Here is a 229,202-nt window from a genome sequence, read left to right on the forward strand (position 1 = left end):
GTATACACACTGCACCTAGTTTAGACCATTAGTTTTCTCCCAAGCTATAGTATAGCCACTCTGCTCAAGCACTGTTGTAATTGCAGTTTGTGTTGGTATAGAGAAGTGTGAGTAAGCCAACAGCCAGAGCCCTCACTCCGTTTCACTGCAGGGCAGCTTTGTCATACACTCAAATATGTCTGCACAAAGCAAAATGTGCATGCAGCAAAGTGCACCTCTGTAGACCACCGGTGCTTCTACTGTGTAACATAAGGAAACCTAAAAAACCAGGAATGGGCCCAGTAGTAACCTGACCCAGCAGCACAGCACCAGGCCCCTGCAAAGAAATACAGTTGGTTCCTCCCTGGGGGGTGGGGGGGGTGCTGTGCAGTTGTGCCTAGGCAGGCATGGTCAGATCTTGCTTGGGTGTCCCCTGCTGCAAGGGCAGAGCAAGCTGTTGCCACATCTTGTCACTGCAAGAGCTGAGGCTCTGCAGGGTATGACCAGTAGTGCCTCTGTGGGGCACTGGGAGGGACGCATAGGGTTTGTTACTGGATTTCAGAAGACGGGAATAGTAAAGAACAAGAAAGCTTGCATTAGATGTGGTAACTCTGGTGGTCTTGCTGAGAGGATTCATTTCCTGGTTCAGGGCCTGAACCAAATAAATCCCTCTCCAGCACAGCCTGAAAACCTGACGTTTAAAAGGCAGAAGGCACAGGACTTGGAAAAACCTGGAAGCAGGGTGTGAAAAAGGAAGCAGCTCCTGCCACAAATCCTCTGCTTAGAGCACAGATGTTCCTGTTTTTTCTCAGTGAGAGCTGCAGAGGGAAGATGCTGAAAGAGACCTTTTAACTTTATGCAGCTGCCTGAGAATGAAGCGCTCAGTTCTCTTGCCCGTGCCTGTAGGTATGTGCAGCCTTACTCAAAGCCTTCTCCTCCGGTCCCTGACATCGCTGTGCTGGGGAGAGGAGCTGGACCCAGCTGCTGTGGTCATCGTTGGCAGATCAACCCGGGCTGGCCTGCTAACAAAGGAAGAACATAGAACAGCACAGTAAGAGGAATGCAGTGACCTTTAACAGCACAACCATCGAAGGAAAAAAAAAAAAAGGCCACACTCACATGGAGTAGAGTCCTAAGGCTCATACAGGCCCACTGATGTAAACATTTAATCATCGAAAAGGGCTCTTAAAAGTAGAGCTCTGTTTTCCCACAACTCTGGGTTTGAGCACCAAGCAGGTCCCACCACAGGGTAGGAGGCTCAAGGTGGGAAAAGGCAGAGCTCCCATGTCCATGCATATTTACAAGCAGGCACATCACAGCCTCCATTCCTAGCAGGGGGGAAGCAGCCAGGTGTGCTTGGATCAAGAACACTGTCCAACAGTTACCAATCAGCAATTTCCTGGTCCCTGGGGATCAACTTTTAAACAATATTCTTCCATTAGTATTTTTATATAAGATCAGGTGAAAAGGCAGCAGCTACAACCTGCAATGTGGCTGTGTTGCCTAGGAGTGACAGTCAAGTAGCAAACAGCCATCCTCCAGCCACTCTGTGCTTCCAGTCCCAAACAAGCAACTGATTCTCAGTTCTCTGCTTGCTGTCAGCTCAGATCCCCGTACTGCCCTCCCTGACCCAGCTCCATTCCTTCTTTCAGTGTGTTCCTTTATGCCCTTTACAGCCTGTTCAATTCAACTGAATTTATGGCAGCAGCTCTGCAGCTGCCAATCTCCCAGGAGTTTAAAACATGTCTCCAGGCAGTGATCACCTGCCAACACCTGAAAGCTACACACACAAAAAAAAAAAAAAGTGCTTAGTTTATATTTGGTGCTTATTCAAAAAGCATTCAGCTTGCTGCCCTGCAAGGCTGGAGCTGCAATCAGAGTGTCCCAGCAAGAGCTTGAAGCCAATAAACCAGGCAGAGGGTGAGACATGCTTGATGACAGGCCAGCAGGAACAACACCCAGGCCTTCGCAGGCTCCAAGCAAACAATGCAAGGTAAGTGACACATGGCAGACAGAGCTTACGCACGCTTAGAGCTGCCGGGGCCCAGCACAGAGGCAGGGCTGTTCAGCTGAGTGCTGCTGGTGGTGCTCAGGGGGACATCACAAGTCCACAGTACCCACTGCCCTTCATTCAGCACAGCTGGAACAGGGCAGGGAGGGGTGGCTGGGATTACAAAACATTACTCCCAGGAAGTCCATGTGCTTGGGGCAAGGACAGAGGTGTCACACAGAGGCAAGGGCTGACGCAGGGGCCCTTGGGCCCCAGCTGTGAGCAAGACACCTTCACTGACAGAACCTCAGGGGAAGGAGTAAAGGCAGGGGGTGCAGTATTTAAAAACTCTGTGGCCCAGGGGTGCCTCCTCCATCACCTCTGGTGCAAGGCACCCGTGCAGCACTGCCAGCTCTTCTGGCTCACAAAAGGCACCAAGTGAAGAGCACAGTCATCCCCCTCTAGTACGGGCACCGCTGCAACTGGTACATACACCAATGCATAGACTTACCATGTGGCTGTGCATGTCTTGGCTACCACAGCTGAGTCATTTTGCTGCTTTACCCAATGAAGAACAGTATTGCAGGGCTAAAAGCAGCTCTGTGGTGAGTACTTTGGCAGTTACAGTCATTTTACACAGTGCTCTCCTGCCCCTGTACCCATCCACTCCTCCCCCTGTGCATGGCACAGATGCGCTTTCCAGCCTCTCACTTCCTTCTGCTCCAGTGAACAAATCATTTTGGTCTTTTCATGGATTTTCACCCTCAGCAAAAGCATTGCTGTTACTTGTGGTCTCCCTCTCCCCTTGACAGAAATCAGCCCTACTGTGACAGATATTTAGGCTAGAACCTCACCCATGCTGCAGTAACTTACTCCCTTCCCAATCACATAAGCTAAACTCCAAGGGCTTGATGAAAAACCTCACACTGCTCATCCTTCACCTTCGTAATACAGGGCAGTTGCTTTGCAGTTTAGCTTGGACTGCCAAGGCCATAAAGAGCAAGCTGTTTGTTTTGTTTTACTTAATTACATGTATAACATCTAGCACAAAACAGCCCAGTGACTCGACTCCTCAGTGTAAACACCGGTAGCTAGGAGTAACACATACAGTCCCTCACAGCCATCTCACTGTCACCTTCCACCTCCAGCGCTGAGGGAGCAGAGACCACTGAACAGCTGATCAGTAAGAGATCCATTGCAGACACATGCAGGCACAGGTCCTTCCCTGCTATACGCTGCAGCCTGGGACAGGGGGAGAGTGTGGGGGCTGTTTCCAAAAGCATCAGGCTGCTTTCAGAAATCACCAGGCACATCACTACCTTTCGCAGCCTGACCATGGCATGCTGCTTTGGTGAGGCAAAGGAAATCTTGCAAAAGCCATGCCCTCTAGAGCACAAGCCCACTGACCTGCCATGGAGAACATGGCCTTGACTCTCTGCTAGTGACAGTCCTGGCTGAGAAGCAAATGGCAGCACACCTCGCAGGCACTGCTCAGACACCGCTCAGACACCAAGCCAGCACAGAGATAAGACCACCATGGCCCAAAGCAGCCACCTGGCTTGGCCCAGCCCTGGAGGCAGGTCCCATGTTACTACTAGAGACAGGTCAGTCATTGATCGCATTGCAGTTCACTCAGATCACCAAAAAGCAGTGCCATGCCTGCTTCCCCATGGGAAGGGCCACCCAAACAGCTCAAAAGAGCAGAACATGCACTGGGCTGCACAGAGACAGCCAATGTCAGTACCAAGTGCCTAGCAGGCAGGACAGGGAAAGCAGGTAAGGCACAGGGATATGGACATCCAGGTCAATTTATTACACGCAGGAATGAAAATTTCCATTTTAAAAAAAAAAAATCCCATTTCAGAATATTGATGCTGGTTTTACAGGATCGGCCTCATGGTGACAAAATGAAAGTTGTATGAATCTGGCAGGCCCTGATGCCGCGTGTGGTTAAACCGTCTCCAGGTGAACACAGGGAGACCACCCTGTACTGGGGGGCCATTGATTGCAGTGGCTGTGAACGCTGAAGCCAGGCGGAAATCTGACACCTGTAATAAAGGACAGGAGTTAGGGCATTTGACATGCACCCATCCCACAGAGCAAAAACAGCTCCGGAAGATTTGATAACAAGAAGGTAAAGCAAGCGAGGAAGGGGAAAATGCATGCTGGTCAGACAGCATTCCTCCCCTGCACAGAGGCATCTTCAGCCACAGAAGAGCCAGCACTGAAGGGTCACAGCAAAGCGCAAGCTCACGCTGCCCTCTAGCCCTTGTGCTATTCAGTGTGAGAGAGGCAGCATGCCTGCACTCAGGACAATCCTCCGGGGGTGCGGGTGTCTCCAGAAGAGCTGGAGCTGCAGCAAGCAGCCTACAGGGTCTGACCAAAGCTCTGCTGCATGTTAAGAATTTGGGCTGTCCCCTCAGGCACTATCAGGGTAATTTAGTGTCCACAACAGACTGGCATTAGCTTCACTGCCAGGTTTTGCTTCTGCTCTGGGCTATTTCTCTCAATGCCTCTGTTTGGTCCCCTATCCCCCTGCAGCCCAGCCCATTCCACTTGCCTAACTGTGCTTGCAAAGGCATCACGACCAGCTTGCACTGACCTGCTCCCTTACCAGACACCTCTACACAATATTCCTCTAGCAATTTTCTAGATTCATCTCATAATAAACAGCTCTGGGAGCTCCTACTGGCCACTACAGCAGGCAGCTGGCCTGGGTTTGTGCAACCTGAGTGGACACACAGCACTGGCAATGCCAAAACAGCCTCCACAGGGCCCATCCTAGCAGCCAAACTCACAATCCAGAAATGCAGCAGAGGCTGGTCCCCACGGGACAAAGCACCATATGACCTCCCAGCACACCAGGGCTAGGCAGCTGCTTACTCAGGTATTGCCCCTCACAGTGAAAACACCATACAAGCTGCTGTCCTGCCTTCAGCAAGGATAGAGTTAACTTTCTTCCTAGCAGCTGGTTAGTGCTGTGTTTTGGATTTAGGATGAAAAGAATGCTGATAACACACTGATGTTTTTAGTTGTTGCCAAGCAGTGAAGGATTTTTCAGCTTCTCATACTGGCCTGCCAACAAGAAGGCGGGGGGCACCCAAGAAGCTGGGAGGGGACACAGCCAGGACAGCTGACCCAGACTGGCCAAAGGGCTATTCCATACCATGTAATGTCACACTCCCTACATAACCGGAGGGGCTGGGGGGAGGCAGTTTGGCTTGAGATCGAGCTATCGGCTTTGGTTGATGAGCAATTGTGCTGTGCATCACTTGTATATTCTTTTATCATTATTATTGTCTTCCTTTTCTGTCCTATTAAACTATCTGTATCTTAAACCCACAAGTTTTACTTTTTTTCCAATTCTCTCCTCCATCCCACTGTGGGGGAGGAAGCGAGCGAGCACACGGCTGTGTGGTTGTTTTAGCTGCCTGCTGGGTTAAACCACCATAAGTGCTGCCCAGAAAAACTGCTGCTTTTTCCAGGACAGTGGGTCTAAGGGTTTTCCTACATCCCCCCAGAAAGCCAAGTGATCTTTACCAAACTTTACTCAAAGCAAAGTTTCACAGAGAGGTGGAGCCATAGAGCAGGGTGACTTAGTAGAGAGCCAGGCTTTTGTAAAGGTAAAGCTAAAATGAGGCTGAAAACACATTCCTGTGGGCTCTGGGGAGGCACCCACACAGTCCCCATGAACAGGAGGCTGATGCTGTGCAAGTCACCTTCCCCAAGTTATGCAAAGACTAATTTCAGCCTTCTCTTAGGCTCCTCCTGCTGCAAGGCTTTGGGGTTTAACCACTAAACACCATAAGCTCCCATGGACATAATTCTCTCGCACACCTCCCCCTGTATCCTCTGCCCTGTGCCAGGACTGGTGTCAGTGCCAGGACTGGTGTCAGGGTCAGGAGATAGGACTCCACACAGAATTACCATCTCGAGATCTGCCCAAGCACGGGGACAGCATGAAAAAGAGGGAACAGACAGGCCTGGCCATGCCTGCCCTAGTGCAGGGAAACATGCTACAGGTCTGATAGGAGCACAAACAGGCTGCAGCAAACATTCAGCAGATATTGAAATTGAGGTAATTTACCTTGGAGTCATAGCAGCCTGCAGGCACTGGAAAAGAAGGATTCAAGTCTTCCCGGCAACAAATGGTGTTGCAAGGATTGTGTTCAGCATAAGGATCGCGCTGGTAGTCTGGGGAGAAGTGTGGTGGAGAGGGAAAGAAGGAAGAAAAGAAAACAAGTTAGTCCCCTCACAGAAAGCTGATGCAAAGTGCCTGAGCCGGTAATGGCGCTGGCATCGCTCTCATGCTCCTCCCCAGGTACCAGCTAGAAGTCAGTGCTCAAGACAGGACATTAAGTAGACAAGCTCCTAATCCAAGTCCATACAGCTATTTCTGCATCTCAGGGACACTGCTGCCAACCTCTAACCACAAACATCTGCAACTCCAAATGAGGAAAGCTTGCAGGAGCTTTGTCAGGAGAGAAAAGCAGAAGAGAAAGGGAAGAAGGGGGGGATAAAGGAAGGAAAAGCGCAGCAGTGAAAACCTTTGTTTTCCTGTTCTGGACTAAAACAAATGACAAAGAACAAAGCCTTTGAACACCCATTGTAGTAGCTGGAAGCTAGGAGAGGAAGGTGGACAAGCCTCAACGTCTATGAGCATGCTGCTACTCACAAGCTCAAACAGTAGCAATACCCCACCCTGGGAGAGGCCTCCCAAACCCCAAGCCCAGTAATGAGTGTGCACCCTATAATTGGGAATAAAAATATAGCATCTAAAGGTATCTGTACTTAGAGATGGGCTTAGCCAGAAGTTAATTGTGCTGGTTTTAATCCAGTTAGGAAGAACTCTGTCAGGGAAAAGCAGAGCAGAGCATTACCTACCAAAGATCATTTGCCTGAACAAGGAAAAAAAAAAGACTAAGTTTTATACTACATTCTCTGGTCTGATCTGACCTAACTTTTGCTTAGGATATAAGACTTTCAGGACTGACGGGTTGTAGATGTGTTAGGTAACAGCAGTCCACAGAGTCTCTTGGAACGTCAAAAGCTCTCTGGCAAGGTCGAACAAGGCCAAGGGCCCTTGTTCTAGAAGGAACTCAGTCTTTTTTCTGTTAGAGTAATTTTAGCCTGGTTTCCTACCTCAACAGTAAGCTTGTGTTATCTTTTTTTCTTTGTGTGTACTCTGCATATAGGGTACTATAACTGATCTGTATGTGAGGCTGCAGCTTCCCACTATAATCCAGGAAATAAAAGTAACACTGTTCCACAGTACATAAATATGTGTCTTACTGTTGTATCTCATGATGTACTTCATGCTTTCCAGGTTGTTCACCTTGCCCTGGTCTCGACGGAAGATTTTTGCTCTTGGAGCAAGCTCATAAGAGAAATCCATGCCATACTTCTCAACATATGCCGCATACCCACTGAGATTGTAAATCTTTTCATGGAAAGGGATATTGTATGAAGGCCAGTAACCTGCCAGAGACAAAACCCAATCACTAAGAAAAGCTGAACACTCTTGCTTATATCAAAAAAGAAAAATAAACCATTTTCCATGCTGCATTGCCATTATCAGCATGTCGAGGAATAACATGCCAAACTGGTTTGAACACAAGAAAATAAGGCAATAGTCACTGGCATGACCAGGGTTGACTCCCAGTGTAACGCCACTGGAGACAGTTCCCAGGCAACCCGCCCCCAGACATCCACCCTGAGGACTCATCCTGCAAAACAGCTGAGATCAGACTTGCCAGAGTCCAAGGTGAACACGCAGAACAGCCACAGACCTCCCGCAGAGATTTCCCTGCTCGACCTCTGAGCAGTGTAAGATAATTTACCTCCACCAAACTTCCCAGCAAGAGGCTTAAAGTCACTCCCTTTTTTCCCCACTTCCTATCTCACCAATGCAAAGTAATACGCTGTGCTGAGATGTCAGGGACAGGGACACACACATACAATGGGGTGACCAGGAGGTAGGTCAGCAAAGAACATAACATGCTTTGGGCAGTGGTGGTTGGAAAGCTGCGGTTGCCCACAGTGATAAGATGGGGAAATAGCTCCGCGTTCACCAGTATCTGCCTTTAAGGGTTAAGAAGTGATTGATCAGCAGAACTGAGCCCTGCCCTAACTTTTCCCAGAGCAAGTGTGAATCCTGCAGTTTTGTGAACTCTAAAAGCAGGGTCACCAGCCAGAACTCCAGAGAATTTTAAGTAGGTGACATGCAACTACCTGAAACAAGACTAGTCTAGGAAGCAGAAAAGCTTGTAAAGAGTCAGGAGACACTCCAAGTCAGGATCTGGGTACAGCAAGTCCTGGAAGAAGTAGATACCTATCACATAATGTTTATTTTTAAATATTTTTTGTAAGACAGGAGCAAAGGAGTGTTTAGGCAGAGAGTACATAACAGGAGCTAGTCCCAAGAGCAGCACACTTGCAGCTTCTCTCCAAAGCACTACCCCTCCTTTGTCAGTAGGGAATGTTGCTTTTCAAATCACACGCACCAGGATTTGGCTTAGAGTTTACTATCTAGACACTGGTAAAAGCAACGCTCTGTGTATTAACATAAGCCCAGCACAACGTGAGGAGTCTGGCTGTAAGACGCTCACAAAAATCAACTGGGACTCCCAGGGAGTGCTACACACAGATACAAACCAAACTTCCTAACGGACAGATACGCACACAGTGTAAGCACTGGAACGCTACCTGAGCGGAGGCATTACCAGCTTGGATTCTGCCTAGCATGCAGCAGAGATGGGAATACCCTGTCTGCTGGGATTTGCTTACGTGACCTAGAGTCTACCTGAAGGAAACAGGTTGTGTACATGTTGTGTTGTAATACAGGCGTCCTCCAGAAATGAGCACACTTGCCAGCCTCTAATGATGCAGGCCGGAGGATACGGATACATCGGCTTCCAAACCAGTAGGGTTTAGTTATGATTCAAAAAGGTGCTATTATACAAACACAGTGCATACAGATGACCTCCTCCTCCCACCTGGAAAAACTTTTTGTTTAAATTGCTAAAACAGAGGAAGCTATTTGAAGCTCTCCTCCAGAAAGAGCTCTTCTGTGTCTCGGGCTCTGCAAGACTGCAAATCCCAGGGAGGCAGTGTGGCACCCAACCTAAGGCAGGCTTTACCCAAGGGCTGCTAATAAGGCAGTGAAACCCACCTGTTAGGCCTGGCAGGGTGAACAGTGACAAAACCAAGTCAGAGATGGTGTAAGGTTGAAAGGGGGGTGAGGATGACAACATGAAGGCAGCAAAAATTCTTTGAAACAAAATGCCTTCCTCCTCCACCTGTTAAGAGGAAGACATCTCCGCAATATTGAGGTACAGCAATGAGAAGATATGGTGGAAAAGACAGAGATCCCAGGTTCTCATCTCATGTGATGCTTTTGATGTTGAAGTGGATGCATTAATCACTCATCATCAGGAAAGGCAAACTGCAGCCCACTCCTGCGCCCTATCCCGATATTGGAGACAGTATTGCTCTCTCCCACCTCCTCTAAAGGATTCATGAGTTTTCATTGTCAACACACAGAAAGCACCTTGACATCTTTGCCTGGAAAGGGCATTTTTAGACTCACCTGCACTGGCCTATGAAACAAGCAGACAAGAAGCCATAAAAAAAGCTTTTCATTTTTCAAACCTATATAAGAAAATGCTTCCTCTTTCCTCAGATACAGGGCTTACTACAGTAATGCCTGCCTTTGTTCACCTGAGAACTCAATTCTCATTCTCCATTGCTTCTAGGTTTATGCTTGAAAGATACTTAAAAAGCCAATGCTGGTACAAACTCACTCTGACCAGGCCAAGAGCTATTACGGAGTGTGCCATGGTCAGCTACTCTACAAACACTTTAAGCCACCACTGCTGTTGAGAAAGGCAAACTTCCTTTACCTTGGCTACTCCAAGCACCAGGGATCTCAATGGGATTTGTCTGGTGTCCTGCATGGCATGGAGGAGTCTAAAACTGCTACTTACAGGAGCAGTGCTGGCTTACAGCAGCTGAGGTCTCCAAGACAGTACCTCTGCAGTGTTTAGCCCACCCCATGTGCCCTCCTTCTAATGTTTAAACTACCAGAGACTGACTGGGACATTATCCAATACACACAAGATGCATTTAGATACCTGGGAAAAGCCATACTGTAATATGTAACTTCTAATACATGCCACTGTCCAGAACAGAGCAGCCACAGATCTCCTCGGAGGGAACAATCAGTCACTGTGTGCCCAAGGCCAGGGGTTGGGCTTAGTCCTACAGGGAATCCCACAGAGCAGCTCTATCAAGTCACTGCTGAAAAGGAACTCAGGGAACCTTCTAAGCCCAGCGTCTCTGCACAGGTGCAGCACTGCCGTGACATGGCTGCACTGCTTCAAGTGCCAGACCTAGAGAGGTCTCTGTCAGCCCTTTTTTGTCTGCACTGCAAGCCACAACACAGCACAAAGGAGCCGAACATTTTATCATCACACAAACGTTGGAAGACAAGGTGCAATAGTCTACTTTCATATCTTCAACAGATAAAGGAGCCAGAGAAGCATAAGGAAGAGACATGGGATTTTTCCAGCCTACAACAATCATCTCAATGCCATACTGACATTGTGGCAATGCTTAAAATAAGCCAGAACTTTCCAAGGAGCCAGACACAAGGGAAAATTCCAAAGAGGAACAACCCCAGCTGCTAATGTAAATGCATTTCCAGTAATTTTGATGAAGAGCAATTCATCAGTTTACCTCCTGAGCATGTGATTAGAGGAGGGAGCATAAAGCACCAGACATACACTTAAATTTGTGGAATGAGATCCGGCTTTTGGATGCTGACAAAGTGTCTAGAGAACACTTGTGAATGAGACCTGACAGTGGGTGTTTTGCTTCACCTATATTTTTGTTTGCTTGTTTTCCATTATCTTGTTGCTAGTCTTGCTGGGAATTAAGAAATCTTTTAAATAGCAAATATTTATTAGGTAACAGACCTCCAGAAAAGTTAAGGATCTGAATCTACCAGAGAACTTCTCTCGTATTTAAAAGTTCGGCTCCTTGTAGGGTGACCCACTCAAACATTTCAAGTAGCCCACAGCATCACAGTTATTTAGTACTTCTTCAAATAGACCTCACCTTTGTCTTCATGGGTCTCTAAGACAGGGCAAAATAATACCAGAAAAAAGGCAAGAAAGTAAGAAAGAAGGTAAAGTCTATTTTTCCCCTCCCCCTGCTTCCAAGAAACACAGATGCTTGCCACATTTCTGCCACAGCATACAGGAGAAATTAATACAACATTATAGACCTGACAACAGAGGGATGTTCACGCAAAGCTTTCTAACTTGAAGCTCAGCACTAGTGTTCAATAGACCCTTCTCGGGTACAAAGCAAAATTCTTTGTCAGCTGGCACAAAGAGATGGCTTTCCTAATCCAGTAACTACTACAGGGAACTATTACCTTTCCGGAGAACATTTGTTTGATCAGAATATTCCACAAGGGTTGGGATCTGCTCAACAATGTACAATGCACCATCATCAAGGCTCTTCTGCAGCTTGACCTTCTTCAGGTCCAGCACCATGTACTGGTTGTTGTAGGTCCCTAGGTATGAGAGCAGAGAGTTACATGTCCTGCCTCGGAAAGGAAAAGGGTACAAGGGGGAGAGGGAACACATCCTTTTTTCTAAAATTCATGTGTAAGTGTACTTACCAGAATTGCATTTTGAGAAGGTTTCTGCCCAAGTTTTGCCACTATCTGCCATCATGTTAGCAATGCGGACCCTCTGCCAAGCTAACAGGGATTCGGGCACCACTTGCTTAATGAGGGTTTGGTTGAACACGCTGTTGGTAGTCTGCAACATCACCAAGCCACTGCCTAGTATGTAAAAGTCATCCAGGGACACCAAAAAGCCTTAAACAGCAATAATAGAAAATTTGTTATCTTACTGAACCTTTGATATACTCTTAAAATAAAACAGGCAGACAAGCCAAGAGAATATGAATGAGTCAATGTGTGTGTGTTTGAAATCAAACTGTACAAATATTAAAGATGAGGTGGCAACTTCTGCAAGTGCTTTACACCCTCCTGTCAGCACAGTTTCTCATTTGTCATGCTTTCAACACACAACCTAATTCTTTGTCTAGAGCATTTGCTTCATGTTTGCATCCCAAGCCTGGGTTTCTCCTCAACATTATCAAGCTACGTCTTATTCTTATGCTGAGGATTACATACTGTAAATGTTTAGTGAATGTTTGTTTCTAACAAAGAAATTCCTTTTAAAAAACATAACAAAGAAAACCAAAAGTACAAACTCCACAGATTTTCATTAACCAGTTTCAGTTTTAGACTTTTATTCTGTACAGACAATAGGTATTCCTTTAAATTAATCCCTTCTGGACTAAATCAAGCCAATCAGAAAAATCTTCCTTCTAGTTTAATCTTTTCAAATCTAACTATTCTTAAAGGAACCTCCAAGAAATGGGCACCTCTTAAATCATAAACCACATCCTGTATATGAAAAAGTTTTACCCACTCCTCTTTCTGACATGTTGTCATTGGGTTTTTATGCCTATCAGCCCTGCAAGCTCAACACAGAGATGGATCTCCGGGCAGGATTCCCTTCCAGGTTATGTGCCAACAGAAGCACTAGGTCCAACTGCAGATCCCACGCCAGGAGGATACAGAACAGCAAAGGTCAGCTATAATGCCATGGATAGCACAGTGACTACTTACAAAGTAGAAATAACTTGACTTTGAGATTCCCCAGCAGATACAGGGTTGCCAGGTTGGGGAAGAAAGGTTAACTGAACTCCTGATGGGGAAGTGATCCAGAACCCAGTCTCTTGCTAATGAGTTTTTAATGGTATCACTCTTCAAAGAATACAAAATGCTAAAATGCCGCACAACAGCATAACAGTTGAGTTCCACTATGAAATCTTCTACAGCAAGCTTTATTAATGCACTCTGCAAACAAACTAAGCTTAGTCAGCAACCTACGACAGCCAGAGAGACAACTCAGCTCTGCCTCCTATTCCTGGGATTTCATCAGAAGCCAGACCTCCTTCAAGCAAAATAACGTTTAAGGGCTCCATTTCAGCAAGTTTTCTTTAAAGTCTCAAGTTCTCAAATCAGAACAGATCAGGAGAATATACTTTGTGGTCACCTCTTCTCTAAAAATATGTCAGTATAGAGCAGGGAGAGCACCCTGGCAGCTTGTGGTTCCTAGTATTTTATTCCTGGAGACCGAAAAAGAGTGTCAATAAGTTATGTACATCAACAGCAGCGTTCTCTCTCAAAATAAGCAAGGACAAGGAGAGAAACACTCTAAATCTAGCTCTGCCAGTCTATTTTATACAAAGACATGGGATACTCCAGCAATAAGCTGTTGCATAACCAATCAAGTGCTTGCCCGGAGTCAAGAAATGAAATTGTTAAACCACTGTGATTTGAATTGATGGCAAATTCCCATGTGGGTGCCACTGCCCAGTGTCCTACTTCAAAATAAACCAAATAGGTTTTTTTCTTCTTTTACAATCAACAGCTGAGAAAACAGAAAAAAAATCAACTTAAAGCAAGTGTCAACGCAAGGAACGATGCTGAATTAACTCAAGTTTGAACTCTGTAATTCAAATAAATTGCAAAGCTCAGACAAGCTGAAAAGAAGGGGATTTCCTCCTGGGCCTTAGTATTTACCTAGTTTTATCCTGCAATGTTTTATAATACAGCGTGCCCTCCATGATACACCATTAATAGCCTAATTATTCTGAGATAACATATACCATTTTGACTTAAGGCATAAGCACCCCTGAAGCAAAGGGAAGTTAAACACATACAACAGGTTTACCTAGGGTAAAAACATCCACAAAAACAAAACCTAGGTGAAGCCTAGAGATATCAGTAGATATTTGATGTCCTCTTGTGTCATTCTTGTATTTTTAGTATGTATGAGAATCTGTTGTGATTGAAAATGCCTTTTATGTCAACTGTTACCTCACTGTATGGTTCACCTGTTCTTTCTGTAAACCCTTCCTCCATTTTTATCAGCAACTCACAATCTTTTTTTTTTCTTTTATTTTATTTCCTCCCCCTCCCAGCAATGAACCTGACTCTTCCTTCACAGAAACAAGCAAAAGCACTTCTGATTGCATCTTCTGGGTCTGAGCCATTTAGATTCAGTTTCCTAATCACCACTGAAAAATGGAAGTTCCGGAGTATGGAGCTTTGTTCATTGTGACAATATTAATTAGTCAAGCAAAGCAAAATACTTTTTGAAATCTAAGCCACAGTGTCCTCCAGAGAGTCAGCACACCAAAGAGTAGGGGGGGGGGGGGGGGAGTAACACGTACCTGGCAGCTATTGTTCCTGAAGAGGTAGGTTGCTGCTTTCTGAACCAGATGGCATCAGCTTTTTCGGTGTTTTTAAAAGGTCATTGTGCTCATTCAAGTTCAGAAAGGGTCAGTATTACAGGGTGGAAGTCAGAGACCTGAGGTCTAGCCATCACCTCACAGGGCTAAAAGTAGCTCCCAGCTGAGATGCTCAATGCTCTGGGCTACAAACACACTTGACAATGGGAAAGGAAACATCTTCTCTGGATTAGCTTTCTTAATCCCATCAGCAGCTGCTCCTCGTGCCAAGACTGAACTCCTGCCAGCTGCCTTCCTTCCCCGTGCAGACCTCTCCCAGGCACTAAGAAATAGCACGTCCCACACTATAGCTCTGGCCTCTCATCTCCAAAGTGCATCAGATACTTTTTCTCTGCTTCCCTCCAGATCTTAGATGTTAGAGGGAGCAAGGAAGAAAGAAATGGTCTGGCCTTATGAACAAGCTGGCCCCTTGAATGTAAGGGCTACCATTCTTTCCATGTTTTATTCCTCCTAGCTATTGATCAGGCTGTGGGGACAGATAATGCTGCGCTTTCTGATCCTGCGCTAACACCAGCTTACTTCAAAGCAAGGGACACATGTTACTTCTCTCTCCCGCCTCAGCAGCACACATCAAGACCACTTGTGCCATCTTGTTCCCATATCACAGTATCACAGCTTGTCTCAACCAAGGAAGATCCTGACAGCACACCAGAGAAGCAAAGGTGGTAATAAAGTTCTTCTCAACTATTTTGCTTCAACAGCTAAAATCAGGGTAACATACTTAACAAGACTGTGGCTCGGCCCAGAGAAAGTAGGTCACTACCCAAATGAGGGTGCTTGGGTCCAAACAGTCAATTCCCTTTCTTAAATGGGTTTCAAAACAGATTGTTCAAGAAGAGGTTCATCCAAATGGATGGAAATCTTGGGAGCTGCAACCTCCTTGCTGTCCAAGGAAAACTACAAATTTCATCAGTCAATTGGGCTCATTTCTTTGAATGCCAAAATGGGGCGGTGTAGAACTGTCACGACTGCATAGCATGTCGGGGGCGGGGGGGGGGGGGGGGGGGGGGAAGGAGACGTGTTTTCTCTCTGATCTTTTACTAGCTATGTCCTGCAAAACATAGCACCTAACCTAGTCTCGTCATCACATTTCTTACCCCCCGAAATGAGCATAGCTTCAGTCAACATTTGTGAGCAACCGTGACACATCTGTACAATTTAAGTTCTCTCTGCTGTGCACAGATTCGCCAACCACATTAAGTACTTATGTGCAGAGCTTGAACAAGACACTGAAGTCGGGGTGCCCAAGAATTCAGCTCAAAGACATTCCTCCTTTCCAGATGTTGCCACAGCTGTCCTACATGCAGCTCTGCACAGATGCTTTCAACAGAAGAGAAAGCTAAGACTATGAGGAGAATTTAAGTGAGGATCAGGATTAGTGTGGAAAGTAGCAGCTAGTGGCTAAATCATTCTGCAAAAGTAGAGATTACTACTACCGTTCATTTCCACTTGACTGTGCCTCTGCAATGCTACTGTTGCTCTGAAAGGGACAAAGCAGCCAAGAGAGGACATGCTGCAACAGTGATGGAGCATGAGAGCAGGAATGTTGGGAACTGCTGGGAAAACAGGGATAGATTCTGCAATTCCTGTCTGTCCTCTACCTACTCAGTCACAGCAGAAGCAAGGAAGCATGAGGCCCTCTAGCTGTATCATAATACACACGCTGACATGCAACATGGTTAGTGAATAGTCTTAGATACTTTGAGTCACAACAAATATTAATTCTTGCAGTGTAGTAGCCCGTCTTTTGAAATTCAGTAAATAAAGAATCTGGATAATTTACTCTGTGACCCCAGGAGAAATCGGGGAGTTGGCACATTCCTTCTGAGAAGGCAAACAACTCCTTGAAGCTTTTCTGACACAGCTTTTGGACAGCACAAGAGTTTTACTTCATATCCAATTTACTGGGTGACAGAAATCTTTTAATTACTCAGTGTCACTGAAGGCCTGGAAGGACACCTGTCTTAATGTTCTTTGCCTTTTCCAAAATTCAATACTTCTGTGTACATTAGAACCATGTTACTATTCGGGGGAGCTTACTAGCTTGGTCTTTCTTACTGGTTCTTAGCATCTATCAGGACAGAGAATAAGAGTGGGAACTTGTATGCAGGGAGAAGTTAGTCATCAAGTTGAGCCATGGCCAGGACCTGCAGATTCTGTGGTCAGATGCCCTGAAAATAAAAGGCTTCATCTCATCACAACATGGAGCAGAGGAATTTGGTAGTTCCCTCCTTCCTGCGTGACCATTACCAGGCCAGTGCTTTAGAGCTTGCTCATCCCCTGGAAAACTGCAAGTTTGTGAACTACACCCACAGCTAATGCAATTTGCTGTAGTCAATGGATCGTGCTTGTCTAGTGCTTGTGATAGTACCATATAATTAGGCAGCCAGTGAGCACACTTTGCATACCACAGGTCTCAAACTTCGCTGTACCCATGGGAACTACGTTTTGCAACAGTTCTCTCTGCATTTTGTTGTGTCAGAGACTACCTGGCACAAGCAAGCTTTAAAACGGGCCATCTCTGCAGACATCAGTCTCCAGGAAGTACACTGGAATTTCACACCCTAGCGAACAGACCCCAACCATTTCAGCATAGTAGTAACTGATTTTCAGGTATCCTCCCATACAGCAAGTTTTATCAGTCTCATCAAAACAGAAAACTTGTATTTCACTTTATACAGAGAATCAACAAAAGGAACAACCCAGAGACATCAACATAGACACTCACTAAAAATAAAATGAATGCTCTGCATGGCGGATCCTGATACCCAGTTTTGAATCTGCAGCACAATGCAGCCACATTCTCCTGAAGGACAGTACTATCTTCAACAGTATTTCTTCTGAGATATACAAGAAGATAAATTTCTGTACATTCAGGTTATGAACACAGCTCAGACAGAAACCTTGACTTTCCTCCACGTTATACAGGCTTGGTAAAATTCCTTGCAACAAGGGAGTGAAATTCCTCCAAGGGAATCGGAGATAATGCAAGCTCTTGAAAGGCTGTACACTTAACAGGAATTTGCTAGAATATCCCTACTCCTTCCTCAAAGCAAAAATCTCAAAAAACACTGCATTCCTGAGGAGGGTCAGAACCCCACAGAAAAAGACTTCCTTTCAACATGAAATGAATGCAACTGCTTTTCAAAACAGTTTCCCAGTCACAGTCTCAGAGTCCCTGCCATGAAGGACCCTTGCCTTTGTAGTAAGGCAAGCACAGTAATTTAACAAAACATGTTTTGAAATCAATCAACAAAATTTAATCAGAATGAGACAGTTTCCTACAGTACATGCTTCACTTTAAAAAGTTTACAAAGATTATTGAGTGTCTGAGTATTACTGAATTTGAAAATCCACCTTTAAAAGCTTATACAATGCTAACACACTTAAGAGTCTTAGATTTGCTTTGGTTTTTCATGTTCACATTTCTCGGTGCTCCTCTAGCAAGAGTATGTATTTCACCACTGAAATATTAACTACTGGCCATTTCTAACATTCTTCCAGGAACACTGAGAATATTATAAGCTGCCTAATCTTCCCGAGGGAGATTTTAAATATTCTGACTGGCTATACTACTAACACATGAAGAAAGCATAAAAAAAAATACTCCCCTCTACAACCTATAGAGAAGCTGGAAGAGCAAGATGAGGGGAAAAGCAACCAAACAACTGAAGGTTTGCTAACCCAACACCAAAGAAGTCGATACAATTTCAAATGGCTAGTGTTTGATACTCTCTAATAAACCCATTACAGCATGAGTCACGCCACAGTTCTAAACAGAAGTGTTCAAAACTTAATAGCAAACATGCAAATGCTACAGGCAAGGTGAGAAGTTCAACAGTCGAGATGACTGCAGACTACATGAGCAGAATTCAAAGCAATGTGTTTGTGCCAGAGGTAGAATATTTAACTAGCACTATTCAGAGCACCGAAGGTGATTAATCAACAACAAAAGATGACGACAACACCATGTTCAAGCCAGAAAATGAAGACAACATTTTGTCCTCTCAGTGGCTAAGTTTTAAGGTAGATTGAAGCCAGCGCTTGTTGAGGTATCATGCTTTTTATAGACAAGATATCTGCAAGACATTGAGATGGTCCATGCCATCTTGGATATCTACATTGTTTTGGTTTTCTTCATTTTACCTGGGTAACTGCTGAATGAGACACGGCTGGTGCTAGTGTCTGGATCAACTATATTGAAGTTCCAATGCTTATATATTCTCAGTGTGGCCGCATATGTAAACCAGCTGGAATGGGCAAAATATATATTCTCATATCCAGGTAAAACCTGGAAAACAGAAGCAGAAAGATGAATAATTTCAGACCCTACTACACTCTGCATGTTTTGTACTTGACAGAAACTGGGAGAACAACTTAAGTAGTTTGATTAACTGCATTGTTCAAGAAGGAGCAGATTCTTGTGCTTTTAAATGTGTATTTAACAATGAATTTCTGAAATCTCTGGAAATAATTCTTGCCTATGTGTTGTTTTCAAATAATTAGTTGTTATTTTTCAAAATGAAACAGCTTAGGGTTTTGGGGGACACCTGCATCACTTGGTATGTTTTGTTTCCCCAGTTTCCTCTTGAATACTTGTATTTACACATTCAGATCAGCTCTCTGCAAACATATTCAGCATTAACTTAGAACATGCTGTTTCTGTGATAATGCCTCCAGTTAACTTTAAAGTACAGAAGCAAAGGCAAGTAAATTCATTTTGAAAAGGTAAATACAGATTGATAGTACATCCTTTCCAAGTATTTCCCTGGTTCTAGGATTTGTTGTTAGCTCAGAAACCTCTTGCTGTAGGCAAATGCTTGAATGAATGCTTCTTGATTTAAGGTGAATATTGTTGCTCTGGGATATATGGAGTCTCCATATGCTGACTAGATCCTTGATAATATTAACCGAAAAAAATGTAATTGCCACCATGATGTATCAGACACTTATATTAAAAGCATTTTTTTCTGTCAGTACTTCCACTGGAAAGCCGTTCCAGAGTATCACTGTTAACACTTAAAAACATCAGCCACTTGAACTCATTTGTTCATGTGCTAGCACTGTCCTTCAGTTAAAGTAATCCTCTTCCCCTTCCTCCCTCCTTATTTGCCAAATGTTATTTGTAGACATTCACAAGAACCCCGTTCAGACTTCACTTGGTTAGGTGAAACAAGTTACTCTTTTCCAGTCTCCTCCATGGTAGTTTCCCTTTCCCTAGTATTCTAGTAGCTTTTCATTGTCAATCTCTGTGGTTTTGTTTTGGTTTTTTCCCTGCCCTTGAACACAAGTAAGCATAACTGGACCCAGAATCCTATAGAAGCATACATGACAACTGCATAAAAGCACTTTGATTGACAGGAGTCTCTTTATGCACATGCAACAAACAGTGAAGACTCCAGAAACGCAGACTCTCAACACTGCAAATCAACAGAGTCACTGGAGATGAAGTTCTTGGTGCTCACCTTGATGAGTGCAGAGCAGTGACCCATATCCCACTGATATTTCCCATGGCCTCCTAGCTCCACATTGCATTGTCCACTCCGTGTAGAATATTCAAATAATGCAGGAATGAGGTCCAACAGGTCTCCAACTGCATTCAGAAACTGGACATCAAAGATGCTCAGTGGCTGAGGAAAAGAAGAAGAGAGACCACAAAAAGCACTTTCAGACAGAGAAGCATCAAGACAGTCTCAACTGTTAGAATTTTTCTTCTGCTCTCAAAGAAAGCTCTTCTGTAGCCCACAAAATACCTGCTCACAAAGACCAGGGTGCATTAGGCACCTAGATATCTTTAAGGGTCTGGCCCTTGTTGTAGCGTTACCAATGCTAACATTTGAGGAAAAAAGGAGATGGTAGCAGTAACTTAGGAAACTTTTGTGTGCCTTTGCAAACATCATACCAATCAGTCTGCTGTTACTGTTACGCTGGGGTAATAGTAATATTTAAATGGTTCTTGTTTATCTAGATGCTTTTGAAGAGCCTTGTATTAAACACTCTTGGGAGTTTTCAGATTTTTATAAAGACTGTAATTTAAGACATCCTCAGGACTGAGGAGGAGGAAACAAATGAGGGAAGTGAGGTATGTTAACAATACTAATCAAGTAAGGAACCAGCTGAAGAAAGGAAGTCAGACAAAAGGCACTCTGCTACATGTTTTCAAAACCCCTCTATGGTTGGAGCTTAGCCAGGGTTAACTACATGCAGCTCATTGTGCAACGTGCTCTTCCGAACTTTCTCTTAGTTTGCCTCTCCATAAATAAGAGCTTAACAGTGGTCTAACCTCAACCTTCAAAGACAGTTTTCCAAATCTTTCCCGTTCTTGCTTGCCCCATACCTTTGGTTAAGGCAAGGCTTAAGGAAAAGAAGTCAGAACACACATCACTGTAGGGGTATGAATAGTAATTTTAGAATGGCACATAATCATATAGCAAAGAAACACACTGCTTGCAATATAAATCACTGTTATTAAACCATATAGCAGATCTCTCAACAAACCCCAATAAAGGGGAGAAAAGGATATGGAAAAAATAAACGGCACCAAATCCCTTTACTTTTTATTCAGAAGGTTTAATTCTGTATTATTCATCTGCTGTTTTGACAGAATAACCAGCAGGAAAACCAAAAATAAAGTCTAGGCCATATATCCCAGGGGAAGGAATTAAACCTTCCCACAGTGCTTACCAAGACAAATGAGAGACATAAGCCATTCTCACAACTGAAATAATGCATCACAGAAGGCACTAACAGCAGCTATAGTGCAAGGAAAAAATCCAAAGCAAACTTTCATTTATGTTACATTGCTTTAGCTCATGTTTTTCCTGTAAGGACCCTGTAAGGGAGCAGCAAAGGCCACAACTGATGAACATCAAGAGATGTATCTTTGGATAGTTTTAATCAACTCAGTGGTATGAATAATTTACAAGTCCAAACAACTGCTATCTCACTGGAATCCATATAGAGAGACTTGGCATTGTTTCACTACAATTTGCCCCCCTCCAGGTGCACTTAAAGGTCTGCAAGCCCATCACACAATGAAGAGAAGCTGTTTTCCAATGTCCAATTTACACAGGCATTACTGTACAGTACCACCAGGAGGGGAGCAAACAGGACTGTATATGAGAATGCTCAGCCAGCAATGAGACATTTTAATTGTACTTGCTATCCATCTGGCAAGTACATAGTCTCCTCCATAAAACCTGCCTTCACTGCAACATTTACAGGTAGCTACACTGATACTGCTGCAGCATCACTTGGAATTGCCTGCATATTTTTTTAAGTTTCACATTTCTGTGCTATCTTATAGTCATTTCAAGTCAACAATGCAGTAACTACTAGGAAGTCCATTCAGGCTAGAACAAAGGTGCCAAGAAAGCAAGCTATCAGAACCATGTATACAGAAAGGTGGCCAGAGAGCAGGAGGAAAGATCCACTCAAAGAAAGAAGCAAAGGTTATGTAAATTCATGGGGCTCCACTGGGTGAGATTAGGCTGCCAGCTCCCAAAGCCAGCCAAAGTATCAGAGAAGTGAAAAAGGAATTAGGTTGTTGAGTACCCACTAGGGTTCTGTTTTCATTCCCTTTTTAAGGGACAAGCAAACTTTGTTCCAGTTTATTTCCAAGAACTCATTGCTCTTCTTGGATAAACCTGGTTTTGTGTTTAAGATTATCTGATGCTCAGTGACAACAAGCACAGTGCACAGAGCTTCTCTGGAGTCTCAATAAAACAATGCATTCAAATAGGAGACTTGGGCATCTGCAATGCAGGCCAATTCTGGCAATTTCAGGAGTGGCCCAAGGCATCTGCCACAAGGCTGAAAGCCCCATTTCAGGAATTCTTACAGCCAATTTCCAGGATATATAGAGGTGTCTTCTCTGGGAGGAGTCAGTCAGTGTCCACCAGCAATAATTAAACTAAAAAGTGTGCATCATAACAAGTGCACAATATAGGGCATATTACAATCTTTTGTAATCACCTTCTCCTATCTCACACAGCAATGTCAGGAAAACCTGTTGCATGCATGGTTTACATCCTGAGGAAGAGTGAATGAATGAGCTAAATGGACAAGCAGAGAGATGGTATAGCTACGACAAGAGAAAAAGTCCTTTTGCTAGAATGTGTGCCGCCTCCTCTAGGGTACAATCCTGAATAGTAAAAAAAAAAAAAAAATCAAATTGAGTTCCAGTTACATCAGCTGTAAGGAGAAATAAAGTCAGAAAGCGGAGCAGATAGGAGAGAACCAACCTTAAAGGCTTGTCTACATAGGACAGCAAAACAAAAGTTACTCTAAAAAATTGTTTTCTGTGCACGAGCATTCTCAATACAAAATAAGGAAGCACAAATAGAGAGCTGTCCTAGAATCATTATACTACTTAAAACTCTGACACCTTCTTATTCAAGAGTAATTTCCCTGTGTAGACAAGCCCTAGATTAATCACAGCGTTGGTAGAGCATTAGGCAGATGAAAAGGCTTAATGTTCTTTGAGTGCCCCTCCTTCAGAAATTGTCTTGACAAAAGGGTTGGGTTTGTTTACTGGATATAAAATGTTGCTAAACCAGATGGAACAATGTCACACTAACATGAAAACTTGTTCAGATTTTGACATCATTCTTAATGATACCTGTAAATATCAAATTCAAAATACAGACGTTTACAATATACAATGCCTTCACGCAGGTTTCAATGGAAGCATCTAAAATAGCCCTGCAGGAAACCAGACTTCATGCAATTAAAGTTTAGAACAGTACACTACAAAACACATACTTCATACATATAGGAAAAAAAGAATATGTAGTAGTACCACCAAACAGTGCAGAGCTCACATCAAATTTTCCTTCTGTAGTAAGGCTCAGTTATTTGTGGCAGATACAATGGTTCTACAATATTCAAGACCTTAAGCTTAGGGAAGAAAAGTGGAACATTTCAGAGTGGCATAATAATCCAACTCTCATTTAAGCACTATGTTGATTCAGCATACAGGACAATGGAAAATCAGATGTTTTCACTTGTCTTCCTCAAATGAGTGCACACTAACTAGTCCACCAAATGTAAAACTCCAACTACTTGCAAGTTTGAAAACATATGTGTAGTGCTGATAAAAAAAACCTTGACACATGAAATGTGTAAGATTAAAAGCAGATTAGCTACTGATACAGCTTGTTTCCATTCTCCTGAAAAGGGAACAATCTTGTTCATCTTTGCCCAGTGCTCAGTGTTGAAATCCACAGACTTTGTAAACAGAGTCCCTTTTCTCCATCTTTTGATCGATCACTCTTAACCAACCAGCTTGTCAGTGTTCAGGACAGCACTCTGTCCATGTATATGCATACGTTGGAGAGGGAGAGAATGTAAGAACTTTGAAATCCATCCCTTCTCTTTTTCTTCTCTATGTCTCTGATCTTTTGGAAGTTAGAGGAAAAAGTAAGACTTCCCAGCCTTTCTTCTGCAGTGTTTAGCCTTCTTTTAAGCTTAGGACATTGGGGGAAATTGCTCTCTGCACATAAAGAGTAATTATAGAGTAATTGGTTATATTTAGAAGTATGCATAGTTTTTCCCAACAGCAGTTAGAACATGAGGCAACAAATCACAGCCTGTCACATGTTGGGGTTTGGTTTGGTTTTGAGTTAGGGTTTGGGGGGGGTGGGGGTGTCCTTCCCTTTTTTTTTGGGGGGGGGGGGGAAGGATAAAAAAACATAAAACCACCATACAACCCACATGAGATATTCTCAGTATTTCTAATGTTCATTACCACCATGAATGCAAACTACTGCACCATTAATGATCAGAAGATAAACTCATTCCTGATGATAACAATCCTAAGACAATACACATATAGAAAGGATTCTTTTTTTGATGAAAGAAAAGTAGTATCTACCAAAGGAAAGAGGGAAGAGGACACTGAAAGCACTAAGGAAAAAATGCAGTAAGAATGAGATTTGCTTTTAAAAACATGCATAATTTGTTGTGGGAGCTTTCAGTAACAAGTTTATTTTTTAAAGTGAGAAATTAATAATGAATCATAGAATGGTTCGGGTTGGAAGGGACCTCAAAGACCATCTAGTTCCAACCCCTCTGCCATGGGCAGGGACACCCTCCACTAGACCAGGTTGCCCAAAGACCCATCCAACCTGGCCTTGAACACTTCCAGGGAGGGGGTATCCTCAGCTTCTCTGGGCAACCTGTTCCAGTGCCTCACCACCCTCACAGTAAAGAATTTCTTCCTAGTATCTAATCTACATCTCCCCTCTTTCAGTTTAAAGCCATTACCCCTTGTCCTGTCACTACATGCCCTTGTAAACAGTCCCTCTTCAAGGGTAAATACTCACTACTGCAGTTGTTGCCCAAAGAAAGATCAAAACAACATTGGATGAATTGAACCAAAGTATAATACTTACAAATAAGGAGAAGAAAAAATTATCTTCTAGGTGAATTTATTTGCCAAACATTCTACTAACAATCTAAGGGATTAAATAAAAGAACCTTTTAACATTCTTATAATACGTACTGCAAAAGCAAAGTTGAAAACAGCTTCTTTGGAGGGCAGATATTCTTTAATGACAAGGAGTAAGGACAATGCTGTTGGTCTTCGGGGAGGAGGGAAGGGGGTGTGTTTGTTTTGTTTGTTAGTTTAGGTTGGTTTTAAATGCCAACAATTTACAGAAGCTGGGTTGATTCTCAGATAAGTGGATGTGTCAAAGCTAGAATACTAGTCAGTGACATTGCATCTGCACCTGTTTTTATTGTGCATGTAAGCTCGGAGCAACAATCTTCAAGCTCTTAATTTCATGAAGGGGATCCTAACAGCAGTAAGTATGTACACAAATACCGTTGTGGTAGCCTAATCTCGCAGAACTATTTGAAAAGTAGCATGGTATCCAAGTGAACTGCATATATTTTTGCAGAGCTGTCAGGTATCACGTTGATGCCAAGGAAAACCAAACACGTAGGTGCAAAAGCAGCCGTCCAAACTGTACTCAGAGGTAAGAGACTGATGTTAACTTACTGTCTCCAGCAAACAGAGGAACCTGCAGCACCATATCAAGTGAGAAATAAATACACAGGGAAATTTTTTTGTTCTAATAGAAAGGGATGGATCCCAACATAGGTGATAAAGCCAAAAGCTAAAATTGTGAATGGCATAGGAAGGAGTTGAAAGAAATTCCACCATTTGCCACAGGCACATTTGGGAGAAGAACTATATATATCCACTGCATATAATTCAAAAAATAGAGGACACATTTCAGACTGAACCACACATTTGCACTTTCACTAAATGCACCATTTTTATATAAGCATGCTGATGAGATTATCTGAAAAGAGGATTAAGAATGACTTGGTCACTTCAGAGGTCAGTGGTTTTTAGTATCAAATACACTGTTAAATAAGTAAATACCAAGTAATACATGTTGCAGGTAGGACATTGCCTATTACAAAGAAATAGCTCAGGCACAAACTAGCACTCTCCCCTCCCTGCATCTGAATCTAAAGGATTCTGAAGCAGCCAAAAAAAATTTATGAGCTTTGCAGGTCTCTTCAGATACAGGTTATGAAAGGGAATTAATGAGTTCTTTTCCTAGAAAGTCAAGGTGTCTTAGTATCTTCCCTATAACTCGGGCCCATCAGGATGGATCTTTCCATTATTGTGAAAAGTCTTTTCTTTTAGTTTGAGCCGATTCCCCATTCATGAAAGCCCCAGAGCAAGTTCTACACAACAAAGATGTGCATTTTACTAAAACCCAGCTGTTTATTATTTAGCACTCCCAACTTCTCTAAATTCTTGATATGGTTAAACAAAGACAAAAGGGGTCAACTATGATTACTCAAGTCCTCCCTCTCACATTGAGAAACCTATTAGACATTAGACTTCAGAACAGCACTGTAATAACGGTAGCTCTGCTGGAGTTAAAGGAGCTCTGCTATTTCATACAAGATGATGATCCAGAACACAATTCAAATTGAATTAAAAAAATACTATACCCCATTTGGCCTGCCACAGCACTGACCATATATTTTGTAACGGGAGACTTAGAAAAGAAGGCATTTAGCAACATAAAACATATGTGAAAATAGAAAGGCTTTTAAGATTTGAAATCTGATGCTTGGAAATAAGAATGAAAGCTTTAATACACTCCCTACGTGCTGATTCATGCTGTTGCAGCTACTCTTTATACCTAGAGGGTCATTTGCTCAGTAACAATTGTAAAGTGACAACAGCAAGCACTTTGGAAGTGCCTGTCCTTCCAACATTCACACATGGATACAAAAGCCAACCCCAATCTAATCAGTACGTGAACGCCCAGCGTTCCAAGTCCAGTGCAAAGGATCCGTAGTGACATGACCCAAGTGCTCAGTCACATTATCTACATTGAACAGCCACTGAAGTCCTTGTAGAATGGCATACAGAATGAGTTCTTGCCACTAATTATCCTCCTCTTTTTTTTCCTAAATATCAGATTCCCCTCCCCAACCTTTGTCCTCTGACATCCCATCCCCAGCTACTGAAAAAGAGATGCAGTCATCTTACTGTTTGTTTGTGTAGTTTAGCCCACTCCAGGGCTCCCATGTACAGACCATCCAACTGTGCAATAATATAGCCAGCATGCCTCCAAAAGGGGTCATCCTTATTATTTCTGATTTGTTGTCTTGTCCATTGATCTTGTTTCCTGCAGAGGAACAAACAGGTTGGGGTTTTCTTGTTTTTTGTTCTAGAGTATCATTGATAATGCAGGGAAGGGACAAATTTATTATGACCCAGATGATCCAAAACACCTTCCTAGTGTTCTGAGGCAAACCATGCTTTGGAAATCCTGCAGACATAAACGTTATATCCTCTGGGTGTAAATGTTCAGATCCATGCAGCATACCCTACAGTAGTGTGCCTCTACCAGACTTTAGTATCAAAGAAAGAGTTGGACTCCGCCTCTGTGAGGGACTCTGCTACATCAGATCCAGCATGCCCTTATGGTCAGTAAAGGGAAACAAGCGTTTGATAGGTCAGATGAACCATTCCCTTTTAAATGCCTATTTAAGGATAAATTAGACTGACCTTTGAAGACCCTATTTCTCTCCCCTACGTACAAGTGCAATGAAGGTGTGCTGCTGGTAGTACTCAAACACTGCCTAAGAACCATTGCTATCCTCCCCCGAGGAAAAGGTGGGAGGCCAAAACACAACCATCCCATGTGCCAAATCCAATCAAGAGGTTACTAGCCAAATAACCCAGGTTTGGAGCATGAGGCAACATTAGCTCAACAGACCCTAGGGGAAGAGCAACCAACATTACAACGATGTCCCAGCGTTCCCCCCTTTGCTGTGTACAAAGGGCCACGGAAGAGCCACAGTTGTTAGAGTAAGTCAGGACCAGATTCCAGCCTCTTCCATCCTCCTGTATCTATCTATCCATCCAGCATTACATACAGCAGCAAAAAAAGAGAGAGAATGAACCTGGTAAGGAAGCAAACTCTTCCAGCAGTCTATGGGTAACAAAACCAGCCAGAATTAGCTTTCTGAAAGTAACAAGTATGTCAGAGGAAATAGGTATATGGTCAGAGCATGCAGGGCTAAAGACTTTCACAATGCAGCAGCAGTGTTGCAAGAATACTATTAAGTGAAGCAGCAATGCAGGAGTCCAGGACATAAGCAACAGAAAAATGATACAAGGCCACCTAGTATTTCCCCCATCCTCCAACAACGCATCTTGGGGGATACATCTGCTATGCTGAGTCATTCCGGAAAAAAAACCCATACATATTAATATGGTAGCTAGCCCATTTTTCTCACAAGGACAGCAATGCTGAAGAGTGATAGTAAGGAAGCACTGAGATTTTTTTCTTTCTCTTCTTTTTGGATACGTTAAAACCAAACAGCTTTATGTATGTGCACCAATAACAATTAGATACATAACCCCTTGTGGAAAGCACAAGACAAGGGAAAGATGGAAAAAATAGTTCCCAGAAATGACCAAAGTTTCATGGAAGTATTTGTAATGGAAGAAAATGTAAGTCTAAGGAGATTTAAGCAAGTGGTAATCACAGTTGAGTTTCCCAGTACCTGGCCTGGTTCTTCTCCCACTTGTAGTTTCCCACCAGTGTAGCTGCATTATTTGAGCAGAATTACTTTTGATTTATAGAGCTGAAGAGAAAAGGGAATCAGGACTTTTGTGATTAGAACAGAATTTACGTCAGTGGTAGAATAAACAAAATGCTAACCTAACAGAGCAAGGAAAGGATACACAGTGCTAAAAAGATTAAGTGCCAAGAGACCACACTGTTCAGTGTAACATTCACAATATCAGCTTTTTAGAAAAGGATTTTGACTAGAATTACGTTCAGAATTCATTGGCATTATCCACACCTCTTTGTAGCAATAGTTTTAAATACTTCTTTGCAATAATCAGAATTAGGGAAGGGCATATGCTGCTCTTCATGTTTAGCACTTTTTTTCATACTAACAGCATTCAAAGGGAAAGGAAGCATATATTTTATTTAGCTCATAAGGAAGAGAATAAATAACCCTCGATAATTCTATCACTGTCCAACCCCAAGTCTTGAATAATTTCTTTTCTAATAACTAAATACATACGCCATAAAGTTCTGAACTCCACTTCGAATGGTGGGATTCTTAATTAACTGCGGATACATATTTGCAGCATGGTCATACATGTGCCTGAAAGAACAAGAGTAGCAGAAGTTATTCTTTTGCATCCACCCTTCCTTTTGCTTACCAACCCACTGGTCAATAAGCATTGACAAACAAGCACCACAGTCCACAAAATAAGCTTTTCCTAATCACAGAAATTACTACATATCTTTAATGCATGACAAACAGGAAAGGTAACAAATGGATCGCTGAAATTTAACTTAAACAGCCTCGCTAATACCTGCTCAAACTGCTGTACAATGGAAAGAGAAGCAAGAATGAGATTGAACTACTTCACAGCAAAACTTTACATTCAGGGAATAGTTGTAGGCCAGAAGCATCTTGGAAGCCTTAGCACATTAAAGTCACAACAAAAATAGTTTACTGGAGAGCTATTCTATTTGTAACCAAGAAAACAGAGGTGAGAATGTAATTTGCTGATTCAGTTGAGAGAGACAATTTCAGCCTGAAATCTAGCAGGTTTTACTTACCATTAACCATGTTCCTTCCTTACTGATTAAGCTAAATACCTCTATTTTAAAGCGTGTATATGTTGATCCTACATGTTCCCACAGAAACTCCCTAAACAGATTCAACTTATTGGAGACCAAAATTATTGTGATGTTTTTTGTTGAATTCAGTTAGCTGTTTCATTCCCATTAACTAAGAGAAACAAAAGCTGTACAGTTTTTTTGGTTGGTTGATTGGTGGGTTTTTTTGATTGTTTTGTTGAAGTGAAGCACTTTACATTTCAAGATGCAATCAACTGCCAAAAATTGCTCAGGATCCCAAAAGTTAAAATTACCCTTCCATTTTAGGTCAAATGTAACTCTCTGGTTCAAGCCAAAACAGAACTTTTGGATTTTTTCATTCTGTTCATTTTCTTCCTATCAACATTTCATAGTTTGGGTCAATTTTTTTCAGCCACTGAATAAAAAAAACCCAAAAACTTTAAAACATAAAAAGAAGGAGGGGAGAGAAATACTTAGTTCTAGGTGGAAATCAGCAGAAAATTATTTCACTGAGGTCTGGAATCGGTAGAGCTACATCAGTCATCAGTAGAATTAGCTCCTACCAAGTGCCAAGAGAAAGAAAACAGAACTAACATACCAGCCTCAAGGAAAGTACATGCCAGCGGGACAGAATTCCCTATATTAAAACTCACAAGGCCAACTTCCTCCAAGAGGGATGCAGATGGGAGCTCTTCCCAGTTTCCCTTAGGGCATAATTTGAGAATATAGCCAGAGATGACTGAATGGTTTGCTGATAATTAGAGAATCAACCATTGACCTTCTCCCCTCTCTTTCTGTCCCCTGTCCCATTCCCAGCTGTTTAAGTACTTGATTGCATGACCCTGCTGCCTTAGCTCTGGTACCTTGCTGACTGCCAAATCTAATTGTCAGTATACATTCAGGCAAAACACCAGCCCAGCAAAAAAGAGAATATATTTTCCTGGCAGCTTGTAGTTTGATTTAGGTTTTTATGTAGACAGATAAACAACAGAGGTGGTGCAAGAAGACAGCTATCTACTGTGTTAGTAAATGAACTGATGCATGAAAGGGTCTGATCAGTGCCAGGGCAGACACAAGTTGGGTGGAATTGGATCTGCGGAGAAAGGAGCTGGGGCAAGAGAAGGGAGCATTCAGCAGCTTTGCACTATTACACCTTTCAAGAAACTGCAGCTATAATATCAATTTTAGTTCTAGAGTTTCCTGTCTTCCATTTAACACAAGACTATATGCCATAATCGTAACCTACTTCTTGAAGAGGACAATAAAGTTGAAGAAACAGATCAAAAGTCTCCACCCCTGCAATCACAGAGAATTTGGCAAATAAAAATTCCAGGTAATTTTAGGAAGTATAGAGTATGTTACGCTATAATTTCCTGCAAGTCAGAGCTCTCATGGCACTAGAGAAGAGGAGCAAATAGCACGAGACAGTCCATCTGGCAGATGGTCTTTTAGGGATGAGAAACACTTGAGGATAAAAACCAGCCAGGATACTACTCTAATCACTGCCTGGGCCAGGACAGATGATCAGGCTTCCAGGTTCAACCATTAGCTCTACTCTCCATTTTGCACTCAAAGGTTATGCAACACAAGGCAGATTTTACACTTAGTATCTTTAAGCTATGATGACTGATGTAAAGACTGGGTTAGTTCAGAATCAGGGGACTGAAAAAAGCTTCTTTAATGGCCTTCCTCCTCTGCTATCAGAGGACATACAATTCCTGGAATTGATTTTTCTTTTTTAAATACCCAAGGTTATTGAGAATTTTTCCCCTAGTTGCTCTGTTTTTTTGGGGGTTTTTTTGTTTTGGTTTGGTTTTTGGGGGTTTGTTTTGGTTGTTCTGGGGTTTTTTTGCTTTAACAAAGCTTCTATGTGCATGGCTTGCATGTTTTGTAAGGGTATTATCCTCTGAAGTAAATTGGATCATTATAGTAAGGTAAGGCTTTGCAACTGTATCTACAACCAAATGCAAGGCAATTACAAAGCTGGGACAGGAATTCAAAGTCCAAAAACAGCAAAGCAGAGCCCTGCTTCTTCAAATTAGAGAGGAAGATGACAGGACTCAGGTCAGCTGAGGTTATATAAAAAAAGAGTGCAATTAATGTTGCTTCAAATTTAAATACTGCTCTTAGGCACCTGGCATGCCCCAGTTGGAACTGATTAAAAGTATACGCTTAACATCACAGATTTGGATGTGCTCTGCCATTGACAAAGTAAAGTGAGGCCTCATTAACGCTTCTCTGTGTGTAATGGGGGAAGAGAATTCATACTCAAGAAAACCAGAGCAAACATCTTTGGCTGGATGACAGGACTGGACCTTACAGAGAGGTGAGAGACTGAGGATAAGAACAAATGTCTGGATCTCCAGACACCACAGACACTAGAATTAGATTTATCCCACCTCTATGTGTTTTCAAAATAGACAGCTACTATCTGAATTAGGTGCCAACACTAGAAAGATGAATCATGCTCTAGAAAAGGCTTGTGTTTCTACCCTCACTGGTAAATGGGTTTGACTAGCTCAGCTATTGCTTTGTCTACCACTGACTTATACAGCTAGAGCTGAAATTAATTCTTCCCCAGTAATCTCAGATAAGACAGTCCCAGCATGTTTTGTATTTTGATTTTTTTTTTTAACTTGGTTGTCTTACATTCTGCTTAGGTTCCTATTCAGGACAAAGCATACACTTTTAAGAGAGATATTTTGTCACACTCTTGCTCACATGATGAGGCCTAGCTGTGTCTAAAAGCCCTCCTTCATGTCCTAAGTGTAATGCAAGAACTGAGCTAGCTGAGAATTCCTGAAGGTCTCCAAATTGCAGGCACTGTCAAGTTGGAGCTCCTGCTCAACAGACAGCTTCTGCAGGAACCTGTACTTCAACTGGCATCAGGCATGCAACATATCCTTCCTATTAATGCATCACAGAGCTCTTCCTAGTAGGACTTCAGGGTTTCCGCAAAGAGCCCCCTCCCGGGTCATCTCTACTTCGTTAAGTCATTATCACAAATGGATGCAATAGAGCTGGAGACCCTGGAGTTGTTCAGGCTACAGGTAGCAATGTGCTAGTGGGCACTTCAATTACCAGGCATGCCCAATGTTTTCACAGTGGAGGGCTGTGCCACCCGCGGTGGTGCTTGTACATGCAAGTGACACAAGCGTCTTCAGTCCGGTAGCTAAGTGGTTTTTGATCCAAGTAAAGCCTTCCTCACAGCCAAACACATTGTTACACACTTCCTTGTTGTTACCAAGTTTTTTAGAAGGAAGGTTGAGCTGTGTGCAGCTACTGTGGGCATTGATGTGTGCAAAAGCAGAGTGTGTTTAGAGACACCTTCTCATAAAAGAAGTCCCCATGGTGCTAGAGACTTTCCCTGAAGAGAGGGTAGGGCAGTCTGATGGGAATAGTTAGAGATTGGGAAAGAATGTTTCCCGGTTTTACTTCAGAAGACTTGTGTAACTGTCCCAAATAAAGAACATCTGCCTGCATGTTAATTAGGATTTGTCAATCTCTAGGCAAGACAAAGAAGGAGAAATAGAGCTCTGAAAGCCATCTTAACATCTGCAAACTTAGTGAGTTCTCACTACTCCTACAGTTCAGGAAATTGCAAACACACTGTGTAAAAGGATTCATGAGTTGCAGTTTGCTGAATAAAAAACCACCAAGGTCATGCAGCTAAAACCTGAAGTAATAGGTTCTCTGTCTTCTCATGGGTCAGAGGACTACATCACTAATTCATCTTTGCTCCTCAGCTGGAGTATTTTCAATAGGTATTCTTAGCTTCAAAGAGAATCCCTCTTTATCCAGAATGGCTTTACATGACCTGACAGAAAAAGCTTTATTCACAACCCCCAGTAAGAAATATGCTTCCACTGCAGGTACAGATGTACAATGGTGCAAAGACATAGCCAAAACCCCAATTCAGATGATATGTGTAATATTTGATAGCCATTTTAATGATAGTAAGCATTTTCAGGTTTTGCACTGTCAGAGGATTTCTCAGTGGATTTCCTCAGAAAAGAGTCTTTGGCTACTTCTGGTTTTGCATCTTAACCCGCTCTCACACGTAAACTCCTTTAAAACAGTTGAGTTTCCCACTTCACTTAAAAGCCAAAGTCTCAAACCCTACCTTTCCAAATTGATACAAACCCTCACTTCACTTTAAGATCTGTGTTCATTACTATTTCCACTATATCCACTTCTCTACAAAGGGCCACTCAGTGCTGGACTGGTAGCCCTCCAGTAACAACAGCTAGGGCTAGAAACCAGCCTCAGTAAGCACCTGGCCTGAAGAAGGCGAAAGCCTTGAGTGGAATAACTTAAAAGTACCTTCACTTCTGTGAATCTTCACTTAACACCTGTAGGAAAAACAAAGGGGAAAAACTCCCTCTCCTAAACCTAAGCATAGACTAAGACATCAGATTGTGTCCGCAAGGACTTTGTTTCATATTCAAACCATGCTTAAAAGAATGGGCGTATACTTAAATTTGTTTAAAAGACAGTCAGGAAGATTTATAAATCTACTCTGGAGGCAGAAGAGGAACAGGACGTGGGTTGTTCCTACCAGAACATCTAAATACTTGCCATCTAATTGGCCTTAGCATGGATTGGGCTTTCTGTGTAGCAAGACAAGCTTTAAGCTTAACCACTTAGAGATTAGTACATCTAGGTGAAGCCTCAGTGGAAAAAAAAAAATCTGTTGAGCAACACTCAATTTTAACAATATTCTAAATGTAATGCTAGCATCCCCCAGATCCATACATAGTTTACGTAAACTGACTGAATAGCACATGACAGTAACCTCTCATGCCAAATAATCCTACAACATACATCCAGATCTCATGTACTTAATTTTCTTTCCTGCCTAGAGTACAGGTTGTACACTCAGAACTCCAGGCTTCCTTTACTCTTTCCCTCAGAAGCATTTTGTTATTGACAAGTACTACATTATTGACTTTCCTTTATACTCTGGAGAGGCAGCTAGCTCTCTGGAAAGTCTACTACAGAGTCACATTAACATATCATATGATCAGAGAACTATTCATAAATCTTAACTGATCTTAAAATGTCTTACTAATTAAATTAATATCATCTTGTCCAGCAGCCATATCTGACAATTGTTCAGTCAACCCTCCCCTGCTGGCCTGTTTAACGCAGTCTATGGGTATTTATTTCAGTGTTCTGGAAGCAAAGCTGGTGAAGCCAAATGAATGTCACTGCATCCATCACAAGCATCTCCCAACTATTCCCCAGCCATGCATCAGGATTTGGGAATTTTTCGTCTCCTGTGACTAAGTTGATAGAGGAAAAAGATGGAACTTGTTCAACAAGCAGCCACAGGTCATGTTCTTAGCTGTATCACCAGCTATATCCTATCAGCTCGCATGTCATAGTGCCAATCTGTCTTCCAATTTAGTCAAGGAAAGAACAGGGTTTGGTTTTGGATGGTTTTTTTTTGGTCGGTTGTTGTTTTGGGTGGTTTGGGTTTTTTTAGGAAAAAAATGCTCTGGATTCATAACAAGTACAAAATTCTGTCAGTTTTCATAGATCTGCATTGTGGGAGAGATTCAGTCCCTCAACTTCTCTTCAAAGGGCTGGTACACTGACCCTTCTAGACACAACAGTCTACCTTCAGGCCTATCAGTATATATATTTTTTAACTTGTCCAAGAGAGACTAAACTCAATGCTGTGAGGTTTCAGTATGTGCTCCCCAGCAGTTTCTTGACAGTGTTTGCTGAAAAAGGTCCTCAAGGAAGCCCTGCAGCCCTTGCTAGCAACATTTCTCTGTGCCTGACCTGCTCTCAGTTGTCTCATCTGTTGTTGGTCAGTCACCTAACCATAGGCTGGGGAAATGTCCTCTTCTGTCATTCTTGTATTTATGTACGTATGAGACTCTGTTGTGATTGAAAAATGCCTTTCATGTCGACTGTTACCTCACTGTATGGTTCACCTGTTCTTTCTGTAAACTCTTCTTCCATTTTTATTAGCAACTCAATCAATTTTTTTTCTGCTACCCCTTTTATAATTCTTTACACCGTAGGGCTTACACACTTCCTTACACATTATTCTGTGATTACATTACTTAATCAGTAATATAGATACAGTACTCATCTATCTCACCAAGGTGTTAGGAGAGCCTGCAGGATGAGAAGAGGGCACATCTTGATCCCATAATGAAGAAGCTATACTTCATACCTGCTACTAATTAAAAGAACAGCACATAACTGCAAAATGTATGGTTAGTTTAAATGGATAGGAATTAAGGGAAATGAAAAAAAAAAATAAAAAACTCACAAGTACAGAAATCCACTGGAAGTGTCATAAGCTGAGTTGCTTCCCAAGGTACTTACGGAGCTGTGAGATAGCCTTCCAAGAAGCCAGCTGCATACATGATATCTTCATTCCTTAAGGTCTGACTGCCATAGCCTGCTCTGATCTCCAGAACTCCCCAACCTGTTGTCTGTATAGTGTTGTTGTAGAAACCATAGGCATCTCCACTCCTGTCCAGTGTATTCTTGACCTGAAGTGTTTTTTCAGCTCTATTCCAGTACACAGTTGCATAGCGGATTTCTATGGTGAAGAAGAAAGTGTGCAAGGGAAACAAACAAACATGACTAGGTATTTGCCATCTAATACTGAAATGTCATGACAATATTTTGGCAATTTAAAAAAGTTAATTTGATAGCTTTCCATCAGGTTTAGTTCTACCATGGAGAGCAACACTAATGTTAACATAATGAAAAGTTGCACGAGAATTGGAGTTTTACCAAGACAAAAGTTTACAGCTAAATATTCTCATGTTACTCTTCTGGAAATTATCTACAACTCTTTCAGTTTAGAGCTCCAACATAGCTGAGACTTGCCATAAGATTTAGAAAAGTATTTCCTTACCTGGCCCAGAAAAAAAAATCTAAACAAATCTTATTGAAAGTAACTTTAGAAGACAGCATGCCTTAGCAAGTGCAAAGGATAAGCTACTGTTGACTTTGTTCTCCACCTGAAGATTCAAAAGGCTACGGAAGTTTTCTACACTGTCTTTCTGGGCAACTAATCCTGGAGATAGCATTACTGAACAGGAGCATTAAAACTCTGTAGATCACAGGCTTAAGGACAAAAGCACCACAGGCATGCAATCCTTTAAGACACACAATTCCTATCACCCAGCTGGAATAGAATCGATCCCAAGTGTGAAATGAACAGGAAGGAAGGGCACTAGACTGCTCAGAGTTCTGCTTGGACTGCTATTTAAGAAACATTCTTCATTAGCTGGATTTTAATCCTGCTGAGCTGAAGAACAAAGAGCAAGGTAAACTGCTTTCCAAAAAAAAAAAAAAAATCCTACAATTCTAATTCAACCTTCCCTAAGATGGGACCTGATTACATCAGATATCTATTCATGACCAATCAAATCACTACTACAGTGATTGCAAGTGAAAAGAGTTCAAAAAATCATGAAAAATTATTTTTAAAGTTTTAAGGGATAACAAACACTCATAAACACTTTCAACTACTGAGAAACTAGCAATGTTTTTATTCCCCTGACCCTTCTCCAATATGTAGCAACTAGTCTTGCCAGTTTATAGCAGGAAATTACAATTTGGTTACTAGTCCTCACAATTCATTTTGTGCATCATGCTCACAACAGATGCAAAATAGAGAGCTAGATCTAATTCTGGATGAGGTATGTAATTAAGCAGCTAGCTTGATTTCAAATTAAGTGCACTCACTTTATTCAGTACTCTAAAACATAAGGAAGCTAGTTTTATGAAGAGCCATGACATATTTGAATAAAAAAGCAAAAGCTTTCCAAGAACCGAACTCTTTCTCCAATTAATCACTTTTTCACATAGCAGTTACTCAGTTTCTTTAAGACAGTTTCCATCCATTTTACCAGACTGTTGAATAATCTGTGTCATTCAACAGCCAGAAAGCTGTTCTCTCCTAGGGTTCCAGCAAGAAGAGCTAAAACTGTTTATTACCAATAATGACAAAATGGTTGAGGTTGGAGGGGACCTCTGGAAGTCATCTTGTCCAACTTCCCTGCTCAAGCAGGGTCACCTAGAGCAAGCTGCGCAGGGTCATGTCCGCGTGACTTTTAAGTATCTCCAAGGATGGATTTTTACAACCTCTCTGGGCAACCTGTACCAGTGCTTGCTCCCCCTCACAGTAAAAAAGTGTCTCCTGATGTTCAGAGAGAACCTCCTGTGTTTCAGTTTGTGCCCTCTGGTCCCGTCACTGGGCATCACTGAAAAGAACCTGGCTCCATCTACTTTACACTCTCCCTTCAAGTATTTTTACACATTGATAAGATCCCCCTTGCGTCTTCTCTCCTCCAGGTGGAGCAGTCCCAGCTGTCAGCCATTCCTCACAGGAGAGATGCTCCAGTCCCTTGCTCACCTTCGTAGCCCTTTGCCACACTCTCTCCAGTAGCTCCAGATCTCTTTTGTACTGAGGAGCCCAGAAACGGATCCAGCACTCCAAGCATTTCCTTACCAATGCTGAGCAGAGGGGAACGATCACCTCCCTCGACCTGCTGGCAACACTTTTCCTGATGCAGCTCAGAAGAGAGTTATCCTTTTTTGCCATAAGGGCACACTGGTGGCTCACATTCAACTTGGCGTCCACCAGGACACCCATGCCCTTTTCTGCAAAGCCGCTTTCAAAATGGTCAGCCCCCAGCATATGCTGGTACATGGGGTTCTTCCTCCCCGGGTGCAGGACTTGGCATTTCCCTTTGTTGAACTACACAAGGTTCCTGTCAGCCCATTTCTCTGGCCTGTTGAGGTCTCTCTGAATGGCAGCATTACCCTCTGATGTATGAGCCACTCCTCCCAGTTTTGTATCATCAGCAAACTTGCTGAGGGACACTCTGCCCCATCACCCAGATCATTAAGGAAGATGCTGAACAGTATCGACCCCTTGCATACACCACTAGTTACTGGCCTCCAGCTTTGTACCACTATGTCAGTCTTCATGATGTACTAGAGACTTCTCATTTGAACAGGAAAAGCATTAGCAAGAACAGATTTTTAATAGGGAAGGAATTGGTGTGGGTTTTTTTCCCTTCTATGAATAGAAGTTTTTACACGAATCTCTATTTAGAGATGAAGTCAGTTCAGGGACTTGGAACACAGTGTTTAAAAACATGTTTTTCATCTGCCAGGTACTGAGGCTATTTAAAGGACTGAGACATGACAAATTCTGGATATCTCCAAGCAGCTGTAATCTTATTTTTCTGTTGTCTCCTTAACTATCTTCTAGTAATACATGGGGTAATTGCTGCTTTAGCTTAAGCGTAAACATGGGAGTCACTCAGACTGAAAAAAAAAAAAAGAAATCTATAAAAGAACAGACTGATAAGGGTCATCACCAAAAAGAGCCAAAGGCCATCTTACAAAGCTAAAGCTCACGTAAGCAAAGAGGTCAGGGAAAGGGAGGTCCTGTGAAGAAGTGGTGCAATGGGTTGGTGCAGAACACAACTAACCTGCCCAGCAGTAAAGGGAAAGGTTGATTCCCAACCAAGATGCCCACTGCAGGGTGGAGGAGAGTCAGGCCACGTGCCCAGTACACAAAGACAGCTGAGGAATGGGTAAAAAGAGCAAGAACAAAGTAGGGGAAAAGATGATCTTCTCATCCTTTCAGTAGGCTGTGGAGAAGTAGCAAGTAGTCAAGAGGAACCAGGGCAGCTGGGTATTGTTGTTAGTGCCCACACACTAAATAGATAAGTCAAAGAAACTTTGTTCTGCCTAAAGTAAAACAGGCGTTGCTTTCTTTTTTGAAAGAAGGCTGATGCCAGTGCCAGACAGACTGATCTGACACAGGTATTCTAACACGGCAGGCTCTGTTTCTTTGTTTTATGCTCTGCCAGAGCATGAACATGCAGAGCTATTTTCAAAAGTCAGAACAAACTTTAAAATTACCCTTGGAGTTTGCCCTGCCCCAACTTCACTATATGACAAATTTAAACTGAAGAAAACCAGGACTAGAATAAGATGGGAGAGAAGGGGAAACATTAAATTACAGGATAATTTGCAAGAAACCTGGAGAGGCCTTTAGAGGAACAACATCAAGGTAGCTGTGAGAGGTGGCTTAACAATGAAACTGGAAAAGACCATTTCCCTTTACTGGTTCCCCTCCCCCCAAACTCATTCACTCATTGTCCCATTTTACCTCATTAATTTTTATGTCTGTTTCTGCACATCTAATTGCCCTGGTCTAAAGTGTCAAAATACCTACATACGAAATTGCTATGTTTATTTCAAAGAACATATAATCATACAGTAATTGTTATAATTTAGAAGATAAGTCTTTATCTTGCTACAGATGGAGTTAAAGCTACAAGCTTATACATCTCTGTACACTTAAAACATGCTTACACTACAATGTAATCTAACCATTTGCTATCACCCAATCTGTTACAATTTTTATCTGCGTTCATCTAAACTAGCAGCACTACCTTTGCCAAGAAAGCCATCCAGAACTGAAGTATAACATGGAATATAGATATACAAGAAGAAACTGCACATTTCCAAACAATCTCCTATGTGTTCTGCAACAGAAACCTTCCCCTTGAATAATGCTGGCATTTTTATATTTATTTTTGAAGGGTGAGGCAGGGGCCCTGGCATTTCTTATCCCAGCAGTTGTACTGGTAACTTCTTACATATGAATCAAATGCAACATCTCCATGAATCTAAAAGTCATCCTTTTATCATCAAAGTTAGACTACCCAGTGTGTTTCAGCCTATTGCCTGCTCTCTGGACTCTGAAAAACAAGACAATGATAATCTGTGGCTATTCCATAACAGTATTGCTTAGAATAACCTAAATAACAAGCCAAAGCACACACTATTTACTGCGATGAATGACTCAAAATCCCAGGGGATACGGTAGGTCAGTGGAGTCACTGTTCCCCTACATGCAACCAGCCAGCCAGGAGAACTGCGTGGCACCAGCGATGTGCAGTTCCACCACAACCACCAGTGTGCTGCATGGTGGGAGACAGAAGTGGAGAAGTGCAAGGACAAAACAAGCCTGGAAATAAACAAGAGTTCCTTCTCCTTTCTGCAGTCAGTAGGGACTGGGAGGACCCTTTCCTGAAAATGACTATTTTTTTAGATACATCAATGCTTCTGCCAAATAAGGATCCAGACATAGGGACTATAGTTGGGAGAGTGCTGGAATTTCTTCAGCAAGTTAAGTATCTCCTTTCTGCCAAGACTATACCCTAAACAATGGAAAAAATGAAGATATTCCAGCCCTGGCTAGGAGGTGGTAGCAGTCCCCTTGGTTTCCAGGTTGAAATGCCAAATCTGTTCTCTGCCTTTTTGGCTCAATACAGACATTGCCAAGGTTATGTTAAAAGCAGAGCTTGTCTTTTATTTGGTGGCAGCAGGAGAGTGGAAATACTTACGTGTTCATGAGAATATAGAGAAAGCAATTAAAGTAAATACTGAGAGGACTGAGGCAAGATACAAAAAAAAAGAAATCAGATGCTGAAGAGAACATGAGAGTAGCAGTAACTTGTAATGAAAGAACAGAATAGACAGAGAAGATGAGGAAGAAAAGCAAAGAACAGTATAGCCAGATGGCCCAAGACCATCTAACACACACACTATTTGATAACTGCCACTAGTATTTATTAAATAAATTACACCTACAAAAATAATGCCTGACATGCCTTAAGAATGCCAGTAAAATTTGTTAGGCAATATGCAACAGCTGCTTTTCCTCATGCTTTCCCAGTCATAAGTTGGTTTTAAAACATATATATATCTCGGTAGACTATTGGATTTTCTAATTAGATAAATTAAGAGTATTGGATTTTCTAATTAGATAAATTAACAGAACTCTCTTTTCCTTGCAGATGAAAGAGCTACAAGATTTGGAGGTGAGAATTAATATTGATATTTTTCCTTAGTCTGAGAAACAAGCTAACTCACAAGCAATGAAGCACTGGTTAGGTTGCATGTAACAAGCCAAATTAACAACTGTGAGCATCTCCTAATAATAGAAAAACCACTGGCTTCCTTAACTACTAATTTTTATCTATATTTTACATGCCTATTTTTATCTGTGTCTGTTCAAAGGTGAAGCTTTTTTTCTAAAGGTGTTCAGACGTACTTCGTAGATTCCACCTATGCACTTTCTGCTAAATAAGGAAGCTATCACTCTACCGTTTCACTGAAAACTAGTTTTGCACAACTTAAAGACAAAAAACATAGCACAAAGTTGCACATCTCCCATTTTCATTATACCCTTTCCTACAGCTAATGTTCAGTAGTAAAAATTATATTAGCACGGTATAGCATTTAAATATTTCAGGTCAACCATAGTAAGGAGCAATCTGATGTTTCTGTTCAAATTTGTAATTTGATAGAGCTTGTCTTATTTTCCCATTAAAAAATTTAGAACCATCCCTTTAACTGTTTAAAAAAGTTGTATACCTTCAAAGTACAATTGAGATTTCAAAGTACAGTTATGATTGCAATCCATTACAAAACAAACGTTAATTACTTCAGGACTTCTTTGGAGATTAGCTTAAACCACACAAGAACTTAACACGAAACCAAATAATTTTCAATTAAAGGAGTAAATGCTTTCTTGTTCTGCTTGAATATAAGCTGTTTGCATTTGCTATTCTACTGGCCTTAATTCATCCCATTTCCTCACACATTTCAGGTCTAAGTAATTTTTCAATTTGCCTCTAACAGGCCTGTCATTAATCAAAGCCTAATCCCCTGATTTGTGCTTACATGAGAGAAGCAATATTCAAATGTGAACTACAAATTAAGAGTTTGAGTCTTGTATGGTTTTCACATTCACAAGGATAATTGCTAGTAAAGCTTAGCTGATGCAGAAAACTTGTCAAAACAGTTATAGGTCCCCAGTATAGGTCATCCACAGAGGAAACAAAAATAATTTCAAAAGTTGCTTCACTAACCTCATAATCCCTAAATTTAAGTCATTTTTATGAGAGAACATGCTCTAGAAAGTTTCCAAATAGTATGATGAAGAATCTTCAAGGCATTCAAAATGCCAAAGAACAATGAACAGATTTTAAAAAAATAAATAAATATAGACAATTCACAGTGCTGAAGGCCAAGTTTACTCCACTGAATAGCCTAAAGGCATTTCTATTTGCTACTTACTAGTTTTTTACCAGTACTTCAATTATGATGTGAGGAATCAGTCAGGTATTAGCTGAAGTTACTTCACACCCTAAACTTCCTTTCACTCCCTCTGCATGATTCATGGTTGACCCTTCCTTCAGTCCTGCTAATATAGTACTAAAAGTTTTTGCCAATTCAGGTAAGATTTGAAAAGCAAGTTTCCAAGATGAGGTAGGACCATCGGCTAAATGAGATGCTTGTCATGTTTTGGACATTGAACTGTTACCTTAATTTCTCCTTGTTTTGCAGCTATTAATAAATTAACTAGGAATTTCCTAGAAGATAAACACTGAATCCAGCCCTTCAAGATCTTCAGAATTCACTGAAAGCAGCAGCAGAGGGAGATACTCTCCTTCTGAGATACGCTCCCCAACAACCTTACTGTTACCATTAATACAAATGACATCCAGAATCCTATGGGCATTCTGCTCTAAATGGCTGCTGTCACTAACTTTTACTGATCCTCCAAAAGCAGCTTTACTTTCACATACTCCACACTTGCTCAGCATCTCTTAAATTCCCTCTTTCAGCAACTCCTTTCTTTGTCCTTCCAGCTGCTGGTAAACCTGTTTCCTACTTTTAAAATTAAAAAAAAAAATTAAAAAAATCCTGTGTTCATACCTGACTGGCATGTCTTTTCTAGCACATAGTTAGCTACCCCAGTGTGTGTCCACATCCTCAAACACACCAAGGAGAAAGTAAATTTTTAAGTGGAAAGCCAAGATTCTATAGAAACCTGTGAAGCTCACTGAAATATACCATTATGGCATTTGCCAAAGTCTGCTCGCATCCAAATCTGACTCTGAAGTTGCAACAAGAATAAAGGTCTAAAATCAGGAGACAGAAAAGCTACAGCAGTTCACAGAGGAAAATCAAAAGTGTTACAAAAGTTTCAGTTATTGAATTACCCTGATTGGAGCCTTACAACTTTGAAAAAGTATATTATGCAAATACACGATGAAAAACAATCATGAGCACAAAATTAGCATGAAGTGGTATTTGTACCATAAAAAACAACTTCAATTTTTAAGTTAATCTGATATTGGTAAATTACTCTAATGGCGACGCAAGTTTTTCTACTCAGAACTAACGTCAGATCATGCACAGGTACAAATTCTGAAACACAGACAATGACCTATACCCACAAGCTAGCACTAAAACTCTGATAAAGATGCAAGTTGCAGCATGCTGTAGGCCACAGCACCAAAACGAAGTGTCCACCCTAAATGACTCCCGTGCATGCATATTATATTAAAACCCAGCACTCGAGGCAGCTTTCCCATCTGTTAAATTCTTAGTTCGGTTTCCCCTCGCCCATTCCGGGAACTGGAAAGATGTTTTGAAAGCCTGCAGGAATGAAGCGCCAGCACTTAACACCCACGAAGCACCACGGCCGAGCCTGCCCCAGCCGGCGGGCCATGAGGTGCTCTCGGAACAAGCCCATGAAGCAGTCGGGACCCTCCCCGGCAGGACGTAGGGGCTTAACAGCCGCGACGGCCCCGGCACTGCCAGGGGACAAGACCCCCTCGCCGCCTCGCACCCGTCTCCAAGGCGGCATGGGGAGCCTTTCCACCGCCCCCCCCCCCCCCCGCCCGGAGCCAGGCGGGGAGGAGGCGCAGCGAGGAGCAGCTGCTCAAGGCGAGGCGCGGAGCTCCCGGGTCCCCCGGGGCGGGCCCGAGCGAGGCGAGCTGCCTCCTCGGGAGCCGCGGCTGAGCCCCGGGCCGGGCTCCACCGGCGAGGACAGGCCCTCCCGGTCGCCTGGCATCCCCGGAGCTAGGGGGCAGCCCTGCTGCCAGCCTCGCCGCCCGCCCGCCCCGGCGAGGTGGCTCCGGGGCAAGGCCCCCCCTGCCGCCCCCTCAGGGTCTCCCGGCCGGCCGGCCTTCCGCCCACCCCCCGCTCACCTCACCTGCTCGACCCCCTGTCGCCGCCCACAGGAGGACGAGCCAACAGCAGCACACACCGCCACCGAACCGGGCCATGCTGCTGCTGCCCCGCACCTCCTCTGGGCACCGGGAGGCGGCGGGACTTTATAAACTTCCCTCGCTCAGGGCAGGTCTCGCCGCTGCCCCCGCCTTCTCTGGCGCCCGCCCCGGCACCCCGTGCTGAGGGTGGCCCTGCCGAGGCGAGGGCTATTCCCCGCGTCGACCGCCCTCTCCCCTCCGGCTCCGGGATGTGCTCCGGGGGGGGCCGGCAGCGGCGGCCGCTTTTCACACCGCGCTTCCCGCCCAAAGTGTCGCGGCGGCGGCTTCGAGGCGGCTCTGTGCCCAGCCGCCTCACAGCCCGGCGTGCTGGTGGTGATGGCAGAAGGTGCCAGGGAAGGTGTTGAGTAAAGCTGGGCAGCAAGCCCAGGGCCCTGGCATCTTTTTGACCCTGGTGCTTGTTTGGAGCCCCCAAGGCCTGGCCAGGATGTGGGGTTCACTCCACGCTGGCTGGCCTCAGGCTTGAGGCCGTGAGGAGGGAGCCCCAGGCTGGCGCCTGCTGGGGCACTGGGCCTGCCAAGGGTGATGAACCAAAAAGGGGCAAAGGTTTGTCACTGAAATTCGGGAATAAAAGACAACTCCTTAACACCAATTTAGCATGAAGAAGCAGGCATTTCCTTTATTGCAGCGCTGGGTGTCAGGAGGATAGTTCCTCTAATCAGGCACACCTAACTCTGGTTCTCTTGTCATATTTATACACAACTGTTACAAAGATTACAAAGTGGTACACTCCCCATTACAATAATTGGTTCATATTTCTTCACCTAGTATGCAAACTAGAACGCGTGCTCAGTTCCTTTCTCCGCCTCTATCTTTTGAGTAGGTGGGATAATTTGGGTAGGGGGCTTATGTGGTCATGGGGACCCTGGCCCAAGTTACCTTTCCACTAGTTTCTCAATACTTCGGTGTTGGTAATTGTCTGCTATACGCCTTAGGAAGATAAGGATGCTCCTGGAGGCAATTAGTGTCCTCCCTTTCTGAAAAGTACATACATAAGGACCTTGAAGTGTCTTGTAGCTCCTCCTTTTTCTCATGATGTGTAGCAGGTGCTCATTCTGAGAATCGTTAGCCTTCTACCTAAAGTAATAATGAATAGTTTCTTAACACATATAAGTAGGCCTTCGTTACAGGCCTATCTTTTTAGCTACAGGTTTATCAGGAAAGGGCCCTATAAAGCAACAGGAGTTAGGTGGTGTCTTATCAAACTGCGTTTTACATCAGAGGAAGAACAGCTTTTGGCCCTGTTGAGAACAACTACTGCGTGTCCCAGCAGAAAAGCTGAGGGACAGTCCTTTTCTTAGGGTTTACAGATAGGGACAACTTCCTGTGGGGGTCTTCCTCTACCCCCATGTTTCAGATAATTTTGATATGCTGTCTTCTCCTCCAGTGTGCGATATTCTCCCACTGTCCTAAAACAGCTATTATTAGGACTTTGTGTTTTGGTAATTGTTTAAGATAGTTAAAATTTGATACCGGTGCCTGTAATAGCCTCATATACCGAGGTCACATGCCAACCGGTTCAGGCCAAATAGCACAACTTGGCCTCAAGCCCAGGGTAAGAGGACTAAAACTACTCCCAGCGGCAGGGATCCTGCCATACTCATCGCTGTTTTGTTCTGGGCTATGTTTCACTAAGAGATAAGGATAAAACACAGTGCTGTTAGGAGGTTTTTGTGCCTCTCCAGTGAAAAATAACTCTTAAGTGTCTAATCATAAATGGATGCTGTGCTTGTTTTGGACGAATATTTTCCAAAGGTTTTTCTAAATGAGAAATTCACCTCTGTCACATGCTGCCCTCAGTTTGACTGTTGGTGAAGTAAAATACGAAATTATATTTCCCTGTATAGGATTACCACAGGGGGAAAAAAAAGTATTATTTACAACAAGATTCTCTGTGCACAAGTGATGGACATGGCCAGGAATTAGAGGCACGTGCAACCTAGGATAGAGACCACAAATACACAATGCTGAAACAGAAGGGGAGTGCAGATGCATGACAAAAATGGGATAGAGACAAGGGTGGAGTCTGAATATGACCAAAGCTACAAAGCTTTTGATGTCTATTTGGAAACATTAACTTCCACGTGTTCCCAGCCCAGGGATTCACAGAAATTTTTTTTGTGTGAGTTAAGTTCAAATGGTGATGGTGCAGCCAAAATCCTTTCCACTCAGAGAACAAAATTATATCTCACACTAGGTTTTTAATATAACATTTCACTGCTCAAAAAAACCAGGAGCAGCGAATGACTGGACCTTCAGTGACAAATTTCTGATGGTAGCAGGCTTTTTGATCTAACATTTGGTAACAAGATGCAGTGGTAAGGCAATGAATCTAAGACAGATTCAAACCAGAAACTAGGAGCAAATTTTTAAAAAGGGTAGTCAAAATTGATTTTGTTGTGATGTATTGCAGGAACAGAACCATGTAGAAAGCAAACTGAGCATAAGATGGGTCCGTCAACTCATTGCAAAAGTAACTATTTGTCTTCAAAAATTATGTGAAATTTATGATCTGAAGAATGCAGGAAAGAGAAGGGCTACTTAAAACTAAACACTGTTTAAATTAATTGTCCCAATCAGTGTCAGCAGACATTTGCTCTAAAATAATTTGTATTTCAGAGGTGTCAAGGATGGAACCCATAAAACTCCCTTTTTAATATAGACTTAGGTCACTTCAAAGTTCAGAGCAACTCTGCTTAAGATAGTAGTAGTAGTAGCGGGCGTCTTCAGGCTTGAGGAGTCCAGTGCTTGTCACTGCATTACAGCTACGCTTGCTGAGCATATCAGATACAGCAACCGGAATAGTCCAGTGGTGCCAAAAGCACAGCAGTCGCACCCAAGAATGCAGACATAGAGACGAAGCTTGTTGATTGGCACCACGGGGCAGGAAATATCAGACTTTATACTTTTTTACTGTACTGGTAGTACTTGTTAATACATACCAGTTTTAGAATACCAGACATTTTTTCTATCCTTATCCCAATGAACACTTCCATTAGGACACAGACCAAAGAAGTAATGGTATGGTACTAGCGCCAGTCCAAGTTTAAGATTGGTTACATGTCATCTGAAAGCTGTGGCTGTTGGTTACATGCTATCTGCTATTTCTGTCTATGTCATGTTCCTAGGTGTAGGAATTTGCATTCATTAGGCAAGAGTATAAGCCCTACAGCACCTCCTGATTTAATTTTTCCAGGAATCTTTGCACTTCAGATCTGTCTGTTTACACCTAGGTTGTTCTTTTTGTGCGTGTTCTTACAAAGCCAGTTTAGGTTGATAAAGAAAAAACACAGGCAACTGGCTTGCTCTTTTTTAACATCTTTAGGTTGTTTTCTTGGACAAAAATGCAGTTCAAAACCATAAAAGAATGATTTTGCACCAAGTTTTATGGTTTGAATACTGCCAATATTTGACAATGGTGAAAGAAGTAACTCTGCTTTGAAAGTCACCAATGCACAAAAGGTCTTTGCAACAATTTCACTCACTAGTTGTTATTTCTTCATGTGAATGCTGATTTTCTTTTACATGTGTCACCTGTGCTTGGGTTGCTTTTTAAAGCTGTTTATAAATGTCATGGTGTCAGTTAACGAGCAAGTAATTTCAGTAAAACCCGAGTTCTGCCTGGTTTTGCAACTTCATCCAAAAGTTGAATTGAAAGTTTCTGAGGTTTAAGAAATACCGATAAGTTTGTTTCCTCCATTTCTGTTGCACTTCTGGTTCGAAGACAGAAGCAGAAGTGGAGAAAAGATATGAAAGTGTCTGTTTTTGCAGGATTTCCAGTTTCATTTTGGAGGCCCAAGAGATTTGGATAAGCTTTAGAAACCATACAACTTCTGGAGTAATCTCCCAAGGTAAATAACAGAAGTGTTGTCTCTTGAACAAAGTCAACTTGATTTAACAAAACATGTGAGAGACAGGGGAAAACAATAGAAGCAGCAAAATGGCAACATATCCCAGATTTACATATGATATGTTTAATATTATTTTCAAATATAGTACAGCAAATCTTTCTTCAAATAAAAATTACAAATTAAATACAATATTTAAAAATCATGAAAAATTAAGGTTGTGCTGTGAATATTTTCAGAAGCAGATTATTGAACAGACTATCACATTTAAAAAACTAACCAAAAGGAAAAAAATTGTTTTCCAGACTCAAGTGCAGATATTTTCATTTACCTCAAATCACACTGCATGTGTCCTACTGAAGTCATCCAACAATTTTGATGTTACGGTGGAGAGGTTCGATTTACTGATAGCAGGTCAGATGGTAGAAAGGATGCTTGAAAAGGTATTTTCTTTCTCTTTTAGCTGAGAGTATAAGCCTCCAGCCTTCACATGAAGTACTCCAGAGAGTTGCTGCAGCTTTTGAATTATACTGTACATCCAGTTTTAAAGGTATGTGGCAGAATTCCCTGTGGTGGCCAGTTGCAAGTATTCCAGGGTACCCGATCGGTAGCTAGCTACCCGTGAAAGCTCCCGTGTCTTGAACCCTTCGTTTTCCCTTTTCTGAAGAATATTTGTTATCATCTCTGCTAAGTCATCATGTAACCGCTGCTGATTCTCCCTGAAAGCGACAGGATGGAAAAAAAAATTCAGTGATTCAGATGTTTTTAGTGATCCCCAGTGGTTTTTAAACATTTCCATCCTATATTTATCTTTATGACATTCACAGACTACTGATAGAAAAGTTTGGGCAGAACCAAATTTAGGTTCTGGATTTGGGAACAGAATTCAAGATTTACATGTGATTTTTCCGGATAGTACAGCTCACTGTCCCTGCACAGGAGGTCTGTAGCTGTGTCATTATCGACCTTAAAAAAATTTCAGCATCATTTGCATGAAAAGGAAGAGATGAATTAGACTAACTCCAAATCAAAATAGATTCTAGCTCTCAACACCAGCACCAGCACTTCCACTATTCAACTTCAGGTGCCCTTCAGTAACAGAGTTGCCACCTTTTCATACATTTCTGCAGTGTGTCTGGCTTTTACTGAGGTACCCCACATATGACAATTTTAAGGAGCAATTTTATCAGTCACAGCCTATATGAGGAAGTTAAAACAAAAACATCACTGACCAGAGTAATCCAGCTCAAGAGGTACTTTCAATAGTTGAATTCCAGAAGAATTGCTAATTTTATAATTCTGATAGTCTCAACTGATCATATTAATTCAGAAAAGGAATTCTGAATTTACAAAAGAGTAATTTCCTGCTCAGCCCAGAGACAAACACTTGGACTTTTTATAATTGCTTCAAGTTGTACTGAAACACTGTCATTTCAAAGCAGATGGCAGCAAATTGCCACTTAGTAAAGTGACTGTACACCAGAGTTTAGAGCAGACAGTGAGGAACTTCCACATTTAGTGAGTTTGCAGGAAATAATTAAGTTATCTAGTGATCTTGACTTCAATTTTGCATAGTTTCTCAAAAACAACACTTCTGCTCTTACTGTATTTTATTCAATACAATGCAAAATGATGGCTCAGTTCCAGGACATCAACCTCATATTTTTTTCTTGACAACTTCTCTCTTGCGTATTAGAAAGTAAGCTTTTGTTCAATTTTTAAAGACTTTATGCTTGTGCAATACTATAGTAACTTTGACCACCTCTTCTAGCAGAATACTGCTCGAAATCCTCAAGTTTCATTCCTTCTAGAAATCCTCCCACAAGAGCTCACAGGCATAACATGGTATTACAGAGAGCTGCACATTCAGTTGCAGTTATCCTCTCACCGTACTGTCACACACAGGTGCCCTTAGGACTAAAGTTTGGGGAATATTAATGTTTTTCATTTTTCTGTCCATCTCTTACACTTACCACATCAGCAGCTTGTCCTGTAAGTCTTATTTGCCTCACAAGTAAATGAACCTGTTAAGCGCTTATATATAAAAATAACCTTCAGCACATGCATAGTCCCATGTCATGAATATTTACACATCATGTTTATATGCACATACACTGCTAAGCCTTTAACTACTGAACACAAGTTGAGCGGTATAGAAAAACCACAAGTGCCAGGGAGGAACAGTGAAGGCTAAAGTTCAAAGGCTGGGAATTTCTCTTCCTTTTTCACATACAAAGACCATCTTACACAGAAGGAGGTGTTGGGAGATTGTATTTCTTGTCCTCAGTACCCGTCAACCAGTAGGTAATCTCTGTTCCTCTGCCCTAAATATGTATGACAAAGAAGAGAAAGCACAATTTAGAGATTAGAATGCAATTTCCTGTAGTTAATTTAGTTAAATAATACTGTATTGCACATTGCTGTGTTTGCCTTTGCTTGTTTTCAGTAACTGATGCTCGTAGCAAAGGATTAAAAATCAGATGTGAGAAGAATAATGATGGGGGAGATGCAGCTCACACCTGCTCCCTTGTTCTGTGACCTGAAACTCACGCCATGGGAGAGGTGAGCTGTGCTGCCTGCCATCAGCTCCCAAGTACAGACATCTGCCAAGTGTAATAGACTGAAATAAATGAATTGGTAGACAGTCAGATATCGGAGCATGACCAAATTAACAATAGATTCAGCTTCCCTTCCAATCAGATTAATTCACTCCACAATTTTCTCTTACAAATTGTATGTTTCATTTATTCTCCACATCTTTACATTGCTTTAATTTATGACTTAGGGAGCTCTTCATTGCCTGCATTGTCTTTGTAGAACTGTCTTCAACCACAAGAGACTGTGATACCAATTGATCTGTAACCCTTGTTCCCCAGCTGATAATTAAGTTGTGGGGTACTCTCAGCTATATAATACTTTTATATTATCCCTCTTCTTTGTGTTCATGAATGCACATGGTAAAGGTTACCTTCAAGTACGTTTCTCCTCTCACTTCATACTGGAATCGGCAGTCTGTTCTTTTCAGGATGTTAATAGTGGAACCATTTACATGAATCCTTAAAGCTAAAAAATAAAGACACAACAAAAGCTCAATCTGTAAATGTACCACATAATCATATTAAGTATATGTGAAAACTGGTGCTATAGCAGAAGGTCTTCCAATTATTAACAACATAAATTCTGAGAGTCAAATTAAATGAGAATCCCTTATGCTGCTGTACGAAAAATCTGAGTCCACTACATAGCATTGTATCTAGGGAGGAATAGCTGGTATAGCCATTGATCTGAAATACAGGTGACCGTGGTATCTGTAGTACTTAGATGCCAAAAGGGAAAAGAATAATTGGGAGTGTCCTATACAGAGAATAGTCATGTGAAGACACTGGGCAGAAGGAAGACAAACTGGCTCTTGGCACAGTTCCCTAATGGTGAAGTTGAAAACATAATTGCTTCAACTTAAAATATACAGTCAGCGTATTTGCACACCAGAGCTGTAATACAATTCTAGGTCGAACTAAAATCTACCATTTATAGAGTAAAATTAAATCCCAGACACATAAGTATCATATCTTCCAGAGGAACTCAGCCTACATGCTCCCTGTTACCAGCACTGAAGCATGAACAAGGCACAATTCTTTGTTGCCCAGCAGGACAGTGAAACAATTGGTAATCAAAACAAATAGGGCTTCTTAATCTTTAAAACTTCTGTGAGCTGATAATAAGTTATTCTCAGCTGAAAACAGACGTTTTAGTCACAAACTAACCAACAGCCTTCGGTCCTCTTACACTGACAGCTAAAATTAAATCCTTACGCAAGCCTGTGGATTCCATCCGTGAAGCTGTGTTCACTGTATCTCCAAACAAACAGTAACGAGGCATTTTTATTCCAACCACACCAGCCGCACATGGACCTGGAAATGGGATGCAGAGAATGAAAAAAAGGTGGATCAAGACACTATTTGCTTGGAAGGTGTCTCACTGTTGCAGAGCAATGCAGTACCTGCTGGAGCTCTGAGTTCCTCACTGATGACAATACTCTGTACATCACTTCCCAAAGTATCTGGTGGTCTCCCCTTCCACTCCAAACCAAGCCTAGCTCTGTTCGTCTTGCATAACCCAATAAGAGCATAAAAAGGACATGGCTACACAGTGTTAATTGTATTTAAACACAATTTTTATGCAGAAAAAAAAACCCAAAGCAATTACTAACTGTCAGTTTTGGAAGCAAGAGGAAAAGAAAATAAGCTTCATTATAGAGGGTGCACAGTGGTGCCTCAAAGGGTTTCCCAGTGCCTCAGTCACTTTCACTGGTATGTTCCTCCCTGACAGCTGGTGTTCAAGTGGTTGTTGAAACAAAACAAAACAAAACAAAACAAAAAAAAGGAAAAGATAAAATTTCCCAAAGTACTTCGGACCTATCTGCTTGACCTATCTGCAGTTTCCCTTTGAGGAAAAAATAATTTTATGGATTAATTAAAATATGAATTCCCACATAGGCTTGTCAGAACTTCTGCCTCCAAAAGCATAAAATACAGGCCTGCATTTTGTGGCTAGACAAGCATATCTGGCCATGGCTGATCTGTGCTGTGGTCAGGAAGGAGAAGTCTGTGAAGGCTTATTTGATACAACTGGATAATCATACCAGGAACAATGGCAGTTGCTCTTCCTAGCTACTGACTTAAGCTATGATTGAATGGGTATGGGTTATTTCACTACGGGGGAGAAAACCAGTGGCTTATTTACTTCTGTTGCTCATCCTCCAGGTACATTGTTTTCAACCTGATTCTTCATGAGGAGAGCAGTTGTGTATGATGTACTACCCGATCTTCTCTGGATGTCTATTCTGTTCAAAAGCAAGGCAACAACATTGTCATCGATGATCTAGCACTACTGTGTACCAGAGTGAATTCCAATGCGAATCCAAACAGGCAGACCCGGCAGATGTCTCAGTTCAAAAGATCCCATGAAGCTCAGGATGTCTAGAGCCATCATGGAGATGTCTACTGCATGTCGATTGCCATTCCTCTTTGGTAAACCACTCACCACCATGTAAGCATCACCAATGGTCTCCACCTGTGGAAATAAAATTAGAAGTCACTACCTGCAGACATAGCAAAATACATATTTAGTTAAAAGCAGAAAGGTTTTATCAGATCCTCTTGTTCATAATTAAACATTTCTTCCCTGGACAGCAGGATTGATTAGTTTAAGGTAGCTGACACCTTTTTGGTATCCGAGTGTTTATAACTGTATCCAGCATTCCAGTTATTGAATCTGTATAGAAAATTTGGTATAAGCAGGCACACTGAAAGCATATTGAAATTAGGTAATCTTGAGCTGTTTTTCTCTCTCTTGTCTTTGCTTAGGAGGCAGATTCCCAAATCCACCACATCATCCAATTTGATTTGTGTGTCCCCTGGTTGTTAACTGAGCAAAAGCATGGAGCTAATCACCTTGTAAACATCATGATGGTCAAGAATGTGGTCAAAGTTCTTGTAGATATCATTCAGCATATCTACCACCTCCATAGGGGTGCTGTATTTGCAAAGTGTGGTGAAGCCAACAATGTCACTGAAGTAGATAGTGACTTCTTCAAATAGCTCTGGCTCAACCAGTCCAGTCTCCTTCAAAGACTTTACTACTGGCCTGTGGAAATTGAGAAGGCAGGAAGACAGATGAGTAGTCTGTGTTTAATATTAAAGGTATTTTTTCATGTAACCCAACCACATCATTGCTTTCTGTATAGGAAACATCAAATAGTTTGCTGAAAACTGCCACTGTAATTGCATTTTAGATGCCCATAATACCTTTCAGCCAGGGACCTCAAAGCACTTACTAATGTTAATTAATGTATTACAGCCTTACAAAATCCAAGTGTGTTAATAAACATGAGAAAACGGAGGCACAGAAAACTGAGCTTCTTGGCTAAGGTCAGAAATGGGGATACTGAGTCAAGTTTAAAACTGAAAATCTGAAATTTCTGACATGTAGACCTACATTCTACCCACACAATAAGTAAAAGCAGACATATTTTTACGTTTCCCCAGTGCAGGAGTAATTTCACCCTGATAATTACATCACCTCATCCTGATTTCAGATGAGATATCATAGTCTGATAATTTTATGGAACAAAAATTCAATACCATGACCTCAATATCTATTCAGAGGGACCTTCATTTTCTTGCATTTCTAAATCCAGGAAAATATCTGTTCCTAGTGGAGATATTAGAAGAGAAAAACTGAAAGAGACCCAAAAAATTATAGGTGTTGCACAATGCTGTGATCCATCTACAATGACACAATAATAGAGTGGTAGGAACAACAAAGAGTGGAAGGAAATATGGATTCCTTGTCACATGGTTTACACAGCCAGATCATTTCAAATTTTCCCCAAAACTGGATTGAACAGACACTTCTTTTTTTTTTTAAGATGAGTCATAAAATCAATATCCTGACTACTTAAATACCCTTGAAACTAGTAATGACATACCAGGATAGTTTTACTATTGCGAATGTATGCAATACCAAAATTATTGGTATTACCAATATTATAATATCAGTAATACTTGTCCTATACCATACTCTGAAGTATCATCCATCTAGCCCAGTCTGACCCAGCCCACCTCAGCCCCTCTGTTGCATTGCTAAACCCCAGCCTGAAGCTGGACTGTACTGCTGCTCTCCAGCTGGAGGGAGACACTCCTTCTATCTAGCAAGATGCTGGACAGAACAGTGATGTGGGATCACTGCAGATCTGTGTGTTCCCAGGAAGGCAGTGAAAAAAGAGGTTTGTGCTGAAAAGGGGGATCCTGTGCACGAAGAGAGACTGAGGAAGATAACGGGTGCCAGTACCATCTTGGCATGAAACCCCACCATAGGGTGGAGAACTCAGGGACAGCTTCTTCTTCTTCTTTCCTCCCTAGCAGGATCAGATTAGAGGGGGAGGAAATAGAAGATTAATATTAATCCCAACCCCCACTCTCCAAGAATCAGGTGATACATGTAATTAAAATGCCAGTGAAAATCCTCCTGGCCTGTTACCTTGGAAGTAACATGAAATTAAGCCTGTCTGCTCTGTCTCGCTCTGCTTTGTATAGCTCTGTCCTTTCCTCCACCAGGTGCTCCAGGTTCCGGGAATACAGCTGTAGACGCCGGATCAGGGTGTCCATGTAGCTTTCATTGGTCTGGCCATGGCAGTTACTGTGAATAACAGAAATACACGGGAGCCAACAAGAAAGGTTGATGGAAGCACATTGCTGAGAGGCGCAAAAAAGGAGCAATGGAAAACTTCTCCAGTGTCTGACTTCCATGTACTTAGAATGCAAAGTGCCACAAGTGCATCATTCTTTTTCTTGCTTGGAGGTCTTATGTATATGAATTGAAAGTCTGTGATCCATGCTTGTCACTTGGAGCTGGTAATTCTTAAAGCACCCTTAAATCACCTAGCCCTGCTAATATTGTTAACTCCAGGTTACCTTGGATAATCCACAAACAGTAATTTGTAAAAAGTAACTGATAAGCTCAAATCCTGAGAGGAGGCTAAAGACAGTAGGTAGAAAATTGCATTTAACATTTAGATTGGGACTTCAGCCAGGATTAAGACAATTTGGTGCTGCCTGTGTAGAAGGCAATGGAACAATTAGCAGCACCTGGGCTAGTTTCACTCACAAGATCCTGCAAACTCCAGCCTACTAACTCCTGGAAGCAGAAGTATGGTAATACGAGCCACTTGTAACCCCTGTTTGTCTGGGCAGCCTGTACTCACCAAAGCAGGCTCAGAGTAGATGGGACCAGGCTGATGGAAAGAGTCAGATTAGTATTGTACCAAACAGGACCTTAAAACCACTCTTACTTTAAACAAATCTTTGTGTCAGGGATGTACCATCTCAGACCCCCCTCATGAGGACAACACCATGTTGCACATGGCAAGACGCAACCTCTTTGCTTTTGTAAGACGGAGGCTTAGGAGATGAACCAGGATGTCTTTCTATTCAGCTGCAGTAAGATTATTCAATTGATACATGCAGTTATGCACAGTGCAGTTGTCCTTCTGCCTATGTAAAGTGTAAAATGATGCAAGTACTCTTGGGGTTTGTTGATGAGGAGAGCTTTAAAAACCGGAGGAGAAATTTCCCAAGAAAAGTGATTAAAAGCTTACTGTTTGGACATCAAAATAATTAATTCAGACCAAACTCTGTAGGAACAATGCAGCATTGGCCAGGCAAAAGGCCTGTATAAGCCCACAGGGTTTATCCAGCTATAGACCTTATTATCCCACAACTTTATACCAACAAAACTCTGTAATTAATATTTCTGGTGAGTTAGAACCCAACACTTTAGTCAGCTTAATTTGGGATGATCCAAACCCATTTATGGCACAACCCAGCTCATCCAAACTTTCTAATCATCCTCCAAACATTTATGTGCATTCATTTCCTGAAACTTAAGACAACATGAGTCACTATCCAAATCTTGACTAGAGACAGGGGGTGAATTACTTGAATGGTTTAAATCTCTAATTATCCAGCTTGCTACTTTCACAATGTACCAATCTGAGGTATGATGATTGTCTTACCCTCACTCAGCTAATACATGCGTAGATGCTCATTTACACACATGTACGTATACATACGCACGTGCTCACCTACTTTTCTGCCAAAGAATAAAAGAGGATCTAAGTGAAGACACTCAGTTTTTCCACTGACTGAATCATAATCACATCATCTTACATACTTAAAAATATGAGCTTTCAAAGACTTAGGAGGAGTTCAGAGCATCTTAAAAAACAGAGCCCCTGCTGCTCACCTGAATATTTTAGCCAGAGTACTCTCAATTTTCTTAAAGTCAGGCCTTTTCTCCGGATCTTCCTCCCAGCAGCTCTTCACTAGTGTATACACCTTCAAACAAAAATTTAAGGAAAATCCACCTGAGTAATGAATATAGAAGGATAATGCTGCTAAACAGCACTAGTTCTTTAGGGAATTTCCGGTTACTCTTGACTGGCAACATATTAAAATGTGTGACTAACTGTTTTGAATCTATGGTTAGAACACGTTGCAGGCATCTCAAACTTAACTCTGTGGTGACTAGTGACATGATCTTAACTTTAATTTGCAATACATAAATGAAAGGCAAGTAAATGGATCCAGTCTTGCAGCTGGTGCCAGGTACAGTTATTGACATGGAGGTAAATGCTGTGGCGATTGTATTTCCAATATCCTGAGTTTGGGATTTTTCTGAAACTGGTGATTCAGCCAAAAAGAATGGGGTTCATTGCTGAATGTGTGGAGGTCTACAATGCAGACATTTTTACCTAAGCAAGATGCCTTAGGAACTATATAATCAGTGGACAGAGGTATATTTGAGGTCTGAGTCATCCCATCTTAAAGATATCTAAAACAGGTCAGAAGACTGGCACTATATAAGCATCCATTTCTTTCCAGTGAAATAACTTTCATGAGTTGTATTTCATTTCACTGGTAACAACTATAGAATACTGTTTTTTTTCCCATGAGGTTAGGGCATTTGGCATAAAATGTGCATAGCTTTCATCCTCCCATGATTAGGAGCTCTATTTTGGCCAAGACTTCCACCCTTCACCCAGAAAATGGCTTAGTTAATTATTAGCTTACTTCCATCTCTCTTTCTCCCACTGTTTCCAAGGACAAGTCTGGTCGGAAAGGCTTCACTCCTTTGCCACTCTCCACTCTGTAAAGTTTCTCTAACACAGGAAAAAGATGCAAAGTTTTAAACAAAAAAACATAAGAAGGACATTCCTTGTGGATAGCGTCCTACGATGTTACACGTTACTGTACGAACAGAAACCTTGAAGACAGTTCCCTCATTTTGATGTGAATTTCAACTTTACAGCTTTTCTAAATATATGGCACAAGGTCAAAACTGGCTGCCTTGAAGGCCCCTGAAAGCAAAATGAATAGGAATGTACATGAGTATTTATTGGTCACGGTAGACATGGTTATGGCATCTTCCCAAATGAACGTTAAGCATTATTAGTGTGCCTCTCAGCATGAAGTATAGCCATAGCAAAAAACAATGTGAAAAGCCCATTGCAACTTGATCAAAATTGTGGAGACATACAACTCTCATCAGAGCAGTTCAAATCATCCTGCAGATGCTCAGCTTCCTTAAAACTAGACTATTAACGTATATGGTTTTAAAATGTTGCATTTGTTAGCTCATTTGTATTCTTATTCATGGAATCTGCTCTATGAAAGTTATTTGGATTCTGAACACATTAGAATGCTGGCTGCATTTGCACAACTCGATTTAAGCACAGTAAGCAAGAGCTAAAGCAAAAATATCTCTCTGTCCTTCTCCTCCAGACCTCAAGAGTTTCAGAGGGAGTGAGTAAAAAAAGAGAAGCAATTTTTCACCTCTGGGGGACAGAAAGAGAAACTGAAAGGGATCTGTGAACAAGCATGAAACACATTTATAAATAATATCTGATTATATTTGGGGGACAATTTTACTGAAGGAAGCATATAATGAGATGAGGAAGGTTTGTAATCGTGATGGTAGGTACAAGTCTAGAGCAGCTAGGGATGCCCAGTGTGCTTGATCACCCTAAAAAGATGCAGTAGCTTCCAGCTTTGTGGTACAGAAATTACAGACTAGAGAAGGAGCATGAGACACTTGAGTGTCCCAAACGCTATGGAGTGGAGAGACTGCTAAGAAGTCTTCTGTGGGCTAAGAGACAGAAGAATCTGTGTGAGTCTCATGTATGCAAGAGGAATGTGTTGGATTTCCACACTGCGTGCACACCTGAGAGCGGAAGTAACAACAACTGTTAGCAACATTGCAATTAGCCAGTGGCAGAAAGTAGTGGAACAAGGAGACAGCTTGAATTGAGCGTTGGTACGTGACAAGATTTCACACTCTTGAGCAGTGAATGAGGGGTTTCTGCATAAGAGTGGAGCAACCAACTGGCCTAACAGCTGTCTCAGAGAGAAGTCAGCGAAGAGGACTATGACCTAGTTACTTCTATACATTAGAAATACAGTTCTGTATGCCTGTCATCTTTGTGGGACTTCTTTTCTCTCATTAGTAGCAATATTGTTGTATGCTAAGTTGATTGATACATATTTGCAGGTTGAGAAAATTGGCTCACTTAGTACCTGGAAGTTGAGTTTAATTTTCCTAAGTTGGTGGATGGAGGCTAGGTACAGGGGGCGTTTAACAACTGTTTTAAAATCTGAACACAGTCCTTGCTGCTGCCAGTGAAGTCCTGGAGAAGAAGTTATATCAGTTGTCCTGAAATATCAATATCATGAGGCTTTGGGCAACGTGGTCTAGTGGAGGGTGTCCCTGCCTGCAGCAGGGGGGTTGGAACTAGATGATCTTTAAGGTCCCTTCCAACCCAAACCATTCTATGATTCTATGATTCTATGTCTTCTAACTTGCAGAGATTAACTTCTGATAGCCTAGCCATTGAAAGACTTTCTGCAGGAGACTTAAAAACCAAATGAGTCTAACATGCAACAGGGACATTTCTTTGCTCATTACCATTGACTCTAATTTGGTATTCTTTTCCCTCTTTTTATCTTAGATATTTGTATATGAATGGTCACCCCAAGTTTGAGCTACTCTCTTCCAAAGTTAAATGATGCCACAAACAAAATTCAAAGGTGTTTGAATAAGTATGGTCTGCCCTCTGGCTGCCTCATCTTGTCTAATGAATGAATCCCAGATATTTAAATGAGGAGCCACTTCAGCAATATATAGTGATATTCATTCCTTTCTTTTACATGAAATTTGATGAACTGCTGAAGCTAAGCTGAACACATTTACTCAAATTGCATAATCAAAAATCAAGAATAATACCAGAAGCCATTAGATCGGCAATATATATCTTAGACATCTACTAATACTTTTAAGGAAAAAGCTTTGGGGAGAAAACAATCTCCTCACTGAATGGAAAACTTAAAATTTCAACTGAAGTTTATAAAGCAGATTTTTTTTAAGTTACACTGAATCCAGACTTACCAAACAGGCTTCAGGATCAGTAAGTTTATTGCTGCCTTACTAAACATGTTGGTATGTGTGACCATCTCCAGCAACAGCACTTAGAGGTGCTAAAAATTGTTTCAGTTGGATAGATTAACTTAATGCTATTTGAAAGGGAAAATCTTTCTCAAATGACAAAATGCAGTGTTAAGAAACAGGTCACAGTTAAAACAAGGAACCAGATTGTGACTATGACGGCCAGGGTAAAACACAGAGCAGCAAGGATGCCACCACATCTCAGAAGAACCCAGAAACACTGTGTCTGAGGTTAACTTAATAACCGTTAACATAACACAGAAAGACTGTAACTGCTGAACAGTTAAAAGAATGTAGTTTGCTATGGATTTGCTTTGCAAGGAAGAGCATTGCTCTTTCCTTTCTCTATCTATTTGGCGATATTTATAAAATCCTTGCATTCTTGAGGATTGTGCCTGCCTCTTCCCAAGAAAAAGGAACAGAAAGATTTTTATTTCCTCTACCTTATCTTAAGTATGGAGTTCTGAAGAGTTTGCTTGAAGGGGAACAGGCATTTCTAATCTTTTAGGTCTACATTTATATTAGAGAGTTGGTGATGTGAAATACTGTGTTTCCCCAAATATGAACATAGATTTGTGATAATGTAGGATGATGAACATGCCCCAGAAGTTATTCTCAAATGTAACTCAGGAAAAGAGCTATTAGGTTGCCCAGCTGCTGCTCTAGATGTTTTAACAAATGTGAGGCAGATCTATCAGAATGACACAGAGGTAAAGGCAATGTCTAAACTTGTTGTTAGTAACTGTCACTAGGAAAATCCCAAACCCACACATGCTTTAATGTCAGTTCTAATGTATAATAATGCCTGGATTCTGGGAACTGGGATTGACTGGGCTGTTAGCCACTGAAAAACAATGTCACAAAATGCACAAGATGGGATTTAATGGAGGCAGGAGGAGATTTTTTTTTTTTCTGACAGAAGTTAAATGACTAAAGTTAATTTTGACAGGCTTGAATAAAGTCTGAATTGCCAGTTTTTTAATGCTAGCTGTTCTTGTGTCATGCTGCTGAGCTTTTGTTGTTCATTGTTGACACTGCTGATTTACAATGCCTAATATGAGTGAATTATTATATGTTGTGCACAACTCATAATAGAAAAAGCCTTTGTGGCCTTTAAATGTTACAGTAAGTCTGGACAGCATGGTATAATGTTAACTTCTGTAATGCTGTGGCCAAGGTAAGTAGGGAGGAGAACGGGCAAGAAAACTCAATGCAAACTTTATTTACAGAAAGAATAAGGACACTTGCCCCCACAGTGATATCCTTCAGACAGGCTCCTCATTCATCACACAGTGAAAGAAGCAGCAGTTCAAGAAGCTATCAGAGACAGTGCCTTTCACAAAACGTGGAGAATGGGCCAGTTACAGCTACACCATCCCGGAAGGCTGCAATGGAGGAGAAGTTTGTGGATTTACCTTTGTTGTCCCGGCAGTGTCCAGTGTAAAAGGTCTCCCTGCGTAGGATGATTTCCTGGGCAATGATCCCATAGCTGTACACATCACCCTTCTGAGAAACATCAGCATGACGGAGATGCTCAGGAGCTGTCCACAGGTCTGCAGATCCAGATGACAATGGGGGATAAGGTAAAGGGGGAAGGGACAGAAGTAATTGAAAAAGGGTGATCCTTCTCAGAGCACCCATTGGCTATAGTGATGTTTCCTTTTGCTTTTTCCATATCAAACCCCGAGCCCACTGGTACTGTTTATTTCCTACTTTAGCGTTGTTCTTGAGAAGCTGACTTCAATACAGGTTAGATAAACCCCTGATGATGTAGTTTTCAATTGTCTGGGATTTGCTGACCCTACTATTTTCCACTCTACATGCAGACCCTCTCCCCTCCAGAAAAGTTACGGTTAGTGGCTATGAACTTGCTTTTCTTAGCTACCTTTCATGGGCTTCTTAGAAATAGCCTATGCATCTGTATAAGACCAAGGAATGCCAGTGCTATAAATAAAAAGCTGAGCCATAACTTACTGAGCTAGATGCATGGAGTTTCTTATACAAGATGTCAGATGAGAAGACTGTAATATTTCCCAGCAGCCTTGATGTCATGAATCTATTGAAATAATTCTCAAGTGCTTTTGAGCCTGACATAATGTTACTTGCTCATAACCACTTTCTTTCTACAGAAATTATTAATCTGTATTTCTAGTGCAACAAACACAATTGTACCTCAAAACCAGAACGCTGCCATGGTATGACAGTTTATTATGACATGCTGGTGATGTGTCATAACAGTGACCTGAACAGAGTGACCCTGGAGACAGTGTTATGTTATCAGGCTGCAACATCCAGCCACAATGAATCTGTAGATCTCTTGTGAAACAGTAAGCTTTCTTCAAGGAAGTTTGGAGGCTGCTTGTATTTATGAGTGTTTATCTCATGAGCAATGAAAGAAGATAAATACTTTACAATATAATAATAATATAAATATCAATATGAATTTTTTTAAATGAATGGAGCATTTACATTCAGTGCACTTTTCTTACTCTTTTTTTTATGTTCTTATTGCTACTCTAGAACATGTTTGTGTCTGAATGTAAAAATTTTCTCTCAACCCAGTTGCAACCACAGTTTCTTCTCAGATCATATACTACAGTTATGGCACAGTGCTGTGCTTATTATACCCCAAGCTCTACTAAACAGATTCAGATGACATAATTTCAGATGGGCTCATCTTTTCACTCAAGATCAAGAAAGAAGGAAAAAATTAGTAGAAAGTAGTGCTCTATTTTACAGAAATGTCCTATGAATATGAGATGAATAGAAAATGTAAAGAAAAGCTGTTAAAATTATTCCAGTCTGATTGAACACATATTGCTAGATTCCTACCTAAGGAATGAAAAACATTAAGGTCATCATTGCATATCATTACAGATTTTTTTTTAAGGATGATCAGAGTCACAAGTGTTAATGTTTAAATTAAATCACAGAGCACTGCGGTTACATGTGCATCTCATCAATGAGATCATGTGGTGCTTAACTCTTTTTTTTTCCTTCACACAAGTTCAGCATTACTGCTGAAGAGCTGTTTGCATGAAGGCCTTGAATGCTGAAAATGTTTCTTGCATCTCAGCCACATGTGAAATCTCTGTTTTCTAACCTGTAAGTTTAAAATTCATCTTTCCTTGTGTTCTCACCTACACTGCCCAATTTCTTTCTCTACCTGCTAATATTTCTCTTTCATTGCGTTATTTAAGACAGTGTTTTCAGATATCATTTGTACGATGGCTGCTACCTGAAACAAAATCATATTGTATGTTTTGTACTGTGTACAAGATGTATTTAGGCCCTACTGGACTATGCATATAAGAAAATTCCATTGGGTTGGAAACCATGAAGGAGAGTCCAATTGAGTATTCTTTTTACCTTTCCTTGGAGGCAGAATTGAATTACAGCCAAAATCAGTGATCTTCACTACCATGCGATTGTCCACTACACAGTTTGTGGATTTGAGCCGACCATGGACTTCAGTTTTGCTTGAGTGCAGGTAAGACATCCCCTGTGGTTGATAATAAAGAGGAAGAAAGCAAGACTACATGTGAGACACCCAGCTGTTACCAGAGTCAACAAGAATGTGAAGTATTAGTGTAAGATCTAAGTAATTAAATGGCTTTCATCAGCAATGGAGATGCATAAATCACAATTCTCTGTTGTGGAGGGAAACAAATATTATTTTACAGAGGAGACTTTCCAAGATGACAGGAACAGTCAATATTAAGAAATGAGGAGATCATTAGAAGGATCATGGCATGGAAGACCATCCTTCCTCTTAGTTAACATAAGTCTGACGTAGCATCTTGGGTTTTGATAAGATTCAAACACAATTAAGCAATTAGGAAAATTTATTTCCTCCCACAGAAGTTTTTATTTCACTTGCAATAAATGCTTTTTTGGTAAATTTCATACAGATTTGTTGGAATGTCACACAAAAAAAGTGCTTCTGGCTACTTGTTCATCCAATGGACACCGTAGGTGTGAGAGGAATTGCTCTTTATGCTTCTGTCATCTTTGAAGATTACCATACACCAGAGACTTCATTCAGAAACATTGCAGCAGATCCTCTTCTGCAAAGCACAGGGCTAAAGAGGGGTCAATGCAGAGAGTGTTAGATGATGCACTAAGGCTTATATAAGGCAGGGGATCAGATTAGACAATCATAAAGGTCTCTTCTGACCTGACTAATTACAGTTTTCTCTGTACTAGTCAACAAATACCAGCTATCCATGAGCTACACTTGCAAGTGGGCACCATGAGGACTGGCCGATGTAGTTCCAGCTACATTTCCTGAGACTCAGATTCTTGACTCACAGCATACACAGGCGTACAAAGTTGTGTGGTTTGCCCCTTTTTACTTATCACCTCTGAATGTATCTAAGTTAGTGTAAGGCACTCAAATACAGTGCAATACATGAGAAGGGGCCAGTACAGAGGCATAGCAGAAGAACATTAGTAAGTGGGTGTAAACTGAAAAAGGGAGTAGGTATGCTAATTTGCACTCTCTTGCTATTATTTATTCCATTTCATCTCTCTCTTCTGAACTACTTAAGCTCACACCTACTTACAGCCTACTGCTGGTTGTTTTTCTTCCTATAGTTCTCTTTTCTGTAGCTGAGTATATGAAGCACAATCTATATTCTCTGGAAGCCAGAACAGGTACGTCATATTTGTTTAATTTCTTCTCTGAATGGTCTTCCACTTAGACTCCTACATGTATAACTCATCCTCTTGTATGATAACTGGTAGATAGACTTTAATCAGGGTTACATAGCTCATGTGGTCACTAATACACTGTATGACATGCTGGGTTTTCTCTCCTTTGGTACCCATATTTGGGAAGGGACCAGCAAATGCTACAAGAGATCACTGAGACATGAGCTGAGTTTTGGGCGCAGTAGATGTATGTCTGAGACACAAGCAGCCTGCAAGAGATGCAATCCCTGGAGAATGTTGTTGGACTGGTTATCCTGGACCTATCTAGACTATGCCAAAATTTACAGAGACTGTGCACGCTATATCCAAGGAATACATTTCTTGATTAAGCAGCTTTTATCACACAGCCCTGATGACACTATCCAGGATGATTTGCCTGCTTCTGGTCCTATTTCCTCCAGCTGCGCCTTCTTCCAGCGCCTGCTTTCATCAGCTGGGAAATATACCCATTGCTACAGCAGAATTCCTAATCAGTTTCTGCATCAAATGGCAGGCAAAGGTAATTTTGATTTCGTTATACCAGGGCTTTCTTGTTAACAGTTTCTGGAGGCAGAAGTCTTATAGATGTGCCTGATAAAATTTTCCTCTTTCCTTCCAACTATCCTATGCACCCTGCTGAAAACACAGAACTTATTAAGAACCCATGATGTGATTTTCAAAATTTATAATGTCTTTCAGTGCAGTACTCCTAAATCCTTAAGGCATTCTTGTAACTTTTGCTCTGAAGCTCTGAAGCTTTAGTTCTGAGAACCCTTTTCCTGACACCGTTCAAGAATATTACAATCCCTTGCACAATATCCTGCAGCAGCCCCTGATTTAATAGTGTTGCAACAACAGTGTATGCATTAACTGCAAGGCTTGATTACTGCAATTCCTTCTTAGCAGACCTTTCGTCAGAGCTCTTTGGTCACATGTAACCAAAATCCATGTAGCTACACGTGGTGCCATCAGACCTGGAGACACCAAACATAGAAAAGAGGGGGGGGGGGGAAGGAAAAAGAGAAAAAAAAAAGTGAATGGAGCAGATTTAGGGCTTCCTCTTTGCCTGCTCCACCTCCTCTAGTGGACTAGAGGATGCCCTAGGAATAGTCACTGCTTGGCTAGCTGTACCAGGGAATAGAAATGATAAAACCTCCTCTATTCAGAAATGCTGATGCAGCACCTTCTGTGCCAGATGAAGAGTAGGTGAAGTATGAGGACTGTTTGGGCAACAGTAAAAGCAGGGTGTAGGAAAGTGGTGGTGTGGAGAGGGAAGAGCATATCAAAAGGAAGACAAAGGAACTTCAGGAGCTGGTCATAGGGATTTTCACAGCCTGGAGAGCTGGGGCTGCATTTGAAAAGGGCAGATGCTGGTATGAGAAGAACTGGAGCTGAAGGGCTATGAAGCAAGAAGCCATTCAAGTAAAAATAGACAGGGTTCCTGAAGGTTGGGAAGCTATGGTTTGGGAAAAGCAATGCAAGAAGTTCACAGAAATGTCTAGGTCCCAGCGGCAGAATGGGATTTCCCTCTCCTTCTCATCAACAGAACCAATACTAATCCCTATTTTCTTAGGACACATCTGCAAGTGAACTTCAAAGGGTTAAAAATTACCATGTTTTTTGATATGCTGTAAGAAGGAAGGGAAACTCCACTGCTGCTATTTAAAATGAAACTTAATGCAGAGCGTTAACTGAACTTGAAAGTGATTAACAAGTCCAACAAACTGTGACAATTTGGATTAAGAGGGCTTTAATAAAGACCAAGATTTTCAATATCTCTTTAGAACAGACACAGTGGAGTCATTCATCGTGGAGACTAAATCTGAACTGAGGCATGTAGGGAACAGGGAGGACTGTCCAACTGCAAACCAGCAATAGGAAGAGGAGAGCAGTTGAGCACTGGCAAAAAGGCAGAGTTAATTCTATACATAACCTGCAGAGGTATAAGGAACTATTATACCTGTGAATTATAAAGGTTCTTTAACCAGTAGCTAAACAGATGCAAGGCTGTAATGTAGAATAGAATTTCCTTTACCGTCCATATTGGGTCTTCCTACCACAAGGACATAAAATGTAAAGATCTGTTGAAAGCTACTGAAAAGCAGTCTTGGTTTCTGTACAGGATTAATTTCTTCCCTCTCAAACTGCCTGAAATGGATAGCTTTAGTTTCTCACTCTAGTGGGTGAGAAAATCAGGATGAAAAATAAACAGTTTATTTAGAAGAAGTTTATCCTGTCTCTGGATACAAATTGGAATAATTCCATCATTTTGAAAAAACACAGTTTTCCTTTATACGCCTTACCTAAGGCCAGAGAGCAGTGTGTTTTGCAGGTCTTGTGACTGCACAGGCCCTACTAATCAGAGCCACTGGTCAACAAATTGTAACCCTCTGATCTTTGGGTCACATTTCTTTGGGGCATACTTTGTTTGTTTATAAATAGCCAAAGCCAGCTCTGGCTCCCATTTTCCCCTTCAGTTTGAGAGCTGGTGGCTCCTCCTGCCTCATGCACCTATCCCCACAGGAGGAAAGAGTGGAAAGACATACATCCTCTAGCAAGGGAACGAGAAGACCCTGAGAGGTGCCCTTCTCCAGAGGATCCGTTTTGCAAGACAGGACAGGTTGATTAACATTGCACTGTCAGCAGCCCACTTACCTTGGCAATATCGTACATGACGGAGATTTTAAATTCCCAATCCATGAATGTGCCATCAGGGTAGGAGATTTTATCATTTAAAACATCCTGTGAATATAAGAAAAGAGTGGTTCTAAACAGCATCAGGGAAAAAGGAGAAAATGAGATATGAGTATCTAAATCACACAGCCTTTCAGCCAGCAACTGAAAGAGGTAGCTCTTCGTTTTTTATAGGGAGTACATGCACTAGAGCAGGAGCTGACTCAGAAAACAGGGAATATGAAATATATTTTAGGTTTACACAGATCTAGAAGATTGAGGAGTCCAGAAAAGAGGGGTTTGTGTAATTAAATTTGTTTTTAAAGCTGAGTCTTTAATAAAGCAAAATAGCTGAGACAGAAATGGGCAAGGTGTGCAAGGGGAAGGGAAATTAATTTCTGTGGTTTGAGCTCACAGTCCATTTTCTACTGATTTACTCATGGCCTTATAAGTTCAAAGTAGACTGTTCCTTTATCTTGAAGTGCTAGTTATTTACAGTTCTTCCAGCCACTATGATTTCTGTTGCTAAAAGTAAACCTTCATGAATATGTCAGTTTACAAGTAAAGAACTAGAGACAGAGCTGTTATTTTCCTGCCTTGCTGTGAGTTTGTTCCAGAGACCACTGCAGCTGATGAGAGTCTTTGTATGAACTCAGAAGCAGAGACAATGTGTACCTGCAGAAGAGCTGATGCCACCATTACCTCATGATTAGCACTGAAATAACATTGGTAGCAATAAACTGTAAATCTTTCCATAATCTTGCCAGGCATCAATTTATCATTTCCTTTTACAAACAGAAATGAAGGGCTGTTGTCCCTTGCAGCACAGGATTTGCCATATTCCAGCCTCAAACTGTTTGTCCCTTATTAATATGGAATATATTCTTTTCTCTATCCTTTCACACTCTGGGGGCACTGTGGGGTCCACAAGGGCATCAGCAGAGATAACAGCTACAGCTTGGAAAACAAAGAAAAAGTTATATCATATATCGTCCCAATAGGGGACACAATACAAATACCTACTGTTGCTGTTGCCTCGGCAGAGCTCTGCCTGTACTTTTCCTTGCTTGCACCTCACCTCATCCTCTGGCTGCTGAGAACCATCAGACTGAGGGCAGCCACAGCAGCACCTGAGGAAGGCTGGAGAGAACCGAGCAAGGGAGGGGGAACTCGGAGTCTAAAACCTGCCACCACTTGTTCAGTCCATGGCTGCTGCGTGAGGACCAGAGACACAGAGATGGGGATTTTTTTTCTTACTTTGAAATTTCATAATTTGGGGGTGGAAGGAGACCTGCAAAATTCTTTACCCGCAGAGAACCTCTTTCGCAGTACTCAATCACCCCAAAGATCATGGTGTCTATCTTCACAGTGCCATAGAACTTGGTCAGGTTGTAATAATCAATCTGTAGGAGCTAGAACAGAAACATTGCATCTATTTTTAAAAGCAGTCACTGTTAGTCCAGAAACATAGGTCAAGGATACTTGTGTGATATGGCTTTTATCTTGGGCCCTAATAAGATGTATGAGTTTCCTTTAAACCAGTGTATACTAAGGCACTGAGTGAAGTACTTGAAGACATTTGTCATTCCAGAGCCTTCTGGATTAGGGAGATAAGAGTGGCTACTGTTGGATACTGCAAGTTAAATCCACAGCCCACTATATTGCCTCTCTGCTCAAACTTCCTGGTTGACCAGAATAGCCATTATGATTGACAGAATGTTGGGAATCAGTCAGTAAATGAGCAAGTAATAAAAATTTAATTATGCTGCATGATATTATGGACTTTGTCCATTTATATAGACAACTGTAGTTTACTTTGCAGTATTTTTAGAGCTTATTGAATTCACAGTATAGCTGTATTGTGTAAAAAGGAAAACTATTCATTTAAAAAAGGTGTAGTACTGCAGCCAAATTCATTTCTCATGCTGGAAGAGTCTGTATCCACAAGTCAGCAGAGAGTTACTTATATTTAAAGAGCTGCACTTGGCATTCAATAGTAAGATTTAACTACAACATTCTGCTACTAATCAATTAGCATAGGAGCAAGAAGAGTGCATTGCCTTTTAGCATCAGCTATAAAAATGCATTTAGCAAGGCCACATGACGGAGCATGAATTACTTCATTCATCCTCAGCTTCACTGGCATACAATTCAGACTCTGAAATAGTGATGAGATCACACACACAGAGAATGTTCATCAAGCAATATCCTTTGAGGAACTCATTACCTGTCCACCTCACAAACATGCACAAGCATATGGCTGTTGGAGTTGACAGTGGAAAGCAATGACTTCATTCATAGGTTCCAACCCACCCTGCAGTGTCCAGTTGCTACATGCAACAGTTACCTTGTTCAGTTCTATTTTTTGCTTCTCTGAGAAATTACCATCATTGTTTTTGAGATCCTTTAGGATCACCACCTGAAGAAAAAATAACAGTGGGGAAAAAAATCATAGGTTTAGCACAACAGCAATTCATCCTTCTTTTCCAAGAAATTTCCATACAAAGAAATACTTCAGAAGCACCTGCCTACTGCTTCACTGTTGCAGTTTCAGTTAATCAGCTAATAAGTAATGGGGTTATATTTCCTTCAAAAGATTTACCAGGTAGACAGGAACTATTTAGAATTGTCAATGATGCAAATTTTAACTCAATATGAATATATCTCAGTCAGGCAGATGGCTCTACTAAATGTACAAGTATTGCCATGTAAACAGCCTGTCCTCCATTAATCCGTTAATCTCCTTGGTTCCAAAATGTATCAGATTTCTGGTCCCTCTGTTTCTGCTTCTGTGCTTCTGGACTAGGCTAGGGGTTCATGCAGTCTAATATTTTGCCTCCGGTCAGTAAGCAAAATGCAAAGCATCTGGTAGGGAACAAATGGCTTATTCCTTCCATAAGATCAAGCCATTTTGCAAGGTCAGGAGAGGTGGAATTACCCCTGGAGATGAATAACCTCCTCCCAGAAAGAGCCCTCCTAAGCCAAGGAAGGGAGTGTGGACACTGCAGTCAGCTTACCTTCTTGTCATATTTGCCTTGGCGCAGTCTCTGGATGGTGTCACGTCTCTTATCTTCATCGATCTGAGAACAAAGAAGAATAATTAACTTGCAATTATCACCTACTCCTCACTTGGCAGGTCCAGAGAGATAAGGAATGTCAGTGTGTGCCACAGCATAAGCCTGTCCCTCTGGGGAGTGCCACTACATGCCACAGAAAGTGTGGGACATCCATGCCGCTCCCATGGCTGCTGGGGCCTCGCCTGCTGCTTTCATTGCTCTTGGGTGTTACAGGGGCATTACAAAGCACAGGGAAATAATTTTTAACAGTGGTGAGGTGGAAGAGACTGGAAATCAATAACCAGCCCATTTCCCCATCACAAAATGAGCTTTACTGTCGGGGAAAAAGATACATTCTATTAAGCAGCGATAGATGGGAATAATCTCTTTTTTCTTTCATACAGCAAGGGAGGGTTAAAAAAATTAAACAAATATTTTAATAGATCCTAGTTCTACCAGAACCATAGTCTGCATTGTAATTGGAGCATACCAACACCCCAGCATCGATGGTCTTTAGAAGACAGAATCCAAGACCCAGCTTCAGGCATCATGCTTCTCTTACCTTCAAACTAACATGACTTGTCTCACTGGTCTCCAGAGGCAAGATTTCCTCAGGCGGTATATGGGACCATTTCTTCCACCGACGCTCATTATCTCTCCTGTACTTCCTGCAAAACAAGTGAACTCTTTCAGAATATCCTCCCAGTGAACTGAAACTCACAACAGGAGATTAGGGCAGGGAAGCTTCCAGTGTCGGGATGACACGAGGATGGACTGCCAGGTGGGCAAGGCTTGAGCACAACCCCTGTGGCTCTCGTACAGTTTTCGAGTTTGAGGCTGCTCTAATTCCTCTAGCTTTGGGAAAGCCTAAATGCTCATTCAAATCCATAGATGTAGCAGAAGAACAGAACAGATTTAGCAGAACAACTGCTAGGCGATTGCTAGAGTCTCAAGGGAGGTCAGAACAATTTAAAGCACAAAGGGCTGTCTGGATTTTTTTATAGTCTTCTCCTCTGTGTTATTGAATGTACTCTGAAGGAAAGTCCCACAAACAAATGCAAGCCAAAGGAAATCCTGGCATCAATGCTGGATGGTAAGAACTGGTGTGAATACAATGCCAGGAGAGGAGGTAACAACAGTGTTGAGATGAGATGCCTTTTTGTGAGCGTCCTTTGTATTCTGCACATTTTGTAAAAATGAGGGAAGAGCCCGCGGAACGGGGAGAAGGAAACTGCTGTCTCCCTTGCAGAACTTCAGAGCAGACACTGTCTTCTCTTAGAAAAAAGCTTCAAGAAGACCAGCACTCATCAAACTACCTGCTTACCGATGCAAGTCCTTCCTCCATTAATAAAAACATAGGACTGACTGAGAGACTGCAGGGGAATCGCACCACCCTGATGACTGCTGGCAAATGCTCCAAATGGGACAATCCATGGTATGGGCTAATAACATAAATATTCCTTTTCCAACATATTTTAACTAACTCACACGTGTATAAGGAAAGGGAAACCAATAATTGTGGTAAGAACTGTTTTTCTCAGTTCAATCTTGTAAGCTGTGTTATATCAGCAGGATGCACTGTAATTCAAACTAGTATCACCTGGTGATTAAGTAAATATCAAACTGCATGAAAATCTACTAGGTCTAATATTTAGTTATGTGTTTTTCAGGACTTTGCCTTTTTACTTAGCAGTCAGAACTACACAGGGTGGTGTGGGATAGTTCAAATGTCCTAGAAACTTGGGAGATAAAGAAGGAATAATGAGGCATTTTGTTCATTTTCACAGCTGAATCTTTCTTCTCCTTTGCTTGTTAGGGGACAATCTTCAATAGAAATTATAGTTGAGAAGTTTGCTGTTATTTCAACAACTCAAAAATCCTTGGGAATCTCTTCTATATTTGATGCTTGGGAATATTACAGTGATATGTATACAATAATAATCTAATAATCTAAAGAGAATCTTTAGAACAGTACAGAACCTTTTACAACAAGTACAAACTGTCTCCAAACAAATTTTTATTAGCCATTACAAACTTTACCTGTCTGTTTACGTTAGTGCTTAGATGCAGCAATGATTAGCTCTTCCATTTCTTGAGTATAACTGGATCTGTAAGAGTTGTATACCTTCATCTTTCATTTTTCCCTTGTGAAAAGCTTTAGTTGGCAAGGCTGACTGGTCCACTCTTACTACTTGGTAGTACCTATTTCTAATCAAGTTTTCTTATTTCTGATTTTCTCACTTTTTCTGAAGTTCTCTGATATATAGCAAAGAGGGATGCTGAGCTACTGAAAACAGATGGACAGGTAAGAATTTTTTTAAAAAATATGAGAGAAAACCATATACTTTGGAAATGGGGTGGCATTTCCTCCAGCAAAAGGAGACATCATTGATTTCTATTTCTCCTCTCTTCCATCATGATAAAGCTGAACTTTGTTATACTTACGGAATTCTAGCTGTTAGAAAAGTTGGTATGTGAAGAGTTGGACTGAGTTGGCGGAAACTGAAAGACAGGATGGATCCATGAAATTAAAACACCAAAACCTAATGGTGTTTTTATTCCTACAGTGACTCAGGACAAATACTTCCTTCTAGATTGAACTTTTAGGTTAAAGAAACATAAATGAACCCCAAGTAAGCTAAAGATGGGCAGTAAGTGGAAAAAGTCTGCAGATTGGTCTGAGGCATATGTTTCTGTGTATGTATTGGAATGGGAGCTTTTTAGCAGATGCAAAAACTCTGAGCCTTGCTGCATCTTCTCCCTTGATTATTAACCTGACATAACAATGCAATGGATGCAAACACTACCTGGCATATACTAAAGAGTTCACACTGAGGGCAACCACCCAAGTATGTAAGGCAAGCTAATGAATGGCTCTTCAAGGAGAGATCAAAGGCATTGCCCTAGGAGGAAAAATGTTCAAGGACAAACAGAGGGCCAAAGGGGTTGGTACCTTAGAATCAGCAAAGAGATGAACAGAACCAGAACAACAATTCCTGTGAGTGTAAAGACAGCAATGGTCAATATGTGTGGGCCTGCAGAAAAGAAAAATTGAAAAATAAACAACTTGACAGAAGACACTGAAAAACAATGTTATATTTAAGAAATTACCCTCACCCACGAATGTGCAAGTCACAGTAGCTAAGCAGGGATATTCTTTGGTCATATCCAAATTGAGAGGCTTTGGTAAAGTCTGGCACTGCCCAGAGATGACATGTGCCTGCCTCTTTCACTGTGGGATGAAGCATGACCTGGAGCAGCAGAGTCTTACATCCCCACCTGAGGGATGGGCACTCTGATGGGACACCCAGGTGGGAGGTGAATTTAACAGCACCAAACCTTACATCAGCTCAGCAGCAGAGTTTCCAGGTATCCTCCTCTTTAAAAACAAACTAGGATAGTCCAGGAATAAAGCTGACTTTTCTTAGTAACCACATTTTAAAAATTGAAGCAGCCAAATTTCTTCTTTTAATAATTTATTAAGAGAGGATGGTGGAGGCAAACCTTGGGTACAACTCTGTGTGGGATAGGGATGTAGATGGGGTAAGCAGTTGACCGTTTGAAATGAGAGTCACTGGCAGGCAGGAAGCATTGTTTTCCCCCAACATACCCTGGGCTTAATGCAAAATGGGCTCTTTGTTGACTTCTTTGGATAAGGCTTTCTCTGAACTGGGGAATAAAGGTTTGGTGCCTATGTTTTTTATCATTAAACACAATACTCAGTGATGACTTTCTGCTTCAGGCTTTATAACCTGTGTCTTTTCCAGTCCTGCTGGGTACCCACCCGGTGAGAGCTACATGCCTCTTTGACAGTGAATTTTCCACAACTACCCATACCTTTGTCACTCAGAGTCTTTACTGATATAATTTGCTTCAGGATGGGATACACCTGAAGACCACAGCTTCCACATAGACTTTCAGCTGATACGGAGTACAGCTACTTGTGGATTTGAAAGGCATTTCTCACAAGAACTTGTTATCCAAGAAGAGGTCAAGATGAAAATCATGGTACAGCTTTTAACATACACGAACTTGTCAACATGTCACACCTGGGTTCTCCCCTTATTGGCCCAGTTGTGTAAAGTGATTCTGTAGTTGATGCAGACAGAGCTTTGGAGACTGTGGACTCATTTCCAAACATGTCAGTAGACACTGTGTTGGGATGACAAGTGGTACTGAGGGGACTCTACTCTTCAAGATGAAATTCATATGTTATAGAGGGAAATTCATCTGGTGCAGCACAAAGCTGCCAGATTCATGTCCTTGGAAGCTGCAAGGTGCCAAACGATTTGAAATTCAGGCTGTTCAGGCATATGAGGACTTAGACCCAAAATCATAGAACACACAAGGGTCTTAGTCTTCAGCAGGCAGGCAGAACAGGTGAGGCTGGGAACTGATTATTTAAGGTTATAATTTTGATTGTCTTAAAGTGGAAAAGTGAACTGAAGCCGGTCTTGGGCAGTTCTTGGAGCTCAGGGGTACTGTGAAGGAAAGTTGCAGCTACCAACTTTCTTCGAAGAGCAACAAGCCATTAGTGCAGAGCTTTGTCTGGTAGCCACACACCTAGAGTGTGCCTACTCTATTGAGCAAGTGTCTTAGACAAAGAAGGCAGAGGAGAATCTAGTTTCACAGATTTCCATGTTGGTTACTTAGCCTTACTGAGGCTAATGCACTTCTCTGTGTGCCCAGAAACAGAAATAAAGGCACAGAGGAAGATGATAAAGTGTAAAAATTAATTAATAAGTAAAAAGCAACAAAAGACACACTAGCTGCCTCCAGAATCAAACACCAGCTGGGCAGGGATTTTGAACATACCAATGTAAGTGTCTGCATCTGACATAGAATTCAGTTTAGGAACTCTGGATTTTGAACCCAGCTTTCTAGCTTTGATTTTTTTGTTCTGTGTATCATGTCTCCCCACCTTCTTTCTGTGCATTCATCCCAGCATTGGTCTCAGGGCCTCCTAGTAACTTAATATTAGTCTAATGCTCTCGATTGAAAACTGTCAGTACTACCGTTTCCCTCCCCCAAGGAAGCATATTAAGTTACCACTATAAAACGACATATACATAGTAACGTGCAAAGCCATTTCCCACGAATTCTCTAAAACTTAAGCTTTGTGAATAGTGGTTTGCAGCTTAACAATCCGCAGGCTGAAGTTGCCTATGGAAAGGCTGTGGGGCCGCAGGTTTCCGTTCCTGAGGCTCTGCTACCACCTCCTGGCCCTTCGTATTACAACACGCAAAGGGAGAGCGCATCACAAATTAACTGTTTCCAGGTCCTCTGGAACCAGAAACGTTTGCGTATTGAAGGCTGACCTTATCCATGTTTAGAGTGAGGGTTCAAACTTTCTGAATAATGGCAAAATGTGGATGAAGCTCTGCATAATAGCAAAATGTGGATGAAGCCCCCTTTTTTTTTTTTAAGGGTTTCCAGAAGGAAGGAGGGTAGCAGAACTGGGTCAGCTGTTCTCAATTACAGCTAAAGAAGGAGCAGGGCTCTGGTTGCTGTGTTTGTTCACCTCCCTGGAGGAAAAAACATTTTTCTGATTGGAAAGTTTTGACTGGCTTTGGCCGTACTTAAACTTACTTAAATTTTGGCTGTAAAAAGTTGTCCTTTGGGGGAATATATTTGTTTAGAATCACACTGAAGGAAGGTTTATTTTTAAAAAATGTGAAAACAAAATAATCAAGTGCCTGTGGAAGATGGTTTTACTTTGATTTAGTATAGCTTGGCCACAAAGTCAGGCCTTTGTTAAGCGCTGAATGTGAAGCTACTAGTTTGTAGACACTGGCTTTCTGCAATTCTCAAATATTTTTCTTTTGCCCTTGTACAGCAGCTTCAAACAAGGATGTAGTTAGGGGAATATTTTAAAGATACAGAGATCCTCTAACAACACAGCATGTTGTGAGGACAAAGGGATGAGTAAGAATGGGACTGGAGCAACACTGAGAAGACTGGGGCCAAGCAGCAAGCCCTAATTTGGAGACATCTGATTTCCTTTACTGAGCAATAAAAGTGTTTGAACCCATGTACCACCTTACTGTGAATGGACTTTTAGTTATCAGAAGGTGTTTGTTCCTCCAGTTATTGGTTTACATGGTAATATTCCCCAGTGGAGGTAAGCAGTACAGTAAACTAATGGAGGCCTTTAGCAGAGACCTTTAACAGCAGCACCTTTGGACCACTCACTGATGGGAATGACTCAGGTGAAAACTAATACACTGTGCACTAACCCTTGCAACCACCGCCACTGCAATATTTTTTATCCTACCTATCGTACCCTGAAGAATATATCTTTCCATTGCCAATCACCATGTGGCAGCAGTCTACATGGGGAAACAATCCAAATCTGCTCCAACTGACAAGGCTGTACTCTGCTATGCTGAATTACAAGGGGATTCAACTATTCTATTCAGGAGTCACCAAAAACTCAAAAGAAAAGGAGGTGGTGATGTCTGGGGTTTCAGATTTAAAGTTTGGCCAGACATAGAGCAATAACCTAGTTTCCTATTGTCTATCTGCAAGGAACCAGCTTGTCTAAGAGACCCCTCCAGCAAAACACCTTTAATCTGAACAGTGCTGTGTCCTCTCCTCAGCTCCCTACAACAAGGATAAAGGGACAAGCAGAAGCTACCATGCTGCATCAGCAATACAGAAAGGCAGAGTCAGATAACTCATCATAACTTTTGTCTCTGCTGCCTTTCCTGAACAGTCTTTCAAACAATTCACACTACCACCATCTTCTAGAGAAGGTAAACATAAAGTTCAGGGGTGACCTCTTCCAAAACGCACCATGGTATTCCCCACGATCACTGCCACAGTATGGAGTCTATGAAAGACTTAGTAGCGCCTAAACAGAAATGCAGGTTTAGAATTGGGGGACCATGGGGGGCTGGGGCAGGGGAAGGAAAGATGCTGTTCTGCCCCCAGCTCCTGGCACCACTGGCTGAGAGCGGTGTGAAGGTAGTGTGCTGGATTGCACAGCAGGTGGATCTTAGGACTGTGTGACTTATCTTCGAAGAAGAGGTAGGTTTAATGGATGTCTCACCAGTGTCTGGAGTATCACTGGGCAGCTTGTGGTTCTTCCAGACAAAATCCGGACTGGTAGTCGTCATGTGTGTCTTGTTCTTTTGAGTGTTGAAATACAGAAGAGTTTGGAACTATGGGTGTAGGAGGGAAGAAATGCAGTCAGCAGCTGTGCTCTCCCTCTTTTGTCCCTTGCTTCAAACTACCCTTAATAAATGTATTGCCCAAACTCAAAGTAATTCTTGCTCTTTCTGCTACAGTGGTGCATTCCTCAGCTTACCCATATATTTGGCTGCCATATTCTTCTTCATTCCTCTCCTCTCTCGGAAAAGAAATGTATCAATCCCACAAAATACCAGCTGCACTTACTGAATCACCAGGTGACATCAATCCTGTCAGTCTCCAGTACGCCTGTCGTGACCCCCTCCTGGCATGCACAGCACGCCTTGGCACGCCACCACTTCTGCTGTAGTTATTGTCATCGTTTTTACGCAATACTACAGGGCATTTTGCTTTTCCTTTCATATATAAGGTCAAACAGTTGCTTCCTGGACATACGTACGTGATCTGAAGATGTATACAGCAGGGTCAAATTGGTATCAATGTCTCCAAATTCATCTAAGGTCACAGGACCCAGTACACCTGCAGACACAAGGAATTAGTCAGAGGGCTTGTGTTCTCAGAAACACAAATATGTGTCAGGAAGGATGGGATAAAGAAAAGGATTTCTGACGCTCAGGATATTTTTCTTCTTCATGTACATGCTAGAATACATATCAGCTTAGTGTGGCTCTACTTCTCCCTTAATAGCATGTCACATTTTCTCTACGAAATCCAATAAAAGGTGTTGAACTGACTGCACTGAAGAGAAAAGTCTCCCTCTAGCTATAGAAAAATATGTCAGGTTTCTTCAGCATACCAAGAATGTCAGAGTAACCTCCCTTGAAGGAACCATTTTAGAAGTGAGAAGGGAAATTGCTTTTTTCCACCTGCAGTTTGAATCTATCAGCAAGAAAGGAAATACAGGGATACTTTCATTCCCTTTGCTCTTTTCAGAGCTACCCACTTGGCTCTAATGATATTATTTTAATCAGGTCTTTTTCCCTTTAACCTCCTGCCTCTGTATGTCAGCAAATGTGCAGATTGAGAAATTACCTGTGTAGCACATTCCAGGGATTTTAAAGTGGAACTTTTAAGTCACTCAGCGTGGCTTGGCTTTTCCCTCATGAAGTCAGTCATTTCAACAAAAGCACAAGCTTAGCCAATACCCACCACTCCTGAAAGTCTCACCTTCCTTTTTTCCCTTCTTCTTTCAGCTGAGTGATTTTGATCAGCTTCATATTGCTCTTTTGCTCCTATTGCTGATGACTTATTTTATTTTTCCTAAAGCTCAGCATCATCATTATTTTAGTTTGAGACTCCCTTTTCACCTCAAAAATTGATGCTAATTTTTTTATGGTCCACCTTCTTAATATCAAATAATTATTGTATGAATTCCATACTCTACCAGCCTCCACAAAAGAAAGAATGAAGGTGGTTCAATACCATTTCTTTTAGGATTTTTTTTTTTAACTCAACTTATAACTAATGTGGAGCATTACGATGCAAGATTTATTTCAGATAAGTAAAAAAGTTTGTGCAACTTACCTTTCAAATTTAGTGAAACTGAAGAAATGCATTTACTGATATTCAAAAAAGAATGCTGTCTCCAAGAAGAATTAGTAAACTATATTGTGCTAGGTTTGGGATACTATGGTTAAAGCAAAGATAAGCCCAAAACCTGTGAGGCTGTATTAGGAAAATCTGGGAAATTTCTACACATATGTTTGCTGGAAGCAGGTGGGACACAAACACAAAGCTTTGAATCGTCATTTTGGTACAGATCTCTAATGTGAAGTGACAGCTGGGACTTTGCTGTTGCCACTTCTTTGTGTAAGTCTTGCTTCTGTCTTTTCCTAATGATGGAACTATGTGATTTTAAGCCTGTGGCCTACGAAAGCCCACTGGTTGCATGCACTGAGGTGATTCTGCATGACTGCTATGTAGTGCTTCTGCTAATAGTGAAGATAACATCCTTGGAAAAAATGATAGAAAAAGAAAAAAGAGTGGGAATAAAACTCATTGAAGGGCTTGGACTTGTTTATAGAATCATAGAATCGTAGAATCTTTAAGGTTGGAAAAGACCTCTAAGATCATCAAGTCCAACCGTTTAGTGTAGAAGTGACTTATCCTAAGAGCACTTGAGAACAAATTTCTTTCCCCTCATCAGTTCTGTGAACTCTGCACAGGACTGTACTTTTTTTTACCTTCAAAAGTGGTATTTCGGAATTCATTGATGAAACTGAGAGGTGACACTGGCTTCTGGGAGAAGATAAATTTCTTCAGAATATGTCCAAACAGCAAGACTGCATTAAAATAGCCAACAACAAAGTCATCTTCCATCTAGAACAGGAGAAAAAGAAAAACATTTGAGAGTTCATGTTTCTGTCTTAAAGCTACAATATCTTTGGTGGTCTCCATTTGGCAAAAACTCCAGCATGGAAGACCAGAATCTGCTGAACACTGAGTGAGTAGATGGGCAATGACACATCAGCATTCTCGCTTGGAAAAATAAAAGTAAACAAAATATATTTTTGGTGAATGAAGACAGGGAGGTGGTAAAAACTTATAAGAGGCTAATGCAAAGCTCTGGCATGCTGATCCTGGCACAAAGGATTTGAGAAATCCTACACTGTAGGTTCTGGGCAAGTCTGCTCAGTGGGACCCAAAGCCCCTGGCTTTGGATTAGACTTTCTGTGCAGATAATCCGGTGTGGTGCCAGCGAGTCTGGGCTTCCAGATGGCCACAGCTCAGGACCAAGGAGCTATGCCAGAATTTCCAGCAGCCTGCCATGGAGCTGGCACCCAAAAAGCTTTGAGCCCAGGCTGGTGGATCTGGAAGCCCTATAAATCCAGCCAGAAGCTTTGGGCTGCCTGCTGGAGAGCGGGAGCTCAAAGCCACAAATCCTGGGAGGAATTCTACATGTAGAGCCTGGTTCCTGGGCAGATGGCAGGAGTATCAGCTTCACTAAGCAGATAAAGGGTTTGCATAGTTTCTGCTTTTCAGGAAATTTAAAAAAATACGTATTTCCTATAAAAAAAAAGTTCCTGTTTTTGAAGTTTAACTGGAAATCCCCTGGACAGAAACAGCAATGGTTGCCACCACTTATACATATCTGCACACAAAAATCAGTTAACAATTATTAGTTCTGAACTTTCCATGCTCACATCTCAACTACACCTATAGATCTCCCTTCAGTGATGTCATGCAGCTACAAATAAGATTGTCAGTCACTCAGAAGTGGAGTCAGAAGGCCATGTACCTGTAGGTGTCCCTCATGCCCCGTGAACATGACACTTGCAGGCCAAATTAAAACTGGAGTTGAACTTCACAAAGCAGGAATATGAGATCCTGCATGTTTGCCTTACGATACTGTATTTTTACATCATTACAGCAGGACAAAATGTCATCCTGTGGTAATGTAAGAAAATAGAAGCATGATGGAAGATGATTACAGCTGCATTTTTAGTTTTCATTTCCTAGCACATGAACATGAATAAACTGAATGCAATAATCAGACATAAAATAGTGTGGTTACCAGGATGGCATCCTCAGTCTTTATGGTATTCAAGCTGTAATTAGCCGGTGGTAGAGTCAGGACAAGTACATTCTGCATGTAATGGGCTGAGTTGTTGTTCCTGAAGTATGTGTTACTGCAAAGCAAAGCACAAGAACCCCATGAACAATCAGGAACATGGGCAGTGGTAACCATGACAGAATCACTCACCTCTCCCCAGCAGCACTGTTATTTAACAGGTTAAAACAGTAGTTCTAAAAATAAAATTTCATCATGGACAAAACTCTTCATGTTGTTAATTCCCTGATTCCAGCTTCTGTGCTTAACTACATTAAAAGGTAATATCGAAGAGATCTGGCAATCTGAAACTCAAAGGTTGCAGTGAATTATTGTTAATATTGTAACTGTTTGGTTTCTGTACTGTTTATTTCCTCTTCTTTCAAGCAAGAGTTTACACTTATTAAAACTGACTCTCTTTTTGGAATCTACAGTACTGCAATCTGTAGTTTCTTCATGTTATGGTGCATGTTTCTGACCTCTTCTGCACACTTTTGCATGTTCCTCTAATTTTGATATTCCCTGCTAGAATTGATCACAGCAGGAATTGCACTAAAACCATTTAAGAGGAGGGCATGAAACAATCTGAGAGGTGCAGAGAGCAGCTTATTGATTTATCTGTTTAATTAAGTGAGCTAGGAAAATCAGAAGAAACTATATGAACTTGAAAACTATGCTAAAACAAGCAGAAAAAGGTTGTAGCTTTCAGGTATCTTTGGTTTCACCACCCTGACAGGACATCTGGAAGTGCTTTGCAGACTGGCAACCACTGTATTCATATGTTACAGAAGAATTTAGCAATAGGTATCAGTGTCAGGTGGCAGCACCTCACATTGCTATAGCTAGACTGATAAAAAATAAATTGCATGAGCCTTCTCTCATTATTTATGTTTGATCATCCTTTTCTTTTTTCAGTCAGTACTGTATTAAGAATTTTTGGAGACCACAGGCTCTGGTCCACAGCCATCAGATGGGATCCTGACATCAGAACCCTGTCCCAGCCTTTTACTGAACCTTCTGACTTTTACATTGCGCTTTTCACACTGAAGAATTTCAAAGTGGTTTTCATTCAGGCTTGGACTGAACTAGCCAGGTGAAAAGGAAACTTCACTGTAGTCCACCAGACTGGATAATCCTACACCATCCCACCTCCCCTGAGGGAGACTTAAACACTGTGTTTGTGTCCTGGCTGCCGGAGGGCTCAGAGCTGATGAAAATTTAAATCCATCGCTTTGTTTGAGGGACTTGACTCCTGGAGAGGCATGGGACCTTGCCTACTGTCTTCTCCTACAGCTTGAGTTTGGATCTAGCACATGTGTCTGTATTTTGTTTCTGTTTTAAGAAGAACATGATTTGAGATATTCGCAAAATCAGGGGTATGTAGCAAATTTAAGGAGGGCAGCATATGAAAAGGATTGAAACAGCTGGATATATCAGAAGGATGCATATCACAGCAGAGAAGCCCCTCGTCATCCTCACCTATTGCGAGGCAACAATTATACATGCAACACCAGTAAGTAAAAGCACTCACATACGTAGTCCCCATTATGCATTTGCAAAGAAACAGGAATTGTGGCCAGTTGCCTCAGGAAAAGCAACTGGGGATTCCTAGTGCCTGATAAAGTGGTGGAAAGTCTAAAGCTCTGAGAGGCACTTCTGGAAAATATAGTGAACTTGAAAGTGTACAGGACAGAAAAGATCCTGTCAGAACACTTGAAACCCAGGCTGCAGTTTGGACCCAAAGGTCAAATGACTCAAGTAATTAATCCAAAGTGCCTCAGCCCTGCCCTGTCAAGGTCGGCTTTAAATGTGAGGGCTGGAAAGTCCCACAGGCCCTGGAAGTTCATGGATTCTTTTGCTACATCAACAGTGAAATGAGTAAGATTGAGACATGGGCACATACATTTGCCTTGTCATCATTCATACCGTCAAGCTGCCAGCACAGTCCCAGGCATGGTTTCGGTCTAGGCCAACTAGCTTCCTCCCTGACTGTGGCTCCCTGCGGTGACCAGAGCCATACCCAAAAAAGCAATTTGGGCATCTACAGTTAGCCCTATGGATGTGAGCTGGGCTGTGTCACTTAGGCTTAGGGCCAGAGATCAGCTCTTGGTCCTTGTACACAGACAAAGCTTTTGAGGCTACCATTGATAAGGCCAGTTCATATCAGTCCTCATCTATAAAGATTTTGTAATTAGTAACACAAAGATGAAATTGAATAACAGAATATTTAGGTTGTATAGTAAGAAACATCTCTGAAAAGTTAGATTTATGTAGTTATAAAGATGTTAAAGAGACAGTTGTAAAGTGGAAGAGTTATAAAGTGGAGGAGACAGTTGTACCACTCTTTTAAATAATTTAAAAATGGAATAAACAGAACCTAGAAAAATATACTGTAAGCCACATTTACATAATTGTCTGGTTGGACAGAGTGTATGAAAAATGTACAATATCTCATATGAACAGCTCATGATCATCCTGACTTTGGACTCTGTGGTTCTCTCATGGCTTCCTGCACTGAGGAGTCCACAGGATGACCTTAACCCTACCTGCTCTGTCACTGCCTTAGAAAAATATTATGTGAACTAAAGGGGATGTTATAGAGGATGTGCCACAAATTAAACACTAAGCAGCTTAGATAAATGGCAAGACATGAGGAAAGATGGCAATGGAAAACATTTTGTGAGACAGCATTTCTTCAACAAAACAGCTCCACTCAGACTATTTCCATTATCTCTATCTGTCAGCAAACTGCAGAGAAAAGAGGAAAATCAGAGATGATACTTTACTTGAAGAGATCTATCAGGATGATAACAATGTCCTTATCCACTTCCGTCGTCCCTAGGTCTGTGCTGACGTCAGCTGGAGAGCCACACATGATGATCACTACGGATTGGGCAAAAATGGAGACAGATTGGTGAAAGGTACAGACAAGAAAAGGAGATTTGCCTGCTCCCCCATGCTTGAGTAGCAGGCATTAGAGCAATGCTGGGCTAAGGCACATTACCTGCCCAGGCACAGAGCTACAGCCTCTCTGCAGTGACACCGGGATATTTGAGGGACGGTGGTAAAAGGTGCCTCAACAGCTGCACCATTTTCTGTCTGACTGCACCAGAGCGCTACCATTATCTCACTCAAATAAGCATTAGCAGTTCTGATGCAATATGGGCTACTAAATACAAACATTTCTCAGTTAAATGGCATTCAAGTAATAGCTTCATTGGCTTCCTTATTACTCTCACACTCACTTGGCCTGTTGATGCCATGTCCTTAGTCTTAGGAGAAGATGAGGTATTTACTCATCCATTTTTCTAGTTTAGGTGGATCACTTCCAGAAGAAGTGCCCCTCGATGGCACAAATGATGCCCATATATGTACCAGGGCTGCAAACACAAGAATAGTAGAGAGCTAAGCATTCTTGTTGTATCTAGGGCTCTTCTTAGGAGGAGTCATGATTCCTGGATTTCTGAATCTTTCACAAAATGAAGCTTGTTAATTGGGTTAATTCACCCCCAAAAGCTCTTTGGAACCAGGATGTTACCCCATATTTTATGGAGATGGAGAGAAGAATCTAGGAACTTTGTGCCATTTTATGTTTGCATCCACGTGAAATGGTATATCTGCATTTCTCTGCCATTTCTATGGAAAGACTATCCCTAAATTTAACTAAGGGGTAGGTCTGATTTTCTGAGGAAAGCAACTTACCTGCAGGGCAGAGTGCACCCTCAGTTCCCCCCCACCCCTCCACCCCCTCCCCCCATCCCCTTACCATTGCTTTTCCGGTTTGGATCTTTCACAGTTTTTCTAAGCTGCTCCGGAGTCCTTAAAATCTCCTTGATCTTCAGTTTTTCAGAGAACTGTGTGATTCCAGCATCTAGCGCATTCATGTACCTGACACAAGGGAGCACAGATATTGTCAGAAAATTGCTAACTCCTTACATTCTGCCAAATAAGCCAGAATGTGAGATAGACTGTTTACAGCACACAAGAGCATTTGTAAGGCAGCATGGAACATTTTTTTCTGCAGCAATAGAAGAGACAAAATCAATACCGGGTGTGAAAGACTTAAAAGTGTTTGGAAAGTCACCCAGAGGTATTTGAGCCTGGTTGTAACAAAGGATGGGTTTGGAGAATACAATGATGTAGTAAGACATTAACAATTAAGAAAAGAAATCGGAGATATGGGGAAATTACAGTAAGTGAGACTAACTGGGAGGCAGAGCCAGGAAGCTCTGCTGTTTTAAGACATCAGTGGTAATCTTAGAAGACACATGTGAAGGTTCAATGGAGTAAAAGGGAGCTGCAGAAAGAACTGAGATAATAAACACACACGTACCCTGACTGTGAGAGAAGCAAAGGAAAGTAGCAACAAAAACCCCCTGTACTGAGTCAGTTAAAACTTGAAGGGGGAAAATGAGGACAGGAAAAAAAAAAAACCCAAAACAAACAAACAAAAAAACAAAACAAGTGAGCAAAACCTAGCTGAAAGATTAAGCAAAACTCGCCAAATCCTAAATCCCATTCTTGCTTCAACATGTTGTGTGTGAGAAGAGACATTCTGTCTGAAATAAAGTTAATGCAGAGGAAAAACCAAAAGAAATCTCTTTGTTTTCAAACTGCTTAACTTTTGATCTAGCAACACTGAGATCCCAGTCCTATAAAGTACTATATATCTTTTGCTTCCCATTTTTTTCCAGGAACAGAATCATTAAACATTAATTTACAGGAACATATGCATAGTTGAGACATAACCTGATTTTGCTATTACTATCACTTTTTTATACATTTTGTATACTTTTTTTACATTTTTACATTTTTATGCATTTTTATACATATATGGGGAAAACAATAACGGTATAACTTGTGCTTTAGCAAAAATGGATGTTTAAATTAGTTCAAAAACTTTCAAGCTGACAGTTTTTATTAAAGCAGAATGAGATACATTTTTACAACTATATTAGGATGAAAAATGGGCAGAGATACAAAATTAATTTTAATTTTTTTTTGTTAATTCAACAATAAAGAAAAGGTGCTCAAACAATTCTGAAGTCGTAAAGAAGGTCCTGAATAGAAGTATTAGTAAAGACAAGGTAAGAAACAGTTGGGAAATAACTTACATGCATTGACTTCCCTGAAAGGTATGAAACCTGCAGGATTAAAGGGATTTAGCTAAAGTCTGTGTAGTGCATTGGCAATTATAGCTGCAAACAGGGAGAAATACGAATTGTAGTAAGAGATAAGCAAGGTGCACTGATGTTTCAAAGCATCAAAGAAAGGTAATCATAGCAATTACATCATGGGATCAGGTTGCTATCTATACTAAAAAAGAAGGAGGAAACAATAAAAGTCCCTAAAAGTCTACAAAACAGTGAATTGGAGATCAGTTTTTAGATCCATTAATTCAGAAAAAAAATAAATTCTGTACACAAAATATTCTGTAAGTATAGTCTTATATCAGTCTGAAGCTAATACAGTCATAAATTTCGCTTAAAATTCTGCAAGTTCCTCAGGTAATGAATTGGAAAGAAAAGTTATAGTTATTTCCATGAATTCTTGGCAGCCTTTGAGCTACATTTATAAAATTAGTAGGAGAAACAAGATGATGTTTTTTAATTAATCAGCATTTTATGTCCCAAAATTGGGGGAAAAAAATTTCAAAGCATCATAGAAACATTCACATGAACTGAAAATTAAATGAGTCAATAATAGAAGAGTAATGATTAATATCAGTATATTAAAGAGTTCATTTGACTAAAAACAGCCTTTGATTTTAAGCAAGGAGAAAGCCCAGAATTCTTGAGAATCAAGCACAGGCTGAGGTTTCAGGCCACAAAGTGAAAACTTTCTCCTTTGTTCCAAACTGAGGAGAGCGTAGCTTAAACTCTGCAAGTATTGGGAGTCATGTTGTTCAAAGAAAGATACAGTTTGAACTTTGGAAATGTTGTGGAGTAACAATATTGCCCACAGATTGAAGCCATTAACGTAGAGAAACATTACAAGAGCTTGATATAACCCCTGACCTAAAAAGGCATCTCTGGAGAGCCCGATGGAGGAGCCTCTCATGCCATACTATTTACATTGAGGATGCAGTAAACAGGTATTTCCAGCAGGGACAACATGTGGGCTATGCTGTCCACAGGAAAAGCTAAGGCTTGAGAATAATTAAAAGTAGACGGAGTGAAACATTCAGATATGCAGTACAGCTAAATGGTGTGATTCATCTTTTCCTTCTCTCATTCCTGGGTAGCCATAAGGCACCTCCCAAAATGCAGGGCTCAAAGGACAGCTTGTAAGAATCATGTCTGGGGATGGAGACAGGGTTTATCGACAGCCAGGTCAGAGGTGGATCTGGATCTTACCAGAGGCATGCCTCCGAGTTTTCGTTCCTCTTGTAAATGTAGGTAGATTCCCAGGTTGTGGTTTTGAATGGCAGCTGAGATTCTCTCCAAAAATAATAGAAGAATTCATTCACCTTTCTGGCTGGGGTCAGAAGGCGGGTTAGGTTTACTTTGTAGTCACAGGACAGTCCAAAACTCCCTACAGAGATCAGAGGCAGGCTCAGTATTGTTTCAACTCTGAAGGGAGAGACAAGAGGACAAGTCTGAATGGATTGCTGTCATGCCAAGGCAGCTACCACGTGATTTTCATCCTCAGCTCCCTCTCCTCTTGTGCCCTGCGTTAGTTCAACAGCAATTTGAACCTGAAAAAGAAGGTTCCTCAAGAAGACAAGAAGATTTCAAGTCAGTATTGGCACTGAAAAGCCCCGTTGAACTGGTCCAGGCAGCTTCTCTCACTGCCCCCAATTCCCCGTGCCCTTTTGGGTATCATGCACCATTTCAGCCCAAGGGCTGTGACAGGAGTCCAAAGGCTCAAGGACCCACCCGATTCTGCTCCCCGGCTGCCATTAACAAGGGATAGATTTGATCTCTTTGTTAGGGCAGCGCTGGAGGGCGACAGCTTTTTGCCATCAAAAAGTTTTACTCCTACAACTCAAAGGAAAAGTCTTTTAGTTTCACTGTGGCATATTTTAGGAGCTGTACAACAGCAGCAGTCAGGGAGAAAAACTAAGGCAACCCTCTGTTGGCAGGGAATTTGTAAAACAAAGATATTTTTTATCCACAGAGACAATAAAATTTTAAGGATAAAAGTATTTTCTTGCAGTCTTATCAGACTAGACTAAAACTATTTTAGTTCTTGTATGCTAAGTGTTTTTTTATGACAGGGAATTTTGCCTGCAAAAGACATGGCCATTAGAGTTGTTGCCATTATTGTGAAAAACCTTTCCAGGTAAAGTCCACTTACCAAATTACAGGGTTTATATTTGTTGCAACAGAAACAGACACAGATGATGTCATAAGTAATGCCAGAGAGAGTATTTCACTAATGAAATGGGTATTTTTCTGACTTACTTAAAATAGAATAGACTATTTCACTTGGAAGGGACCTACAACGACCATCTAGCCCAACTGCCTGAACAATTCAGGGCTGACCAAAAGCTAAAGCATGTTATTAAGGGCATTGTCCAAATGTCTCTTAAACACCGACAGGTTTGGGGCATCGACCACTTCTCTAGGAAGCCTGTTGCAGTGTCTGACCACCCTCTTGGTCAACAAATGCTTGCTAACATCCAGTTTAAACCACCCCGGTGCAGCTTTGAACCATTCCCACGTGTCCTATCACAGGATCCCAAGAAGAAGAGCTCAGCACCTCCCTCTCCACCTCCCCTGCTCAGGAAGCTGTAGAGATCAATGAGGTGGCCTCTCAGCATCCTTTTCTCCAAACTGGACAAACCCAAAGTCCTCAACTGCTCCTCACAGGACATTCCTTCTAGCCCTGTCACCAGCTTTGTTGCCCTCCTCTGGACCTTCTGAAATGGTGGGCCACAGAACGGCACGCAGTACTCCAGGTGAGACCACACCAACACTGAGTACGGCAGGATAGTCACCTCTTGTGACTGGCTGATTATGCTGTGTTTGATGCCCCCCCCGGATGCGGTTTGCCCTCTGGGCTGCCAGGGCACGCTGCTGGCTCATACTGAGCCTGCTGTCGGCCAGCACCCCCAGATCCCTTTCTGCACGGCTGCTCTCCTGCCACTCCTCTCCCAATTTGTACTTGTGCCTGGCATTACTCTGTCTTAGGTGTAGAACCTGGCATTTGGACTTGTTAAATTTCACCCCATTAATGATTGTCCAATGATCTCCTGAATTAGAGATGGCGAAGAAGTTGGAAGTAGACAGTTGGGCTAATCCTAAACCACGCTTGTTACTTCCAGCCACAGTGCCTATAGAGCTCTTGCAGTTAACACTCAGTGTCACTTAATGTCCATTTGACAAGCCAAAGATGAAACCCAGAGAGCAGCTGCCTCCCCACGCTTGAAGTGCTGTAAAGTAAAGCGCTTGTTCTGATTTGCAAAGCTATTGCACCATGGGCAAAAGCCAGCTGCCTGTTTGTTAGTGTTCTTCATTGCTTTGCATTATCTTCCAGTGTTCATACTTTTTACTGGTTTAACTGTGCCAGAGTCCGAGGAAAAGACTTTGGCATCATTCTGGGCATATCCAGCAGATAGAAAAGCAAACATAAAGTTAGGAGGCACAATTAATAAAATGGGGTATATTGCATAATACATACATAAGACTTATTCTTTTGATTCTTCTATAAATTAACCACCTGCATTCATCAGTAACATTGCATTCACTTCTGGTCATCCCACTCAAAGAAAAGTACAGAGTTAAAAGCAGATAAAGCTTGAGGTAAAAGTGTCTCAATCTTCCCAGTCTCTCTCAGTGACTCCAAAAGACTACCAAAGTTCAAAAAGGGAAGTGATTCACATGGGTAACAATATGGATTTGTACGTCATGACTGATGGGGTTTTTTTAACTGATTTATACTAGAAGTCTGCAGATTCAGCTTTCACTTTTCCTAATATCTGAGAATGAACATATTAATGTATAATATAATATAGAATAGAATTATACAGGTTCATGTGTAACACAACAGTAGAGAGATTTATTCTTCAGGAATGCTTCCTCAGGCAGAAGAGTTAGGATGAAACTGGCTGCTCCCTATATGAACACTCTTTACTGAAGATGGTTGGGGCTTTTGGATCTTCTCTTGACGCATGTAACTCAGGCTCCTCTCAGTGACTGAACACCCACCCAGCAGGACCCCTGTTGCTGCAGTACTGCGACGTCTACATGCCTCCAGCTAGCATCTCTGTCCTGCTGCAATTTGTGAAGAGTTAAGTCTTTCGAGCCCTTAATCAATCAATCAATCAACTAATTGTCAGCAATTAGAAAAGTTTCCCTGCTAGTAATGGGATTTCATCAATGGGCTTTGGAAGGGGATTTTCTTCTCCCTACCAAACATAGTGGCTATGCATAAGAGTCTTACTGCCCTGACCATTGACCTCAACGTGTCTGATGCATCCTAAACCCCAAAGTCTCTGCTGTCTTATTGTACACAAAATAACGTTTTTCAGCAATTGATATCTTTAACATCATAATGTTAAGGGGAAGAGGTGGTACTTACGAGACCATTTGGTAGGTGGCATAAGTGCAAGCGGGTCCTATGACAACACAGCCAAGCGTGCCACTATTCTGCAAGGGATCAGAAAGGGTCAGTAGTGGGGACAGTGCAGATGACTGGCAGAGAGAAGAGGATGGGAGAATGAAGAAAACTTTAGTATTTGAGAAGGAATCATGGAATTTACACAGCAAAAGCAAGAACAGGGTAGTAAAGGAGCCACAGAAAGGTTAAAAGAACAAACCCAGAGCAAAGGAGGGAGGAATCACAGCTAAGAAAAGGCAGAGGACAGAATAGTGCCTGTGAGTATGACCTTCGTTAAGAGACAGATAGCAAATTAGGATTAAAATGTTGCAATTGTTACAATTGCGCCTATGAAATCACTCCAGCAGTGCTTGCATTTGCAGAAGACAGAGGGATTGAAATTACAAGATACTGCGTATCAGAAAAATGATTAGTTATGGGCATATAAGTTTCTACGAAAAAAATTCTTCCATGACCACCAAATGAGGCCTGACCAGTACTTTGTGTGTCACAAGGGACTTCTTCTTAACAAAGACTCTAGCGTGTGCATATACATTGGTAGATTAGAGAATTCACATCGGATTGATAATGTTTCCCTCAGAGGTGACAGTTATAAGACACAAGAAATCCACTGGCACATGGCTTCTTGTAAGGCACCAATTCTAACTGAAGCTTTTCCCCATATTTTCCCATATTAGGGTTTCTGCCATGTGACTTCTGTGATTTCTAGTGAGAAGTGAGCACTTCATCTTCGCCCTCTGGGCATAGTTCCATAAGCATTTCTTTGGTATCAGTGCCAGCATAATAATCTCTCTGCCAGCATGTTCCCATCCTTGCACAGCTCTCTCCTTTGTGTATTTGTGTCAACTGAAGGTGGACCAGATCAGGGTCTGATCCAGTTGGAAATGGACCTTTTTTGCTCTGCTTGGGCTGTTTGAGTGGTTGGAGGGGGCATTGGCAGTTTGGGTTGTGGATTTTTTTTTAATGGATTGCTTTGGCTATATGGCCACACAAAGAGCTGTGCAGATATAAAAAAGAGGGCAACTTAAGTATAGGAAAAGGAACCTGAAGCGGAAGGCTGCTTTGGCCAGCACTGCCATCAAATGTCTAATGGGCCTCCAGGAAGCATTCATAGAATCTCTCTCCAGTGTTTGCCTGCTTGTCTTCACATAAAACCTACAGGAACATCTTCTCTTTGAAAACTTCACTTCCCTGTCAAATTTGTTTGGAACTGAACAACAGGATCAAAAGTTAACAAGGAAAGACAGAGGCACATGCGCGTGCACATGCAGAAAGAAAAAAGTCTTGTCATCTTAGGAAATCAACTTAAAGGAGCCTGCTACTCACATAAATTTCCTTGAAGAGCTCCACACCTTCACAGGTGCTGGTACGACAGCCTTGTGAGACATAGAGTGATGAGGTAAAGGTATGGAAGGTGGCATTGACTGTAACATTTTCTCCTGTAACACAAACATAAAAGTAAACAGCATCATGAGTTGCAGACAACCGCTAAGACACTGTACACTTCTTCTTCTAACACAGGTCTGAGCAGTCTTATGCTAGGATGTCTCCCACCAAAAGTCCACCTACAACCTAGGCCCCACTACTTAGAATGAGACTGTAAAATTTGCTCCAATGTGGGCTGCTGACTTCTTCTGCTGAGTGTACTTTCAATACAAAGTGCTTTTAGTGTTGGCCATTATTAGAGACATTTTTAAGGCTCTGTAGGAAGTAACTGAGAGACCACTTTCCAATAAAATTGAACAAAATCTCTTCAACTAGAGGGCAGAAAGGGAATAGGTATCATTTCTCTGGAACCTCTTTTTCCCATGATATTCTAGAGAGTGACAGTAGATTGGTGATACTGAGAAGAGAGATATCAAAATAAATAAAAGCATCATCAGCAGTGACTCTAAATGAGGGGAAAACATATGGACTGCAGATTCTTCATACTTCAAGTCATAATGTGATCAACAGATGGGGTCAAGAGGAAAATTATTTTCAGAAAGTAGAGGCTAATCCAGCCAGGAAAGGAAGCAAGGGCATCGCAGTTACTGCACTAGATGGATCACTGGTCTTGTCTGATCCAGTTCAGCAATTCCCATGTTCACAATCCCAACTGAACATCTCCAGAAAAGCATGCAGGAAGAGTCTGCCCGAATACCATGAAAGCAAATATGGTTCTGCCCCTCTGTAGAGCATTTCTGTTTTTACAGCGGGAGGTCATTATTACTGTAAGATCTACATAAGGTGAATGGACGGGCAAGGAGCCTGTCTGAGGAACAGTTTGCTGAAGGTCAGATGAGTAGAAAGCTGTGGCACAAAGTCTGACAAGAAACCACAGCAGGAGAGGGATAACCAACACCCGTTGTCTTACCTGTCATCTTGAATTCATTTTGTACCCTTTCCAAGGCTTGCTTCACAGCTAATTTCAAATTATCAGTACTTGATGGGAAGTCCGAGTAATTCATGAGCATCACATTGATCACATAATTGTTGCTGCTACACTCATTTGAAACAACTTGCTGCTGCAGCTGGAGTGAGAAAAGCAAAGGCCAAAGGGCCAGACCCAACATCCATTCCTTCATTATTGTTCAGTTTAGACCCATTGTGTGTGCTCTCTCTCTTCTTTTTCTCTTCCAACCCTCTTTCTTTCAGATACTCTACATTGGTTTTGCTCCTGGATAGGACGAAAGAGATCTCCACGCCATAGATTCAAAGACAGGCTGCAGGATCCTTCTCTCCGGCACTTCCCTATCCCACTCCCTGCCTTCACCTCTGCCCGCCCCTCCGATGTACTAGGTGGCACTTCTGTTTATGAAAAACTAGCAACAGCAAAACTCAGGAAAGGAGAGAGGCTAAAGGTTGCTGTGAATGTTTGCTCATGGAAAGGCTGAGGCTATAAAACTGAAGCATTACTTGAAACCTTGCCTGATAAGGGCACTAACTCTTCATGACAGAGATGAGCTGAGAGAAAGAAGGGGAAAGGACAAATGGACTGTAAAGACGACTCTTTAAAATGGAAATAACATACAAGGTCCGTTAAAGCTTAGAGGAAAACAGATGGTTACTTCATGTTTGCATTGCCCTACATCTCTTGTTACATTGCCACACCATATCTGCTGGCTGGGCTCATAAATCAAGGGTATATTTTCTTCTGTGATATAAGTTATCAATTTCATTCCTTTAGCTCTTACCATCGAAGTACTTTTTGTGTTGGCAAAAATGTCTGACTTGCAGTCCTCCAGACCACAGCCTTTGTTTCTACTTACAGAGTAGAGTCAGCACAAAGCTTGTCTGCTCCACCAAAGTGCCCCAGGTCTGCCCCAGACACATTGCTCCCAGGGACCACAGGTCTCATTGCCCATTCCCACCTTGTCAGATGGCTCTTCAAATGGGGGCCAAACATATTCATACTTTATGCGATGCAATCTCTTGCATCAGGGAAGGATTAGCAAAGCTGAAGAACACATCTCAGACCTATGGGACCAAAGGTAAATTACAAATGACATCGCTAAAAGGTACACACTAAAGGACACGGCGGTCTTGTTCCTGGGTAGGGCTCTTGGGCTTTACTGAGTATTTTTCCCGAGAATGGTCTCAGGGAAGGTAGGTAGAATGAAGGGAAGACAAAAAAAACTACAAGCCTTACAGATAAGTCTGGGCACAGAGGAGACCTGCAAGATAAAAGGAATCAACAGGCAAATTTAAATAAAGTACTGAGTGTGCTTGGTCTGAATTTGGGGTGTTTGTGCACACCTACAGCAGCTTCTCTTTTGCTACTGAAACTTGGACTGAGGCTGTCAGATAATAAATCAATTTACTTTTATTACCTTCCTGAAATAATTTTAAAACAAACAAGGAAAATAACCAGCAACAGCATAAATAACAGTGCTTTTGGTATAAAACAGAACTTCGATTCCATGGTTTCTTTCAAAGCCTGTCTTTAAAAGGTGTTGAATACACTTCAAATATATTTGCACAGACTTTTTACACGATCCTATTTTATACCAAATTATTATTGCTTGACTCTTTCTTATACCCAACAACAGAGACTGTGACCTAGCATTTAAGAGCAGACCTTGAACACCTCAGCATATCTAATCTAGCATTTGTAATTAGTAATACAGTAATTCTAAATCAGTAGTCTGTCACGTAAACATCTGGACTAGTATGGCTGGCTAGAGCCACAGACTGAGACCAGAATATAGCTTTTCATGCTGAGATCATCTGCTCATCTGCCCCATTTTACAGGTATTTACAAAGTCCTTGAAACTTATCCCATATAAGTCAATAAGAGATTTGTCATTTACTTCAGCAGAGCAAGATTCGCATTTTTATACTCTCCTTAGCCTATCTGAGAGAAACAGTTAGCCAGCATGGATAATGTAAGTAGAACTGAGTATTTTATATTGCTGGTCACACAGGGAGTATGTAATGGCACTGAGATCTCCCTGGTTTTGTATCTATTCTTGTATTTATTTGGTTTTCATAGCACCTTAAAAACATCCTTTAAAAACAAAAGGTAAAAAATCAACTCTAGCCTTTGCACTGCATTTCTTTTTACTCTCTTCCTTGCCCCCCGCCTTCACAGTGCCACAGGGAGTCTGCAGCCAGAACATGTTATAAATGAGTTGTTGACCTCTCAACTTTTTTAATTGCCTTGTGTGTGTAGTCTCTCAGTGTCAAGTCCCGTGATGGGAGCACACCTTGAGCATCGGGTGACGTGGAGCAGGAGGGAGAGATGTGCAGCAGGAGGGAGTGCGGCAGGAGGCTGCAGCTGGGGTGAAGCAAGCTCTCCCAGGAACTGGCTGAACACCACACTTTCCCTTGTACCTCGGGGCTTCGCACATCAGGCACAGTTGCCTGGCAGACTGATCAGTAACATCTGCTTCATGGAATAAGAGACATAAAGAAAAGCTTTGGCATCGTGCTGTAAACGTGAGAGTTACAGATACTATGGATGACTGTGAGGGTGGAGAAAAGAAAAAGTAGACGAGTGATTCATGTGTAAAGCACAATATTTGATGGGCCTGCCACAAGCAAAAACTTCTGTCTATTTGTGTTTGTTGCTGCCTCTGCCTGAGAGATGTTTAGTCCCCGGGCAATAGAAAAGGTGAGACCCCAGTGCCAGTCCATTCATAGCGCCCTGGCTGCAGAATGAAGCCAAGCCCCCAAGGATCCCAGCCAACTTCATCTAATTCTTTCTTAATGTCCGACCTAGCAGTCTATAAAACCAAGAGGTTACCAGTGACACAAACCAGGCAGATACAGAAACAAATCTTCCGTATCTCTTCAGGACACTGACCTCGCTATCTCAGTAACTTTTCTCCAACTGTGAGCCAGCTCTCACACTTCAAAGATTAGTCAGGGAGGGATACAGTTCAGAAGCCTAGAAGTCAAATTATGTGTCAGAGGAAAGGAAAAAAAAAAGCTTTTGGGCTTTTACAGGCGACGGCAGCTTTGATTAGAAATACTGTCTTACAACAGAACTACAAGTAATGGGAGCATCCTGAAGGCAATGCAAATGACTCTGCCTTCCTCCAAAAGAAGGTGATGACATGGAGGAACAGAGCAAGAGACTCAAACACCAGGAATATCCTCCCTAAGGTAACCTCTCCCAACACCCCCAGGATAAGACATAAAATTTATCCCAAATACATATTTAAAGCACATCTTCTAGAGGTACTTATTCTATCTTAAAAGAGTCACGGTTTAATCACCTTTTAAGGAATAAGGTGCTAAGAAACTGCATCTGACATCCCCAGTGCATTTTTTCTAGCTGTGGCTTCTAGCCATCAGCTAGTGTGATCATCTGTCAGAAAGGTAAAAAAGATCCCAGCATTAAATATCTTCGCTATGTGCAAGTATCTATCAAAAAGTCAGTTCTTAGATGTACATCAGTTTGAGTACCTCATCTTTGTAGTCTTAGCATTATTAACAGCTGATGGAGGTCTCCTCTTGAATCATTGAATACAAACCCTGTAGTTTATCACTTAATCTGCCTTAAGAAACACAGGGACAATTAAGATTCAGATAAGAAGGCCATGTATTTATTTGTCTGAAGATGAAATTCAAGCCCTCACAAACAACAATAATACCTATGCATATATTGCATAGCTCCAAAACACCGTAATAGGTCTCTGTGGGTGTTCTTATAATCTGTGTTAGATTAGAAATGCCAACTCAAGTTAACTCATCAGAGAACTATATTAGTGAAAAAAGATTTTTAGTGCCTGATTCTACAGCACTATTTGTTTGTTTTGCCCTCTGTTTTATTGGATAATAAACAACCAGGTATTATAGGGTGTATTTGAAACAGGTCATCAACACTGACTTCCTGATCTAAAACTACTCTGAGAGGTTCTCTCAGTCTTCTAGAATATTCAAAGACACTCAGAGAAAAAGAAACCAGAAGAGCAAAAAAAATCCAAAGAGTTGTTCCTCTAAGTCTCTCAGTCTATGTAAGATTATGCTCTACAGAACATTTTCCAGTCCTTTTTTAATGGTCCATGTGACAGGGCTTTCCTCCTTTCGGTGGCTTCTTTTTTGTACAGAGTCTGAAAGTCCTGAAAAACGGCAATGATAGGCCAACCCGGGCATCACAGACTCCCTTTGCCTATCCAGCTCATGTTGTAAAAGTGCCACCATATTCAGAATGTGGCACTGTGTATCTCCAATACCTTTAACACATTCATTTTTAGGATCTTTTCACTGGCATGTAGCCTAATTTCTTTTTTACTTAATTACAAGTCATTATTTCCACTTGGCCACTCAGAGAGGAGAAAATAAAGAGGAGATATGGAATGAAAATTTCAGAAAGCTCAGAAGAGCCAAAGAGTTAGATGAAAGTATCAGTGGCCCCCAGTCAGTCAAACTACTGCTGTGGAAGTTGGCACCAATAGTCCTAGTAAGTCTGAAGACAATGTGGGCATGTTGTCAGCTCATCTTCAATTTCTTTAGTACCAAAGACAACCAATGTAGCATTTATCAAGCAGCTATTTTGTAAAGAAACATGCATTGTGATACAATTGTCTTATTTTGCAGAATATTTTGACAATGTCCTTTAAAATGGAAAATTTTTCTATATATTTGCTACAATTATTTATTTATTCAGTGTCATTTAATTATGATTGTTATGATCAACTCACAATTGTACATTATTTTTTATTTTGTCCAGAGCTGTGAACTTTGATAGTACACAAAAATCTGAGGTTCCACTAAAATAAAATAGATGCTGCAAGTCTCCAGCATTGCAGAATTGGGAAATGTGAAGAAATAACATTTAAAAATATCTATAAATATATGTCAATAAATAGAACAGCAGATTCATTTACATGTTTAATTCTCACTTACTTAACAAATTTCCTTGGTTTCAGTGGCCATGCCTATGTTTTTGAATAAATGAAGTTGACAGTATTGTTTCCATAAAATACAGAATTTTAATATGAAATTTGCATATGTTGTAGTAGTTGAAAATATTTAGCCAACAGGATAAATGTATAAAAACTTCAAACAATGTTGTTTTCAATTTCTACCCACTATTACTAAGCCTGATTCCAGATTATTTTGATTGTCTGAGGCTTAAGTAGCTTTTACGCTGTCTTTAAAAAGATCTAAAAAGTCACATTGAAGAAAAATAAAATAGAAATGTTTCCGTTTCCTTTTTTTTTTCTGGTTTCCTTTTTTTTTCCAGTTTTGTTAGAGGTTGGAATCACAAATGTGATTACAGGCAGAAAAGAAAACATTACAGTACTGTAATGTCTGTGTTAATTTAATGTCAGTAACTTACAGGTCTAAACTGTATAGTATAAAGATATCTTCTTTAACTTTCAACATTACAGAGAAGACCAAGGACACGAAATAATTTTTTTCTGTCTTTTAAATTATTTTTACAATATTTCTACTACCCAGATTTAGATGACAGTAATGTAAATAATGACAAACTGTATAGTATACATATCTAGTGGCTGTATGCTTATATATAGTATGCATGTATAGCAGCTGCATAGCAGCTATGTTGACCTCAGAACTGATTTTTTTTTTTCCCCTCATTTACTATACAAGAACATAAAGAAAGACTTTACAAATATTCTTTGGGACTGAAACGATCTACTGATAAACAACAAGCCTGTAAAACAGCATGTAAATATGTGGGTCGTGTTGCGTGATCCTGATAGTACAGCATGATCCTGATCCAGTACAGATCCTGATAAAGTAGAAGTCCTCGTTATATTGCCATTCCCATGGGTTATCAAGAGTTTAGGTCTATTCTTGGAGTTCATAGTTGCTACCACAGACTGACATAGCTGCTGCAAAGCACTGACTATTCTCATCAGAAGTTGCCGATCTAGTAAGAGGAAAACTACAGACAAGGATAAGAAAAGTTGTAATTGAAATTGCTTCATACTACCAGCAGCTTGGGTGGTGGCCCCATCTTTCCATTGATCTATGTTGCCACATACCAAAAGATGAAGTTAAACAGTGATGTGTCATAAATATCTAGCTCAATTATGAAAGTCTTCCTTTTAACCCTTTCCCAACACATACGCACTTTGAAGTTAATATTATTTATCCATTTAACTTGTATACTACCAAAGTCTTTCCTCTTAACTGCTGATTTTGTACTCTTTCTCTAAAGGACTTCTTTTCCAGAGTGACAGGACATATTTTTCTTTTCAGTGTAAGAGTTAGCCTCTGTTCTAGACTCAGCAGGATACAGCTCTGTCAAGTGCCGAATGTAAGCTCTCTGTAATGTGCAAACATCTGTTCTCTTTTTCCTTACAAAGGTAAATGGCTGGAGTGTGTAATAATTTCTTCTCTCAGACACATACGTCAGTTCCCTTAAACTCATTTTATCAGACATTATACACATCTATACTATGTGATGGGATGGAGTTACGAGATCTTCAAGCCAGTGCACACATGATCCTGTAAATCCATATGGCAGCGGAATACTGTGCAGATGTATCAGCACACATCCTAGACCAGTACAACTACATTCTCTGGGACATAGCACTTGCAATGATGTGGCTTTCTGGCTTGGGTAAGTTTGTGTGGATCCAGCTAATCATGCATTGCATTTTCAGTTCTGACACTGACTTGTGCTGGATCAGTGGATTGTCTTGCCTCCCCTCCCTTGGCTCTACATACATAAACTTCCAAAAACTTACCTAAATGTGATGCTGAAATCCAATACAAGGACAGCTTTTAAGTTACTTTTATTAACTTGATTGAATCTTGATGGCAGGTTGGGTGCTAGAAGTATCAGGAAAATTCCAAAGGTGCAGTTCCCACAAACCCATGCAATCACAGACATGAACACCAGTGAAAACTGAAGAAAGAGGTTCCCTTACCAAAATAAAGATAAAAATTATGAATTTTTGTTTCACCATTTGGAGGTCTTTAATTGGCATGACTGTTGTTTGCTTTCCTGAGCTGGACAATAGAGATCTGACAAGAGCATTAAAGGCGCACATGATCTGTCACCTCTGCAGGCTGATCTTTGCTGTCAACTTAGATATTTCACCTTCTGTCATCATGCCAGGGTGGATTAAGGCCCAGATGTTGCTGACTGCATAAAAAAGAAGCAAATATTCTTCAAATTCCTTGCTTTCAAAGTAATCATTTCCCATTTGCTCAGAGGATTTTGTAGCTTTAGCAGGGGAGCATTTCATTGCTCTCACTTTCGCATACCATTTATCTTGAGATGTTGTCAGATGCATTTTCAAAGATGGAAGAGGCAGAACATGGTGAAGCATCATTACTGAAAAAAACATGATCTTACTCAGACATTATGGAAATTGAAGCATGTGATTGTTGCTGATGCAAAGGTCACTTCCTAACCTCTCGCTTTGGTTACATGATGATTTTTTTTTCACTTCTTGCTTTTCCTTTCTCTCCCTTTTTTATTTCCTTCTCCTCCTTCCTCTCCTTTTCTTAGACCTCATTTCTACTCTCTGATTTTTTTATTTAAACACTCATTACTTTCTCTGATGCTTATCTTGGTGTTTAGTCACAGGTGCATGACTTCTCCTTTCCTGCTATCAGTGTAAGTCAATTCCATCTCTCCTAGCAATTCTGTGTGGGAATAAACATGATCATTAATCATTTTCCAGCTCACAGCCTCCAAGATAATGCCACTGGCTGATAGAATGATGATGGTAAGAACTGCAGCAGTTTTCCAGCATTATTAATAGAGTAGCCGAACTTCTTGACTTGTCTTTAATTTATGAAGCGTCATCTCGGCATTTCATATCAGGAAAAGATTGTAACATCTCTACCTACTTTGGTCTGCATCTTAATAATAATTTCTACATCAGACATGCTAAAAATATTTTGGTCAATTTGATGCTGGTGAGAATACAGGATTAAATTACATGTGTCCTCCTACACAATTGACTTTAGTGAACATTAGATATGAATGGAGACTCCTACTGCTCTGAAAGGATTTTAGACCACTCCTGTATGCAGAGTCCACATTAATTGCCATAAAGCCAAATTTTGCCCCCTACTTATATTGCTCACACACCAAACACAGGTAGCACTTCTACATGTCAAGAGATAATTTTTATGCTGTGTTCAACCCATGGCCTACCTGTTGAGTTGTGCAATTTATAATTAGCAACCCTGCTGATGGCAAAGTCTATGTTTTTGATTGATTACAGTCACAAACAAACTCACCACCTTGTCCTTTAATACTGCTGGAGACCTCACCTATGAGGGAATGATCTGACAGGCAGTCACAGCTTTGTCTGCTGAGAACATGCCAGAAGAACTCCATTTGAGTTTGAAGCAGCTGAGAAGGATCCTTGCTATTAAATGTAACCTACAGTTCCATTTTACGTATAACATGTCTCCAGTTTTGTGATTGGAAGCCAGACCGCTATGTCCGGTTAGAATAAATTTTTACTTTCTCATCTTGCAGGTGAGTTGAAGCTCAGTTGAAGCTAACACTCATGGAACGTTATCTTTTTGGAGGCAAAAAAATTACACATAAAGAGGGGTGTGTGTGTACAGACAGTGCTTAGGGGACTCGCCTCCAAAGCACAGCTAAGGTTAGAAGATGTCTCCCATCTGAGTTCCCCTGACAGCCAGAAAGCTGGCAGCAGAGAAACACGTCATGCTTCTGAGCACTCCCCGCTCTGCATGATCACAAAACTTTTGGTCAAGAAAATCTTCCCCACGATGCAGACGGATGCTGGAATCCCACTGGTGCCATGCAAAACACTGTCTGCAAATAAAAAGGAACTGGTTTGGATACTATTACTTTTTATCTCAGTTCATACTGTCCTTCTTGTGCCCACAGCTAACCCACTGGTACTGCATATCTGTTAGCTCTCACACATTCCTCAGCTTTGGACCCACCACATAAGAGTTCAGGAAGCCACTGGGAAATGGGAAAAACCAGTGGAGCAGCCGAGAGCTTTCTTCCATTTGAGTCAATATATTAGCTGTATTTAGTATATTGATTCTTAGAACAGCAGAATCTTGTAAAGGAATCTATATAAAAAATAGAAGAAAGCAATGTAGTAAAATTCTATTTTCAGTTACTTTAAAAAAAAAAAAAAATCTTGCCTAATTGTACTGTCTGCTTGCTTGCATTTCAGTCAAAAATATAACACCTCATCAGTGACACCTTCTGCTCCTTCTTTTTCTCCTCCTTTACTCAGTTTGCTTTGGCAAAAAATAAAAACCCAAACAAAAATCTTCAGTTTTCCTAGCTTACTGTACAGAGCCAGAATATTCTATGGCAGTACTGAAAATTACTCTGAGGTATTTACAACAATTATTATTTTCTTTCAGTTTAAAATTAAGTATTTCTGAGGCATTGTTAAAGATCTGGAAGAAAAAAGGCATCTTACAATATCCCTGTCAATCTAGATGTTTTTCTTGATTTCACAGGATTCTGATAGAGAAGACTCTTAAGCCTTTTAGCCTGCTGAATTTTCTTTTTTCTGTTAGATAATAGAAAATCCTAAACAACTGATAAGAGGACAGGTATCTGTTATATGTATTAGTCTACATAGGCAATCCTGACAACATAAAAACCCACTTAAAATCAAATCTCTGAAAAGGCAAATAATTTCAGAATTATTTATGGAAAATTAATTTTCTCCTCACAGAAATAATATCTTACTTAAAAAAGAAGAGCTATAAAAGGAGACCAAATCACTGGCACACATTCTTTATCACTTTGACCGACTAATTAAAAATTAATTTAATTCAGAGAAATCCTTTGTGGGAAAGTGGATTATTTGCCTTCCTTCTTTATGGCCCATGGTATGAAATTATATCCGTAAGCATGGGACACCATCATGGTGCTGTTGTGCTCCGGTTGTTCCTGGTTGCAGAGTAACCTCTTGGGGACAGTTGCAAGCCAGGTGTATCATTCCTGGGACAAGCCATCTTGAAGCGATCAGGAGAAGGTGAAGGTGGAACTGAAGCAGCAGCACGTGGTTCTTTACTGCTGGACTATGTTACAGATGATTGCAGTGTGACGGGATATGTTTATTAATACAAAAAACAAGCCTCTTTTTTTTTCTGATGGAGTGCAAAAAATTTTTCTTCTCCAGGAAGGAAAAATGGTAGAAATACAGATACCTCATTAGTCCTGTCCATGGGCATGTATTTTTTTGGCTAGTTGAGTTGTCAGCAGTAGTGTAATGTATTGATCCTCTGCACGGAAATTGCTAATGGTGCAATTCAGGCACTATAAAAATGAAAGTCTGGGGAATTACGCTGCGTGGTGTTCCTCTGTAACTAGGAGAGATCTGTTTTATTTGCAGTAGATTGCAATGACAGAGGTGCCACAGGAATCAAGCTGCACTTGAAAATTTTCCAGAGCTGGCCGGATGCTACTGCATGCAGTTAGAATGTGCGCAACCCACATACCTAACATTTGATATTATGCTCTCCATCTTTATAATCATGGAAATACAGATGGAGTGGCTATGTTTACCAGAAAAGGATAAAACATCTGTGGGATTCCCTCCCCACAGGGCTGTCATGGGAGGGTGATCAACCCAACATCATCCACGGCAGAGGCTCTCTGGTCAATGGAGGATTTGCTGACTACGAGCGTATGAAACTCATGACGGCATGCCAGGGAAGAGCACTTTGGGATTGCACAGGACTTATTATGGGATGTCTAGGCAAGGGAACAAAGGTGGGGAAAGGAAGAGATCAAGGGGGTTTGGGGAGGAGGCAGTATGGGACACAGGACAGGGGGGTAACAGGGGCTGGTGATGTGCAAACTGGTTGCTCGTCAGTGCATTCCTCTGGCTGCGCCCTGCACCCGATCAGCGCGGTGTCCTGCCGTCATCTTAAACTCCATTTCTAACTATTGTCCCGGGTGAGGAGACTCTCTGTTCTGTGCGCGAGTGTGTCTATGGAGGTTTAAGTGCCAGCGGCTGGAATTAGACCACAAGTCATAGAGGCCTACCTGTCCGGGGTGCCAGCAACCGGACAGACGGACTGAGGGGCCGACCCCTCCCCTCCCGTGGTCGCTACGGACACCGACGCCCGCCGCAGCGGAGGCGGAACCCTGGGGGAGGTGGCGCCAGTCGCCAGCCGGCGCCTCTTCGCCGCCGCCTTCCGCCGTCCCGCGGTTACCCTGGCAACGGCGCCGTCGGCCGAGCGAGGAGCTCGGGCTCAGCGGCAGGATGGTGAGAGGTGGCGGGGTGGGGGGCTCGGGGCGGGCGCGGTGCTTCCTTTCCTCCACCTCAGGCGGGGGAAACCGTGCCGAGGTCCCGCTTTGACTCGGTCTCGCCCCGCTCTGCTTTCTGCTCAGATGCTCTCCCGGGCCAAGCCGGCCGTGGGGGGTACCCCGCCGCCGGGAGACAGGAGGAGGAAGAAGGGGAAGAAGGTGCCGCAGCTGGAAGAGCTCCTGGCCCTGAGGGACTTCACCGGCGCGATCGCCTTGCTCGAGGTAACGGCCGCGGCGGGGGCGGAGACTCCGGTTCTCCCGCTCCCCTCAGGAGAGCGGTACGGTCATTGCCAGGCCTGTGCCCGACACAGCTGCAGGGCGAGGGAAACCTTTCACCTGCCTTGGGTCCCACTCGCCTGCTTTTGCAGCTGTTAGTCACTGTTGTGACAGCTTTTGCCCTCACTTTGCAGAACTTGGTTTGGTGTGTGAGGGTTGCCTGCTGCTTCCTTCAGAAATGTGAGAGTAGCTCCACCCCAGTAGCATCCACAGCTGTCAAACCATCTGTGATATAAGATGGCCCAGTATTACTTTGATTATCTGTGGGGCTTTATGAAACTGTGTGGTAGCTGATGAAATTCTTATATTCTTTCTTCTCTACAAAGTTTAAACGGCACGTGGGTGAGCAGGAGGAGGATGCTGACCTTTGGATTGGATACTCTGCCTTTCATTTGGGTGACTACAAGAGAGCACTGGAGGTAAAGTGGGGAAATCCTGTTCCCTGAGGTTGGAAATTGGGATGTTGTGATAAAGCGATGACAATGGGAGGAAGATGTTCTGTAATAGGGAACAGTTCTGCCAGCCAGTTAAGGTACAAATGTACTGTAATAATGCAGATGCTGTGGAAAGCAGTTTGGATTGGAAAAAATGGTATTAGCCTATGAAAATAGATTTTTTTTTTTATGTTATCAACTGTCCGATTTAATACTAGGCTCAGTAGCCTAATCTGTCCTTTTAAATGTCACATAGTTCATGTCCTAAATTTTCCATTTCCTTTTTGCAGCTAGCTTTCCGCAGTTTTGTTTTTCAGGTTTAATTACGTCTTTGTCTTCATTGTGTAGCTTATGTGTAATATACATGCTTTTTTAATTCTTCCTTCAGAGGTTAATGCCCCTGGCCATTTAATGTACTTTATTGTTCTTTATATTTTCTTGTATTAGGTAATTCAATGAAATGAGACATTCTTATTCTCCAAAAGCTTTAAGTGACTAAAAGACACGTTGATTATTCAAATACACATACATTTTTAATATTTGCACCATACAGTGCTGATGTGTCTCTTTCAGTGTATGAGTCCGTATGCAATTCTTTCTCTTGTGTCCACTTATGTCTCCAACAAAACTCAATTTGTTGCCAGTGTCCCTGGGATCCCTTTATCTTCTCAGTTGTGCCAGCATGTTCCTCTGTAGAATTCTTAACAAATTTTTGTTGCCTGCCTTGCTCTGTACCTCTGAGCACTGGAATCAGTGTGCACACCAGAACAGGGAGTGTTATGGTGGTACCCACAAGGCTGCATATAAGCTAGTGAAGATTTGAAAACAACTTAGTCTGCCTGAGTATTGTTTGTCTCATTGCTGTATTCCTACAGCTGTGAATTGCTGGGTCCATACAATGCTGTATTGACTGAAACCAATAACCCTTAAACGGTGCAATGTCAGCTGGGGGAGCTCTCCATCACTATTCTCTGTGAAGCATAACTGTGAAGTATAGCTGGTTTTGCAGCCTTTTAACTTGCTTTCCGTGGAAGAAATATTAATAACAGATGATAATTTAAAGTATTAACAAAAGAAAATAACTGTAGAGAAATAGATTATAAAATAATGGTGATATTTTCTCTCTTAGATAAAATTAGGTGTTTAACTATAGTAATACATGGTCATGTGCACAAGATTCATACGTGAGGCGGAAATAGATTTTCTAAAGCTTCCGAGTAAGTTCACAAGGCACTATCCCCCTTAAAAAAATTGAAGAGGAAACATCCATTGGAGATGTTAGAAATGCTCAGTGAATTAAATTGACAGTATACACAGTACAGAATGTAGAATAGTAGTATAGGACATAGTGGTAACTTAATATTCATGTTTAGAGTTGTGGAATTTAAAGATTATAAATGTAACAATTAGTTGCTGTAGTTAATTTCTATCTAGATGTTAGGTGCTAATACGGAGTGAAAGTTTAAAAAAAGAAAAATGTTTGTATGCAAATGAAAAATAGCTTGCCATTTCTTTGAAATAAATTCTGCTATTTGGAATACCCAGTAGATGCTTTTATAGACAGAGTAGATTTTAAATGTTTCCTTCAACGAAGGAGTAACAGCATTTATTTTATTTAATTATTTTTTGTAGACATTAGGTTTTGTATGTGGTGTTTGATTCACCACTAGGTGATGCTGTTGATTCACGCTTTTAAAAACCACAACATGGTCGTCTTTTCTCCGTTTTTCTGCCCAAGTAGGGACAATAAAAGGTTTGTATGCATGGTTTGTGGTTGGTTTGTTTGTGTGTGTGTGTGGTTTTTTTGCGAGAGATCACAGGGCCTATCTTTTCCGATTTAAGACTGATTTTTGGCACAGTGATGAGTCCTGATAACTTTGTGGTGATATGTGGGAGATGAGCCTGTGCATCTCAACCTAGTTTCTTTTGGGACAGAACACCATAGTTGTAATTCCCAAGCCTGTAGTAATCAAGGCAAAGAGTGCTGACTGTGGAGGCTGAATTGACTTTCAGTTATCAGCTTCAAGGTTGAAGTGTAATGCTGTATCTTCTCTGCTATGTTACAGAGGCATTGTTGCTGTATTCTCAAGGACAAATTCCTTGATTATCTATATACCCTTTAGATCCTGGAGCACTCTTTGGGGAGTGCCAAGAGCACTGTAAATAAAATAGTGTGGGTAGAAGATTCTGCAGAATTCTCCAGAGTGACATTACACACTATCTAAATGATTCACACAGCTAAGTGCCTGCAAGTGACAACACATAGTCTGTGTGACTGTATTCCCAGTTCATGGTTTGTGTTCCATATACCAGGTGAGGGTCTTCAGAAATTATGCTGCTCAATAGTCCTTTTATTTGTAATGATACTTTCATAGTGAGATAGGCGTGCTGGTTGCACAGCAACTTTTGGAGAGGCTTGGGAATTGGGGTGAGGTGGCCATCATCCACTACTGGGAAAAGCAGGAGAAAAATGAAAACCACACAGACCTCCAGCTCCAAGAGTTTCTTCGGAGAGAACGACAGAAAAATATCTGACACGTTCACATGAGAGAATTTACATTCTCTTATCATAGGCAGATCAATAGTCAGGTGTTCTCTAGGTAGAGTGCTAACCTGAGCTTCACTAGGGTCACACCTTTTCCTTCTTAGTAGGTAGATGCCTTTCTCAAAGGATATATCACCGACACTTGGTCTGGTGAGATCATGCCTACTGCTGTACATCAGTTTACAAATGGTTCTGCACTGGACTCAACCCTTCCAGCAGTCATGGTGGCAGTCCCTCCCTGGGAAATGTCTAGCTTTCTTCTCTGACAAATTGATTTTTACTAGCACTGAGTGGCTGGTGTCTTCCTGGCATCATATGGCAACCAGAACTCCCCTAGTGGATGGCGGCATCTAATTAATTTTCTAGAGTCTTCCACATCTACTATCCCTAATGGAGAAAAACCCACTCATCTTTCTGCCATGACTTGTTCATAGTACTAATCTTAAATATTTCCTGAAAAATTTCTCAGTGTCACCCAAGGACCAGAATCAGAGCATCAGTCTGATTCTGTTTCTGAGCTGCCTGATTTACAAATTGAAGCAGCCAGAGCCTAAGAAAGGGAAGGTTATAAGACATATTTGAGGTACTGACAATTTAAGAGAGGAATTGGCAAGGGCAGGCGTACTGCTAGGTTGGGTTCAAAAACAGGTTTCACATTTGCACTCTGCACCCTCTGACCGGGCTTAAGCACACTGGGTGCTGGCATGGTACAGCTGTCACACATGGTAGTGCCGTTATGACCCATCAGCTGTACACATGAGAGCAAAGCATGATCCCTGGGCCAGAGCCTTCAATGCGTTGTTTTTGTCAAAATCTCATGAACTACAGCCAGCTATTCCAACAGTCTCTCCTATCTTCCACCTCCCTCCTAGCAGAGAATCAGGAGCCATTTCACCTCTTCACTGGATGGGTCCTCCTGCCTATGCTGACTTTTCTCAGGATAATTTCAAATAGTAAATCATGAAAGTGACAGGGCTCTACTAGGGTAATGGTCCATCCGTGAGCAGTATCTGGTCTTGCTTGAGTACTTGTGCTGGAACTGTGAGAATACAGGTATGCTTCAGTTCCTGACAGCTGAAGCTAGAAAATAAAAGATGGATTTTTGGCTCGGGGAAGATTTCTAGGCTTCTGCATCATGACTGCAGCCATGTGACAATGAGTATCTCCACACCTCCTTTGAGCACTTGTGGGGCAGCCCTATAGGTTGGCCTGTTCATTGGCTCCTCAGGATCTGTGTTTATGGGCTTGGAGAACCCAGACAAGTCATAAGGACACTGACCAGAATCCTTCTGGCCTCAGCCTTGGCAGTAGGTGTAGGCAATCAACCTGACACCCTGCTTTTGAGGAAAAGTACATGCGTTTTGTAATAGGGACGAGAGTGAAATAGCAAGAAGTTGTTGTGCTTCTGGTTGGCAAAAATATGCCACAGATTGACTGTTGGGAAAGCTTTTGGAGTATTTAGTTTGTTTGGGTTTGCTGGTTTTTTGGAGAGGAGGGAGGAAAGCTCTTGTGAAGCAGTCTTTGAGAGACTGATGTTGAATGTCTGTTAGTGAGGAAAGGGGCAACAGCACATAGTCTGGGCTCATGGCCCAGAACTACAGGGTAAGGAGCCCTAATAGTCCTCATTTTTATTTACTGTGTTTCCATAGATTCACATTGGTACTGCTAGAGCACTCTTTATTTATTGCTTGCTTTGAACGGCCAAGCCGGAACATGACTTGTGTTTATGCACTTTGTCTTTTGTAATTAATCTGCCTGAAGCCATAGCTGAAAGAGACCTTTGGGTGCATTTAATCTGAACGGATTTTGAAAGATTCCAGATGGTCCCAATAAACAGCAGTGGCCTGTCTCTCAGAGCTCTGTGACAAGCCTACGTCAAGATTGAACTGGCCTCAGTAGGAAAGGTTGGCCTCTATGTAAATGTTTTTCTTTTATTTATTTATTTATTTATTTAAAATCTTCTTGAAGGACAGCTAGTCCCTGAAGCACTAGCAAGACTGAGCTGGCTTTTAAGGACATACTTTGCCAGTATCTTCTGGGATTAGGAGTGCAGTTTACTTTCACTGGGCAACAGGGGAAAAAAATAAATATGCTTGCAAACTATAAACTTTGTTGTTGTCAGCATGTTTGTGTTCCTGGGATTCACTGTCCTTTGGTCATGGTTTGTTTTATCTAGTGCTATATATACATCTGTGCCTTTTCCCCAGAGGTACAAAGTCTTCCACCCATAGTGGCCCAATCTGGTAAACTCTCCCTAAGCAGAGGGAAATTTCAATTCATGTTTGGAGGTAGAATACAGAGTTGACAAGGGGTTGTGTTGCTGGGAGGGATGAGAGGCTTATTGTGATTGGGAGCATGTGGATGGCACTCTTTCAGCAGGTCTTGTGAGAACCTTGCGTGACCCTGCCTGTTGGGCATGGCTGGATGGAGAGCAGAAATACCAGCAGGAGGCACTTTCACCAAGATGGTCCTTCCTAGTAATTTAATAGAAACCTGACAAAGGGAAAAAAAATGGCATTGAGATGTCTCCCTGCCTCTGTTTTTAGTATCTATCGTTACGCAGAGCAAAGATGTTTATCTTTAGGAATATCACCGCTTGGTAGCTGCAAAGTAGATTGAAAGATTGATCTGTTAAGTTCTTACTGTTTCACAAATAACAAGAAATGAAGCAGTTTATGTGACAGTATTAAGGGATATATAATGAATGTGGATGTGTAAGAAATATCAGAATATGGTATCTAGTGGTTTTCTGTAGCTGTTGGCTGTAAGTCTTAAAATGGGAAATGGTGAAGTTAGGCACAGTTTAGTAATATTTACTATAATTGTATCTTTATCTATTAGGAAATCTAGAATTTACCCAATACCAATTTGTAGGCTTGTATTTTAATGTAGTGGTCTCCGAATAATTTTGATCATGTGCCCCTATCACAGAGCATGCTCCTCTGGTATACATATATATATTTATAAATTCTATACATGTACTAATTTATTATATAATTATAAAACATACACAAAAATAGAAATTAAAAAGGGTGATATAAAGATGAAATAAATACTATTTTTAATATATTTATTTTAGTTATTTATGATACCAAAAAATGTTCTTCCTGCACCCAGCGGTATTGTCTTGCACAACCACTGGAGTGTGTACACCCCACTTCAGAGACCACTGTTTTAATCTGTACTAAGACACTACCTACAGGTTTATAAAAGCACGTTTAACACTTGCTCCTGTAAGTATTCACAAAGAGATTTCCCTGGTGTTTATGGCTCCCAGGCTTTGACTGGAGGAGAAGTTGGGAAAGCATCAGAAAAGTTGGTTCTGTTGATGCCTTTATAACTTTGATATATTTATCTTTTATAAGTATAAATAATAATGCATTTATAATAAATATAATACAAATATCTTTATATATATTTATAACTTCAGTATTGACAAAATTCATGCTCCTACAGTGAAGATTTATAGCGCTGCTTGTCCCTATTGTCTGTTCCATTGCTGTAAACAAAAAAGAGCTAGGGACGTATCTTAGGTTAAAATGTAATAGTTTCATTGTATGAACTGCAATGAACTTGAGAATAAGTCATTTGATCTCAAATGATAATACATTGTAAAATGGTGGAAGAAAATGATATTTAATACAAGTCTGTGCTATTATGCATTTTTAAAAAATCAACCCTCTCTTCTGTTACAGGAATATGAGGCCTTAACCAAACAACCAGATTGTAATCCAGATGTCTGGGTGAACCTTGCCTGTACGTACTTCTTTCTGGGGATGTATACACAAGCTGAACAAGCAGCCTTGAAAGGTGAGATGGAAAGGACTATTTGTTAACTGGAACACTTAAAGTGATTTCCAGAGAAAGTATTCAATGGGGTTTTTTTTTTCATAGGAATAAAGGATACTTTTGAGCAAAGTTTTTTTTTTTTTGTTTTGGGTTGTTTTGTTTTAACAGGACAGTTATGATGCAGTTTGCTTCCTAATAAACCTTGGGCAGGTGGAGCAACTGGAATTGAAAGAAGCATCTGGAAAATCATTTCTCTTATTAATTTCTAAATACAAAAACCAGCATATGCTGACCAGCAGCAAAAAGTTATATTTCTTTTGACTGATTCCATGTCTCTGGGCCAGTGCAGATGAAGCTAATTAGGCTAGTGAAATTGTCAAAAAATAAGCATCTGAGAGACTTCAGCATTCTCCCTGATGTGGACAAGAATTCTGTTTACGTAATTTGAGTGACTTAGTAGGTGGTCTTGTTGCCTTATAAGTCAGATATTAGGTATCTGATTCTTCAAGGCATGGAGTTCACTGCAGTCACATTGTTACAGTTCTACTTTAATCTGAACATGCATGGGATCATTAAAAGAGGAGGAATGGAAATTAGATTCTAAGATAATTTTTACTGCCTAAAAATGTTTCTGCAGTTTAATTTTGTTACCCAACACTTTATATTGTTTCCCATAACCATACTGTCTCAGTGCTTTCTAAGTAGAATTAATAGTAGTGATGTTCTCAGTCAGCTTCTGACTCTTGCTTTTTTAGGATAAAATTCTTATTGAAGTATGTTTTTTCTCCTTTCTTTCTTTAGTCTTCTAGTCTTGGGTTGAAAATAGGGTACGGAGAAAATAAATGTGTACTTTCTGCTATTGTGGAGGAGTGCCTTCAAAAAGGACAGTTTTGTACTATTTTTAGAAATAATTAGATTCTTGTATCTTTTAAAATCCTCTAAAAGATCATGCTGAGCTTGAATCCCACAACAGGAAATGTTTTTTGCAACTGTAAAAAGTTTCATGCAGAACTTTATGATCTGTATTGTTCAGGAGGTGCGTAAATTTCCAATGTTCACAGAAAACAATTTAATCTTTACTGTACCACAAATTTGAGCTTTGGCGATTACAATCTAGGACTTGAACTGGAATCTAAAAATAGTTGGGCAATAGAGCCTGAGATGTCACTTTGACCTAAACCATGGAGGAAGCAAGCAGCTGCATCCTGTACCAGCTGGAGTCATTGTCATCAGCTTCACATAATGGGACTTACAGTAATCCATTCTAGAGATGACAGATACACAGCTGGGCGTTCATCTTTATTAACTGTGAGCTGGAAGTGAGGGAAGGTTAATTTTTTCCTGCCCCTTCAGATTAGTTTGTAGTAGCATGGTGAGTGGCAGGGTAGGGGTTGTGGTTAGTGATACTTTGGTGCTGGAGGAAAGGGCAGGAATATTAAGAAAGAAGTGTAAGATGTAGGGAGTATAGCTGAGGGAGGAACAGAGAATAACTGACTGCTCGCACTAGTAATATCAGTTCCTGATTTTATGTAATTGTTTAAGAAGGACAGCATGCCAGTTTTTATAGTGAGGTACTAAACCTTTGTTGTGAGTACTGTAATACCAATGATTTCTGGCTACTTAAGGTTGGTGGAGAGGTAGTCACAGCTGAAGATTTGTAACACTTGTCCTTTCTCCATTGCAGGCTTCCAAGTGCTGTATATTCCCCTTTCCACTCCCATCACTTCAGTCTTTCTTGCATTGAGATTGAACCAGTTTATTTTCGCTCAAGAGAGATCCTCTTTTAGGTTTTTTTAACATCTTAGGATTGCATCGGTGATGGCTGTTCACAATATGTTATTGACAGCTGAGGTCATAACATCTTGTGATCTCTTGCGTGGTTTTGCAGAGATCCCAGAGAAGCAAAATATTTCATTGGATATAGACACAATAGGTGAAGTCTCTAGAAGAACACCATTTATCCAGTAGTGCATTGAATACTGCTGAAAAAATGATAGATAGTGTTAGTGTTGGGCTGCTTACCATTGCTATTTTGGGATTATTTTGCCTGAATTCTTGCACACTGCTTGCTGTTTATTGCTGCAGTTATGCTGAGCCCCTGAAAGTAGCATAGTGCTAAAACAAATGAGGGAGAAATAATTTATTTTCAGCTATAATTCTAAATTTCTACAGTGATGGAATCTCTGTGTGAAAGTGAACATAAATGTCAGCTAGCTTTCTGGAAGAGATTTTCCACACAAACATGTAAATATCTAGAAATCAAATAGCAGTTCCTTCTTGCCATGTACTGTTGCCGTTGCTTAAAAAATTGTTAACTGTCTGAGGAAAAATATGCAGGATCCTTAAAAATTAGGAAATTGGCATTAAAAGCCATGAGGTAATTATTGCATTTCATACAAGATATATAGTCCACAATCTCTTGTGGAGCAAGGTTTTATGTTTATTTTATAATGGATGTGAAGTGTTCTTTTAGCTTGTCATTACTTAATTAAAAGTTCATGGTACATTCTCTCAGGAAAGAATAAATCTGTATATCAAAAGTCACATAAACCAGAATTACTACAAATATAACCTAAGAAGTAGAGCAAAAAGGCAATAAAGAAAAATTCTTCTTTGAAGGTTTTTCATTACAGTTACACTTTATCTCCTCTAGGCTTTCTTCCAAATTCCTTTCAGATATTTCTGGCTTCTCCTTTTTCCCTGCTGTCCCCTTACATTACAGTTACTAATGTTCCTGAATCTGAAGTGAAGGTAGAGTTACTTCAAGTCAGCTACTGTTGTTTCATAGTTGTCCCATAGTGGAGCTCCCCAGTGATGCTTTGTTTACTCCTTTTGAATCTGTGCTGTCATACATTGGCTGAACATATGTTTTCCATGTGGTATGCTAGCCCATCTAGTCTTAGGATAATGAAGCTGAAAGTCTTCATCTTGGTTTACTAAATAATAATAATTTACAATTTTTAAATTATAAAACCAAATAATCTCATATTGTATTTCCCAGTTCCTGTGCCTTGCAAAGGACAAGTACCAGAAACTCAGCCTGGCACACTTGAACGGTGATCCTAGCAACTGGTCCTTGTGTTTAGAAGCCTGTACAGTGCTCTCAGAAGCCGTTGGCTAGCACTGCATTAAGAAAAACACAAGAACTAACAGTGTTTCTTAAACCACATAATGTGCACATAAGTGGGGCTGCAGTTAAATCTGTTATGAAAAACAGTCTTTTTAGGATAAACAGAATTTTACAATTAAATTTAAACTTCATGCACAGACAGGGTTGTGTTGCTAAACCAGTCATTAAAGTTCTCTCCTCCTCTTTTTTTTTTTCTCCTCCCTTCTAATTTTTCTTGGGCAAAGCTTTGTAATTACTTTTACTTCTTCACAACTCTGCATGTGTCAGATCTGCATGTGGTTTCGCTGAGCAGAGATACTTCTCATTTCACAGCCTATACTGGAAGGAGCAATATTGTATAAAAGCAGAACAGAGATGGGTTAGTAAGAACAATGACATTTGCCAAACCGTTTTTGCTTATGCATATACTAATGTTTGCCAGGTATCAGATAGTTGTCACCAGTGAAAATGTGCAGTTACAAGTGGGCATGGAAAAGTTGCTGGGTTTTCTTTTTCTATAGACTGCATGTTCACCTACATGCAAAATTATCTGCTTTCTGCCTGGACTGTGTTTCTTGAGAACAGTAGTTAATTTTCATTGCATTTTAGCTGTAGTTTTGAACCAGCAGAGTTTGATATATGGAACTTTCAAAGTGAACAAGTGAAAATATTAATTTATACATACTTAAATTTAAAAACTACGAACCTTAATTTATTGTTTTGCTTTTTGAAGTATAGTGGAAGCTACAGAACAGGAATAATTGATAGGTTTTTGTTTTGATGATCTTTAACTTACTGTGCTTAGACATGACTGAAATGAAATGTATTGCAAATACCTGAGCATAGTTGAACTGGCTTTTAAGTATTTTGGGAATGGGAAAAATTCAATCAACGTCCTCTGTAAATTTCATTCAAAAAAAACTCTGAACAGTTGAGCTATTCAAGTGTGTGTGTGAACCTCCCTGTTGGACCATGTTTTTTCCAACCATTTTTCCCATACCCTTGCATTTCCCCTCCACCAATGAGACTGTGGTTCTGAGGCACAGAGGGCTTCATTCAGCTACTGTATTCAGGTGAGCAGGGCCTTGTTTCTCAGGCACAGGAGAATAAGGTTTCCTCTGGTCTTATTTTCTGTGCTGTCTGGCTGGAGCCTTCTCAGCACAGTTCCATTCCTACCAGCTCCTGCCTATGTATGTTTAAGATGTGTTCTACATCTGTTAATGTGTGAAGTGCTGCTATTGCATATGCATTATGTTTGCTAGATGGGATTTGTTAATGCTGGATGAGTGACCAGCATTGCCTTGCACTTTTACAAGAGGGCACAAATGCCAGATTGTCCATGACTGTATTTCCTTATCTTCTTAATGCCTGTGGCAGCAATATGGAACTCACCAAGAGTCTGAGCTCCCATTTCAAGTGAGCTTAACTTTTTGTTCAACAACTAGTGAAGATAAGTGTCTTCACTCTTATTGTAGCTGTTTATTATACTTTAACAAATGCTTCGCTAGGTGCCTGTTCAGTGTCAGCACATAAAAATAAACAGAACACTTTTAAGATCAATGTCAACTATGACTTCAGTGCCTGGAATATCAGCACTGATCATGCCAAAAATTCTAACGTAGGAATGTCAGTGTGTTTCCTAGCTGGAAAGAGATCCATGCTATCTAGCTACCTCAGTGACGTCTTCAGCATCTGGAAGCAGGGTCCAGTTTGTTGCCATGCAGAATTGTCATGTTTGTTATGATTCCTAGATTGCTTAGTACTGATTTAAAAAAAAAAAAAACACAAAACCAAAAAAAACCCCACCCAACCAAACAAAAAAAACAACAAAAACCCAGTCATCTTCTTGGAAAAGTAGGACAGGAGAAGAAGATTGTGCTTCCTTGTGGCATTAACAGATCAGTGACAATGAAATTTGGTAGAGCAGAGAGTAATAAAAGAGCAAGCCTGATATCCCTTTAAAAATCATTGTCTCTGCAGCAGTTGTATTACTTCCTGCTCCAGTGATTGACAACAGCTTTATCCAATATTTGTAACGAAATTATTTCTGGAAACTAATCTGACCTTCCGACCTTGTTCATCTGTTTCCTTGTCTTCCTGCATTTGGCACTGGGAGAAAAGAAACTGCTGATATTAAATGTTTCCATGGTTCTGCTTACTATATCAACAGGACTATATTTTGTTGTTGTTGTTTTGCCCCTCCCCTTCTCTGGCTGGCATTAAGTAGAAGTGTCCTATTTTAAAGAATATCAAAAGGATAGTATCGTATAATACCATATGAAGCAGGACATTTTTTTTCCTCCCTCTATATATCCATGCACACCATCAGAACTCGGGTTTCTTCTTTTGTCTGTTTTTAGGTGTAAAATAATGTGGACTGACCCTCCAGCTTTTGCCAAGAAGTAAATAATAATTTTGATGTCAGATCAGATGCCAGGTTTGCAAGGGCAGCACTGCAGTCATTGGTTGATGAGTGAAACAAGAATTCCTCGGTTTAGATTCTTGAGGGGAGTATTGCCTGCAAGTCACAATTTTCACAGTGAAATTCATGCTAAAACCCACTCAAAAAAAGAAACAAAACCTACTCAAAATGGAACATTGGTGTCTTTACCCATAGTGCTGTGATTATAAAATATGTTATTTTCAATGTAAATCCCACAATCTGTCCTGCTTGTATTTTTGGAGTCTTTGATGACCAAATGTTTTGAATTGTGAAGGGTGGCTGTGGTTGGGTGAAGTTTCGCACAAAAGCACATGTGGGGTCCATGTGGAACCCTTCTAAACTTTGATATTAAAACCTATCAATTCACGCTGGGCTACGTGTGGAGTTGTCAGCAATGACAATGATAGTGTGGTAACATTTTGAACATACATTTAAATTAAGGTACTCAAACTCAATGATGAAGTCATTTTTAGAATGTACTATCGTGTCAGTTATACTACTGCTGCTTATACAATATTGATTGCAGAACAGAAAAACTTTCTGCTCTTTATTAATTAGGCTAATGAGAATTCCCACATATATCCTAGATTGAAGACCGTTTAGCTTCTTAACAACTTGATGCTCTGTTAGTAATACCTCGCAAGATGTTGTGGTTTTATGAGAACTCTCTCGTACCACCTTTGCCTTTTGGGACTTCTCTGTTCTAGCAATTCTTTAGAAATACAGTTCACTGTCCTCTTTTTCTAGGAACATGGCTAAACGACATAGGCACAGCAATTATTTCTCCCTCCCAAGCTATCAGAAGTAGGTGGACAGCCTTACGCTGCCAGCCTGATGAGAATGGCCTAGGTTTTGGCATTGTTCACTGTGGTACAAAGCTTTCTTACTATGTGGAGAAAGAGTAAGAGATCTGGAAATAGCTCCCTAAATTGCTTTAAAAAAATAAAAATCTAACTTATTATTAGAAAATTCAGTCTTGGAGGGGGGAGGGGAGAGGTTTTGGTGGTTTGAGCCCTCTTTCATGGTTTAGGATGTCAGAAGAATTATAGCCTTGTGTTACAGGCCATTGCTTTGCTTACTCTGCACTTTTTTGTGGTCTCATAAACACAGAAAGTAATTCTGCTTTTTGTAAAGATTCCATGTACATCCTTTCTGTGGAACATAGGTTGTCAGCTGGTTGGTCTGAGCAAGAATGAAAGTGCTCATTAACTGAGTAGGCTAAAGAAAATACAGGAAACAAGGGAAGGCTTTTTGGAAGACTGCTTGCAAAAGAAATTAATAGCTCTGTTGGACGAGGACCTTTGTCGCTCTTGGTGAAGCACAAGGCTCTCTCTAGTGACTTAAAGCTCTACAGTTAATAATTTGTGTCATATGGAGTGAGTTAAAAGGAATTCCTAATCCTGCTAGAGCAAGAAATTTCATGAACTTTAGTGGCTCTAGAAGGGAGGTGTCTCCCTTAAATCTCTCATCATATCTTAGTTTGAATCTTATCTGCTCTGACTGCAGGATTCTTTCATGTGCCTTTTGTTCCTACGGACAGAAGAAATATTAGAACTAAGTGTAACATAATGTGCATACACAACAAAATGGTAGCAGTAATGGGTTTTGCAATGCACTGCAAGTTGACAAGATTCTAAGAATTATGAATCACAACTTTAAATATGACTTATCATAGAAGGAGCCTTGATTACGAGTTTGTCTGTTGCTGCTTTTTATTTTGTAAGATACTATGCTCTGCTGTGTGTCACTTGTGCAAAAACAGAGAACTATCCAGAAGGACCTGCAGGCAAATGATGGTGCAATTCATAAAAGTTTTAAGGCTCATGGAAAGCAGAGGCCAATGAAAAGTTATTTTCAACAGGGATTTCAAAAGAAATGGGCAGGGAATGAAGATAGGAAGCAGGAAAGCCTTTCAACCACTCTAAAATTGGTAGAACCTGCCCCAGGGCATGACCTGCAAAGAACTGTACTTGGACTAGTTAATGAAAGAATATGGGTGCATGTATGTCTATTGGGAAAAGGAGTTAAAAATAAAAAGAGACACCCTGAGTTGTCCTCTGCAGTGATACTTACTGATTTTTTTTCTTACAGCACCTAAGAGTCGTCTCCAGAACCGTTTACTCTTTCACCTGGCACATAAGGTATGATGTCTTTTCTTCACTCATGCTTTGTTTGTTTTTGTTTCAATTGGGTAATGTGTAATTCATGCTGGCAACCTGGCAGAGTAATTAAATCTCCTGTGATGGCAGGAGAACAAACGTTTTCCACAACCACCCTACTGTATTCAAATGTGGAGGAGAAAGTAAGTGTGAAAACATGATCTCAGAATAGATGCCCTCAGCATGTATCTAAGGAAAGTCTTACCAACTCACTTCACATAAGTCGTACAACAGGAACCTGATGGTATTTTTGATTATGAGGAACCTAGGACTTGAATAGAAACAGAAATTTATAAGCCACTATTTTTATTTTTCTTTGAAGTGTACCAAATTTTCCTAACTTGCAGCTGTCTTATACTTAGCAATTTGAGCAAAATAGTATATATGCTATTACTGATCCTCCTAAGTCATTCAGTATCCAAGAAGTAATATTGTTTATAGCGTGAAATATACTTCAACAAAAATTAAATGCTTATTTCACTTACCACACATAACTCTATTGCCTTAAATTTGGTTTTGTACCATCCTGTTTTATACTTAACAAGTACTGTGCTGCTGAAGGGACTGAGGTTTGTGTGAAAGAAAGTATAAATCCTGAATGTTAGCTTTGATGTCAGATTCTCTTTATTTAACTGTTAAGTTTAAGAGAGAAATCTTAAAACGTTTTTGTAGTGACACTGACGCTTACAGATGTCTGTGATAAAGAGGAGTTGAATAATTTCTAGTTCGTTAGTTTTTGGAAATAATGAGGTTTATGAAACTATGAAGCCCACTGCTGTTCTGTTAAGCAACTTCTCTTGCCTTTGTATTGGAGTATCATTTTGTGACTGGCTCAGAGGAAGGAAAAAGGATTTGACAAAAGCTGAGCAGATAAATCAAAAATATGTAACATAGAATTTGTGTGTAAGAGAAATTTGTAATTACTGTTGAATCAGCAAAATCAGTAAAGGGAAGCACTGGAATAAGTGATTTGAGTAGACTGATTAGGTGAATAGCCTCAATTTTACTATTGTAATACAAATATAATGGATATGTTTAACTCTGTTCCTTATTTTTATCCTTGTGTGTGTTATGTGCTGTATAGCAAAGCTTTTAAAAATAAACCATTCAGTTAAAAAAACTGGAATTTTAAGGGGTTGATGAAAGAGAATTTGTTAGTGCTGTAAAGAAGTCTTCTGAAAATTACTGCTGTTTTGTTGGCAAGTCTTACGTTTTTCTGCTATCCATGAGAAATAAGATTTGGATCTACAAACAGCAAAATTTCTGCTGGCTTGAACAATAACAGTCAAATCTTGTTTTGCAAAATTCTGTTTCTGAAATAATTCATCTCTTCCCCTCTTATCCATCAAGGCATATGACATATAATTATGTACTAAATCACACCTTAAAGGAAAATGCGTACTTAGTTTTAGCCTCACATTTATCTAGTTTCAACTGGTCTGTCTCTTTAATGTTTGGCTTTCTCCACTGGTCAAATTAACTTTAAAGTAACAGAGTTTTTCCAATATGAATCACCTGCTGTTTGCCAGCAAGGACAAAACTAATCCAACTAATTAACTTAATTTTTTTTTCTTTTTTTCTTACTGAATTCTTCTGAGAATGTGTCACACTCTTCTTCAGTTCAGTGATGAGAAGAAACTGATGAGCTCTCACCAGAATCTGCAAGACATTACAGAAGATCAGCTTAGTTTGGCATCTATCCACTACATGCGGTCCCATTACCAAGAAGCTATTGATATCTACAAACGCATTCTTCTCGATAATCGGTGGGCATCTCTACTCTAAACCTTATTGCAGTGTCTCTGATACTGTTGGTGTTTGAATTCCATTTAGCTGCTTGGTTTCTGAAAGTAGGAATTTCCCCCAATTACTGTGTCCCTTTCCTACCACAAAATGTGCACAATTTGCAGCCCCCTCAATTTTGTTCATTGCCAATCATTATTGAAAAATGCATGTTTAAAAAGAAGTCCTCTCTCTGTTGCTTTCTTTTAGTGATATTTTCATGTAGTTCATTCTGAGATCTTTATTTTTTTATTTTGTTACTTATTTCTTCTGAAATGATGTTACATATGGTTATGTACCTGCTTTGTCTTTTCCCCCCTCTGATGGCCAGTCTGATGACCCTTGCTTGTGATTACTGACTTCTCCTTCACCTCTTAGCCTTTCCAAGAAGTGTTCAGTTCTTAGGTTTTAGGTAGAGAGTTCCTTACATTCCATTAAGTCCAAAATTCTTTCCATTTCTATTTATCCTGCTATGATACTTGTTGATGTTTTTTTCTATCATATTCTGCAAGTTCTTAGTACTGAAGTGGCTGGAAGTATTGTTTAATAAAAGAGAAACTGGTGTCCCAGAATATGTAGCTATCTTTTGGCAGTATCTCCTCCTGAATGCTTCAGAGAAGTCCGTCATAATGTATCTAAGTATGTCATGTAATGCCTGGGGAAGAGATTTTAACTTCCAAGTCCTCTGTAGAAGCAATCACTCAAAGCTAAATGAGTAACCTTCATAACAATTATCCTTTTATTTATTGTTACCACAAATACCCTTATTTCTGTGTCTAGTTCTGGCTTGATAGCTTGTAATGGCAAGGATTTTTTGAAATAATTGTACTTTGTATAAGATAATAAGATAATAAGATCCATTAAAATATTTTCAAAGTTTTATGTACATATTAAATGTCTTTGCACATATTACATAGAAAATCCTGAATGCTCGTGTTCTGTGCATTTCCTTAGTGTGAAGTTGCCACCATTTCCCAGATTTGCAAACCAACAGTTTTTTAGGTAATTATTTAAAGCTGCAGTAGCTGCCATTGAAAAAAATAATGTAGATCTGGATCTGTGCAATCTTACCTAACAAACTAGAGCTCTAAACATACCTAATAAGCATTTCTCAGAAACTCCAGTTTTGATGTGCTTGTAAAAGATGTATAGACATGTGAAAGCTTTGTCACTGATTTTAATGTTCTGTAGTATAACTATCTGGTGGGATTTAAATGTTCTCTTTAATCCTCTTTCCTGCAGGGAATACCTGGCTCTGAATGTATATGTGGCCCTATGCTATTACAAACTGGATTACTATGATGTATCACAGGAAGTACTAGCTGTTTATCTTCAGCAAGTTCCTGACAGCACCATTGCTCTTAACCTTAAGGCTTGTAACCATTTCCGACTTTACAATGGGAAGGCTGCAGAGGTATCTATTGGACAGCCCTTCAGTTCACCTATATTTTAAAGATTTCATATAGGTTTCTTTTCCTTGTTATCTGTCTTAATCAGTAATGTTGATAATGGCCTTTATCTTGTCATTGTGTCCTTCTCTTAGGAATGTCACCTATTTCAGTTTCCCTGGTATTAAGCCATCTGTCCACATGTGTGCAAAGTGGTCTTACAGTTTTCCCAGTCCCCTTTTGACCTTGTGTCTATATGTATTATCCAATTGCTAAAATCATCACGTGGAAGTGGGAAGGCAAAAATCTGCCAGTGATCCAGCACTGCTGGAGATGTCTTTCTATCAGCTTTGGGGTTCATGTGAAGCTCTATTCATTTATGCTTATGTACTTTTTTTGTTTTCATGTTAAAATTTTGGAATATATATAATTCCAGGCAGAGCTCAAGAACTTGACAGACAGTGCCTCATCATCTTTTGAGTTTGGCAAGGAGCTCATTAAGCACAATCTGGTGAGTAATGTATTTCTCAGACTTGATATGAACTGCACTCATTTGTAGACCTTTTCTTGATGATTCATAAAATGTAATATTTTGGGAACTGCAGACCCAGTTGAATCTCTGCTGCCATATAAGTCCCATTCCAGAAATCCTACCTGTATAATCAATGTGCTGTCAAGGGTATTTTTTTTCTTGGAATTTTTCCCTGTCAGTTTGAGACTGTGTCAAGAAAATAATAATGCTGTTGCTTTTGCCCCCGAAGACATATTAAAATAATTTATGTCCTGTAAGAATACCTTTTCAAGATACTTTGTGGAGCTTAGTCAGTAAGGACATTGTAGAAACAAGTCAGAATACATGGCCCTGAACTCTTATTTAGTATGACAAAGATGCGAGTGGAATTAAGATAACTCCTGAAAATGGTCTTCATCAAAAAGGACTTAACAAGGAGTTCATAGGGAAGAAGATGCTGATAAAAGCCAAAATACTTGTGTGTTCTGCAGTAAAAGATTCACTAATCACCTGCAGTCACTAATTTTCCCTGCAGTAGTGTTATTACTTTGCTGAACAACCAGTAACAGTAGATTGCTCTTATTTAATGATGGGCAGTTGCTTGCTTTGTCATTTTTTCAAGAGCAGTCACAAGAAGCTAACACTTTTTTCCCCACGAGTTAAAACTGCTTTCAAACTGGACTTTTGTAATTCTTTATTTTGCATGCTGGTCTTTTTGCCAACATTGAATAAGTTTGTTAGATTTTGTTGGAGGAACTGTTATGTGAAACCAAAGTATGAAGAATTGACTGCACCTGATCATTTGAGGATCTTGTGGCATTCTAAATAAATGTAGAGTTGTTAGCCTAATTTTTCCATATGAATATATTATAAGCAAATTGTAATTCTGTATGTGTTCCCCTCACTCTTGTCTCAGACCATATTATTCTTTAAAATCTTTGATATATAATGTATCGCTGCTTTGAGCTGCTAAAAGCTGAAATAAGTTAATCTTTACTGATAGATTAAATACTTTATATTCTTCAGAATAAAGATTTCCACGTGTCGTGATTCTATAGTTATATTAAAGCAGAGATTATGCTAATGCCAGTACCACTGACCTTTTTCTACTGTTAATATAGGAATTTAAGGATTAATTTCCTTGAATTAAGAGATCATAGACAAGATTTTGATACAGTTATCAATATGCTGCTTTTCTCTGCAGGTGGTGTTCCGAGGAGGAGAAGGGGCTTTGCAGGTTCTGCCTCCTCTGGTTGATGTTATTCCTGAGGCAAGACTGAATCTTGTCATTTACTATCTCCGGCAAGGTAAATACACCTTCCTCTGGCTTTTTCATAACTTCAGGGATGATAATTCATTCATCTGATCTCAACTGACTATTCCATGAAATGTTTTGGGATTTTTAATATTTGCAGTAAAATGTAATTTATTTCATTTTCTGTTCCTCTGGAAAATAGTGATGTAAGAGTTTCCATGGCTTGCAGAGAAAGGCTTTAATTGTATGCAGTCAAATAAATCTGCTTCAGCAGAGTATTGGAGGTTCCTTGGGTTGCAGGAGATGGCTTTAGGGATGGTGGTATTTATATGTTTGTAGTGAGAGGACCTCTCCTCTGCTGGAATATGTGAGAATGGTAGGCGTATGTCCTATGAAGGCAAGGACCGCTATTTCTGTAAATATGGCACAAAGAGTATATAAGCCAAAGTGAGTGTGAACAAGGAAATCTTAAAGGCGCAGGAGCAGGCCATACACCACGAGCTGGAGGGGAAGACCACTGGCCTGGCTGAACAGAGAGCTTTGGCTGGAACTCAGGAAATAAAGGGGAGTTTATGGCCTTTGAAAGAAGGGGCAGGCAACTCAGGAGGACTACAAGGATGTCATGAGGTTATGCAAGGAGAAAACTAGAAGGGCCAAAGCCCAAGTAGAACTTAATCTGGCTACTGAATATAAAAGACAATAAAAATGTTTCTATAAATACATTAGCAACAAAAGGAGGGCTAAGAAGAATCTCCATCCTTTATTGGATGCCAGGGAGAACCATAGTGATAAAGGATGAGGAAAAGGCTGAGGTACTTAATGCCTTCTTTGCCTCTGTCTTTAATATTAAAAGCAGTTGTTCTCTGGGTACCCAGTCCCCTGAGTTGTAAGATGGGGGCAGAAAGAAGCCCCCACAATCCAAGGGGAAACGGTTAGCGACCTGCTACACCACTTAGACACACAATTGTATATTATTAAAAGTACATTATCACCTGCCTTATATTGTATAAATTTGTAGAGTTCTAGGTAAATAACAGAATTACATTATTAATGAGAAGGGACCTCAGGAGATCTCTAGCACAACATTTTATTCAAGGCAGGTCCAATTAGATCAGGTTGCTTAGAGCCTTGTCCAGACACGCTTCTAGTCAGAACTTCCTCTCTTCCACCTTGTGTCCACTGCCTTTCATCTCACCCTATGGATTCTTTGTACTCTCCCATTAGTTAGTTGTAGGCAGTGATGAGATCTCCCTTGAGCCTTCTCCTCTGAAAACGAAGCAAATGCAGTTCTCTCAATCTCTACTCAGCCCCCTACCTGCCTTGGGAGCCCTCAGGTGGGCTCATTGCAGTATTTCAATGTCTGTCTTGATCAGGGGATCCCCAAACCAGACACAGTACTCCAGGTGCAATCTCACAAGCATCATATAGAGAAGAATCCCTTTCCTTGCCCTAAGGGCTACATTCTTGCTCATATGATCCAGTGTGCAGTTGGCCTCCTTTGCTGCAAAGGTGCACTGTCTGTCAGGACCCCCAGGTAGCCTCTTAGCCAGTCAGCTCCCCACCTGTCTTGTTGCTTAGGCTACTGTCATTTTTTTGCGGGTGGTGAGCTGAGCTAGCAAAAATAACAAAAAAGCCTATTTCTATTTTAAAAAAAAAAAAGTTATGACTTTTGGCTAGTGTAGTACCTTGTGCTGGGTTACTACATGACTGCTCAAGGGAATGGACAGGAAAGCAGAGGGGTTGGATGGGAGCCTGGCAGCTCCAATATGTATTGTCTTAAGTCACCCTGGAGTATTGTCCCCACAGTGCATGGGTGGGATGTACTAGCAAAAAAAAGTTTTGTTTGATAAGGCTTATTCCTATGGGTAGGTGGTGTAATGCTGTGTTAACAAAATTTTGCCAGTAAAAAGGGCATCTTCAGTAGCTTGGGTTACTAAGCAGACTATAGTGCCAACATCTTTTTTGATTTAGATAAAGTTTAGGATCTTTTCAATTTACTTATTTCTTGGGTGGAAATGAAGTTATTTCTTGAATTCAAACTTTACATTTAAACTTTTACACTAGTAATGTTTCTTCCTTGTTAAAATTATGATCAGGTAAGAGCTGTTGAACAGATTTTGAAATATTGATAAGGAAAAGATGAAGTTTCCCTTCAGAGTCATGTTACCCTATCCTCCTTGAGGGGTAAATAAATATGAGAAGACAAAAGACAGGAAGATGATGGATTTATTATCTTGACCTTGTACTGTTGAGAAGGCAGCCACTGGATTATGAACAAGGGGGCCAAGTCATCTCTACTAGGAAAATTGTAGTAATAAAGAACCTATTACTCACTCCGTGTTTGTTATTTGAGTTCTAGAAAGCCATCACCATTGTGATATAAATTTCCAATGATTTATAGTTACCTTTCTCCTCCTGTCTAAATGCTTTATTTCTTAGTCTGCAACTATTGGGGAATGTGGTAGAGGATAAGTGATTTGTTCTAATACAGTGTGCTATGGGTTGTCATATATTCTAACATCTGATATTTCAGATGATGTGCAGGAGGCTTATAACCTGATTAAGGACCTGGAACCTACAGCTCCACAGGTAATTGGAAACTCATGTCATGGTACATAAAGACAGAGTTTATAAGTTGGTATGAAATCTGCCACATACAAAACTAGTATCCTGAGGATACAGTTTGCCCATTCCCACTTTTAAAACTCTTGTGTTTTCTTTTTATCAACAATAGACTTAATGTGCATGTATAAAGTATTATATATGAGCATATATGAGTACTTAGCATGTTTATTGCTGTACCACCTGGGGTCAATAAGAATACAGCTCTGTTGTGTGCAGACTTGATTCTAGTGAGCTGACCATTAGTGCATAGGTAAAAGCCCTCTTCCAGCTACAGCTACTTGTCACTTCTGTCCTGGTGCTGGTTGCCATCCCTCAGATCTACTAGCTCATATGCTCATGTGGTTTGTTCTGAAGCCATCTCAATAAAAATGAGCTAGATTAGATTAAACAGTTTAAATAATAGATCTTTTCTAATTCCACCTCACTTTGGCTGCAATGAGTGAAAACTGCAGTGTCCCTTGGCTGCTACTGTAATTTTCTTTTGTGGCTGTTCCAACATCTTTAGTCTCTGATTTATTCCTCTTTGCAGTTTATTTTCCAAAGGTCACATAGCTGGGCATGAAAGGGACCTTTCATGAGTCTGTGTGAGGATTAGATGGAGGGAGGGAAAAGGAAAACATCAAGAAAACAGATCTGGTGATTCTGTGCTGAGGAGCGTCTTCTGCTGTTGCTTTTCACTTCTTGCATTTTTCAGTATAGCAAGACTTGAACAGTTTTCTGCAGCTATTGGTCCTTTAGCCTCTGTTTTCTCTATATACATGCCTAATATAAATAACATGATATCATTCTTGATCACATTTTGAAATTAGTATCTTTGTGCTTTTTTTCCATTTTCACACTCGCACTTGGAAGGAACTCCCTGCTAAGACTTACAAAACTACTTGTCCTTCTCAAATTTCATCTTTGTGATGACATCTATAGAATAATAATTTGGCATCTGTAAGAGAGTTGGTATGCTAAAATTATTACTTAGCGTACTGGCTAGTACTCTCGCGTTGTTTCCTTGCACTCCATTGTTGGTCTGTGTACATGTCTCTCTTTTTCCATGTTTACATCTGTGACAGCGCTGTCAGGGTTTATCAGGAATACCTACTTCAGCAGGTTTATAGCTGTAACTCTCAATTGTTGTAAGATTTGAATAAGACAAATGAGTCTGTTAGATGCTGAGATGATCTTGCTCAGAGAAGAATTAAACTATAGTTGTATCTCATAGTAGAGATTACAGGGTAGGGTACTCCTATTCCTAATTTCAGTACAGTAACATGACCACAGAGCACAAACCTCTGAACATTTTTGCCCTGATGGGAAACGCTATGCATTTTGGAGCAAGGATCGTCTTGGTTATGGTTAACCAATGTTATGGTTAACCAAGTTATGGTTAACTTGAAGTGGGATCTGCGCATTAATATAACAACATTGCACTTGATTATTGGCCATATGATGGTGAAGAGGGGGTGATAGTATATTATGGTGTTTCTTCTGGTGCATCGTCTTTGAGCATAAGAGTTAATCAGAAAACACACTACACCTTTGCATCCCACCTATTTAGCAGAAGTGACTAGCTAACATATAGAATGGACTTGGGGGGGTAACTTTGTACTACTGTATTGAAGCACTATCATAGTAACCAGCTACCTATTAAACTGAGTTGGGACAGAGTTGAATTTAGGAAGAAAATAATGTGCAAGTAGGCTTTTATGTGTCTTCTGAAATCTTCACCTTGTCTTCTCTGATCCTTTTTTTTTTTTTTTTTTTTTTTTTTTCTCAGGAGTACATCCTCAAAGGAGTGGTAAATGCAGCACTTGGACAAGAAATGGGCTCGGTGAGTGAAGCCCATGAGGTTCTCCAGCTTCTCCAACAGTAGGATGTGATCAGATCTGTAGGGACTGGAATGGAGTGACAGAGGAAGTCATTTCTCATTTAGACTGCAGGATTTCTAAGTCTCTTAATCTTCTTCCATACAGTACTCGGTCCAGAATGAGTGAGATGCAAATCTCTGTTGCTAGTCCTGACAATAAATCGAGCTGAATTTGGCTTCTCTGTCCTGCTTCCAAAAAACCTGTTTGCTTTAAGTGTTCTTGTGTATCTAGGCATGTACAGTTGCACATTTACTCTTTCTGGTTTTACTTCAGCCCTGGTTTGTCTGTTAGTTGTTCCCCATCTGTTCCTCAGAGCGTATTTTCACTGCGTACTATAGCATCAACTCTGGAACTCATATTGGATTTTTTTTCCTCTCCCAGAGAGATCATCTGAAAATTGCTCAGCAGTTCTTCCAGTTGGTGGGTGAATCAGCCAGCGAATGTGGTATGTTTGAAATGTTCTTTCTCCATTATGTAATCCTTCTTACAACGTCCAAATATATAACATCGCATCTTTGTTTAACTGCTGACTGTTAGCGTGACTATTGCTAGGCATTTTGTTGCTGTAGTATGAGTAACAGCAGGTCTAATTTATAGTCTAAAACAAATTTGCAAGTTTAAATTAGAAGGCTCAATGAATTCCAAACCCTACTGTATGAATTTGATTGGAAAAGAGACTATACTGCAAACTGCTAGTCTTCACTGATAGACGCTGTGGCAGCTTGCCTTTGACTAATAATCCCCATTATAGAAACAGAAGACAACAGCCTAATTAGATGAAGTGTATGGCTGAAACCTCACAGGTATAGGCACTCACAGGTGCAAATCTAGGATTGCTAGTCAATAATAGACTAAAACAAGACCTTGTCTTACCTTCCCCTTGCCAAAGTAAACCCAAAAATCCCAAATCAAAAAAGCCAGTTGTTGGAACACAGAAATTCAGCTGAAACAGGGCTTCCCAGTTTCCTTTGTAGGCATTGTCAGTAGGACTATTTCTTTAGGTGGGTAACTTATGCATATTTATGGTGTGACAGCTCATGGTCCTCAGCAACAGAATGCTGTCTCCTGTGTCCATGGTGACTAAAGAGAAGGACCCCAAGAGACAAAGTGGCAGCACTGATGAAACTTTCAGAAGTACTGTTGAGCCATTCTGTTCCCCTTACAGCCCTAGTACTGTTGAGATTGTGCAGCAGAGAGCTTCAGGTTGGAAGGCTGGAAGCGGTTCCATCCACGAGCCTTCCCAAACATTCCTCTTGCTATCCTTTTGGAGTCAGGATCCCAGCTAATAGAGAGAAACAATATGAACTGTAGTAGTGGAGCACTCAGTTGGTGGGCATATAGCTAAGTCAGTTTGTGATGCCAGTAAAGTCACAGGGTGATTGCTGCAATAGTGGTTAATGCCCATAACAGTCATGCAGATGTGATGAGTGACTGTAGCACACATGGATAAAAATAATACAGAGATAGTCTGAGAAAAGACATCCTGAAAAGATGTCTCATGAAGATATAGCCCAAAACCAAAATTGAAATTGTTAGGAAGCTAAAAGTCTTAATTTTACTGTGAAATATTTTTAAACTCATATGCAAAACAAGATAGAGAGGCTGAAACTTTGAGGTATGGTTGTGGGGGGAAGGGAACAGAAACGTAGTCTGATTAGGAAGGTGGATCAATTGAAAAAATGAGCCTACAGGAAGGATTGGTTCCAAATAAAGGTAAATGGAAACATTAATACTGCAAACATCTTACACTCTTGGTACTTCCATGTCAAAACTGCTTCATCATCTTTTGAAAAACTTGCGTGAGAAAGCTGACTTACAGAAGAGCATGCAGTTCAAGGTAACTCCTCCTTTAAAGGTGAAATAGTGTGAGGGTTTTTTGGCATCCTCAAATGAAGGACAGGTGGAGGTCAACAAACTGTAGATAGGAAATAGAAGAGGCAAACAGAGTTGAATTTAGATAGGACAAAACAAAAAACAAACACATGAAGACCAAATATGTAAGTGTTTTTATACAAATATTAAATCTTTTACAAGCAGATGAATAAAGTGGAACACCTGGTTTTAGAAGAGGAAGCTATAAACCTAAAATAATTTTAAATGTGATAGGAGGAAGGTAACATGTAGGATATTGTTCCTATTTAATTTACAATGGGGTATTACTAAATAGATGATGCCAGTGGAAAAATGGTTCTACACATTGTAGAAACCTTCTCTCAAAATAAAGTAAATATTATTTTTTTTTAATCAGTGAGTAACATAAAATTGTTTTAAATTACCTGCTCAGATAGGAGAATCATCGTATTGAGGCTAAATTATTCACCAGCCAGCCTGGATAGGAACAGTGACTGGCATATTAAAGAGGTTAGAGATTTTATATAGATAGATAATTAAATAATAGTTGGAGACTTCTATTCTGCCTATATTGACCCATAATGCAATGACATGGCGCAATACAGAGAATGAATTTTTAAATGCTAAGGTTTCATCTTAGGGAACACACAAGTGAACAGGTGACTCCAGACCAATACAGAGGTTGCATAGAACCTGATTTGAAATTTTATTATGAAAATCCAATTCTGTTACAGTGATCTGAGTATAATCAAATTCAAAGTCCATGTGTTAGCAAATACCTCAAAAAATTTCCACAGTACTAATTTCAGGAAGGGAAGCTACATAATAACCTTTCTCACTTCTAACAGAAAATTTTCAGTGAAGTAGCAGTGAAAAGGATAAAATGCACCTGATTTGAACACTTGAAAGAACCTTTTGTTTCTTCTTTAAAGAAACAGCTTGTATTCATAATTAATGAGATATAGGAGACAAATAATGACATGACTAGATTTGCCAATGGTACAAAATTACCCACAGTAGGAAAAATGAAAGCTTCCACAGTGATGAAAGCTGTGGAAGAATATATGAAGCTGGATAATAACATACAAATTAAATTTAGCTTTGATAAATGTGAAGTAGTACATGGGGGGAAACTAACTATATTTGCAAAATTATCAGAAAATTGAAGAGAATCTAAGGAACTGATGAGGAAAGAGAGAACAAAAAATAATTACTGTGTCATTGTATACAGATGTGGTTCCCTTTCTTGAATACTGTCTGCAATTCTGGTTCTTACGTTGCAAAAAAGAGTATGGTAGAACAAGAAAGGGTACAATAAAGACAGCAAGGATGATCAGAGAAAGGGGATAGCTTCTTGAACAAGGAGGGATTAAATAAAGGAGAATATATGGCCTGGAAAATGATGACTCAGTTTGGTTGTGTTCGTGATACAGAACATCATAAATGACAAGGAGAAGAGGAATAGAGAGGAATTACTTAGTTACATACAAAAAACAAGGAGCATTGAAATAAATCATCATGTAAGACAATTAAAACAAACAGCACAAATTACTTTTTCACATAACACAACTTACTTGATATAGAATGTTGCAAGAACCAGAAGGTATAAAGAAATTTGTAGAAGTCCATTGGCAGATTAACACAATTTTTTCAGTGATGATTAGGAAGTCCTCAGTACAGATTGTTGGAAGCTGGGAGAAACTTCAAAGGAAGTGGCATTACATACCACAGCACGTGTTATATGTGAAATTAGACTATATTATTTCCATAGCTGTATTTTCTTACTCAGCAAACTTTTGAGCCAGATGGTCTTTGGATCCAATATAATCATTTTTATGTTCTCACGTAACTTAGCATATTAGCCGCTCTGTTGTATATTTGTGGCCATTTTTGATCTGCTGCCTTTCTTTTGCTGGATTTAGAATGGAGAACAGAATTCTCCCTGTTTGTATACTGAGGCTTTTGCTAAGTAGCCAGCCGTGCTATTCAAGCGTGTAAGTTACGCTTCAGCACTTGCCATTGTGCCAATCCTTGCAAGGAGCTAGTACCACTAGATTGTCTGTTTAAGATCTTTATCAAGTTACTTAGCTGCTTTGCAGACTTATAACACAAAAGTAGGTCGTGCTCGCTAGAGTGAAGAAATCCTATTCTCTGTCTTTGCTCACAACTGGGCCTACAAGGCTTCTGATTTTAATGTGGATTATCAAAAATTAATGGGTTAAAATGAAGATGTGGACTATTTTTTCAAAACAAGGTCCTGTCTTTCTGACTTGCTTTTATTAACTGTAGAAATCCCGTGACTGCATTAAGAAAAAAAAACAGCAACAGACAGTTTAGGAAGAATACAGTATCAAGAATTTGTGAAGTCATTTGGAGTCATCAATTAATCCCTTTGCTATTTTTAATTATATCTCTGACTTGGAGGTTCAAGGAACATAGAACAAACAGTCTTAATATGAAAGTTCTTTCCAATACACATAACGTTTCATCTCATATTGGAAGATATATTTTAAGAGGACTAGAGACACCCAGAACAAAAACCCCCCAAAAACAGGAAGCACTTACAGTATAGGAGCCAATACTCACCCTCTAGTAGCAGTAAATAACACCCAAAACAGCAGATTTTTGTTTACTGGTTTTTTTTAAAAACTTAATAAAAAAATCTTAATCCCAATGACACAAAATGGAACTGGCATTAGAAAGGAGGATATAACCAGATTTTTATAGTTAATTCTTATGCACTTCTCCCAGAGTCTTAACTGGGAAAATTAAACAGATCAGATTTCTGAGATAAGTTAAGAAGGAAATGGGGCAAGAGGAACATTACTGAAAGTAAGTGAACATTAACATTTCTATTAAGTGCAGTGTTTCTAGTGCTTAACATAAGTCTTACAAACTACTCTAAAACACTGCAAGCATAATGGAGAAACCCACCCCTTTCTTTTTCAGTGGTCATCTTTTAGGACTGAGTCAGGCATATCTACTGTTGGGTGGGAGGAATGAAATATTTCTTCTGGACTTTGTGCAGTCTTTTGTTTGGGGTATTCTTAGGTCAACCTAAGTAATTTTTCAAATTGAGAACTTTTTCCTGGAAAAAGGAAGCTGCATGAATCACATGGGATGAATTAGAACTATAAAACTCTAGTTTTCCTGTCACTAGTAGTATTCATTGCTGAGTTGTATGAGATTTACAGATGTTTCACTTGTTTGGTTTTTTTAATGAAATCTTTCACTAAAAGTATATGCAGGATAGTATGCTGGGATAACAAAATTTTCTGACAAAACATGGACATAAAAATAAATACTGAAACTTAGAAACTCTCCAATCATGTATGGGAAAAGAAAAGTGTGGTTCTAATATTTTGTTACTGTGATTCTTTTTTACTGAAAATATATTCTCAGGTTTAAGTCTTCTTTGCATGTTTCTTTGCATTTTTTAAAACTTTGTTTAAAATGAGTTGCGGTGAATTTATGTAAACTTCAAAAACTGAATGTGAGGAAAAAAAGGAGCACTTTTGAGGTACCTGCATTCTCATTACAACAAAAGAAAAGGGAAAAAAAAGAGCATGGGAATACTGAGGAAAAGTGTTATTATCCTGTCAAAGCATATATGTGTCATGATAAGTATGCGTGCATGTAAAAAAGGATAGATAAATATACAGGCGAGTTTCTGCTCCCAGGTGAACACTTCATAAATAACCACATAATTTTCTTCAGCTGGAGAACTGAATGATGTGGTTCAGACATAGATAAGGATGGATTGTTTCTATATGGAAATGACAGGACATCCAAGTCCTGTATCTCCTAGTGCTAAAAGATAAAAAAAAGAGAATATTCTGCTTTCCTTTGAAATATATTTTGAGATCTTATGTAGTGCTCTCCAGGAATAATTACTACCCTACCTTATTTAAAGGGAATGTACAATTTTCCCAGTGGAATGCTATGTTTTGTGCTGTGGTATGGAGTCAAAATATTGGTCTTCAGATACATGAAATTTCTATCTACAGAAAAGATATTTTAATTTTCTAGTGTGGATGGATTGATGGTAACTAACCTACAGGAGCAGATTACTTCAGGGCTCTTGGTTGCCTTAGAATCTTATCTCCTGTCACCTTACCAAAGTGCACAGAGCAGCACGCTCTCTAATGATCATTTGATGTAGTGAAATAGTAGTGACTTGACATCACTTGTGTTTATGCCTTCCCAGCTGCTGCTTGGGTTCATCCATCTCTGACTAATCTCTGCTGGTTGGGTCTAACAAAAATTAGTCATAATAAACTTCAGAATCTCTAAAAAAGCTTTGAAATAATTTTTCAGTAACGCAGCTTGCAATTTCAGAGTAGATGACAGCATAGTGTGATGGTAGCAAAGTTTATGATGACATAGATAGCAGCAAAGTTTACTGACGCTCATTTGAACTGATATGCCTAACTTACAGCTTTACCACTTGTGAGCAATGTGGTAATCCCAAATGCATGGAAATTTAATTTTCGTATTATATTTTATCACTGAGTATTTTGCCTGTGCGTGTATTTTTTTTATAATAATATTTTCCGTGTATCAAGTTTATTCTCTTACTGGAACTAAAAATCTATTCAGTTTCTTTGTCCAGGATAACTGAAAAGCATAATTTTAAAGAAAAAAGGCTAATGAGGTTGGAATAACAAACTCAGGCTTTGTATCAAGTGTTGTTTCCTAAGAGTAAGAATAATTCACAGTAAAATTATGCTGCATAAATTGTGTCATGCAAAAGGCTTGTTGCTTAAACAATTTGTCTCTTTGTAGAATTTGCTGTTGAATACAGTCTTGCAATAGTTATTGTATGCTGTAGAGAAAGTTGACAAGATGATCTAATAGTTTTTCTAACCTCTCCTATGGCCCTTTGCCTGAAAAGGCAAGTTACACTATTTTTAGAAGTTAGCTACTTTCGTAGTTGCCAGCAATCTTGGCAGTGATGTCTATTACCATGTGACTTTTAAATTGTACAAATCTGCATTTCTCTTTTGAATTTTAGATACCATTCCAGGGAGACAGTGCATGTCCTCCTGCTTCTTTCTTCTTAGACAGTTTGGTAATGTCCTGATTTACCTCAACTCAGTCAAGGTTAGTATTAGTATTTAGTGTTAGTAGTACTCTAATGCATGGAATCACTACTTATGGAATTAGACTGTGCTGTGTGACAGACTGTGTAAACATACAAAGATATAGAAATGAAATAGTAACAAAACACAGGAACAACAGTGGGACGTAACTAGTCAATATAGCAAATGGATTAAAACATAAAGCAGCAGTTTATAAGATAGCATTGTGCAGCATGCTGGGTATGATGGTCTCATCACACTTGCAATTTAAGCATTATCTGGCTTCCTGGTGGCATCACAGAAGATGATGAAGATAATTAAAGGAAGACAATGAAAAAAATTTGTGGATCTTTATGTGGTGGGCAACATGGAGGAAAAAAACCCCAAATGTTTTCTTAAAACTTATCAAATGAGTGATGGAGATTATTGTCACTGGTTAATAATTGGGGACAGCATTTTAATGAACAAAAGTGTGTAAGGAAGATAGGACATGAAGGACCCCAAAAGTAATAGCTCTTATATTTTACAGGGAAAGCAGTCTCTGAAGAGCTAAGTTAGGGCAGTATTACAAAAGCAATAAACTGAGAATATTATTTTTGCAGAAGTAATCTCAGTGGTACCCTACAGGCAATGTTGCATTTTTCAAAATAAGAGGAGTTTGCAGTTATCATAATACAGCATTATCAGATCACCAGTATTCAATGGATAAAATGGATTTAACTTACAGATATCCAGTTATAAGTCAGATGTGAGGAAAGAGAGGCTGGAGTGCGATTATAGGGTTAAGTGATTGCTGTCTTGTTCCAGTGATTTGAAACTAGAGTTGTAAGAACTCTAGATTTGGTAGGAAGAGCAAAAAGAATTTAAGAAAAATTATTAAGGAGATTACAATTACAGTGTTCTAAGGAGGGTGAGATCTAAAGAAAAACACATGGTTGTAATGGTGCCAAAAGAAACTAATGGGTGAAAAATTATGAAGGTGAAGAGTTTTTTAAGCTTTGTCTGGAAAGAGGTCATTGACGAAATCCCAAGTGGCTGTAGCTACTGGAATGGCTCCACTGTAGTGGAATGAAGAGACACCCCATCACCACCACCCCCAAATTGTTGTGTGTGTGTGTAATTGAAGAAAAGGAGAGCTGGAAACTAACAGTGAGATTTTTTTTGCCTAACTTGAGCCATCTAAAAGTCAAATTTCTAGTTATAACTGATCATCTGGTCTCAGTCCATAGCCAACAGGGGCAGATGGTAATCTCCAGAGGAGAATTCATCCTGTGTGTTTCTTGCACTTATCTTAGAATGAAATGAGTCACCCCACAGAAATGCCCAGCTCTTTCCATTTCCTTTAGAAACTTTCTTAAACAACTAGTTCTGACCTGAAAAAGTTAGTTAAATGTGATTACTCACCACCTCCAAGTTATATGGGAAAGCTTAGAAATGAGAGAGAGAAGAATAGCATCTGGGGAGGCAAATGGAGTTGTCATTAATATCGGAAAGTAAGGCTAGTGTTTGTAGAGGAAAGCCAGAAACGAACAAGGCACTAAATAGAAATTAAGAAGGTGAAAGTGGGCAATAGAGTGATCAGAGGATAGGTCAGACTCATGAGTCAAGAGAAGTGCTACAGGGAGGGCATTAGGTGGGATAATTCTTTGTCTGTGAGGGTATAAAGCGAAGTGTTGTAGGAAGGATTGGAAAGAAAATCTGCAGGGAAAAGGAAGAGCACAGAACACTCAGTTTTATTTTGTAAGATGTTGGATATTTCCCATGCAGAGGGAAATATAGGTGAGGAATAGATCTAATGTTTAAAAACTGTCAGGAGAGAGGCAAAAATAGTGACAGGTGTGCAAGCCTTCAGTCCTGCTAGATTTATCAACCAGGAGGAGGAGCATTCTTGCCTTGTCAGATTTGGGAGAAACGATTTTATTATGTGTGCATAGGAGCAGGGAAGGGTTATCTGACTGCTTGTTTGGGAGGTTTGTTTTGGTTGGTTTAAAAACTTAGCTGTTCTGCTGAAAGTATGTAGAACTACTGTTGCACATTATAACATATATGTGTGGATCTCAGCTTGCCAACTGGACTTGTACACATATACATGCCTTCAGCATCAGTAACCATATATCTATTTTGATTTGACCCATATTTAGACAAAGGTAATATTTTAAATATTCCCCTGGTTTTCACAGTTGTAATGTGAATGTATTTATAGATTGGTGCCTTTCATTGCATAGTGGTGTACTCTTATTTGAAATACTGGCCACTACCCCCTCAAATGTGATTGAGAGAATAATTAGAAATTGAACTATTGTATTAGGAGAATTAGAAGATAGATATTATTTGCTGTAGAGGGAAGCTAAGAAAATAAAATTATACAAAATGAGGATTAGAATAGACAAGGTAGATTTGAAACCTCCATTTGTATTAGGAGAGGCTGAAAACAAGATACAGCTTGCTGGAATTGCAGCAAATTCACAATGTCTTTTCTAAGAAAATGCATTTTGTCCCTCTCAAAACACAGTTGGCTTATGGAACTTGTCATAGTTCAAGGTAGGGTTGAGGTTGCAAGTTTGGAAGGTTTTGTAGATTGTATCTAGCACGTTGCAAAATTATCAAGCCTAAGTAAAATACATATTTGGTAAATTCTTGAAGGGAATCACAAATACTGATAACTTGAGACATAATGCAGTTGATAAATAGCAAGGACTAAGGACAAAAGTTTTCTGCCTACTACCACTTTCCTTGCATGGTCCTTTTGAAGTAGTTGATCATTCTCATCATTTTTTTTGCTGAATCTAGCCACTGCTCAGATTTACTTAGGTCAGTCCCCTTCTCGTCACAGAGATGCAAATAATTCTTCCTGTACCATGTTACAGGCAAGGTTTAGATGGCTTTACAGTCACTTTTGTGTTTCATTCACAGCAATAAACTTTAGTAGAATCTCTGCAGCTCTTTAAGTGGAGCTATGCACTCTGTGGAGATTGTTTGCATGATATTCTTTCAGGAAACACCACCTTCATCCATGATTGATTAAAACTGCTTTGGGCATGAGAATGTCTCAAAGGACACATTATCATAAATGTATTGCCAGCTGCCCTGAGGGTGACATTATAACACTGAGGATCAACTGAGAAGACAAGCTAATTCAGGCTCAGCTGAGTTCCGGCCACAACAACTGCTTCATTATTCAACTAGGTATCTGAGCATCTCATTGAAATGGACATCACTCAGAGCAAAGTTAGTTTTATGAAAAGATTGAAGACCACTAAAAAGACCACAAAAGAGTGAAGTCCAGCACATGTAATGTGGCTTTAAATAAAAAATAAGAAAAATATAAATCTAGCTGCTGTGAATGTGTTGCACTCTCAGCAGCACTAGTTCATTTCTACTGGTTTTGTTTTTATGGCAGGTCTGGTCTCTAGCACTAATACATCCAGGATAGAATGACGCATTTTTTTACTTTAGTTGCTGACAGAGTTTCCTTTCTGTTCTGATTCAAAAATACAATGAGGGCTATTTTGTTCAAATAGACGAAACTGTTTGTGCAGTAAAACTAGGATCTTGCTCGCCAGCTTTGCTTAACCTTGGACTTGTGCTGATTCACACGAAACTATCATTGAGGAAGAATATAGTGCAGTGTTGTAATTCTCATATGGTGAAACCAGTTAGTTCACCCTAAGGGTACTGAAATGTTTTCACAAACTGAGCTTAACATTCACCTGATTGGTTCATCCTCATGCTTTCACATAGCTTGCTATATTTGCCAGCTTTTGGACCCTAACGTAGGCTATTTCTGTGAAGCCTAGACATCCAGCAAATGGTGGCAATCCCCCACCAACGCCTCAAGGCATTAGCTTGATGTATGCAGGTGGACTGGATCAGTACCCTTTGCTGACTGCCTTTGACAGGGAAAGGAAAAGTTTCCTCCAGTGTCCCTACATCATAAAAGAAGATAGAAAGCACTGGGAAAGGGTTTTGCCCCTTGCTTCCCATATCTTTTTGTACAGTCCCAACTATGCTTTTTACCTCCTCCTTACTCCTTAGCAAGAGAACAAAAGTTTGATCTTCCTACACAAGTTTTGTTTCTTTTATAGATGTTATATAAGGAAAAACATTTCTTTTTCCACACGCTGTGCTGTTATGCACCCAGGAAAGTTTTTCTTACAGTAACTACAGTGGATAAACCACCCTGCTTTTTTTTCCATGCTCTTTCACAAGCACTGCACCTCTCCTCGGCAGGGATCCTCAATCCCATCCACGCTTATAGCTGTGGTATTGTGTTTCACCTTACCTCCACCAGGTCTGCACATGCAGCAGTGTGGGACAGTGCTCAATGTAGAACACGCTCAGCTGACTTTGGTCATCTGAGTTATACTTCAATCTGGACATCTGACCATGATCAAATCTAAGTTATTTGGGTCAAACCCAAACATCAGGCTCACCTGCACCTAGAGTTACATTTCTTGCTTTGACCCATGCAGCCTTTCAGAAAAGATACAGATACATCAACCTGATCTGTTACTAACCAGATGTGTCCAGTCTAATGTTATGGGAGAGAAAAACTTAGTGTTGCACTTCAGATAGACAGAAGGGTGCCTGTGAGCAAGGCTTGAGCATAAGAAAGTCCTGTTGCATGGTAGGCAATTGCCTGGCTACAGCCTGGTACTATGGCTCCACCTCCGTCGTGTGATCCAGTGTGTCAGACTAGCATCTGTCACATAACCAGATCCACAGGATCTCTTATTGAACCTTGAGAAGTCCTGGAAAAACAAACTGTTCATCTCCTTAAGCCATTAGGGAGTCAACTGCCTATTTACCACCCTAGTGGTGAAATAAGTGCTTGGGAGGTGAAAGACACCATGGCAGCACAGCATGTCTTCACATGCCCAAAGTGAAAATTACACTTACAAAAGCTGCCCCTGCAATTTTGAGCTTGGAGCATTTTCCAGATCTCTCATGGTTAATACTGTGGAATGTTCCAGCTGTGTTTGTAGTCACGAATGTAGGATGGAAAAGCCAGTCCATAATTTTCTACCCACTGTTTATAAATGCCGTATGTTCATAATGTGGGTTTTTCTTTTTCCTTCCCATTGTCTTGATATAGTGTGACTCAGATTTTTTGGAGGAGGGGGTATTTTTAATGTTGTTATACTATGGCAGGACTTTTGTTTGTTTGTTTTTTGTTTGTTTTATTTGGGTTTTGTCTGTATGGCTTATTTTCCAGAGTTACTTCTACAACGATGACACTTTTAACTTCAACTACGCCCAAGCCAAAGCTGCCATGGGCAATTTTAGTGAGGCTGAAGAGGTATGTATTTACTTTCTTTAAAAAACAACAATGGAAATATTTCCCACATGCTGTCCTCTTTCCTTCCTTTTCTCCCTCCAGATCTTCATGTTGGTTGAAAATAAGCAGGTTGGGTGGAACATCATCTTCCCCTTCTTAGAGGAACTGAAACTCTCAGTGAACACTATTCAGAGAAGATTATCTTGCTAATCTTGTAATGTGAGGTATATGGGGAGTCATGCTGCTTGTGGTGCATCACAAGAGTGCTTGCAGCTATCTCTAATTGATCAAAGAATACCCTCTTAATCAGATTTCCTATGCTTTGTCTGGGATCCCAGGCAGTCTTATTGTTGAGACTGACTAGGGCATGCTGAGTAAAAGACACTGAATAGTTAAGACCGTCTAGGTGTCCCTGGAAATTTGTATTTAAAAAAAATTTTCTTCCTCTGGGAGATGTGGGAGGAAAAGAGGAAGTGCTCACTATCTTATTCAGCAGCATCCAGATGCAGCTGGAAGAGATTAACTTCTACGCACAGCATTTTTTGTCTATGTGCAGTAGAACCTTAATTACAACTGAAATATGCAAAAGCAAATAGCTATTATGAAGATGGCAGTAACATTTTCCACAAGACTAGAAAGAAGACAAGCCAGAAAAAAACAACCATGTAGTCTAAAGTGAATCATATAGGTTTGGTTGGTTTGCGGTTTTTTTGTGTTTTTCCTGTTTAACTTTTTAACTCTTGTTTCTTGACAATAGAGGCCCCCTGGTTTTGGGGGGTTTCTTTTCTGTTTTCTTTTCTTTTCTTTTCCTCCCAGTACCCACCTCCCTTAATTTCTGTGACCTGAAATTGCATCTCTCTTTAAGAAAAATATCGAAGACTGTCAGGCAAAATGTATATATATTTCAGTTCACCCACCTTAATTTAGTTAGCTTAATGAAAATGCAGGTGAGTATCTTAAAACTATGCTAGCAGGCTATGCTGATAAAAATGATAATGCTATGAGTAAGCTTTAGCTACAGCCAGGCAACAAACAAACACAAAGGTGTAAACTGCTGTTAATCCACATTTTTCCTCTTATATTCCTACAAATGATTCTATATAAACTTGTGTTATGTAGCTGATGCATTTAAATAACAGGATTATGTAATTAAATTGATTAGACTGTCCTAATGTCTGATCTTTGCTTGTGATGATGCTTTCATATAAACATCACAATTCCCCAGTGTCTCATAAACTCGTAAAATATCTCCACATAAAACATTTATTAACTTACTAAGAAGTTTACCTCGCTGGACATAATGAAGAAAAAAAAAACCCCAAAACTATGATAAAGTGATATTTACACTGATAATGCTCCTTTTTTTTCTTTTTCTCCTTTACCACTCCCAAAATTAGGGGGTCAGCAATGTTTAACCAATAAAAACGTCAGTAATTTGTGGAACTCGTTGTTCCAGTACGTACATCTGCTCCTATAAAGGTATTTTGAGTTCTGCCAGTAGCATCCTCGTATAGTTACAAATATACCTCCAGAGAGGCATAAATAGTTGGGGTTTTTTCTGTGAGTAAAGCCAGAGTACATTTTAAAATTTATAACTTCCCCCCATGCATCACTTTAGATGTAGAATATAATAAACCTGTATTTGTACAGCAAGTTAGAAAAGACGAACATTTTGCCTTGGAGCCTTACTGACACCAAAATGATTAGAAATGGCTTATTGCTGACCTGGAGTGATCTCTGACATGTATGGGGAGGAAAGGCTTATATATATGTGAAACTTCTGGTATTTCAAGAAGACGCTAATGTAATTGCTTGCATTGCTTTCTAAACAAACACATTCCAAATAGCTTTTCCCACAGGCCCAGTGTTCCTTTGTGCTGTTCATGTTGCATGGCCGCCCACTGGCACTTGTTCAGAGCAGGCCGCACCCTCCGCACAGCTTGGCGTTTTGCAGCTGCAGAAGTCCCTAGATAAGCGTGGCACTGTTTGAATCCTCCACCTACCCGACACAGAGAGATGCCCCTGCACTGCACTTGCATACACTAACTCTTCTCATGAAGCAGTTGTTTGTGTGGCTTAAGTCTTAGCTGCGTGTTGAAACGAGGCAGGTCTGCCTTCTGTTTGTTTAAAGTACGTGCATGTATAATCTTTTATTTGCCTTCTTCCTGCAGGTGTTCCTTTTGATCCAGAGTGAGAAGATAAAGAATGATTTTGTTTACCTTAGCTGGCTAGCTCGCTGCTGTGAGTCACTTTACCCTCAACATTGCAGAATACAGATCCTCCTCTATTGCATCAGTCTTGGCAATCCACTTTCTTAATTGAATTTAATGTTGTAGGTGGATTCAGAACTGCGAAAGTGAAAAGCTGATTGCACTAGTTATAGTGTGGGTGGTTATTGCACCTTTCATACATCTGGCTTTAGCAAACAATTGCTGCTTCAGTGCAGTGCTGCCGTAGTTCCGTCAATGCAGCGTTGTCCTAACCAGTGAACCTTTTTCTTCTCCTTGTCTACTCAATTGCTTGAGTGAAGATTTTCTGTCTTTTAAAAACTGAGTTACAACTCTAAAATGTTCAGAGTAAAACATAAAATAGAAGCATCCATACTGGGTCAGGCCCAAGGGTCTGTCTAACTCCAAGAGTAGCTAGTGTCAGATGCCTAGGGAAGAGAAGAATCAGGCAAGCATATGTGGTATTTTTTTTTCCTATCACATTATTCTTTGCATTGTCCAAACTCCTGTGCCTCAGGGATGTCCTTTACGATCTCCAGCATATTTTTCTTTCTTAAACTTTTCAATTCTTTCCTTGAAACCAGAACATTTTTGCTATGTTTAATATTCTACAGCAAATTTTATTTAGTATTTCTGAGTCAGTTTTTAAAACATTGCAGACTACACCTCAGTACAGATAGAGCTGCAGCATCACATGCAAAATAGTATAGCAATGGACTTTTCTAATGACTTGAGTCTGAGACTCCCTAGGCTAATTTTTTTTCCTTACAGTGCCTCAATATAAAAATGTTCTTTTATCAAACAATTTTCAGTAGTTGTACTTGGAATGTAAATATGTATGTTTTGGGACATTATACCATATTGCGGATGTGGTCAATATATCTAACATGATCTTTCCAGACAGGCATATCGCACCTATGGATGCCTATCTATGACTCTATTTTAGGATGTGCTGGTTTTTTCCTTTTTCATTAAGCTGTGGTACCTGGGTGTGTTTGAGTGTTTTATATGTGAATGTTTTATGTGAATTTTTTGGATGCGAGAACTCCCATTGCAAAGGTATATCATGGTTGTTCAGTAGACAGTGTTCATCCCTTTGATTTTGTGCTATAGTAGTTCTTTGACATACATCTGGGGACGAAGAACTCGTTGAAGATGCTACTTATTGTACAAGAAGTAGAATTAACAACATGTTATCAATTAAAAATTTTCTAGCTCTCTTGTAAGAGTTGCTATTGATTCTTGAGCGTGCCTTTTGCCATTCTGAATTCCTGCTGAAGTTTCAGTAGAGCTGCTATATTCTTCAGTATCTGTCTTAAAAATTTGATTTTTTTTTGTTCCCAAACAGCTGCTAGAATTCTTTGCAGAAACAACTGTTCAGTGATGAATATAGTTATCTTTTTGTGTCAAGTATGTAAATTACTATTAGATCCTTCTGGATAAAAGCTGCTGTAGAAATTACAAAGCATTATAATACATTCATGTCAGAGTATGATTAGGTATTGAGTCGTAATCAATTCAATGCTGAAATATTTCCAAAGGGAAAAAAGTACCAGAGATGCATCTTTTTTGGATGCTAGACAGTATATTTTTTTGTTTAATATTATTGTACTATTTATACCAAATTGTTCTTGAGGAAAAGGTAAAAAAACCATTTAATTAGCACGTTGTTCCATTTCTCTAGATAGATGGGTTGGTATTAGGAAATTAAGACTTGGCAGTTTGCCACTGTGTATGGTATCTGGAGCTGATGAAACGAAAATCTGATGTGATGTCTTGCTGCCTCCTAAATGAGAAGTGTCTATAAATCCTGTGATTTGGTGTTACATGTTTATTGTTGAGGATTGCCACCCATTCTGCCTGCAACATCTGTATTGGCACAGTGGGCACATATAATAAGCTAAGCAGTCCCTCTTTTGAAAGAGCACAAGAGTGGTCCATGTGTGAACAGCCAGCTACTCTGTGAGTAGCTGATAAGACTTGAAAAAGAAAGGAATACCTAGTTTCATTTTCTTTTCTCCTAATACTTGAATGAATCTGAAATTGCCAATATCAACCTCAGATTCAACAGAATGGGTTCTTATCTCCAGAAAATCAAATTTTAGAACTCTTTATGTTCAAACACCCTAGTAGACTTTCCACTAGCTGGGATGGAGGATTCAGATTCTTTTATTTCTAGTTGTGTATAGCAGGGATGATTAAAGTTAAAGGTCAATGAAAAATTCTAGTCATATAGACAAATTTCCGGGACAAATCTCAGGCATTTGGAAACATTTTTTCTAGTAGACACATAATGACAAGTTTTGTTATGCTTGGAGGGGCTTTGTGTGTTGTCCCCCCCTCGCTTTTGGTTTGTTAGGAATCTTGGGAATTGAATGTTTAGATTGAGGTGGGCACCAAGTATTAAAGACCTCAGTTCGGTACCAATTAAAATTTGTTTATGTGTAAGAACACATAATCCTAAATCTCACCATCTAAATGGATTGCCACAGTTCATTGTCCTGCATAAAATAACTTCTCTAATGCTTTCTATTCTGTTCCTTAATCACATCTGAAATCATGAGAGTTGTGCTTATTGCTGTACCTGTGAAATAGAAATTGAGATGTAAACGCCATAATTATTCCTCTTGACATTGATATTCTCTGATGAATTGGCTGTTATCTCTAGTAAGGCAGAAGATAAGAACAAGTTTCCCTTCCCAACCTCATGCTTGCAGGGTGAGGCATGCGTTTACATTAAGCAAAGAAATTTAGGAACGTTTATTCCATCTGCCATTGAGTATTGTGCATGGCATATTGTTTTCACAATCCCAGCTTTTTGTTGTTATTGCAGATATTATGAATAAGAAACCACAGTTGGCCTGGAAGCTCTATCTGAAGATGGAGACCTCAGGGGAGTCCTTTAACCTATTGCAACTCATTGCAAATGATTGCTACAAAGTGAGTCTTCTCTTTAGAGCTTGGTGTATGGCATGTTAATTTAGTGATTGTACCAACAGCCATTTTTTGGATACTTTCCATCATTGTCATAACTAGTGAACTTTCTTCTCTAACAGCGGGATGTCTAATAGTGTAGACGAGTTGTTAAGTACTAGTCAGTATTTTAACCTACAGGCCTTCTTAGTAGACAACCCACTGATTAAAATGTTGGTAAATTACTGCATGCTTGAGCTATCAATAACAGTTTCTTCTACTAGGGATTCATTGTTGGTAGAAATGACAAGAAACTTTTAAGAAAAAAAAAATCTAGTATAGATTCATCAATGAAGCTTATGCTGCGTTTTTTCTGGGACAGCATTATTTTTTCGTTAAAGTTTGTAATGGCAATGGGAGATATTCCTTTGTTAATCATAAGGAAATGGAAAGAGAATTCTCACAACTACTATTCTGTCTGCCCAAGTAGGGCAGAGACATGATGTGTGTAGTCATTAAGCATAAAACTACTTAGAAAAAAGCTTAACTGCCTGCAGTGGGGATCCGTGCTCACTCATCATAGTTCTTCTTTTGAACCTTTTCTAGAGGGAACTTTTAATGAGATGAGGTTAGATTAAGCTGTCTATCATTTTTAAAAGTCAAGCTAGACAAGACAATGTCCACTTAGTAGGGATGCTCTGGGCATTTTAGAACAAGTTAAAATATATGCTACCTTACTTGTACTGAGCTAGATTGTGTTTAGTAGTTCTGATGCTCTGTGCTAATACACTGCTGGCACACCTCCAAATTCTAGTTTATACAAAGCTATGTTAATAGTGAAGAGATCTTGGGAAGCTGGTTACAATTCTGCCTAAATTCCTAACATCTAATTCTTCAGATGGTGTCTATACACAGTGAGACTTAGCTCTGGTTCAAGTTATTTGCTGTTTTGCAAAGCATGGAAAAAATAAAACCATGAGACCTTAATCCATAGGATGGATGTAGAGGCATGTAACGAAAAGTTGTTTGACAGGATTGTAAATGGTACTATAGGAGAAAGAAAAATTGGTTATCCTATGCAGAGTACTGCTGTGCAAGATTTCAGTAGACAATTATAGGATGCTGTATCCAGCATCCTGTCTGTCATCTACAAGGATGATTGCACTGTGTTGGGACCTAGAGGAGTAGCAAGTGATTGGAGAAAAGGATGTTCTTTGGAAAACTGTCATGGTGAGACACAGGCCATCCATTTTTCAGAATGTATTGGCCAGAGCCAGAAGGTGGCCTGAAGTTATCTGGGGAGTGACCGTTTTAGATTTAATTTAACTTAAATATAGAATGTAAAGACAGATTGCAATTTTGTGATTGTGTAAATATAGTAGTTCACTGCTTTAGGAAGGCAAATATGAGAAGAAGAGCAGAACACAGATAATGCATGTAAAGCTCATGAAGCTGGTTCAGTGGAGTCTAATGCAAGTGAATACAAAAGAGCTAGCAGCTATTAGCATAGTTTTATTAGAGATACAGTGACCAAACTTGCCATCATAGAAGAAAGACAGTAAACTGAGTCCTATTGGAAAACCTCCCAATGATTCTCAGTTCAGCCAAGCTCTCCAAAGAGCAGCAATATCCATGTACTATCTGTAACACCTTTTTGCTGTTTTCCTTCGTCTGACAAAGTAACAAGTTCTCAAAATCCTAACAAACACATAACTGAAAGTCAGAAAATCTACCTTGTGATCTCAAAAGCATTCTTCTAAAACTGAGCAAATTATCTCTTGCACATCTTTCAAGTATTCAATCAACCATCTCACCCTAAAAGTCTTGTTGTGCAAGCAAGTGGCTATGCCTCTGGTGTTTCCCATAGCTGCAATTTGTGAAAGCAAGTTGACAATCAGACCTTATGTAAAATCTTTCTCTAGACCATTTTAAGTCTCACTTAAATCAGTTGGTTACTTTGCCTAAATTCTTCTCAAAACCTTATTGTACTCTAGAGGAGAAGCAGCTCCGCACTTTGCATTTATCTAGAGCTCATGAAAACTGTGCTTACAGGACTAAATTTTTCAGCCTAATTATATGTCTAGATATGGCCATTAACGACTGCTCCAAAGCACAAGGAATTTAATTTCAAAAATTATTACTGTAGTGTCATAACTTGTCTTTCTACACTACCAGCTGTTTGTACCTCTTCCGATAAATGGCAAGGCCCATGTTATTTGAGTTTATGTAGATTGTTTCTGAAACATTATATTGGATGTCCACAAACAGCAGCATAGCTGTAGCTTAAGAAAGCAGTTGCACTAGGCTTCACGCAACAGAATGCTGAATGAACATGGATAGAGCAAGGTCAACAGTGTCCTGAGACTAGGCATACCTTGATGCCTTGTTTCTGTGCTGATAGAAGTTGTTCAGTGAGGAAGCTGGGATGCAGGACTTTCTTGCTGCTTTTCATGCAATAGCTCATCTTATCCATATAGGGAACAGCACTTCACTTGGGGCGAAGCATTTTATGCCAGACAGGAGGAGGAGATTAAACTGGTATCTGCTTAATGGAACTACATCAGATGCCAGTTTGGAGAAATCGGTATTCAGTTTTTTCTTTTTAGCTGACACATCTGATACTGTTTATACTCACTACCTTTATTCCAATCCATTTAAGTGCCTGTGAGTCACCTGTGGTTAAAATCACTGTTTATGTGAAGAAAAGGGAATTATTACTCATTCAGTAGTACCTGTGTTTCTCTGAATAAAGTTTTCAAACATAACTCCCACAGGCTGTCCTTTTTTTCTCAGCAGATACAGGCTTCCAGCCACCAAAGGATGGGAGGTTGTGCCCATTCTACCTCCTCTGCTCTCTCACAGGAAGATGCTAGCCACAAACAAGATTGCTATTCAGGCTTGTCTAAGTGAAGAACACTCAGTCACAGATACTATCCACATGAGTTATGCTGACTTCAAAAGCCACAGTTACTGTGGTCACTCTTTTTGCACTGACTGTTGCCAAACAACTTGCTGCTTGTTCCCATTTACACATAGAGAACCCAAGGCAGAAAAGATAGGGTACACAGTGGATTTTCCTATGCTCAGGAAAATTTTGGATTATAGAGTCACTGAATCTTATTTTGCAGTGTACTGTAACGGTGAAGAAAAAAATTTATCTCTAAGTTAAACCCAAAAGACATCCAAATACGTCTCTGTGACCATCTCTAGATGAGGAAAAGTGGTTCCGTTTTCAAATGTTTGGACAAGTTTGAAGTCGATATTCTATCAAGGACTTTGATATAGTCGGTACGACACTAGATAGGGCACCTCATAAAAGAGAAGTTCTTTAAGCTAGTATTATCTATATATGATCAAAACAACGGTGCTGATTGTTGCCAACTAATATAGTTCACAGTGCAGTTTGTCTATAATATGTTCCAAGACATAGAGCAGTAGTGTTGTAATACCACCTGTTTCTCTACGTAGAACTGAAATGTGTCTGTTCTGTGTCACTTGCTGCCTGCAGAAAAACAGGAAAATGCCCATTGCTTCTATGACTTACTGCTGATTTCAGAAAACTGAGATCAAAAACTTTAATCCCCTTCTGAAAGACGGTCATATAATCAGGAATAATGTTTCACTTTCTGTGCAGATGCGTCAGTTTTACTATTCAGCCAAAGCATTTGATGTTCTGGAGAGACTGGACAGTAATCCTGAATACTGGGAAGGCAAGAGAGGTGCTTGTGTGGGCGTCTTTCAAATGATCTTAGCTGGCCGAGAAGCAAAGTGAGTATTCTGTGTTGTATCTGAATTTATTTTGCTCTTTTCCTATTTCCACTTAAGCCAGAATCATAATCTTAGTTTTAGGACTACATATCCTCTTCCAATTCTTTATTGACCTTTCAGAGAATAGACACTCTGGCCAGTGGTTCCATACGCACTGTTCAATTTGAAGCGTATCTTCCACACCAACAGTTATAAAATATATGGTGGAGAATAACTTATCAGCAAATGCTATGAATTGTAGGAATCCAAAATACATTAGTCATTATACTAGGAAGAGCTAAGTTATAAATGTGGTTTGTTCATGAATCATAGAATGGTTTGGGTTGGAACTGAGGGAAAAGAACCTCATTTCATGTTCATGGCTTAAGAATGGAAAACTGTCCTGTGACATTTTAAGGTTCATAGAACAGAACTAAGGAAACATTTACTCAGCACTGTAGGAAGAACATGATTTCTCTAAACAGTGAGTAGATGAGACTGTGTTTTCACTAAAATTTGCTTTCTCAAGACGCTGTCCATGTCAGACAAATATACTCACTTGATGAAAGCTTAAAGGAAATTATCTGTGTTACTGATAATTTTGCTTTTGGCCCATTTCATTGGATGGTAGAATGAGAGAAAATAGTGAGGCTGTATTTAAGAACTGTTCCCTCATGAATATTCTGCTGTGATGCCGGATGGCCATTCTCCCCTGGCCAAAGTTGCTGTTTCATACTACACACCTACCAGTTGTGTATCTTGGCTTCTACACCTTCCTTGTATTCCCTTCTCTGCTGGAATAATCTCATTAACTGCTGCACCCTTCAAGTGTCCTTTTAGCAATTACTACAGTAGATACAGTAAAATACACACAGCTTGCCTATATTTCAATACGCATACAAGTTCTTGCTGTAAAGTAGCTGGCAAACTGCAGCTTCATACTGGTTTATCCTAATGTTCATTTCCATGTTATCTGAATTTATGTGCAAGGTGCTTTGGCAGCATTAAGCTAGATGGTGCCATACTGAAGACTAGCAAGTAGCATTAAAGACAAAAAAATATTTGTCTTGTTGTAGGGAACTATTTTGCAAGAGTAAGGATTTATATATAAATACACACATGCACATGCACATTAAACTCCAAAGTAATTACATTTTGCTGATTTCTTTTTTTTTTTCTTTTAATTTCTCTCCTTATTGCAATTGTATACAAGACTTTTTTTTTTTTTGGTCCCCTGGGTTCTAATCTACTGTACATTTTTACCTATCCCTACTCTGCACATGAATGGACTGTCTGTCTAGAAACCATGTTTTGCAAAATAGTTTGGATGTGGGTAGTTGCTTATTGTATCGCTTGGGTCTCACCCCCATTTAAATCTTTGCTTTTCACTTTTGTAGAGAGACTCTACGGGAAGTATTGCATCTTCTGAAGAGCACTGGTAATTCTCAAGTAGAATACATTGTCCGCATCATGAAAAAGTGGGCCAAGGAGAACAGAGTCCCCGTTTAAGTCAGTGCCACAAAATTAACTGGGTCAGTTACTGTCGTGTGTGTGACTGTAAGATGTGGATCTTGGTTTCTCCTGTGCATTCTGGGTATCTCCTTCCTTGCAGGACTTGAGACTATCAAGCAGGTTGACTCAGCTGAGGAACAGCGTAGTGCAGTGAGATTGCAAAACATTCAGCAAGGTTTTTTTTGGTTGGTTTGTTTTTTTTCATTACGATTTTATTGGTACTTTTTCTGTTGCACCACTCTATTCCTCATTCAAAGTCTCTCATTATTTTTAGTAGTAATTCCAACTGTCCACAAGTCAAAGTGCTCCTCAGATGTTCCCCAGATTTCCTAACACCAGTTACTGGAGGGCTTTGTGGTTTGGGTTTTTTCAGCAAGTCTTCTGGCATCTGTAGAAGAATCATTTGCTAAAGGGCTGAGATAAATCTGCTTCAGCAAGAGGTGGAATGTGGCAAGTAGAGGGGATGATGGTGACAAGCAAAAGCCAGTACTAGGGTATCAGATAATACATAAAGACTTCTATATATTACCTGTCCAGGGTAAAATACAAACTGTATTCTGAGCACTGTCCTTTTTGGGATAAATCCCAGTAACTAATACCTTCATCTCTTATTTTTGTCTATAAGGATTGTTTTCTCTCTTACCCTTAATTCTGATGATGAGTGTTAATCAACCCAACATGCTAAGCTCCAAAGTGGCTTATCTGCTTTCTAGGTTGGTAGCAAAACATGACCATCTTTTTCAGACCATGGAAATTTGACCAACTCTATTGTTCAATCTTGCTTTGAGGTCTGAAACTCAAAATATTTGTTCATGTTAATATAATTCATGTGAGCAATACCTTTAGTTCAGCAATCTGATGGATAAAAGAACTGGATGTTTTGAGTAATTTTCTTCAGCATTTACCACCCTAGTTAGCAATATATTTATTATATTTTTGGATTTATTATACTCTCCTGTTTTCTAAGGAGAACAGTTCAGGGAGTACATAATTCTAAAAGAATGCAACATTTGTAACATAGAAATGTATTATATGTTTTGCAGTGAAAAACATTTGTATATTATTTGTAAAAGGAAAATTTACAATTTGTAAAATACTTACAAACTATTTTTTTATCTTTTTTGGGGGGGAACTCAGAATACTGTTTTCTCTACTGTCTCTGCTTTGAATAAAGCTCTTAATTGAATGTACAGTTTAAATGTCTTGTTGGTCTTGTGTTGCTTCATACTTTTCTGCTTTTCAACAGAAATTGAAATAGTGTATATTCATTTTGCTGTGGAAGAGGGCAGATTTGTGACTGGTCATTAAATGTCTGGTCAGTAATCAGTCGAAGGCAAGCCAATGGCCTTGGTCCTGATTTATGGTGGTTTGATGCTGAAAATAAGGAGTCTGGGTGTATATGGAACATATACACCTTTCTGCCATATAGCATGTCTATGTTTTTACTGCTTTAAGCAAAAACGGTGGGTATCATCATTCAGGTATCTAAAAGTACATTGATAGTTGTGGCTACTTGCATTTACATGTATTTACATCTAGAAAACTGGTCCATCATACTAACAACAATAGTAAAGCCTTTCAGCAGGGGCAACTTTACATTGATTCGAGAGGTGTGAAAGGAGCAGTACTTTCACTGAAAGCAGTCTGAAAACACCTTTCATTTGTAAACGGCATTTTTCTTTTCCACCCAGTTTAATTAACTTGGAAACAGATTGGGAATACAATTATGAGTCTTGGTACAAAGCTTCAAAAAATTTATGTTGGTGGCTTTGTAAGAGATGTTAAATGCACTAATTACTCCTCCCTTTATTGAAGCTTAACCTGCAGGAGAGCTGAAGAGCATCCAAATCCATTGCAGACCATTTTACCTGTTGGTTGAATCTTCTGAAATAAATGAGATGGCATTACAGCATATGGGCTTGTGGACTAATTTTAAATTCTCCGTCTGTGACCAGTGAAGAAGGTTTTGAAAACGTCACCTATTAACTGTAGTCACAAAGTCATATTTGATATGTTAAGTAATGTGGGGTTTAGCACAGTGCATTTTATTGACAAGTAATAAAGCTTTTGTCTTTGTGTCTTGAAAGAACAGAGTACTGCAGGGCTTTGCCTTGGGCAGCAGTAAAGTAAAAGATATATTACGCATTGTCCTAGCATTTGGAGTCTTGGTAATGGATCAGATATGTAGGTACTACTAAAATACAGAACAAGAAAAGTGCTGAAATAGTGGTGTTTATTTTACCTTAGAAACATGTTCTAAGAACATTTTCCATTCTTTAATCTGAGATCATATTCAAAGAACAGAGGTGTGAATAGAAGTTGCCTTAGATGAAACAGAAAGGGAAGTTAATAAAGAATTTCTAAAGCTGTTTCTCAGGTTGGGTTAACAAAGTTTTATCCCTGCCATTTCCATGTTTCCCTGAACTGTGGGAATTTAAGGAGTCAAGGTACTCTAAACAGTACAGCTGGGACTGAAGGTGTAGAGAAAAACAACAACAGTCACCTATACAGAACAAGCAGGCGGTGAAGAATGCATGTGTAGAGGCAGGGAAACAGCTAAGTTTATTGGGTCAGGAGTAAGTGAATATAAAATTGATAACAGCAGCATTTCAGATAATGTAGTGGAAGAGAGACTAAGGCAGAAAGAAATTACCGCGTCATTAGAATTTCAAGGAAGAGTATGGAAAACACAGTTATTTCTTACACTTGGAATAAGCATCTGATTCTGAAAAATAGGATATAGAGAAGGTACTGTGCTAGCAATCATATCATTAGCAGAGAAGGCCAAACCTGAAACAGCGTGCAACTGCTTTTAGTTGGGCACTGGCCCATTCCTGATAGATAAAGAAGATGACCTTTAATTAAGCTTGGTCATACCTGAACAACATTTTTGCCAATAACATCTAAGTGAATTACACTGCAGGGGAGGACGTTTATCCTGTCTGTTGCTGCAAGTGAGTTCCGGGATAACATCCACTATGGCCAGCATCTGAGCTGATCCAGTATAGCAGCAACCCTCTTGGATTAATTCTGGAATCCATCATATAACTTCTAAGCACAGTAACAGCTGGAGCCAAGTAATGTAAACCTAAACTGAAGGTGGCAAGTTCACCGTGAAGGAAAAGTTGTGTCAAGTTCCAACTCTGTAGGTTGCAGCAGGCATTTAGGTTTATGTGGTTCTCTCAGCTTGAAGATCGCTCATTGATCTTCATAAAAAAGTTGTCTAAGGTTGAATAAGGAACTTGTCCGTTAACTAGTAAGACACAACATAAACAATTACATGTACAGCTGTTGCTGTAGCTTCACTAGATGGGAGCTATACATACATTGAGAAACACATCTGGGTTTTGCCCATTGGTCTACTCTTTAACCAAATTTTTCACTGTCCAGAAGTAACTTCCAGTCAATCTTTTTTGAGGTTCATTTCCAGAATTCCCTCTCCCCATTTCACCTATTCATAGCTGGAGAGGGACTGTTTATCAGTGTAGTGATAGGAAAAGGGGTAATGGGTTTAAACTAAGAGGGGGCAGATTTAGATTTGATATTAGGAAAAATGTCTTTACTGTGAGGGTGGTGAGGCACTGGAAGAGGTTGCCCAGAGAAGCTGTGGAGGCCCCCTCCCTGGAAGTGTTCAAGGCCAGGTTGGATGGGGCTTTGGGCAACCTGGTCTAGTGGAGGGTGTCCCTGCCCATGGCAGGGGGGTGGAACTAGATGGTCTTTAAGGTCCCTTCCAACCCAAACTATTCTGTGATTCTATGGTATGATCACTGATTAAGCAGATACTTACATGGAAGTGTCACCAGTAACCATTAAAATCAACTCTTCAATCAGCTACTAGATAATCTGGCCTGACCCTGCATATTGCAAGATGGTAGATTTCATCTGCTAATCTTTGTGTTGAATCCAATAACTTGGATTTCCATAGAAATATTTGCCAGAAAAACTTAAGAGTCTTACTTTGAAGGTGGTTAACAAAAATCCATAGTTTTACTTTGCAATTTATTCAAATGGTTAAATCACCTTTGCTCTTCTAGAAATTGTACCTTAATTCTAAATTCAGCTTGTTTGGCCTTGTTTTCTAATATTTGATTCATCCAATGTTCATCTTTGCTGTTACTCATACTAAAGCCTAGCATTCTTTGTTTCAGTGGGTTTGGTTTTTTGGGTTTTTTTCAATCTTTAAGCATGCATAAACTGCAAGCAAGTCACCTCTGTCTGTATTGAAGACAGCATCCCTTGTAAGGATATTTTCCAGGCTGGAAAACTGGCAATCAGTTTGTCAACAGATTTTTTAAAAAATATGGCCGTGAAGCACTGGGCATACTTTATCGCTGTATGTGACGCTGGAATATGCTCCTCCATACTGCTGCTCACTATTCTACATGTGTACTCAAAGACTGCATTCACCCTTTTTGTCGTATTATCACAAGGGGAGCTTGCATTAAATTGCTTCTCGACTGTGACGTGACATCTAGGGTTTCTCCAGAACTGGTATTTTCCAGGATACAGTCCACCTTTCTGAAGAGACAGCCTACCTTTAGCTCTACAAAAAAATATACTTTGTTTGAATGAGCTCAGTTTTCCAGCTTATGCAGATCACTCTGTGTGACTATCTTATCCTCACTAATTACTAGTCTGTTTCTCTGCAGCCTTTTATTAGTGCTGTTTTACATTTCTGGATCACCAAGGGATATGTTGGATCCTCCATCCTTCCAGGGCCCTATTAAGGTAAACCCCCAAAACATTCTCTTAATGATGACTGATGGCTAATTTTCATAATTTGTAATTCTCAGTTTATTTAACATGTACCTTACGGATACTGTATTATGCTACTCTGTTAAATTAGTATATGATATTAGAAATGTATATATTACGTTTGTATAATTGCGATATTCAGCTAAACTTGTAAAAGATCCATGTCATGGGAGCTAATACTTCCCGTTCATTCTTTATTAGATGAGCCTTACTGCATCCCAGAAAGATTGATGGAGTCCAGTTGTTCAAGACTGCTTGCAGAATTTGAAACAACATTTTTTTTCCCTGTAATCACATTTAGATGCCACACACCAAAAGTTTACTTTTGACTTTGTAGAGTTTAAATTTTTGTTTGGAACAAATAAAGCAGGCATTTCACATGTCTGGGCAAGGGACAGTTCCTAAATTCCTTATAGGTCTTGCTTAATTGATGAATTACACTAGCATCTAATTATAGATTTAAAAATAAAAACCTATATTTAGTAAGAGATGTGACTTTTGAGAAGACACAGTGTATTCTTCAAATAAAAAGCCAACCTCTGTTTCAGTTCATACTTACACATTGTACTGTGCTTAATTGCTCCACATTATATTATTCTTAGTAATTCTTTGAGAGGATTTAAAATGATGAATACAGTGAAATAAGTAATGGTCTTTAAAGTGTGTTTACAAGTAGATCTTCAAGAACCTGGCACTTAAGTTATTTTGACAGCAAATATGCTACGGGATAGTTTGTAGCAGTTCTCAGATACAGCTAAATCTGTCTGAAAGGTGGGGTACTACCTGTGCTGTTGTCTTTGCATCGCACTTCCATGGACCTAGGAATTGCATTGCTTTTTTGGAGTCCTCAAACCACACTTTAAGCTGGCCCTTAACTAGGGGAGAGTGATGAGCCTCAGACTCCACCATCTGTTCCTTGATCACTGTAAGCAACTTCCATGTGGCCAGTTCTGTGAAAAACCACACACGACAATGCAGAGGTCTATAATATGCAATAACATCTTTTAAGAATACATATAATAATGTTGAGGTGGTTTATGTCATGTGGAAGAGAACCATGCTTCAATTCTAACAGTTACATTGTGCGTTGTAACGGCTATAATTTTGTTTGACGATGTTGTCCTCCTTAAGCGTGATGGGATCGTTATGCCCGTCTACTCTAAAGCTACCGGCAATCTTTTTCTTACCTCACATCAGTAGGTGAGGCCATTATATGGGTAGCCATTATGTGACAAAACACATTGTCTTACTTTGCAGAGCTGGTGAATTAGTTCATATCACATGAAGTAAATGTTTCTCTAATATCAATCCGTGTGTGAGAGCTGTGTCTAAGAAAACTATAGAAAAATTAAATTACAAAAACTGATAAAGCAGGTCTTAAACCACCTGGTACATTCCCAATACAGATGGTTATCATAATACTGGTATTCTACAAATTCAGTTTTACTTTTGTCTGACTTGTTCATGATGCCACGTGTGCTGAACTTAGTCATCACTGAACAAACTGGGAAGTTATTTATTTATATAAAACAATGGTGGTTTTCCCCACCATTTAAAGGCAGAAGAGCTATTTTCAGGTCACAGCAAAGTAATTTTTGAGGCAAGCTTTACAAGACTTCCCACTCACTTTAGCTAGTTAGTCCCAAACAGGTTTTATCACTGTGTCTGCTTTTCATTTCTGCACATTTTCTTTCCCTGCCAAGTGTTTTCCCTTCCCATCTACCCGCTAACGTGACTGGCCTTACAGGACTACCACAAAGTACTGCCGAAGTACTGCTGCTTTCCACAGATCTCTTCCTCCCCTCGCCCCACCTCTGAGCATTACTTGTCTTGTTCTGCTTCACAGACTTTCTAGGCAAGATTTGGTCAGATTTGTAAAATATACTAAGTCCTACGGAGGACTAGAAATCAGCACGACACTAAGAAATAACTCGACCTCTTAAAAAGGTGAGGAAGTATTCAGAGAAGTGCTCGATATAAGTTAAATCTGACTGTACAATTACTTATCAATGTAAGGGGGAATTCTTTAAAGACCAGGAAAATGACATTCAAAACATAGCTATCTTATAGAAAATGTAGCTTGTTTACACAAGCATTTCTGATATGTCCTGTTCTTAAAATCGTTGCTGCTGTTGCTGCTATTCTACACTTGTTTTAATACTATCAAAAGTCTTTAAATTTCATACATCTTCTCAAAATACAACTTAAGGTGGTAAGAAAACAGAGTTTAATAAAATTCCATTTGTCTATGTAAATTATTCATGTATGGAAAATGGTTTTTCATAAGTAATTTTTCAGATGCTATTTTTAATGCTGTGGCAACTCAAAAGCAGCTTTGTGTTGAATCTGCAAGCTCAGTATGTAGTTAATTCTCGGTGATGAATATGTGCTTTGCTTTTTGAAGGCAATTTGGCTTGGAAATAAAATCATGGAAGTATGAAAATGCTGAACTGCACATGCAAAGTATGCTTCTGACTGTTCTGATCATAAGCTTGTATGAATGTTAAAAACGTGGTAATTTGTTTATGCAATCACCCTCAGCTGTCTGCGATAATGTGCACTTACTTAGATGTAGAACTTTATATAAAGTAAAAGCGGTTTCCAAAGTGCTGACAGGTATTGAAAGAAAATGGTTAGGAAATTGGATTTTTTGTAAAATCAGTCTCAAAGCCAAAGGAGATACTAGAGAAAAAATAAAGAAAATTCCTCCAAGGTCACAGCCAAATATTATGATGCATGTCTTTATGATTCCTAGAAGGTTGCTTTGCAATTGACAAATGTATGATATGTAATTCTCTTTTTTGGGAGGGTGAACGTTGCTTGACAGTTGTTTCCTGAACAGCTACTATACTGATTTTTAATATATTACAGTATTTAATACATGAAATAAATTGTTGATAATTATTAAAATATTTGTATTTCATTCAAAACCAAGGCTCATTTGGCCTGCGGTCTGACAGGCTCCGTTTTCATGGGCACTGAGAGAGTCTTGTCCTAGATCAGCACTCGCAAGAGGAACCCTCAGCAAGAGCAAATCTATGGCACATTAACTTCTGCATCGCCAAGAACTACTTCCAGACTCTTTTACCTCAGTAACCAGCATTACTACTGCTTTTAGTGTAGAAATTGCCATTCGAGCTGAGAATTCCCTACACCGCCCATCTTTCTTATTTGTGTTACAGGTGGGTGAGGTAGCTACGTGAAATTGCGACTTATCTATTCTTGTGTGGTTTTAATTGCTATTGGAAGAATAAAACCAGCAGACAACAATACAGAGATAAGACAATAACCTGACTCCAAAGTTTCAGACGGGCTGCTAATCCTCAGCTGCCTCCAGGGGTGCTGGCCTGATGGAACAGGCTTTTCAGCAGAGATAAACATCCAAGGAACTTTAAAGTATCTTTAAAGAAATGGTGCAAATGAGGAAAAAAAGTGAGGGACAACCCCCTCCAGAGCACATAATCCCTCTCAATCTCTGTAAATATCTAGGTGGTTTTTACACTGTCAAATGAGCAGGTGTGAATCATAAAAGAGCTACCATTAAGGGAATCTGTTCTTTCCAAAGGCAGGCCTCTTCAATTTTAAACTCAGTTTAAATACGGTTTAAGTGGCATTGTTAGTCACAATCAACACGTGACAGGCAGAGAAGTTTCTTCACCAGTTCATTGAATTCTGCTCCCTAGGTATCACTTGTATTTTTAAAGAAAAAAAGTGTGTGTGTGTGTGTGTGTGTGTGTGTGTGTGTGTTAGTTACCTGGTACTCCTCTCTTCTACAAAATCTCTTCTGTGTTTATTTCTGATGTACCCTTTCTTGCTATTCTTTATATCTACAAGAAAGTTCCAGGATTTTAGCTAAAAGGTTATTTTTATCTTTGGTAATTCGGTGGCTTTAATTTTCTTGTGACCACTTAGAAGGTATCTAATTTTTTTTGCCTCTATTTCTTCCTCCTTCTCAGAAAAGAGTAAACCTGCAAGGAGGAATTTCCTAGTGATTTTAGATGTCAAACTAATCTTCACTGCTTGGCAGAGAAAACCTCTCAGATGCTGACATTCCCAAATTAATTTCAGTTAAGACGTGGAGTCCACACACCACTTCACCTACAATCATTACTACTGGAGAAGTTTACAGCTTATTTGTCAGCCTCAACTGAGTTCACCCTTAACATTAGGAAAGATGTTAACATTTTAAAGATGAAAGTTGCATGCTTGCTCCAGCAAGAAATCTTGACACCCAAAGCAGAAACAGTGATTAAAAATTAAGTAAAAAATAAGATGTAACTAGAAAAGTGTTCTTATCTTGTTCGTTACAATTGACTTTGCTACCATTATGTGAGGGAACAAATTACCTGCGTTCTGCTTGGTAAATGCACCCACTTAAGAGCTGATGTTTAATCTCTTAATATCTCACCTCCTCTCCAGAGGAGAGGATCAAAATCTGTTCCCAACAGCAGCTTCTTGGAGCAGCTTGCTCTTCTTTGGCCAAGATGCAGTTCTTCTTTCCATTTTCTCTCATCTCTTTTTCTTTCTAACCCATGTAAATGCAGCATTTGACGCTTTCAGTTTTCTCTGAGGTTCCTTTAAGTTAACGATCTTATTTATTAGCCTAAAGAATGTTACAATATTCTGTAGATCATAAAAATCACTAGTCAGAAGTTGTGTCACTTTTGAAGTTCTCATTGCACGTGAACAGGACAGATGATAAACACCCCCACCTTTGGCTGCGGAATTCACGCTGCCATGACACATGCAGTCCTGTAAATCCCTTTACTTTTCTAACATGAAGACTTGCCCTGGTTTCTAGCTTATTTTTAACATGAGATAAAAGCCAGCATTTTGGTTTTGTGAGCTACCTCCTAGCTACGAAGTACTGCCATTTACGCTGTCCTGGCATAGAGCACACTATTGGAAGACCATCCCTCATTTCAGGAAGTGAACAAAAGATGCACCTAAATCCACTTCTAAAGGTAAAAAGTGTTTCCAGTCACAGGAGCAGTAACCACCTTTTGCATAAAAATTGTTGCTACTCTTAAAACTTCCCATGGTCATTGAAACCTTCAACTTTTGATCAGGTTTGTCGAAAGCTTTTCCTGAAGTTCTTGAAAGGAGTCCACTGTCTCATAGGTTCAAACTTTCATTTGCCAAGAAGTAAGGTTTGACCAGTTCCCCATGAGCAATACAACAGCTCATGGGGTAAAGTTCACAGTCACGGTTCCTCTGCCTTGAAATGGTGATAAATGAGTATTATTACTGCCCTAAAATATATCCTAATTACCTGAAGCTAATGTACTTTTGCTAGTCCCAACATCTGGCATTTCTCTACCTGTCTACAGCCCTTCTAAACCACTGTTTACTTGTCTGAATAAAGTACTTTGGACTTTTTAAGGATGTGGCAGACCAGCTGGTAACAACTCTAAGTACACGTGCCTGAGGAGAGAAAGCTAGAGATATGTTCTGCAAGAAACAATATTTTTAATTACAATAATTAAAAATTATTTAAAAAAGGAGAGGGATCCTCTAGATAAAAGAAATTATTTTTCAAAATGGTTTGTAGGGCATTGGTGCTTGGTTTGGAGAAAAAGAGGTGTTTTGTTATTCCTTGATTCTGGATCTGGCAGCAACTTAGTAAAACTGTAGGAGGGAACAAGTTCAAAAAAAAAAAGCATGCTTTAATTCAGAGTCTCATTAAATAGAAACCCAGCAATGCCAGCCACACTGTTGGTGCAGTGGATTCTTGTGATGCGGCAGCTGTTCTAGTAAAAGCTACACAAAGACCATCCTACCTGCAGCTGTATCATCTCCTGACACAGCAATGGATGTCACAGCTGCTGTGGCAGCAGTTTCAGTGGAGGGACCATGAAGATCAACAAGGTGCCTGGTTGGACCATAAGAGACCAAGATACCGGGAGGATATAGTGAGGAAGCAACCCATGGAAAATGAGGATATTCTCACAAAAGAGAAGGCAGAGCAGGAGGATCCCACCCATACCAGGGTAGAGGCCTCTGGTGGCTTACCTCGCTGTCTCCATCGTTTTCTCTATTTGAAACAAAGTCAGGTCAAGAAACTGCCACTCACTGATGTGGCTGTAGCACCCGTGGTCCTGAGCATCCACTTTGTGTGATCTGCTCACACTGGCTTTCATCAATAAAATAAAAAGCAGCTTCAAATTCACCTCAAAATTACTCTCTTTCTGCAGTTGTTACATTTTTTTAAAACCTTTAATGTGCCTCTTCCAAGAGAGGCTTTTGTTATTAATTGTCCTTCAGATAACATACACAGGGAGGGAATCTGTATTCTGTTTTGGACTATTTTATCATAGTGACATCCTGAGAGAAAGCAAAATAATTGGCAAGACATATCTAATTACTTTATTTTGTGCTCCAATGACAAGTGCAGCACATTATACTACATACAAACAATACCTGAGACAGAGCTTAACACCAAAGAACAAAACAGGTGGCAGAACAGAAAAACAATGATGAAAAAATAGAAATCTCACACCTCTTGAAAATGTTTGATATGGCAGAAGCCTGGAACTCTTCTGGTGTATTCAAAACTAAATTCCCAGAGAACTTAAGATCTAGCAGATTTGGTGTGTTTCTTGGGAGTCTTTCCTGAGTGCTTCCGGTATCTTAAACCAAATGTAATGATAACATATTCCAGTAACTGCTATGCTTGGATCTGCTGCCAAGTTTCTTTCTGATTTAGTTCAGATACTCAGATCCAGAGCAAGCTGTCTTTGGTAACTTCACTTTAAATTCAAAGATCCAGAACTACTGCTTGTCCAGTCGCATAAACAAATGTTGAGCCTTATAAAAAAAAGATGTGTGCTGCAAGATGCTCAGAGGTTAGCTAACATATAAACATGAGGGTTTATTTCTCTAATTAAACTCCCAGAAGAGAAAGAGGAAGAGGGGGTATATAAACTAACCAGTAAATTTGTACAAAAACCTTTGACGTGCAAGGCTACTTCTACTATCACAGTCTGCAATCTCATAACTTAGAACAAAGGGCTACCTGAAACTGTTCCCAAGAACTACTTCTGGTTTTCTCTGTAACCCTGTCATGGGTCAGATGAGTTACTCCTATCCAGTTTATTGTTTTCCTACTAAAAAAGAGTGTTAAAAATCTGACCAGGATGTGCTTCCAGGTGTATCTACACTACAACCAAGACAATTTAAAGGACTGAATTCAGATACTCACAAATCTCATTTTCTTGTGGAGTACTTGTCCTACATTCATTACTTCTGAATACATATGTTAGGGGACTGAAAGGCAGAACTGAGTTGTGCTGGTTTTGGCTGGAATAGAGTTAATCTTCTTCATAGTAGCTAGTATGGGGCTGTGTTTTGGATTTGTGCTGAAAACCGTGTTGATAACACAGAGATGTTTTCCTTACTGCTGAGCAGTGCTTACACAGAGCCAAGGCCTTTTCTGCACCTCATACCACCCCACCAGCGAGTAGCTGGGGGTGCACAAGATGTTGGGAGGGGACACAGCTGGGACAGCTGACCCCAATTGACCAAAGGGCTATCCCATACCATATGACATCATGCTCAGCATATAAAGCCGGGGAAGAAGAAGGAGGAAGGGGAGGGATGTTTGGAGTGATGGTGTTTGTCTTCCCAAGTAACAGTTACACGTGATGGAGCCCTGCTTTCCTGGAGATGGCTGAACACCTGCCTGATGGTGGGAAGTGGTGAATGAGCTCCTTGTTTTGCTTTGCTTGCGTGTGCGGCTTTTGCTTTACCTATTAAACTGTCTTTATCTCAACACACGAGTTTTCTCACTTTTCCAATTCTCTCCCCCATCCCGCTGTGGGGGATAATGAGCGAGCAGCTGCGTGGTGCTTAGCTGTCAGCTGGGGTTAAACCACGACCCGAGTTTTAGGTTGGATACTTAAAACGCACAGCTTATTTTCACCCCTTTCCATGGATATGTCCAAGTATTACCTGCAAAAAAAATTTGTTGTATTCCTGTTGTACTTATTTCAATGTCTGGTCTCCCATCTGGTAACCGAAAGCAAGCATTCAGCAGAGCTGCAGAACAGCACATGATTTCCATGTAAGACTTCTGTTTGCTGAGCAATAAATTGCTCTTTTGCCGTTTTCCCCTTTCTACTATCACAAGGTTTACTGACATGGACTACATAGAAACTTTGATGAGAACTAGAATATTCCTGACAGGATCTGCAGGTCTGGAGCTTAGTGATACTTACTCAGTTTGAATCCAGAAATAGATAGCTGTATGAAATTCTCAATAGGAGAACAAGTGAGACTTCCAAATAATTTTATTATGACGCTGAAAGTAAAAACATATTTGAGGACTACCTCTACCGAGCTTGCTAGTCATACTAGAACATGAGAGGTTTTAAGATAAAACAAGTCCCTTTGACTATAAAGCTCAACAAAGCCTTTCAAGCTTCAAAAGGAGACAGCCTATGTTTCCCAGCTCAGGTCAGTCATTCCACTGATTTCCTGCTGCAAGCAGTATTCCGGAACGTCCTCCAATCCCTGTTTGTGAAATCATAACTTTCAGTAACACTGTTCTAGTGTCACTAATCTTCTCTGGAGTCTAGCTGAAAGCAAGCAGTTAAGTCGAAAGACTTCATATGCAGTAAGAGGAAAACATCAAGCACTGTGATGAATGCAGTTTGGAAAGTGGAGTCATGTGCTGAACAGAATGGTCTGCTATAATTATCCAAAATAATACTCATATGTAAATTATGTTTGCTTTGCATAACATGAATACCTTTTTAAAAGAGAACAAAGTAGTATTTCTGGGGCTAAAAAAAGAACAACAAATGTTAACGTCTTTCTCTCTGCTCCAATGAAGCTGGAGAATACAGTGCACACGAAGATGTTCATAGCTTCCTGAAACTAAGCAGTGCCTTGGTGGCACACCTCCATCTGGAAATACCAGCCATCAGTCTGTCAAAGTAGGTGGTGGCAGACTGAAACACTTGCACTGTTTGCAGGCAGCTCTTGCTCACGAAGGAAGTCTCACTGCTGCTCATACCCTGCCTTCCTTTCGTTGTCCCCTATCTAGGGGACAGCTCTTCCTCACCAACCCACAACTGCTCCTTGCAAACCAGAGCTGGTACCTTGCAGCCCAGGCATGGCTGCAGAACAAGCTACCTTTCTTCAGAGGTCAGCTTGGCTACCAGAGCAGCGCCTGCTGTTCTGCCCGAGCAGGCTGGGCTCAACCCTTTACGAAGCAATTTTGTCGAACCCTTATCTTCTCCGCTGACCCAGCAGCACATCATATGGTGCGTGTTGATGCCACGTTCATACCAATGCCCTCGCAGCCTGGAAACGATCTTTAGGATTTAGGGGTGTTTTTTTCTGGTGACTGACCTACAGCTGCTGAATTCAAGAGGCCTCAGCGCACCTTCCTCTAAGCAGGGCCGCGGCCCCGGCAGCCATCCCACACCTTCCCCAAAAGGACACGCGTTGCACAGCCCCGTCAACACCCGCTGCTGGTGGCGGGGACAGCCCCAGTCCCGCCGAGGGCTCCCGCCGCCCCGTCGGCACGAAGCAGCCCGGGCCGGGGCTGTCCCTTCCTCCCGCCCCGCCTCAGCGGGGCCGCGCCGCGCCTCAGGGGAGGGGGGGATCCCCACCGAGGCCGCTCCCCTGGCGCCAACGGGCCGCCCTCGGGCAGCCGCGAGGTGGAGGGAGGAGGGGAGGCGGCGGCGGCGCGGCCGCCATTGCCCTGCGACGGTTCGTTGGCGGGCGGGGGCGCCCCGTGCGCGGCTCGGGACGGCCGGGAGGGTGACGAGCGGCTCGCCGGGCCGCGGGCCCTTTAAGGCGCCGACGGCAGGCAGCGTGCACATCGCCAAGGCAACCGGGGGCGGGCGCCGGCGGCCGCGGCGTGTAGGTACCGACGGCCGCGCTGACGTCGGCGGGAAGCTGAGCAATAACAACAGCGACGCGGGGCGGCGCGCCGGCGTCGGCGTCCGCGGTGCGCCTGCGCGGCCTGCGGGCCTGCTTCTATTTATGTGGGGGGGCGCCAAGATGGCGGGGGTGGAGGCGGCGAGGAGAACGTAGGGGGCAGCTCCGACCGGGCGGCGGAGGGGGGAGGGGAGAGGGAGGAGGAGGAGCCGCCGCCGCCGGTGGGAGGGAGCGCGGAGAGCGGTGTCACCGAACGCGTGAGGCGGGGGCCGGCGAACGGGGGGCGGGGGGGGGCGGCGGAGGATGGCGGAGCCGCGCCGGGTGCCGTTCATTAGCCTGTCACCCGTGAGGCGCCGCGAGGGCGAGAGCCCGGCGCTGGAGCGGGAGCCGGCGGGCCGCGAGCCGGAGCCGCCGCCGGTGGGCCGCGAGGCGCCGCTGTTGGCGCCGCCGGAGCCGCCGCACGAGCTCTCCCGGCCGGAGCCGCCGCCGTCCCGCGAGAGCGCTGCCCGCCTGGAGCCGCCCCGCGAGACCGGCCGGCCCGAGCAGCAGCCGCAGCGGGAGCCCCCCCGGCCCGAGCCGCCGCCGCTACCGCCGCCGCAGCTACCGCCGCCGCCGCGCCAGAGCAGCCGGCAGGAGCCGCCGCCGCCGCAGGAGGCGCTCCCGCTCCGCCAGACGGTCCGCCTGGAGGTGGTGCTGAAGGACCCCACCGAGGAGGGCTGCGTGGAGTTCAGCTACCCGGAGCTGCTGCTGTGCGGGGACTCGCGGGTACGGGACCTCCCCTTCCCCTTCCCCCCTCCCCTCCCGCTGGGCCGGGCCCCGCCGCGCTTCCTCTTCCCCGCCAAGGGCCCGGCGGGCAGCTGCCCGCGTCCCAGGCCTTGCCGATAACGTTATCGGTTGCCCCGTCCTGCTCGGGGGTGGTCCCGGCCCAGCGGGGCGGCGCCCTGGAGGGAAGTCCGGCGGCCTCGCCGTCGTTCCGGGCTCCTCCTGGCGCTAAGGCTGTGCCTGTGCCCGTGGGGGGAAGGGGAGGCTTCGCACTTGTCGCCTCTGAGCTGGCCGACGGCTCCCGGCTGGCTTTTCCCGGAGCTCCTGGCGTTTGCTGCGAGCAGGGACGGGGGAGCGCCAGTGTCTTGTGCCCGCTTACCCCAGTTCTGCTCCCCTCCCCTTGCCTGCCCGGGGAGCGGTAGCGTTGCGTCCTCGCTTCCTGGGAGCTTTTTCCGGCAGCTGAACGAAACTGTTACCATGCCGGTCTGTTTTCCGCATTGTCTGTAGGCTGTGTGCAGGTAAATGAGGAGTTACTAGCCCGGCTCTGCTACAAGCCTTAAGAAGCAGTGAAGTGAGCACTAGCAGACTTGGAGTTGAGTTTCTGTAGTCGTGCGGGGGACAGGGATGAATGAGAGTTAATGTCGAAACTATAACCTCACCTGTAACTGTTAAGAACTTAAAGAAAAAACCCACCTACTTTCCCTTTTCCTATTCCTCCCAACCAGAAGATATTTGGTACTAGAACTACTTCGGGTTTTAAGGAGAAAAGCTTGTGCAGCCAAGTTTATGAAGTGAGCAGTATTAGGCAATCAACAGGATCCAGCAAGTAGGAAGGAGACATGCATGTCCTTAAGCTGGTGACACTTAGGCCACTCATTCTTAAAAAGTTGAGGGTACCAGTGAAGTTGTATTTGATTTAAATGGTTGTGGCTCCTCTTAATTCCAGTACACAATTTTAGAGAAAGTTTACATCTTAATGGAAAGGGGGGGGGAGGCAAGCAAATAGCTACTACTGAGGAGGTTATGATAGCTCTGATGATAAAAGCAAACCTCAAATACCAGTACTGATGTTGCCGTTGGATTTTTACATCCAGCACAAACTCGAGAATGGTTAAAACTTTTGTTTTACAAACCAAAGTGTTTCTAGGTGATGATGGTGTCATAACTATACTTAGCAGCCTGGTCACTTTTTTGTTCTGTAGTAGGAGGGATGTACACGAGATTGTGTTCAAATGTGGAAGACAGAAAAGTCAATGACTCTGATTTTAATATCTCTGAGATATTCAGATGCAAGTTAAAAGGTTCCTTCTGTTCATCCTGTCCTACAGCTGTTGTGGAAAAACAGTGCCAGTTAAGATTCCTCTGAATTGTTGTAGCATAAGCATGCTGCTCCGTGAAGTGCCATCTCCCTGAGCAGTTCCTGTATGAAGGTGAAAATTGTGTTAGTGTTTAGAAATGGTTCAGTACGTGGAGGTTGACTTTTTCCCTTTGGCAGTTCCCAGTTCCATAACTGCCTTTTTCTGTAGGTTAATAATATGTTAATCACATAATCAGGGAAAGGTGGCTTTTTATGTAGTTCTGATGCAAATTCCATGTCTTCTGCAGGGAGGGAGGGCACGTGGGCGTTGATTTAGGGGATTTTTGGTAGAATTGGTATCAGAGACTGCTTTGAAGGTAGAAATAGTGATAGAAATGCTTTTTAAGAAATTGTGTGTGTTTTTCAGCTCTGTAAAGTCCAAATTTAAATGAATGGATCATAATGGCCTTGCTGGACTGTGTGGAACAATCAGCTGATTATGTAAACCAGGGTCATAAATTGTGATCCCTTTAAAGTGATTCTGGACTTTTAATCTTGTTTAAAAACTGATGTGTACTTGGCCTGTCAATTTAACTTCTTGCTTGCTATATGGTAGAAGCTGGAAAAGCTACTCTGATATAATAGGGAGAACTTAAAATCATGTATTAATCAGCATGGAGAGAGGGGAAATGCATTTTATCCAGCAATAAAATTAGTGCTTGGTGGTTTCTTCATAGTTAAAGCAAATACAAGAAGAGAATTTGCTCTGCGCGGTGCAGGAGGCTTAGGATGACAGAAGTCTGTCTTTTACGCTGGTTATTGTCAGACCAACAAATTATGTAACCTGTTTAAAGTCCTAAAGTAGAAAAAAATTGTGAAATTGTGAAAGGAAAACTGATCATGCTTGTGGAGTAGAATGACCATGGTGATTTATACTGGTTAATGCAGCAGGGAAAACTACCTTGTTAAAATGAAGCTTGGCCAAGGAACGCCCACTCTCTGCTACTTTTCTGCAGAATATGAGAGTTTGCTATTTCCAGGTAGGTAGCAAGTAGTTGCCAGTTAATGCTGTGGTTTTAAGTGGAGTTTTAGATTTCCAAATTTTTTGTTGCTTTAGTAGTGATGCAGTTTAAAATGAACAGTTCGTATAAACTTAGTTATGCAGACTGTTTTTGTAGGGTGAAGATTGAGTTTTCTGAAAGCTGTTGTTGACTCTTTATCCCTTATAAGAAGTTGCTCATTAAAGTTCAACATTACGGAATTAGAAACTTATCTTTCTATCTTGTAGTGTTACTTGGAACTGGAGCAAGCAAGAAAGGCTCTCCAGAGGCAGGTTGTTCTGGGAAGGCAAGGAGTGGTGCACAGGAATATTCAAACATTGCTTTAATAGCTCTCTTAATGAAATAGTAGAGAATCCCTAAACTGATTTGACAGGATGAGTGCAACTTCTGTTTGTTTGGGTGTTTTTAATTCCAAATTTGGTTTCCTAGCCTGAATCAGAAGCTAGTGGAACTGCTTATGTTAGAAACTCATGCTGTCCTTGTGCTGCTTTTTTGCCTTGATAAAGAGAACATCCTTTGATAGGATTGTTGGTAGAGTTCATCTTTCGGTAGGAATTATTTATGTAAAGTTTTTGGGTGTGAGTAATGAGTTGGTGTGGTTGAAGAGTTTATTTGCCTCTTAAATGGTCAGAAGTGAAAGTGTGCTCCCTTTTCTGTTGGTGCAGTTGAAGCTTGGTGTGTAAATCTTAACTGAAAATGCCAAGTTGGCTTCTGTCAAGCAGACTGTAAAGGTGCTGAAGTAGTCATCTCTTGGAGTTACAGCAAAGTCTAATACAGTTGTCCATAAGAGCTCTTAGAAGCTGTCAAAGTGAAGACTTACTTGAATTTGCGATCCCCATAATGCTTAATCAAAGTGACAGTCAGCTACAGCTTTGAGAGTTTGGTGGAGAGAGGCAAGTTAACACTTTAGTACTAAATTTTGCTTGACCTCTGGCCTTAACCTTATCTCATTTCACAACTCAAAACCCCCACATTTGCCTAGCAGAAGATGTAGAATTGATTTTTTCCAGCTAAAAGTAGGGAAGACAGTGTTGCATGAATTGAGCAGCATTTTATATTTAGTTATGCCTGCAAGAGATGTGTATGTAGTTTAGTAGAGGTGTCAGGATTAACTATAACATCTATTATTTTTCTAAGTACTCAATTTAGAAAATGTAAGAAAATTATGTGGTGCTTGCAGTTTTGCTCACCTTACCTTCCTCATTACATTGGTCTTGATACTACTGAGCTATTTTGTTATTTGGTTACCATATAGTGCATATATTGGCTATTCATACTGCAGAGGAAGGATCTTTGCTTTTCTGAACTTAGTGTTGCTTTTTATTCTGTCTTAGCCTACCATAAATCTTCATTTATTCATTAATGAGTGGTCCATGTGCAGTAAAGTTAGCTGCCATCTATAAAGTTCTGTAAAATGGAACTCCATTCCACTATATTTTAGCATTCTAGTACCCCCCTTAGACAATTACTGTATTTTATGTGAACTTTAATTTGACAAAGGTAGGCCTGTTTTTATGCCATATGTTATTTAAAAAAAAAGCACTATGTATAGCCCTGATTACTGTTCATTGACTTTGTGACAGCGAAAACCTCTTTCTCAAAAAAAAGAAAAGAGGGGGGTACCTCCTGCTTATTTGTACAGCTGGAATATTAAATCTCTGTTGTCCTTGTGGCTGCCATAGTGGCAATCTTCTGCAATTCATGCTATGATTAGTGAAATTATCTGAAGAAAAAAATAACAGTATGAGAGTTAAAGGAGTTACATTAGTTATGGTTGTAACTTACTGAGCTTTTTAGTCTTCTGGCTGCTTCCTTGCTGATTAGTGTGCCAGGTACATCTTGTGCATTGTATCTGGAAGGATCCTTCACAGTGCCAGTAAGAGGCATCAGTGGAAGCAGAAGTGAAAAGGAGTTGTATTTAGAGAGTTCTTTCTCTTTGAACCTCAACTGGCTGTAATTCTCTTATGCTTATACTTTCAGTTGAGGCTGTAGTGAAATGCTTGGGAAAATATAAATCTGAATCTTTCTGTTAACTTTTGTGTTCTCATTAGAAGAAAAGTAACAATGATAATTGAAAGGGTCAAACTGATTTTTAGAGGATAAAGTATTTGGACTCTCCGAGTATAAATTCTGACTACTTAGTCACCAGAACATTGTTTATTGTCATTTAATAGGGTTTTTTTTAGATGTACTCTGTGTTTTTTGTGGAATGAATATTTAACTTCTGCATTTTTCAGAAGAAATCGGTTCACTCAGAAGATCCATTTAATGACGAACAACGTGAGCGGCATGAAGTAGAAATGCTAGCGAAGAAGTTTGAGGCAAAATACGTGAGTTACTATACCTGTATTAAAATATACAAATATTCAATAGTGATAACTTATGATGCTGTAGAGATGTTAACATCAGCTTTTTTGCCTGAATAGTGTTGCTAATAATAATAATAGTGTTGTTGTCAAGTGACTTCTGTACATTTTGGAGCTGTCTCATATTTCATTTAAGCAGCTTGAAGCTGCTACAAGCTTATTAGACAAGTCTACTAAATAGATTTGTCTATAGGATGTTATAGCTTGTGAAGATATTCTTGGAAAAGCTTCCTATATAAATACAACTAAGCAATAGATGCAGGTCAATATTCATGGTAAATACTGTGCCAGAGGAAAGAATTTTTATGTGATGCTGTTGTGCACTATTGAACAGCTCTTCTGTTTGGGTTAAATACTGATGAATCTTTGTGAATTTCTGACTAATTTGGAATGCTTCCATAGGAAGTTATTGTTGAATTCTAAACTCATCTAGCAATGACTTATATTGTAGTTGTCAACTGCCTGAAGATACTCTGCTGACTCCTGAAAGTGTAGCGTAAATGATTTGAACAACAGTAGATAGTAACATAAAGAGGCCTTCACTAATAAATTAAGGTAGAAATCAGAAAATGTTGACTAAAACCACACCCAAACAAGTCTTTAAGAATTCATATGGGTAGGGTTGGGTGATTAATTCTGAGCTGGCAATCAAAACTCATCATCATGCTTAGGCATGTTGATATTCTGGATTACTAATAGAGCACCTCAGTAATAAAGAAGGGAAACAAGAGCAGTCATTTGTATCTCTTGCTATTAATACACATATTAAAATCTTTCTTGTCTGATTTATTTGGATTTTTTTTTTCTGATAAAGGCAGATTTCACTGAGTGCCCAGTCTCTACATTCTGTAGAACTGATTACTATTTCAGGGCATGTTAGCTGTGATGTGTAACAAAAGAAACCCTTAAACTGAAAAGAATGATTTTCATCTTTTAGAGGGGTTGACAGAACCCAATATATCCAGTGAATTGAGAAGGCAGTTCAAAACACTGTTTGCTTTTCATTTGAATGATAAATAATTTTTTTGAACACAAGAGAAAAATGTACTTTTCTAGAAGACTCATTTCCATAATACAAGTTAAGGATTTTATAATGTCCTGAAACGAGTTGCTTAACTACAGCAGATGAAAGCCAGTGTAAAGCATGTAAAGCAATATATGTAGGAGGGAGCGGTAGTGGAAGCAATCTAATGTTACATATACCTTTATGCATACATCAAAGCTAAACATGTACATTTATGGACAAAACATAGTGTGATTAGACTTATGAAAACTTGAGTTCAGTGCTCAGTAGACATAAAAAGGGACAAATAGATACTTTTAACTATTAGAAAGCAGTAGGTAACAAAACCTATAATTTTACAACAGTTTAAATTCATGGTGCACTTGTATCTTGATTACTGTTTGCACTTCCAATTTTCTTGCTTTCTCTCATTCTCTGCTGTACCTTATGCCCCTCAGCCCCACAAAATTCTAGGAAGGGGAATGTCTTCTGTATACAGATCAACTTACTAGGTTAGGGCCACTAAGCATGGAGGGTGGTGAGGGATTAATAGTTCTTGTGTTAGATAGTCTCTGTCCTTTCTGTCTTCCAATACAAGTACTATCGGTCTCTACCATCCGTGCTCGGAGGAATTGCATCTCTGTACGCTGACCCAGTACAATTGCTCATGTTCTGACAGCATCCAGCCATCTTCTGATTCTTGCGGCGAGACGTTCGCTCCTTAGCTTAAACTAGAACAGGGATCCCATGAAGTAGATACCTATTCTCTTCTCTTTAACAGCACTTTAGTGTAAAAGTAATCACTGGTTGTATGAGAGAGTAGTAGAGGGTTTTTTCAAATTTGCAGGAAGTACTATATCCTTCTTAAACTAATTAGGTATTACTTATCTATATCCATTTAAAATGGAGTCAAACGATCTTTTTAATGATAGCACATGTGGCAATACTTCTGAGAAAAATTGATGCATTAAGAACAGTCTTCCTTGAAGACTTTTTACTTCTCTTCAGATAAATTCCTGTGCTCATAATCAAGTCAGTACAGTAGTGAGTATATCTTGCAGATACTAAGAAAAAGCCTATGAATAAATACATTTTTGTAAAACAAGATGCATAATGTACCATTTATTTACTTGATTATTCAGAACTTTTTTGCAATTGCTGCATGTTTTAAACACCAGCATAAAAATCTGTTTCGAATGGTTCCCATTTTCATTCTTTTGATTACTGTTATTCACTAGACAATCACTCTGTTGTAAAAACATGATATTGAATCTTGGATGATCTTGTACATAATGTAAGAATTTTTATTGGATCAAAACAAAGGTCCATCTAATGGATGGTATCATAGTCCTCTGACACTCGTGGAGTCTCATACTTGAAAGTACAAACAGAGTAAGTGTGCACTGATATTACTTCACTGTGCCTGTCTAGCAATCTGTGGCTTAATTTCTCCCAAAGCCTGTGTGTTTAACTACCCTTCATTATAGCTTTCTGCCATAAATTTGCCAGATCATTTTGAGTTCACCGAGTTTCATTGTGCTCCATGGCACTGAGTACCATGATGATTATGTCATATGAAAACATACTTTGTGTTTAAACCTGATGAGTTCACTTGGTGCTCCATAGTTTCTGTATTGTAAGAAACGGTGAAATGTTTCCTGTTCTTCTGCATGCGATTCTGATGCTATCATCTAAATTCAGTCCTTTCATTCCTTAACATCCTTTTGTGTCTTAACGTTCTGTTATTGTATGGAAGCAGTGTTTTTTACCTTTAAACATCCCTGTTGCCTTGCTGTTCCCTTTTTTTTGTTCTAATTTCTTTTTTTAAATGAAAGGATATTAATGGTAGGATGCCCTGATTTATCAGTGATATAATGATGACTTCTGGTTTTGTTCTCTGTTCCTTTTTTGCATAAGCCCCAATTATTTTCTTTTTTGATCGCTATTGATTGAGCGAATGTCATAGAGCTGTGTGTAACAACTCCAGTGCTTCCTGAGCAGCATAACAAATTGGGAGCATACTGTTTATTTTCTTGTTTGGGTTGTACTTCCTTTGTGTGGATTACCTTGCTTTTATTGATAGTGAATTCAACTGATGATTTATCGTACTAAGTTCAGAGCAACTGTGAGGTCTTTCAGTGATTCCTCAGTTGTCTTTTTTTTTACTGTACTCGGTAATTTCTGTCATCTCACCACGCCCCCCAACTGTTAGCCCTCTCTATTACTTGTAAAGATGAATGAATACATGTTCCTTGGTGATTTCACTGATTACTTTCTTTGCCAAAATGAAAACTTATTCCTACACTTTTTCCCAGCCTTAAACCAGACATTAATTTGAGTGGACCCTCCCTCTTATCCTATGATAGTTTCTTGTCTTTAAAGATCTTGGACCTTTTTAAAAGTGTTTGAAGTACTGCTTCCCTTCTACTAAAATTCTTTCCTGCTCTGGAATGTATGTTCTTGTGCCTCTGGCTGTGTTCTTTATAACTTCTGTTAACTCACCCAATATAGAGATCACACTTACTGGTTTATAGACTATGTTGTGGCCCTTGGAAAATTGCTATTGTATTTGCTGTCTTCTAGTCCTGGTGGGCAAAGGTTGTTTAAACGTTAGGTTCCATGCCACAGTTAATTTGTTGAACTCGTATTTGAGTTTTCTGAATACTTGCATGAGTACCATTTGCAGCCTCAGGAGCTAGACATCTTAATTTGCTCTAGTATCATGAGTGCTTATGTTCTGGGATACAAAGGTTGGAGGAACTCTTTTGGGAAACGTGAAAAGCTTCAGTGGTAACACTTTCCTGAACTGCTGCGTAGTAAACACCGATGCAGATAATCCCTTCGGTTTTTCTGCTTTGGTCTTGCATCCCTAACATGTTGATCATACAGACTTTCAATACGCTTCCTTAAACACCACTAGGTAGAGCCAGGCTTGGAAGGAAGTTCTCTAACTGTACATACACTGGCTCAGATATTTTCATGTGTCTGAATACAGGTTACTATTTTAATCCTGCTTTTATTCATTTGGCTATTATGAGACTTCTTTTTTGTTACTAACTTTGTTCCATATCTGCACTATGGTTTTATGAATAACAGGCAGTCAGAATGTATTGAGAATTTTTTTAATGCCCATACACTGAAATCCTAGAATAACCACTGCTGCAAAAGGATTTTGGACTCACAAGCAAGGATGGTGATGGTTACTTGGACTTTGCAAGAGATGTGGTACAGAGGTGGATTGCATTACACATTAGTGAGATCAGAAGAAGTAAAGTAAAGTTTATGCATTCTTCAGACAGCCTGCTGGTGCCTCAGTCGGAATCATGAGAACTACATAAGCCTTTGCACTGGAGTTTAAATAGAATTCTTAAGTGCTACCTTTTTTTCTAAGATATTTTTTCTTCTCTCATCCAAACTTTTTTTTTAAAAGAAAAGAAAGTACCGCTTGTTTTGGGAATGTGCAGTCATTCAGATATTTTATCAGATGAGTGACTGGAGGGGATGATAAGACTGATAGGAAAAGTTAGGGATACTTAGCTTGGAAACCTGAGGCTTGGAAACCTGATTTGAAATTAGAACTCAATTTTGAGATTTTTCTCCTAGGACTATTACATTTATTTATTTAATTATAGTTGAGAGATTTCCTGTTTGCTTGCAAGAGCGTATGCTTAACTTAGTTACAAACTTGAATTCTTGCAAAATATTTTTAAAATGAAGGTGCTCAGATGCTTACACCTTTCATAAGAGCAAGGATGAAACGTTTGAACACTGTCTGCATACTCATAGTAACAAGTGGGTTGTGACATTTGGATGTCACAATAGAAAAGACTCATTCTAAACATGCTTAGAACTGTAGAGCACAGGCAGAGAAGCTTCAGGAGCAAGTCTTCTCAAATTTATGGAAGAACACCGGTTACCATTTTAGTGAAGGTTGTGCCTTTTGGAGAATTTTATCTTTTAAGACTTTTATATTGACAATATATAGGAGCCGGAAAACTAGACTTTATATCCTAAGCAGATTCCCATTTGTATAACTGTAAGTTTAGATTCCCTGAATGTTTGAGCTGGGCGTGAGTTTTTACTTGACTTGATTTAACAATAAAACTTTCACATGAGAAAAGCGTTTACAGGTTAAAATGAAGTTTACCATCTCCGGGAGGTAAGTGAGCCCACAGACTGTGATGCAGATTCTGGCTTTAAGTTGCTCAAGTAACCATTTCATGTCCAGTCCTATCAGCTGAGGAGACTGCTCTTGCATTTCAAAGGATTTTATCTTAATATGTTTTTCTTCAGTTACGTTATATGAATGCTGTAACTTCTTGAAAACTCATAGACACCATATCTGCCAGTACCTGATCAACATTGTTCTTTTTTGACTTAGATAGGCTTCACTTTTCTGTAGAGAAGCAATCTTGTTTAGGGGAACGCTTTACTGAATGCTAGGCTATCAGTATTTTCCTTTGTAATGACCCTAACATACTGAAAAGCCTATAACTTTCTAAATGATCCCAGTCCTCCTATCGCTAACAGTCCTATCACTATGTTTTAAAAACACAGGACAGTGAAACATCTCTAAATAGGAAACGTTAGGATGATTTCAGTCATGCAGAAACCAGGTGGCTAGTGAATAACTTTCAGGGGTGATTGTGGTGAGGCTACAGTAAAGCATGTTTACCAGAACTCATTCCTGTGTGAAAGTTTTTAAGTCATCTAGACCATCTTCAAGGAAGCATCCAGAAAAGCAAAACTGCTAATTCCCTGAATGACCATCCCTCTGATGCCTTATGTTTTGTAGAGTTCAGTACATTGCTTCTCTTTTTGCCAAATGATACAATGATTGCTTTGTTTTCAGGGTGGAAAGCCCCACAAACATCGGAAGGATCGCCTGCAGGATCTAATCGATATAGGTTATGGTTATGATGAAACAGACCCTTTCATTGATAATTCTGAAGCGGTAAGTAAGCCTCATCAAAGCAGCAACAAGAAATAAGACAATGCTTTTTTTTTTTTTTTCTAAAGAAGAAAGGTAAGGGAAAATACTTTGTGCCTGTGTATAACTGGTATGGATCTAAAGGGCATACTACTTTGGGAATCCAACATATGATAGTATTTGCAGTCTCATTCAGATATTATGCACTGCAGGAATTAAGAAAGCTATTGCTATATCACATAATTGTCCAGCTTTAGAAATTAAATTATTTTTATTTGTGCCCTTCATTTACTGTGGACTGAAATGACACTGGCTCCATTTCTTGTATTAGCTATCTGGATTATTAGTAAATTGTTGGTGTTAGATTTTCTGCATTAGATCAGGATGCTATTCTGTTCTTAAAAACCAGTAAGAATAGGATGGTTATTCTAAACATTTACCAAATACATCTGAAAAATTTGAGATAAAACAGTTTGGTTAAACAGCAGCATATTACAGTTTATTCTGAATATTTTTCAGAAATGAAAACACATCTCAAGGTAAAAGAAAAAGGTATTAGGTGCAGACAATATCAGGAGGTTTATAAGAGGGCATTTGAAGAGGTGATTATATGAATTTATGAAAATGAGGAATAAGCTTGGAAGAAAGATTGGATGATATAAGAGCTTGGAGACCTCCTATAGTTCTCCTTCATTAGATGTCAGGAAGAAGTAGGTGTACTGTTTAGTCAAGTAAAAAAAAAAACCCAACAAAAAACACCTGACACCTTAGCCAGCCTTCAGTTTCCTCCACTGCTGAGTGACACCGGACAGAACAGCAATGATTGGCTGCTCTGAAGAGGAAGGAACTACAAGTCTGAGTGGGAGAGGAAAGATGATGAAAAGGAATTGTTGAGAGAAGAGTAAGAAAAGCACAGAAGTGAAGTGCATTGTTTAGCATACGTTACGTCCAGCCTCCATTTGAATGTGGTAGTAGATCTGGGAAGTTACAAAATTTTGTGAAGAGCTTCTGTGAACACTGAGCTGTGATGTTTCTAGTGTGTAGATGTTGCAATGATTATTGCTCTTAAGGACTGTGTGAGGGACACAGAAGGCGTGCTGCAGAACAGATACCTTCTTGAGCAAAAGAAGTTCAGACATTAACTACAGTGGATAGCAGGCTGAGCTCCTCTGTGTGTATTGCTAGTTTTGAAGTAGGCCTGAAGGCACACGAACAAGTTGCGTGAAAAGTGAGTTTGCTGTAGGTGCTTACTGTAGCTTGTATGAATTTGTCCTTTTTCTTGGTCTAGATTAAAACTTTAGTTGAACTTGCCAATATTAAACTATCATTATCCCTCAGCTTTTGGTTGTGCTGCTGGAACAATATTGGGGCCCAAGCCTTCGTATGTCCTTTCCAAAGGTCAGATTCTGATCTTCAGCTCAGTAAGAACAGATGTGCTTCACTGCTGCTGAGAAACCACTTGAGCCTATAGGCTCATCTGGTTTCTCACAGTTGCTTAAGTTAACCATCTTCAGTTTTGAAATTTTATGATACAGGACCCAGGTTGTAACTTGGTTTTTCTGGATTTATTGTGACCTATCACAGATCTGATACATGATTTGGATAACTTTCAGTACTTACAGTACTGGTCTCTGTCAAAGATGTACGTGAGTCTAGCAGGGTTGAATGCTCACTGGTGTATTAGTATTTCTCATACTGTGCGTCCTTCCAGTGCTGTTCCTCTTACCAGCAGCAGACCCGTTAGATTTGCAGGAGCATTTACTTCTGATAGCTCTTGCCAGACTCCTTGCGAGAACATACAAAAGGCAGTTGTTAGAGGACCAGATGGTTGCATCATGTGGTAGCTGTGGAAGCTACTGGGGAGAATGGTGTATTCTCTAAAGATTGCTCTCCTGAACAAATCATTATGCCTTGTGTCTGCATTACAAATACAGACTAGTGAGAGGCCATCTCTGTTTTGTTTTTATCCCCATTTCTCTATAGAAAAGAAGAAAAAATGCACTGTGTGCCAGCTGCAGTCTAAGTTGCTGTTGCATGTCTTAAGGGTCCTGTAATGTAGGAGTTAAGTTCAACAAAACCTCTCATTTGATCTTGGATGCAAATAGGAAGTGTTCAGAAGGAAAACCTACGTGTCTGGCTTACTCATCTTCTGTGTGGCCAGCTATTAAATCACTGTGTACTCTGAGAAGTGTCAGAGCCAGGCCCAGCCCTGACTTACTTGCTTTTGGATGATGTGCTTTTTTACCCATAAAAAGCTGTAATATCCTGGGCACAAACACTTGAAAAATGAGTGTGAGTTGCTTGAATTGCTCCAGGATTGGCATCCTGTTGTCTCCCTCTGTATCCCAGAAAAAAATAATTGAAAGCTTCCACAGAATTTTAGTCCTTTCTTTGTCACAGGTGTGAAATAAATACCAGGCTTTTTGGCACTGAAACAGATTTATTCCATAGCTTTAGAGATATTTTCCTTCTAAAAACAGATTTTGAGGTAATGCCATCAAATATTATTCAGTAAATCAAACCAATAAAACTCTAAGCCTGTTTTTAGCAGGCATGGTAATTGAGTTAAGGAATTCTGCTTCCTTTGGATCCATTTCCAATTAAGCAATTTTGTACATGCAGCATAGATGCCTATATAACAAATGGCGTATGTAACAGAGCATTTGGGTCCTCCAAGGATCTGAGAAGGGAACTGTTCTGCTTGTTTCCTTGAGGGCAGGGATCAGGGTCAAGTGCAGGAAATATGCTAATGGCATGATTCTTGTGTAACAGATTTGAATGGGGCTGGAGTACAGACAGGTACAGGATGTGCTTTTATGGAGGAACGTTCTTGGCAAGTGCAGGTAGAAGGGAGCTTCTTCTAAGCAAAGAGATTTTTCCTGTCAGACTCCTCAAGGTAGATCCTACCCTCCTTGAGGGTAGATTAAGGAAGAAATTCTTCACTATGAGGGTAATGAGGCACTGGAACAGGTTGTGCAGAGAAGTTGTGGATGCCCCCTCCCTGGAAGTGTTCAAGGCCAGGCTGGATGGGGCTTTGGGCAACCTGGTCTAGTGGAGGGTGTCCCTGCCTATAGCAGGGGGGGTTGGAACTACATGATCTTTGAGGTCCCTTCCAACCCAAACCATTCTGTGTTTCTCAAGGGGCACTGGTACATGCCCTGATGAAGTAGGGTAAATTTTGGACTGCTTAGTAGGCTAGATTGCCATTGTAAACATTCTGTGAAAAATGAAAACCATGCATGAGATTCTTACAGATTTGCTTTCATTGTTTACTGTGGAAAGAATCAGTACTTTCCTACAGCATAATAAAGACTTTAGCAGCATGGCTGCATTAAGACCATCAAAGTCCTTGTGGCTATGGAGCACAGAAAAGTAAGGGCTCCTGAAGAGCAATTCAGTGGACTCAGACATGAAGCCAACTAAAGGAAAATACTGGAGAAGGCTTCTTGGGTATATATTACCTGAAGTGACATAGTCAGTTCCTACTTCCCATCTTCCTTCAGATTTGTCTCCTCTTACAGGAATAAGTACATAGTTACAGGTTGCCGTTTGCTTCGGATGTGTCTGGTATGCTGTTCAGTTTTTTTACCTTGCTGGAAAACTTTTAGCTGGTCCTGTTTGGAAGAAGTGACTTTTTGTCTCTGAAAGCAATTGCAGGCAAATTGGAAATCCATGCTTCACTCAATACAGTGGATATTTTTGGGTTGAGCATTTTGACTGTAGTCAGGGAGTCGTGAACTCTTCATTCCAGGAAAAAAATGGAAGTCAAGACCACCTTACTATTGTTTCCAACTGCTATGTAGTGGTTAGTCTGATGGCAAGTCCTAATCTTTGTCCATCTGAATGGACCCCTGTGGTAGTAATATACAAAATGTTCATAACCTGCAAAGAAAGCTGTCCCTCCTCAGTGTTTCCACTGCTTTGATGTTGAAAATAGGTTTTGCTATAGTGTAAACTGGTCAGAACTACATTCTTTGTGGAATGGTATTCCTGTATATTTCTGCTTCCCCTCTATTCTTTCTACAGTCACACACACATACATACACACACGTGCATATCAGCCTGATTTAGCTGGACTACCTGCTCTTGTGATGACCTGAATACCTTCCTGACAATTTAAGCTTTGTACAGATAGAGATTCTAGGGGAATACAGTGCTCTCTGAGCTTTCTGTATGTAATATAGAACAGGGATCTGAAGTAATACATGGTGCTTAGTGAAAAAGTATGCAATTTTCTCTTACTCAGAGGTAGTAAGACTGGCACATCCAAAACAAAGACCAGCTAGCACTTTTCCCCATGTTGGGTAGACAAACGCAGAGGAAGAACCATCTACCTAGAAATCTAAGCAGTGCAAGCTCTCTTTTGAAGCAGCGATACCCAGTAGCCACACTGACAGGAACTGAAGCAAAACATGAATGCCAAGAGCAGTGGGAAGCATGTAGTTCAGTACTTTGGATGCCCAGGACTGTATGTCAATATTTAACCAAGTCTACTATATTCATGGTTCCACAGCAGCCTTCTAAACACTGGTGTAAGAGTCCTGTGCTGCTGGGTAGAGAAAACTAGCCTACCAATGGTTTCTCATACATGGAAAGTTTCTTCAAAACAGGTACTTTGACTTAGAGAAAACTTATTTTTCTTTAGCTACATCTTGCCTCAAGAATTCAGACCCTCTTAAATCACAGCCTTTCAAGGATTCTATGTTGATTTTAGTATTTCTGAACACATAGGTAAAAAGAGTTGCTCTTTTACTATCTGGGTTCCCTAGAATACTTTCCATAATTTAAGGGCTTAGTCTTTGCAAAAATTCTGTGTCATGGTATACAGTTTTCATACATTTTCAGGATAAATTTGGTTTACTTAATCTTGTAATCTCCAGGCTTGTTAAAGGTGTAATAGCTTTAATATCCTCTTCTCTCCCACCCTGGGTTCCACTCAAGAGTTCCTCCTGTTGTGATCTGAAACTTGAAGCTGATGGATTGCCGGAAAGAGCATCTCGTTCAAGATATCTTGAATATCTGAGATGCTTTTTCCCCAGTGAGAATGGTATCTATTTGGGAATGGCAGAGCTCAGTGTGCTGATGGTAATTTTTACCTTTTTTTGTGGGGTTCTGGGCCACATGTTTTAGGCCAACTTGATGTGGTTCTCTCATCTTTCCTACTCCAAGGAGCTTGTTTTATGCGTAGCTATGGAGAGTAGTGTCGTTGCTTGAGAAAGATAAATGTCTTTTAAAAAACAAAACCAGAAACACCCAAAAAAACCTATCAACCTGCCAATGTTAGAGGCATATACAGAAAAATGCTACATAGGATCCGTTATTAAACATACTTTCGGGTTGGATTGAGACACAAATATAACATTGCTGCATTTTTCATGTGGAAAAAGCTGCCTTAGTAGACTTCTATCACAAACCTCATCCACACTGAATACATGAAGGTGCCTTAAAGCTTTTTTTAAGAGATTCACTTACTAGCTGTTTCATTGGCTATGGATTTGTGTGTTTATATTACTGGTCTGTCTTCCTTGTTCATTGTCACTTTGCCCAGTCTTGGAAGTTCTGTGATTGGGGAATAGTGCTCACTTAGCCGAGTGCACCATGTCACCTTTAATGAAAGATGTCTTGCATGCTTCCCAGGTGTCTTCAGGGTAGATTTCTTAGTTGATACCTGACATGTCATATGCATTCAAGTGAATACAGGGGCAAATTTCAATTGGGAGATCCTTTCTTTGCTTTTTATCCCCTCTCACCCTAAGATAAATAAAAGTGTAAAATGGAGTACCAAACAAATAAAGCAGATACTGTTCTGCTTAATGCAGAACAGACATGTTTAAACTATATACTCAGCAGTCCTCTAATACAAGAACCATTATGGCTACAGGGACAAACATAGTTGAATCTGCAGAACAAGTCCGTTTGTTAAAGCAACAGTAATGTTCTCTTGCTCCTTCTGGAAAATATCCTATATATATTTTTAGGAAGGAATAAATACTTTCTTAATTTTTTTTAATCCTGTGTTCTGGCCTAGGTTTTAACCAGGTAGTTTATGACTGCTCAAGTATTTAATGACCTCAGTGAGACAACTGGGAAACTGAAAACTCAGTATCTACATAGGCACTTGAAAAAACCTGAGACTTACATCTGGCCTTTGTAGTACCATTGTTTAAATTTTGTGTACATCAAGAATGTAGGCGTAAGAAATAATAGTTATAATAGGTCTAGCAACTTCTTTTTGCTAAATTTAACTTTTTGAAGAGCGTAAAATCACTTTTCAAGGTAATCTGAGCTAGTAGAGGAGTAGATTGTGGACTAGGATCAACTTCCTCATGAGTAGATGAATTTATTTAAGCAGCACAAGGAACTTAAGTATTTTCCAAAAAATACACAAACAATATGATGATTAATATAATATAAAGGGTGGGTTTGTAATATGCCAAAATAACAGGTCTTTGATAACAGCATTTGTCTTAAGTGTCCTATATGGTAAGTCTGCTCTTCATGTTATATGGAAAAGGAAAGTGTAACTTTTTTCTACTGAATCTTCTAGTAATTCTGTGACATGAAACCTGGAGGAGAGGTTAAGTAATACACTGCATATTTATTTGTAATAAAACCACTGAACTGTATTTTCAGTGTGGGTCAGAGCTCAATCTCTGAAAGAATTGAATTAAACAGATAAAAGGTGGTCACACATTTTATAACTTAGGCTGAGTATTGTCAAGGCAATAAGAATGTCATCTTGTTGAACTGAAGGTCGCTGAAGCTGATAGCCTGACTCTGACTGGTGGAAGGGTATAAAAGGTGGTGATTGTGGTGGGAACAAACAGGCATGGAGATGTGTATGTATGTATGTATGTACTTCTCTCAAGGTGCTCTAGTAGGCTGACGGATTAAAATTCCCTGACAACTAAACTAGTATTCTCCTAGGACACTATCCTATCCTAGTCTAGACTACCCTGAGACAGGTATTATATTTTTATTTAATAGTCTGTTATGCTTTTTTCCCCTGTTGTGCTTTGCCAGCTGTCCTTTGCCTCAGGATTAAAAACAAACAAGAACACCACGCAAAAAAACCCCAAACAACTTGCCTATGCTTTTGAGAAGAGGAACCTTCTTTACTGTGGGGAAGCTCTTTCTACTTTTTGATGTCAACTTGGATGTATTGTTCCCACTTAACCTTGCTCAGGATTTCATTGTATATTCTACTGTGCTATTTTTTGGAAAGATAGTTCTGTTTTTTTGTTTGAAAACTTATCCTTAAAGGATAGGAAAGCCAAAGAGTGCATTTCAGTTTTTTGTGTCTTTAAGAAGCATAGAGATCGATCACTTACGTTTGTACTGTCTTGAAGTATGTAGTGAACTGTATGGATATTCAGTCCATATTCCATGGCTGAAGCAACCATATTCAATATCAGTAGCTTGACTTTATTCAGTTGGCTAATAATGATAAAAATAAACAGCTTCCTGCTCACCCAGTTGGTTAGAGCCATCTCAAAAATAAACTGAACAAGGAACAAAAATGATCCCTGCTTATCTTTTATCTAAATACCAGTTTCACAACAAATAATGTACAGGCTATGTTTCTTAAAACACTTGAACATGTTTGCAGTGAATCTCATTTCCAGGACTTAATACAGAAGTGTTAAAAAGCCTTTTCACATATGTACTTTTATAGTATAGGTTGTTCTCTGGAAGGGAGCTGAATGAGGAGGGTCGTGGTCAAAAAATCTGAACACAATAGTAGACAATATTAATATAAGATACTGCTAGGTACTGTGGGTCTGTATTTCAGACCTAAGTGGGTATAATCCATAAAGTTTCACTCCTTTCATATAATAATGAAGTTGAAACTGGTTGACTTACTTTTAAAAAAACCTAAATTATCTTTCACACCTAAACATTTGATTAGATTAATGGCACTAGAAGCATAGTAATGTAGCTCAAGGACAATAGCTGAAAGTAACTTACATACTGATCTGCTTTTAGGTGATCAGACAATATATTAGTCTTATTTTGTTATCTGCAGAATGATTCCATAATCTTTTGTGGGACAAATCTATGTTCACAGGAGACAATTGTATATGAAGTCCTGTCTGTTTGCAGGTCTGAGAATTTTAATTTTCCATCTTGGAATGTGTAAGGAAGAACAGAAGACATAAAGGGCTTAAATTGTTTTCCTTAATAGTGTCATTTCTGTGATTTCATATGCAGAAAAAGCTAGTGCAAAGCAAAAATCTTGAAACCAGTTCATTAGAAGATTTAGAAGTTGCAAGAGCCATGTTTCCTTTCACTGAGAGTCCTGGAGAAACTTCAAAATGAAACTTAATCCAGCTGTTGCTAATATACAATCATATTCAAATTTTCTGTTTCATTAGGGCCCTAGAAAATAGTAAGCTTACCTCAAAGGAGGGGGTACTAGGTAAATTGTGGTCTGCAGGCCCCAGTTTTAGGTAAGTTGAAAATAAAATGAAACATTGAGCTAAGTTGTACCTTGTTCAGTAGGCTGAGGACAAACCAGATTTTGGTAGGCAAAAGTAAACTCTCTCAAGCATTTAGGAGAACCGAATGTCAAAAAGGTCTTTGAAATTCAGACTAAATTCATAGTCCTCAGCAGAAGCTGTTGAAACCGCAACTGGCAAGTTACACATCTGCATATTGCTGACCTTGTTTGCATGCCGACTGTTATGGGATAGTTTGTTCATCTGTATATTGAACAAATTCTGCCTTTCTGGTTACCTATGGATCTGTGCCACATAGCATGCTGATCATGCTAATCATTGCAGTGATTAATGGCTTCCTCACTTGTGGACTGTCTTTAATCCTTGTGTGTTCTCCAAGGCTTCCTGTTACTGCTCTGCAGCCAAGTCTTTATTTGCTGTGTTTCCCTTTACTTGTTCTTCACTTCTTATGATAATGGTCCCAGCTCTGACTGCATGCTTTCTCCTTCAGACTTGGCAACTGCTGTATTCTGTTTTGATCCCGTACTGCCCCAATCTCGCCAATTCAGTTCAAACCCTGTCAGCTCAAAAGGGAAACGCCTGCTCTGTCTATGGAGCACTGTGGATGATAATTTATTTTCTTTCCCTTTCGTCTTCCTTGTTCATAATGAAGCTGTTTCTGAGAGCTGTGGAAAAACATCAGATTTCTCTGAAATTCTTACCCAGCCTCCACTCTCAAGTTTACTTTGCATCTCCTACTTTGCGTGATCATCCTGGTCTCCTAAGATGAATAGCAAGTCCACAACTAAGCCACTTTGCTTTCATTTTGTCCAATTAATAGATTCTCCTGCTTTCTCGTGCTAGTCTTTCGTATGATCATAGAGTATTTCATAGATCCTGTCACCACTTTTCCTTTCCCTTTCTGTACTGTTTAAGCCTTCATTCCAGAAAGACAAAAGGTGTCGGACTCATGGAAATTTCTAACTACTTACTCAGATCCAATCCACATAGGTCTCCAGTTCAGGCTCTTTCACCAGCTTCCTTGTTGAAGTATACATTCACTGTTTTCCTCTTCTGGATAACTCTTCTTCCTGTCTTAATGCTTTTGGTAGCCGAGATTTTTTGGTTTTTAAACCATTTTATCGTCAGTGTATTTTGTATGGCATGCTGGGGGAAATGAAATAAGCTGGTAGCTGACACTCCACTTTGCACTGTGTGCGTTCCCTTCATGTAGGTGATCTTGAGTCTTCAGTTAATGTTGTGGTAGTTAAAACTGCCAACTAATTTATTTAGCCTGTTGAATTCTGTCTTAACAGACATGCAGTGGAAGGCCTGCTGGTTCAAACTTAAAAATAATAAACATGTTGTTTCCTTCTGAAGTATATTACTTAATTCTTAATCATTTGGCTGTGCTACCAAACATTTATTGCTTGCAGCTGTAACTCAAAATTGACTTTTTCCTCTGCCAGAGTGCGTACCTCTGAGGTGTGTCAACATCCTACCCTTTTTTTCAGCAGAAGGGCAGAAATTGATTCTTAGCCATTGAACTGTTATCGTGTCTTTCTAGTACTTTTGTAACACTTTCTAGGTCCTGTAAATGCTTCCTCCTTATCTTTGTTGGCAGGTATGTGTCTCTGCCTATCTGTTTTTGTGCTTCCAGCAGACTATAGCTTCCAGAATTGTATTTGTTGCTTATTAAGTTCACTGTCTTAAAATTTTCAGTATTGGAAAACTAAGACTGGTAGTTCAAATTTGGAGCAGTTCAGGACAACATTGTCCTTCTGAGTAGTGATAACAGCATTGTCAAGGCAGCCCTCCCTCGGTTCTCTTGCAGACACTTCCATGGCTTGCTTTGTTGATACGTATGCATAGAGCTAGAATTAATCTATTCATCTTCCCAGCCTTTTTGAGAGTTTGCTGTTAACAAGATATTTCCTAGAGATTAAATAAGTGCTTTTCAAAATAAAGTATGTATAAGAGTTTGAAAGCTTTTGTGGTTTTAAAACTTTCTAAACAGAATATATGTGACTTTGAATGAAACAAGTCCTGTCACTGTGGTATTTGTATGAGAGGCAATGTCATATTTAACACCTAAAACGGGAAATAAGCTAACAGATACTGTGACTAAGTTTGTCATGTCTGGGATAGCGTTTTTAACAAAAAGAAAATTTCAGAGAACTTCGTAAGAAGTAGGTTTTTTGAGCTGGTCCCCGTTGTTAGAGTCAGTACTAAGTGTAGCACATGTTGGAATGTCTGAACGTGTCAGGTGCACTGCAAAGATTGGTATTAAGGAAAGCTGTGGCAATCTTAATGAAACAAAGCATATAATCTGAGAAGGTTTTTTTCTGCTTAGTTTACAAAAACATCTTTATCATATTCATTCCTATTCCCTGGGTGTAACATCCAATTCTGTAAAATTCTGATATAGATTAGGCTTTTTCCACTGCAATATAGTGATTGTTCAGACTATCATCTTTTTTTGAAAATATGGAAGAAATAGGTTCTGGAAATAAATGTAGCTGTCACAGATAATTTAAATGGCCTGTGATAAAAGTGTATGACTAACAGAGGGTAATTTGAACGATGCGTTGTCTTATAAAATTGAAGGGTATTCAATAGAAGTATGAAACTTTAAAATCAATAGAGGAAGGTTGTTGGGTTTTTTGATGGGTTGGTTTGGAGTTTTTTGGGTTTTGTTTTGGGTTTGGGGGTTAGCTTTTTTTTTTTTCCAAAATTTGTTTTCAACCAGGGATGTTGCTGGTATGCCTGTAAGGCTGTTGTGGATGAAAACAAATAATGCACTATGTGCCTGTTCACTTCCTGGACAAAAACAACCGGTGATCAAGTGAAGTTACTCATAGGCAGGTGGTGTATATGTTGTTTGTATGGTTTATGTATCTTGAGATTTAACATCTAGCATAATGGAAGCATGTTGTCAGAGACAGGATATTGAGGGGGAAAAAAGTTTAAAAGTTTTTGGACTTTTTTTTTCTCAGCAGTGGGGGGGGGGGAATGTCTCTGTGCCCATCCTCATTTCCTTCAGAAAGCAGTACTTTTAATGCTGTAATACTGTCTTTTCTTAAAAAAAAAAAAAAAAAAAAAAGGGTATTGCATTGAACGTAGAAAGGTTCTGTGATATTAATGTTCTGTGCCTTGGCCAATATGTTTTCAATAGTATTACTATCCTGTTTCTATTCTAGCAAGCTGTGCTGTGTACTTTTATATCTCATTATATAGGGACTGGTAAATGAACTATATACTCATTATATTAAGAAATGCTGATAAACTCATCTTTTTCCTGCCCAGTATGATGAATTGGTTCCTGCATCCCTGACAACCAAATATGGAGGGTTTTATATCAACACTGGTACACTGCAGTTCCGCCAGGCATCTGACTCAGAGGATGAAGACTTTGCAGAAGACAAAAAGCATAGGCCACCTAAAGTGAGTGATCGTAATTATGGTTTTTATACAAAACTTAGAGCTAGGTGGACATTGGGAAATATTTGATATGCTTAGGATGGCTCGGATGAAGAGGCTGAAAGCAGAATGATGCACAGCACTGTCTTAGTGCATTTTTTATTTTGTGGCTCACGTACTGGCATTCCATAGGCTGTCTGGTCTTGTAAGACTAGCCATCTGTTTAGGCAAGCTAATGAGTTGTGTCCATCTATCTTGAAGTGACAGATGATTCTGTAATTTTACAGGAATTTTATTAAATGAGATGAGAACTTAAATTCTCCAGTGCTGCTTTTATGATTTTGCACAAAGCTTGTGTGATTTGAAATTGTTGCTAATAGACAGAATAACACTTAAAATATCTGTTAAATAAACTCAGTGCATAAGAATAGCTATGCTAAAAAGTATATATACAGTCTTTCCCAAACAGCATGCTGTTCTGTGTACCTAGACAAGTTATGATCAATGCAAACATAATTGCTTGCATGTGACATTGATAAGTTCCATGCTATTCCAAGAAATTCCAGCTTTCTGATTTTATTTTCCTCCTTTATAATTCTTCAACATAATTTTAAGGTTATTGTATTGGATCTGACTGGGATGGAGTTAACTTTCTTCATAGCAGTCCTTATGATGCTATGATTTGGATTTGTGACTAAAATAGTGTTGATAACACACTAAAGTTTTGTCTGTTGCTCATACTGGCTGGACATCAGTCTGCTTGTGCCTTGAAGTATTTTTCTAACTGAAAACGCTGAATTCAGTAACTGTTAAAAAAGATTAATGATTGAGACTTGTCAGTAACTGCAATTGCTGCTAGGAATCCAGCGGTACTGTTTGCCTTTACACACATTGAGGTATTTTTCCTGGCTCTGCATTGGAAAGTGTAAGGAAAACTAAATGTTTCTTGCTGTATAAGTCCTTTAGGGTGGAAGAATCATTGTCCTTTATTTGATCTGTTTTCTAGATAGCAAAGTTAAAAGAAAGTGAAGATCGTGGCATGAAGAAGCGCAAGCGGAAAGATGAAGGGACAGAAAAGGAGAAGAAGCCTCGGAAAATGAAAGTTCCTAAGCAGTTGGGGTAAGTTTGTCTCTTTAAATGAACGCTTGAATTGTATGTGAGGTTTGGTTTCAAGATTGCATGCCACAGCAAGATTATCATAGCTGTTTATAATACTGTACTTTAAAACTGTAATTAACAGCTAATAGACTTTGGGTTTGGAATTTGTTGGGGTTTTGCATAAATAAGTCCTACAAGTTAATTTTTCTGTCCCCAAAATTTTGAATGAGGAATAATAAAACAAGGAAAGACAAATTACAGAAAAGTAATTTTGAGTCTATGACTAGCATTATCCATCATTGTTCTACCCAAAGTCTTATATAGCATTAAGAATTATATCTTTTCCATCTTCTAATGAAAGATAATTTTCTTCCTATCCCTTTGTTTCTAAACTGGAAACTGTAAATGTTGCTTAATTATTCTACGTGTTTCTTACTAACTTTGTGTGTACTTTCCTGAGTACTGAGGCTACCATAGAAGGATTAACCATGGAAGGTTTTTTAATTGGCTTCTAGAAAACTTGTTGAGTGGAAGTTGTCTTATTATGAATATTCGAGTTGATATTGAAATTTTATTGATAGGGTTTTTTTATCAAGGTGATGAATTGGTGGGAAATGTTCTGTTTAAGGACCGTATAGATGTTGAGCCTGCATGTCAAAATTCATGGCAATGAAGATAATTTTTTTTAAATGTACATGGTGTACCTAAACTTAAAGCAACCTGCCACCATTCAGGAGCCTGAGAGGCAAGTTTAAGTATTTTAGTAGCATAGATCAGCCATGAGTTTAACAACTCTGCCAATTTCTCCATAATTAGAGAAGTCAAAAGTAAATAACCTTTGCTTTAATGTGTACAAAACTTAGCAAAACAAATCAGTTGGGAGAGCATGAAATTACATAACCAGCAAAGATTTATGGTAGTTGATAGAATAGTCTGAAGGTGGAAGCACAAAGTACTTGCCTCTTCCCCCGATAATTTTTTGATTGTACTAAACTCCCAGATTTTAGTTAAAGGTTACTAAGGCCTCAAAAGTCACATGCATTCTAATGAAAGATTTCTTTCCTTTACAGAGTAATGGCCTTAAATTCACACAAGTCTGAAAAGAAGAAAAAGAAACTGTATAAAGACTCACTTTCTCTGGCTGCCATGATCCGTAAATTTCAAAAGGAGAAGGAAGCCATGAGGAAGAAGGAATCTAGTCCAAAACCTCCAGTGACTGTTGCAACCTCTACCCCTAGTAAAATTCCTTCCTCCTCTCTCAATGCAGGAAACGATATCTCTGACTTGAATCTTAGGATCAATGATCCTGTCCTCTCCATTTTTGGTAGCACAAATGAACGTGAGCTCCTGCAAGAAGCTGAAAGTGCCCTGGAGATGCTGGGAGACATTGACTTTGACAAGTTGCTTGATGGCACTTCTGATGGCAGCCCAGTATCTGAGCTGTCAGGAGAAAATGGAAATGTCACTCAGGCAACCTACGCCTCTCAGGTCATGACACCCAAGCAGGTGCCTGCCCTCCCAGAAGGTCTGCCTATGCTACTTGAAAAGCGCATTGGAGACCTTCGAACAGTAAGTATGAATTCATTGATAAGGGATTGCATTCAAGAATCTGAGAGAACAAGAAAGAATAATTAGGGCCTGAGTTGTCATCCTTGAATTGCTGGCTGAAACTCTAAAAAATGTAGAATTGATCTTAATGTTGATCTCAATGGCTGTATTTATACTCAGATGAAAATGGGCACAAAGATGATGCAGGTCAATTGTTAAAGCAGTCTTTGTCTCACAGTGGAGACAAGGCTTTCTAAATCTTCTGTGTACAATAACTTGTAATGTTTGTTTGGGTTTTTTCCATAATGGAAACATCAGTGTTACTTTAACTTGAATTATTAGTTGGTGAAATGAATGAGTGTTTTCTTAGTTTGGAGGAGGAAACCTGAAATATGACTGCAGCTTGCAAAATAATGTCTTGAAATTCTGGCTTTGTAACATAAATGCTAACTTGCCAATTAAAAAAACCAACCAAACAAAAAACCACACAGCAACAACAACAACAAAATCCACCAAAAACCACCACCCAACTACCAAAAAAACCCCCCAAAACCAAACAACAACAAACAACTGAATATTTTCTTTTGGAAGGTTAGAATGGAGTTCAAATTTGTCAAAAATCATTAATGAAAAGTATTAAATCCACAGGTTACAAACGTCCCAATAGCTTATTGAAAGGGATCAGAACTGTTAAGGTATTAAATGCTCCTTGTTTCAGTTGTAAATGTTATCTTAATTTGAGAATAAATTTATTGCTTGATTGTCCAGATTCTGGCATTAAAGTTTTTCCTTGCTCAGAGTAAGTTTTGAAAAAGAAGTTCAAGTTACTACCTTTTTGGGAAAAATAATTTAAACAGTAGCAGAGCTTGTTTTGCTACAGGTTAGAGTAATGATAAAACATGTTTATCTTATCTGTATGTAAATGTCTTATAGTTGTCTTAGTTATTTTTAATGTACTAAGCTAAACACAGCCAAGGAGTTAATATTTACTAAAGTGAGAGAGATGATTTTGTCTACCTTTGAGTATTAAAGTTAATTTTGCTATGAATCAACAATAAGCTTCTAGCAAAACTGCAGAAGAACTGGATTAGGCCAAAAGTCAGGAAGTGTTAGTGGCCTGCCCCAAATTCATGCTACTTCACTGTATAACAAGCCCCACCCAGTTGGACGAAAGCTTTAATTCAGTGGCTCTTGGAAAATGTAACTCTTCATCTTCTGCTTTTGATAATGTCTTCTGGAAGTTTGGTGCTGGCTGAGCAGAGCAAGTCTACCCATACACTTGTGGGAAAAATTAGACTGTGTGTTGATTGCAATTTGCAGAAGGTACAAAAGCTGCAATCTTTAAATCAACTGACGTGTTATCAGTGGGGGAAAACATCTCCTAAAAAGTAGGAAAAAAGAAATGAGTCTTGTCAAATACTTACCAAGCTCACAGTTGTAGTGCTCTTTAGTGCAAAGAAAGCTAAGCAGCTTATAAAGCTGTAGGAAAAAGCCCATATTCTATGAATGGAGTATGATATATCTAGATTAAAAAAAATAAAATTTAGAAAGCCACTGACTAAATACAATAAAACCTTCCTGACTTCCTTTTGTAGATTGATGTCTTCTAGTTCCCTAAGTGGGAAATTCTGAACTGCCATGACAGAAGACAATATTATACACAAGCAGGAAAGTAATAAATTGGCTTTTTTCTAATGTGAAGGTAACTGTCAACATAATCTGTCTGTGAGGGGGAAAAACCCAACAAACCACAGTTTAGTGGCAGCAATGCAGTTTTTGAATCTGCCAGTGTGGTTCTCTTCAGAAGCCAGCAACACAGTCCAGTGTGACAGTATAATGTTGAAATTGCCTTTTAAGGTCTACCTGGAACTGAAACGTCAAAGCGTAGCTTTCCTTCTACTTTATATAAACCAGGAGGTGATGATAATCCTCGTGTTAATTATGCCTAAAGATACTGGATTAAAGACTTTCAAACTTATCTTTTTGGTACCGCTTATAAACATCTATAACCTTTCTAGTTGTTTTAGCAGGACACGTGCTTCAGTATTCTTACATAGTACTATCCCCTCAACAGCTGAATTTATGGTAGAAAGTAGTGAGCAGAATGCAGTCCTTACCAGAACTTGCGCTCTGGTATCAATGTTTGTGACTGAAGCAGTAAAGCCTTCAGACAATGATCTACCTTATGGTTTCTGAGAGAGTATCAGACTCCTGTTTTCCTGTGCAGTATAGAGTTCACAATTCCAGAAAATACTATTCTTTCAAACTTAAATGGATTGGCTACAAAGAGCAAGAACAGTAAGTATTTCACAGTAATAAAGGAATTTTATCAAGTTAACACTTGCATTTATTTGTAGTTTTTAGCTATGTTGTCACAAGTCACTAAAAATTTTTTTAAAAGGGAGAATTAGATTTTTAATTTATTTGAATATTCAGCCTCATAGCATGTTGGCTGCCTCTAATGTTTGTCAGTCACTATAATGATACCACACTTGCCTACTTTTCTGCCTGCACATCCTTTTCCAGCTCCTTTAGATATTTGCTGTCTGGTCCCAGTACCAGAATATAAGATGATAGTAAGTCTGTAAAAGTGGGTTGGTTTGGGTTTTTCCCTCTTCTGTAAATCTGCAGAGTGTATGAACACTAGAGAGAAGATATTACTGATCTCTTTTTTGTAGAATCGTGCAGGGAATTGACTTTCTCCTGCAAGCTGTCATTGTCTGTGAAAATAAGAATCTAGGTGATAAGAACAAAGATAAAGGGAGTTCCTGCAAGATCAGTAAAAACTTCTAATAAAAGGAAGTATGTATAGGAATAAGGCTGTCTTTTTTCTCCCCCACCACCCCCAAGACTCAGGAAGGGACCAGACAAAAATACTAGAGATACACAAAAGATGGCAAGAATGCTGGACAGCACCAGGAAAGAGGGATGAGGTATTCCTCTAGCATACGTAATCCCTTTGTAGAAATTGCAGTGAAGGATTGAGATGGATCTAAGAACACTGAAGGGAAATTGTAACTGGGTGGTACATAACAGAAGTGTAGAAAAGGAGCCTTCCATAGATTGAGAGTAGAAATATGTTGATGCTCTTGCCTGCTTTACTTGTCAAGCAGTGCTCCTTTTCTTAAAGCAAACAGTGGTAGTGGAATGTTGCTGGTGGTGAGATAAAACATCTCTAACATTTTCTTTCTTCATGGTTATTGAAAAGATGAATGTGTTAACATCAGTGATCCAGGCAGATTCTAAATAGAATGATTGTTCACCCTACAGCAAGGCAGTTTTATTTTAGTACAGTAGTAACAATACTCACCTTTTTTCTAAAGAGCTGAGTATAGTTTGGGTTTTATTTTGTTTTTCAAGTATTGCTGTTCTCTGGAAAATAAGAGTACGATACAGCTGTAGAAGTAAAGAATACAAGGGTTGTTGGGATAAAACGCTCTATGAACTTTTGGATGCTCTTTATTGCTGTATTTTCAGGCTGCCAAGATGTTTGATGAAGAAGGCAGGAAGAAGTTTTTCACGCAAGACATGAATAATATTCTGCTGGAGTAAGTGCTTATCTGTACAACCTTCCCTTTTTGGAAAGGGGGTGACAGGAAAAGTACAGAAGAGGAAATAATATTGAGGTTGTTCCAACAAAGCCCTTAAAAGTCATTGAAGGTAGATCAGTCTAAGCTAGTTATTAGCTAAAGAGATTTATATATGAATACAATTCCTGTCATGACTATCTGTCTGTCTTTATCCAGTGTAAATTGTTTTGTAGTGCCCTGTGTCCTTGACTTCATATGTAAAATTCAACAAAACTGCCGTTATTTCTTCCTGTCCCCCACTTTCATAACTCAAAAACACCTTCAGCTTTCATGAGGGAAAATGCTAGCTCTTGCTACTCTGTAATTCTTCAACTAAGCTTTCAATATAGAAGGCTCTATGGTCGTATTCTAGGAAACAAAAAGTAATCCCTAGAAGACTGTAGCAGTCAAAATTGTGTCAAGATTGATGTGAAATGATAGGAGTAAACAAAATTTGAATGACAGTGCTCAACGTTGCTGGAGAAGTATGTATGTGGATGGTTTCTTACCATTAAGACTTTCTCCTTTTGTAAAAAAAAAAAAAAAAAAAAAAAAATTGAAAGTGTCCCAAGCTGCTATTTTTAGTATGTATAGCTAGAGAATGTTATGCATACAAAGCTTCCTCAGGTTTTTGTTCGGTTATCTTCATCTTGGAGTGCCTCGCTGGTTGACTGTCTCTTGTTTGTCAGTATTGAGCTACAGTTACAGGAGATAAATCCTGCCATCCGCAATGGAGTGTACTCTCACCTTGAGGCTTTTGTGCCATGCAATAAGGACACACTGATAAAGCGTCTGAAGAAGCTACACCTCAATGTCCAGGTAATGATGATGGGGAGATTAGCTCCAGAATGAGTCAATTACGTAATAGTGATGAGGACAGAATGCAGGAGAGTAGAGCAACAGCCATACAGTCTCCAAAAAAGCAAAAGATTTTTGGATCAGTTGTTAGATCAGTTTAAAAGCTTTTTTCTGTGTAGCTGCTGTTGTCACTACTTTAGGAACAAACAGTTTAAGTATTTCAGACCCTTTATTTGAGAATGAAGCACTTTCATCTTGAAAGTGGGTACAGGGTACATATGAAAGTAGCAGAACTAGAAAGCCACAATAATCATGGCTTTGACAGGCTAAAAAAAATAAACTACTATTGCATTCACTTTTGTGCCAAGAAAAAGGAAAGAATAGACTGATAATAGATGATCCAGCCTCTACTGTTTGTGCAAATTTGCCTTGGTGGCTAGGTCTTAAGAATACTTTGTCATTTGCAGTTGCATTTCTCTTTAAGAAGATGTTGTCCTATTGAATAAAAAAGTTATCTGTGATATGAAGTATCCTGACCTGATTCTTTACATGAAATTCAAGACTAAATCTTGCAGAGGATCTGAGGATCATGAATGCAGAGATCTTAGAACTTGCTAAGGAGGAAGACAGATTCATATGCTATTTCTAAGCAGTAAGACATAATAGCACATAGTATTTTAGTTCTTCTCAATAAACATTTATGATTAAGAATGTGAAGTCAGAACATGTAGGAGGAGAATTTGAAACATGTAGGGAAGTATATAGTATATTACTTTGTTTGAAGTTCTCAATATTTGGAGACCATTCTAAATACATAGTCCTTACCTTTGAGGTACATAAATTACATACAATAATGATAATCTAATACTCAGATAATCTAGTATATATATTTTGTTCATTACCTAGGATGTTTTTATATCACAGAGTTCTTGGAGACTTGATTAATTGGATACTTTTTTGCAAGTGTTGAGAAACTCATCAGTCAAGTCATTACTTTTTCACCTCAGATTTTCTTCCCAATTTTGATTTAAAAGCATTATTTAATGAGATCATGCCATAATGTTTTGCGATATTCATGATATCTTTCCTTCTGACTATCTTCCATTGTTTGTGGTCTCAAGACTACATGAATTGTATGAGAAATGTCAAGTATGTGCATTTCTGTAATGCTGTTGCACCTAACAGGATTGACGTGCCATATAGGAAATGGCTGCTGCAGCCATTGGCACTAGGCATGTTGCCTTAGGAGTGAGGGGGAAATAATTTTTGTGAAACTATCTGAAACACCTTTTACCTTGCATCTAAAAGGACTGCTTTGGTGTTTCTCTTTCCACAGGATGACCGCTTGAGAGAACCACTGCAAAAGCTGAAACTAGCTGTCAGTAACGTCATGCCTGAGCAGTTATGCAAGTATCAAGAGGACTGTCAGGCCCGCAGTCAAGCCAAGAATGCCAAGTAGGTATTTCTGGAGTCTGTGCATGCCCATTCTGAAATCCAGCTGGAAGTCTATGTCGCATGTTGTTCATTCCCTGAGCTCAGCCAAGTACTCAGCTCCAGTTTACAGGTGTCTGCAAGTTTTGAATTGTACAAAGTACGTAGTTATGTATAAGTGATGTTATCACCTGACTCTAGAAAGAAATCCCGTTAACTGAATTAAATAGGTCTTGTGAGAAAGAAGTCATAAACTGTGAGAAGGATACTGGAGATTTTCAAAATGCTGGGTTAATGGAGGAGGGTGGTGTGTTCAAATTCTTGATGTATTTTGTTCTTGTTCATTGTAATTGTTTCCCTCATAGCTAACTAATTTTAGACTTGGAGAAGCACTAATAGATTGATAAGCATCCTGCCATTTCCCAGAGAGGCACTACACGAAGCTTATAGCCAGCATCCTTGATAGCATCCATACAGTGTGTCCTTTTCACTTGTCTCCAAGGACCATGAAGCGGTGGGGAGAGGAAGATGAACTGTTTACCATTTCAGGAAGGGTATAATAAGAATCTGAAGTCAGGTCCTTTTTGTTTTTCTAACACCTAAAACACCCCTTTCTCAAGGAAATATTTTGTCTGTGTTACACCTGCAAAGAAAACAATTGTTCTAAATGTAGGTTGCAAGCAGAAGATGAACGAGAGAAAAATGGATCGGAGGAAGATGATGATGAGAAACCTGGAAAGAGAGTTGTGGGACCTAGAAAGAAGTTTCATTGGGATGACACAGTGAGGTGAGACAAAACTACCTTTTCCACCAAGATTTTTCACTGACTTCACAAAAGAATCTTCTGTTGAAATACTCAGTGTAGAATGGATTTCACTTGCTTTCATACATACTCCATCTTAAATGAGATAGAGGTCACTGTGAGCAAAGTGAGAGGAGATGTTTCAGCTACAAGGAAACCACAAAGATGATGTAAACCCAATTACAAAATGATAGTAAGAATGTAAAAATCATAGAATTATAGAATGGTTTGGGTTGGAAGGGACCTCAAAGATAATCTAGTTCCAACCCCCCTGCTACGGGCAGGGACACCCTCCACTAGACCATGTTGCCCAAAGCCTCATCCAACCTGGCCTTAAACATTTCCAGGGATGAGGCCTCCACAACCTCTCTGGGCAACCTGTTCCAGTACCTCACCACTCTAACAGTAAAGAATTTCTTTTTAACATCTAATCTAAATTGACCCTCCTTCAGCTTAAACCCATTACCCCTTGTCCTGTCACTACACTCCCTGATAAACAGTCCCTCTCCAGCTTTCCTGTAGGCCTCCTTCAGGTACTGGTAAGCCACAATTAGGTCTCCCCGGAGCTGCCTTTTCTCCAGGCTGAACAACCCCAACTCTCTCAGCCTGTCCTCATAGGAGAGGTGCTCCATCCCTCCAGTCAGCTTCGTGGCCCTCCTCTGGACTTGCTCCAACAGCTCCATGTCTCTCCTGTACTGGGGCCCCCAGAGCTGGATGCAGTACTCCAGGTGGGGTCTCACGAGAGCAGAGTAGAGGGGCAGGATCACCTCCCTCGACCTGCTGGTCACACTTCTTTTGATGCAGCCCAGGACATGGTTAGCTTTCTGGGCTGCAAGTGCACACTGCTGGCTCATGTTGAGCTTCTCATCAATCAATACCCCCAAGTCCTTCTCCTCAGGGCTGCTTTCGATCCATTCCTCGCCCAGCCTATAGCCGTGCTTGGGATTGCACTGACCCACGTGCAGGACCTTGCACTTGGCCTTGTTGAACTTCATGTGGTTCGCATGGGCCCACCTCTCCAGCCTGTCAAGGTCCCTCTGGATGGCATCCCTTCCCTCCAGCGTGTCGACCACATCACACAGCTTGGTGTCATCAGCAAACTTGCTGAGGGTGCACTTGATCCCGCTGTCCATGTCGCTGACAAAGATGTTAAACAGTGCCGGTCCCAGTACCGACCCCTGAGGAGCGCCACTCGTCACTGTTCTCCACTTGGACATTGAGCCATTGACCACAACTGTTTGAGTGCGACCATCCAGCCAATTCCTTATCTGCCAAGTGGTCCATCCATCGAATCCATGTCTCTTCAATTTAGAGACAAGGATGTCGTGCGGGACAGTGTCAGATGCCTTGCACAAGTCCAGGTAAATGATGTCAGTTGCCCTTCCCTTACGCACCAATGCTGTAACCCCATCGTAGAAGGTCACCAAATTTGTCAGGCACGATTTGCCCTTAGTGAAGCTATGTTGGCTGTCACCAATCACCTCCTTATTTTCCATGTGCCTGAGCATAGTCTCCAGGAGGGTCTGCTCCATGATCTTGCCAGGCACGGAGGTGAGACTGACCGGCCTGTAGTTCCCTGGGTCTTCCTTTTTTCCCTTCTTAAAAATGGGGGTTATGTGTCCCCTTTTCCAGTTGGTGGGAACTTTGCCGGACTGCCAGGATTTCTCAAATATGATGGCGAGTGGCCTGGCCACTTCATCCACCAGTTCCCTCAAGACCTGTGGATGCATCTCATCAGGTCCCATGGACTTGTGCGCCTTCAGGTTCCTTAGATATTCTCGAACTTGATCTTCTCCTACAGCGGGCAGTTCTGCATTCTCCCAGTCCCTGCCTTCTGTGACCTGGGCAGTGTGGCTCAAGCATTTGCCAGTGAAGACTGAGGCAAAGAAGTCATTGAGTACCTCAGGTTTCTCCATGTCCTGGGTAACCACGTCACCTGTTTCATTCCGGAGGGGACCCACATTTTCCCTCATCATCCTTTTCTCACTAACGTACCTACAGAAGCTTTTCTTGTTGTCCTTGACATCCCTGGCCAGACTAATTTCTATCAGGGCTTTGGCTCTCCTAACCTGATCCCTGGCTGCTCGGACAGTTTCTCTGTATTCCTCCCAGGCTACGTGTCCTTGCTTCCACCCTCTGTAGGCTTCCTTTTTCTGTTTGACTTTGCCCAGGAGCTCCTTGTTCATCCATGGGAGCCTCTTGGTGTTTTTTGCTTGACTTCCTCTTTGAGCCATACGGCCTGTTGGAAATGGAGAAGTGAGTGGCAGATCATACTAGTTGTAGTAGCAAACTTGTGCTAGTAGTAAACTTCTAGAAAACATGATTGGAACTGAGCTCTTCCTACAACTTGCAATGGACAGCAGCTGTATAGCGTCACTACTTCCATTTCTCAGCCTTTTTCTGCTGAGCTTTGAAAGGATTGTTTCTTTCTATATTTACTGTGTTTCTTTCTGCAGGTCTCTGTTGTGTAATCTTGTCAAGATCAAACTGGGATGCTATGAGCTAGAGCCAAATAGAAGTCAGTCTGCTGAAGATTACCTCAAAACCTTTATGGAAACAGAAGTGAAACCACTTTGGCCTAAAGGCTGGATGCAGGCAAGGTACGATACCTGCTTTATATATCTATTCATTTTAGTGTGAACTATTTCTTGGATCTTATTTATTGTCACATATTTGACTCAACTGTGTACTATTAATATTAGTTAAAATGTCAAAATATGTCAGTGGAACTAGAATATTTTAGAAGAATGAATGTTTATCAGAAGTTAATTTTCTGTCTTATTTGCAAGCCTGAGAGCTAAAACCCCACTGTTTTCCTTGGAGAGCTATGTGCTTTTGTCATCTGCTGGAGACTGAATTTACTGAAGTTCGTAACAGTGCATGGTGCTTCATTTGAGGGGGAAGTATGAGGCGGGGGGGTAACTGCTTGGGAAGTTCTTTCTGTGATATGGAAGGTGATAATGATATAGAAAGCAGTTTTGCCTGTCCCTTGTAACCTGTCTGATAATGCAGTGTGACATAGATCTTGAAATTATAAGCTAGAATTTCAACACTGGAGTTCACAGAACAGTAAGGTTTGTGCCCTTTATTTCCTGTATGCAATTGGGATGCTCTGTGATGCTGCAGTTAAAAATACATCAGTTTCTTAATGAAAACTTATGCTTGCTTCCTACTGACTTATTAAGAGGAAACAACCAGGCAAAGGGGAAAAAATAAAATGAGAGTAATAATTATCACTGTGAAATACAAATTTGACAAAGTTTTCAAACACTTCGAAGTGGAAGAAGAGAAGCAAATATAGATGAGTTCTTTCCTTCTGTAGCACCCATTGCAAAAGACAATTTCCTGTCAAATCTTGACGTGACTGTAAAAGCTAAATGATGCAACAATACTAATCAATTTGCTGAAGAATACCTTGATTGTAGATTAGTCAAATCTGTACCAAGCTCTAAAAATAATTGTACTGAGATTTCCTATAATAGTCAGTGTAGAAAATAAGGGTGTAATAAGCTGCCTATGAAATAGTAATGAAAGGAACAAATGAAATTTTACACTTCTTAGCATGCAGCTGACATTTCTGTTGAAGGATCTAGTTTTGTATACTAAGTATGCTGATGAGTATACCAGTGGGATGTTATGTCTTATGAAAATTTTATTGAAGTAGATGAGGCAAGGAATCCCAGTTTAGTTTAAGACCACATATGCAGATTACTGGTGATAGCGGTGAAAGTAGTCAGGTGGTAGTGTGAGGTCATCCAAGAATACATAGAAGTGAAGCAAGTTAAAACTTTGTATTTGAAAGCCATATAACACATATTTCTCTCATTTCCATACAGTAAGTGTGCTGAAAAGTCCCATAAGCTTTTAAACTAACTATAAAAGTGGTTTCAACAAAAACCAAAACAAAACCCAAGAGCTACCTGATCGTAACTTTCTGTTGACCAGCAAGAGTTCACTTACCAACTGGGCAGTTGTGGTACCATAATGATTTACAAATTGTTCCGTATTTACAGGGGGCTGCTTCCCTGCTTTCTGTTTAGGAAGTGTTGTAATTTGTAGGCAAACAGTTATGCATGGAAAGAGGAAAAGCAAGTATTTCCTGGAGTCTGACAGTGGTAACTCCTGATACAACACATGGTGTTTATTCATATGCTGGACACTGTCATTTTGTTAGGATGTTAGGGTAGGGATTATCATGCTGAAGGCTTATAATTTTTTACCTTTCTATGTGGCCTTAAGTGAGAAGGAGCTATGTAAACTGGGAAAAAATGTAGGCATTTAATGTTAAAAATAGTCTACTGACTATGTATTTCATAAGGAATTCTTACTAAGCAGAGTAGGTCTATGATACCAGAACTCTGTGGGCTTGGCCCAGAGGAGAAATTGCTTGCTCTTTCCAAGTTAACTGTATTATGTTCGTCATAGCTTAGTATAGAAGCATGAGGTAGGGTGTTGATCATAATCTTAAGTTGCACCTCATTCATTTGTCCATGTGTATCACAATTATCTTTGTCACGTGAATTTTCTGTGTGTGTAACTTCCATACTCTGCCCCAGGAGATTGTTTTATTAATATTCATGGTTTAGAGAAACACCTTTTGTCCTAAAGGATCCCAAAGCCTTTTCATATAGTGTAACCCATTTTTCTGACTGGGTTACATATTAATTCCATGTTTGTCTGAAAAAAGCCTGCAACCTAAATATGTGTATGTTCAAAAAAAAAAAAAAACCAACAAAAAACTAAAAGGAACAGCAAGTCTGTTTTCTTTTATGAAACTCTTGTAATTATCTTTGGAGGTGTTCATGCAAGTAGGCTTGCAGCACACTTCTTTTGTGCAGCTCAAACAGTGCACTTGACTTGAAATCACGATCAGAGAGAAACAATCTCATACTGATCTCTCTCATCAACTTTTACATCTAAATATATGTTGGCAGTGGAGGGATTCTTTTCCAAGCATGTTCTTGCTTTGGAACATATACTGCACTGTCCTTGCTTTGTACTGTATCTTTGACTTCTGTTCGTGTAGTAGTTACACTTTTGTCTTGAACCTTTAAGGATGATACTACAAATTGCTGGAGCCTAGGATTCATTTTGGATTTTCATTCCGAAAAGATTAAGGAATAGACAAAGCACCATGAAGGAGATGGGGAGGGAAAAATTCTGGAGAAGCTGAGTAGGTCAGAAATTGGCACATTGAACTTGTAATGAGGAATGTTCCTTTTGCTCCTTGATGTTCTTCATAGGCATTCAGTAGTCTGATGGAGAGCAATGTAATACATTTAGAGGTTAATATAGTGAAGAAATGGAGTTAAATCCAGTTGGTGGCCAGTCACAAGCAGTGTTCCCCAGGGCTCAGTCTTGGGGCCGGTCTTGTTTAATATCTTTATCAATGATCTGGATGAGGGGATCGAGTGCACCCTCAGTAAGTTTGTGGATGACACTAAGTTGGGAGGGAGTGTTGATCTGCTTGAGGGTGCGAAGGCTCTGCAGAGGGATCTGGACAGGCTGGATTGATGGGCCGAGGCCAACTGTATGAGGTTTAACAAGGCCAAGTGCCAGGTCCTGCACTTCAGTCACAACAACCCCAGACAATGCTACAGGCTTGGGCAGAGTGGCTGGAAAGCCGCCTGAAGGAAAAGGACCTGGGGGTGCTGGCTGACTGCCAGCTGAACATGAGCCAGCAGCGTGCCCAGGTGGCCAAGAAGGCCAACAGCATCCTGGCTTGCATCAGAAATAGTGTGGCCAGCAGGACTAGGGAAGTGATCGTCCCCCTGTACTTGGCTCTGGTGAAGCTGCACCTCAAGCACTGTGTTCAGTTTTGGGCCCCTCAGTACAAGAAGGACATTGAGGTGCTGGAGCGTGTCCAGAGAAAGGCAACAAAGCTGGTGAAGGGTCTGGAGCACAAGTCTTAACGAGGAGTGGCTGAGGGAACTGTGGTTGTTTAGCCTGGAGAAGAGGAGGCTGAGAGGAGACCTTCTCGCTCTCTACAACTACCTGAAAGGAGGTTGTAGCCTGGTGGGTGTTGGTCTCTTCTCCCGAGCAACAAATGATAGGACAAGAGGAAACGGCCTCAAATTGCTCCAGGGGAGGTTTAGGTTGGATATTAGGAAAAATTTCTTCACTGAAAGGGTGGTCAGACATTGGAACAGGCTCCCCAGAGAGGTGGTGGAATCACTGTCCCTGAAGGTGTTAAAAAAGCGTGTAGACATGGCACGTTGGGACATGGTCTAGTAGACATGGTGATGTTGGGTTGACGGTTGGACTTGATCCTAGAGGTCTTTTCCAACCTTAAAGATTTTATGATTCTATGAAAATATGAAAATTGAGCTGACAGTGGAATCTGAGAAGTAAGGTATTGGAACTGTAGTGAGAGGATGTCAATGTTTTCTTAACAGATTACATGAGGTTTGTGGATACTTTGATTTTTTCATAACTATTGCAGCTCTACAGGATGTGTTACCAATTTTGAAAAGCTTTTGTTTAGACAGCTGTTCGTGATGTGGTCAGTGTTAGTGTGATGGCAGTGGTGTAGGAAAATCTTGTCTGTTCTAGTTTGCCTACCTGGAAGCAGAGAAGGGGACCAAGTTTTCATTAGTTGTCTATTTATAGCTGCTTTTGGGTAGCAAGCTGTAGGGATGAGTGCAGGTCATGAATCATTTTCTCTTCCCCCTCATCAGCTCAGGAGTTGATAACATCGAAATGAAAGCATGAGAAGTGTTGAGATTTCAGACCCACTCTTGCCATTCATTGGCTCTGAGTAAAATGCATGTGAAAGTCCAGTGTAATTGAAGTCACAGAAATGGTACACAATGACCTCCACAAAATACTGAAGAAAATTAGAAACAAGCTTGGTTACTGTATTCTGACCTTTTTCCTCTATGCTTTAAAAAAAAAAAGAAATCCACAACAGACTAACCACAAAACTCAAACCTATGGTTGATGTGTGGACATGTAGTGTGAAGAGTACACGATAATCCTTAATTTTATATTTAAAATATTTCGTTAGCCTTTGAGGAGAGAGAATTCAAAACGTATTGCTTTTGTTCAGCTGAAGGAGGTAATATTCCATTATGTTGACTTCTCCTTGGCCATTTACTGAGGTATTTTGAATGTAAACTTGAATTATATCCTTTTTAGCATTCTGTTATTTCATTTTAGCCCTCTGTTTAGGGCTGCTGGGAACTACATCACAATAGCAATACAGACAGACTACCTACTAGCCGTTTTGGGAACAGATAATCAAAGGGTTCTTCTGAGAATTCAAGGATGCTTGCATATTTGGTGGTCATATGCTGATTGTCCCTATTGAATCCCCTTATTTTTCTTCTCTTGCCACTCTTTTAGGATGCTTTTTAAAGAAAGCCGAAGTGTTCACAATCACCTCACTTCTGCCCCGTGAGTATAATATTAGCAACTAAACTAATATCTTTAGGTTATTCATACTGTCTCTTCACATCTTCATCCTACCTTTTTTTGGACAGAGGGGAGGAAAGGGAGATGTTTGGGGATTTGTGTGAAGAGACTTACAATGTTAATTTTTTTTAATGCTTTTAGACATGTAACTGTAATGTTCTTGTGGCATTATATTTTTAACTCCATTATGAAGTGGCTAGATAACTTAAGAGGATAGTCATTCTTGGATTAATGCCTTTTATTCAAAGTATTTCAAAGCACTGTACACTACCTGAATTTTGCTGTGCAGCATATTAAATTGAACTCAGACTGCACTACTTCCTGCTCTTTTTTTTCCCCCCTCATAAATATCTCTAACCACAGAAGGCTGTGTGTCTTAGCGGAATTTTATCTTCTTGATTCTCAGGCAATGCTGTGTCCCTCTCGGGAGCTGCCTGCATTCAGCCAGAATTCAAATAAACAATTATGATTTTGAATAACACCCAAATTGCAATCTTTGTGATAAATATGATTACATAGAAAAATATCCTATGTTAATAACAAAACTGAGTCATGGTCTACCTACAGTAAGGTCTTTGTTTAACCAGGCATATTCCTAGTTGCTTAGAAAAGGAGAATAAATGACCTACAAGATGTAAATCTGTTGATCCTCTTGAAGAAATAAAAATGAGAAAAGAGGGTGTGAAATGCTTAACTTCTAAGGCAAAGCTGATGACTAATAATCTTTAATGCTGTCCTCGCTTGCATAACTGCAGTTGATGCTATGGTGTTCACTTACACTGCAAAAGAACCTGGCTGCTTGCAACAAACACAAGTTAGATACAATTGTTTCACAGTTGATAAGCAACAGAACACTTTTTTTTTGGGGGGGGGAAGCAACTGTTTTTGTGGTTTGAAATATAAATGGGAACATGAAATATACTCCTCAGTGACAAAAACATCAACATAAGGTGAAATTATATAACTGTTATAGGCAACTTCAGTTTAGACAAAGCTCTGCTAAGTAGACAAACTCTTAAGATTGTAAGAGGCTGAGATAACCTGATATATCAGGAGAGCTTTTACTTTTCTGATTTAGAGAAACTTCAAAATATCAAGTAATCTCAGCAATTCAGTGAATTTTGCATGTAATTTACATAGAGATAAATTAAAAAAAAAGTTTAAAGTGTGCTTGTTCTCTTCCCCTCCTATATTTTAACCCATTTTCTATTTCAAGGATGTTTTGTTATTAATGTTGGATTCCAGTAGTCATCCTTTGAGTTTATCAGGATATAATCAGGGTAACAGTTAAAACTAAAATGACTTGCCTTTCTTTTGTCTTCTGATGCGCATGTATCCCCTCTGTTTTAGGGCAAAGAAGAAGGTGATTCTGGCCCCTAAACCCAAAGTGAAGGTAAATGCCGATGCAGATACCTGAATTTTATATGACCATTTGATACGACTTGTTTCTTGCCTCTGATCCAGAAAAATTATGGCAGAAGGGTTCCATCAGGAAATGCTATAAGAGCTTATTGACTTGGTGGTGTATTACTTGAAAGAAAGTAGTACAAAAGGCTTCTGTATAGCTTTGTAACTTCAAGCTATATTAGTTTTTTGAAAATTGACTATGAAGAGGTACTAGTTCCAGTAAAGTTTCACTTTTTTTTTGGTGTGCTTTGTGTTTTTCAGCTTGTATTAAATTTGGCAATGCTGGAAAAATGTGTGGTTTGGGAGGATAACATAGTAAATCAATAGAGGTTCTCATTAGACATGACTAGGTGTAGCAATTTTACCTAGTGATCTGATTTGCTACCCCTGTTCTTTACAGCATTGATTATTCTTTAACTTTGTGGGGCACTCTTATGTGGAGCAACAGCACTAGGTTTTTAAGTACAAATACTGAATTAGCACACAGGACTCCAACATCTCAACATCGTAGGTATCTTAATAAGAAAATTTCAATAGTAGATCTTCAGTTCATCTGAATTTACAGAGTAATAGTATTACTCTAAAGAAGACTTTAGATCTATTCCAGAAAGACTATTAAATCTGTCTTTTCTGAACTCTTCATTCTCAGGACTCCAGTCCAAAGAAAGAACAGAAAACCTGTATGTCTTCAGTCAATTCAAGTTGTGCTACTGTACTGAGTTCCAGCACACCTGTCTGCACCCCAGCCAGCTCTAGCTGCACACCAGCTCCAGAGACGATCTGCTTGGACGACTCACTGGATGAAGACCTCTCTTTCCATCCACCTTCACTGGATTCTATTTCTGATGCTCTGGCAGTTATCAATAATGGTGCCAAGGGATCACCTCTTGGGTCCACCATAGACACACCAACATCCAGACCTCGCCCTGGGCTGAGGGAAGAGAAGCTAGCAAGCATTATGAGTAAGTTGCCCCTGGCAACCTCGAAGAAAGTAGAGCCCACTCAAACACCCCATTCATCAAGTCTTATTGCTGGTCACACAGGGCCAGTACCAAAGAAACCCCAGGATCTAGTTCACACTGGTATCTCTTCAGGCCTTATTGCTGGATCGTCAATTCAAAATCCTAAGGTTTCCTTAGAGCCTTTGCCAGCCAAACTACTTCAGCAAGGACTACAGAGGTCAAGCCAGATCCAAGCTGCTTCCTCCTCTTCACAGACTCATGTTTCTTCCTCTAAGACCCAAGCAGCTATCTCCACCTCCTCTCAAAGAACCAAGGATGGTAATATCTTAGTATCATCTTCAGAGGCTCCAGGTGGTTCTTCCTCAACATCACAAGTGACAAAGGTGCACCAGCATTCAGCTGTACAGCAGAAATACGTATCTCCTTTGCAAGCAACTATTAGTAAATCACAGAGCAATCCAGTGGTGAAATTGAGTAGTAATCCTAAACTGTCTTGCTCATCACCAGTCATCAAGGCTCAAGATAAGTCTGTAGTATACCGCCTGCCTTTGTCTAATCCCTCATCTGGAAGTGGCTCTCAAGTGTCTCACCCACTGGTTTCTCGGACAACATCCAGCACCTCTACCTCTAGTAACTATTTAGCCAAGGCTATGGTGTCACAAGTTTCTTCCCAGGGTTTCAAGCCTCCCTTCTCCATGGCTGCCTCTCCCAAACCTGCTGCCTCTCCCAAGCCCACTGCATCTAAGCCCTCTGTGACACCCAAGCCCAATGCATCGCCTAAATTTTCATCCAAGTCCACCTCGTCCCCCAGGCCTGCAACAACACCCAGTTCTTCCAGTTCAAGTGCACTAGTTTCCCAGAGTAGTCACTCCAGCAACAACCCCCTTCATAAACAGACCAGTGGTGTAAATATCAGCAGGCAGTCTCCCACAATGAATTTGCTGCCCTCTAATCGCACCTCAGGCCTTCAGCCTGCAAAGAACCCTCAGGCTTCTTCAAAATTGCCCAACTCTTCTCCTTCTGGAACTGTTGGTAAAAATAATTTGGGTGGAGTTGGAATGAATGTACCTGCCAGCAGAGGCAGTAACCTTAACTCAAGTGGAGCTAGTAGGACTAGTCTGTCTGGGGGAGCAGGAAGTGGAACACAGGGTGCTACTAAACAATTGTCAACTCCACACAGACCATCTTCTGCCTCAGGGTCTCCAGTTGTAGCAGCCAGTGTGCAGGTACGCATCTAATGAGTTTACATTTAAACCTTACACTATTTATCACATTTATTTTGTAAACTTTTTCTTGCAATATCTTGTGTCATAAATTAAATGTTTATAATTTAATAAGCATAAATGTGAATACTGATCAAACTATTTCACACTAGTGAATCGGTATTTCCAGCTGATGTGAAATGCAAGGATCAGTGTGGAACAAATCCTCACTGTAAAATGTTGGTTGGTTTATACTGTGGAACAAAATTCACTTTTTTTTTTAAGAGCACTAGAAAAGGTAAGCTTTGTGTGGCCGTATTTTCAGGGGAATTTTCTTGCATTATTGGATTTGTGTATTCTTGCATATTTACTTATTTGTAATGATGGTTGTCATATGAAAAGGTATCTTGGTACCTTTGTTGCCAAGCTTCATGATTAACTTGCATAACTAGAGTTGAGGTGCTTGTGGTTTGAGTATAATGCAAGACTTGTATTTAAAATTAACACTAGCAAGGGCTTTTCTTTAGTGTTTGTGATCAAATACGAGTTTTATTTTGTAGGATCTAGTCAAACAGAACGAGACATGTCATTAATATATAAATATCCTAGAAATTGTTTGAGAGAGCTTATGCAGAACTTCATCACTGGAGATAAAACAAGTAATACAAAACAAATATTTTGAAATACTGTTGTTCTAAAATCCTTGCAAACTTATTATTTGCCCGGAAGACAACCTGCTTTCCCAAGCTGTGTGTTCTTCTTACTGGGAATGATTTAATTACTAAGATGACTTGAGGTTTTCCCATCTCTTTATTGCTCTCTCTATCCAGAAGTCTTCACTACTTAAGAAAAGCAGTATTGCTGTAAATCAGTGTCTTGGTGTACAGCAAATGGAACAGCTTTGTATTTTTTGGAACAATGTACATAGCTATTGCATGGTGGTGACGTGTATTCAGCTTTTAGCAATGGTTTATAATCTTCTAGCTTGCTATCAATGTTTTCTTAATGCAGCTGAATAACAGGAGGAAGATTTATTTTTACAATACATTTCTGTGGTCTTTCATCCTACTGTACCTTAAATCTGTTACAGTAAATAAGAGATATCTGGCAGGCTCTGACACAGCCTTCTCATTTTGGGTGCTTTGAATGAAAAAACCACAACCCCTATGTTGTGTAAGAGCCATGGAGGTACCACATAGGGTCTAGAGAACAGCTGAGCCAGATGCAGTGCAATTTGGGTACTCTGGAAGGTACCTGGAAGAGACAAAAAAAGGCTACAGTGAATGCACTGGGAACAGAGTTGTTTCCTCCTGGTGTAATCAACAGAATCCAGTGGATATAGTTGCTGTGATGCACAAGAAAATGTGAAATGGATGTGGTAGTGCTTAAAGATGACGGACAAGGGAAATAAGTAATATTGTGTTGGATAATGAGATTAATTCTGGCAAACCTTCCTATAGTTAAAGGCAAGTTTGTTTTGTTTTTTCTTTAAACACTGATCACCTGGGGAATGAAAAGCATTTTGGCAGACTGATTTTGAAGAGGACTGGAGGGGGTGTAGTGGATAATCAAGTAACATGAGTGCATACCTGTAATACAGTAAAATAAGGTGTGTTGGTATATAGAAGGGGGGAAATCAGCTAGAGATACTGAGCAGCATATGGTATCACTAAAATAATTATTGTGACTTTACATGGGGGGGGGTTTTGACACTTCAGAGGTTACTTTAACCTAGAAATGGTTCAGAAGAATGGTGCAAAGAAGGTACACAATGGAATAAGGCTGTTGTTATTGTGCAGACTGAGGCTTAGTCAGTGGAGTATGTTCAAGAGAAGATTAGAATCAAATTGCCTCCCACTGAAGGGGAAGAGATTTGTGATAAGAGGGCTTTGTTTAGCCTTAAAGATCTAACGGCAGGCTGCTGAACTTAATCAATTCCAGACTAGTTGTTAGGTACAATGTACTGAGTTAGTTACCCCTCTTAAAACTTTGTTACTCTCCTTTCCATTAAGGGTTTAGGGCTTTAATTCTTATCTGAGATGCTATTCATTGGTAAGAAGATGAGAATGTTACCTGAGGCCATAATCCTGGTCTGCTTACATTGAAGATCAGACTAGGTGATTTCATGTGATAATAAAGATGTTCCTAACTAGGAAGTTTCCAAGAAGTGTTTCCTTCCTTTCCCCTTCTGATTGACACAATTATTTACCAGAATATAAGCTTACACCTGCTGTAGCCCCACAGAAATTTTACTGTGGAGTACTCTATTAAATTACATCTTAAGAACGCAAAGCTGAAGTAATCTAAAATTCAGCAAGTATTGTGTGTGATTTCCTTAAAAAGCTCTACCTACCACTAGTACTCCTGAGCAGAATCTGGCTTAGACTTGTAAGGATTTTAGTGACTCAGATTTAGATGACCAGGATGAACCCTTTTATGAAGTGCTATCATAGGTGAGATAAATAGAAGCATCTGAACTGCAACTCTTTTAGGGCATTCTCTGTAGCTTCTTCCATCACTGAACTTCTCTTCTTTTTGAGAGAGTAAACAAGGTCTTGGCAGAGAACATTACAAAGCTTCTTTCTTTTCACAATTGCAAGAGATTACTGTATGGCTTTTGTTGCACAGTAAAAATTAGTTATCGGGTTTTTGTACATAGGCTTATTGTGAGATTAGTACTTTTAAAGACAAAAGAGAATAATTCTGTATGTTGAAGTTTTCCATTTTTTTTCTACTTGTGGGACAGAGTGTGTCTTGGAAACTGTCACTCCTAAGATGACCAATACAAACACTTGCCAGGAACATCACTTCTGTAGTTGTTTACACTTACAGGGTTACTGTTTTAAAATTTTGTTTTCTCGTAAGCAGTAACTAACCTTTCTTTAGCTGCTTTCATCTGAACACCTTAAGACCAAAACTGGTAATAGAAACTTTATCTCTGCTAGGAGTTTTCATCACTTCGCTGTTTCTGTAAGCTGATATTACTGAACTCAAGGAGATTTCATTTTCATTTTAAGCTTATGTGTTGATTAAAATGATTCTAAGTTTTGGGTTTAGTTAAGGGTTACTTGTATAAATGCATAGGTTTGAAGTCCTGTTCAGTCTGAGTCTCTTTAACTCAAATATCTAAAATGTCTGAGCTTGAGTGATTCAAAATGCTTTCTATACTAACTGTTTTGTAGTAGATCATTAGACAATGGAACGTTAGCATATAAAATCAATATATGCATAGTGAAAGAAAGATTGTTAAACAAGAATGAGCTGCTCTAATGTTAGAGGACTTCGTGGTGTTTGGGAGTTGTAGCTAAAATGTTCTGACTGATCTTGCATTTTCATTTTTAAAGCACAGTGACTTGTGACATATGTAGAGAGATTATTTTGCTTTGCCTTTTGCTTTGACATGTGCATACAGATCTATACATACATAGGTATGTCTGCATCGTGGTAACCTGACTTCTCTCAAACTGTGGGGCTTCTTATGTATGAGTCTTAATTTTCAAAAAATCATTGCTTCTAAGCAACTTCTTTAGAAATAAAGTTAGTGTTCTATTAAGACCCAGGAGAGAATAATACTGTGCTTCTAAAGAACTTCAGTTCTACATCTGATAATTTCATATTATTAACCCAATAGAAGATGTTGCATTAGAGTCTGACTATAGACCCAGTGCATAATTGGAAAGGAGGTAGAGGAAATTATCTGCAAGGCTGACAAGAAACCACGAGAGATGAACCTTACTGTCATGTCTGAATCTGAGATACAATTGTACTTGCTTAGCAGATGAACAGTGAGAAGACCTTCTAGGTGGATAAGTGGATCTTTATTAATAGTTTAATACACTTAATAGTGCCACATAACATAAAATAGTTGATTCTTGTCTCCTTAAAGAATACAACTCAAAGCTTTGAAATCTTTAAGTACTCCTTTTCTTTGTACAGTCAACAGCAGGAGCATCATTACTGGCTAACGCCTCACCTCTGACTCTCATGGCATCACCCCTATCTGTAACCAGTCAGAACGTGACGTCTGCACCATTAACTCCTTTTGGGATGCTGGGTGGCCTTGTTCCTGTGACTGTGCCCTTCCAGTTTCCCTTGGAGCTGCTTGGCTTTGGGACGGACACAGCTGGAGTGACAACCACCTCGGGATCTACCTCAGCGGCTTTCCACCACAGCCTAACTCAGAGTGAGTGGAGTTAGTTATCAGACTGTCCTATAAGGAAAGATGCACCCTGAAAAGGGAAATTAAGAAGGGAAACGATAAAGTTCTGAGACACACAAATTTGGTTCATGAAAATCCCTACAGAGGAGTAAATGTGACATCTTCGCTGGTAAAACTTTGTTTATGTAATTATCCAAATGTTGTGAATCACCTTTGATAAGCTTAACTTCATTGTTACATTCACAGTATATACTTTGTTTTGAATATGTTTGTTTGGGTTAACTTTTAATCCCTTACCTTTAGAAAGGAATATAGCTTAAAAGTCTCCAAATGTCACAATACAAATAAGAGACTTAATATGGTGATTCCTCAAAATATCCTTAGCTCAGTAATCTCAGACATCAAACAGTTCTTTTATGAGGAAGTGTCAGCCAAGATGGCAAATTTTTTTTTTGATGGCTTAAATTCTTTAGGTTTTTAACCTATATCAATTTTTGGTCTTTCTGCCGAAGGAAATAGTACGAAGAGCTGCATCCCAATAGTGAGGCATGGTCCTTGCTTTGACTTTTGATTAACCATGTCTGAATAGGTCTGTTTCTGTTGACTTATTCCAGCCATCAGAATGCTATCAGGTATTTATTTTCTGTTGTTGAGATACATCTTCAGAAATCTGCAAATTAGCATGCTACTGTAGCTACACTATAAAAATAGAAACTTTCCTATTTCACAAAGGCTGCCTCTGGCCTTAAGATTTATTTTTCATCTTTGTTTCTCTCCCTTTTTTCACCAGACTTACTGAAGGGTTTACAGCCAGGTGCTCAGCACGCAGCAACACTGTCTCACTCACCTCTGCCTGCTCACTTGCAGCAAGCTTACACAGGTAAAGATATTGTATTTTTCTTATTACTTATTTTTAACTTAAAAGTCAGATTTCTGTCCTAGACTGAAATAAAATGTACACCAGAATTGAAATCGGTTTAGAGAAGACACAACACAGGGACAAGCTTGAGTAGCAGCAGACAGTACACATTCTATCATAGCAGTATTTTTGGAACATGAATTTTTTTCTACTTGTCTTCAATGTCAGGAACAAAAAAAGTTCAAAAATTTCAGTAATACTTTATTGTAGCCATTCTAGAAAGTGAAGTATACAAATTCAACTAGTGGAGAAAAAAGAAATGCTACTTATTGGACACTAATGTGATTGTTTACAGGCTGCATAAAGTCTCTATTGGGGAGATTGTTTTTTCCACTCAATTTTAATTTCTACTTTGGAGGAGAAAGTGACCTTCCAGCTAGAAGCTTCTTCATGATTCTTATAAGAGTGTATACATGTGTGAACAGTGTGATGGTTTCCTAATGGAAGATCTGCCTTCCCTGGGAATTTTATCCTTGATAAGAGTTGCCTATTTTGAGAGGAGAAGCTTGAAATAGAACGTATTTTTCTGTTTATAAGAAAGAGCCAAAAACCTAAAACCATAAAGCTTTAGAAGGTGCAGTTTAGAGTGTACTCCTTTCTTTGCCACCTGTAGGGTTGGGTTTGTTTTTTTCCCAGGAGAAGGAACGGGAAGGGTGGCAGTGGCTTGGGGGGCAGGGTTCTTCAACCTGTTCTCAGTACCAAAAAACTGGGCAGCGTTGCTCTAAGGCTGTGAAAACAAACCAATTGGCTGTATTTGGTACAACAGTAAATTTTTGTCACAGTGAGTGCCATGGGTTGAGTACTAAAAATGCTTTATTAAAATGTAAAGGCTTCTGAAGAAAGGCTTGACTTTTTTTTTTGAAATTTTTTCAATATCCCAAGCTGCAACCTAATCTTTAGAAAGACGGTATCTTTTTGGTATGAAGCCTGATATCTCAGGTTTCAACAGTGCTATTTCTAATAAGTGAACTACAGAGAAGATGCAGTGTTTTCCACTCTATAAAGACAATGTACTTTTTAGTGATGCTAAAGCTGAATGTGCCAAATTCCTGTCTCTCTTGCTGTGAGTTATAAAAATAAAAGTTCACTCATGCTTCTATTCTTCCCTTTCTTTTCCTGTTTCTAAACTACAGATGGAGGCCAAAGCAAAGGGGACACTAAGTTACAGCGGAAAAACCAGTGACTTCTGGACAAGCAAGGGAGCTGAAGCAGTTCTGGTTGGCTGACAGAATCTGCCCAGTTGGGAAAGTGCTTATTGTCACAGGGCTGCTGTTTCTGTCGATGTTTACATATTCTGATCCCAAGCACTGTGGTGAGAGGAAGAAGAAAAAGAAAACAATACTTGATCAAAGAGAGAAGGAAAAGGAGGACTGGTCCTCCTGGTCATGCAGACTGGTCATAGTTTGATCTTGCCTAAAGAAACAAGCTTTTTTATCTGCTCTGATTGGCTTTTAAAAAAATTGATCGTCAAACCCACAGCAGCACAAACATTTTTTTTCCTGGGTGATGTCCAATGAAGAGTTGAAAGCGTGAGAGGAGCTAGAATAGGTTTCTCCATCCATTGTTTAAGGTGGAATCATCCTCTTCGTTAGTGCCCAAAGTGCCCAGTATAAGATTACGTGTAGGTCCTGAGTGTACTATATGGTTGTGGACCAAAGGTTACGTAGAGTAGAGGCAGTGCTGGGATACTTAGCATTATTAAACCCTTACACAAACGCAGTTTCTGATATGGGCATTTTTCCAGCTTTACAAGGCTGTTTGGCTTTAGGGAGCCTACAGATGTATGCAGTCTCATTACAGAGTTGTCTTCAAAAACAGGTCTCCAGGTACCTTGAGATGAGAGACAGACTACTGGGAAATCCCGTGCTCCTTGTTTGATTTTATTTTTTTTAAATATAAAGATTCATATTTAAGGGAGGAAGGGGATGGAAATGTTGCCATTTACATGAAAAGGAAACCCACATTTTATTGGTCAGACTAGCATTTCTTTCCCACTTTTTTAAAGGCACACTGATTTTTTCAGTCCTTCCATTTGTTAAACTTTCTTTGCCTTGTGTTTATCTGCTACAGAAATCAAGTAATGCTCTATTCATGTCTTTTATAAAACACAACCAGTTCTTTACTTACTCCTTACTTAGACCTTCCTCGTCTTTCATCTAACTCCTCCCAAAAGTCATGCATTATACTGATTTGGTAGTTAAAGCCGATTGTGACCTATTCCAGAGCCAGGTTAATACTGCTTCAGGCATTAGCCAAAGAGGAGTCGTTCAAAAGCGACCAGAGGTGCCTTCTCTTCTAGGGGCTGAATGGGTTGTCTCCAGCATTTCCAGCTCCTGCTGGCCTGGGGGGTTCCTGACCTGAACTCTTCCTTACATGGTTGCACAAGACTGCAAAGCTGGCTTTTTTTTTTTAAGGGGTTTTGGATAGCAATACATCCACTGGTTCATTTGTAAGGTTAGGAAGTATCCAGCACACGTTGCACTTTCAACACTAGGACAGAACTTTGCTGTTGAGTCCCATGCGCTGTCAGATAAAAGGTGAGAATTGCAGAAACTGAAATAAGTCAGAGGGGAAAGGAGCAAATAAAATAGCATGATGCCCTTTTTCAACCCCGAAGCATTCCTTTGATCAGAGATGCTGAAATTCCTAATAGCTAGTCTTTCCAGTAGTTTGATTTGAGATTGAACCAGTGACTACTGGTTATCTCACACCTTCCAGAGAGACTTTGACCCATGGGTAATAAATCTTCAATGTTTTTTGCTAGATTAACTTATAGCTTTCAGGTTTCTTTTACATGTGATTTATTTTTCTTAGACCAGACAACAATTTCTTTTCTATTTAGAGCTCATTTTAATTTTATATAAATATATATACATGAATTAAAAATAATATATATTGTGTATTTAGTATAAAAATGTTGGGTTGAGCTCAGCAATAAATGTTTTTGCACAACACTTCTGTGAAAGACAGATTGAATTAAGATGCATTAGTTCGTTAATTTCAGTCCACAGCATCTGCCAATTAAATGCTTTTTAGCTAGTGCTAATGTTTTGTATGTGCCGTGTTGGTTAGCTAAGCCTGCATCTCCATCACCAAGGTTATTTAGAGTTGCAACATACAGCTACATAGATTCTGGTATTCTTAATCCTGTGCAAATTCTGTTAAAATACCATAAACTATTTAGAATGCAAGCTTAATCTGATTTTTTCCTCTTTTCTCCAGGAGGGGTTGAAGGAAGACAACTTTTGGTTTTTTGAGGCCTAACAGTTCTGGCAGGATGCTAATTGTCTGAACTGTGTCAAACCTGATACTTTTTTTTAACAATGCAGGTAGCTAAGGGAGTTGCAGCAGTGAGCCATCAGGCAGCAATATACTTAAAAGACCCTGTCCTAAGAGTTCTACCTCTTCTATGTTTTCCTCATCAAGGCATCTCATTCAAATTGCCATCTTTTGTCTTCATACCTAATGAAATTTTAGATTGGGAGACTTGGAGCCCTTTATAACTACAGCACAAATTTCCTTTCAGCATTCCTCTCTTCCTGGAAGTATGCCTCATCTTTAGTTGAGTATCCTCTCAAATCTTAAGGAGGGTAGGAGTAGTCCTGTCTGTGGCCTGTGGAGCTTCTCAGTCTTGGGAAACAAGTAAACTAATACTGTGGAAATAGGTAGTAGGATGATGAGAGTAAAGATGACCGTACATTGTTTGTGAAGCCAGTTCAAACAGCACCCCTGAGGGCTGAATGTTTTCGGTCATTATGCTACTGAGCTTCATGGAAATAAGCAACATGGTGATGAAGGGGTCTGCATTCCCTTTTCCCTGTTCTCCCTGGTTACACCTACCAAGGCCAAATCAAAGGAAATAGGGTGGCTCCCAGAGACCTTTGCAGGTAGCATAAACAGGATGGGGAAGGGAAAGGTTCCTGCAACGTCCAAATGCAAAATTAGCTTAATGTTTTACTATTTTCTGCACAGCAGCTCTTCTAAAGACATTTCCCCCCAAGTTTTTACTACTTTTTAAGGGCCTTTGTTAATAAATAAACTGTAGTTGTACATACTAAATAACCCTCAGTATTCACAAGCAATAAGAAAGCCAAGTAGAGCTGTCTTTTCCAGGCAGCAGGGCTGAACTTGGTTTGGGGACTGTATATGAGCTAACATGTCAAGCTCACTGAAAGCCCCAAACAAATGCAAGCAATAATTTCAAACACAGGTTTTAGATATTAAAACCGTCTGGGTAATATTTTCTGCTACATGATCCAAAGTCCCGAAAGTTGTGGTAGCTATTTTAAATCCTTTCAAGACACTTGCAAAGAAAGAAGGCAGGCTAGATGAAAAACAGGCTGCAAAGTTTCCTGATACCTTGGACTATAACTGCAGTGTTCTCCCACTCCAAGATGCAAATGGCCTACATCACTTTGTCCAGCCTTCTCTGTTGATTTGAGATACATGACTAATACTGATCAACTAAGTCACAAGTGTGGATGCTGTGGGTTTCACATCTGTTTTCTGCTAATCAGAAGTAACTTTTAATTACCTGGGTTCTGTGTCTTGTTTGAATCCAATCCAAGTTGTCTGATGCACAGATTTGGGGGTGGGACAGGTGCCAAGAGCCTGTTTCTTTCCCACAGTCCCATCACCTGACCCTTCCTCCACACTCCTTCTCCACTTGGTGCAAGACCCTTGAGGACATGAAAACAGAGAAATCCTGCAACTCTCCCAAGCTGCCATCAGTTGTGTGAACCATTAACCCTCTGGGAGTCATCTTGGACTCCAACTAACTTTATCACATTTGCTGCTACATTCGTAAAATGAACTTTTGGCTGTATTTATTAGCAAATTTTAATCTAGTTTACAGTTTGTTTGGTTTTCTTTTGAGTAGTTTTTGCCCACAGATGGATTAGAAGTGTTGGGGTGTTTGGGTTGTTTTGGTTTTTTTGAGTGAATTGTTGAAGGCACAGTGGTCCCTCTTCTGCTTTTATTTTGGATTTTTTTTGAAGATGGCATTGCAGGGGAAGCCTGCGGCCAAGCTGAGCTGTGGAGGCTTCCTCCCACACCTGACTTTCATCTTTTGCTGAATTGGGGGGGGGGGGGGGAGATGACTAAAGGGACACTTGCTTTTTGTTTGGGTTTGGTTTTTTTCTTCCATAAAATGAACCAGAAGGTGAAAGCAGTAGGTAAATGACTGATTAATTAACACTTTATGCAATTTTAATTTTATAGAAATTAAAAAAAGGTTGGTAGATTTTGATTGGTCCTAGCTCTGGTGAAATGGCTGTTACCCTCCATGACTTACTTGATTCAGGCCTTTGTCCTTTGTTTAAGTGCCTTTTTTTTAATTTTATTTCCCTACCCTCTTTAAACTGTTCTCAGAGATCCTGAAGTGCTGGAAGGCATTTTGGAGGAAAATCTTAAGCTTGCCAAGATGGCTTTATGCTGTTATACTATTTTTTTCCCTTTTGTAAAGAAAAAAAAAGTGTAATGTGTGTAACTTCATAGCTGCTGTACCATGGTGTTGGTTCTGTGTGCTTGTGCTTTCTTTCTCTCTCACACTCAAACATAAGCGCGCACACACGTATACAGCAATATTCCTGAGAATCCTGTTCATCCTACATTCTGCTGGCTCTGTTAAACACTTAAAGGTGAACGTTTGTGCAAAGATGGCAGTACAATAAAAGAGTGTGTGAGTGTGCGTAAATGTGCATGAGAGAAAGGAAGTGGCTAATGGGAATGAAACTTCTTGCATTTTTCTCTGAAGGTTTTAAATTTGGATCTTGATTAGGTCACGAGTAAAACATTATGGGCCCTGTCTGGCAACCTTATTAAATACTGGACCACGTAACACAATTACTGAGTCTGAGGCAAAGACGTGTGGCTGACAAGCCTAAGGAGGTGGGGGTGGAAAGAAGGTTAAAATAGCAGCTTGCACCAAGTTTGAGTTGAGATGAATTGCAAGGAATCTTGTGTGCAGCTAGTCACATCTGCTTGACACCCATTGTTGCAAGGATTCTCACATTTACCAAAGTTGTCACTTTCTACTGTACATCATATGTAAGAAGGAATTTGGTAGAACCTGCAAGAGTGCAGCTGCTAATTGAAGTTAAGCCTGGCTACGCTTCACATGCTGCCTAAATCATTCACCATGGAAGTACTTTTCTAGTTGTACTTTTATTGAGATTTCATTAATGGTTTGTTCTCTTAATATAATGAAGAGTAAGTTCATGTGTTATTAGCTGCAAGTGAACCCTCATAATAGTCTTTGTGCTTGTTTCCTTGTTCTCTTGACAAAATTAGCAAGCTGCAATAGATAATCTAGTGATTTTAACAATTTTGTGCTGAGGATATATCTAATTTATGATTATTATAAACATGCATACCTGAAATGAGCAATTCCCTTGTTGACCAAGTGCTAAACTTCAGGTAACATACATACTCATCCCTAGGCTCTGCTAGTTCTGTGATGTGCTGCCCCTGGGGAAGATGTACTTTTAGGTTGCAATACGAAAAGGAAGCATTTACCTTCTCTTTTTTCAGAAACCAGGATGGGAATGGAATGAAGAGTCTTTCATAGATAAGTGGAGAGCCCATCTAGAGAGCAGAAAATAAGATCTCAAATACAACATGTTCTGTGGCAGAGAATAGCCTAACCGCTATTTCAATTCTTGGCTTGGCTTCACATGTTTGAGTGAACCTCTTTATGTAAACTAGGCCACAGGCGGATTTCTTGTACCCATCTAATGGTGCCAGTCAAAGATGGGACTATCTCTGGTAGCTCAGCCAGTTGGTGTGACAGTGAGGGTGCTTCTTCATCTGCCTTAGGTGCATCAGTGAAGTTACTTTGGAGTTTTGCCCCATCCACCTGTGGCAGAGCTGACCTGGCTCTTCTGTCACTGTTTAATTCATTTTGGGCACACATACTCTTCATCCTAGGCTGAGCTGTGAGATGGGGAATCTACATCTGATGATGATGGCTGACTGTTGCAGTCTTTTTTTAACAAATGCAGCTGTTGTGAAAATCTGTGTCTGTCTACTGCTTAAGAAATCACTGCCAAAATAAGGAGCCAGAAGTATGCTTACTGGGCCACTGGAAAGATAACCGCTGTGTAGGGGAATGCCTTGATTGTGGAAACTTCTGGTGTGGCTTCATCATCCTTTTTCTATGACCCAGTGATCCCTTGCTGCTGTAATAGCCTTTTGGGGCCATAGAAAGCCCTGCTGCTGCTATGAGTTATGCTGAGAGATCAGCATGGCCTGGAACTGGCCCAAAACTGGGGAAGTACAAAGATTCCCTACAGCTGTTTTTGCACACTCATAAATAAAACTGTGCTAATCTTGTCAGTAGTCAAGGAGATAGGTCTGTATTTTGTAGCCATTTTTGACAGCTATAATTCTACAGAGCAACTCGGGGGAGGGAGGGGGGAATGTTTTGTATCTAGAAGTGAATTTCAGTCTCTTCCCTTGCTGTCATCTCCTGCTTAAATAATAACCATTAACTAGTAAGATTTTTTTTTATGGTGAAGTAATCCAAAGCAAGCAGTGTACACTGACTCCTGTCATGCTCAATGCTAAGGGTGGGGTTTGGTTTTGTTTTGTTTTTCCCAGCAGTGTGTGCAGATTATTTTATCAACTGATAGTTACCTTTGTTACTGTCCAATACCAAGACAAAAAGCAGGGGAGAGAATCGACCAAAACCAGTTGGGAGATACCACCATTGTAGGCCAAACCCAGTAGCTGCTGAGGCAGCCAGAGCTTCTTTGAGACTTACCAGATTTCACCAGTGGAGTGGGGACTGGGGGAAGAAACTTTCCTGCATTCTCAGCTTTTTTCCAGACAAGGCCTTAGTTTGATTAGTAGTCACTAATACCAACTATGCAGATGAGTATTCTTTACGTGTTTCAGTGTTACATGCATTCCTTCCCCCAGCTACCCCTGTTAACACATGTTGAAGTTTTACCCAAAGAAAATGGAATATTTTTTGAATGTCTGTACCGCAGAACTTTTTGCTAACGTGAAGAAAGAAATTTGTATTTTAAAAAAGAAACCCTTTCACTGGTGCAATACCTAGTGTCAAGTGTCATGAAGTTGCTTCGAGGGGGAAGCTAAAATCACTTCTTGTGACAGGTTTCAGTCTGAGAGTTTTTAGAATATTCAGCTCTCAAAATTGGTTTAAGAAGCTGCAGCAATGTTGTTTTTTCATGTACAGATTGGATTTGGGGAGAAACTAATGAGACGTCCTGGATTTCCTTCCAGTATCAGAAGTGAATTAATTCAATGCCTCGCTTAAATGAAGTTCCTTCTAAACAAGGGGAGGTATCAGCTACACAGTAGCTGGATCTTTAAATAAAAGCTATATTGCAATCCCCAGGTATTTCTCACTGATCTTCTAGTCTTGTTGTATGTAACTACAAATAACGGTTTAGCTCAGAGATGAGAACTGTAGTGTGTGTTTTATTGCCGGTGATTCCATCATGTAGCAATTAGTACCATGTTCTTGCATAGTTCTCAAGATCCATACTGGAAATAGATGGATAAACTTTATTTTTGGACTACTGTTTAAAAAAATTATAAAATTAAGTACTACTTTTTACCCCCAAAAATCAGCAGCATTATATTTTAGCAGTTAAACTAGTACCCTTGTTATGTGATCTGTCTCTTGTAGTCTTCTTTTTACTGGGGGTTAGAAGCATTCCACAAGTAATCTTTAAAATGTTGGTCTTTTCTAGCTTAAAGTCAGGTGCTTATAATAAAAGAGCATCTGTGATGATAACTTCTGATGATACAAAAGCACTATGTTCAGAATATTTCATTGGGGAAAAACAAACAAACAGGTGTGGGTGCAAGTCCCTTTAGTTTTGCCTGATAAAGAGGCTCGGTCAAGACCAGAGCTCCCAAATACCTGCCTGCACAGCTAATGGTGGTGGGGATCATCCCCTCGACAGAGGTTTGGCCTCAGTATCTTTTGTTTGGTATCACTTTTAGTGTATATATATTTATATAGCAAGTTTGGATATAGCCAGCTCAATTCCACCTGACTTGCTGTGGATCCCCAAGACAATGAAAGGCTGAGAAACAGATGGACAAAGTGTTTTCCTGCCTTTTACCAGGTAGCTCAGAACAAACAGCTGGGCGAGTGTTCTGTTATAATCAAATGTTAAATCACAGCTAGAATTCTGCATTCCTCAGTTTCAAACAAAGGAATGCACAGCTACTACGAGATGGCAAACCTGTTTGAGTTGGTGATTCCTGTGATGCTTTACTCAGTCCAGCATGAATTTGTACAAGGTCACCTTCCTCCTTTTAATCCTCACGTATTTCGGATCATAGGGCTTAGTGATGGAGAGAGGATCCCAACAGCCGTGTGCTTACCTGATGAGTGCTCCAGAGAGACCCCTGTGAAATGCTCCCCTCTTGTGACAACAAGCCAGAACAACCAATCGCAGCTACATTTGGGTGATTAGCACCACTTTCATTTGTTTTTTTAGGGAGGTGTGTTCCAATAACTTCAAGGGATACTGTGTTTTAAATGTGTGATGTCTTTCCTCTCTCCTTATAAAACTGGACCTGAACGCAAGTTTTGAGTTGGTTTTGGTTTTTGGGTTTTTTTTTTTTGTAATAATCTCAGGACCTGAAAGATTGTAGCATTTAGTGTGTCTTAAAAATGATGTACTGTACCAGCCATGGATTTTGTAAATACACCTGTCTCCCTTTTTTGTATTTTAATTTTTTAAAAGTGTGTAAGGCTCTTTGCCAGAGGAACTGGTGCCTGCTTAATTTCCATCCTGAAGTGGGGAAAGGAAGAAGCTGCTGCCACAAAAGCCTGCATCAGTTCCCGATGTGTATATTGTTCTGGTCAGTTTAATGGCTGTTAGTCTTTCGTTAGTTGGGAAGCCAGTTTGTTCCCCCGCACGTTCCCAGTCGTGGCTAGCAGAGCCCTATCAGGGAGACTAATTTTAACTCTCTTCTGCGTGACTACTTGATGTTTTCACTCCTTCCAGGTTCTCAGGTTTGCTATCCCTGAGAAGTCTGATGTTTTCAGTGGTTGGGAATATTTGCCCTCTGCAAGAATAGCTGGAGAGCATTCCTCACTTTAGATAAACACAGTAACAGGGTTTGTGTCCCACAAACCTTGTGGATGATGCAGTCTCCACCTCTTCCACGAGGGACTTGCCCTTTTCTGCTTTCCTGAAAGGAGCGCAAAGATATATTTTTTTTAATTATTTTTATTTTTTTGGGGGCAGCAGACTTTGCTCTGGGATCCAACCTTGCCGGCAGACCCCCGTTCTGCAGTAGGAGCCTTACTCAATTCGGTGTAGCTGTTCCCTGTCCCTAACCGTGACAGGCTTTTTCATGAGTGTACTTTTCTTTTTTTGTCATGTGTCTGTGCTGTATTAAATAAAGAGGAATGTACATATTAGCCCTGTCTCTTGTGATTTCTTATAAAAAATCAAGATGTAAAACGGCTTCAGTTGAAAGGTTGGTGCTTGGGGCTTTTTTTTTTTTTTTTAAATATTTGGGGTTGGGGGGGTTTGGGGAGGGGGGAAGCTATAGCTTTCTTCACTCAATGCAATCATAAAGACAACGGAAATACTATAGTTTTAAAACTATCGGAGGATTAGTACAAGAAAGGAGCCCTTCCCTTTTGGGGTGCGTTATTTCAAGGCAAAGTCTGACGTCCTGGCCTGATGTAGGAGCTGAAGGAAACCGCCCGCACCCGCTCCCCGCGCTCCCAGGCGAGGGGGCCACGCGGCAGGCGTCTTCCGGTCCGCCAGCCGCGCGCGGGGAGGTGCTGCCCAGTCAGCAGCCAAGGCTTGCCATAAAAGGAAGGTGGGCGGGGACAGGAGAGAAGTACCTACACAGAAAACCTTCTCCCACGGCAGCCCCAGTGGCCTAATGGATAAGGCATTGGCCTCCTAAGCCAGGGATTGTGGGTTCGAGTCCCATCTGGGGTGGGCGTTTTTTTTTCACCCCGTGCGGCTGAAGCGGGACGGCAGTACCCCGCAGGAGCTCCGCAACTCTCAAACTGCACTGGCTTTGCACAGCGCCGGCCGCGGGCTGCCGAGGGGCTGCGTCTCGTGGGGTTTCTGAGCACCCACCGTAGGTTCTAACAAGCTGTACTTCGTTTTAAGACCGGTGACTTCAGAAACACGCGTGGGCTAGCAGGGGCCACGGCCCCACTCGTCTTGCGCCAGTGATATGGGCCCCTCGGGTGCCTCCCCGTGATCCTGCTCCGGTACCTCAGGCCGGCGCGAACAGCCCACGCGCGCCGCACACAGGCCGGCGGCGGGTCCTTTTTCCCACAACCCAACGGCCTAGCGCGAGGAGAAGGCGGGGACACGCACGGGCCTCGGCACGGCCTCGCCTCGACGCTCGACCTTCGGCACTTGACCTCCACTGATTGCGGGGGGAGGTAGGAGAAGGCGATCGCTCGACTCGGCGCTCGATAGCTCGCGCTGGCGGGGCCGTACCTTGAGGGGTCGCGCGCAGCCTCGCCTCCTCCGCGCCGGCCGAGGGCGCGCGTGGGCGAATCCCGCGCGCGCCGGCCGCTTCCTTATTGGCCGCCGCAACGAGGCGACGGCGCTTGATTGGTCGGCGGGCGGGGAGGGGCGGAAGATGGCGGCGCTGGGCTCTCCGCTGCGGACCTTGCGCGGGCTCCTGCGGGAGCTCCGTTACGCCAGCGGCCGAGCGGGCCGCCCCTACCGTGACACGTCCGCCTACCAGCACATCGTCGCGGCCTTCCGCGCCCACCGGGTACGCGCGGGCTCCCCCGCACCCTCCCCTGCCTCCTACCTCTCCCCCCCCTACACACCCCCCCGGGGAGGTGAGGTGGGGGCGCCCCTGCCTGCGGCCGCGCAGCCCAGCGCGGGGGAGCCTTTGGCCCCGGGGAGAGGTGAAGTCTCTGGGGCTTGTCCCCTCTTCTCGGCAGGTCACCAGCGAGAAGCTGTGCCGGGCCCAGCAGGAGCTGCACTTCCAGGCTGCCACCTACCTCTGCCTGCTCCGCAGCGTCCGGGAGCACACGGCCCTTCACCAGGAGTACCACGGCAAGGGCGAGCGCTCGCCTGAGGAGGTCGCCGGCCTAGTGGGCTTCAGGTTGCCTCAGCAGCCAGGAGGGAAGGGTTAAGATGATTCTGCTGTGTTACCTATTTATTCCTGAATAAATACCCTAGAATTATCGAAACGGGCTAGGTTTTCCCCTTCGATCTGAATGTGTGGTATGACAGGCAACCTCCCTGGAATGAGAGGAAGGTGGTTTGTAGTGGACAAACATGTCAGCCTTCACTGCTAAACTGTTTGTCTAAGGAGCTGCAAGGGTTATTGGTTCCCCCCTCAAAGTCTGTAGGTAAGACAATTTGCCTGTTTACTGCAGGATTTTCCAGCCATGTTCTCTGTGAAATTTTGTACTCTCCCAAGAGCGAAGGCCCTTTCTTTGGAACATTAGTGGATTCTGATGAACACTGCAGCAGCACAAACCTTTCATCTTGAAGATTTTTATTTTTTTTCCTCATGGCAGTGAGCTAGTGGTAACAATTCAGAGAGACAAATAGTACTTAATGAATTATGTGTTTCTTAGTGTCTCTGAGTGGTTGACCCTACAACTATAGGCTTCCTATCCTCCTCTTATACACTGTGAATCTCAGAAAAACTTCAGTGAACTGATTATTGCCAGTTACACCAGATACACAAATCAGGCTGTTGTTTTCTTGCTTGTCTTGCAGTCTGGAACAGCAAGTTTCTTTTTATAAGAAAATAAGTACTGGCTTGAATTGTTGCTGCCCTCTTCTCAGAAGAGGGTTGAATTATATGCAAGGAATCTGTAATAAGGATCACTTACAATGGCTAAAAATGTGAGGCTTGTTTATTTGGGGGAGGAGCTATAAGCAAGGCACTCTTAACAGTGCTTGGTGTTTGTTGTTTTTGGGGTTTTTTTACTATCAGGGAAAACAAAGTATTCTGTCAGAAAAACATTGGAAATAGAATTACTTTGTCTAAATCTTTATGTTCTCCTTCCCTGGTATTTAAAACCTTGGAATAGTTAAATCCCCAGAGTATAGTGGATAGGCACAATAGATCCTTAAAAGTGGGGAGATTTGAGCTACTTAGGTGAGGTAAGGAGATGTGAACTACAAGTTTTACGGTTCTCTAGACCAAAAATCCAGTTTCCAATTCTTGCAGTGTCTTACTAGTTAAAGTGGTGTTAAACACTTTTTTTTTTAAAAAGTGTTGATACCACAGGTGGGAAAGTACCAACCTATTTGCAGCTCAGCAGATGAAAGTTATTTGAAGTCACCATGCTCTGAGAATGGCTGTGAGGTATTTGTTGCTCTGAGTTACTTAATGCAGCTGCTACAGTCTGCAATTTACTTTCCAGATGGACTAAAGGTTTGCTCCATCCAAAGTCTGTTGCATATTGCTCCAGAAGAATAATATATGGCTCACTGAAACCAGTCCTAGAAGAAAAGCTGAAATTTGGCCAGAAATAGATGGAAAAAGCAATCTTTGCTCTTTAAAGAGTACCTAAAGGTTGTGTGGTGTGGGTACAAATAATAGCTAAAATGTCTCCATAGAGAAAACTTTAACCTGTATCGATTCCAGTTACTTCCCCGTAAATCCAAAGTAACATAATGACTAACAAAAGTAAATTTATATGTTGAAGAAAAAAACAAAGCCAGGATGTGTTCTGAGCACTGGGTAGGGAATCTTTTCCTAAACTTGTTAGAGAGCACTCTTGTCTGAGCATTGCGTTTTCCCTTGTGAAATCCAAATAACTGGGGGAGGTTGTTGGGGTTTTTTAATGGCTTTTTCTGTTGCCTTTTCTCTCTTGCATTAAGCTAACCTTAAAATTTGAACGTGACCCTGGCTGTGAACAGCTGGAACTGATCCTTGTGACAGTCATTGACGGCTTTTGGGCACTAGATGGCAACACGATGGTTAAGAGAGAGTCACAAAAGGCAGGAGTTGGGATAAAAATTGTCAAAATATTTTTTTTTGAGACTGGATCCTGGTGCTCTGTAAGTTGAATTAGCTGTGACATGTAACAGCAACTTCAATTTCAAGGGAGGTTCTTTAAAAAGCAGGTACTGTAGCTTTTCTCACCAATGCAACTGTAACTGTGCTTGAGAGGGGAACAGAGCAATAAAAATGGTGCTGAATATCAGTCAAATAAAGGGAATTGTGTTTAAGAAGCATATTCTGTCAGCGCTAGCTCAGATGTACGTACCCGTTCACCCCCACTCCCACCTATGTGTA

At 40.4% G+C, this 229,202-nt stretch overlaps 5 protein-coding genes and 1 non-coding gene across 13 annotated transcripts; 4 read left to right on the plus strand and 2 right to left on the minus strand.

The window, feature by feature from the left end:
- Positions 1-3,759: 3,759 nt before the first annotated feature.
- PLBD1 (phospholipase B domain containing 1) lies at positions 3,760-44,886 on the minus strand. Of its 4 annotated transcripts, none has more exons than XM_054810499.1 (11): positions 44,594-44,886; positions 35,866-36,085; positions 28,952-29,035; positions 26,895-27,033; positions 19,837-20,001; positions 18,518-18,662; positions 11,658-11,858; positions 11,409-11,549; positions 7,262-7,447; positions 6,057-6,163; positions 3,760-4,017 (listed from the first exon to the last, which is right to left on the minus strand). In XM_054810499.1, the coding sequence occupies exons 1-11, from the start codon at positions 44,664-44,666 to the stop codon at positions 3,850-3,852; spliced, it is 1,629 nt and encodes a 542-aa protein (XP_054666474.1). In that variant the 5' UTR covers positions 44,667-44,886; the 3' UTR covers positions 3,760-3,849. The 4 variants fall into 4 exon arrangements, with proteins under 4 accessions (XP_054666474.1, XP_054666494.1, XP_054666464.1 ...); XM_054810519.1 differs by having other exon boundaries at positions 44,589-44,839; XM_054810489.1 differs by lacking the exon at positions 44,594-44,886 and adding an exon at positions 44,002-44,260.
- A 3,862-nt stretch (positions 44,887-48,748) lies between these two features.
- GUCY2C (guanylate cyclase 2C) lies at positions 48,749-94,655 on the minus strand. The gene is made up of 28 exons (XM_054813348.1): positions 94,513-94,655; positions 93,618-93,829; positions 92,588-92,700; positions 91,223-91,290; positions 88,054-88,269; positions 85,464-85,585; positions 84,484-84,580; positions 81,662-81,776; positions 80,331-80,466; positions 78,587-78,666; positions 78,047-78,158; positions 73,949-74,030; positions 71,558-71,663; positions 70,957-71,019; positions 70,287-70,358; positions 69,247-69,351; positions 67,922-68,008; positions 63,944-64,076; positions 61,990-62,127; positions 58,147-58,235; positions 57,320-57,411; positions 55,556-55,714; positions 53,968-54,160; positions 53,413-53,587; positions 52,327-52,425; positions 51,483-51,577; positions 50,762-50,838; positions 48,749-49,233 (listed from the first exon to the last, which is right to left on the minus strand). The coding sequence occupies exons 1-28, from the start codon at positions 94,653-94,655 to the stop codon at positions 49,059-49,061; spliced, it is 3,354 nt and encodes a 1,117-aa protein (XP_054669323.1). The 3' UTR covers positions 48,749-49,058.
- Positions 94,656-104,863: 10,208 nt separating this feature from the next.
- On the plus strand, positions 104,864-152,920 carry IFT56 (intraflagellar transport 56). Of its 4 annotated transcripts, XM_054812695.1 has the most exons (19): positions 104,864-104,907; positions 105,033-105,170; positions 105,551-105,643; positions 111,899-112,013; positions 119,636-119,685; positions 121,324-121,469; positions 122,728-122,899; positions 123,310-123,384; positions 124,589-124,691; positions 127,173-127,228; positions 129,033-129,086; positions 129,505-129,568; positions 135,989-136,077; positions 141,271-141,354; positions 143,505-143,574; positions 146,395-146,501; positions 150,109-150,242; positions 151,619-151,753; positions 151,834-152,914. In XM_054812695.1, exons 1-18 carry the CDS (start codon positions 104,905-104,907, stop codon positions 151,728-151,730), a joined length of 1,665 nt encoding a protein of 554 aa, XP_054668670.1. In that variant the 5' UTR covers positions 104,864-104,904; the 3' UTR covers positions 151,731-151,753; positions 151,834-152,914. The 4 variants fall into 4 exon arrangements, 3 of the variants coding, with proteins under 3 accessions (XP_054668670.1, XP_054668669.1, XP_054668672.1); XM_054812694.1 differs by having other exon boundaries at positions 151,619-152,920; XR_008575400.1 differs by lacking the exons at positions 150,109-150,242; positions 151,619-151,753; positions 151,834-152,914 and having other exon boundaries at positions 141,436-143,574; positions 146,395-146,466.
- Positions 152,921-166,646: 13,726 nt separating this feature from the next.
- On the plus strand, positions 166,647-225,356 carry UBN2 (ubinuclein 2). 2 transcript variants are annotated; one of them, XM_054829935.1, is made up of 17 exons: positions 166,647-167,141; positions 171,734-171,826; positions 177,718-177,819; positions 189,540-189,677; positions 190,660-190,772; positions 191,822-192,320; positions 195,777-195,847; positions 196,558-196,687; positions 198,003-198,121; positions 198,771-198,884; positions 201,356-201,499; positions 206,244-206,294; positions 207,663-207,705; positions 208,369-209,907; positions 213,820-214,066; positions 214,833-214,922; positions 216,095-225,356. In XM_054829935.1, exons 1-17 carry the CDS (start codon positions 166,680-166,682, stop codon positions 216,142-216,144), a joined length of 4,005 nt encoding a protein of 1,334 aa, XP_054685910.1. In that variant the 5' UTR covers positions 166,647-166,679; the 3' UTR covers positions 216,145-225,356. The 2 variants fall into 2 exon arrangements, with proteins under 2 accessions (XP_054685910.1, XP_054685918.1); XM_054829943.1 differs by having other exon boundaries at positions 171,737-171,826.
- A 478-nt stretch (positions 225,357-225,834) lies between these two features.
- TRNAR-CCU (transfer RNA arginine (anticodon CCU)) lies at positions 225,835-225,907 on the plus strand. Its single transcript has one exon. It is a non-coding gene; the product is annotated as a tRNA-Arg (tRNA).
- A 526-nt stretch (positions 225,908-226,433) lies between these two features.
- Positions 226,434-227,133, plus strand: FMC1 (formation of mitochondrial complex V assembly factor 1 homolog). The gene is made up of 2 exons (XM_054841413.1): positions 226,434-226,706; positions 226,882-227,133. Exons 1-2 carry the CDS (start codon positions 226,569-226,571, stop codon positions 227,074-227,076), a joined length of 333 nt encoding a protein of 110 aa, XP_054697388.1. The 5' UTR covers positions 226,434-226,568; the 3' UTR covers positions 227,077-227,133.
- Positions 227,134-229,202: the final 2,069 nt, after the last annotated feature.

This window comes from Grus americana, chromosome 1 (genome assembly GCF_028858705.1).
Source record: "Grus americana isolate bGruAme1 chromosome 1, bGruAme1.mat, whole genome shotgun sequence".
Taxonomy (NCBI): Eukaryota; Metazoa; Chordata; class Aves; order Gruiformes; family Gruidae; genus Grus; species Grus americana.

What these genes read in the sequence shown, in the direction of transcription:
- PLBD1 (XM_054810489.1), bottom strand. Translation starts at nt 44,245, where the DNA reads ATGCCGCCTTGGAGACGGGTGCGAGGCGGCGAGGGGGTCTTGTCCCCT. An exon ending in ACTGCTCTGCACTCATCAAG is followed by an intron (nt 18,663 to 19,836) that starts GTGAGCACCAAG and finishes TCTGTTTTCCAG; the next exon opens with GTTTTACCTGGATATGAGAA. An exon ending in AACAAATGTTCTCCGGAAAG is followed by an intron (nt 7,448 to 11,408) that starts GTAATAGTTCCC and finishes TGTCTCTGGCAG; the next exon opens with GTTACTGGCCTTCATACAAT.
- UBN2 (XM_054829935.1), top strand. Translation starts at nt 166,680, where the DNA reads ATGGCGGAGCCGCGCCGGGTGCCGTTCATTAGCCTGTCACCCGTGAGG. An exon ending in CATTGGGATGACACAGTGAG is followed by an intron (nt 198,885 to 201,355) that starts GTGAGACAAAAC and finishes TTCTTTCTGCAG; the next exon opens with GTCTCTGTTGTGTAATCTTG. An exon ending in AAAGGCTGGATGCAGGCAAG is followed by an intron (nt 201,500 to 206,243) that starts GTACGATACCTG and finishes CCACTCTTTTAG; the next exon opens with GATGCTTTTTAAAGAAAGCC.
- GUCY2C (XM_054813348.1), bottom strand. Translation starts at nt 94,655, where the DNA reads ATGAATATGTTTGGCCCCCATTTGAAGAGCCATCTGACAAGGTGGGAA. An exon ending in ATCTCTTTGCTGATTCTAAG is followed by an intron (nt 71,664 to 73,948) that starts GTACCAACCCCT and finishes CTTGTTTTGCAG; the next exon opens with GAAGTACAGGAGAGATAATG. An exon ending in TCATGTACGATATTGCCAAG is followed by an intron (nt 64,077 to 67,921) that starts GTAAGTGGGCTG and finishes TATCAACCACAG; the next exon opens with GGGATGTCTTACCTGCACTC.
- FMC1 (XM_054841413.1), top strand. Translation starts at nt 226,569, where the DNA reads ATGGCGGCGCTGGGCTCTCCGCTGCGGACCTTGCGCGGGCTCCTGCGG. An exon ending in CGGCCTTCCGCGCCCACCGG is followed by an intron (nt 226,707 to 226,881) that starts GTACGCGCGGGC and finishes TCTTCTCGGCAG; the next exon opens with GTCACCAGCGAGAAGCTGTG.
- IFT56 (XM_054812694.1), top strand. An exon ending in ACAATGGGAAGGCTGCAGAG is followed by an intron (nt 122,900 to 123,309) that starts GTATCTATTGGA and finishes ATATAATTCCAG; the next exon opens with GCAGAGCTCAAGAACTTGAC. An exon ending in TGAATCAGCCAGCGAATGTG is followed by an intron (nt 129,569 to 135,988) that starts GTATGTTTGAAA and finishes TTTGAATTTTAG; the next exon opens with ATACCATTCCAGGGAGACAG.